At 46.4% G+C, this 221,185-nt stretch overlaps 6 protein-coding genes and 8 pseudogenes across 8 annotated transcripts; 4 read left to right on the top strand and 10 right to left on the bottom strand.

Moving 5' to 3' along the window:
• Positions 1-3,754: 3,754 nt before the first annotated feature.
• AIF1 (allograft inflammatory factor 1) lies at positions 3,755-18,038 on the bottom strand. 2 transcript variants are annotated; one of them, XM_066614588.1, is made up of 6 exons: positions 17,904-18,038; positions 14,562-14,623; positions 8,818-8,884; positions 8,221-8,262; positions 7,407-7,569; positions 3,755-7,310 (listed from the first exon to the last, which is right to left on the bottom strand). In XM_066614588.1, exons 1-6 carry the CDS (start codon positions 17,926-17,928, stop codon positions 7,223-7,225), a joined length of 447 nt encoding a protein of 148 aa, XP_066470685.1. In that variant the 5' UTR covers positions 17,929-18,038; the 3' UTR covers positions 3,755-7,222. The 2 variants fall into 2 exon arrangements, with proteins under 2 accessions (XP_066470685.1, XP_066470686.1); XM_066614589.1 differs by lacking the exon at positions 14,562-14,623.
• Positions 12,073-12,191, top strand: LOC136642815 (5S ribosomal RNA; annotated as a pseudogene).
• On the top strand, positions 14,685-14,808 carry LOC136642934 (5S ribosomal RNA; annotated as a pseudogene).
• A 10,907-nt stretch (positions 18,039-28,945) lies between the features above and the next one.
• On the bottom strand, positions 28,946-51,775 carry LOC136642057 (von Willebrand factor A domain-containing protein 7-like). The gene is made up of 17 exons (XM_066618257.1): positions 51,523-51,775; positions 49,512-49,634; positions 46,053-46,232; positions 45,078-45,153; positions 44,099-44,190; positions 43,280-43,444; positions 42,731-42,940; positions 41,290-41,428; positions 40,425-40,561; positions 38,091-38,378; positions 37,732-37,950; positions 37,035-37,207; positions 34,485-34,599; positions 33,491-33,695; positions 32,024-32,105; positions 30,337-30,557; positions 28,946-29,051 (listed from the first exon to the last, which is right to left on the bottom strand). Exons 1-17 carry the CDS (start codon positions 51,773-51,775, stop codon positions 28,946-28,948), a joined length of 2,784 nt encoding a protein of 927 aa, XP_066474354.1.
• Positions 51,776-60,280: 8,505 nt separating this feature from the next.
• LOC136639087 (von Willebrand factor A domain-containing protein 7-like) lies at positions 60,281-88,569 on the bottom strand. Its single transcript, XM_066613112.1, has 19 exons — positions 88,317-88,569; positions 86,560-86,682; positions 84,735-84,914; positions 83,458-83,533; positions 81,288-81,379; positions 80,490-80,654; positions 79,291-79,500; positions 77,275-77,413; positions 76,879-77,015; positions 76,007-76,011; positions 75,607-75,883; positions 75,251-75,469; positions 74,040-74,212; positions 72,880-72,994; positions 68,121-68,325; positions 65,694-65,775; positions 63,683-63,903; positions 61,489-61,593; positions 60,281-60,326 (listed from the first exon to the last, which is right to left on the bottom strand). Exons 1-19 carry the CDS (start codon positions 88,567-88,569, stop codon positions 60,281-60,283), a joined length of 2,823 nt encoding a protein of 940 aa, XP_066469209.1.
• Positions 88,570-104,212: 15,643 nt separating this feature from the next.
• LOC136642296 (5S ribosomal RNA) lies at positions 104,213-104,332 on the bottom strand (annotated as a pseudogene).
• Positions 104,333-125,502: 21,170 nt separating this feature from the next.
• Positions 125,503-139,884, top strand: NCR3 (natural cytotoxicity triggering receptor 3). The gene is made up of 4 exons (XM_066613111.1): positions 125,503-125,590; positions 134,850-135,197; positions 137,486-137,599; positions 139,195-139,884. Exons 1-4 carry the CDS (start codon positions 125,503-125,505, stop codon positions 139,263-139,265), a joined length of 621 nt encoding a protein of 206 aa, XP_066469208.1. The 3' UTR covers positions 139,266-139,884.
• Positions 128,199-128,321, bottom strand: LOC136642825 (5S ribosomal RNA; annotated as a pseudogene).
• Positions 139,885-145,177: 5,293 nt separating the features above from the next.
• On the bottom strand, positions 145,178-145,297 carry LOC136643302 (5S ribosomal RNA; annotated as a pseudogene).
• A 2,318-nt stretch (positions 145,298-147,615) lies between these two features.
• LST1 (leukocyte specific transcript 1) lies at positions 147,616-162,007 on the top strand. Its single transcript, XM_066617636.1, has 5 exons — positions 147,616-147,701; positions 151,853-151,907; positions 154,069-154,191; positions 159,935-159,957; positions 160,562-162,007. The coding sequence occupies exons 2-5, from the start codon at positions 151,880-151,882 to the stop codon at positions 160,799-160,801; spliced, it is 414 nt and encodes a 137-aa protein (XP_066473733.1). The 5' UTR covers positions 147,616-147,701; positions 151,853-151,879; the 3' UTR covers positions 160,802-162,007.
• Positions 158,283-158,402, bottom strand: LOC136643277 (5S ribosomal RNA; annotated as a pseudogene).
• A 12,858-nt stretch (positions 162,008-174,865) lies between the features above and the next one.
• On the bottom strand, positions 174,866-203,775 carry LOC136640847 (regulator of G-protein signaling 2-like). 2 transcript variants are annotated; one of them, XM_066616206.1, is made up of 7 exons: positions 203,695-203,775; positions 190,694-191,116; positions 187,541-187,623; positions 185,247-185,312; positions 177,313-177,374; positions 176,068-176,234; positions 174,866-175,286 (listed from the first exon to the last, which is right to left on the bottom strand). In XM_066616206.1, the coding sequence occupies exons 2-7, from the start codon at positions 191,114-191,116 to the stop codon at positions 175,095-175,097; spliced, it is 993 nt and encodes a 330-aa protein (XP_066472303.1). In that variant the 5' UTR covers positions 203,695-203,775; the 3' UTR covers positions 174,866-175,094. The 2 variants fall into 2 exon arrangements, with proteins under 2 accessions (XP_066472303.1, XP_066472304.1); XM_066616207.1 differs by having other exon boundaries at positions 185,247-185,309.
• On the bottom strand, positions 177,146-177,265 carry LOC136643519 (5S ribosomal RNA; annotated as a pseudogene).
• Positions 203,776-214,476: 10,701 nt separating the features above from the next.
• On the bottom strand, positions 214,477-214,597 carry LOC136642480 (5S ribosomal RNA; annotated as a pseudogene).
• Positions 214,598-221,185: the final 6,588 nt, after the last annotated feature.

The following is a 221,185-nucleotide window of genomic DNA, read 5'->3' as shown; positions in this document are numbered from 1 at the left end:
CCCATTATAGTCAGTGGGGCTTACTCCCAGGTAAGTGTGGTTAGAATTGCAGCCTTGGAGCCCCACCCTATGCATGCTATGCTTCTAGGTGTGTCTACTCAGAAGTAAGCCCCATTATAGTCAGTGGGGCTTACGGCATCACCTGGCAGGACAAAGTTCCAAACAACACAGTCCTGGAACATGCTGGAATCCCTAGCATGTACACACTGCTGAAACAGATGCCTGTGTCGGTCATGTTGTGAGAATGGATGATGGCCGGATCCCAAAGGAGAACTCGTGCAAGGAAAGTGCCCTACAGGTAGACCACAGCTTCGATACAAGGACATCTGCAAGAGGGATCTGAAGGCCTTAGGCGTGGACCTCAACAGGTGGGAAACCCTGGCCTCTGAGCAGCCTGCTTGGAGGCAGGCTGTGCAGCATGGCCTTTCCCAGTTTGAAGAGACACTTGGCCAACAGACTGAGGCAAAGAGGCAAAGAAGGAAGGCCCATAGCCAGGGAGACAGACCAGGGACAGACTGCACTTGCTCCTGGTGTGGAAGGGATTGTCACTCCCGAATTGGCCTTTTCAGCCACACTAGATGCTATTCCAGAACCACCTTTCAGAGCACGATACCATAGTCTTTCGAGACTGAAGGTTGCTAACAACAACCCTTAGGTAAGTGTGGGTAGAATTGCAGCCTTGGAGCCCCATCCTATGCATGCTATGCTTCTAGGTGTTTCTACTCAGAAGTAAGCCCCATTATAGTCAATGGGGCTTACCCCTAGGCAAGTGTGGATAGGTTTGCAGCCTTGGAGCCCCATCCTATGCATGCCTACTAAGAAGTAAGCCCCATTATAGTCAATGGGGCTTACTCCCAGGTAAGTATGGATAGCTTTGCAGCCTTGGAGCCCCATTCTGTGCATGCCTACTCAGAAGTAAGCCCCATTATAGTCAGTGGGGCTTACTCCCAGGAATGTGTGGACAGGATTGCAGCCTCAGAGCCCAAGCCTACACCTATCTACTAAGAAGTAAGCCTCATTATAGTCAGTGGGGCTTACTCCCAGGTCTGCATCCTATGCATGCTTACTCAGAAATGTAACTTTCTGAGATTTTTCCAAGTGCTCCAATGAAAATGGGGACCACTTTGGTTTTTTTTTTTCCATAGTTGTGTGATTTCAGTGGACAGGTTTTGGTATTGTGTCATTTTTTATATTTTTTTATCAATCCTGGGATCTTCAGGAATTGCAATATCAACTAGCCTGATGTTTTGATTTTCTATTACTGTTATGTCAGCTATATTATGTTCAAGGTGTTGGTCCATTTGAATTTTAAAGTCCCACAGGATCTTGACTTGTTCATTCTCGAACACCTTCTCAACCTGATGTTCCCAAACATTTTTCGATATTGGCAAACTATACTTTTTACGTACTGACTAATGGATTAATTTTGCAACTGTCATGTCTGGCTTTGTAATCCATCTGTGCGATCTTTCTTGCCTATCAGATGAGACATGGTCTCATCTTTTCCCTGGCAAAGTCTGCACTCAGGTTTTTCACCTACTTTCTGGATTTTAGGCTTACTAACGTTTGTTTGCAGTGCCTGTTCTCATGCGGCAAAAATCCAACCTTCAGTTTCTTTCTTGATGGTAACCAGTTTCAGTCATGCCCAAGTCAAGTTGTTGTCACTTTTTCCTTCAATATTTTTCAGGTGTTGTCCATGCAATGGTGTATTTGTCTAGCTACTCAATCTCTTTTCAAATTGCTGCCTTTTATATTCAGCCTTCGTTTCTGTAGTTTTTAAAATAGTCTCCATTTTTACAGCTTTCAATAGTTGTTCCATGCTTTTGTTTACATAATAACTGAGGGTCCAATCCTGCCCAACTTTCCAGCTCTGATTCAGGTACAATGCACCCCAGGAGGAGGCCTCTGTGATTGCATCCCCACCACTGGATGCAGTGTAAGCCTCATTGGCGCTGTGTCAAATCATTCGCTTTTGCATTCAGGATGTTATCTGGTTCTAAGATTCCTAAATACTTATATTTTTCATTATTTGATAATGTTTTCACAGTGCATCCATTTCCAAGTTCTGTTCCATCTAGGTTCTGTATTTTCCCATGTTGCATTGATAAAATTGCACATTTGTCCAGTCCAAATTTCATTTGAATTTTGCTGCTAAATATTTGCACTGTATTTATTATTATTATTGTTGTTATTATTATTATTAATGCTTCCCAGCATTATTCTGGGTTGGGACTTGGACATGGCTACTGGCCCCTAGCAATCAAGTGAGTCTAATAGAGCCCCCTTTCTCACATTCATCTGATTGGTGATGAACAAAAGGGAAACATAAATTATCAAAGGGGTTATTTTCTTCATTAACATATTGCTAGTGGTGTTTGAAAATTGTTAGTTATTTTACTCAAAAGTAGGCCCATTATGTTTAGTAGGGCTTAGGCCAGGGGTGTCCAAAGTTTTTGGCAGGAGGGCCACATCGTCTCTCTGACACTGTGTCGGGGGCCGGGGGGCGGCGGCGAAAGAATTAATTTACATTTCAAATTTGAATAAATTTACATAAGTTTACATAAATGAATATATTAAAGATGAACTTATATGAATGAATGAAGGTCTTGCAATAGCTCAAGGCCTATAAAAGGCCCTGTACAAAGCAAGGCTGGCCTTTCCTTTGCTGCTGCTACTGCATTACAGGTGTGAAACAACAAGCAGTGGAGGAAGCCCTCATCCCACAGCTCACATGAGATGTCAAACAGTCACCCTCACCCTGAGAGCAGTTGGGTCTGGCCAGTGTGGGCTCTAACAAATCTTCAGAGGGCTAGAAGCTCATTGGAGACTGGGGGCTCCCTGAGGGCCGCTTTGGGAGTCCTTGAGGGCCGCAAGTGGCCCCAGGGCCAGGGTTTGGGCACTCCTGGCTTAGGCTGTAATCCTATCATACTTACTGGAAACAAACACCTCTACATATTGCAGTGATCACCAAAAAGAGGGTATTCCATGTATGTGATCATATGTATTCATATGATTTTCATGATGGTGCTATGTAACGCATATTCAAAGGTGGCTCACATGATGGAAAGCGAAGCAGAGCAAAATAACAATTATCAGATGAAGGCTGTGTTTGGTTTTTTAACCAGAAGCTAGCAGGCAGTGACGGCACTAGCATGCTTCTAGCTCTATTAAAAAACAAACTGCAATGAAAAAATGGCAGTTAGATCAGTGTGACGTTAGGTCATTGCCTTATAGTTATTATAGTTACCTTAAAGCTTTCAACTTCTGCGTAATGCTTTTAAAATCCTGAGAATGGATGGCTCCTTTTGTCCAACTTCAAAAACACCTCCTTGTCGCAAACTTAGGGGGGTTTGGGGTGCTCAGAGTTCTTGGTTCTCAAACCCTAAAGCCCCCAAGTCCCCTCTGTCCAGTAGTACTGCCACCACCCTGTACGTGCCAGTGCCTCAGTCCAGGGACACTGAGACCCTCTAGGCTTAACTCTATCCCTTGCAGGCACTGAGCTCTTTCTCCTATTAAAGCTTCAGTCCTCAAGTTACTAGACCTCAGTGAGCACTTGGTAGCTTGCTGAATGGCTAGGCAGGATTCTGAACCTTTGTCCCCAACAAACAATGAAACAACTTAGTAAAAGAGATTTTAGTTTATTAAATACATAAGGTTACATAAGGCAGCAAATGCTAGAGGCATAAACATCTAGGAAACATATCAGCAATAAAATAATAAAGCTAGCAGGCTATCTCTGTTAATCCCTATCTCTCACCTGGGTCAGCTTCTCTTGTAAATCTTTGAGCTCCGGGCAACCTGTGAGGCTAGGTGCCCATGGTGGACAGTTGGAGCTCACAAGCGTGCAGGATGTCCAAAAACATTGTCCAAGAAGGACTGGACACACGCCTTGGGGCACTCATTATTATACTTCTTATGCTAATAGTACTGGGGTGACTTCATACTTATTAAGACCATCCAATCAGAAACTTTTGAGGACAGAACCTTCTCAGAGTGGGTCTGGTTGCTAGCCCTCCTAGTTCTTACCCCTCCCAACTGGAGGTCCATAGCTGCATTCCATTCCACTTGATCAGGTGCCCCTCAGTCTACTGAGGTGTTAAACATTCCAATGGGTTGTAATTCTTGTTGTCTGTCCTTTCAGGCCAGCAAAGGAGAGACAACAATCTTTTTGTTTGTTTACTCACATTCTTGGAGCTAAGAACTGCTAGCCACTTCTCCGTTACTGACTTAGTTTGGTTCAGGCTTCACCTGCTAACCTAGGCCTAAACTGAACATATTCATGACACTCCTCCACTGCTTCCCCTATTTGCCATACAAGATGGCTGTGCCCAGTTGTCCCCTGAAAGAAATGATCACATTATGCATGGATGCCATCGCATTTAATAGCTTTTAGCTTGAAGGAAAGGTTGCAAGGAAAGGTTTGAGCTTGAAGGAAAGGGGCATGCACTAGAAGCTCAAAAACGCGACCCTAGCATATTAGGAAATTAGCATGCATCTCTCCAGCACTACTGGTGCTGCTAGTTGAAAAACATACACAGCCATAATAATCTGGCCTCCCTGAAGTTAGCCAGTTTGCTAACTTCAGTGGGCCTGGATAGCTGAAGCTGGGTTTCCTTTGAAGACCAAAGCACTCAGGACTGTTCATATGGGAAAAGGCAAGTTGTTCTGAACAGCGGTGCCAAATTTTTTACGTGTGAACATTTTCAGTGCAAAAAAAGGAATTTTGGGGGACTCCCCCATGTCTGAAAGACCCTCACTTCAAACCTCACATTTTTCATCCCAGATTACACCTGTCTGTTGCCTGTCTTGGAGTTTAGCATTCTTCAATTTTTCTTTATTTAGAGAGCTCTTTCAGGTTATGTCAACCATGCAGTTGAGTAAACAAATGCTACCACTCTTTGCAAGAAGGAAAGGTCAACTTTAATGTTATCATTTTCATTTCCCATCATAGTAACAGACCAGACACAAAACAGCTGAGAAAAAAATAAACAGCACCAATTAAAACTTAATGATCAAATGAATTGAATTGAAGGTTGATTATTCTATCAGTTAAACAGATAAAAGTATGTGGCCAGGTTTGAACAGGACACAATCTTGCTTCCTCAGCTTGTGGGCCCACTTGGAAAGCAGGTTGTGAAGCTGCTCTCCATAACAGCCAAGCAAAATCTTTCTCCATCCTCATTTCCATACCAGGTGACCTGCAGTCCTACCTGTGCAGCCCATCATAGCCCAGCACTTTGCCATGGCAACAGCTCCTCCATATCGTGCATAGGGTCATTCAGCAGCCCCTTCCTCCTCGACCTATGAGCTTTCAGCAGGAGGTGGGTCACATGTGGAACCAAAGAGGAGTAGATGCTGGTGACCTTTTCCTCCCTCTCTCACAGCACAACAACCAGGGATCATTCCATGAAATTGATTGACAGGACATTCAGGACAGACAAAAGCAAGTCTTGGTTCAGTCAACACATAATGAATCTATACTATTTACTACCACAGGATGTTATGATGGCTATAAACTTAGATGGTGCTAAACAGGGATTAGACACACTTATAGATTATGTCATAAGTCTGTCAATGACTGTTAGCCATAGTGTTGCCAAATGTCCAGGATTGACCTGAATCCCCCAGGAGTTGCATAGATTTCCAAGTGACTACTGAAAACAGTCTTGGAGATTTTAACAGATTCACTTGGTTTAAAGTGGATCTGGCCTCACCAGAGCAGGTAAGGGAGTAGTGGGCATGGGTCATGAGCAGTTTGTGGGTGAGGGGTGGGTGGGTCTTGGTGCCAGTAGCAACACACTAGATCCTAGTCCCCTTTCCTGGCCCTGCCTGCAATTCTCCTTGGACTTATGCCAGCAGTAGAACTGGTGTGGGTCTGAGAAAACTGACTGACAACCAGACAGCCTATGGAGAGGTAAGTATAAAATATTTTCACTTACCTCTCCCAGGCTGTCTGGTCACCCCACCCATTGCAGCATGCAGTCTGTTGGGTGTCGGCAGTGCTGCATTCTATAGGCTGGTGGGAAATAGGATTGGGCTGTAAGGCATGTTGGCAGAAAAGAATCTTCAGGAATAGCCTCAGCTGAAGTTGACAACTCCAGTTAGCCATGACGGCCCACGCAGAGCTCAGCTTGGGGGGCTTCACCTGTGGCTCTGCCATTCCCTGTCCAGAGCATGGCAAATTGGGCAGGAAGATGAGCTCTATGCAGCCGCTTCCGGGAGCTAAGCAACTTAGGAGTTTGGTGATGACCTGCTGATGTCATCATCGAACACTCAGCCCCTTTGCCTGGAAAGATTTTTGACCCTGCTTTACATCCTATGAAGGGCCTCAGTTTCCATGATAGTGCCTGGCTGCAACAAAGCACACAGGCACAACTGAGGCAGTGGTAGTAGCCAAGGGGCGAGGAGGGCTTGGCTTGGCTTTGATGGGGGATTGCTGCACAACTTCTCTCTACAAGCCCACACATTAGTATAGCACAATTACACTCATACTTGTTAGTATTAGAATGCATTAAGAAGGATAAAATTACTTTGTGTTTTGGTATTCCTGGGATAATTTCACTTTTTTGGATTGTCCAGTTTTTCTTTATGGCATAGGGGGAGGGGCAGGATTGGAAGAACACATATTTTTGTCTGAACATTCCTAACATTATCCTCCAATCATTATTCCAAATTTTCCCTGATAGGTCTCCTCACTTCTGAAACTGCCATTTTGAAAAACAAAAATATTCAAGTTAGGTAGAAGCACCAGTGGTGTAGCTAGAGGGGGGGCAAAGCACTAAGTTTTGCAGGAATGCTCACTGTAGCGTGTAAGTGGCCCCTCTTCTGCTTTGCTCCCACCCCCCAGAATGGCTGTGAGGGGGAGGGGCTGCTTGCATGCTGTGGTAAGGCTCCCTACAAAACTTAGTGCTTTGCACCCCCCTCTAGCTACGCCACTGAAAAGCACAAGTGAGTGGGTTACCTTTTAGGGGAGTTACAGCCCAATCCTATGTGTCTACTCAGAAGTAAGTCCCATTATAGTCAATGTAACTTACTCCCAGGAAAGTGTGGATAGGATTGGGCTCTTATTCTCACTTTCAAATTAGGAGGGCACTGTTCTCTTCTGGGAGGACTTTAAGAATGTCATTACGAATTAACCCTTTCTCAGGACACTTTAAAAAAAAAGAGTATCTAGTAGCCACTTGGGAGAACAGTGTCAATTAATTGTATAAAGTGGAAGCCTTTAAGGAAGATCTGCAATTATTTTCTTTGGAGGGGGCCCTGCTGGTTTCTCATCCTTCTCTTTGGCTTTTTCTTCATACATCAGAATTCTGCAAGAGAAGAGGAAGGATGTATGAATTCACAAGAGCAGAATGAAAGGGTGGAAATTAAAATCAGGCGGGCAGTTGGGGGCACATGAAACGTACATTTTGAGGATGGCCGACCGCTTGCCCAACATCATGCAGACAAAGTCCTTATAGGAGATCGTTTCACTCATGCCCCCTGTGACCTCGGTGATCATCTTCTTCAGTTCTAAGTGGGTTTTGGCGGCACCCAGTTTTTCCAACATGCATTTCAAGGCCATGATATCTGTATGGGGGTGGGAGGGAAAGAAAGTGATGCAGAGTGTCTTTGTCTCTGCTGGTTAATCTAATAACATTTAAAAATGAAATGGCAAGTGTTCATGAGTTTGTCCTCAAGCTAGGAAAAGAAACACCAACAGCCTGTCCCAGGAAGGAAAAAAGAGCCAATTGCCCACCAAGTTTCTGATAAACAACTGTCATCGTTGTCATCCCCCCATTGCAAAGCATCCAATATGCTCTTGAACCACTTTCTCCCATGCAAGCTAAGGCTCAGGCAATGGGATTTTTCAAGCCTGGGATCAGCACATTGCACCCTTGGGCAACTGCCAGGGCCTAGAAAGTAGGGCTGCCATATTTTTATTGTATTATTCAGCTGCCAGCTTTATTTCTTACAATGTTTTGGAATTGTGCTTCATCAAAGACATTGTGCAAAAATCAAAGTGGGTGTAAACAATGGCATCAAATAAGACCTTTTGCCACTGCTCCACTAATTTTTTTTTTTTGGGGGGGGGCTGCCACTGTGCCAGGGTCCCTTTCAAACCTGAATGTGGTCCTGAGCTTTTCAGTTTCCTCTTCCCCACTGAACAGCAAGAGGCCTTGACAGAAGCCCTCTTCATGTTATGAGCACAAGCATGAACTCAACACAGACAAAACTCACCTATGTCACCTTGAGCATTAAGGTCAAAGTCCATGTATTTCTCTGCAAAAGACAGCAGGTGTAACATAAGAACAACATAACTAGATCAGACCCAACATTTACCCTGTCACCATTTTGTCTCAGCAATGGGCATCCTAAATGCTCCTGTGAAGATCACAAGCAGGTGTGAAGGAGGCACTGGTCTGCTGGAGTTTGTTCCCAGAAGTTGGTCCTTAAGAATACATTAAAATTAGTTGCTTGCTTTGCTCCAAGGGCCTCCAAGTAGCGCACAAGCTTATTTCCCCATTCAATTCCAACCTCAGAGTCATGCTATGTGGTTGTCAAGGTCACCCAGTGAGACCCATGGCTGAGAATCGGAATGGGGCTCTCCCTGCTCTTAGCTGGGTATTCAAATCACCACACCACCTTTCTATGCTGCACAGAGGTTCTACACAACTCTCGACCTCTCCAAAAACTGTTGATATATTATTGATGGATTAATTTTTTTTTTCTTTTTAAGTCATTTTAGTGGCCATTACGAGTTCTGATTCCTCTCACGGTGTTAACATTGCAAAACCATCTTCCACCAGCTCAATGCTTCCATCAAGCCTCACTCACTCTTAAATATTTCCAGTTTTTCAGCAAGGTCTTCATCTGTGCTGTACTTGGGGTCATCCAGAAATTCCTGTGGAGGGTAGGGAAAAATAAAACAGGTTAGAACCAAAGCAAAGAGAGGGCGGAAAGTTGGGAACTGCAGGCTACCAGTGTCGATGGTATCCTGTCCATGCTCGGTGATAACATAAAAGCATATACTTTATTTAGGGAATTTATATCCCACCTTCTTGTAAAGTACTAGGGAGGGTGGTGTCCACTTGTGGACAGTGTACTTGAAGAAAGATGTAGGTAAATTGGAATGGATTTGGAGGAAGAATATAAAGACTGGCCGGAGTTGAGAAAATAAGCCCTATGTTGAAAAGCTGGAGGAACTGGAGGCCCAATCCTATCCAACTTTCTAGCACTGATGCAGCCATACCAATGGGCATGCACTGCATCCTGCAGTAGGTAAGCAGTCACAGAGGCCTACTTAAGGTAAGGGAATGTTTGTTCCTTTACCTGGAGGCTGCATTGTGACTGCACCAGCACTGGAAAGTTGGATAGGATTTGGGCCTTAGCCTGGAAAAGAGGACAGGCATGGTGCATTTGCAAACACCTGAAGGTTTGTTTACAGACAAGAAGGCAAAGCCTTGTTCTCTGTTGTCCCAGAGAGCAAGACTAGATATACAGGTTGAGCCTCATTATTCACGTGGGTTCCTTTCCAAGCATTCATGTGGATGGAAAAAACCATCTATAGCACTATAGCAAATCAATTTGAAAAACAAAGTGTCTTTGCTCAGGTGATTTAAAAACAGCCTTGCTGACCTTTGTGATGTAAGATAGAGTACTTAAGAAGAAAATCCATCAATCAGTCCTCCTCCAAGAGCTTACAAAGAGCTGTGAGCTTACACTCAGCCCCAATGCAAAGTGATCACCTTTCTTTCATGTGCTCAGGGGGAAGGGTGGGGTTGCCTGGAGAGAGAAGGATTGATGAATTGTCAGCCAGCTGCCCCCCCCATCAAGGAGGCTATTGTTAAAGGACTATTCAGTTTTCTAAACTGATTTTAAAAGGGTGCATTTTTCCCCTTCTCCAGGGATCAGCACATTCCTTCTCACTTGCAGGGGACCATTCGTGTTGAGTCAAATCCATGTATAAAAAATCAGTGTATAAATAGGCTGGACCTGTAATGGGTTTTAAGCTACAAGAGGGTAGAAATTGGATGAATAATAGGAGAATGGTAACAAATTTTCAACACTGGGATCAGTTACAAGGAGGTGGATCAGTGGGTGCTGTATCTCCCTAGAGTTCTTCAAACAGATGCTTGACAGTCATCAGTTGGGAATGCTGTAGCTCCAGCTCTCCTACATTGAACTGTTCAACTGGATGACATACAAGCCCTCTCCAGTGCTTCGATTCTGTGATTCAGTGAATTGCCTCAAGGTGCCTGACAAGAGCAACAACAATAAAACATAAAGCACTGGTTCTCAAACTGCGTCTGGGTTTGGTTGTGGGTCATGACCCAATTTTTGGTGGGTAGCAAAACTGAGAAGGCAGATTAGGCTATGTGCATCAAAGGTTAAACAAGCTGCTAAACGGGGGGCGGGGAGCACTACTGCCCAATCACTATTCTAGCCACAGAGGCTTGCGTGGCTGGTAAAGTGAAACTTTTTCAAAGGTGGGTCCTGATGCTAAAATGTTTGGGAGTCACTGCCAGTATAGCATGTGATGGAGGTGCTGCTGGAAATGACGAGTGGTGCCAGCCACACAGCTGTGGCCACCCTGAAGCCCCTGGCGCCAGTAAGTCAGCAGTGGGGGCAGGCAGTGGTCAGGGAAGGGGAGGGAGTGGGAGGACTGAAAGGGTTTATTGGGAGGAAGGAGTGGATTCGATGGCAATGGCACACCCTGGATATTGCCCACTCCATTTAAAACCTCCCCACCCCTTTCCTCTCCTTGGACATACATCACCAAAATAGGTGGTGTATGTCAGAGAAGTCCTACTGGAGATCTGGCAGCCTACCAGGAGGTAAATACAAAAGAATTTTACTTACCTCCTGCAGGCTGTCTGATCAAACTCCCCCCCCCCCCCCACAACACAGTGCATGCCTTTTTGGAGTGGCTGCATCACTGTTGGTAGCAGACGATAGGATTGGGGCCTTAGTTTTTCATTTTTCTTTCCCAAAACTATTTTCTGCTTTGCAACAAACAGAAATGCCATACGTGAAAAAAGTCTGCACATCTTCTATAGGTGAACCCAGTCGTAATGATGAACATAGATTTTCCAAAATTTCTCCATGACTGCAATATCCCAATTTTGATTAGATGGTCCTTCACTTCTGGAAGAATCTGTTACTTCTGTAACTGGACAATATGTAGCCTTGCAGCCAGGGCCGGACCTTGTGGTCTTGTGCCAAATGCTGCCCCTACCTGGTGATGCACTGGCCTCATGCTTGCTGGAGCAAGCTCTGAAAAAGCATGCTCATGCTCTGAAAAAGCAAGAGTGGGGAGTGAAGTGGAAGAGGAGGTGTGGAGGAGAGGAGGGTGTCTTTGATGTTCTAGCCCGCCACTCTCCTCTCCTCCACACCTCCTCTTCTGCTCCTTGTTCATTTTCAATTCAAGGACTGGGAGGTCAGACAGAGGTGGGTGCCCTCTGCCACACTGCTGCCCGAGGCATTCACCTCAGTCAGCCTCATGGAAAGGCTGGCTTTGTGTGTCACTGTCAACACAATATGAAACAACTGCTACTTTGATAATGGAATCAACATATGAACTATTCCTAGCAATACAGCCTCCAGTGCATCACCTGGCAGGACAAAGTTCCAAAGAACACAGTCCTGGAACGTGCTGGAATCCCTAGCATGTATGCACTACTGAAACAGAGACGCCTGCGTTGGCTCGGTCATGTCGTGAGAATGGATGATGGCCGGATCCCAAAGGATCTCCTCTATGGAGAACTCGTGCAAGGAAAGCGCCCTACAGGTAGACCACAGCTGCGATACAAGGAGAGAAACCCTGGCCTCTGAGCGGCCCGCTTGGAGGCAGGCTGTGCAGCATGGCCTTTCCCAGTTTGAAGAGACACTTGGCCAACAGTCTGAGGCAAAGAGGCAAAGAAGGAAGGCCCATAGCCAGGGAGACAGACCAAGGACAGACTGCACTTGCTCCCGGTGTGGAAGGGATTGTCACTCCCAAATCGGCCTTTTCAGCCACACTAGATGCTGTTCCAGAACCACCATTCAGAGCGCGATACCATAGTCTTTCGAGACTGAAGGTTGCCAACATGAACCAATGATACTGTTACCCTGCACATGCCCAATCTTGTCTGATCTCAGAAGCTAAGCAGGGTCAGGCCTGGTTAGTACTTGGATGGGAGACCGCCTGGGAATACCTGGTGCTATAGGCTTATACGAGACTGAAGGTTGCCAACCATTATCTCCTTTCAACTGTTGATCCATTTTGGGCAGCCCTACCACATGTGCAAAGATGTGCACCTACTTTTTGACGTAGCCCCATACCTAAGCCTGTTGTCCCTTGGGCCTCCATGGAGTCGGATACCATCTGATACATACTTACAATATGCACCTTTCTGATGATTGCATTTCAAGGAATTTAGTCCATGCTGTCAAAAATAAAGCCAAGTTTGTTCTTCTATTGACACTCATTCATTCTCCCATTGCTCAACATCTTCAGTTCCCATGAAGATTTTTAGAGCAAAATCCAGTTTGGCCGGCAAGTCCCCTGCACTGGGGTACAAGTGTCGCAAATGTGCCAGAAAGCATGTTTGCGATGATTCACGAGCCGGCTAGGCTGATGCAAAGATGTGCGCCAGCCTCCTGGCACCAAATTCGGTTGCAGAGGGGATAAGTAAGCACTGGCTAAGGGAGGCTGGCGTGGGGGTAGGAAAGGGTGGAGGGAGGGCATTTTGGGGGTGTTTTTTGACCAGGGGAGATGGGCCAGTGGACAGAGTGAGCCTGGGAGGGGGTGGAACTGGCCTCAGCTCCTTAGGCAACATCCTGACCCATCTCCCATTCAGCCTGGTGTTATACCGGATCCGAATAGCCCCATAGGGGTAGCTGGTGCACGACAAGGGGTAAGGGGAAAAATATTTCCTTGCTCCGAGTTGCGCTCCAGCCATCCCTTATCTTGCACTGGATATGATGTAGGGTACTTGGCCTGTCTGTTCCAGTACAGGTTAGGATTGGGCTGTTAATGCCGTAGAAACATCCCCCATTTTTAGGTAGGCTGCCTACCATTAAATATAGATATTAACCCAGGGGTGTCCAAAGTTTTTGGCTGGAGGGCCACATCATCTTTCTGACACTGTGTTGGGGGCTGGAGGGGGGGGAGAATTAATTTACATTTAAAATTTGAATAAATTTGCATAAGTTTACATAAATGAATATATTAAAGATGAACTTATATGAATGAATGAAGGTCTTGCAATAGCTCAAGGCCTATCAAAGGCCTTGCACAAAGCAAGGTTGACCTTTCCTTTGCTGCCTCTGCTGCATCACAGACATGAAACAGCAAGCAGTGGAGGGAGACCTTATCCCACAGCTCATGTGAGAGGTCAAACTGTCGCCCTCATGCTGAGAGCAGTTGCGTCGGGCCAGTGCGGGCTCCAGCAGATCTCCGGAGGGCCAGAGGCTCATTGGAAACTGGGGGCTCCCTGAGGGCCGCATTGAGAAGCCTTGAGGGCCGCATGTGGCCCCAGGGCCGGGGTTTGGGCACCCCTGTATTAACCAAATAGACAATTAAAAATATATATGCACCAAATATATGTATAGTTTTATGTATGTACATGCAAATTTATCTGCTAACACAGACTTCCTTTAACTTATTGCATAAACAAGCAGAAACATTTCCTCTGCACTGGGGATTCTGTGAGCGTATGGCCTGATGATGCCTCAAGCAGTGGCCTAGAAGTGCTGGCTATAGCACTTCTTCAGCAAATTTGCAGAACCGTTTTTGTTAAAGAGCTCAGATCGGGCTTTTTTAATGTTCTTATAAAACTGAAGTGGACCTCAACAAGTGGAAAACCCTGGCCTCTGAGCGGCCCGCTTGGAGGCAGGCTGTGCAGCATGGCCTTTCCCAGTTTGAAGAGACACTTGGCCAACAGTCTGAGGCTAAGAGGCAAAGAAGGAAGGCCCATAGCCAGGGAGACAGGCCAGGGACAGACTGCACTTGCTCCCAGTGTGGAAGGGATTGTCACTCCCAAATCGGCCTTTTCAGCCACACTAGACGCTGTGCCAGAACCACCTTTCAGAGCGCGATAACATAGTCTTTCGAGACTGAAGGTTGCCAACTACTATAAAACTGAGTGTAGGGAGAGTCAGAACAGACAAAAAAAAATATTTCTTTACCCAGTGTGTAATTAGTCTGTGGAACTCATTGCTAGAGGATAAGATGATAGCATCTGGCCTGGGTATCTTTAAAAGGGGATTGGACAGATTTTTGGAGGAAAAGTCCATCAAAGGTTACAAGCCACACTGGGTATGTGCAACCTCCTGGTTTCAGAAGGAGGCTACCTCAGAATGCCGGGTGCAGGGGATGGCACCAGGATACAGGTTGTGTCTTGTCTTGTGTGCTCCCTGGGGCATCTGGTGGGCTACTGTGAGATACAAGAGGCTGGACAAGATGGGCCTTTGGCCTGATCCAGCAGGGCTTATGTTCTTATGGGGAGAAAAAAAGGATACCCTAGGACTGAATGGAGGGTGCTTCCAAGCTGGCACCAATGCTGTGCATTAAATCTAATGTTAAAGTTTCTTATTACCTTATTGAGGGAGTCCAGCAAGTCTTCCTGCTGGGCCTTCAGCTCCCCAAATGCTTTTCCTCCTAAGAGATGGAGCAAAGGTTAATGGCCATGTAGTGACACCCCTTCAACTTCTTCTGCCCTCCCCACACTCTTGCATTTCTCTGGAGGTTCCGCCTGATCTCATCTGATCTCGGAAGCTAAGCAGGGTCAGGCCTGGTTAGTACTTGGATGGGAGACCGCCTGGGAATACCGGGTGCTGTAGGCTTATACCATGGTCTTTCGAGACTGAAGGTTGCCAACCAACTAACCCAGTTCCTGCATTTCCTCTTTCACATGCACTTTCCAGATGGGGTAGGTGTTTGACAAACTCTAAAGCCAGTTTGACTTTTGGGTCACCCACCGTGTTGTTCGGTCAACTAAAGAGGAACTAAAGAGAATTTCCTGAGTGTACATTTCTGCGAACCTCCAACAGGAAAGAGGAAATGGGAGGGATAGGCAGCTACTGAAATGAGACTAGAGCCGGGATGGGAGAACAAAAGTGGCACCTGCAAAGATGGGGGTGGGAGAAGAGAGTTAGGGTGCACCAAGGAGCCATAACTATATAATAATCAGAGTTTAGAAAATGGGGATGGGGATTTAACAACTTAGAAAGAAAATACTTAACATTTGTGGATAAAAAGTCCAATTATTGAAGAATGTTTCAGATTGACCATCCACCCTCTCTGCCTCTAGAGCAGTGGTTCCCAAACTGTGGGTCAGGACTCACTGATGGGTGATGAGTGATTTTTGATGGGTCCCCAAAGGGTGATGGAAAGATCAGATAACTAAATGCCTCAAGCCTTGAGTCTGTTCAAAAATCAGATACTGTAGCTGCTAGCTACCATTTATCCTACAAAGAGCTCTGCTCCTACTTTGCAAGCATAGGGAGATAAATGTCTGAGGGTTTTTTCCTGGTTATTATTACTTATAAATAAATAAAATATTATTTCTTTCCAGATCTCCTTTTTAAAAGTCTGGTAAACTTAGGTGGGTCCTGATAGAGTGTCATTTAAAAATGTGGGTTCTGGGCTAAAAAGCTTGGGAACCACTGCTCTAGAGAGCTTACAAAGGGATCTCTTTGGAAAGGGATTATCTGTTCAGACTGGTTTATGAGATGCCATGCAATTCCTCATGCAGTGGGGGGAAGCAATTGCCCACCTAAACCTCTTCCTTAGGATATGCATGGCGGAATTCAGAACATATATTTATGTTGGGAGGAAGAGAGTGGAAACTTTTGAGGAGCAGGACTTTGGCTGCAATCTAATGCATACTTTCCTGGGAGTAAGTTCCAGTGAGCTCAATGGGGTATGCTTCTGAGTAGCTATACATAGACTTGCACTGTTTGTTACACTGTCATGCTCACAGATGTATGCCAGTTTATTTAAATGCATGCAAATTTCAGCTTCCTCCCTTGATTCATACTAAGGGAAAGAAAGAAAGAAAGAAAGAAAGAAAGAAAGAAAGAAAGAAAGAAAGAAAGAAAGAAAGAAAGAAAGTAAGTTTTGGTTTTTTTCATTGGACCTGAGTCCTTTTCTCATTCACTCTAACTTCCTAGTTGCTTAACATGACGTTAACGTGTTATTATTACCCTGTGCTTGTTCCCCTTGTTCCTAGGGGGAGGAGGAAGAGGGACATACAAATAAGCTAAGCAGTACCCAAAACTTCTTCAGCAAGTCCTCAAAGCCATTTCATTTTAAGTCATTTCGCTATTAAGTTGATGAAAAAAAGAAAATAGATTCCTGACCAGGGTCTGGGTGGAGTTTGCATGTTCTCCTGATGTCTGTGGGGTTTTCTCTGGTCTGGAAAGCTCTCACTTATTTCAATGTTAAATATTAGAAGTGTTTTGGGTTTTTATTTAGAAGTTTGGTGATGTTCATGTGACCAGAACATCCTGTAGGAACTTAACTCCTGTTGATGAATATACATTAGCCAACACTAACATTGGTTTTGTTGTAAGTCACACTGCTTAAAGTTGCAGTTTCCAAGAAGCTGTTGACAACTTTGAGAAAGGACTTGCTGTTTCTGTTTTCTGTTGAACAAGTCACCTTCTCTCTCATGTCACTGTCTCAGTTCCCTCTCTCAAGGTTGTTGGGTAAGGATACAGTAGTCTAACTCCCACATTTGCCCCCCTTCCATGAGTGCGGCACAGCTGTCTGAAACTAAGAACAGTGTTTCTCAAACTGTGGGTCGGGACTCACTAGGTGGGTTGCGAGCCAATTTCAGGTGGGTCCCCATTCAATATTTTATTTTTAATAGACTTGATGCTGCCCTGGTAAGTGACTGCATTTGGGGAGATGCCACAGATCTGTACGTTTAACAGGCTTCTTTGAAGATGCTTGGAACAATGATAGTCAATGGGACTTACTCCTGGGTAAGTGTGGGTAGGATTGCAGCCTAGGATTGTTAAAAATCTTCCTGCTTTATGATGTCACTTCCGGTCATGACATCACTTCCCGTGGGTCCTGACAGATTCTCATTCTAAAAAGTGGGCCCCGGTGCTAAAGGAGTGAGAATCACTGCCTTAAAAGAAAGCTGCTTGGAGGCAAGGAATGAAGCCCATTAGTGGGGAAAACCAGGACCTGTGCCAGGCTATTTTGTGCCCTACCCAAGGCTACCTACCTGCCCCCCCCCCCCAATTTTCATAAGACTATAATTAATTTTATTCCATATCACTGTTGTGGTATTTTTCTTAAAATAATAATAAAAAAAATCAGTTGCATTTTTTCATGGATTAAAAAAACAAACCTGAATAAAACGATGCCATTCAAAGGTCAGTACTGTGCCTCTCTCAGGTGTGCACCCTCGGCAGCTGCCTGGTTGGCCTGCCTAATAATAGTACCAACCCTGGGCTAGGCTGTAGTGCTGACAGATTTCAACTGGCCATTGTAGTTGTACCTTGATCAGCAGCTTTTAGCAAGTGACAAGGCTTACCTCTATGCCCTATGCTAGGGTTAGGAGCTGATTTCTAAACATCTAAACATCAGACTGCTGCTATTTGTCCAAGAGCAGGCCCAGCCATTTTGTCCTGGTCAGCTGGCAACAGGGCTAGGCTCAGATGGGTTACAGCTTCCTCCCTTTAGTCTCCACACCCCTTTCTGTCATGCTGTTTTTTAACCAAACCTTTTTTTGATCCACACCGACTTCTGCCTTTGTCAGTACGTAGCTCTCATCTACTTTATTGCTGCTCGGTAAACTTCTCAAGGACAACCTCACCCCACACCTGACTTCTCATTTGAATGTACTACAAGCCAGCCAGGCAAAACCAACTTCCCTTTCAGTGTCCTTTATGCCCCCTATGCTGTAGCTATGAGTGGCTGGTACCTTGTGGGTTCCGTTTGGAGCTCATCGGTTCTCTTCTGGTGGTTCCCTGGTCCTTCTGGTGGTCCCTCTGAGCTCTGGCTGGGCTCACTGACTGCTTCTTTCTCTCCTGAAGTGGGTTTCTGTCTCAAAATATGTCAGAGGTGGCCACTTCCTCCTTTCCTCCGAGAAACCACAGTTCATTGACAGTCACACAGAACACAAGCAGAACAAGACAAAAGTTCTGAGAGGCCTGGCGTTGCAGAGGCAGAGAACATGTGGGAGGAAGTAGCAGCCTTCTTCTGCAGGGAGCCAAGTGGCCTCTCTGAACTCATGCAGCAAGATGGGGCAAGAGCAGCTTCTTTGGCCTGGGTGTAGGGAGAAAGCTGTTTTCATTTCTCTTGATGCCTCTTCAGATATTAACTATCTGAAGATGCTGCTCTGCTTATAGATCTCATATCGGAGGGGCATAGCTTGGCAGTAGAGTACATGTTTTGCATGCAAGAGGCGTAATCCTTTGCATCTCAAAGTAGGTGAGGGCAGAGCCTAGGAGAGGGGGCTAAAGGGGGCAATTTGTACCAGGGCCCAGGGTCAGAAAGGGGGCCCAGGAGCCAAAGGAGGGGGCCCATAAAGTTCCTGGGACCTGGGACCTGACATTTTCCTATCTTACCTGAACTAACTGCCAGTGCACAATGCTGGGGCACAACCATGTGCATGCAGTGTTTGCTGCTGCTGCAAGCTATACACACCAGTCCCAGGAAAGCATCCATGACCCTCCTTAACACAGTGTCAAATCTGGGAGGAAACTGGCCTGCTACAATAGCTCTTTGGCTTGTGGATCCCATAACCATGGTGTACAGAAGCTCAGGGACCTAACTGTGGGGTTATAGCTGCCGCAGAAGTTCATTTTGATCCATTCTAGTGAGCTTAAATACAATAATACTAATACTCTGCATCGGTAAAGCAGCTACCGTTTTCCAGACTCACAAAGAGAGTGGTGCAACAAGAAGCTGACGGAACATACCAAGATCTAGGTCTACAGAGCTTGTGTCCTGAGTACACTTCTGTACTGCAGCGAGTCATGGACTTTTCGCTCACAACAGGAGAGGAAACTGAACGCTTTCCACATGCGCTGCCTCCGGCGCATCCTCGGCATCACCTGGCAGGACAAAGTTCCAAACAACACTGTCCTGGAACGAGCTGGAATCCCTAGCATGTATTCACTGCTGAATCAGAGACGCCTGCGTTGGCTCGGTCATGTCGTGAGAATGGGTGATGGCCGGATCCCAAAGGATCTCCTCTATGGAGAACTCGTGCAAGGAAAGCGCCCTACAGGTAGACCACAGCTGCGATACAAGGACATCTGCAAGAGGGATCTGAAAGCCTTAGGAGTGGACCTCAACAGGTGGCAAACCCTGGTCTCTGAGCGGCCCGCTTGGAGGCAGGCTGTGCAGCATGGCCTTTCCCAGTTTGAAGAGATTCTTGGCCAACAGACTGAGGCAAAGAGGCAAAGAAGGAAGGCCCATAGCCAGGGGGACAGACTGCACTTGCGCCCAGTATGGAAAGGATTGTCACTCCCAAATTGGCCTTTTCAGCCACACTAGACGCTGTTCCAGAACCACCATTCAGAGCGCGATACCATAGTCTTTTGAGACTGAAGGTTGCCAACACTAACACCTATATAATGCCTATCTAGTACCTATGCAACACCTATCTAACACACATATATAGCGCCTATCTAACACCTATATAATGTCTATAGCACCTATATAGCGCCTATTTAGCACCTAACACCTATATGCCTATCTAGCACTTATGTAGCACCTATCTAGCACCTATCTAGCGTCTATCTAGCACCTAACACCCTATAGAATGCATATCTAGCACCTATATAGCGCCTAACACTTATATAATGCCTATGCAACACCTATCTACCTATATAAAGCTTATCTAGCACCTACAACACCTATCTAGCACCTATCTAGCAACTACATAACATTTGTCAATTACACATTGCTGATGCATTGATACATATTAAAATAAAAAATTTATTTTCTTTACATAAAAGCAAGAGGAAAGATATGCTAGTCAAATACAGTAATGCCACTGGAACACTAGTTTTTTTTTTACTTTTTTTTAAAAAGCAAAAGTACAGAAGATTTGAACTTCCTGAAGCTCACTGGCTGAGCTGAATTCTCCCAGCTTTCTGAGAGTTGAATCTCCTTAGAACCAGGGGTGGATCCAGTGTCTGTATTTGGGAGGGGGCCATGAGCACTACCTTCAGAGCCCAGGTCAGCCAGGCAGGTAGCTAGTAACCAACCTGGGCTTATCGCTTCTGTCGACATTTGCTGGGCAGGCAGACCTCAGTCTGGGCTCCCACCTGGACTTGGAGCCAAGCAGCCTTGGAGCCTGCTTGGGTAGACCTGGGCTCCCGCTTGAGCTTATAGCCTCTGTGGCCATTTGCTGGGTGGGTAGACCTGGGCTCCCGCCTAGACTTGGAGCCCAGGTTTACCTGCTGTGTAGACCTGGGCTCCTGCTTGAGCTTTTCTCTTCTGTGGACATTTGCTGGGCAGGCAGACCTGGGTCTGGGCTCCCACCTGGACTTGGATGGACCTGGGATCCCAAACCTCCACTGCCTTGTGGCTACATCCAGTTGTGGAAAAGGCTTCAGGAGTCAACCTCGAGGCAAAATCAGGAGCTGGAGTCCCTGAGGCAGTTCGTGGCTGAACACAGTCATGTTCTGGCAACTCCTGCGAAGCCGCTGGAACCAACCATATTGGCTTCTGCCTTTCCATTGGACCACTTCAGCAACGTGGAGAGGGGGGATTTGCTGCATGGGTAACAGTCTATCCTCCATATCTACTTTACCCAGGCTTCGAGCACTGGAGAGGACACCCCCAGCAATACCATTATAGTAATTAGCATGTTCCACAGTGGAAGAAAAAACACCCTCACTTCCCCCAGCCAGTACAAGCAGAAATCTCTCCCAACCTTCTTGTAGCTGCTCTTGACCAGCCCCGCTCTCCATGTGCCCTGGATGGGGCCAGAGCTCATAACTTCCAAAGAGAACCCCCCCAGGACCCTGTTCTACTCACTCTACACACATGCACTCTCTCTCTCCTCCCCAATCCCAGAGCTGTCTTCCTTCCTATGCACAAAAAATGTTGCAAAAAGGGCTTCAAATCACCCCCAACTGACACCAGATTAGATAGAGGACAGGTTTGGAAAAAATGCTGGGGGGGCAAACTGCTGGCTCAGGGGGGGCAAAGCCCCCCCGGCCCTCCCTAGCTACGGCCCTGTCCGTAGCCACCTGCCATTCAGAGGGAAAGGGACCTCTCGGCTCTTGAAGGAACTCGTAGGTTCTGCTTCCTTGGGAAGCTGGGAACTGGGAGAGGCTAGTGCAGAAGCCGCTTAAGTGAAGGAGTGAGAGCAAAGTTCTGGGGGTGGGGGGTGGGGGGGAATGGATGGAGAATCAGACCTGGTGGGGGCTTCACCATCTTTCTTTGAAAGCCAGGAAGAAGAACAGGGGAAAAAACTTAACCCCTTTGTTGCCATGAGAAGGGAGGGGGTGTATCCCAAAGGGGGAGTCTTGGACTCTGGTCCGCTTGCATGTCCTGGAGTGGGTGCCTTCATCAAGCAGTGTGAAGGTGAACCTTGTCGCTCCAATAACAGTGGAACCCAAGTTGCCTCCAGGTTGCCCCATCAGCCCTGGAAAAACACCAGGAGTTTGGGGGGGGGGGGTGTTTAGGCCAGAATCTTTTCCATATTGGGAAGGTTTAGATTGCATTTTGTGATCCACCTGAAGCAAGGAGACTGGGGGGGTCTCCAAATGCAGCATGAAATTCTGGATATTCATACAGGCACATATTTGTGCTTTCAAAACTCTTGCTCACTTGGCAGCCCCTCTCTGAAAACATTATGGCAGAACTCGTGGTAAACTCCAGAGGGTGCTGTTGGTTAATCTAAAGATTGCTTCAAACTTGTTGCAGTTTTTTTTATACTTTACACCTAAAACATGCTTTCATAAATAGCATGCAATTAGTGCAGCTTGTAATGATCGCACACTTGTATTATGTTGCATGGACTCACAAATGAGAGCCCTGTCCAATAATGACTTCTGTTACAAGCTGTTCCGAGGGCTGGCAAATATTTGAAGCAGACAGGGAGGTGGTCAGGTTATAGCACAATCCTATACAAGTTTATTCCTAAGTACGTCTGAGGCACTTACTCTCAAGTAAGTGTGTCTAGGCTTCCAGCATTAGGGTGCAATCCTAACCAACTTTCCAGTAGTGAGGTAAGGACAATGCAGCTCGGAGGTAAGGTAACATTCCCTTACCTTGAGGAGGCCTCCGTGACTGCCCCCCAACTGCAGGATGCAACACATGCCCCACTGGCACAGCTATGTCAGAGCTGGAAAGTTGGTTAGGACTTGGGTCATATGCTGCAATCCTAACCTCACTTTCCTGGGAGTAAGTCCCATTGAACACAATAGGACTTACTTCTGAGTAGACCTGGTTAGGATTGTGCCCTTACAGCCCAATTTTGTTGGGAAATTACAGAAATTTCTGGGCCCCCTCCTTTGGCTCTTGGTTCCCCCTTTTGACCCTGGGCCCTGAGTACAAATTACCCCCTTTACCCTCCTCTCCTAGGCCCTGCCTCCATCCACCCACTTGCTTCCACCCCTTCTCTTGCTATTTGGTTTGGACTAGAGTAGGCTAGAGTCTAGCCCATCACTCCTCTGTATGTCTTCCTCTGGCCCTTTCCCTCTTCCTTTTCCATTTCAAAGGATGGACAGCAACATATTCTGACTAACAGGGATCAGGTGGAGGAAAGAGAATGAAAGACTCTCTAGCTCTGCTTGGCTGTGTCTGCTTGTCTCTACTCTGGAGTGTGCCCTTTACCCTGTGAGTGAAACTGCTGAGATGGCAGGGGGGCATTTGCCAACTATCAGTCAATTTCCTTCTATTTAATTGGGCAAAGGACCAAGCTCCAAAACCTCACTTTTGCTGGTAATCACTTCCCAGATGAAGGAGGGATGTATCGTAATCAGGGTTACCGTAAAGTTGGTACACTGTTTCTGGCAGGAGATCTAGCTGCATGATAGGCAGACGTGAGCGGCAGCCTTTTCCCATGCAGGGGGGAAAGCTGCCTCAGCTGAGTTTCTGACTGTTATGCAGCTGGGAGAGAGCCAGGGAAAAATAGCAGGCCTTCTGAAATACCCTTTTCACATGTGCCCAACTTCAGATTTATCTTTCGGTTGCTTTTTTAAAAATCCTGAAATTATTATCTAAACAAATGTTTCCCTGTCCCCAAAGGGAAATCTAAAACAAGATGCAGAAAAGACTCCTGCAACAGCCACTGGAAAAGATACCATACTGCAGTAAAAAGAGAATGTAATTTTGGATTTAGATTGTAAATTTAGATTGTATCCCCCTCCCACTACAAACAGAGACTAAGAACAGAAACACCTGTGCATTTTTGGCAGGGAAATAATGTTTTGTTTTAAAATTATCATTACATTTTTAACCTGCTCTTCCTCCAAGGAGTTAGAGTGGCTGCTTACATACATAGTGTGTGTCCCAGTTCCCCCCCCCCCCCAACAATCCTGTGAGGTGGGTTAGGCTAAGAGATGGTGACCTAGCAAAAGGCCATTTTGTGAACTTCATGGCTGAAGGATTTGATCCTCTTCTTGCTTCTCTCATAAGAAAATAAGAACATAAGAAGAGCCCTGCTGGATCAGGCCAAAGGCCCATCTAGTCCAGCTTCCTGTATCTCACAGTGGCCCACCAAATGCCCCAGGGAGCACACAAGACAACAAGCACAGCCTGCGTCCTGGTGCCCTCCCCTGCCTCTGGCAATCAGAGACAGTCTGCCTCTAAAACCAAGAGCTTGCACATACCTGCTATGACTTGTAACTCATAATGAACTTCTCCTCCGGAAATTTGTCCAATCCCCTCTTAAAGGCATCCAGGCAAGATGCTCTCCATATTTGTTCCTCTTAACCTCTTGTTCTATCCTGTCCTATCTGTGCAAGGCAGAGGTGCGGGTACTCAGGAGAGCTCCAAATGAGCAACTTGCTTTATCAAGGGACTCAGCAGGAATGAGTTCTTAAATATCCTCTGGCCCAACTACCCCTTCTATACTCTGCCTCTCTGCCTGAATTACAGAGAGATTTAAAAGGGCAGCCCTATAGCCTATTTGGGGTGTTGGTGGAGCTGGTGCCTCAAGGGGTCCCAAGCAACTCAGTGGTTGTTGACTCTGGGGGTGATCAGGTCTCTGACTCGGGGGTCTCTGGCTTTGAAGTTTCCTGGCTGGCAGGCTCCGGCATAGGATCCTGTGTCGTACTGAGGCCTGGGACTGGAATTGGGTATAATTTAGGTTCTTACCACCCAAATGCTGTCCCCTCCTTCTGGATCAGAGGCTCCTTTATGAGAACTATGGAAGTTCGTGTATTGAATATAGGGAATAATAATAGTATTTATATAATGTTTCTGTGTGCGCAAAATACTTCAGTCACTGGTATAATTTCATTAATCTCAGAGTGTCTAACATAATTTGCAAAAATGTAAATACGCAAGAGCTAAGCATGAGCTCTACTGCCCAATCCTATCCTCTCTTGCATTCCACCAGTGAAAGTGAGAGGATGCCAGCAGAAGTCATGTTCCGCTGGAGAGCACAATGAGGCCACCAATACAATGGCTCATGGCCACATGTGCTGGGTGGTCGAAAGGCCACCAACCATTCATTTTGTCAATGCAGTGTTGTCTTGGCTTTCTCCCACTTGGCACTGTGCTTCCTTGCGTTTGTTTTGCTCAGTACCATTCAGCATTTGACCCTCAGATTGTTTGAAACCATCACGATTCAAACACAACACACTCCCGTATCTAGTTCTGGAGAAAGCCTCCATGCCCCCAGCCTGACCTCGACATCAGGGCACCTGTGTGGACTTTGGAGTCTGTAGTGTTTGTGAAGTGTTCATTTCCCAGTTCTTGCACAGGGTGTGACTGGAAGGGGCAGCACATTCAGAGGAATTTCAGGCTTGACCAGAGTTCTTCAGGAATGTAGCCAGTTGTTCAGAAAGGCAGTGTCCATTCTTGTGTCCATATTGTGGGTATGAATACTGGGTGAAACAATTCACCATGCAATGTGGCATCCATATATGCTGGTACACAATAGGCGGTGCTCATGATGCCTGGGAGCAACATTATACTGGCATTCCAGTCATGACATCACTGATATCATAATATAAGGGCATGACACAGGTACCAATTAGACTGGGGCCACCATAACAGAAGGTCTCTTTTCCAGAGACAAGATGGCTACAAAAGGACAAGATGGCTGCCAATCTGCAGGGAAGGAAAGGTGGAGGCTTTTTTCTCCATAGTCTTTGACATGGAACGGGCTGGGAAAGAGGAAAATGTATGCTTTAGGGACCAAATCTGAATCTTCAGATTGTTGGGCTCTTTGTAGTATGGAAACATATATTGTTGTAAAGCAGTGTTTCTCAAACTGTGGGTCAGGACCCACTAAGTGGGTCACGAGCCAATTTCAAGTAGGTTTCCAATTTCAATATTTTATTTTTAATATATTAGACTTGATGCTACTCTGGTATGTGACTGCATTTGGGGAAATGTTACGGATCTGTACTTTTAACAGGCTACTATATATATGCTTTTATATATTTATATGCTTTTATATAATATATATGCTTTTATATATTTATATATTTATATATGCTTTTATACTATCATTGACAATGATAGTCAATGGGACTTACTCCTGGATTACTGTGAGTAGATTTGCAGCCTAGGATTGTTTTTCCCTGCTTGATGATATCATTTCTGGTCATGACATTACTTCTGGTGGGTTCGGACAGATTCTCATTCTAAAAAGTGGGTCCCAATGCTAAAAGTTTGAGAACCACTGTTGTAAGGGGTACTGTAAACAGACACAGTTGCTTTCTGAAATTTGTTTTATTTAGCTTTGTGCAAGTTCGGAGTAGCAGTCAAAGCCTGGTTAGCACTGGTCAGTCAAGGCTCTGGCTGGGATCTTTTTGCCAATATAAATGGCAGCATGAGACCAGAACTGAATTCTGCGGTAGCCTATTAGCTGTTAAGATACTCAGGTGATGCAGCTCAACTGGAGAGAGAGAGAGAGAGAGAGTTTACATGAAAAGTATAAGCCATTTGAGTCTGTGACTTTCCCTCCCTATAATCCACAAGACTGCCTCCTCACAAAGAATCCTGGAACCCTAACTCTAAAAGCACTTTCACTACACCTTTAGTAGTTGCATCTGTGGCACAAGTTCATCTGGTGGAGGTGAACTCTGGCAGAAAGAGGGAAAGCTGAACCCGTTGCATATCTGTCCATCGTGAAACTGTTAGATTCTCTTTCAGGAAAAAAACTAGCAGCTTTGCCTGGCTTCCAACCTCCCTCTTTTTCACTTGAGTGTTTCCCTTCCACAGACCCCTGGGCATTGGGTGTTGCACCCTTTTTCATTGCTGAGGCATTGCTGTTCTGAAAACAACTGGAAATAGAATTATATCCGAGGTTCCAAAGAGGACTTAATACGTGCATTCCTCATATCAATCCCTGAAAGACCATCCCCATGGGCAAGATCTTGCTGTTTATTTTTGTTTCTTCATTTTCATTTTTTATTCTGCTTTATCCACAGCCTGCAGCAAGAAACCAAGTCATATTTGTGCTCGGAAGTAACTCCTATTGAGCAAAGGCCCCGCTCTTCCCAGCAGCATCCCTTTAATTAGCTGTTTCCTCCTTTTCCCTTTGAAAGAAATGGGGGGGGGGAGGAATCATGTGCTTCTTGGCTACTGGCCCTTTAATTAGCTGCTTCCTTCAGTCTGGCTACCATAGCACTGAATTGGTCAATTTTTATTTCCTGCCTTTAATGACAATTTTTATTTCCTGCCTTTTCTCTTTGCAAAAAAAAAAGGACTCATTGATTTGGTAACAAAGAAGAAATAAGTAATTGAATGGCCTACTTACAGGGAAAAATTATATTGTTCAAATATCGAGTTCTTAAAGGACTTACTATGCACTGCTCTGGCCAGACCAAAGGAAGGAATTAATCAAAGAGCAAATATCTGAGAAGCAGTGCTACTTTAAAAGAATGGGCCAAGTAGGAAATGACTAATTAAAGGGTTAGTAGCTGGAAGAAGCTGATAGGACCTGCAATTGTGATATACACAGAGAACAGGTGTGGTTGCCCTGGGCCCCATGCTTTCATGATCAATATAATGGGGGACCTGAACTGGTTGAGTTGCCTTGTGCCCATACCCTGGTTGTACCCTTCTAGGGATGGCTGTGGTTGGAAGGGGGAAATATACTTCAAGTTGGTTAACTAGTCTCAAAAATGGAAGTCAATACAGAGAGCACTGGAATACAGTAAACTGGAAGTGATGTCATCTAGATTTTCCATAAAAATGGAACAAATGAATATCTATTTTGGATAGACAGGTAGCATAGAAGCAATCCTGGGTAACAATGTTCTCTTTACTATTACATTAGGCACAGCTCCTGTTCCTGAGTAGCTCCTACCTAATTCAGTACCTTAGCAGGGCATGTTTAACATGCAGAAAGACCCACACTCACTCCCCAGCATCTTCAGTGAAAGGATCACAGTTTGGAGGTCCTACTCAAGACCTTTTTACCAATGGCCTTAGAGCGGACCAGTTCATCATGTGGTCAACTGCAGTATTTGTCGGAGGTTGCTCACCTCCATCCACCCTCTTGCCTCCAGTACTCTTCCTCCTCCCACTCCCCGAGACTGAAAAAAGAAGGCAAGTGTGGAGAAGAGGAGAATGTAGATAGAGTGTTTCTGATCTCCCCATTTCCACCCTGCCTCTTGTGTTTTACCCCTGTTTTCTTTTTCCAGTGCAGAGAGGTTGAGAATCAGAGGCTGCTTGGGGGGGGGGGGATAGAACTGGCACATGGCTTTGGATGCTAGACCAGGGGTCTCCAAACTTTTTGACCAGAGGGCCGCATGAAATATCTGGCGCAGTGCTGAGGGCCAGAAAAAAATTTAAATATAAAATTTAAATAAATAAATTAGAGATGGACCTTAGATGAATGAATAAATGAATGAGTGGGCTCATTCACTCAGCTTCTCTGGCCCTCAGAACACCCTCCAGATGCAATCAGAGTACAGCTCTGGTCATGTACAGTCGAGTGGGCCAGGGGCCTTCAGGGGACAAGAGGCTGGCCACGGGCTGGGTAGAGGGTTGCTGCGGGCTGCATCTGGCCCCCGGGACGGGGTTTGGAGATCCCTGTGCTAGACAGTGGTATAGTGGTAAGTTTTGAAGTGGAAGAACTTGCCATGACACCCCTGAGAATCAAAATGCATTAAAACTATACAAAATACATTTGCAGTCCAATCCTATCCTCCCCTCCTCCTGGTGCAGCCATGCCAAAAAGTGTGCACTGTACCTAGGGAGTGATGGAGCAGGGGGCTTTGAAAGGGAAAGGGGATTTAAATCCGCTTATCCATCTGTAAGCCTCTCACTCTGCAAAGGGTCTCCTTGGAGCTGTGCCAGCATTTTCACTGGTGCAAGTCCAAGGAAACAAAGGGGGATAGGAAAAGGAGGATAGGATCTGGCATGCACCAACAAGTTGAGGCAGCGCAGAGCAACTATAGAATTGACTCTTAGGGCACAATCCTAACCAACTTTCCAGCAGTTGGGGGGCAGTCACGGAGGCCTCCTCAAGGTAAGGCAATGTTTGTTCCCTATCTCAGAATTGTATTGCCCTTACCTCGTTATTGGAAATTTGGTTAGGATTACACCCTTTGAGATTAACATTTGCCTCTTACTGAGCCTAATGCTTCTTTTATGGCCAAGGTTCTTTGAAAAAAGTTTCAAAGGCAGCACCCAAGTTCTCCTGCTGATGACATTACTGCTCGTGCTGTAGTCCCCAAGCTCTGCTCTCCCTCTGGTGTCAGGAGGTCTTGACCAGTCCAGTCCTATTTAGAGAGCCCCTAGTAGTCACAGTGATCATACTGCACTAGATAGAACAGTGCTCTGACACAGTATCTTCATATATGTTTTAACTCACTAGGCTGCAGTGGGACGAGGTTGTCTGTAGTCCACAGTGAGGGTGTCTGTGTTCCCATTTTCATCACTGATCAGGATCTCTACATAAGGAGAACAGCAGTTTGACCTATAAAGGGGGACAAAAAAAATATGAGACATAAGCTGGAGGGCTAAGTGAAGGGAAAGCTCTGACTGATATTTGCCTTTGGCAGAGGTGGGAAAACCTGAGACAGAAGCATTGAGGAAGCTGGAGTAGGAGAATTCTCAGTCCTGGGGTGCAGAATTAAAGGGTCTAATAAGGGGCCTGATGAGTTATATTTGGAAAGCCTACTTGTGACTTACATTTGTCATCCTAACTGACAAACGTATCTTTGCTGTTCATTTTTGCTTGAACCCGTGGGAAACTCAAGAGGGATGCTGTTGGTTAATGGTAGGATTGCTAATGAACCCATTGCAGTTTATTTACACACAATGCTTGCTTGTAAGAAAAACAGGCAACAGTATGTAGGCTGTCATGTGTGGCAATTGCCCACATGTTTGTAGCATGGGAATTTGTGACTATTAAATACTTTTGTCACATGTTGGTCTAACAGCTGGGAAGTAACTGAAGAAAACGGGTAAGTGCTAAGATGGTCTCACAGCTTCCATACCCAACAAGACGTTGCTGAGAGTGAAGGTGTACAGCAGATCTGAAAGGTTTATAGAACATAATGGCACGGGATGGTTTCTTGGAATCATCTGCTTCCCAGGATCAAGAGGATTCTGGGCTAAAGTGATGGTGTCTCAAATTCAGCTGCATGCATCCTCCTCCTGTCTTTAACCAGCAACCAGTAGTACAGGGGCCAGAAACTCCTAGATCAAGCTGCATGAAGTCATTGATAAGTTCCCAGGATGTGTACATACAGCAAAATAAAAAGCCATATGTGATTTCCTTATGGAATGTTCTACAGGTGGCTTTTCCTTTTTTCTCTATTTTTCTTTTTTTTATAAACATGGAAGGGTAGCTGCATAGAAAAGATAGTATATCTGGAACAGCTTTTGGAGATTGTATGGGACACCACATGGAACAGGTTTGCTTCTTATGCATGTTGGATAAGTATGTAAGGGCAGTATGACAAAGGTAGGGAAGGGGGGATGCCTGGGAGTTTTGCCTTGTTAAGAAATCCCATCCCATCTTTGATTCCTGAAAGCTTCTTTCAGAATCCCTTTAGTACTTGCATCTTTGACAGAAGCTGCTGCTGTAGAATGAATTTCTTTTTCAGTTCTCTAGAGGACTATTAGTGTTCTAGCAATTTGAAAAAAAGAAAGCTGAAATAATGACAAGTCTGGTGCTCCAGTTGCTGGATTCCATAGCAGTGTTTTTCTTCCTTCTTCATGTTCAGTGGTACTGATTTCTATATGGATGTACTTACTCATAGTGACAAATTACATCCTTCTCATCTGTTGTCCTTGGGTTACAGGACAGGCCAGAGGGATCTGTAGTGATCTGGACAGTGACAGCACTGTGAGCATCTTTAGCAGAAAACTTCATGCGCCAAATGTGCCGGGAGCAGTCAGGGATATTCTGGATATTGCCTATGCAAGGCATATAAAAGTGTAGCAGCCTGTGGACTGGTGGGGTCTCATCAGTTTCCTATAGGGTGGAGCGCATGTTGGTTAAAAATAGCAGAGAGTAATCATTAGTAAATATTGCCCTCAATATACATAGGTATAAAAGTCAAACCAAAAGGAACTTATATATGTATTTATGTAAAGATAAATAATGTATAACCTAATCCTAACCTGGGTTAAGACCCCATGGCATGTAGGGGTCTACTCAGTCCTGTGCTAGCTGGCACAGATCCATGTGGACCCAGGTCAGGGGATCAGGTCTGGGAAGGGGGTTTGGATTCGTCAGCTGCCACTGCTGTTGAACCTGCTCCATTCCCGGACCCTGCCTGTCCCCGTTGCAGTCCTCATTGTGCCACCCTCCCCCTGCCCTCCTCCTGTTCCATTCTGCCCCCACCTGCCCTGGCAGGTTCGTGAGGATCCTCTGGCATGCAGGCAAAGGCTCTGGTCTTCCCGCTAGTGCTCTGGCAGCATTCGACACTGAGCACTGCTGGAATGTGTTTCACTGCTGCTCTATGGCAGTTAAAGCTGGTGGAATGCATGGGCGGCATAACATGCAAAAGGACTGGGCTCAAACGGTTTGTGTTGATCCCGAGCATCTGGTGTGACATACCAACCCTATAAACTCTCATGAACTCTTATAAAGTTTTTGCTGACTAGCTAGTACAAAAACTTGTTGGCAACCTTCAGTCTCGAGAGACTATGGTGTACAAAAACACCTTTAAGTATATTGTGGTAAACTCTTATATCCTAGCTTTCCAGGGAGAGAAATACACACCGTTGATCAATATTTCTAACTGTAGATGCTGTTTTTTTTTCTGTTGTTGCCCCTTATGCCCAGAACACCCTCTTGGGTCATCTGTATGATGCTGCCTTCCAAGTCCCAGGCAAAAGCCACCTCTCCATATAATCTTTGGCATTACTCTCCAGTCCCTTTACCCTGCAGTAACTAAACCTATGTGGCTTAAACAGTAATATCACTTTCTTTCCCCTGCCAACACTCCCCTCCCCTCTCTGATGTCTTCATTGTGCCTGTTTCTAGATTCCGAGTCTCTCTGGGCAAAGATCTGTCTACTCAGCTGTTGTAAATTGCTGTGTGCTTGAATGACATATATATATAAACCATCACCATCATCAGTGTACTACACCACCAATCTTACTACCTCCATTAATTAGAAAGAGACAGTAGCTCATGCTACAGCATACAAAAATCCCAGGTTCAATTCCTGACATCTTTGCCTGAAACACTGAAGAGCTGCTACTAGTCAGTGTTGATAATTCAGAGCTAGTTGGACCCCCAAGGCAGCTTTCAGTGTTCATAATCAGTCCATCCCAAGTGTCCTTATGGGTTCAAAACAGGTATACAGTGACTCTACCCATAATACAAGTAAGTCAAGACTGAGCATGCTTGCCCTTTTTCTGTGTGTTTGTCTTTGCAGTAGGCCAGTATTGGCAACAATCAGGAAAACTCAATGTGGATTCCAGACTCACCAGTGCAGTTTCTGGGATCACAATGATGGGCAGTTTGAGGTAATTCTGGGCTGCAGAGCTTTTCGCAGTGAATGTTGCAATGCTGAAAGGACATTCTGTTAGTATACACTGAGTGTGTTTGGGGGTTGGTGGTGTTATGGGAGAAGGGACACCTGCTGAACAACTTAGCACATCTGCTCTACCTACCTCATCACTGCTTCACCATGTGTCCTACACAGTTATCTCACCAATGCTTTGTTCTAATAATCCACCAAATTCTAATCCCCTACTAGAGAATCCAGGAGTCATGGCAAAAGAACCTCCCTACCAGTATTTGCTCTCATCAGAGTAATTCCTTAGCAACTCTGCCCCCAAACAAATGTGGCCCATCTGGAGCCTGCTAAAGCTTCGCTTGTGGTGGACCAGAGTGATGGTCAAGTACCTGTCCACAAAATATGATTTGCAGAAAGCCTCTAAATGGAAACTTCCACCTCACACTTATGAGAAGAAAGCTACAAACCAACTTGAAAGAAAGACACAAACTGTTCTTCAATCTTGAAATTGGATGTCACCTTCAGTTTACTTTTCTGATTGGTCAGCTCCATCATAAGTCAGAGTCAGACATTTTAGTTGCTGTCTTGGGTACTTCTCTCTTGGGACTCTCCTTGGCTACTTGCTCTGTATACACTATCTTGCCTAATTCTATCTGAAGCAGAAGTGTCAAGCTGACTACCACTGATGCTGTAAGTTGTTGTCTGATGGAGGGTGCAATCCAAACCAACTTTCCAGCACTGACCTAGCCACAGTGCAGACTCAGGGTAAGGTAACAAATGTGTCCTTACCTTGAGGAGGCCTCCTTGTTTGTCCCCCCACTGCAGGATGCAGTGCATGCTACATTAGCACAGCTATGTCACTGCTGGAAAGTTGGTTAGGATTGCGTCCAGAATTAGTCACTTGGTAGCTATTGAGGATGGTTGAGCTGTGTCAAGAGAACCCATGCATACCTTACTCCCTTTTGGGGTAGAGGGTAGGAATGTCACCCCCAATTTATTTGCTCTTCCTGCTGCTATTTTGATTTGTGGAAGTGAGCGAGTGAATAGATGCTAGGGGAAGAGTATTTCTGTTCCTGGGGGAAAGGGGCAAAAGGCATAGAAAAACTTGGGATTCATACAATTCTGGGCTATGACCATATTTCAGACCATTCTGGATTATACCTGTTCCTATTCTTACTTGAACCTATTCTTATCCTGTAGTGGCTTGGATCTCTCAGCATGGAATGGGCTGGAATGGATCTCTCCCAATGTGTTCTAGATCCTGATCTTGGGGCATAATTATCCCTTGATGATCAAGCTCCTGAGAGTTCTGCTTCCTTCCTGCCCTATGAATCCCAAAATACGGGCATAACACCTATTTGCACTTCAAACTGTCACTCTTGCCCCATGTCACAGAGAGATCTTGACTTCTACCACTTTGGGAACATTGTCTCACCTGGAGGCAAAGCTGCTGTTGTCTACAGCTGCCACAAAGGTTGCAGTGAGGGTGACATTCCCTCCAGCATTCAGGTAACTTCCACTTGGTCTGAAGCCCCTCAAGAAACCCAGGTCATCCCAGACATTGAAAGAAAATGACGCAGCTGCTCCATCATTCACCACCAGGACAGAGATGTCCAGACTCCCACCAGGTGACATCGTGCCTGGGAAAGTAGATTAACAAAAAATAGTGTGAATAGCTGTGGTATATTGTTAGTGAGGAATCAATTGGTTAATTTCCTGCAGTTGAAGATGAATTTAGGATGTAGTGTAAGGAAGGCTCTGGCTCTTTCAGCAAAATCCTATGCACGTGTGATAAATCCCTGTTATTTTCCTATGATCCCTGTTCCTTTCTGTGTTTGGCCACAGGAAGGCCTGATTCTTTCTGTGTCCCAGCAGCTGGGTTGCAAATTACAGATAGCTCTGGGGGAAACTGTAGATTTGGAGAAGTGAGGCTGCTTAGCAAACTGGTTTATCGAATTCCAAGGGGGTGAGACAGAATGACCAAGTAGCTGGAACTTCTCTAATCAGAGAAACATGGTGAAAAAAACATCCCAGGTGGCAACTGATAAAGCTTCCCATATGGATCTCTCTCTCTTCGTCCAGCTATCCAGAGCTCTGTAGAAAGCTTCGCATTGGAGAACCCACCAGCTGCTCATGGGGGGAAATGCAAGAGGAAGGCTGGAGGCCTCTTGTTCAGGTTAAAACAGTCAGGATACTCTCTCTAGGAGTGGAATTTTGCCCAGGGAGCTCCTCTGGCTAGTCTCCTGGGCTGGTGGCAGTGGATTCATTCTACCAAGGTTTTTCCTCATTCAGCGACATGTCCAAATGGATGAGAGGGGAGAAGGAAGTGAGCATGCTAACCACGAAGTACTACTGCCCTGGATCAGGATGTAGTTGCCGACAGCTCCTCTCTTGACAGCCCAAATGGGATTGGGCTGTTAGGAACTCACCGTTCTGGCCTGATAAGGTCACAATCTGGACAGACTCTGTGCTGATGGAATCAGCGCTGATCCGTGAAAAGGGCAAATGCCCTGGGGAAAGGCCTTCCACTTGCAGCAGGGTAGTCTGGAATGTAAAGAAGAAAGGAGGACTACAGTTCTGTCCTTTACATTATTATTGTGGATTTTGATATGTGTATATGAGATTATCTGGAAAGAATCACAAAGCTCTAAAACGGAGAAATTAGCCATTCTTATTGGGTTGTCTAATGGGATAGAGCAGGGGTGCTCACACTTTTTTGGCTCAAGAGCTACTTTGAAACCCAGCAAGGCCCGAAGATCTACCAGGGGGGAAGGAAGCGTCTGACAGACACCCCCTTTGATGTATGGAGCCCCTGCTGGACCAGGTCAGAGGAGGCCCACCAAGTCCAGCTTCCTGTGCCCCACAGTGGCCCACCAGATGCTTCAGGAAGCACACGGGAGGCCTCTCCTCTCTCCCCACCCCACATACTGGGGGCAGCCACAGGTCCCCCCAAGAGGCACATGCCCAGCCTTGCTGCACTACGGGGGGAGGAGCTCCCCACTCCCCGCCCCCCAAACTCTTTGTGGCTGTGCCCTGAGACCAGCAGGGAGAGGGAGGCGTCGCAGGTCCTCCTCGGAAGGTGCGGGGGGCTTCCCCGTTTCCATGGAGAGGGGCTGCGCATGCAGGCGGCAGGGGGGTCGTCTCACCTGTCAGCCCCGACCGAGGGACTGGAAGGGAAGGGGAGGGTCACTCGGGGCCTCCCGCGGCTACCGCCATCAGAGCGACTCCATCTCGAACTCCCGCCCCCTGAAGAGCAGCTAAAGTGTCAGTTTCAGTGTCAGTTTAGTGTCAGCTAAATAGTCACTAGACGAAACTGACATATTAACAGTTTGGAGAGACAGGGCTCCGCGATCTACTCATTTTGCCTCGCGATCTACCTATTGAGCACCCCTGGGATAGAGCTCTTGGAAATAGAAAGCATTTGCATTTTGAAAGCTCCAGTCCTGAATCTGCCATCACCACTACTTTTAAATTATTAGTTTTTCATGGAAGAAGCATGTTTCATGCTAGAAAGAGAATTGATATAATGTATAGATTAGATTGTCCTTGGTGCTGTTCAGTTGAGTGTTTAAGGTTTCCATGCATGAACACTATTAGAGACCGACAATATGTTTATTGCATGACTGGTGCATGTGCGCTTGGCTTGTTTATGAAAACAGCACTTGAAAGGGCATTTGATTCAGATTATAAACTGCACTTCTTTGTATCCACTCTGATCCTGATTTGGACCAGGACACCCTACAATTCTGTGTACCTTTGAAGAAAACTTCTTCTTTTGTTCCACGTAGCCACTTTGGGAACAAGTAGCCACTTTGTGGGCAGACTGTCAGTGAGACAACCATGCAGCAGTGGCATACAAATGGAGGACTGGGGGGGCACAGGACCCAGGTGCTAAGCTGCAGGGGGGTGACAGAGGCCACTGCCCAATTTTTAAAATCTTGGTATTTTTTTGAATAATACCATCATGTTATATATTATTTGATGCATAATTTCATGCGGAATGCAATGAAACAAACTTCATTGCAATACCTCTATTCTATCAGATGTTATAGCCAAAAGCCAGAAAAGGAAAACACAACTGCTTCACGTAACAAAAAGTGGATTACACTGGGAAATCCTGTAACAAAAGGTGTACACTCAAACAAAATGTGGATTACACTGGGAGTAAATAGCTTCTTGCAAGCATTTTAGAAAACAAATGTAATCTTCATAAATGTACATATGTTTTGCCTTTCTTCTATATTACAACAAAACTGCTTTTGTATGTATGATAGACCACAAGCCCACTGCATCTTATCTTGATGGGCATTCCTTTCCTGTTTTGTTCTGAGTTATGATCTCTAATGTTCACTCCGTATGTGAAACCTACTATATCTAAGTTCAATAAAAGAAAATGTTCACTGGTTGTGCTTCTTTTCTGGCCATTATTATTATTCATATCATATCATGACTTTTACTGAAAATAATTTTGTCATGGGGAGGGTGCCAAAAATTTATGGGCACCGGGTGCCAAATGACCTTTGTACGCCAGTCCCACGCAGGGGAGATTGTTTTCTCTCTCTCCACTGTCAGGGTCCTAGTTGGATAAATCCACATCATTCTTTTTTTAATTTGAAAAGGGGCACTTTCAGTCCACTTCCTATGTTGTGAATTAATTCCAGGATTACTGCAACATGTAGTTTAACCCGAAGTGTTTTTTCAGATGGCATTCCCTTCTCTTCACTTTATCAGTGAATGCTCTCTATTTATTTATTCACTAAATTTCTATCTTCTTTATTTCCCTGAAGGGCATTCAAAGCAGCTAATTATATAAGGAACAATGATTTGGATCTCACAGAGACGTGACCCATTGTTACGTGGATACCTACTGATATTTGTTCCTGTGGAATAGCACAGAAATAAGAGATGGGATCATGACGCACCTTACACTATACTGCTCATCTCTTTAGCAAGTAACCATTATGAGAAAGGGTACATACCGCTGCATGAAAAGAAAAATGGGCGATGGCCAAGGGGTTTCCAAGGGCATCCGAGGTTTGATTCAAAGGAATGGAGTCTATTGGGGTCCCCAGGTCAGAAATAGCATTTAGTTGCTGAATCTGAGTACTTTTGGCATCCCCCATCAGTTTCATGGAGACAGTGTAGTTTGATCCTGGAAAAGATGGAACAGTCACCAGAGCAGTCCACTGCTACAGAATCCCGTGGCCTTCCTTCCCCCTCTACTGGTGCATCGGTTACTGATCCCCTTCCTGGGGCTTATGGCTCCATACTCAGCTTTCTTCAGTTTTGTTTTTCTTGGAGTCCTAAAGGAGACTATTTTTCTGGATAATGTGTAGCCATAGGGTATTTTATCTCCGTGGTGGTTTCCTTACCCTTTCAGTATAGGCTTGCCTGATCACCTATGGCCAGTAAGGATAGCATCAAGGTGACCAAGCAGGGCATATTTTGTAAACTGAAAGAGATGGGAAACTATATTATAACTGTTGTGGAATTATTTGCAAGACTACCATAGTGAGATCTGATTGGCAAATCTTTCTTTCCACTCTTTCTCTGCTAGAAATCACATCCTTCTAAAGTTACTTTTACTTAAGAAAAGCTGTGTCTGGGCTTTTCTTACTTTTACACAGGTAGCCTAATCCACCCCAGTGCAGCCGCTTCACATCTCAGAAAACTCACCTTTTACAGGTCGTCCCTGGACTGGAAGCACATACTCATTCTGCTTCTGCATAATCTGGTAGGAAAAATCCAGCAAGCTCTTGCCCCCAATTTCCACTTCATAAGGGCCGCTGGGAGACATAGTGACAGCCCATAAACCCATCTGGCTTATAGGAGACACCTTCACAACCTTGTGGTTGGCTGTATCGATCACTGTATGGGGGGATGCCAGGGAGGCACCTGCCATGGGATGACACAAAGACAGAATGAGTCACAGCAGCCATAGAGGACACAATGGCAAACCACACAATGTTCTCTCCCTGATTAGCCATTTGCAGTAAAGTTCCCCACTTTGTTCCCTGTATTAAAAGACCCCCTACCTGAAGGATCCAGCACAGTAATTCTAAATCCCGGGGAACCTAAGGCCTTCACTGACACGGTTATTTCTGTGAGAGTCTCATCCACAGGGAAAGAGAAACGAGTCCCATCCACACGTCTATGGGCCACTTTAACAGGAGCAGCATTCAGGGAGAGTTCCATGATGCCCAGGACCTGGGAGAGCTCGCCTTTGGTGGTCATCACATAATAGCCATTGGAGTAAGCAGTTAGTTCTTCATAAAGGTTAGTGTAACTTCTGACAGAAGTCTCAGGTCTCTCCTTGTCAGCACCTGTGGAGGTCAAGTATAGGTTTTTTCAGTAAATCTGTTTATCTCTCCTTCCTACATGCAAACAGTGCAATCCTATGCATGTCTACTCAGAGATAAGACTCATTGTAATCAATAAGTATATTGTATATTATTCTTATAATATGATACATATAGGTATATATTTTGGGCAACTAGATTGGTGTAAACTTATAACTGTTGTGGAATTATTTGCAAGAATCAGTATACAGGTTGAGCATGTATTCTGCATCTGCAGATCTGGCTCAATGCAAGTTCCTTGGCCCCATGCTGAGCCAGAATGGGCCCAACCTGAGCCCTCCAAAGGTGACCACAGTTCTGCTCTAGTTGCCTCCGGAGGGCTTTCAGAAGCCTGCAGAGGCCACACGTGTCCGCCTGCGGCCTCAAGAATGCTTCCTAGAGGCAAAAAATGCCACTTCAATTTTTTTGTCAAAACCAGTAGTGACGTTTTTATGACTTAAAAAGGCATTAGGAGGGCTGGGGAAGTCCCTGAGGGTCCGGAAGTGTCTTTTCTTTTTGCCTCTAGGAGGCGTTCTGGAGGCCGCAGAGGCTGTGGGTGGGAGCGCACAGCCTCTGCAGGTTTCAGAATGGCTCCAGACACAACCAGAGCAAGGCTCTGGTCATGTTAGGAGCTTAGGTGGGCTCCAAGAACCATGGATTCCGTTATCTTCAATTTTTGGTATCCTTGGGGGGGTCTGGGAATGGATCCCTTGTGGATATAAAGGTACTACCTGTATAAATATACTGTACTGAGTTTTGCTTCAGAAATTGTATAGGTGGGGCAAAGCCCCATCCCAGTGCACTTTGCCTCCTTTTTATGTTTTTTTTTCTGGTGCCATTACTGATTCATGTCTCATTCTCTGTTGCTGAGGCAGCATTGGTAGCTTGGTCACAGGTGTGCGCCACTTAATGATGGGGAGACATTCTCCGATGTGATTAGGTCGTTAAGGGCACAATCCTACCCTGCACTGGAACAGACAAATCAAGAGGCTTGCACTGTATTCAGTGCAGGATAGGGGCCAGAATTGGCTCAGATGCGAGGGGAAACTCTTCGTCTCACCCCGGGTAAGGCCCCAATGGGTCTCCTCAAACATGTGCCACCTCCTGAGTTTGCGCAAGTCCGAAGGGAGCGAAGTGGCTTCAAGCCACTCCGAACTCCCTGGGAATGAGGGTTGGGGTCTGGCATAATTGCTTGAACCCAGCCCCAACTCCCTGCCCACCCGCACCTGAGGCCACCCACCACCCACGCCCCCCCTGCCCAGGAACGCCGCTCTCCTGCCTCCTCCCCGCTCATCCCAGAGGCTTGTGTTAGCCTAGCTGGGCCAACATAAGCCTCGGCGAGGAAAGCGGCGCAGAGGCTTGTGTCAGCCTCCGCAGGCCGGCGCTCCTCTGAGCACCAGCTCAGCTTCCTCCAGAAGAGGCGCAAACATGCCTTATGGCACGTTTGCGACCTTCCTGGGCTGGTGCAAGGGACATTCAGTCCAATCTATTGACTTTGTTGTGTAAACAGACACTCCCTGCCAGGCACTAGCTGGCTGCAGAGGCTATTGGAGATAGATTGCCTCTTCTTTGCATTAAGAGCCTCTCTGTTGTGTAAACAGACACTCTGCTGCAGGCTATGGAAGATGTGATTGCCTCATTAAGAGGCATCTTTATTGTGCTTTGACCACCGTCCAATATGCAGTCTGTTGTTAACCGGACGGTTGTTAAGCGGTGCACGCCTGTACTCAAGTTACATATAACACTTGGCAATATATAGGGATCATGCTGTGTCCTCCAAACACATCCAATTGCTGATGGTTTCATGCACAGGAAGAATGTGTTCCACATGACCCAACATCAACTGAGATAATGTCCCTTGGTATCTCAGTTGATGTTGGGTCATGTGGAACACATTCTTCCTGTGCATGAAACCATCAGCAATTGGATGTGTTTGGAGGACACAGCATCACAAGAGGGCATGAAAATAGCTTGAGTAACATGAAAATTAGGCCTTGGTCCCCACAGTATTCCCAACCAAAGTTAACCTACTTCGTCGTTTCCGGGTGTCACAATAACCTGTGAGGGCACAGTTCACCGCAGACCCAGTACTGTCAAGCAGGACTTTGATTTCATCCAACAAGTGTTTATCTTTAGCTCCAGCATCAGTAAAGAGGAAGATCTTAGATCTAAAAGAGGTAGAAACAATTTAATGGCAGAGGATGCAATGCAGTGGTATGCTGTGGAGGGAGAAGTGCAACTGGGCTCCAGTTTAGTGGAGGTCAGGCTAATGGTGGGGTTGGGTGTAGAACAGTTGGGTAGAATTTACAGATGGGTGAGCTGCACAGCATCTTCCTTATATGCAGTTTGTTCAGCTTAAGGAATAAAGGGGGGGAGAGGTCCCTGTCACAAGGAATATTCCCTGTCACAAGGGAATATTGAGGTCCCTGTCACTCAATATATAGTGAGTCTGGCTTTTGGTATATCTAGCCCATTGCTGTCTGTCCTGCCAGCATCTCTGCAGGGTTTCAGATGGGGTCTTTTTCCAGCCCTACCTGGAGATGCCAGGAATTGGACTTGCAACCATCTGTGTGGAAAGTGTATCATCTACAGCTGAACTACAGGCTGTGACTGAGAACATAGAGGTGATCAAAATGGCAAGGGACGACTGCATAAATGAAGATACACATATCTGGGCACCGTTGTTGGGGATGAGGACTGGAGTTTAAGCAAGGTCTTCTTAGAGAAAGTGGGATTCAAGGAGAGATTTGAAGGAAGAGGGAGAGGTAGATATTGTAAACCTGCAGAGGTATTCTGGCATATTGGGCAGAAAGGGTAGCTGAAAGTAGAACGACTGGAGGACCAAAGCTAAGGGAAAAGATGTATTGGAAAGTGCATAAAACAGGGTGGGACCCACCTTGGCAAGCTCTCTTGCAGAGCTAACTTCAGGCCAGTTAAAGACAACTCTGGGCAGTCTCCACCACCATAAACTTTAAGTGCAGAGATATAGGCCTCAAACTCGTCCACATTATTGGTCTTAAAGATTGGTCCAACATCTGTAGTGATAGATATGGGGGGGGGGGGAGGAGGAGAGATGTGAAAATAGGAAGAGCTACAACTGAGGTATGCAAATATAGAAAAACCCTAAAGAAATATCTGAATCCTATTCAAAGTGCCATGCTGGTGGAATGTGTGTTTGATTGGTGGAGGGGACAGGATCCAGGTGGAGGGAGGAGGGGAAATAGGGAAGGTAGAGGGTGGAATCAGTACTAAGAGCATGCGGCTGGATCTTATCCCTCTTCCATTATGCTTACATGACAGTTCTGTGCCCCAAAATAGCTGGTGCAGAACAAGGAAACCCATAAGGGTAGCAGAGGCTTTCTGTAGGGAAGGGAACAAATGTTCCCTTACATTGAAGGCACCTCTGCTACTGCCCTCCCCACCACCCAGCACAGGATGCAGCAGATACCTCCTTGGTACGCATGCATCGGCAGGGGTGATTTAATTAGGATTGGGGCCTTTGTTCATCTTCTCTCCTGTCACTTTTCAAAAACGTGAAACACATAAAAAAGTTAAAGAATCATTAAAAAAAGATGAAATAATATCCCTAATCACTGAAGGGATGATGAGGTTGCTCAGTTTGTAGAAATCTGTATTTGCTGATTTCAGTAGACCTGTGCAAACAATGAAATCAGGCAGATGAAATCAACCAGAAATGCCCACCTCCCTGACTAGGAGCCTGCCTAGGGTGTATTTGGAAGTATGTCCCATTCAATATTGGTCCCTTGCAAGTCTCACTTTAATTAGAACCTTCCTCCTCATGGCTTATGGTTCTGTAATTGCTTCTTGTTCAGTGAGGACCTGGCATTACTGAACTGACCCTTACTTTGTCAGCTCCTGTTCCTTGTTGGGGAACCTGGACTTTCTGCAATGTAGTAATCATACAAAATTAAAAGTTTTTAAGAATAAGCAATAATTCTGGAAAGAGCAAAGAAGAAAGGTGCAGTATTTTAAAAGAAGTACTACCTGGAACAGGAAATGAATTGTTTAACACATAATTAAATGTGATGCATTTCAGTAATGCCACATTTCTACTGAACAGAAAGCAACTACCAAGGCAAAAGTGGCAAGGAAGAACCTTCAAATTAAAGATACATTTGCCCTGAAATATTCTAATAGATGTTTTTCAGTCCACCCTGGCCAGTCAACAAACAAACAAACAAGCAAGCAAGCAAGCAAGCAAGCAAGCAAACAAACAAACAAACAGTGATGCCCTTGGGATTCTTTACAGGAAATGAAGACTCTGGGTGAAACAGATGAGTGTGGAAGCAACTAAACTCTTCCCATTCCCTTCTCACCTGGGTCATTGAAAGGCACGAGAATGTAGTTGAAGGGTGCATCAGAGGAGCCATAATATTCTCGGAGAAGTTTGATGCAAGTGGTTTTCACCTGAGCAATATCACCAGCCATGCTGCCTGTTGTGTCTATGGCGAAGGTGAGGGAATAGCCTTCCAAGTTGAAAAACCTCTGGAAAGTGTTGTGGCCCACCTGGTCTAAAAGACCAAATCCTGAGGAAAGACAGAGTAAAATGGATCAGATTATGTCTACTCTGCAGCTTACCTTGTTGTGGACTGCTGTGGTGATACAGGAAGCTGGACTAGATGGGCCTATGGCCTGATCCAGTGGGGCTGTTCTTATGTTCTTATGTTCTTGGTGATGCTCATGTTGCTGTTGTAGACAAAAGAACAAAAGCTGTAGATGCTGTGAACAGTGTTTGCAGAACTGGTCTAGTCTTTCTGAGAGCTCTACCAGGGACAGCCTCCACAGAGCAATGCTAAGTGTTGTATTCTATAGCTGGTCATTGTTCCAACATCACAGATCTGCAAGGCACCAGGCTGTAGACTTACCAGCTCCTACAAAGAAGTTCCTGGTGGCTTGCACAGCAAGTTCAGCTGCTTGCTGATGCAAATGATGGTGTGGAGAAAGCAAGGTGTCAGAGGTCTCTTTGTTGATGCCTCCCGTGGGAGAGAAGTTTTGGGTCACATCATTTCTCCCACCATGCCCACATTTGCCTGCAGAAAGAATACATGGGTAAGGCAAAGGGGGAGTCATAAGAACTGCTGAGATGTATAGACCAGTGGCTCATCTAAGTCAGGAGACACAATGCAGAACGTCTGTGTGGGCCATTGATCACTTATTGGATGTGGGAGTGCATTTTCACATGGCTGAGGAGTTAGTGCCTTTTCTCGTGCTTCATCTCTCACAGCGAGAGAGAGAGAGAGAGAGAGAGAGAGAGAGAGAGCGCAATTCATTGCTTAGTCAACTTTAGTAGGAGCAGTGGCTTTCTCCTTTCTGAAGCACTGCAAAAGGGAAGGAGGACCAGGGAAATGAATCAAATTTCTTAAGCATGTATGGATGACTGGTGGAAGACTTCAGCTTTCCAGGCAGGCATTGCTGACTTCTCATGATGTCACTCATTAGGAATGTGAACCTGGCCTAGGGTAACATGTTGTCTTAGGCCAAGTTGACAAGCTGGCATCTTCACCTGAAGATGCTACTCCTCTTTGCTAATTGTGAACATCTATGTATCGGATGCAGAGCGTGTAGGAGTATGGAGGTTGCCTTCACTGCTATGTTTATCCTCCAAGTATTTCTTAAATCTCTTAAAAGGAAACAAAAATCATAATAACTTGCAAATAAATCCTAGCAATGAGAGCTGGTCTTACCTGGTAGTTTGGTCCTGCATGTTGTTGACAATTTGTACCCACTAGTCAGCAGGTCATTCACTACTATGTTGTCATCGCACAAGTACCTGCCACTAATAATAAACAGAGAAATAGGTAAGTGAAAACATTCAAGATGAATATTCCCTGGTGGTGAGGTTGCTCAGGACCCAGACCTGTAATTATAGTTGACATTCTGCCATTCCTTCAAGGAGTTTATGGTGGTGTACACAGTTATATCTATTGTGAGATGGGATAGGCTGAGAGAGAGAGAGCGAGACAGTGTGACTAGTCCAAAATTACACATATAAAGGAATATACTCAGTCCTAGTATTGCACACCAGGATTCAATCCTCTCAATGCCAGACTAGATTACTTCAGTCTTTTGTTTGCCATTGTTCCTGGTGTGCTTGCTTTTTCTTATGTAAACATAAAAGGGGGTGTGTGTCTTATCCTGATAGTGATAATGGTGATAGAAGGGTAGAGAGTGCTAAGCCTACCCCCTGCCATGTGTGCTCTTTGCTCTGGGAAAAAGAGTTCATTAGTTTTTAGTGTGCTATTGGTACAGGTAGAAGCTGTGTTAGCAGGTTGAAACAATACAAAGAAACTGGTAGTTTATGCTGAAATAAATGTGTTAGTCTTTAGGTGCTACAAGACAATGTGCAGTCTTTATACATCTTTAAAAGATGGTGAATTTTATCTCCTGGATGTCTCAGTCCTCTACCAGGAAAAACAAATTTTATACCTCTTAGAGCTGATGTACACATATAGATACATATAGATAAACCATACAGCTTTATTCTTCTAGTAACTGTGTGTACTACCTTATTTGTATGCATATGGAGATCAACTCTTTTCACTCTCATGCTATCTTTTTTGTGATAGCAACAGGATGTGTGATTAGTAACCTGCACCCACTCAGTTTTGCTATGGAGAAATGAAAGCTCTGTTTTTCTTCAAGTTAGCCCAACTATAGTCTTACCTTAAGTCTTTCCTGCAGTCCTTACATGTTGTCTTAGAAGCAGGGGCAGCAGGGAAAGCAGAACTGTTTGCATTTACTGTGGGACACAAAAAAGGAGAAAGATTCTGTTTTAGAGTCAACTGAATTCCGCAACATCCTGAAATGCAACAGGTTTGTAATGTCAGCTACTTTGAGATCAAAAGTAACATAGAGAATTCATTTTGAAAATAAATACTGTAATACTTATGTAAACTTCTGATTCCTTTAACTTGCCATATGAATCGGAAAATTCATTCCAATTATTTAGTTTAAGTCCTTCTGACTTGGGCACAAACTGGGCCAGTGTGTGTATGTGGTGATTTGGATCAAGATCATGGTGAGTGGAGGAGTTTTTAATACTTCCCCTCACTGTAGTTCCAGCAAACTTTGTCCTCCAAGCTGCTTATTGCTCCAAGATACATTCCAGTCAAAGCTCCTTCCTGGGGCAAATATTTGGGTTGGGGTATTTATATCAGAACTACAGTGTATTGGGGGGGTCGGTGGGCAGGATTGGAAAAAAGCTTCTCTTTTGTCCTGGGCCAAACAGCATGTATAATTCAGTGTGAAGATTGGCCCTTGGTATACCTTCTTCCACTTCAATATTGAAATATCGCTTTTGAACAAAAAGCTTACTAATAACCCGGCCCACTGATTGCATTGTAGATCTGGCCATCCCCAATATTTCACGGAAACAACAGTGACTCTGGCTGCAATCTTAGCCACACTAACCTGGGAGTAAGCCCCACTGACTCTAATGGGACTTACTTCTGAGTAGCATGCATAGGATCGGGCTCTCCACCTCTTAGAAGCAGTGTGAACATAGGAATGATAACATTTGTAAAGCTTTTTTTTTTTCTTCTCAAAATGGTAAACACTAATAATTTGCAAAGACATTATTCTGCTTAACAGGGAAAGCTGGGGAACTACCACCTGTTATCCATACTCATTTTTACTTACTTAGGTATTCATAGGGGTTGGTGCGTCCCAGTTCAACCCAGTTCGTGTTGCTGTAGAATTTCTGGAGCACATGGAGAGCTTTCCCAGCACTTAGGCGAGCTGATTCCAAAGCTGCTGATGTCACAGGGTCTTTCAGGCCAGAGAGCACAGAATCCCGGAGAGCTCGGAGGTTTGTAATACCTGAGAATTAATAGCATCAAGAACTGTTCAAATACCAATTCCTGTCTTCCCTGAATGTTTGATTTCTAAAATGAGAACTGAGAAATGCTTGGGCTCAGTGGCGTAGCTAAGGGGATGCAGGGGGTAGCAGATGCACCAGGCTACTGCTGCTGGAGGGGCAACATCAGGGCGGGGGGGGCAACAATTCCCATGCAGACTACAGCCAAGTATAAGTCATGCACATGGCAATGGACTACATTGGTGCCCCCCCCCAGCAGCCTCCAGCAGCTGGGAGGGAACAGGGAAGCCCCTCAGAGTGGGGTCGGGGAAGTCTCACCTGGGCTGCCCTCACTTGGATGGGAAAGCAAAGGGGGAGAGGTGCAGGCCACCCACCCACCCATCCACCCGTCCGTCCTTGGCAGAGCTGGGAAGGCGGTTGAGGTGGCGACTGCAGGCAGAAGCTGAGCGGGGAAAGAGAGAGCCAGCTCTGCTTCGCTCCAGACCTTGGTGGGGCTGGGAGAGATCTTCATGGGCTACCTCAGTGCTGGTGCTGCAGCCCCCCCACCCAAGAACCAATAGCCGCCCCACTGAGGGGTGCTGAGTCGAGGGAGCTTCCTCTGCTGGGCTGCAACCACCGCCACCTCGCTCCTGGAAGCAGTGGGAGGGAAGGAGGAGGTGGTGCATCACTGCTGCCCCAACCTCCTTCATGAACTCAAAGCCAATCCTAGGCACGTCTATGCAGAAGTAATTCCCCTTAGAGTCAGTGGGGCTTACTCCCACGGAAGTGCAGATAGAATTGGGGCCTCAGTAAGTTAGGCGCAGATTCCTCCCGCCTGCCTGCCCCGAGTCCTCTTCCCCCCCAGCCCTGCGAGCCAGCAAGCGGGTGGCAGCATCACCACAGCCTCCTCTTCTCCCCCCTAGGCAGCTGCGGGACTCAAGCTCTGCCCACCATACAAAACAGTCGCCTGTGCGGGGGGGGGATGCCCCGACCTCCCCCTCACACTCGCACCCCTCACACTGACAGTCTGAGAGCCCCATTCTAGGCTTGTCTACTCAGAAGTAAGTCCCATTAGAATCAATGGGGCTTACTTCCAGGTAAATGCAGATTGGGGCCTCCATCAATCAGGTGCAGCTGTGATTGTTGGAATTGTAGTATATATTTATGCTTGTATCTCAAAGGTGCATAAATTTCATTGTGCTGTAGCACAATGACAATAAAGTTACTACTACTACTTCCACCTGCCTGCCCCCAGTCCTCCTCCCCCCCAGCCTCTGTGAGCCAGTGAGCGGGCTGGTGGCTTCTCCGCAACCTCCTCTCCCTCGCCCCCCCCCGCAAGGCAGCTGCAGGACTCGAGCTCTGCCTGCCAAACAAAACATGGCACATTTTTCATTTCTTCCTTTTTGAAAAATGAGTATGAATTCAAAACCCGGAAGTGACGTCACTTCCGGGGCATCATTTTGTGCTCTGCACCAGGCAACCGGATCATTAGCTATGCCACTGCTTGGGCTGGCACAAGCATCAATGGAAATCATATCTTTCTTCCTGTAGTCTGAAGAGGAAGAACTTCCAGTGAAGAAGATGTAGGGTGTGGGGGCCGTCTACAGGATTGCCAACTCATTTTCAAACATTCTATCAGAGTAGAAGGAGTAGTCTAAGGAGTAGTCTAAGACAGTCAGTGCCTGGTAGAGGTAGAACTATCACCAAAAGTTCCCTGCTTGTTTCTGTGATTAGTCATTACAGAGCTTTGAACATTGTATTCTAGTGCCAGGTAAAGGAGCTGAGCAGAGAGGTGGGTGTTACAGCAAGCCAAGCTACTGCTGGTAAGATGCCCTCCTGCTCTGCCAGCGCCCTGCAGTCTGTGAGAGGAGGAGGCACATAGATGCACTTTGCATTATCTTGTGCTGCAACTTGTAGAATTGTGTACTGAGGCTGAGTACAGAAACCTGTGTGTGGATTCTGTGTACTCAGTGAAAACGATGGTGCATGCAGACTTTTGCTCCAGTAATTCTGAAAGCCACCCCAAAGTCTGACTTTTACATGACAAAAATTGACCAAGGGTCAAAAAACCGCCCTGGCCATTCCCCCCCCCCCTCGTTAGATGGCAACTGTAGCAGGCTCTGGTTACTCATTAGTGAAGGAAAGGCACTAAACGTGTACAATTAGGTGCTTTCCTTTATAGTTACATGACTTGTTCCATTTGAAAGGTTTAGTGGTCAAAAGGCTCTAAGGGAAGTAGCTATAGCACAGTAAGAAACACAGGCTTTGTCGTTTGTATGTTCAATCTCTGGCATTCCCCCCCCCCCCCAGTACCCCAGATAGTTGGGCAAAATGAGATGCTTGAGAGCCTGTCTGAGCACAGGGCCTGATAGGGCATTGGTTTGGCTCAGTGGGTAAAGCAGCAAAATGCAGCCCATATGGCTACGCCTAGGTCCTTCTTCCACCCTGAAAGCAGAGTTGCTCCATACACAGACCTTCCCATACAAAGCATACAAGGCAGCAAATTCCAAGAAAGAGTCAAACTTTTCTCCATCTCATTAGTGCTGTCAGCAATTCTCCAAGGTCTTAGGCAGAAGTCTTTTCCTTGTCATTGAACAGAGCAGGGATTTCTTATAAAAAACGACAGTTCAACTGGCGTTACAAGTGGGCAGAAAGAAAGAAAGGGGTAGTTATGGCAATACTATCTGACTGGCTGCCCTGTTATGAGTGTATTCATGCACACCCAGCATGCCATTTCATCCCACATAGTTATGGGGGGGGGGGGCAGAGTATCCAAATTGTTCCTAGCTGCTTGGTCAAAATGCCAGTGTAAAGAAGTATTTCAACCATTCAGTCCGTGTTCAAATATTCCCTCCCCCCATGTGATGGTAGAGGCAGTGTGCTAGGTGGCTGGGTGAGATGGGCATTCATTTACTTGGTGTCACACAGCGGGTAATGATGGACAATGTTTGTCTGAACCAGCCCAGACCAACAGAGAGAAATTCAGAGACTTTCATTAGATGTAACAATAAGGCAGCAGTTTTCAAACTCCCTTGGAGAGTTTGAGCCACTCTTGCGGGGGTGTGGGGAAGGCAGAGGCGTGATCTGCTGCCTCCTTCCTGCCTCCAGGCTGCCCTTGCCCCTTAAGGTGAAAGTGGCCAGGGCCCACAGGCTGGGGCATCGCAATGCCCAATCTGAAAAGCCCTGCAATAAGGGACCGATTTTTTTTAGAGATGTCCTGAAATCATCTCATCAACTCCCCCCCCCCAACCCCACCAGCACTTCATCACATTTGTTCCTCAAAGAGCCACAGTGCCCCTTACTTTTGGCAATCTCTTCACAGTGGAAGAAATAGCTACTGTCTTCCAAATGATGGATCTCCACTTGATTATTCCCAATGATAATCTCCTGCAGGGCCTTGACAAATCGAGAGGCAGACACGTCAGCTGTGCAAGGAAAAATAACAGTTTATTGGTACCATTAATTTTGTACATATGCGTTTGAGTAAAATAATGGTCCCCAAGGCCAGCTTTTAGGCAATTGGGGAGATTTTGCCCAGTTGGGCCCTGCGCATCTGCTGGGGGCCCCACATTGCCCTTCTGCCCGCTGCTGCTTCCACTTGGCCCAAAATTGGGTCACTTCAGAAGCAGCTCCCACTCACTGCGGCTTGCAGTTGGCCCAAAATTGGTGCCATGCAGGTGGCAGCATGTGCCCCCCCCCACTCTTTCCCTGCCCTCGCAGCTCCTGGCGTCATCCTGTCCCTGTCTTGCTCCGGAGCAGACTGCTGCAGATGGGGCAGTGACGGGCGAGAGACAGGGAGCACTGCGGGCTGGGCACGAGCTCCCTCCTCTTTCCAGCTGACCTCCCAGGTGCTTATTCTGCATAATCACTAAAGGTACAGGAGTCCTATCCACTTGCGCATAAGGAACAGCTGTTATTTCCTTGTTCTGGCTCCACTGAAGCTAAGAGTTAAAAAAAATCAGAAGAGGGGACCCCAAAAGTGTTTCCAACTGGGCCCCACACCTCCTAAGGCCAACCCTGATGGTTCCAGGCTTACACTCTTAAGGTTCATTCTGACAAGAAAGACTGGACGAAAATCAGGATAATGGAATGAAACCTAAGAACATAAGAACAGCCCCACAGGATCAGGCCATAGGCCCATCTAGTCCAGCTTCCTGTATCTCACAGTGGCCCACCAAATGCCCCAGGGAGCAAGAGACCTCATTCTGGTGCCCTCCCTTGCATCTGGCATTCTGACATAGCCCATTTCTAAAATCAGGAGGTTGCACATACACATCATGGCTTGTAACCTGTAATGGATTTTTCCTCCAAAAACTTGTCCAATCCCCTTTTAAAAGCATCCGGGCCTGAGTAAAGAAATATTTTCTTTTGTCTGTCCTAAGTCACCCAACACTCAATCTTACTGGATGTCCCCTGGTTCTGGTGTTATGCAAGAGTGTGAAGAGCACCTCTCTATCCTTCCTGTGCATAATTCCTATATGAATTATGAGTTATAATATAATATAATATAATGAGTTATAATAAGAATATAGGAAGAGCCCCACATCCTGTGCCGTCACCACATCTTGTGGCAAGGAGTTCCACAGACCAACCACACGCTGAGTAAAGAAATATTTTCTTTTGTTCGTTCTAACTCTCCCAACACTAAATTTTAGTGGATGTCCCCTGGTTCTGGTGTTATGTGAGAGTGTAAAGAGCTATCCACTCTGTCCATCCCCTGCATAATTGTGTATGTCTCAATCATATCCCCCCTCAGGCATCTCACTCACAACCTTATAGTAAGATGCTCAGGATAAAGGCATGGATATGCTGGAATGGGAGGGCTGACAACCAGGTTTTCTAAGAGGGTGATGAGTTTTATGGGAAAAGGCTCAGGCTGGGAGCCATGATACTCAAACCCTCCGGGATGGGAAGTGAGGTCAAATGTGTTAGAAGTCAGAAGAGCTTGCCAGGTCTCCCGGGTTCCACTGTGGAGTGGAAATGGGAGCAAAGGGTTTGAAGGTGAATCGAGTATTCTTTCCATCTGTAAGAAAGACATGGGACAGACTAATTTCAAGCAGATGGAGAAGCTGGGATATTATTAATAATAAGATATTGTAGTATTGAGCAATGCTGCAATTATGGAGGAAGACTTTAAGGAAATCCAGAAACCCCTCCCAACTTTAGCCCCAAAGTACCTTTTGTGGCTGTCTACAAAGAGTAGCTAAGGGATTGGATAGAAAAGGTCAGGGAGCCAACCCTCTCTGCTCCCAACCCTGTGGTCTTAATAATTTAAGCGCTGCAGCATTCACCTTCCTGCATTCTGTTTCTTACCTTGGAAATAAGCCTTGAACAACCCACTAGCAGTCAGTGGCTTCATATTTTCCAGCTGTCCAGGGGTCATGGGAGGCTTTCCAGGGAGGGGATTCCTCTCCATGAACCAGGCAACGGCCCGCAGCACCCCCATTTCTGTGATGTCAGCATCTGTGAAATCATTTCGGTTGATGCCCCCGGACTCAAGGTTGGGGCGGAATCCGCTTACGATTCCTATACAAAGAAGCAAAGAGAGGCCTCTGGGAAGCAGCATATTTTGTAACGGGGATCAGGTGGAGGGCAGAAGATGGAAGCCACCTCAACTCCGTCTTGCTGTGCCTACTTCACCTGTCTGTACTCTGGAGCATGTCCTATGCCCTGTCAATTAAATTGCTGAGACAGCATTAGGGAAATTCCCAGCCCATTTCCTTGTGTGTAAACTGCTCAAGGAACCCAGGATTATCAAGGGATTGCAGCAGTCAAACTCCATCACCTGACTACCCATGACAGAGGTGCAAGCCTGGCAGAATGAACTACATGAGTCAAAGATGCCCTCTGGACTGCAAGATCATTCTGAATGCAGCTGAGGCACCAATTGCACCATATATTATATTGCACCATATACACCATATAATATATTACAATATTCTTTGCTTTTATTACTATTTTAATTTTGCAATTGCATTTTTTAAAATGATGTTTTATTGTTGTACTTGCTCTTTGGTTGTAATCTTCCATAAGAAGTTTTCTTTTCTTTAAAGAAAGGGTGGCGTGAAACTTCATTAAATAAATGAGTGGGAAAGGCTGCAGCTTGGTAGGCTGCAGTGGTAGATCCCAGGCTCAATTTCCTGGCAAGGATAGTGTAGTGGTTCTGGAGTTGGACTTGGACCTGGAAGATCCAGGTTCAGGTCCCTCCTCAGCCATGAAGCTTCCTAGGTGACCCTGAACTAAGAACATAAGAACATAAGAACAGCCCCATTGGATCAGGCATAGGCCCATCTAGTCCAACTTCCTGTATCTCACAGCCACCCACCAAATGCCCCAGGGAGCACACCAGATAACAAGAGACCTCATCCTGGCGCCCTCCCTTGCATCTGGCATTCTGACATAGCCCATTTCTAAAATCAGGAGGTTGCACATACACATCAGGGCTTGTAACTCGTAATGGATTTTTCCTCCAGAAACTTGTCCAATCCCCTGTTAAAGGTGTCCAGGCCAGATGCCATCACCACATCCTGTGGCAAGGAGTTCCACAGACCAACCACACGCTGAGTAAAGAAATATTTTCTTTTGTCTGTTCTAACTCTCCCAACACTCAATTTTAGTGGATGTCCCCTGGTTCTGGTGTTATGTGAGAGTGTAAAGAGCATCTCTCTATCCGCTCTGTCCATCCCCTGCATAATTTTGTATGTCTCAATCATGTCCCCCCTCAGGCGTCTCTTTTCTAGGCTGAAGAGGCCCAAACGCCGTAGCCTTTCCTCATAAGGAAGGTGCCCCAGCCCCGTAATAATCTTAGTCGCTCTCTTTTGCACCTTTTCCATTTCCACTATGTCTTTTTTGAGATGTGGCGACCAGAACTGGACACAATACTCCAGGTGTGGCCTTGCCATCGATTTGTACAATGGCATAATAATAATAATAATAATAATAATAATAATAATAATAATAATAATAATAATTAATAATAATAACAATAATAATAATAATAATAATAACAACAATAAAACTTTATTTTTATCCCGCCCTTCTTCCTAACGGGACCCAGGGCGGCTAACAACATATTAAAAAACAGATTTTTAAAAACATTAATACAAGCAAATAAAAACATTTAAAAACACACACTACAGAGGCCATAAAAACAGTAGTCAGATTAAAAGAGTAAAAGAGCAGATCACCGAGGAATCAAGCCTGTAAAACTAAAAGATGTATAAAAAAGTTAAGAAAAGTTAAGAAGGCCAGAAATCAGAAGGCTTGTTTAAACAACAGTGTTTTCAGGCCTCGCCGAATACTAGCCGTTTTGTTCTCAATACCCTTCCTAATGATCCCAAGCATAGAATGGTGGGGAAAAGGATGTTGGAGGCAGGAGGAGTTGGCATCCAGTGCAGGCAACTTGCACCAGATGCTATCCCCTCCAGAAAGAGCCAACAGGTCCAGGGAGACCCACTGCTGGTTGAGGGGCTTACAGAGGAGTTTTGGAAAATATTTCCTCCAAGCCTCTCAATCAGTCCCCTGCCGCTGTAGCTCACAGCACTGCTTGTTTTGGTGTGGCAGCATGCTCTGGTGGGGAAAAGGATAGTATTGGGCTATAACTTTTGCTTTTCACACACTTTGGTCTAGGTCACCTACCTGGAAGGAGCACATGAAGCATTTGAAGGTGCCTTTTATTGAATCAGAGCACTGGCCCTTCTAGCTCAGGCAGAGTACTGTCTGCTCTGACTGAGGGCGGTTTGCTAAGACCCTGGAGAGGCTCCATCCCATCAACTGTGATTTGAGATCCTGGAAATGATGCCAGTATGTGAAGCTGGGACCTTCTTTGTGCAAGGCATGCATTCAGCCACTGAGCTATGATTCCTCCCAGGATGGATTGATGGGAGAGGGGCTGCATCTAATAGAAAAGTCCGAAGGAGCGGGCCACATGACTTTCTGCTCCCTGTCACCTCTAATATTTCTAGCAGCAGGCTGGACTAGCAAATGAAAAATGAATATGAGGGAAAATGCACATCAGAAAATATGTGTGGCTGCCCTTTTGGTACACTTTCTTGTTCCAAGCTTCTACAAGCATGTTGTCTTTGCATGCACTCTTCAGCCAAGCACCATCTGGGATTCTGCCCTTCAAACAATCAGTTTTCTTGCTGCAAGTGGTCAGGCATTCATTTTGACAGGTTTCTGCAGTACAGTAGATGGAAGAAGGAAGTCAGGTGGAGAATATCAGAGTAGAATTTGGAACGAACTTGGAGTTAATAAATTGCTTGAGACATGCAAAGGAAAGGACAAAAAAGGTTGCCAGTTGAAGCTGAGCCAGCATCCTGTTTCACACAACCGAGGTGCCTCGTAAATTGATCCACCATGTTTCAAAAAGCAAGCAAGTGGTGTGGTTTGGGGGAAAACAGTCTACAAGGAGACATGTGGCGTCTTGTCTTGTTGGGCATGCTTGGAGGCCTCATGTGTGACCATCAGAACAAAAGGCCTCTCGCTGTCCTGCCCAGGAACTACTACATAACTCTTGGTCATGGCTGATGTCTGGACTTGGAGGAAGCCAGGCCTGCACAAAAGCCACCTGAGAAATGCTTTTGTGGTCTGGACTCTGCCTCTGCATAGTTTGCCTTGATGTGACTTTGCAGACCCTGTTTTTAAAGTGCTGCTACTTGAGCACTCAGACAGATATGGTTTTCTGAGGATTGGTTTGTAGACTGAAAGGTACAGATGGTTTTAGAGAAGGATAGCTAGAAAGGGAATGACCAACAGGTGCTGTAGTTCACTTGTGAGGATGATCCAGCTGAATATTCCTCCCTGCACTTTTCTACCAGCTCAGCTCACTTCTGGTATTGGAGCTGAGTTGGATGAAAAGTGCTTGGTGTGATGGCTGGTGAGACCAAGGTTCACTGGTATGCTCCATTCATGTATACAGCGGTGATGGGAGTCTCCTTTTAACATTATAGGAGGCGCATGAATAGTTCAGCTGTTTTGTCCTCCATCTTACCTCCCTGCACTTCATCACTTCAGGCCCTTTTCTACCTGCCCAGCTCACTTCTGGTATTGGAGCTGAGTTGCGTGAAAGGTGCTTGGCGTGATGGCAGGTGAGGTCAAGGAAGGGGGAAGATTCAGTTCCACTTGCACTACCCCTCTTGATATAAAATCACACAAAAACACACATACACACACCTTGCTCGGCTCCTTGTTGGATACTTAAATGGCTGGTTTGGTGCACCATTTGCTGCAACCAGCAAATGGCTGGTTTGGTAGGATGAAGAGGTGAAGTGGGCTTGAGATGATCTGCAGGCCACCTTGTGAGGCGTAGGTGTGTGTATGCGTACAGGAGGAGGCAGGTGGATTGAGGAGACAGACTAGCAGATTCCCATCAAGGAAATGAAGACAACAATTGCACGTATGTAGCTCTTACAGCGTGTTGAAAGTGCTTCAGGTGTTTTACCTCAGGGATCCTTACTGAGATTGCAAGACCTGCAAGCAAAACTAGTGTTGTTTTTGCTCCACTTTTACCTCAGAGTTTGTGTCTAAATCCCCTGTTTAAGCCATTTCTGCCCAACGTTGCATATATGCAACAGGGACCAATGTATACACCTGTGGATTGGGGAAAAATGGGTTAACTTGCCCCACACGATTGTAGAAGTCCAGGGTAAAGAAATAGGTGGGAAAAACCATTGCTGATTTGATGTGTGGATTTCTCAGCCCTCAGCTGCAGACGCTTTCAGGAACCCTTGGGACACTCACATTGATTAATTAAGAACATAAGAACAGCCCCACTGGATCAGGCCATAGGCCCAACTAGTCCAGCTTCCTGTATCTCACAGCGGCCCACAAAATGCCCCAGGGAGCACACCAGATAACAAGAGACCTGCATTCTGTTGCCCTCCCTTGCATCTGGCATAGCCCATTTCTAAAATCAGGAGGTTGCACATACACATCATGGCTTGTAACCCATAATGGATTTTTCTTCCAGAAACTTGTCCAATCCCCTTTTAAAGGCATCTAGGCCAGATGCCGTCACCACGTGCTGCGGCAAGGAGTTCCACAGACCAACCAAACGCTGAATAAAGAAATAATTTCTTTTGTCTGTCCTAACCTTCCCAACACTCAGTTTTAGTGGATGTCCCCTGGTTCTGGTGTTATGTGAGAGTGTAAAGAGCATCTCCCTATCCACTCTGTCCATCCCCTGCATAATTGTGTATGTCTCAATCATGTCCCCCCTCAGGTGTCTCTTTTCTAGGCTGAAGAGGCCCAAACGCAGTAGCCTTTCCTCGTAAGGAAGGTGCCCCAGCCCCGTAATCATCTTAGTCGCTCTCTTTTGCACCTTTTCCATTTCTACTATATGCTTAAGTTTATTGATTCCTAGATGTCCATTCTGTAGGACTGTGAGGTGAAGGCAGAGGCCAAACTGAATTATGCAGAGCTCCCATTAAGAAGGGAAAAACATCCACACCACAAAGAACCCCCATCCTGGGACTGACACCCCCCTTCACTCTAACACAGTGATTTTCAACCTTTTTCATCTCATGGTTCATTGACAAGGCATTAAAATTGTTAAGACACACCATCAGATTTTTGACAATTGACAGCACACCATGCTGCCAGTGGGAGCTCACATCCACATTGGCCCTACTAATAAATGACCTTCCCTCAAGTTCCTGTGGCACACCTGTGAACCACTTGTGGCACACCAGTGTGCCAAGGCACAGTGGTAGAAAATGGCTGCTCTAACAGATCTATGTCAGCAAATGAGCTGGCATAGATTTGAATAGACCCATAGGGAACCAGGCAGTGGCCAGAGAGGTAGGTAAAATTGTTTCTTTATGCCAGTAAAGGTATTCTGAATGAATGAAGGTGAAATTGTTACTTGCCTCTCCTGGCCAGCCGGGTTCCTTGCTGGTATGCAGGATATAGCAGAGGCTGCACTGGTGCCCCTAAATCCTGGTTGTCACTGGGGCTATAAGAGCACAATCCTATGCTCTTAGGATCTACTCAGAAGCAAATTCCATTGTATTGAATGGGTCTTATCCCAGGAAAGAGTAAGATTGTAGCCTAGCCCCAATATTTAAGCCCCTGTATCTCTCTGGCCTCAAGATTGTGCCCTCTTAGAGCTTTCCCAGGGCGATAAGGCAATTCACACACAAAGGCAGAGATGTGTGGTGCGGGCGTACCCCACCTGCTTACTCCTGAGGAGGCTCTCCTTACACCTGCTTTCTTGGATTTAAGGAGAACTTCCTCAGGTGTAAGCAGATGGGGTGGCTACGGTACTTTTCCATAGACTATGATGGGATGGTTCTGCCACACCTGCCTCCCCTGCACCACACATCCCTGCACAAAGGAACACTACACGTGTGTAATGATACTTTAAAACAGGTCTTCTCCAAATTTTTATTGCAGGTACTGCGCTCCAGAAGGACTCCACACACAAACACCCAAGTACAAACTCCAATCAGCCACCCCAATGAGGGAGCAAGGACATTGCACCCCCTGCACCACAGGTGAGCAAATGAGGGGAGGGAATCCCCTGCTGCAATGTATTGATGCAGCATAATTGTCTCCAGTCTCCACCCCACCCCACCCCACCCCTGCCCAGTATTGCCAAATGGCTTTGTGCCATACCAAACCATCTCTTTTGCAGCAGCTTATAGCAATGAGTCTCTCTTGGTGAATGACTTGTGCTTTCAATTCCCAAACACTGTTGAAGAAGTTACTGGGAAGGCTTTGCCCTTGTGAAGTTTTTTTTGGACTCTTGTTTCCTCATCTTGCTTTGTAATGCCTTTCTATGTAGGCAACCTTCAGTCTCGAAAGACTATGGTATCACGCTCTGAATATTATGTGAAAAATACATCTCCTTTACATTTATGTTGGTACGGCTTCTGTGGCAACACAGGGATGTTTCTTTGACCATATAAATGCAGCAGTTTTTTTCCCTGCGAAATTCTAATAATGCTTGCATCACAATGAATGGTATACTGATAAACAAACATTGAATCTGAGGAAGGATATTCATTTTTGCCAATGCAGTGGTAGCCCTCTGCTTTCTCCCTCTTTCACAGTTGGCACTGTGCACACTTGTTGCTTGTTTTGCTCAGTATGATCCAAGCATTGACCCTCAGATTATTTACAACCATCACAGTTCAAACACAACATCCTCCCATATCTAGTTCTGGAGAAAGCCTCCATGCCCCCAGTCTGAACTTGAAACTAGGGCACCTGTGTGGACTTTGCAGCTGGTAGTTAGTGTTTGTGAAGAGTTCATTTCCCAATTCTAGCGTAGTGCAGCAGCCTCAGTCATAATAGGCATGGTTCTGCTAGGTTTTATGCAGGGATATCAAGAAAACTGTGGAAGAGAAAGAGACTGATATGATACAACACAACCAATATCTTACTTTCTGGCTGCCCCATTTCAGCTGACACTGCCATGTTTTACAGATTCTTTTCTGTTTTTGTTCCTCCTTGGGCTCCATTTTGGAAGTTTTCACTCACACATTTGTTTGGTTTGTCCTCCCTTTTTTGTGTTTTGTGATCATGATGATGCGTGAAGCAATGGACATATGGGAGGGAGGCTCTGTGTGTCAGTCCTGCATAGGCCTGACTCTTTGTGGAAAAGAAAGCATTGATGTGGGAACTATTAAAGTGCCATCATAATATTTGCCCCCCAGTTCTTGTGTGGCAGGACTTTTGTGCCTTTAATAGTTATTTGTCTTGAAGAAATTCAATAGGGACAATATTTCCCAGCATGAGATGCAGCTTATTAATCATTGCACCTGCTAAATTGGAAATGGCAACCTTAACCATTTGTTGCCATGTTGGAGGCTGGAATAGTGAACTGCAGACATTCCATTCTTTCTTCTGTCTGTGCATTCTCTTACATGCTATCATGTAACCCCTGTAAAGCCAATCTTCTCTCACCTCTCCCTTGTGGTAAAAATATAATACTGTACATTAAATAAGTGATAAGTTGGTGTCCTATAATACACTCAAAATCTACTGCTTAATATGGCTATTCCCTTGTATTATGTCATTGTATAATGACATCAAGTCAAGGGATGGACAGAGTGGATAGAGATGCTCTTTTCCCTCTCGCATAACACCAGAACTGGGGGACATCCATGAAAGCTGAGTGTTGGGAGAGTTAGGACAGAAGAAAATATTTCTTTACCCAGCCTGTAATTAGTTTGTGGAACTCTTTGCCACAAGAAGTAGTTATGGCATCTTGCCTGGATGCCTTTAAGAGGGGATTGGACAAATTTCTGGAGGAGAAGTTCAATACGGGCTACAAGTCATAGTAGGTATGTGTAAGCTCTTGGTTTTAGAGGCAAGCTGCCTCTGATTGCCAGATGCAGGGGAGGGCACCAGGACGCAGGCTGTGCCTGTTGTCTTGTGTGCTCCCTGGAGCATTTGGTGGGCCACTGTGAGATACAGGAAGCTGGACTAGATGGGCCTTTGGCCTGATCCAGCAGGGCTCTTCTTATATTCTTATTATAACAGGAAGCCACTGAGCTCAGTACCTTTTCCAGAGGCGTGATGGTTCCAAAAGGACATGCTGGTCTGTAGAGAATGGAAGGTAGAGGCTGTTTTCTCCCTGGTGCAACCTGGTGCCTTTGACATGAGATGGACTGTGTTCTCTGATTGTATTTTCACCCAGGTAAAAGGAATGCGTATACACTGGGGAATCTTCAGACTGATGGGCTCCTTGGAGACGTACATTGTTGTAAGAGGTACTGTAAACAGACACAGTTGCTTTCTAAGATATGTTTTATTTAACTTGTGTGTAGTGGGAGTAGCAGATGTGGCCTGGTTACCGCTGGTTAGTTGAGGCTCTAGATGGGATCTCTTTGCCAGTACAAATGGCACCATGAAACCAGAATTGAATTCTAAGGTAGCCTATTAGCTGTCAAGATACTCAGGTGATGCAGCTCAACTGGAGAGAGAGAGAGAGAGAGAGAGAGAGAGAGAGAGAGAGTGTCTACATGAAAGGTATAAGCTATTTGAGTCCATGACTTTCCCTTCCTAGGCTCCATCCTCCCAAAAAATCATGGGGCCCTGACTTTAAAAACACTTTCCTGCACCTTTAGTTGTTGTGTCTGAGGTACAAGTTCAGCAGGTGAAGATGAACTCTGGCAGAAAGAAACAAGAAGGAGGGGAAGCTGCACCTATTGCATTTCTGCCCATCATATACTTCTCAGATTCTCTTTCAGGAAAAAAATTAGCAACTTCACCTGGCTCCCTGTCCCCCTCTTTTTCACTTGCACAGATCCCTGGGGATTTGGTGTTCCACCCTTTTGCATTGCTGAGGCATTGAAGTTCTGGAAACTGCTGGGAATGAAATTATATCCGAGGTTCCAAAAATGACTTAATAAAGCACTCACATTCCTAAGGCCAATCCCTGAAACATCATCCCTGTGGGCAAAATCTTAATGTTTATTTTTATTTCTTCATTTTCATTTTTTATCTTACTTTATCCACAGCCTGCAGCAAGAAAACAACTCATATATTTGAACTCAGAAGTAACTTCTGTTGAGCAAAGGCCCGTGCAACCTCCTGATTTTAGAAATGGGCTACGTCAGAATGCCAGATGCAGGGGAGGGCACCAGGATGCAGGTCTCTTGTTGTCTTGTGTGCTCCCTGGGGCATTTGGTGGGCCACTGTGAGATACAGGAAGCTGGACTAGATGGGCCTTTGGCCTGATCCAGCAGGGCTCTTCTTATGTTCCTATGCGTGCCTTGTCAACTGTCAAAAAACTGATGGTGTGCCTTAACAACTGTGATGTGAGGCAGTCCTTGGGAAACATTGTGGCTATTAACATTACAAGATATTAACATATGCCTCCTTCTGAGCCTAAGGGCCTAATCCTAACCAACTTTTCAGTGCCAATGCAGCTGCAATGCATCCCCAAGGTAAGGGAACAAATATTCTCTTACCTTGAGGAAGCCTCTGTGACTGACCCCCCACTGCAGGATGCAGCATATACTCTGATGGCCCGGCAGCATCAGTGCTGGAAAGTTGGCTAGGATTGGATGTTACTTTTATGGCTAAGCTCTTTTGGAAAGCATTTCAAAGGCAGCACCTGAGTACTCCTGCTGTAGTACTTGTAGTGATGTAATACATCACCGCTTCTACTGTAGAGGTTCCTAAGCTCTGCTCCCGCTGCACTCCACTTCTGGGGTCAGGAGGTCTTGTCCAGTCCTACTTAGAGAGCCACTGGTAGTCAAACCAGATCATACTGCTCTACATAGACTTTTGGTCTGACACAGTAACTTCATATATGTTGTAACTCACTGTACTGCATTGGAACGGAGTTGTTTGAAGTCCACAGTGAGGGTGTCTGTGTTCCCATTTTCATCACTGATCAGGAACTCTACATAAGGAGAACAGCAGTTTGACCTACAAAGGGGGACAAAAAAATATGAGACAGATAAGCTGGAGGGCTGGGTGAAGGGAAAGCTTTGACTGATATTTGGCTTTGGCAGAGGTGGGAAACAGAAGTGAGAGAGAAGCATTGAGGAAACTGGAGCAGGAGAATTCTTAGTTCTGGGGTGCGGAATTTAGGGGCCTGATGAATTATATTTAGAGGGACCACTTGTGACTTACACTTGTCATCCAAACTGTCGAATGTATCTTTGCCATTCAATTTTGCCGAACCCATGGGAAACTCAAGAGTGTAATAGTTAATTGCAGGATTGCTAATGTATACATTGCAGTTTTTGTACACCCAATACTTGTAAGAAAAAAACCAGTCGACAGTGTATCATCTGTCATGTGTGGTGATTGCCCACATGTTTGTAGCATGGACATAGAATGGGGATTAATGACCAATAAATACTTTTGTCACATGACTAACATGTGGTCTAACACCTGACAAGTATCTGGAGAAAACAGGCAAGTGGTAAGATGGTCTCTTAGCTTCCGTGCTCAACAAGATGTTACTCAGAGCTAAGGTATACAGCAGATTTGGGAGGTTTATAGAACACAATGGCACAGGATAGGTTCTTGGAATCATCTGATTCCCAGGATCAAGAGGATTCTGGGGTAGAGCGATGGTGTCTCAAATTCAGCTGCATGTATCCTCCTCCTGGCTTTACTCAGCAGCCCTGGTAGTACAGGAGCCAGAGACTCCAAGTCCCACAAAGTCTGATAAGTTCTGATAAGATGTGTACATACAGCAAAATAAATAAATGATTCACATATTTATTTAAAGAATTTATACCCTGCCTTGCTCCCACACTTAGGGGCACTCAAGGCTGCTTATAAGATAAAAACACCAATACAGATAATAGGTTTAAAACAACACCAAAATTAACATTTTGAACATTTTGAACAATTAGAGCATTAAGGGCACAAGCCTAAGCAGGTCTACTCAGAAGTAAGTCCTATTGTGTTCAATGGGACTTACTCCCAGGAAAGTGAGGTTAGGATTGTAGCCTAAGAATGCAATCCAGAGTGCTTGATCAGCTGGCGCCAGTCCAGGAGTGTCGCAAATGTGCCAGAAAGCACATTTGCACCTCCTTGTGAGCCGGGGAGGCTGATGTGAGGATGCTCGTCAGCCTCCCTGTGCCGGATCCAGACTGTTGATAGATACGTTTGTGCCGGCAGAGGGTGGCCAGCGTTGGGGGGGGGGGGTTGGAGAAGGTGGCGGAAAGGTAGAAGGGAGGCATTTTTGGGCAGGGGAGGGTGGCCCATTGGGCGGACCAGGCCTGGGAGAGGGGTGGCACCAGCCTTGGCAACTTGGGTTGGATCCCAACCCCCCTCCCAGCCAGCCCAGCGCAGATATGAGTAGCCCCATAGTGGTCGGTGGCGCGCAACACAGGGTAAAGGGATAAACACCTGGTTACTCGGAGTAGCGCATCTGCCACCTCCTACCTTGCACTGGTTACAGCACAGACCAGTTGGCCTACTTGTTTCAGCGCAGGCCAGACCCCAATGGATCATGTAACAGTGTTAAAATTACATTTCATTAAAAGATTCAGCCCGTGATGTCAACATCAAACGTCTTCTTAAATAAAAAGGTCTTGAGGCCCCATTCATATGAATGTTCTACAGGTGGTTTTGTTTTCTTTTACATGGAAGGGATATCTGTATAGAAAAGATAATACATCTGGAATGGGTTTGGGAGATTGTGATGGGGGACCACATGGAAGGAGTGTGCTTCTTATGTATGTTGGATATGTATGTATGGGCAGTATGACAAAGGAAGGGGTGGGGGGATGCTTGGAAGTTTTGCTAAGTTAAAAAGTCCCATCCCATCCTTGGCTCCTGAAACATTTATTCAGAACCCCTTTAGTGCTTACACCTTTAGCAAGAACTGCCAATAATCAATTTTTTCAGCCCTTTGGAGGACTGGTATCTTTTCAGCTTTTTGAAAAAAGAAGGCTGAATTAATGAGATTTCTGCTCCACAAGTTACTGGATTCCATAGTAGTAGTTATTTTTGATGTTCAGTGGTACAGATTTTTAGAAAATAATAATATACATACTGATAATGACAAATGACATCCTTGTCATCTGTTGTCCTTGAGCTACAAGAGAGGCCAGAGGGATCTGTTTTGACCTGGACAGTGACAGCACTGTGAGCATCTTTAGCAGAAAACTTCATGCGCCAAAAGTGCTGGGAACAATCAGATTTATGCTGGATTTTGCTGACACAAGGCATATAGAAGTGTAGGAGCTTGTGAACCGGTGGGGTCTCATCAGTTTCCTATAAGGTGGAGCACATGTTGGTTAATAATACCAGTGAGTAATCATTGGTACATGTTGTGATCAATACACTTAGTATAAAAGTCAAAGCAAAAATAACTTATAGATGTATCTATATGTATCTATACAACTTATAGATGAATGAAAAAATATTTATTTTATTTATATATTGCCTTTCTCATCATTAGATTTTTACATAGTCAGACTGTCTTAGACCTGATAAAGGTCTTTACAATATTGTTCTCTGAACCCTTCAGTCTCCAGATGTTTTCCTTCCATGGTGTAGTCATCTCTCTTAGCTGCACAGCACATACCTCAGGCTTCTGTTGATAGGGCGCAATCCTAACCAACTTTCTAGCACTGACCTAGCCACAAAGTAGCCCAAAGGTAAGGTAACAACCCTGCCCTAACCTTGAGGAGGCCCCCTTCTGCCTCTCCACTGCAGGTTGCAGTGCACGCCACAATGGCACAGCTATGTCAGTGCTGGAGAGTTGGTTAGGATTGCGCCCTTATTTATATAAATTCAGCATTGTGCTGATCTTGTTAGTTATTGCTTCCTGATGCTACTGTTAGCTGCTAGAAACCTCATCCTACAACTGAATCAAGAGTATGAACAGCAATGAAGCTCCCATAGTATAATTCCCTATTCCAAATATGACTTAGGTTACTGGAGCTGGAGTAGGGCCTCTTATCTTGAGACAAACTCCCATGTCTAGTCTACTGACCTCAAAGGGTGTTGACTGTTAATAGGGATCCACTCACTTGAGGTGTTTGCATCAATCCCAAACCTCTGGCATGACATACCAACCCATAAACTCCTGTGAAGTTAACTAATAGGAAAACACCTTAAGCATATTGTGGTTTTTCCCCTTTCAAAGAAGAGATATACAAAATGTTATCTGTCTGTTGAAAGATGTTTCTAAGTGTGGATTCTTGCCTTTCTTCCTTGCTGTTCCTTATGCCTGGATCTGCCTCTCAGATCAGCTGCATGATACCGCCCTTCTCACTTCCTTCAAAGCCTTAGGGCCCAATCCTATCCAATTTTCCAGTGCTGGTGCAACTGTGCTAATGGGGCATGCACTGCATCTTATAGTGGGGTAGCAGTCACAGAGGCCTCCTTAAGGTATGGGAACATTTGTTCCCTCTTGGGAACCCTCAAACTCTTGGGAACCAGGGTAAGTGCATGTGGGGGAGGGGCAAAAGCAGCAACATGAATGCCACGATTGCACTACTGCCAGGGATAAAAGGGTTTTTTTTAATATTCACCATTAGCAGTGCTAGCCTTCATGGGGAGGTGCGGCAAGCCTATTGCGATCGTGAAGCTGGAAGTGGTTCATGATTGCCATTTTTTGTTGTTCTGAGGTGCAGGGAGTCCAGCAGTGGGGTCTGCAGACTCCCTGCACCCCCTGGAAGGCCGGCACTGCTAATGGTGAGTTTTTAAACAACACTTTATCCCCAGCAGTGGCGCAATCATGGTGATTGTGTCACTACCTTTGCATTCCCTTGGTCTTTAAGGGGGCAGAGACAGGGCTTCCCTGGCTGGGGCATCATGACACCCCAGTTTGGGAACCTTTGCCTAAGGTTCTGACAAACAAGGCAGCTTTCACTATTCATAATCAGTCCATTCCAAGAATAATTGCACATATGATTTCAAATCTGGTATACAGTGACACCACCCATAATAAGTCAAGACTGAGCACGCTCAGCCTTCTTCAGTGCATTTGTAACCTTCTTTGTAGTGGGCCAGTATTGGCAGCAATCAGGAGGACTCAGTGTGGATTCCACACTCACCAGTGCTGTTTCCGGGATCACAGAGATGGGCAATTTGAGGTAATTCTGGGCTGCAGAGCTCTTCACGGCAAATGTTGCAATGCTGAAAGGACATTCAGTTAGTATACACTGAGTGTGTAAAGGGGCTGGTGGTGTTATGAGAGAAGGGACAACTGCTGAAAAAATCAGCACATCCACTCTGCCCACCTCATCACTGCTTCCCACACAGCTATCTCACCGACACTTTGTTCTACCCATTAAATCCTAATTTTCTAGTAGAGAATCCAGGAGTCCTGGCCAAAAAAAAAAAAACAAACAAAAAACAACAAAAAAAACACACAACACTCTCTGCCTGGTATTTGCCCTCATCAGAATAATTCCTTGGCAACCCTGCCTCCCTCAAAGCAAATGCACCACTCCTGGAGCCTGATAATGTATGTCTTGTGCTGGACCTGGGGGGATGGTCAAGTTCCTGACTATGGAAGAAGGTTTGCGGAAAGCTCTAAACTGAAATTTCTACCTCATGAGCATCAGAAGAAAGCTACAAACTGACTTGTCAAGAAAGCCACTTGTCAAAGTACAGTCTGCAGAGCAATCTTGAAATTAGATATGCCCTTTACTTTAGTTTTCTGATTGGTCAGCTCCACCAGTCACAAAGTCCAATTCTATTCTCTCCCCCCCCCGCCCCCCACTGATGCTGGAACATCAAAATAGCTACCACTGCATTATGTGTGTGCGGGGTGGTGGTGGTCGCTGTTGAAGTGGTCTACTCTGGGTAAGGGAACATTCATTCCTTTGGGAGTAAGCCTGTACAGTGTGGAGTTGTCTATGTAGACCTGTAACTGTGAATTTGCTGGTGCAGGTCCATGTGCACCCTTACTATGGGATCAGTATGGAAAGGGGCTAGGATTTGGTGGCGACTGCTGCTGCTGAATACACCCTCTTCCTGGACCTAATCTGCCCTTCCCTCATCCCTGTTGCTGCCATGTTCCATCTTTCTCCACTGGGTCCCACCTCGCCCACATCCTATCTTCCTCTGCAGATGGCCGGCGGTCCTCTGACATGTGTGAGAAGCCTTCCCGCTGTTGCTCTTGCAGCGTGTGAGTTTGCATGCTGCTGGAGTGGCTTTTAAGACTGCCATAAGTTGCCACCAGGGGAACAGTATGTTCTGCTAGTGCTGGCCTTGATAAGATTAGGTCATAAATCAGTCATTTTAGTTGCAGTCTTGGTACCTCTCTCTTGGCACTCTCCTTACCTACTTCCTGTATGTACGCTATCTTGCCTAATTCTATCCAAAGCAGGAGTGTCAAGCTACATAGCACTGATGCTGTGAGCATTTCTCAAAGTATGCTCCTAGGATCCCTGGGGCTCCATGAGAACCCTTCCAGAGCTCCATGAGCATACCGTGTGGCTGCCATCTGACCCTGCCCTGTTTGCTGTTCCATCCCTCCCATCTCCCCTGTTCACAGCTCTCCTTCCTAATTCCCCTCCAGTTCCAGCTATTTGCCAGTATTCAGCTTTGGGCTTGGCACTGAGCCACTCTGCTCATGTACTGGCATTTTGAGGCACTATGAGTCTTTGTGCATGTGCCAGTAGGGCCTCCTCAGGTTCCTTTTAGGAGTGCAAAGAGCTTCAGGGAATAAAACATTTGAGAACCACTGCTTAAGAACATAAGAACTGCCCCGCTGGATCAGGCCATAGGCTCATCTAGTTCAGCTTCCTGTATCTCACAGTAGCCCACCAAATGCCTCAGGGAGCACACAAGACAACAAGAGACCTGCATCCTGGTGCCCTCCCTTGCATCTGGCATTCTGACATAGCCCATTTCTGTAGCCCATTTGCTGTAAGTTGTTGTCAGACAGAATTAGCCACATTTTAGCTATTCAGAGTGGTTGAACTGGGTAAGAGAACCAATGCATATCTTACTCTAATTTGGGGTAGAGTAAGAGGATATGAATGTCACCCCCAATTTATTTGCAATTTGTGCTGATATCTGAGTTGTGGAACGAGTAGGTAGATGCACTCTTGCTAGGGGAAGGGTTCATCTGTTCTTGGGGGAAGGGCCACTGCAGGCCCCTTGCCCAAAGGCATGCAAAAACTGAGATTCATACTATTCTGGACTATGAAGTATGCCCATATTTCAGACTATTCTGGACCATTTTGGATCATACCTGGTCCTATTCCCACTGGGATCTATTCCCATCCGGTACTGGCTTGGATCTCTCAGTATGGAAAGGGATGGAACCCATCCCAACCTCTCCCAATGTGTTCCAGATCCTGATCTTGGGGCATAATTATCCCTTGATGATCAAGCTCCTGAGAGTTCTGCTTCCCTCCTGCCACATGAAACCCAAATACTAGCACTACACCTATTCCCACTTCAAATTGTCACACAGCCCCATGCCACCGAGGAGTCTTGATTTCCAGCATTTTGGAATGTTGTCTTACCTGGAGGCAAAGCTGCTATTGTCTACAGCTGCCACAAAGGTTGCAGTGAGGGTGACATTTCCTCCAGCATTCAGGTAACTTCCACTTGGTCTGAAACCCCTCAAGAAACCCAGGTCATCCCAGACATTGAAAGAAAATGACGCAGCTGCTCCCGTGTTCACCACCAGGACAGAGATATCCAGACTCTCACCAGGTGATATCATGCCTAGGAATATAACATGGATAGCATCTTGACACATTGTTGCTGAGAAATCAACTGGTTAGTTTCCTACAGTGGAAGGTGATTGTGGGATGTAGGACAAGTAAGGCTCTGGCTCTTTATTTCCCTTGAATGATAAAATTAAGACGTTACTCTTCCTTTAAACCTTCCCACATTTTCTGAGAAGCACTTGGCCTAGTCCCTTTATACCTTACCTGAACTGAAACAAATCATCTTGAATATCTGCAATGATGGCCCCAATCCTATGAGTGTCTTGTGCTGCCTAAACTACTATTCTGGCAGAACAAGATCCCTGCAGTGTTTCTCAAACTGTGGGTCAGGACCCACTAGGTGGGTCGCAAACCAATTTCAGGTAGGTCCCCATTCATTTCAATATTTTATTTTTAATATAGATCTTGCCCTAATGAGGAGAATAAAAAAGAACATAAACTGTGGCAAAAGAACATAAGAACAGCCCCACTGGATCAGGCCATAGGCCCATCTAGTCCAGCTTCCTGTATCTCACAGTGGCCCACCAAATGCCCCAGGGAGCACACCAGATAACAAGAGACCTGCATCCTGGTGACCTCCCTTGCATTGGCATTCTGACATAGCCCATTTTTAAAATCAGGAGGTTGCACATACACAACATGGCTTGTAACCCATAATGGATTTTTCCTCCAGAAACTTGTCCAATCCCCTTTTAAAGGCATCCAGGCCAGATGCCATCACCACATCCTGCAGCAAGGAGTTCCACAGACCGACCACATGCTGAGTAAAGAAATACTTTCTTTTGTCTGTCCTAACCCTCCCAACACTCAATTTTAGTGGATGTCCCCTGGTTCTGGTGTTATGTGAGAGTGTAAAGAGCATCTCTCTACCCACTCTGTCCATCCCCTGCATAATTTTGTACGTCTCAATCATGTCCCCCCTCAGGCGCCTCTTTTCTAGGCTGAAGAGGCCCAAACGCCGTAGCCTTTCCTCAAAAGGAAGCTGCCCCAGCCCCGTAATCATCTTAGTCACACTCTTTTGCACCTTTTCCATTTCCACTATGTCTTTTTTGAGATGTGGCGACCAGAACTGGACACAATACTCCAGGTGTAGCCTTACCATTGATTTGTACAACGACATTATAATATTAGCCATTTTGTTCTCAATACCTTTTCTAATGAACCCAAGCATAGAATTGGCCTCTTTACTGCCGCGGCACATTGGGTCAACACTTTCGTCGACCTGTCCACCACCACCCCAAGATCTCTCTCCTGATCTGTCACAGACAGCTCAGAACCCATTAGCCTATATGTGAAGTTTTGATTTTTTGCCCCAATGTGCATGACTTTACACTTATTTACGTACTTTGAAATGCATCTGTCATTTTGCTGCGCATTTTGCCAATTTGGAGAGATCCTTCTGGAGCTCTTCGCAATTACTTCTGGTCTTCACCACTCGGAAAAGTTTGGTGTCGTCTGCAAACTTTGCCACCTCACTGTTCACCCCTGTCTCCAGGTCATTTATGAAGAGGTTGAAGAGCACCGGTCCTAGGACAGATCCTTGGGGCACACCACTTTTCACCTCTCTCCATTGTGAAAATTGCCCATTGACACCCATTCTCTGTTTCCTGGTCTTCAACCAGTTCTCAATCCATGAGAGGACCTGCCCTCTAATTCCCTGACTGTGGAGTTTTTCAGTAGTCTTTGGTGAGGGACTGTGTTGAACACCTTCTGAAAGTTCAGATATATAATGTCCATGGGTTTTCCCGCATCCCCATGCCTGTTGAACTTTTCAAAGAATTCTAAAAGGTTTGTGAGGCAAGACTTACCCTTACAGAAGCCATGCTGATTCTCCCTCAGCAAGGCCTGTTCATCTATGTGTTTTGAGATTCTATCTTTGATGAGGCATTCTACCATCTTACCTGATATAGATGTTAGGCTGACCGGCCTATAGTTTTCTGGGTCCCCCCTCTTTCCCTTTTTAAAGATTGGTATGACATTTGCTATCCTCCAGTCCTCTGGCACCGTGGCCGTTTTGAGGCAAGACTTACCCTTACAGAAGCCATGCTGATTCTCCCTCAGCAAGCCCTGTTCGTCTGTGTGTAAGAAGGTGATACAGTAGGCCAAGAGAGACTATAAGGAACACATGGCCAGCAACATTCAGGGGAATAATAAAATCCTCTTCAAATATGTTAGAAGCAGGAAAGCCGCCAGAGAAGCGGTTGGCCCTCTGGATGGTGAGGGAGGGAAAGGGGAGATAAAAGGAGACTTAGAGATGATAGAGAAATTAAATGAGTTATTTGCATCTGTCTTCACGGCAGAAGACCTCAGGCAGATACCACTGCCCGAACAGCCCCTCCTGACCGAGGAATTAAGTCAGATAGAGGTTAAAAGAGAAGATGTTTCAGACCTAATTGATAAATTAAAGATCAGTAAGTCACCGGGCCCTGATAGCATCCACCCAAGAGTTATTAAGGAATTGAAGAATGAAGTTGCTGATCTCTTGACTAAAATATGCAACTTGTCCCTCAAAACGGCCACGGTCCATCAAAATTATGCACGGGAAGGATAAAGTGGATAGAGAGATGCTCTTTACACTCTCACATAACACCAGAACCAGGGGAGATCCACTAAAATTGAGTGTTGGGAGGGTCAGGACAGACAACAGAAAATATTTCTTTACTCAGCTTGTGGTTGGTCTGTGGAACTCCTTGCCACAGGATGTGGTGATGGTATCTGGCCTGGATGACTTTAAAAGGGGATTGGACAAGTTTCTGGAGGAAAAATCCATTATGGGTTACAAGCCATAATGTGTATGTGCAACCTCCTGTTTTTAGAAATGGGCTATGTCAGATGCAAGAGGGCACCAGGATGCAGGTCTCTTGTTATCTGGTGTGCTCCCTGGGGCATTTGGTGGGCTGCTGTGAGATACAGGAAGCTGGACTAGATGGGGCTATGGCCTGATCCAGTGGGGCTGTTCTTATGTTCTTATGTTCTTAGATAGACAGATAATAGATTTGGTGCTACCATAGTATGTTGACCATATTTGGGGAAATGTTACAGACATGTACTTTTAACAACCCACTATGCATATTCCTTTAACAATACTAGTAAATGGGACTTACTTCTGGGTAAGTGTGGGTAGGATTGCAGCCTAGGATTGCTAAAAATGTTTCTGCTTGATGATGTTACTTCCAGTCATGACATCACTTCTGGTGGATCCCGAGATTCTCATTCTAAAAAGTGGGTCCCAGTGCTAAATGTGAGGACCACTGCTATATGGTTTTCCCAAAATGTAACACACCAGCCACTGGGCAGCCACTGCAGCCATTTGGGCAGCCACTGCAAGCACAAGTGGTCATGGTAGTGAACCAGCAGGCCATCCACAACCTCTGGCACCATTAAGTCAGCGCAGGGAGTGGGACAGAAGTGGGGGATGGTGGTCAGAATGAGTCAAGGAGGACAGGGTGGAGATCGGGGTAGGGAGGAGGGCAGACTGAGGCCAGGAAGTGGGTGGTATAGGTGGCGGCTCCGCTGCTGATATGCTAACCCCCTTCCTGACCTTGATCCGCCTTCCTGGATCCACTTGGACTTGAGCCAGCAAAATCACTGGTGGAGGTCCAAGTAGACTGAGTGGGGCAGTGAGGCCCTAACCTCAGGCAATGGAACAAGTGTTTCATTACAAGAGGAGACCTCCAGGACACCCCCCCCCCACACACACACACACCTTGCAAGCAGGATACAGTGTACATTCTGATGGCACAGCTGCATTGGTAGGGTGGGATTTATTTGAAAAAAAATATATCCTGCCCTTCCCATGCTGATGCAAATGCCCAAGGCGATTTACAAAGCTCCATAATAAAATGAACAATGTAGCACAATCATAAATAAAAACATCAAAACCAAACTAATTTTTTTAAAAAAACCCAAAACACACAACTTCGAGCCGGGGGGGGAGGGGTGGTGGTTAACAAATTGGTCCAGAGGGAAGCAGTCAAGCCACAGCACTATTTCTGAGGCACAGAGGACAAATATCCACCCATCAACCAAATGTCAGACGAAACAGGTATGTTTTGCACCCTTGCTGAAAAGTCATGGATCAGCACCTCTACTGACCCAGAGAATTTTTGTCAGCATCGGTTGTTTGCCTATATCCAGCAAATCAGAGTGTGAGGTGAGTGAATGGAAGGAAAGCTATGTTTCTGAATACTGACATATTTCCAGGCCTGGCCAATCCATGAGTCAATCTGTGGCAGTTGACCTACGCAGCAATTTTGATGGGGGCAGGCACCTCTATCCACCCACTTGCCTTCACTGCTCCTCCCACACCCACTCCCTGGAAAAAGAAGTGGGGATTTGGACTCTCTAGCCCACCACTCTCCTCTTCTTCACATGTCCTTTTCTGCTCCATTCCTGTCTCCTTTCCCACTCAAAGGAGCAGGAGGTGCAGAAACTATAACAGCACCAGATTGGGGGAGAGGCAGCAAAATTTGGCATGCCACCCCATGTACATCTAGCCAGGAGTTCTTGGGCCACAGTATTCGGTATTTCACCTCATTCAGGGACTCACCATTTTGGCCTGACAAGGGCACAATCTGGACAGACTCTGTGCTGATGAGATCAGTGTTGATTCGCGAAAAGGGCATATGCCCTGGAGAAAGACCTTCCACTTTCAGCAGGGTAGCCTGGAATGTAAAAAAAGAAAGAAGGTCTACACTTTTGTCCTTTACACTGTAGCTGTGGATCCTGATGTGTGTATTTGAGATGTCTGGAAAGAATCACAAAGTTCTAAAATGGGGAAACTAACCATTCTTATTAGGTTGTCTAATGGGATGGGGTTGTTTGAACTGGAAGCACTTGCATTTTGAATGCTCCGCTCTCAAATGTGCTACTGTCACTAATTTGAAGTTATTAGTTTTTCCCAGGAGAAACACTTTTCATGCAGGAAAGAACACTGAAATAAAGTAGATTGTCCTGGATGATGATGAGACAATGCATTATTGCATGATCGGTGCCTGTAAGTTTGACGAAAAAGCACATGCAAGTGAACTTGCTCTAGATTGGAGCTGCATTGGGGGGGGGGGGTCTTTAAGCCATTTCTACTCAACGTTGCAGATATGCAACAGGGACCAAATGTGTACACCTGTGGGCAGGGCAAAAATGGCTTCCACTCTTATTCTGTCTGATTAGACAACCTAATAAGAATCTGTGCCAGGGTACCCCACAATTCAATGTGCTGTGAGAGAAAACCTCCCCTATTGGTATACATAGCTACTTTGTGAACAAATAGTCACCTTGGGGGCAGGTTGCTGGTGGACAGCAATGCATGGGGAAATTGTTTATTAATTCTCTCCCAACATAATACAGTCCTAATTGGATCAGTCCCCCTCACAGTTTTTTAAGTGAAAGGGATACTTCTGGTCCACTTCCTGTGTTAAGCTTGTGAATTAATTCCAGGCTTAATGCATCATATAATTTGACTCTGATTGTTTTTTCAGATGGCATTCCCTTCTCCTTAACAGATAAGTGAATGCCATCTGTTCAATTGTTTTAAGGAACAGTGACATGAATCCCACAGAGATGTGTACCATCTTTCCTCTGCTGATATTTGTTTCTGTGGAAAAGCACAAATACCCACCGAAATAAGGGAAAGGTCCACACAACTATTGCTGGTAAGCTGTGACTGACACACCTCTTTAGCAACCAATCTTGATGAGAAAAGTTACGTACCCCTGCATGAGGAGAAAAAGGGGCAATGGCCAAGGGATTTCCAAGGGCATCCGAGGTTTGATTCAAAGGGATGTAGTCTATAGGGTTCCCCATTTCGCTAACAGGAACTAGGTGCTGAATCTGAGCACTTTCGGCATCCCCCATCAGCTTCATGGAGACAGTGTAGTTCGATCCTGGGGAAGATGAAACTGTCAGCAGAGTAGTTCACAGCCCCAGAATCCTTTGACCTTCCTTCCACCTTTACTGGTGCATGGACTACTGATCCCCTTCCTGGGGCTTATGGCTTCATATTGAGGTTTGAGTTTCAGCTCAATCCCATTGAGGGCCAGCAGCAATGAAGCATGTGTTCCACTGGCTCAGACTGCTGCAAAAGCACCATAAACACTTTGCGGCAGCACAAAAGTGTGTCAGGTGCACTGAGAGGACAAGAGCTTTCCTACTGGCGCTAACAGAGCAAAAGAGGCCCACTTGAGCAGGTATGGCCTGTGCAAGGATGTGGTGGGTTTAGCCTGTGGCGGTGCTGCTGCATCACCGGATAGGGATTTACGTTGGGTTCGGCTGTTTTTTTGGAGTCTCGAAAGGAGAATATTTTTGAGGAGATAATATGTAGTTGCTGGGTACTTTATCTCTGTTCCGGTTTCTTTTCCCTTAAATATAGGCTTGCCTGATCACTTCTGACCAGTAGGGATAACCATCCAGGTGACCAATTAGGGAATATTTTGTAAGTTGAGAGAGCTAGGAAGGTTCATATGTCTGTGCAGAACATGCTCATTAGTTATAGAAGGTCCCAAATTCAATTCTCAGCCCCCTTCCACTGAAAGGATCCCAGGTAGCAAGACTGGGAAGGACCCTGCATGAGTACTTGGAATGCTGCTGTCAGTCAGAGCCTAAAAAACACTACTAGGCTAGTTGGGCCAATGTTCTAATTCAGTAGAGATAGCATTAGGTGTTTCCTGTTTTTCCCCGTTCCTGATAGTGTGTACTTTGGCAAACAGATTAGTGTAACTTCTAAATTATTTGGGAAATGGACATAATTTAGATCTGATAGTGGGTCTGGCATACCATCTTTCTCTCTGCTGTTTCTCTGCTTGAAATCACTTCCTTCTGAAGTTACTTTTTCTTAAGAAAAGCTGTCTCTGGGCTTTCCTTACTTTTATATGCAGGTAACCTAATCCAACCCAGCGCAGCTGCTTCACATCACAAAAGCTTACCTTTTATAGGTCGTCCCTGAACTGGAAGCACATACTCGTTCTGCTTCTGCATAATCTGGTATGAGAAATCCAGCAAGCTCTTGCCCCCAATTTCCACTTCATAAGGGCCGCTGGGAGACATAGTGACAGCCCATAAACCCCACTGGCTTACAGGAGACACCTTCAGGACCTTGTGAGTGGGTGTATCGATCACCGTATGGGGGGATGCCAGGGAGGCACCTGCCATGGCAAGACACAAAAGAATGAGTCACAGCAGCCATAGAGGACACAATAGCAAATCACACAATGTTCTCTCCCTGATCAGCCATTTGCAGTAAAGTTCCCCACTTTGTTCCCTGTATTAAAAGACCCCCTACCTGAAGGATCCAGCACAGTAATTCTAAATCCGGGGGAACCTAAGCTCTTCACTGACACGGTTATTTCTGTGAGAGTCTCATCCACAGGGAAGGAGAAACGAGTCCCATCCACACGTCTGTGGGCCACTTTAACAGGAGCAGCATTCAGGGAGAGTTCCATGATGCCCAGGACCTGGGAGAGCTCGCCTTTGGTGGTCATCACATAATAGCCACCGGAGTAAGCAGCTAGTTCTTCGTAGAGGTTAGCGTAACTTCTAACAGAAGTCTCAGGTTCCTTCTTGAGAGCACCTCTGGAAATCTCATCTATGGGGGTCTTCATATGAGAGCCACTGGAATGAGCACCTAATTCATCATAGATGTTAGTATCACTTCTAGTGGAAGCCTCAGGTCCTTCCTTGACAACACCTGTGGAGGTCTCATCTGTGGGGTTCTTCATATGAGAGCCTCTGGCAAAAGCTTCTAGTTCATCAAAAATATTAACATCAGCACCTGTGGAGATAAAGTGTAGATTTTGCCTGTAAATCTGTTTCTCTCCCCTTTGTACAAGCAAAGTTAAACATTAGTCATTTCAGTCTGACTTATTCAGAAGCCATTGTTCTCTCACACAGTTCACAATCATGATCTTAGGATTTCACTCTCTACTTATTATACTGCTGTAAGTTGGATCAAGAAGATTACTGAAGTCCTGTGCAACAGCCAAGAAAGTAAGGAACTCACATCCCAGTCTTAACCACCTTTCCAGCACTGGTGCAGCCACAATGCAGCCCTGAGGTGAGGGACCAAACATTTCCTTATGTTGAAGAGGCTTCCATTACTATCCCCCTCCATCACAGTATGCAGAGTATTCCCTGTTGGCACGGCTGCATTGGTGCCGGGAAGCTGGTTATGTGTCATTTCCCCATAATTTTTTGGAAGCCTCCTCCATTAATGTTTCTGCTTCAGAAATCAAACATTTAGGGTCAAGCCTGACCCCAGTGTACTTTGCCTTCCCGTATGTTTTTTCTGGGGCCACTACTGGTTCCGAGTTATTGAGGCAGCCTTTTGCCTTGGAAGCCTCCTGATCCACCCCCCCCCCCCCATACAGCACACCTATTTTTGGCACCAGTGGGGGCGGGAATATAGGGGGCTGGAGCTATAGTAGTAGTATAGCTCCAAGGGACCTTATTACAAGAGAGTGGTTTTTCAACAGTTGCTATTTGCCTTGAGAAACATGAAAATCAGACTTTGGTCCAACTAATTTCCCCACAGTATTCCCAGCCAAGGTTAACCTACTTCTGCGTTTCCGGCTATCACAGCGCCCTGTGAGAGCAAAGTTTAGCACAGACCCAGTACTGCGAACCAGGACTTTGATTTCATCCAGCAAGAATTTATCATTGGCTCCAGCATCAGTATAGAGGAAGATCTTGGAACTAGAAAAGGTGGAAACAATTTAATAACAGAGGATGCCATGCAGTGGTATGCTGTGGAAGGGGAGGGCAACTGGGCTCCAGCTCAGTAGGGGTCAAGCTGGAGGTGACATGGGATTGGGTGTAAAATGGTTGGGTAGAATTTACTTTGAGCTGTACAGCACCTTCCTTATATGAGGCTTGTACAGCTTAAGGAAAAAGCAAAAGTCATGGAAGAGTTGTATCGGGAAGTAAATGAATAAGGATAAGGTAGGACCCTTACCTTGGCGAGCTCTCTTGCAGAGCTAACTTCAGACCAGTTAAAGACTTCTCTGGGCAGTCTCCACCACCATCAACTTTAAGTGCTGAGATGTAGGACTCAAACTCATCCACATTATTGGTCTTACGGACTGGGCCAACCTCTGTAGTGATAGATACGGAGTGGGGGGGAAGGGTAAGAGACGTGAAAACATGAAGAGCTGTGACTGAGTTGTGCAAATACAGAAGCACCCTAAAGAAATATTTTATTTAGTTAGTTCATTTTCTCTCTATCACTTCTCAAAAACCTGGAAGTTAAATAACAAAACATAGGTTTTAAAAAATGAAATATCCTTACCCATCAAAGGGATGATGAAGTTGCCCTGTTTTCATAAACGTGCTTATGGTAGTTCAGATAGACTTGTGCAAAGGAAAGCACATGGACTCATCCAGGAATGCCCACTCCCCTGACCAAGATCCCGCCTTAGCGTATACTTGGAAGTCTATCCCATTCAGCCTTGGTCCCTTGCAAGGCTCACTTTAATTAGAACGTTCCTCCTTGTGGCTTATGCTTCTGTAATTGCTTCTTGTTCAGTGGGGACCTGGCATTACTGAACTGACACTTAAAGTGCAATACTACGATTGTGCTGGATGGGCACAAGTCCCTTGCAACAGTCCAGTTCTGTCGCAAACATGCCGTAAGTCTCCGACTTGTGAGTCAGCTGGGGGCCCATGGAGGCCACATTCTACCTTAGCACTGACATGGAGAAGTAAGTTTGCACTAGCCTCCCTTTGTCGGTGTAGAAGTTTGGGGAGGGCGGATCTGGGGCATTCTGGGATGGGTGGAGGTCTGGCAGTGGGTGGGCTCATGGGTAGGCTGGGCCTGGGCGGGGTGGTGCCAGAATCTGGCACTTAGGCCAGCTCCAAACTCCCTCCTGGGTGGCCTGGTCTACCACTGGGCTGTTCAGATCTGTGCCACCTCTTTTAGGTGAGTAGCCCCATTAGGCTGCTGTCGCGCAACACGAGGTAAGGAGAATGATTCCCCTTGTCCCGGGTTGTGCAGCAGCCAGTCCCAACCCTGTGCGGTCTACAGTGCAGGCCAGGAAGCCTGCCTGTTCCAGCACAGGTTAATTAATTAGCTCCTGTTCCTTGTGGGGGATCTTGGACTTTCCAGGATAGTTTCAATATTGAAATACAGTAATCATACAAAATTCAATGTTATGAAACATTAATGAGCAGATCTGACTGCAAGGAAACCAGTAGTACTTTAAAGCTCCCGCCCTACCAGGAACAGGAACGGAATAATTTAACGTATAATTAAGGGGCATTTCAATAGTGCCACATTGTCACTGAACAGAAACAGAACATAAGAACATAAGAACAGCCCCACTGGATCAGGCCATAGGCCCATCTAGTCCAGCTTCCTGTATCTCACAGCAGCCCACCAAATGCCCCAGGGAGCACACCAGATAACAAGAGACCTCATCCTGGTGCCCTGCCTTGCATCTGGCATTCTGACATAACCCATTTCTAAAATCAGGAGGTTGTGCATACACATCATGGCTTGTACCCCATAATGGATTTTTCCTCCAGAAACTTGTCCAATCCCCTTTTAAAGGCGTCTAGGCTAGACGCCAGCACCACATCCTGCGGCAAGGAGTTCCACAGACCGACCACACGCTGAGTAAAGAAATATTTTCTTTTGTCAGAAAGAAGGCAACTGGAAAGAACTGCTGGAAAGAAGGCAACTACCAGGGCAGAAGTGGAGTAGAAGAACCTTCAAATTAAAGATTTGTCCTGAAATATCCCAACAGATATTTCTCTGTCCACACTGATTAGATTGAAACTGATTAGATTGGTGGGCTGCTGTGAGATACAGGAAGCTATGGCCTGATCCAGTGGGGCTGTTCTTATGTTCTTATGACTGCAATTTTTAAAAAAAACAACTGTGTTGCCTTTTGCACTTCACAGAGAAAAAAGAGTGATTCAAGATTCCAGGTGAAACAGGTCAGCAACTAAACTCTTTCCATTCCCTTCTCACCTGGGTCATTGAAAGGCACAAGAATGTAGTTGAAGGGTGCATCAGAGGAGCCATGATATTCTCGGAGAAGTTTGATGCAAGTGGTTTTCACATGAGCAATATCATCAGACATGCTGCCTGTTGTGTCTATTACGAAGGTGAGGGAATAGCCTTCCAAGCTGAAAAACTTCTGGAAAGTATCTGGGCCCACCTGGTCTAAAAGGCCAAATCCTAAGGAAAAACAGAGTAAAATCAATCAGGTTAGGTCTACTCTTCAGCTTACCTTGTTGTGGACTGCTGTGGTGATGCTCATGTTGCTGTTGTAGACAAAAGAACAAAAGCTGTAGATGCTATGAACAGTTTTTGCAAAACTGGTCTAGTCTTTCTGAGAGCTCTACCAGGGACAGCCTCCACAGAGCAATGCTTAGTTTTGTCCTCTATAGCTGGTCACTGCTCCAACATCACAGGTCCGGAAGACACCAGCAGGGCCTCTGAGAGAAATTTTATGAGAGGGTTCAAAGTTTCTTTTGGGCACCTTCCCAAAGGGGAGAGGATGAAACAGGACAAGGGAGGGTAGTGACAAGGGTGGGCAGTACAGAGGTGGGGAGGGGGCAAAACAGTGCAGGGGGAGGGTGGTGACAGCTGGGTAGTCTTTGTGGCCCAAGTCTAATGGACTTCCCAATGCAGAGCCCAAGTCTACCTTCCCTTGCAGCGTTCGCAGTTAGATACAGTAAAACAGAAAACGAAATGCACTCCTAAGTCTGAAGAAAATCATTCAAGAAAATTAGCATTGAAGAAAATCATTCAAGAAAATTGAAGAAAATCATTCAAGAAAATTAGCATTGTGGAACTTAGGCTGAAACTAGAATGGAAAGTGTCCTATTTTCATCAAGACATACTTCTGAAGCAGCTGCAGCACTGCAACTGTGTCCCTGCGCTCCTATACACTCTTTCATGGCAAGCGGATCTACACCCCAAAAAGCTACTGTAGCAGGTCACTTTCCTCCCAGATTGGACACTGTGTGTCAATGTATGCATTCCTTCAACCCAGCATCTCAAACAGGCAGCTAGTCCAGGTGAGATAGGAAAATATTAGATCCCAGAAAATTTCTGGGCCCCCCTTTTTTTTGGTTCCTGGACCTTTCTGACCCTGGGCCCAGGTACAAATTATCTCCTTTACCCCCCTCTCATGGGCCCCGGGCACCAGGCGGTAGACTTACCAGCTCCTACAAAGAAGTCCCTGGTGGCTTGGACAGCAAGTTCAGCTGCTTGCTTATGTAAATGATAATGAGGCGAGAGCAAAGGGTCAGAGGTCTCTTTGTTGATGCCTCCCGTAGGAGAGAAATTTTGTTTATCATCATTTCTCCCACCATGCCCACATTTGCCTGCAGAAAAAACACATGAGTAAGTCATGGGGTTGTCGTAAGAACTGCTGGAGTGTATACATCAGTAGCTCATCTAAGTCGGGGACTGAATGCAGAATGTCTGTCTGAAAAATTGATCACTGTCACTTATTGGATGTGGACTGCGTTTTCACATGACTGAGGAGTTTGTGCCTCATCTTTTCTCATGCTTCATCAGAGAGAGAGAGAGAGAGAGAGCGAGAGAGAGCAAGAGCACAGCCCATTGCTTGTTTATCTTTATACTTTTTAAGCACTGCAAAAGGAAAGGAGGACCAGGGAAGTGAGTCAAATGACTCACGCGTGTAAGGATGGTTGGTTGGAGCCTTCAGCTTTCCACAGGCATTGCTGACTTCCCATGATGCCACTCACTAGGAATGTGAGCCTGGCCTAGGGTAACATGTTGACTTAGGCCAGATTGATACCCTGGGGAGGTTCACCTGAAGGTGATGCTCATCCCTAGCTAATCATCAGCATTTAAAAGTCAGATACAGACCTTGTAGGATTATAGAGGTTGCCTGTCACATCTAGTCTCTACCACTCTGTTTATTTGCCATGTACATATTTATTAAATTATTTAACTTGCAAATAAATCCTAGCAATAAAAGCTCATCTTACCTCGTGGTTTGGTCCTGCATGTTCGAGACACTTTGTACCCACTGGTGAGTAAGTTATTCACTAGTATGTTGTCATTGCACTCGTAGCCGCCACTATTAATAAACAGAGAAATGGTAAAATTGGCAGATTCAAAATGAATATGTCCCGGGGATTGGATTGCTCAGGATCAGGACCTGTTTTTATTATTGATATTCCGCCCTTCCTCTAAGAGATTAGGACAGTGCACAGAATTCTTCTTCTTTTCACTGTGAGGTGGGATAGGATGAGAGAGTATGCGATTAATCCAAGGTTAGCCATATAAAGATATGGAATATAATCTAGGCAGTCAAGATGTGTATGTACAATCTCTTGATTTTAGAAATGGGCTACATCAGAATGCTAGATGCAAGGGAGGGCACCAGGATGCAGGTCTCATGTTGTGTACTCTTTGGGGCAGACGGTGAGCCATTGTGAGATACAGGAAGCTGGACTAGATGTGCCTATGGCCTGATCCAGCAGGGCTGTTCTTATATTCAGTCCTTTATGTTCAGTCATATGTGCTTATGTTCAATCCTAATCATGCTAGCAAAGGCAGAACAAGTGTTGCAAGTGATGCAAATGTGCCATAAAGGACATTCTGACAGAGATGTTTGTGGTATCAGCGGGAAGGCCTGTGCCAGTCTGCCAGCACTAGCGGGAGACCAGCACATGCTGGTGGGGGAGGGGGAGAGGGAGGGGGAGGGTGGCAAGGGGGTAAGGCCCAGGAGGGCTCCCACCATATCATATCCCCCTTCCTGGGCATGATTTCCCAATACGAGCCTGCTTGGATTTGTACCAGTGATTTTGCTGGTGTGAGTAGCCCCATTGTGGCTGCTGGGGCTTACCTTGGGGGAAGGAGACAAATGTCTCCTTACCTCAGGGAGACCTCCAGCAGCCTCTTCTCTTGCAGGGAATTGAACAGATGTGTTGCAGCACAGGAAGTTAATTAGGATTGGTCTGTTAGTACTGCACGCCATGATTCCCTGCTCACAGAGCACCAAGGGCTGCAATTCTATACACCAGTGATTTTCAACTTTTTTCATCTCGCGACACACTGGCAAGGCACTAAAAAGGTCAAGGCAGACCATCAGCTTTTTGACAATTGACAAGGCACACTGTACTGTCAAAGGGGGCTCACATCCCCCAATGGTCCTATTGATAAATGACCCTCTTCCAAATTCCCATGGCACACCTGGGGGCCATTCACGGCACACCAGTGTGCCATGGCACAGTGGTTGAAAATGGCTGCTATACACACTTATCTGGGAGGAATCTCCATTGGATACGGTGGGGCTTACTTTTGAGTGGTCATACCTAAGTTTGTGCTGCGGATGACTTTAATATGTTGTTGTCCCTGGTTTGCTTGCTTTTTCTAGTGTAAATAGAAATGGAGGGCAGCAGGAGGTACCTGATCATGATTGAGATCATGGTGGCAAGAAGCTAGTAGGGCTAGTAGTACTCCCTGCCATGATCTTAGACCGCTTTTGGCCTCCCACATGTGCTCTTTGTCTTGAGAAAAAAATTAGTTTTTATTGTACTATTAGATAGGTAGTAGGTATGAAAGTGCATTGTGGCAAATAGTCTGGTAGTTTATGTTGAAATAAACATGTTAGCCTTTAAAGTGCTACAGGAATCTTTGCGGTCTTTATACATCTTTAAAAGATGGTGATTTTAATCTGGAAGTTTCAGTCCTCTGCCAGGGCAAACAAATCTCATAATATCTCTTAGAGCTGATCTACAGGTTTAAATAAATCATATCCAATGCTGAACTATTTCAGAAGGCAGAGGAGGAATTGGACCTTTGAATGTTCCCCATGCTGAAAAAAAACCTTGACTGTAGAAAATGATCATCTTAGGGAGGAAGGTAAGTGGGAATCTTCTTCCCGGTGCATTCATTTTCCATGGACAAAGAGATTGATGGGAGAGCACATTTAAACATGCAGTGCGCATCTAGCAATCTGAATGAATATTCTCCTAGGAACTGTGTGTACTACCTGATTTATCCACATGTATAGATCAGCTCTTTTCCTTTTCATGCTGTCTTTTTTGGGGTGGTATCAGGGTATGTGATCAGCAACCTATACTCTTTCAGTTTTGCCATGGATAAAGGAAGGGTCTGTTTTCCTTCAAACTAGTACCAGTATAATCTTACCTTGGTACTTTATTGCAGTCCTTACAGGTTTTCTTAGTATGACGGGCAACAGGGAACGCAGAACTGGTTACCTTTACTGTGGGGCACAGAGAGGAGAAAGATGACATTTTAGAGTGAATGCCATATTATCCTTGAATACAGTAGGTTCAGCAGGGGTGAACGCAAGGGCAGCGGCGCCTGGGGCTGTGACATCACGGCATCACATGACACCGCGCAGCGCTTGGAGGTCTCTCATGGCTGAATTGTGTCACCCTTGGTGTAGTGCCTTGGGCAAGTGGCCCTCAGGTTCTGCCCTTGCTACGCCCTGAGGTTTGGCAGACTTGTGATGAATCTAAGCTACCTCAGAACTAAAACTGGAGTAAAGGGTTCCTTTTGAAAATAAATACTACTTCTGTAAAATATAGGAAATGCTTCCGTAACTTATAGAACTGCTTCTGCTTCACTACTTCTGTAAACTTTGGATCCATTTAACCAGCTATGCAAACTTGAAATCCTATTCCAATTATTTAGTTTAAGTCTTTCTGACTTGGGCCCAAATGAGGTCAGTGTGTGTGTGTGTGTGATTGTTTGAATTCAGTCAGGTCATGGTGAGAGGGGAGAGTTTTTAAGTCCCTTACTGTAGTTCCAGCAAAATTTTCTCTCCAAGTTGCTTATTGCTTCATGATACGCGCCAGTCACAGCTCCCTCCTGGTACAAATATTAGCTTTGGGTTGGGATGATTTTCATCAGAATGGCAGTGTGTTGGGATGGGGGAAGGACTGGAAAAAGCCTTCTCTCTTGTCCTGGGCCAAACAGCGTGCATTCAATATGCAGTTTGGCCCTTGGTGTACAGTACTGTACCTCTTTCCTCTTGAATATGAATGTATTGCTTTTTAACTAAAGTTCACAAAAATGTATATATTTAGTTTATAGATTTACAGTGATTTCCTTTTGAAATCAATATATTTAAGCATGCTTAAGGCGGTATTGGATTGTTCCAATCATTCTGAGTTTGGCCAATATAACTCTGAAAATGCAATTTTCAAAACTAAATAGTCAACCATAAGCCATATTAGAAACAGATGATTGCAGTGTAGATCTGGCAGTCCCCTGCTTCAGTATCCCAGGGAAACAATACTCACCCTGCCTCATAGAGGTAGTGTGAATATAAGAAAGATAACATTTTAAAGACATTTTAGTTTAAAATGGTAAACACTTTTAATTTTCAAGGCCATCATTCCGTTTGACAAGGAAACTTGGGAGACTACCACCTGTTTTCCATACTCATATTGACTTACTCATGTGTTCATAGGGGTTGGTGCGGCCCAGTTCAACCCAGTTGGTGTTGCTGTAGAATTTCTGGAGTACATGGAGAGCTTTCCCAGCATTTAGGCGAGCAGATTCCAAAGCTGCTTGTGTCACAGGACTTTTCAAACTAGAGAGCATAGAATTCCGGAGAGCTCGGAGCTTTGTAATACCTGGGAATCAATAGCATCAAGAATTTTTAAAATACTAATTCCTGTCTTCCTTGAATACTTGATTTTTAAAATGAGAAATGCCTTGGTTGGCTCAAGTATGACTGGAAATTTCCTTCCTCTAGTCTTAAGGGGAAGAATTTCCAGGGAAAAAGATATAGGATTTGGAGTTGAATACAGTAGTGTAGCTACGGGGAACAAGGGGGGGTACATTGCCCTGGATACCATGCCTTCAAGGGGTGCCAATCCACACTCCTTTTTGCGGACCAAGGCCAAAAAAGTAGTCTAAGGGTTCCAGACCCCCTCACGAATACAACTGGAGGAATTATATTTGATTTTGTTCAAATTGGGAGGGGTCTTAAAAACTTTTGTGCCTGTGGGTGCCAGATGTCGGGCACCTGAATCCTATCCCCAGCAGCTCCACTGGGTGCAGTGGTGCCAAAATGGCCTTTGGGGCTGCCGGAGGATGCAGGGGTTGCAATCAGTCCCCTCTATTCTGTGCAGGCTATTTTGCCAGTGTAGACTGGAAGAGTTCCATGTTGGGCTTTTCAGCCCAACACGGAGGATAGGATATGGAAGAGCAGAGCTCCAGCAGACCCACCCTGCCCCAGTTCCTCCCCCTGCCCCACACTCCCCCCACCCTGGAACACCTGCCCCCCACCCCCAAGGCTCTCATAGCCACCTGGAGCTCCTACCATGTTCCAGGTGGTGTCCGTCTGGTGCTGAGCTCAGCGCCAACTGGGCTGGCACTGACTCCTCATAGGGTGTCATGGATATGCCTTACGACATGTTTGTGACACAGAGTGTTGGCGCTGGAGCTCAGCACCAGCACTGAGGTTAAAGAGGATTGGGCCTTTAGCTATGCCACTGGCTGGCTGTAGAACTGCCAACTCTTTCATTTGCAAACATTCTACAAGATGGAGCAAGAGGGAGTAAGTCAATCAATGCCTGGTGGAGGCAGAGCTAACACTAGAAGTGTATTGCTTGTTTCTGTGGTTAGCACTGGGCATTACAGAGTTTGAACATGTGCATTGTGTTCTGGTACCAGGCAAAGGAGCTATGCAGAGTAGTGGGTATGAGAGCCAGCCAGTCGGAGGCCCCACTGCACAGACACTATCCAGCAGTCTATGAGTGGCACATGTGGAGGAAACACACAGATCCACTTTGCATTTTCTCATGCAGTAACTTGTGAAATGGTGCAGTGAGGCTGAACCTGGTTGCTTAATATCAGTGTGTGTGTGTACTCTGGGTACTTCTGACAACCACCCAAGAATCTGCGTTTACATGTACAAACATTGACTAAGGGCCAAATCACTGTTCCCACCATTTTTTTCCTCATTAAATGGCAACTTTAGCAGGCTCTGGTTACTCATTAGAGAGGGAAAGACACTAAACATACACCGTTAGAGGGGGTAGATTATCCAAACTGTTCCAAACTGCTTAGTTATGGGCACTAAGAAACACTGGGTAGTGATGGACAGTGTTTGGCTGAAGCAGCTCAGACTGACAGATTCAAAGAATTTCATTAGAGATTTGATATAACAATAAGGGAGTATTTTTTTAGAGGAGATTCGTTATCCACTTTCATTCATAACTGAGATCATCCCATCCCTCCCCATCATTTCATCACCTCCACAGTGATCCTTACTTTTGACAATCTCTTCACACTGGAAGAAATAGCTACTGTCTTCCAAATGATGGATCTCCACTTGATTATTCCCAGCAACAATTTCCTGAAGGGCCTTGACAAATCGAGAGGCAGACACGTCAGCTGTGCAAGGAAAAAAAGCAATCAGATTATTAGTACCATTAATTCTGTACCTGCAGATATATAAGTAATCCAACAGTCCTGGGCTTATGAAGCTTACATGCTAAAGTCTGATTTTGACAAGAAGGACTGGATGAAAAGGCAAGATAACTGGGAATGAAGAATGCGCACCCACAACCAAGGATGTGCTGGAGTCACTGAGCCCGTTTTGCGAGCTGAGTCGCAAGTCGCCAACCCCCGAGTTGCGAATCATAACAGGCAGCTGTCATGACTCATCCTGAGCTGTTTGTATGGTCATTGTGACTTGAGTTAGTCATTGCAAGAAATGAGTCACAGTGCAAGTCAGGTGTGGCCAAAAAAAATAAGCAAGCACACACACATACACATGAAACAGAGTCACAAGTGCACACAAAAGTGAGTTGGACCTCAAGTCTATTCATCACTCTTTTTTGAATCATTGGCCCCAAGTCACAAATTGGGTCCAAGTCAGTGATATCTGTGACTCAAGTCAACATGAGTCGCGAAAAATCAGCATTTTTGCAACTTGAGTCAAGTCATCAGGACTCGAGTTCCCATCCCTGGCCACAACCTTCTAGTGCAGGAGTCTCCAAACCCTGGCCCGGGGGTCAGATGCAGCCCACGGCAAGCCTCTATCTGGCCCGTGGCCAGCCTCTGTTCCCCTGAGCGCCTCTGGCCCAGTTGACAACACAACCAGAGGGAATGGGCGTCCATTTAAGTGTGTGCTTGATTTCTTGGGCTGTGTTCATGTTTGTAGAAGTCCTGGACATTTGAACCCATTCATTTATTCATTCATCTAAGTTCCATCGCTAATGTATTAATTTAAATTTTATATTTAATTTTTTTTCCGGCCCTTGACACTGTGCCAGATATTTGATGTGGTCCTTTGGCTGAAAAGTTTAGAGACCCCTGTTCTAGTGGATTAAAGGATAAGCAAGATGCCCAAGATAAAGATGCATGAATAGGCTGGAGTGGGAGGGCTGACAACCAGGATTCCTAAGAGCAAAGCTGAGTTTTATGGGAAAGGTTCAGGCTAGGACCCACGGTACCACACAGGGACCCAAAGTGACTGAAAGGAAGTTAGAAGACCTTGTCAGAATTCCTGGTTTCTGCTGTGGAGTGGGGATGAGAGCAATGAGTGTGAAGGTGAATCAAGCATTCTTTCCATCTGTAGGAAGGGCATGGGACAGACAAGATTTCCAGCTGAAAGAAAAGCTGAGCGAGCAATAAGGTATTGTAGTACAGGCATGCCCCCCATATCTGATGGGGTTCTGGTTCTGGAATCTCCTGCAGTTAAGTGAAACCGTGAATACAGGCAAATGCTTCCTTCACCCTTAAGAGCCGACAGAGCTCTGCTCCCTGCACCTCCAGAGGGTCCTCTGAGCCCAGAAGAGGCCATGGACATCTGTTCGCAGCCCTGCCAGGCTCAGACTGAGACCTAGAGCTAAAAAAAGTTATTTTGGGTTTTTCTGTGAAACCAGAAGTGACGTTTTAATGTCTTCTAAGGAATTGGGAGGCCTGGGGAAGGCACCTGGGGCCAACCCTCCCTTTGTTGGGCCTACTCTTGCCCTTATATCTCAAGAATGGCAGCATTCACCTTTCTGCCTTCTGTTTCTTACCTTCGAAATAGGCCTTGAACAACCCGCTAGCAGTCAACGGCTTCATATTTTCCAGCTCCCCGGGGTCCATGGGAGATGAATCAGGGAGGGGATTTCTCTCCCAGAACCAGGCAACGGCCCGCAACGCCCCCATTTCCGTGATGTCAGCATCTGTGAAATCGCTTTTGCTAATACCCCCCGACTCACGGTTGGGGCGGAATCCGCTTACAATTCCTACGCAGATGAGTAAAGGGAGGCCCCTATGGAGCAACATATTTTGTAACAGGGATCAGGTGGAGGGCAGAAGATGGAAGCCACCTCAGCTCTGTCTGGCTGTGGTACCTCACCCGTCTCCCCTCTGGAACATGCTCTGTGCCTCGTCCATTAAATAGCTGACACAGTCCTAAAAAAATTCCCACCCAGTTTCTTCATATGTAAATAGACGAGGAACCCGGGAGTGCCCAGGGACTTTAGCAGCAAAGTTTTGTCACTAGTGTACCTCTGCCAGCAGAACTGTTTTCTCTACAAGCCTGGCAGCATGAGCTATGTGAATCAAAGATACCCTCTGGACTGCAAGATTACTCTGAACTAAGTCAGCTGAGTGAGGCACTGGTGTCTCTGCACCATGTATCTAGCTTATGATACTCTGTGCTTCTCTTGGTGTTTTAATTTTGTATTTGCATTTTTTTTTACAATGGCTTGTTTTACATGCTCTTCGATTGTAAGCTGCCCTAAGAAGCTTTTTTCCCCTTTTACTAAAGTGTGGATGTTCCTCAATGGAAAAATAGTCTGACTCAGCATAAAATAGCTTCCTTTTATTATTACATTTTTCCTAAATAATAATCAAGGCTATGTGTCATTTGTATTTCTGGTTCTCTCCCCCCCCCCCCTTAAAAATGCTGCATGGCAATACAAATATTGAGCTGTGTCATCACAGCTAAGCACTATTGCACACCCCTATTCCCATTTACATCTGAAGCTCTGAGATCTGATCATATCATCCGAGAACTTTTGCTAAGTGAGGCCTTAAGCTACAATCCTAACCACGCTTTCCTGGAAGTAAGCCCCACTGACTCAAATGGGACTTACTTGTGCATAGGATTGGGCTCTTAGTCTGAGCCCATAAAATTCCCAGTTCAAGTTGTGAAGTTCCTGAAAGCTGTGATGCTGTGGTGGCAAAACGTGCAGTTTTGGGCAGTCTTGCATTTTGTCATTCTGACCTTTGCTCAGCACACACTGTGGTCTAATTCTATCCCAGCCTAATCCTGTCATTGGGCTGTGCTGCTGGAACTTGCAGCCTGACTTACAGCATTGCAAAACTTGATGCTCTTTAATGACCTCGTGGGCTGCTGCCAGAAATGGTGAGTGGTGCTGGCTGTGTACCCATCCAGTCCAGCTTCCTGTATCTCACAGGCCCACCAAATGCCCCAGGGAGCACACCAGATAACAAGAGACCTGCAAGGCTTTCTGGGAATTGTAGTTAAGAACATAAGAACAGCCCCACTGGATCAGGCCATAGGCCCATCTAGTCCAGCTTCCTGTATCTCACAGCGGCCCACCAAATGCCCCGGGGAGCACACCAGATAACAAGAGACCTAATTCTGGTGCCCTCCCTTGCATCAGGCATTCTGACATAACCCATTTCTAAAATCAGGAGGTTTGCGCATGCACATCATGGCTTGTACCCCGTAATGGATTTTTCCTCCAGTTTCCTCCAGAAACTTATCCAATCCCCTTTGGCGTCAGTGTCCCCTGGGAGCTGGTCCCTAGCATCGGTGTCCCCTGGGAGGAACTATGGGGCAGGGAATGGTGGATCCGGTGGGCAATAGCGTATGTCAGATCTTATTCCCTCTTTTTAAAACCACCTTGCACCCTTTCCCTCTTGGAACTTATGCCACCAAAATAGGTGATGTATAGTTCCACCCTCCTCTCCCCATATGATGCCGCTCACACCGTTTTGACATGGCTGCATTGGTGCTGGTGGAGGGGGACAGGATTAGTGCCTAGGTTGCCTAGCTGAAAGGAGGTGAAGCATTTGAAGGTGTCTTTTATTGAATCAGAGCACTGGCCCTTCTAGCCCAGGCAGTGTTGTCTGCTCTGACTAAGAGTGGTTCTCCAGGGTCTTTACAGAGGCTCATTCCCATCAATGGCTATTTGAGATCCTGGAAATGATGTCAGTGCGTGAAGCTGGGACCTTCTTCATGCACTGAACTATGGCCCCTCCCAAGATGGATTGATGGGAGAGGGTCTGTACCTGATAGAAAGGTGCAAAGGGGCTGGTCACATGACTCTCTGCTCCCTGTCAGCTCTAATGGTTCTAGAGACAGACTGGGCTAGCAAATGAAAAATGGGTATGAGGGCAACTTAGAAAAAGCGTGTGGCTGCCTTTTTGGTAGGCTTTCTTGTTTCAGGCTTCTACAAGCATGTTGTCTTCACATGTACTCTTCAGCCGAGCACCTTCTGGGATGCTGCTCTTCAAACAATCAGCTTCCTTGTTGCAAGTAGTCAGGCATTCATGGTGACAGGTTTCTACAGTACGGTATATGGAAGAAGGAAGTCAGGTGGAGAATGTCAGAGTGGGATGTTGACATTTTGGGAGTTGATAAATTGCTTGAGACATACAAAGGACAAAAGAGGTGGCTGGCTAGAACTGAGCATCCCATTTCACACAACTGAGGTGCCTTATGAATCGATGAATCGAAGCTGGACTAGATGGGCCCTTGGCCTGATCCACCGGGGCTCTTCTTATGTTCTTATGACCTGCCACGTTTCAAAAAGCAAGCAAGTGTTGTGGTCTGAGAGGGAACAGTCTGTGAGGAGACATGTGATGTCTCATGTTGTTATGGCTGTGCTTGGAGGCCTCGAGTGTGGCCATCAGTGCAAAAGGCCTCTCGCCTCCCACCCCAGCCACTACCACAGCACTCCTAGTCATGGCTGATGTCTGGACTGGGAGGAAGCCAGACCTGCGCAAAAGCCAACTGAGAAATGCTTCTGTGGTCTGGACTCTGCCTCCTTGTGGTTTGCTTTGATGTGACTTTTGCAGACCCTGCTTTTAATGTGCTGCTCCTTGAGCACTCAGACAGATATTATTTTCTGAGGATGGCATTGCAGACTGAAAAATACTGGCAGATTCAAATGGGGATAGCTAGAAAAGGAATGGGCAATGGGAGCTGTGGCTCATTTGTGAAGAAGAAAACATAATCAGGACTGAGAGACCTCCAAGCAGAGGCCCATTGGGTCAAGCATTCTGTTTTCAAGTGAAGCCAGCCGGATGACTCTGGAAACTTCCAAATGGGGCAACTGGTTGTCTAAATAGGATAGAGAGATGTCCTATTCTACTAATTTTTTTCTCAGCTGCAGTACCATAATGGACAATTTTAAGTATGCATCCATTTCAATTAAGCAGCATATGCAGTCAAGCTTCAGTTAATCAAAGGCAGGTGCCAGAGCTTGAACCCTCCTTGGTCACATTCCTCAGAAGCCTTGCCCCCTCATCTCAGGTGAGTGATGGGCACTCAGCATACGATTGCCCTCTTTATTATTCATTTGCAAGTTCTAGAACTGAGTTCTTTGGGGCTGACCCTCCAACTGAATTTAAGTCCTACAGACAAGCAGCTAACAAATCTGACCTGAGATTGGGATAGCATACGGAATACCCAGTTTACGGAAACTCCTGCCCAGTAGCTTAATTGGGGCTATGCCCCTGCAGATTTATCTGAACACATTCATTCTTGTTTTAGTGTGCCTTTTATTTTATTACATGGTGGATTTTCGATGGTTGTAAGCCGCTTTGTACGATGGAATATGGGGTATCAATAAATATTTTAGACTGAGTCATACCACTGATACAGAAAGTTAGTGTTGTCTACTCTGACTGGCAATGGCTCCCCAAGATCTTGGGCAGAGGATCTTCCAAGATTTACTCTTGAGACCTGTTAGCTCAGGGACGGTGTTGAAGTGGTCGGCCAAAGGCTGAGGGTTTTGGGCTGAGGGCTTGCACCCATCAGAGGGTCTTCTGGAGCAGGCCAGTTCCTGAACCCTCAATACCAGTGGCTGTGATAAGACACTAATGCTCCATCAGGGACCACATGAGGGTGCTATGGGAATTATCCAAAGTCCCCAGTAACCACTTTGTTTAACTGGATTTTGTGTGGGACTGAAATTGGGACACCACGAATGCAGAATGTGAATCTACAGTTGAGCTGTGGCTGTGAGCTAATGAAAGCACTGGAAGCTTTGAGAAATGGTGTAGGTGACCAGATAAGATAATTGGAACCCAATGGAGAGAGTTTTCAATTGGTGGAATTGAGCTGAAAATTCAAGCAGTGGAAAATATGAGCATGGACTACAACTTCATGCCGCCTCTTCCTTCTGGGCAATAGCTCACATTTTCCATTGCCTCATGTCCAACGGAAGCCGCATAAGGAGACACATGTTCTGTGCAGGTAACCCTAAGCCAGTGTTTGTTGTATTTTGGATCCACTCACTGTACATATTCAAAAGATGATTCTGGAACGACTGTGTGTCTGTCTCACTATCTGGGCAAGTAAGTAAAGGTTCTCTCATCGGGATGTTTTTTTTTCTCAATGTCTGGAAAATTGGAACCATTTCTGATATTTCCTGATACCCCAGAACTGTTCCAAGACTCTTCTAGAGTCAAAGAATGTTCCTTTTCCCTTTTGATCCTCAGATTTGAGCTATCGGAATCGCTAGTGCAGGTCCAAGGAGATGCATTGTGTAGTGGGAGGCTTATAGAGGTATAAGGAGATTTAATTTTAATATTTTTTTAATACAGGTATTTCTATACCACCTTTCTTTGTCCTCAGATTTCTCCTTAGACTTTATTCAAGGCGGTTTACATAGGCAGGCTAATTTAAATCCCCGCAGGGATTTTTACAATTTTGAAAGAAGGTTTCTATCTTTCAAGAAACCGCAACATTCAGATGTTTCTTTCTTGGTCTGGTCGCACATTCTGGCCTCCATCATCCCACGCTCAGAGCAGATGGAATAGCTCGGCTCTGCGTGTCAGCTGCTTCAAGGTCGCACGGTGCTGGTGCCCTCGAACTGGCGAACTTCGGATGTTATTTCCACTTCGGGATTTCCTCTTTCACCTAGGAATCTTCCCAATCCCTCCCCCCGTTGGATAAAGCACATCCGTTTTTGATGTGGCTGTACCAATGGAGGGGGGGAGGGCGGGACAGGATAGTTCTGTTAGTCTAAACATTTCATAGAGATTTTGACATGTTGGGATGTGCACTCTCTCTCTCTCTCTCTCTCTCTCTCTCTCTCTGTGCATGTATGTATGCACACATGCTTGGTCCACATAGGCTTTTGTTCTCTTCTATTTTTAATCTGCAGTTTTGAGTTCATTTTTACACTTCATTTATTCTTTCACCTAGCAGTTCCCAAGGTACAAGAAAATGTTACACAGTCCATCCTGTTTCAGGCAGGGCTGAGTTCTGCCCTGGGGGCTTCTGTAGCTGCTTTCCTGTTATGCCTCTACTGTACAAGGAAACGAGGTTTGAAATTGCTGGTGGGTTACTTGCTTTATTCTAAACCAGTGGTGGCCGCCTAGTGGCTTGTGCTTGAAATTGTGCTCCCAATCACAAGCAATTGCATCCGGGGGTCCTAATGTACTTATTTTAATCAAGTTGCCTAAAGGTTGTTTTTTTTTTTCACATGCTAAAGAAGAAAATGTGCTTTTAAGTTATAAGAGAGATGTGGTCTATGCTTCAAGCTTGTGTTCCCCTTTCCGATTTTGTATACTGTGGCAGAATACTTGTGCTTCACCCCAAAGAACAACTTTGAGTGCTCCTTGAGATTCTGTAAGATCTAGTGTGGTGTAATGGTTACGGTGGTGTATTTCATCTGGGTGGCCATGGGTTCAGATCCCTGCATGGAGGGTTTGCAATAGCGGAACAGTGTTCTGCTGTTGTCAAATGGCTATTGATGGTGCTCTCAGTGCATCACCACTAGCCATTTTGTGAGAACTGCTGCAAGAAGATCCTGTTTCTTGGTGGTAGAGAGGCAGTTTTCTTTCCACCCCACTGGTACTCCCTAGACCTGAATGGGAGCCCTTAGGAATCAAACCCACTTCTAGATGCATAATTCCACCCCCACCCCACCCACCATTGTCACCTACATGGCCTGGCACTGGGTAGTCTCATTTCCTGCTCAACAAGGAATCAGCATTTTAAAATGATGAATCATATTTAATGACAAATGCATTTACATGATATTCTACTGATTGATTTAATCCACAGATCACCGAGTGAAAGTCTCCAGGACTGAATGTCCGAGTGAGGTAAGTCCTGAGCTTAAGCCAGAGTTAGGCTTGAAAGTGCTTAGCTCACACAGCCAAAATAGATAAGAAGAGCCCTGCAGGATCACACCAGCTTCCTAGTCCAGCTTCCTGTTTCTCCCAGTGGCCCACCAAATACCTCAGGGACCACTGAAGACAAGATGATACCTATATCTTGTGGTCACTCTCTTGCATCTGGCATTCAGAGACAGGTTACCTCTGAAGCCTGGAGGTTGCATATATTCATTGTGACCTATAACCTGTGATGGACTTTCCCTCCATAAATCTGTGCAATTCCCTTTTAAAAGCATCTAGGCCAACTGCCATCAGCACTTCCTGTGGCAAGGAATTCCACAGATTAACTACACACTAGGTAAAGAAAGATTTCCTTTTATCTGTTTGAGCCCTTTTCTCAGACAACTTTAGTGCATGCCCCCTAAAATTGATGTCTCCTGTTTAGTGGATGTTCCTTAATAAATACAAGTGGACAGTCATATTTGTTGTTTAATGGTGTGCTCCATTCTTGTATATAGTGGGAATGGAAGTCTCTTTTTTAACATTAGAGTAGGTGTATGGATGGTGGATGATTCAGATGAATTGTTTTCCATCTTAGTTCCCTGCACTTCATCACTTCAGGTCATTTTCTACCAGCCCAGCTCACTTCTGGTATCACAGATGAGTTGGAAGAAAGGTGCTTGGAGTGAAGGCAGGTAAGGCCAAGGAAGGGGGAAGATTCAGTTTCACTTGCACACCTCTCTTGATATAAAATCACACACACACACACTTTGTCCAGCCTCTTCTTGATGATTGGCAACTTTCAGTCTCAAAAGACTATGGTATAAGCCTACAGCACCAGGTATTCCCAGGCAGTCTCCCATCCAAGTACTAAGCAGGCCTGACCCTGCTTAGCTTCCAAGATGCAGGGTAACAGTTCTTGGATATTTAAATAGGACAGATCTGTGAATAACAAAGCTAGTTGTTTGGTGCTGTTTGGAGGGAAATTAAGGAAATTAAGACAACAATCACATGTGTATATATACACATGTATATATCTCTTTTTTAGTGTTGAAAGTGCTTCATGTTTTTGTTTTTTTAACCCCAGGAACCCTTACTGCGATTGTAAGACCTGTAAGTAAGACCAGTGTTAGAAATACCATGTTGCAGATGGGATGAGGGTTGGTCTATGGGAGAGAACAGACACTTTCCTGAAGTCACTTCATGAATTTATAACTGTGTTAGGATGGATTTGTTCTGGGAATTTCTCTGGTGCAGAAGCTCTCAGGGAACCCTTGGGAAGCTCAAATCCTCAAGATTTATTGATTCCCGGATGTCTTTTCTGTAGGACGGTGAGGTGAAGGCAGACTCAACGGCAGTGGCCAAACTGAACTACGCAGAGCTCAGCATTAAGAAGGGAAAAATGCCTGTGCCTCAAAAAGAAATGGTCACTTATGCTTCTGTTGACAGGCAGATTGAATACCTGGAGTAGGTTTGGACAGCCTGTAACCTAGCTCTCAGTCCGATACATCTGAAGGTATGGTGGCTTGGGGGCAAGGAGAAGAAAGAAGTGTGGGAAAAGAGCAGTTTCTCTGACTGAAGGCTTTAAAAAGGAATAGGAAAAGGTAGACGTTTTGGAAATATTTGAAAGTTTCTCTTAAAATGAATGATTCAAGTACGTAAAGTTAAAATGCTGTTTTTCCAGGTGACCATTGCTTTCATTGCTTTAAAATGTGGATTAAGAGTAATTCAGTATGCTTTAAACAACAGTATTAGTAAAAACAAATTTTACTATATGAGCACAGATATAAAGCAATGTACCTAACTGGAGGCCCAATCCTATCCAACTTTCTAGCGCTAATAGTTGGCAACCTTCAGTCTCGAAAGACTATGGTATCGCGCTCTGAAAGGTGGTTCTGGAACAGCGTCTAGTGTGGCTGAAAAGGCCGATTCGGGAGTGACAATCCCTTCCACACCGGGAGCAAGTGCAGTCTGTCCCTGGTCTGTCTCCCTGGCTATGGGCCTTCCTTCTTTGCCTCTTAGCCTCAGACTGTTGGCCAAGTTTCTCTTCAAACTGGGAAAGGCCATGCTGCACAGCCTGCCTCCAAGCGGGCCGCTCAGAGGCCAGGGTTTCCCACTTGTTGAGGTCCACTCCTAAGGCCTTCAGGTCCCTCTTGCAAATGTCCTTGTATCGCAGCTGTGGTCTACCTGTAGGGCGCTTTCCTTGCATGAGTTCTCCATAGAGGAGATCCTTTGGGATCTGGCCATCATCCATTCTCACGACATGACCAAGCCAACGCAGGCGTCTCTGTTTCAGTAGTGAATACATGCTAGGGATTCCAGCACGTTCCAGGACTGTGTTGTTTGGAACTTTGTCCTGCCAGGTGATGCCGAGAATGCGTCGGAGGCAGCGCATGTGGAAAGCGTTCAGTTTCCTTTCCTGTTGTGAGTGAAGAGTCCATGACTCGCTGCAGTACAGAAGTGTACTCAGGACGCAAGCTCTGTAGACCTGGATCTTGGTATGTTCCGTCAGCTTCTTGTTGGACCAGACTCTCTTTGTGAGTCTGGAAAACGTGGTAGCTGCTTTACCAATGCGTTTGTTTAGTTTGGTATCGAGAGAAAGAGTGTCGGAGATCGTTGAGCCAAGGTACACAAAGTCATGGACAACCTCCAGTTCATGTGCAGAGATTGTAATGCAGGGAGGTGAGTCCTTCTAGCGCTGATCAGGCATAATGCAGCCCTGAGATAAGGGAGCAAATATTCCCTTACCTTCAGGAGGCCTCCATGACTGGCTCCCAAGACAGGATATAGTGCATGCCCCATTGGCATGGCTGCACCTGCATTGGAAAGTTGGATAGGATTTGGCCCTGGGATATTTTGAAACCTGGATTTGATAACACAAAGGGTTCTGTTCCCTTGACTGCAATGTTAGAGAAGCTTTTTTCTTTCTATGTATACGTGTGTGTTTGTGTGGTTGGTTGGCAACCTTCAGTCTCGAAAGACTATGGTATAAGCCTACAGCACCTGGTATTCCCAGGCGGTCTCCCATCCAAGTACTAACCAGGCCTGACCCTGCTTAGCTTTGTGTGTGTACTTATTAAAGACGTTGCTATTACAGTTGTTCCTTCATATTGTTGAGGTCTCCTAACTATTCTTTGTTGTATTTTATTGCAGAACTATGTGTATTTTTCAATTTTTCTATTTCAGTTGTATATCTGAGGCCATAGATGCCAGAAGTGCGGGTGAGGGGTAGTTGTTTCTCCTCACTCACAATCCCTCCTGTGGACCACACAAAAGCCTGACCTATTGCTCTGCAACAGAAATGTTCTGTCCCCTTCTGTTGTTACAGTGAGCAGCACTCCCTCAATAACCATTTTCCCCCTCTACATCCCTCTTCCCCAACTGCAGGGGCTGTTGAAGTGACAGTGTCAACCATCCCCTGACACCAGGGTCTTTCTTGCAGGAATTTTGAGCTAATCTTTGGAAGGATATGATCAGAAAAAGGATCAAGCCCTCCACAACTATATGTTGAGTTGCTAACTTTTCAATTTAAAATTGTATCATCTTTGGCCAAGTGCTTTGGAGCATGTGCAGAGTGCCTTTTGCCAGAGGAGAAGCAATGTTTTAAAAAAAATGAAACCAAGAAAACAACGCCTCTGAGGATCTGTAGAGCATCCAGATGTGTATAAAGTTAGAACCTTTCATCATGTGTGGATTGCCTGAACATTTTGAGAAAGCCATATGGACATAAGAAGAGTTCTGCTGGATCAGGCCAAAGGACCATCTACTCCAGCTATCTGACACTAGTGAAATAATAATAACATCAAATAGTTTTGGGTGGCATATATGCACTGCTGAAACAGAGACGCCTGCATTGGCTCAGTCATGTCGTGGGAATGGATGATGGCCTGATCCCAAAGGATCTCCTCTATGGAGAACTCGTGCAAGGAAAGTGCCCTACAGGTAGACCGCAGCTGGGATACAAGGACATCTGCAAGAGGGATCTGAAGGCCTTAGGAGTGGACCTCAACAAGTGGGAAACCCTGGCCTCTGAGCAGCTTGCTTGGAGGCAGGCTGTGCAGCATGGCCTTTCCCAGTTTGAAGAGACACTTTGCCAACAGTCTGAGGCTAAGAGGCAAAGACGGAAGGCCCATAGCCAGGGAGACAGACCAGGGACAGACTGCACCTGCTCCCAGCGTGGAAGGGATTGTTACTCCCGAATTGGCCTTTTGAGCCACACTAGACGCTGTTCCAGAACCACCTTTCAGAGCGCGATACCATAGTCTTTCGAGACTGAAGGTTGCCAACAACAACAACAAGTTGCCCACCTGTTCTTGCATCTCTAAGAGAATGGTCCTGACTGGGCCAATCAATTTATGACTGCTGAGTGACCCTAGTATAAGAACAGCCCCGCTGGATCAGGCCACAGACCCATCTAATCCAGCTTCCTGTATTCCACAGTGGCCCACCAGTATCTTGCTAGTGGAGCAATTTCCAGCAGTTCCTAAGTGTTGTGTGCATGCGTCTTAGGAGAACCCGAGTTTTATCTCTGTAAAGATGAAATCAACCAGCGCTGTACAATGAACAGGGATGGAAAGTCTTCCTTCAGAGCCACTAGAGAGGGCTGCTTCACTGCGGAGCTATTCTATTTTGTTCAAGGATGGCACCAGAATTGCTGCAATTCAAACATTTTGTCATCAGGGGGCAACCTTGCCTTGCTAACACAAAGCTGCAGTGTGGCTGAGCAGAAAATTAGACCATAAAAGGAATGGAGTGGAGAAAGGCGTTTCAGAGTGTTGTAGAAGGTCATAAATGGAGGGATATTTGTCCATTGCAGGCAATTCTGTCTCTGTTGCTTTGGTTGTACTCGTTGTAGTTTGGTAGTACTCTGTTGTTTTGGTAGTACTTCAAAAGAATGCCATACCTGTTTGACTCAGGATCACAGGGCTGACATGAGACCTCCCAGTGCCTCCTGGCATGACATGCGAGGTGTTCTTCTGCTTGTAGTGGTGGCTGGTGAAGTTTGAAGGGGCCTGTTTTCCAGTTCTGTGCTTCTTTTCCACTTGTAATGATTCATGTGTACAATACACATGTACAGTTTTCTTATGTGTATGTACATTTTTGGATAACTCCTATATGCCTAACAAAAGCCCTTCGCTGACATTTCCCCCTCTAATGTATTTCTCAGAAGCATTAATCTGCTGCTCTAGTAAATGACAACTGACAGTCACTTCTTGCATTTTCACATTAGATCTGATACTTAAGTCTTTCTTTCTTTTTTTTTTTTGTATTTTAAGTTAGGCAACCTGAGTTAATGAAAATCATATCCGTAAGTGAATAACTTTGAGCACACAGAAACATTATATAAATACTATTATTGTTCTCTATACTCAGTTCTCTATACTCCCCTGGGGGCTGGGGATAAGAATAGGCCCTCAGTTTGGCTGTACTTGTTGTAAGAGGTGACTAACAGCCACCGGGTAGATGGGACTCGTCAGCCTGGGAAGGCAGCTCATCTGAGAGAAGGAAAACTCTGATCCCAAACCTCCACTGCCTTGTGGCTACATCCAGTTAAGGAAAAGGCTTCAGGAGTCAACCTCGAGGCAAAATCCAGAGCCGGAGTCGCTGAGGCAGTTCATGGCTGAACACAGTCACGTTCTGGCAACTCCTGCGACGCCACTGGAACCAACCGTATTGGCCTCTGCCTTTCCATTGGACCATTTCAGCGACGTGGAGAGGGGGGATTTGCTGCATGGGTAACAGCCTATCCTCCATACCTACTTTACCCAGGCTTCACGCACTGGAGAGGACACTCTGTTCCAGAACCACCATTCAGAGCGTGACCATAGTCTTCCGAGACTGAAGGATGCCAACACTCAGTACCAATTTTCATAGTTTTCATAGATGATCTTTCCAACAAAATAAATATAAGTTCATACAGATATATAAAATAATATATGCAGCAGACTCAGATTGGTTTAACTGTCATTCCTTCTTCCCAGGGAACCTCATCTATGACATTGGCTAGGCATTTCTTAACACAGAATTCTCAACACCCTCTCTCTAAACACCCTCATTGTACATTGTACCCTCATTTTTAGCAGGGGGAGAGTAACTGGCCCACCTCACCCCAGCACTGTCTGTTCTAGTGGCTGTCTGCTGGTATTCCTTTGCATATTTTTAGATTGTGAGCCCTTTTGGGACAGGGAGCCATTTGGTAATTTGATTTTTCTTTGTAAACCGCTTTGTGAACTTTTAGTAGAAAAGCGGTATATAAATACTGTTAATAATAATAATAATAATAATACAGTTCTCAGAATTCCCTTCTGCAGAGGGCAGTATGCCAATTAAAGCATCATTATAAATGTAATTTGTGTTGATAGGCCACCCCGTCTCCAAGAGATGTGTTCTGGTTAACTCTTCTTGTCTTTTTCAGTTGCCCCTGATGACCAGACTGAAATTGCTTTGGGGAAAAAAAAATGGGTTGAATATAACTCTGTTTTGTTCTTTTTGAGTCACATGCATGAGTCAACATGTTCAAATCCACTTAAAAAGTCAACTGAGGTTTCCAGCTACAAATGTAAATTTGCCAGGTCTCTTGAGAGAACATGAGAGAAGACAGAGCTTGGGAACTAGGTGGTGGAGGATGGGTTAATGTTTGATAGGGACAGAAAGTTTTACCTGGAAGATTGGGGCGCACAGTCTAATTGTGACTGGTGATTTGAGGTGGAGTAGGATAGGCACGGGATGGAAGTAATAGCACAGGTTCTGAGGCCACAAACCAGGCAGAAACTAGCTCCCACTTGGTTCTGACTCCCTCCGCCCCACACCCTTGACATTTTACTACTTCCCTGAAGACCCTGGAAAGGTGGCAAAGGCCCCAGTCTTATCTAATTTTCCAGTGTTGATGCAGCTGCAATGTAGCCCCGAGGAAAGGGAACAAATATACACTTACCTGAAGGAGGCCTCCATGACTGCTCTCTGCCAACCACAGGATGCAGCACATGCCCTATTGACATGGTTGCATCAGCCCTGGAAAGTTGGATAGGATTGGGCTCTCGACCTCTGAAATGACATGTCAGCCCTGAGAACTGGCAACCCTATTTCCCACCTTTAAAAATAGTGACCTGGAACAGGTTCTACAGGTAGTTTGATACAATTCTTTTTGCCTTTTTCAGGCACAGGGAATCCATCGAAAATATTGCTAGGTTAAGAACATAAGAACATAAGAACAGCCCCACTGGATCAGGCCATAGGCCCATCTAGTCCAGTTTCCTGTATCTCATAGCGGCCCACCAAAAGGTTCTGGCGAGTCCCAAGCATCTTTCCCCAACTAGCTCAATAGTGGTAAGCAAATTCCATTTTTGCAATACTGAAACTGAAGTTTATGATTGCTTCGAATCTGTGATTCCCCTTGCAGCTCCCACTCTCTTGCGTCACAATTACTTCAGACACTTGAGCGTGATAGCGCCTTGTGTGGGAAATAGACTTATCTCCATCTCTAATGTTCTCAAACCTCTGGGTCTAGATGGCCCCTCTTAGGCTGCAATTCTATAAACAATTACCTAGGAGTAACTCAATGGGACTTACTTCTTAGTTGATATGCCTAGATCCAGTGGCTCAGACCATCATAACTGTCCAAATTTCATATCCCTCAGAATGCCTTTTTTCCTGGCTCTGCAGATTTGCACTTTAAACTTGTTGTTCACCTGGCTAAACTCTTCCTTCTTTTGGATTCCATAAGCATGCGTGGGTAGTGCCAATTTTGACACACTAGATGATCCCAGGACAGCCCTAAGTTGAAAGACGTCCAGACACTTCATGCCAGAATCCTGAGCTCAAAGAAACCATTCTGCTAGAAATTCTGTGGCCCTGGAGGACTCAGCTAATCTGCTGTTTCCCTGGAATAGAAAAAAAAAAGGGAAGAAGGAAGTTTATAAATTGGCAAGAGGCCAATTTGACAAAGACATCAGTGAAGACTATTTTTCTGTTTCATTTCCTTGTAGCTGTTCTGACCCTAGAACCTTTTGGTCCTGTGCATTTATTTTCAGCTCTTCCCTCTTTTTGTAAACAGAATCTCCCCGGAAGATACTTTTTTTTCTTTGAAAATGCTTAAGAATATCCTGCTTGAGACACTTGAGAAAGATGCAGAGCCTTCTGGTGAACCGAGGAGATGATATTTTTTCCACCTTCAGGAAGCTAAATAAAGAGATGTGGTTCTGTGAATTTGACGTCTTAAACTTACTGGGGTCCCAGACTGTAGTTGTGGCTACTACTGTTGTGACTATAGGTTGTCTTCATGAATAGCTCACCCTGACTATAGCAGATGGCATAGAAAACCAGGAATAACTCACTAACGTGCTTTTCAGTGCTAACAAGATGTATACCACATCTGAGGCCTCACTGCAGGTCTAGCTCTTGCAGAAAGTAAGGCAGGCTTTTTGCCTTCTATGATTGTCATCCCTTCAGCCATATTTCTTTATTCCTTTATTACAGTATTTAAATACAGGTTGAGACAAATTATTCGCGTGGGTTCCATTCCAAGCACTCATGTGGATTAAAAAAAATGCACTATAGCAAATCAATTTAAAAAACAAAGTTTCTTTGCTCCAGTGATTAAAAAACAGCCTTGGTGACCTTTTGACTCTAGTAGTAGGCAACCTTCAGTCTCAAAAGACTATGGTATCACGCTCTGAATGGTGGTTCTGGAACAGCGTCTAGTGTGGCTGAAAAGGCCGATTCGGGAGTGACAATGCCTTCCACACCGGGAGCAAGTGCAGTCTTTCCCTGGTCTGTCTCCCTGGCTATGGGCCTTCGTTCTTTGCCTCTTAGCCTCAGACTGCTGGCCAAGTGTCTCTTCAAACTGGAAGAGGCCATGCTGCACAGCCTGCCTCCAAGCAGGCCGCTCAGAGGCCAGGGTTTCCCACTTGTTGAGGTCCACTCCTAAGGCCTTCAGATCCCTCTTGCAGATGTCCTTGTATCTCAGCTGTGGTCTACCATAAGAGTCATTAAGAAGACAATCCATCAGCACTTCACTCAGCCCCTCCTTTCACCAATGCAAAATGATCCCTTTCTTTCACGTGCTCAGGGGGAAGGGAGGGGTCCGAAGGAGAGAGAAAGATTGATGGATTGTTAACCTGCTGCCCCCCCCCTCTCTCATTAAGGAGGCTGTTGTTAAAGGACTGTTCAGTTTTTTTAAAACTGATTTTAAAGGGATGCATTTTCCCCCTTCTCCAGGGATCAGCACATTCCTTCTCATTGGCAGGCGCCATTCAAATTGAGTCAAATCCGTGTATTAAAAATCCATGTATAAATAGGCTGGACCTGTACCACCTTTCTCACAAAGTGGTTTACAAGTATTATTCTATGAGAAAATCTCATCGAAACCCTCCATTTCTCCAGACGTTTCCCTTCATATTGCCGTCATCATCCTGGCTGCTGACTCTTGTGCCCTCTAAGCTCTCGCAGCAAACCAGGCTTCAAGCAGTCTCAAGCAGTTGCCACAGGCAGCAGGTTACCAGGGGGAGTCCACCTCTGTCTGCCCACTTGCTGCTCCTTCTCCTCCTGGTTTAGAAAGGAAAGAGTTGGTTGGCAACCTTCAGTCTTGAAAGACCATGGTATAAGCCTACAGCACCCGGTATTCCCAGGCGGTCTCCCATCCAAGTACTAACCAGGCCTGACCCTGCTTAGCTTCTGAGATCAGATGAGATCAGGCATGTGCAGGGTAACAGTTGCTGCAGAAAGGAAAGAAGGGAATGGGGAAGAGGAAGTCCTGTTGAAAAAGCAGCATAAGAAGAACAGTACATGGCTGTCTTTTTTTTTTTTATTGCGCAGAGGCGGCAGACCCAAGATAGGATCTGGTGTCATTCCAAGTCATGCTGCCACTGCATTCAGGGGTTCTTTTCTAAACTTTAAATGAATGAATAAAGTGGAGCCATTGTGGCTTGCTTCATCTTGCTCCGGAATTCCATGCATTCATAAAATGTGTGAAAAGGAGTCGTGTATCACAATGTGAGGATCAGAGTCTGGACTAAGCTCCAGAGGAACTCTTGGTCTTATCCAGCATGGAAGTTCCTACGCTCTTAATTGCAATGTGTTTTTCAGTGCACATCATGAATGAAAACCTCATGTTAGTTTTCTCATGAAGGAAAGATGAAAAGCATGGCATTTTCTTTTTTCATGATGTTAGCCATTTCCTCTGGGTGAGGGGAGGGTCCGGACATTGCATGGCTCGTTTTCTGTCAGTCTTTTATACGGAGGCTTGATATTCGCTCGGCTTGTGCCGTGTGGTCTGAGGTGCTGTTTTGTGGCATTGACAACAGCAGAACTGTTAAAGATAAGGCATGAGATAACTATGCACTGTTTCTGTGAAAAGCGATGGGCTGGTTGTTTGTTTGTCATGACTGTGGCTATAGTCAGGGCCACTGTGAGGAATTTGATCAGGGGGTATGAAGTTTCTTTTGGGCCCCTTTGCCCAAGGGGTGAAACAGAGCTGGGGAGGGTGGTAGGTGAGCAGAATGGGGGCAGAGAGGGGTGAAATAGGGTGGGGGGGAGTGTGGAGACAGCTGGAAAAGTCTTTGGAACCCAGGTCTACCCACTCAGGTGGTTTCGGTAGCTAGATACAGTAATATGGAACACCAAACACACTCCTCTCTAAAATCTTTTAAACATTGAAAATCATGCAGAAAAGTAGCATCGTATTTGGGCTCACACTAGAATGGAAAGTGTCCTGTTCTTACCAAAACATGCTTCTGCAGCAGCTGTGACCCTGAGCTCCTACACATTCATTCATGGTAAGCAGATCCACAAGCCAAAGAGCTTCTGTAGCAGGCCAGGTTCCTTGTAGATTTGTCGCTGTGTTGAGGAGTGTCTTGTATGCATTCTTAAGCCCAGGGCCTAGGAGAGGGGGGTAAAGGGGGTAATTTGTACCTGGGCCCAGGGTCAAAAAGGGTGCCATGAGCCAAAAGAGGGGACCCAGAAATTTCCTGGGATCTTACATTTTGCTATCTACTCAGACTTGTTCCCTGCACGGGATGCTGGGGACACTACCACGAATGTGTGGCTGCAGCTACTGGCAAGTTATATATGCAGGGCCGCGGAATGCATACATGACAGTCCTTAACACAATCTGGGAGGAAACTGGCCCCATTCCGCTCACCCGTCACCATCCTCCCCCATTCTGCAAAGGGGCCCAAAAGAAACTTAGTACCCCCTAATAAAATTTCTCTTAGAAGACCTGCTTCAGCCTCTTTACCCCTCTCTCCTAGTCCCTGGCTATAGCATCCCCTAGAAGCAGGAGGTAAGGCTTAGTGGGAACTAAAATTGGCAAAGTGACTAATGGAAGTAATAAACAAATGTCTCCCTTTACATGGGGGAGGGGAGCAGTTATCAAAATACAAATGGCTGCTAGAACTTGGGTTCTAGAACTTGATAGCATCACCCCTGGGGGATTGGATACGGGCTCCTAGTTTAGGCCTGAGGGCCAACCTACACATTACATTGTGCTAGGAGGTCCAGAAGGAAAGAGGTGTCCCTAGAGAGCCACCCTCCCAGGTTTGCAGAGACCCTCCCCCCGAAATCCAGGGGGGTTCCCATAGAAAGCAAGCAGTAGATTACTTAAGTGATATGACAACCTCCATCTCCTCTGAATCTGGACCGGATTAGCAGCCCAATCCTAACCAACTTTCCAGCGCTGATGCATCCACAATGCAGCCCCAAGATAATGGAGCAAACATTCCCTTTCCTTGAGGAGGCCTTCATGACTGCCCCTCCATCTCAGGATGCGGCATGTACCCCATTGGCATGGCTGAGTCAGTGCTGGAAAGTTGGTTAGATTTGGGCTGCCAGTTCATGAATCAGGATAAATCCAAGAAAAAATATAAGGGGTTATTCAAGGGCAGATGGGACAGAACAGGAAGGTGATGAATGCAAAATAAAAAACAAGGCATGCAAGAATGTATATTCAAAAGGAGGAGGTGGTTGACAAATGGTTGGCAAAGACATTAAAGCAGCAGCTGTTCTCCAGCAATGGACTGGGAGACCCACCCGAGCATCCTCATGTGTGACTTTCAAGAGCCCAGGGTTGATGATGTCATTCATGGGTCTACTCAATTGGAAGGTTTCCTACCACCTGGGCATCTCTATCTGCTCCTTGACTTAGTCAGGTGGGCTTGGATGCCCATTCTGCCATTGCAGGCCAATCCCAGAAGGAGGGATGGCCAGAGTCTGTTTCTGAACTGAACCCAGACAAGACAAGCACCATGACCTGCCAGATGTACCAAGTGAACTTTCTGAAATGGTGGTGAACTCAAGGAGTCTCAAGGAATCAACCCAAGACAAGGGCTACCACAGCAGGATGTTTCAGTAACTTTTCAAGAGGCTGAGGCGCCACAGAAGGCCCTGGAGGGTTAGAAGGGCCCAAACTAGGCTGAAGAACAGGGGAAAAATAGGAGGAAATGACAGATTCTCATCACAAGAAGGGATGGAAAATTTCTCCAAGCCCTTTGAGCTCAGAAGAATTCTCAGAGCTCAGGAATTTGTCCCCTCCTTTGAATTCTTCTCTGAACTGAGTTTGGAAAACTTTAACCCAGGGCTCCCAGCAACCTGAAGCTAGAATGGCAACCTTTTGCAGACATCTGAGGGTTTGACAAGCTGTGCACTGGGTCTGCAATGGCACACTGGGCCCCCAAGGCTACCAGGGTAGGATGATGGGTGATGGCATTGCATGTTGCCCTCCCTCTTTGGCCAATGTGAGCATCCCCTTGAGGTTTCATGATGATGCATTTGTAGAAGGAGATGCAGGACATAGTGATGGCACAAGCAAATTTGCACCACCACTACTACCCTTATTGGAGTGGGTTCAGGGCCAGCTTAACTGGGAAGGGAGTACAAAGCAGTGGATGAAATGAGGAGGCTCTGCTGCTCCAGTCCGCCACTTTCTTTCACACTTCCTCTCTCCCCGTTTTCCTTTTTCAGTGTAGGGACTGAGAAGAATAAAGGCTGGCACATCACTAGGCAGGGTGGGAGGGCCCTGGACTGAAATCTGACTCAGCTGTGAAACTCAAGGCTAACTTATCTGCACCATGTATGTTCTTCAGATGTCCTGGTTCCTTGCCTTGCGAGCAGTACTCATTTTGTCTCCCCCAACCACAGGAACCAAAGTGTCCTGACTTCTCCCACCCATTTCACAAACAGGAAGACTAATGTTTCAACAGGGGTGTGTTGGCTAGAGTACCTACTAGACCTTACAACACACACACACACACACACACACACACACACACACACACACACACACACACACACACACACACTTTCCAGAATATCTTCACCATCACTACCACCTTCCTCCTCTCCCAGGATATTTTTTTTTCTCTATGTTGCTGTCACTGAACTGTCAAAGAGGAATCATGGAAAGGAAAGCTCTGCAGCTTGATCTTTGCTCTGATCACAGGTAAATAAAATGGTGATAATTTGTAGTGGTGGGGAGGGGCAGAGGGGTGGGCCCTTCCCCTTCCCCCTTCTTCCCCTTCCCCCTTCCCACCCTTTCCTCTGCCCATCTCTCCTGTGGCATTTGCACACATGCGCGCGCACAGAAATACCAAGAATTGTAACACGATGAGTTGGTGGAGGGGACAGGGTAAGGCAATAGAAACTCTTCTTCCCTTTTTGCTCTCCCTCCACCTATCTGCTCACCCACCCACCCACTTGTTCTTTCTTAAGCATAGATGTATCACAAATGCATCACAGACTTATTTGGAATGCTAGAGAGAATGTCAACCCAGATGCTTAGGGTTGCCAGAGTTTTTAGGCACTGCTTCTGCTCCTTGAAAAGCAAACTGACCCAAAGAGATGCAGTAGCCTAAGCTTTACCAGATATGGCAATAATACCTGATCTGAAAACCCTCACTTCATTTCATTTCTGCATATCAGGCTGCTATTAATGGCGTAGCTGCTGGATCGGTAGAGCTGGCAACCAGTGCAGAGCAGTGGAGTGTACCCTTGCGGATAGCTTTGGGCCCAGTCCTATCCAATTTTCCAGTGCCGGTGCAGCGGTGCCAATGGGGCATGCACTGCATCTCGTGGTGGGGCAGCAGTCACAGAAGCCTCCTTAAAGTATGGGAACATTTGCTCCTTTACCTTGGGGCTGCATTGCGACTGCATCGGTGATGGAAAATTGGATAGGTTTGGGCCCTTTGATGGCAAGTCCATTTTGCTGAGGCTAAGAGCCACTGAGAGACCTAATTTCTGTGAAAGACAGTACAATCCTATGCATGCTTATCGAGAAGTAAGTTCTAATGGGGTAAATTCCCAGGTAAATGTACAAGATTGTAGTCTTGAGCAATGACTTGTTCTGCAGGCCTTAGGAGGTGATAAAACATATTTATGCTGTTAAAAGCGTCATCTGCTGACTTCTCAGTCACATGCTGTTTGAGGCACAGGAGCAAGTCAGTTCCCTTTTTTTCTGGTGAGTTGGCAATACTGATGAATGTCAGGCGCAAGAGCCAATATGTGCTCACGACATCCACATAAAGCACATGTGCAATAGCATGCTCTCTGAGGGACATATCCCCAAGTACAATATCTGTGTGATGTCACATATCCCCAAGTACAATATCTTGCACATTCAGTGCACAGACTATGCAGTATCCCTCTAGCAGAAGCACAGCCATGATGGAAGATGTGTAAACAATGTGCAACGAATGAGTTGCACATGTGCATTTTTTGCACAAAAGCTGATTGCCACAGATCTTTTCTCATGCCTCTTCCAACACTTTTCTTATAGTTGTTTATGCTCACAACCTTGTAGTCTAGCTTGGCTCCGTTCAAAGCACTGAAGGTGGTTCTGTCACTTTGCACCAATCCTACATCGTCTCAGAGGTGAGGATTGACAGCTATTGTGGATGAAGGATCAAGGCCATCCAAGAATTCAAGGGGAGAATTAATCACCTCTCAGAGTGGGGCTTCTTGGCGAGAAGAGCGGATACAGAGACTCAGGATCTGAGACATTCTGACTCGGGGATCAACAGTGCTCAACTACTGGCCACCTATCCCATGAACACCTACAAAATCCTGTGATAACACAGAATTTAGCATATCCTGATATACCAGGAAGTGCACAACTAAAAAAGTGGAGTATGTCCAGGGAAAAGGTAGCTGTCTTTGCCTTTGGGGAACTGCTCACTGAAAAAGGCCAATTTGTCAACCTCAAATAGAACTAAAGAACAGATTCTTCAGCTCCTACTCCCTCAATATAGGATATAACAAAGATGAGACATATTTGTGATCAAGAACATGAAATAGAAATGGTGGTAATATCTATCTTTTTGTTGATATTTTATCTCATATCTCTTCCATTATTATTCTCACTGTGTATTGAAAGGATGAGTAAATATGGACTTATTGTATTAAGCCAATGGTAAATGGTAGCTCCCTTGACCTACTGGACCATTGGCCATGGTTCCTTATTAGGGCTGCAATCCTATGCATTGGATAGGGCAGCAGGTTTTTTATGAGGATTCTGTTGTCCCCCTGGTTGGTTTCTGCAGCTCTCTGGGGAGCCATGGTTCACAGTTTGGGAGCCACTGTATCAAGCTGATTGTGCAAGCATTCTGTTAGTCTAATTTCATGCCCCTTCCATTGCCAGTTTTGCAGTGGAACAAGCTCAGGACCTCATGGTCTTCCAACCCAGTTTTGCTCAAGGCTCTGAAGGTGGCTCTGTCACCTTGAAGTGTTCCTACATCTCTAACTCAGACCCCAAGTTTTGGCAGCTACTACTGCCTGAAGGATCCAAACCTGGAGGTCAAAAACAGCACCCAGGAATTCCTGGGGAGAGTGACTGTCACCTTGGACAAAGGCTGCCTCTCGGAGAGAAGCGCAGGTATAGTTATACAGGATCTGAGATGCAATGACTCAGGGATATATCAATGTGTTGTGGACATTTCTGGACTGCCAGAGACATCAGGGAACGGCACTGAGCTTCAGGTGTTGAAAAAGGGTAAGTGGATATTGGAGTTTAGCTGGAAGGAATTATTTTGTCATGGTGGAAGAGTGGGCTGAGACTAAAGACTTGAATTCATTGGAAGAGGAATGGAATATAACAGGTCCCATGAGTCAGAACATTTGAGTTTTTTATGTGGATAGTAAATTGGATGATGGGGAATTTTGAGTATGGGAAGGCCCTTCATTTTTTGCTGGAGCAGAAGGGCTAGAAATAGATCTAACAATAAGTAAGCTATGAATTTCTTCCTAGCCATTGGCTGAACTTGGTGACAGCTGTGAAGAAGACCAATTCCATGCTTAGGATAATTTTAAAAGGGATGAACAATGCAATCCTATCCCTCCCCCCCACAGCCCTACCAAAAGGCCGCATACCAAAAAGGTGTATGCTGGATCCAGCAGGAGGGGCAAATTGGGAGTCTTTGGAGAGGAAAAGGGATTTAAATCCCCTTACCCCTCCATAAGGCTCCTGCTTTGCAGTGGGTCTCCTTGAACCAGCAAGGCTCTTATTTTCTTAACTGCCATGATGTCATAGACTGGTCTTGAGTATTCTAACAGCTAATAAGGATGGACTGGTAGCAAAATTTTGATGGTCAGCGCTACTGCTTTGTGAGAAATGGAAGGCTAGTACAACTGAAGGGAAACCCACATGGAATATGGCAACTGGAAGGGTTTTTCAGGCAAGAGGTGGGGATCTGCATCCTGGGGAGCCCAGAAATAGGAATAAAGAAGACCAGAAAATAACATATTCAATTTGATTCAAAATATTCCATCACATCTTGGGACTGCAAGTCTCTCTAGTATCACTTTGGTTAGACTTCTTTTGTTTTCTTTTTGTGTGCCGTCTTGGTTTTGATGAAGAAAGATACTAACAGAAGATAAAGCTTTCAGGAAGCGATTAGTTTATGTGTGTGTGTGTGGGAATGTTACATGTGCTGATGTAAGTTTTTTTTGTCGAACCACACACATAAACTCATAAATTCAAATGAATATTCTGTTTTAGCAACTTCAGATCCTAAGTCACTTGAAAATGGAACTGGCTCTCATCTCACACTGCCGGCACCACTTGCAGTCAGCCTGGTCTTTGCTTGGATGGCTTTGCTGAAATTTCTCTAGGAAGAAGAGACAAGGTGAGAGTGGAGACTGAAGCCCTGATGGTTACATTATTGTAGTTGGCAACCTTTAGTCTCGAAAGACTATGGTATCGCACTCTGAAAGGTGGTTCTGGAACAGCGTCTAGTGTGGCTGAAAAGGCTGATTCGGGAGTGACAATCCCTTCCACACCGGGAGCAAGTGCAGTCTGTCCCTGGTCTGTCTCCCTGGCTATGGGCCTTCCTTCTTTGCCTCTAGTCAAGGCATATTAATAGAGCTGAGAAACTCTAATCAATCAGCTCTTAGCCAAAGATAAACAGGAAAGGGAAGACTCTGTGAACTTCAGATATGGCTAAGGACCAAACTTCATTTGATATTTGCCGTGTGCTTGTTTTTTTCTTGTACAAATGATATCTGGGGCTGTTTGCAATATGGATTGGGATTAGGGGTAGGGGGTTTCAACACCCAGCTGTACTCGTGATCTCAATTGCCCCATTCATGTTGTTTACAGAAGAAAGCTTCCATTGGTTTCCAATAAAAATATTTTCTTTAATGTAAATAGCACATTGCCGGGAGGGTGCTGATTGGGATCACTCACTAAAACTGACTTTGGAGGCATTGGAGAAGAGTCACATGCAGTCAAATAAATAAATGTGGGAGTGTGTTTGATGGGATGTGTGGTCACAAAGATAGTAGTAGTTGGCAGCCTTCAGTCTCGAAAGATTATTATTATTATTATTATTATTATTATTATTATTATTATTATTATTATTATTATTATTATTATTATTAACAGTATTTATATACCGCTTTTCAACTAAAAGTTCACAAAGCGGTTTACAGAGAAAAATCAAATAAGTAAATGGCTCCCTGTCCCAAAAGGGCTCACAATCTAAAAAGATGCAAATGAATACCAGCTGATAGCCACTAGAACAGACAGTGCTGGGATTCTGGAACAGCGTCTAGTGTGGCTGAAAAGGCCGATTCGGGAGTGACAATCCCTTCCACACTGGGAGCAAGTGCAGTCTGTCCCTGGTCTGTCTCCCTGGCTATGGGCCTTCCTTCTTTGCCTCTTAGCCTCAGACTGTTGGCAAAGTGTCTCTTCAAACTGGGAAAGGCCATGCTGCACAGCCTGCCTCCAAGCGGGCCGCTCAGAGGCCAGGGTTTCCCACTTGTTGAGGTCCACTCCTAAAGCCTTCAGATCCCTCTTGCAGATGTCCTTGTATCGCAGCTGTGCTATGTAAAATTCATTTCACATAAGTTCTCTAATGTAGTCATTTATGCAAATGTATGTAAATTTATTCAAATTTGAATGTAAATTCATTCTTTTTTTCCTGGCCCCTGACACAGTGTCAGAGAGATGATGTGTCCCTCCTGCCAAAATGTTTGTTAAATGTTAAACCCCTGATCTATGACAAACCAATTACTTGAGAAAATTGGAAAACTGACATTTTAATCTGGGGGTAGGAAGATTACCTAATACCAGCTATTTTCTTCCGCAAACCAGGTAAGGGTGCTTGCATGGTTCTTTTTTTTTATGTCAGAATGCCAGATGCAAGGGAGGGCACCAGAATGCAGGTCTCTTGTTGTCTTGTGTGCTCCCTGGGGCATTTGGTGGGCCGCTGTGAGATACAGGAAGCTGGACTAGATGGGTCTATGGCCTGATCCAGTGGGGCTGTTCTTATGTTCCTATGTTTAATGTTTCAAAACTTTTTGTGACCCACCCAAAATGGGCTTGTGGCCTACAGTTTGGAAACACTGAGTTAGAATGTTGTCTGAAGGAGTCCAATGAATGATGAACTTCACAGTGAATTTTTGTGTGAAGAAAATCTTTAAAATAGTAGTTTGGGGCAGTGGGGCCTGCTATAAGTTGACAATCCTTCTTATACAGCGTAACTCCACAGGATTCCCACCCTGTGATAGCTGCAGTCGGTGGGGAAAACTTCCTTGTCACCTGAACGCAGAGCAAGGCTGGGGGGAAGTGGCTGCTTGTAGCAGTAGCAAATTGCAGCCTCTCATTCTTTGTAAAGTACTATGTACATGGGTGGTGTATGGAGAAGATAAATCTGTATATGCTATGACTGATGTGAGCTAGTAGTTGATTTCCATGCATGAAAGGAAGACCTGTGGAAGCTTCCCCCTCCCCCAGGATCTGATGACCACTGTGTCTTTTCCATAGGGCCAAGAGGCAGAGGTAGTTTTGAATTGTACCAAGTTCACTGTGAAGAAGGGGAAAATTCTCAAGTTGCAGCATGAAACAATCACACGTGTTGCCCTGTGTCAAAACATACACAGACTGAAATATGGATATGCCTGAACTGCAGAGCCATCGTTCCAGCTAGCAAGAACTTGGGGAATGTTGACTTAGGTGCAGGGGGGCAGGGGGAATGGAAAAATCAAATAAAAATAAATTTTGTGTGTGTGTGTGTGTGTGTGTGTGTGTGTGTGTGTGAGAGAGAGAGAGAGAGAGAGAGAGAGAGAGGGGGGTTGAAAAATGTAAGCACCCACAGTTCATTTCAGAACAAATGGTGGAAAAACGTTTTAAACCTTTGTGTGACTTAAACAACATAAAATAAATAAAATACCTATATATCCATAGGTGTGTCTACCTCTGCTGGAACTATTCTGAGTCTAGACTGAACATTACAAAGGGTACTGCTCCCTTGGCTTAGTGCAGTGTAGCGAGTAGAAAACCTTCTGCTGAAAGCACAGGAACCATCACCAGAAAAGCCCTCTCATGTGTCACAAGTAATTGAAGGTAATAGAAGGCATAGGAACAGCCAGACATCTCTGTTTTAGCTGGGTGCCACATTTTACCTTCCCCTGGGCGCTGGGGGTAAGAATAGGTCCTCGGTTTGGCTGTACTTGTTGTAAGAGGCGACTAAACAGCCACCGGGTAGATGGGACTCATCAGCCTGGGAAGGCAGCTCATCTGAGAGAAGGAAAACTCTGATCCCAAATCTCCACTGCCTTGTGGCTACATCCAGTTATGGAAAAGGCTTCAGGAGTCAACCTCCAGGCAAAGTCCGGAGTCCCTGAGGCAGTTCATGGCTGAACACAGTCATGTTCTGGCAACTCCTGCGACGCCGCTGGAACCAACCGTACTGGCTTCTGCCTTTCCATTGGAGCATTTCAGCGACGTGGAGAGGGGGGATTTGCTGCATGGGAAACAGTCTATCCTCCATATCTACCTTACCCAGGCTTCGCGCACTGGAGAGGACACTGTTCTGGAACCACTATTCAGAGTTCGATACCATAGTTTTCCGAGACTGAAGGATGCCAACTGACTGACATTTTACCATGACTGCTATTGTGGCTACAAGGGTCTTTGCAAATGCCAGCTCATCACCCCTGCTGCTGCAGAGGGAGCAGAGAACCTGGAACAAGCTCATGACACTTGCCTCAGTAGAAGTAAAATTTATACTTGCCTGGGGAATATTTGAGACAATTCATTGCAGATGCAACACTCACAGACAGCACCTTGGTTGTCCTTCCTCAAAACAATGTAAGGGTGAAGATAAATGGAACGTGTGCTGAGCACTCTCACCATGATAAGCACAAACACATCTTTTCTTTGCAGTTTTGGGCTTAGGATAAAAAAAAGATTCTGAAAGTTTGCAGCGGAAGTTGGCTTTGGACAGTACAACCTAGTATTAGAATGGTTGCTAAATTGTCACTGTGTCCCCAGTCCCCAAAGCTATTGTGCAACTGAAACAGAATTTCATTTTTAACAAGGCCCTGGGGCAAAAAGGCACCCCAATGTCTTGCCCGTTTTTCTTTGGAAAAGACATGCATGGGCTCAGAAGCATCATCGGAATTTGCATTAACTGGTTCAAGAGCTCATTGTTTCACCCCATGCTAGACCTCTTCCCACACTAGACCATATAGATCAAATTACAATATCATATGCACAGCCTACATGCAGTGGCATCACTAGGGTTGGTGTTACCTCCATTCACTTTAATTAATTAATTGATTGATTGATTGATTGATTGATTAAACAAACAAACAAACAAACAAACAAACAAACAAACAACCATACAGGCTGCCCAACAAATCAGAGACCAACAAAAAACCAGTGGCCAACTTGAAGACACTCACGCAAACTCATGCTATTAGATCTGATACATGGACTCGTACTAACACCTTATTGTAACAAAAAGTGGATTTTCTTAACTCAAAACTGACCAATGAAACTGATTGTTCCAAGAACCAGTGAGGTGTTACAGTGAGGTGTTCTCAGAACAATCAGTTTCATTGGTCAGTTCTGAGTTATGAAAATCCACTTTTTGTTACATAAGGTAGTTGTGTTTTCTTTTTCTACTTATTTGGCCATACTTTTTGCTAGGGTACAGATAATTCAACGCAGTTTGCTTCACTACATTTTGCATGAAATTACCTTTCCGAAGACATATGACATGTTGGCACTATTCATAAATACAAATTTTCCAGAAAGGTGTCCAAAATTTTGGTGTCTAGTGGTGTCACCCACCCCAGGAAGTCACCCAGTGCAGTCTGCATCCCCTCTCCTCCAGTGACAGTACTGCATGGGCCAGCTACACTTTACAGTGTTCACAAACTGGACAGGAGGTTTGTGCAAGTCCTCCTTCATGCTGCCTCCCAAAGCTCTTGTGGTGGCAGACTGTGTGGTGGCCTTTTGCCAGTCATCTGCCTGGCTCCCAGTTAACTTTCTTGCTGGGTATCATCAAGCAGTGGACAAGTAATAGCTCACTTCCCCTGCTGTAGTTACAGGTAGCATTCTTATGTCTTGACACTGATGTGATGTTCAGCGCATATCACGTTAGAAATGAGTACCTGCCACTTATTTTTTTGTCACCAAAACGCAAACACCCAGTGACGTTTCCTTCCCTCATTCTGTCAGCCATTTGCACATGGGAGTACGATTTGTCTGATCTCCCACCCGCATGACCTTTCAGAGCCATCGGGCCCACCCAGAGACTATGCTTGTGGTATTGTGTATTACGGAATAATTGAAGCTCAGAGATTAGACTGAGATAAACTGCTTCTGTCAAGAATGGTGTGGTGGTTAGGTTTCCTTTTCTTTTTTTTTAATTAAAGAAAACGATTTCTGCATCACACAGAAGAATGAGGTCAGACTGGCTGCTTTGGTGGGGTCTGAGGTGGACAAAGCAGCTGAGAAGCACTGAAATGAAGAAGTCTAGCCTACCTTTGATGAAGGAATAAGCGGGGGGGGGGGACGGGACGGGACGATGACGACGACAAAGCAGGCATTGTGCCTAGTAACTAGTGACAGTCTTTCTCCCTTGCTCTCTCCTCTGTGTTCCCACTGGTCAAATTGGGAGTTTCTTGGAAAAATGAGCTCTAAATTAATCCTGATTACACCCAAGCTTTCTTCAGTTTGACAGTCTAAGATAAGGGGTGTGTGTGAGTGTTTCTTTTAGATCTTGTTGTACAATTAGGAGCTGGAAACTCTTGCCAATCTACTGTGAATGACGCAGAGATCTACCGATGGATCTACCTACTGATCACAGCTGCCTTAAATCGCCAGTACTCTCTCACCCAGATGATACCAAACTCTGGGGTGATGCTCTTAGAACATCTCATTGCTCTAGGAAGTGTGGAATGCATGCACATTTCTGCATGCAAGTTCAAGTTAGGAATATTTGCTTAACAGCCTGATCCTAACTAACCCCCCTTGCTGATTCAGCCTTGTCAGTGGATAGCGGGGGGGGGGGGGGAGCCCTAGAGGCTCCTATTTTGGTGGCATATGTCCAAAGAGAGAAAAGGGGAAGGGAGGTTTTAAACAGTGGTGATAACGTCCGGTGTGTGCCATTACCACCAGATCCACCACCTCCTGCCTCCTCTCTGCCTCAGTTCCTCCCCTCCTTATCCAGAAATGCCCCCAGTCATCCCACTCCTTGCTCCCCCTTGCCCCTGGCCTGTCCCTGCTGTTGCCTTACTGGCATTGGAGGCTCCAGGGAGGCCACTTTTGCCTCCCTTACTATTTGCTGCAGTGACTTGGCTGCCCAGAATGGTGGGCTGTGTTTTGTGACTGTCATAAAGCACCGTGCGCGGCCAAAACACACCTTCTACCAATGCAATGCCTCAATAGGATTGGGCCCCTAGAAAGATCTTTGCCTGCACCACAGAGGCGACAGAATTGGTGCCAGCTAAGTGTCCCTGGGGAGAGCATTCCACAACTGGGGGCACCACTGCGGAAAAGATTTTCAACCCAATCCTAACTAGCAGTGATGGCATTGGATCAGAGTTGCTGCTGTCATAAATGGCCATTTTGGAACTGCTGCTGCACACAGGACTGGTGTCAGCAGCGCATTACTGCAGCTGGCTACCTGCAAGAGCACAGGTAAGTCGGCACTGGAGAAAGGAGGAATGGAGGCCCGCCTGGCAGGGAGGGCGGTGAGTGGGAGATAGAACAGGGGAGGGAGGGGTGGGCCAGGATCCTATCCCCTTTCTGTCTCCTCTTCCCTCTCCCTTACTCTCCTCAGTCCCACCAGCAAAATGGCTGGTGCAGATCCAAGGAAACCCATGCAGGCATGCGAGGGTTGCACCAGGGTAAGGGAATGAAAGTTCCCTTACCATGAGGAGACTTCCACAACTGCCCCCCTCCCATAGGATGCAGCACACATTCCTTTGGCGTGACTGCATCACCATGGAGGTTTTAGGGCCCAATCGGATCCTATCCAATTTTCCAGTGCTGCTGCAGTTGTGCCAGTGGGGTATGCACTGCATCCTGTGGTGGGGGGCAGTCACTGGGGCCTTCTCAAGGTATGGGAACATGTGTTCCCTCACCATGGGCCTGCACTGTGGCTACACTGGAGCTGGAAAATTGAATAGGATTGGGTCCTTAGTTAGGATTGGGCTACTTGTCTCCTTTTGCCCCCATCTTGCTCTGCTCGTGGTAGCACCTGGATCTTATTGAGGGTGTGTATGTGTATCATTAGAAGAGTAGATTCAAAAAGCCACCCTTCAGTCACCTCAATTGGGCGTAACGTAGAATGGGTGCATAATGTTGAAGGGTAGCTAAACTCTGCCAGCAATTTCTGTCTGCTGACTCCACCAGACCCCCATCCCCCTACCTTTAGCTAAGAGCCCTGCCTCTTCCCCACCCTCAAACAGGAAGTCTTACTTTCAACAGGGACTGGTCGACAGGCAGACGTCATTCAGAGAACAGACACAGGCTACACTTCCCCTAACCAGTAATTTGCTTTCCAAAAATGTATTTCGTTTGTGTCCGCCACCACCGTCCCCCTGCCTGTGGTCAAATAGGAATCATGGATATGAAAACCCTTCTTTTGATGTTTGCTCTGATTGCAGGTAAATAGGGGAGAGGCAGTCACTGCTCTGCAGTGGGTTGGGAAGGGCTGTAGGTCATTGCTAGAGCAAATACTTGCATGTAGAAAGTCCTAGTAGCAGCCCCAGGGAGGGCTGGGAGAGCCCCCGGCTAAAAACCTGGAAAGTTTCTGCCAGTGGCAATAAGTAATTGTTTATTGAGCCAGATGGATCAACGGTCTGATCCAGCTTCCCATGTTCCCCTCCCAAGAAAGATTTTAAGGGGTGATGGCAAGATGGGTCACCATCTCGTTGGTAGATCACTACTCCAGATTTCTAGTGTTTCCACCAACCTTTCTCCTGAGCCTTGAACAGCAGCCCCCCCCCCCCAACAGAAATTAGGTCACTGAAAATGGATTTTACCTTTATGCCTGATATGGAGATCAAATGTTGGTGGAAACTTCAAACTGCTTACCTCCTGAATGTCCAGCACGGCATTTGGGCACAAGAACTGTCAGGAAAAAAGTTGGCAAATGTAGTGGTCCCGGAATGTTGAATAGACTCTGCGGGTGGATTTTGCTTGTGCTCAGGTTTTGACTGATCTGCTTGTTTGGAGGCAGGGAATTTATCCTGGGGACAAACCAGCTGGTAATTCTGCAGCTCAGTTTCTTAAACCCTTTGCTTCTCTGACACCATTCAGTGGGCCATCTGCAGTGTGATGTGTAATGGTCTGCAGGAGTCAGTTTTGTGGAGTGGGGTTGGGTGGGTTGCAGGGTAGGGGTTGGACTAGATAGGTTGTGGAATCTTTTGCTTGTTAGTGGAGAGGCTGCTTATACAGGGAGACTAGACGCATGGGTAGGGCCTCTGAGAGCAGGTTTGGGCCTCAGTGAAAAATCCCCCCCCCCCAGGAAGGACAGACCAGCTAAAAATCTTTAAACAAGACAAAAATATGCAATGTATTTGAGCTCTGAGATCCCTTGTGGACTGCTGGGTCCTGGTAATTTGTGTTGGCTCCCCCCTCCTCTAGTCATCTAACCCTGGGTAGATGCAAGATAAGCAGCTGGAGGCCCTTGAACAAAATCTGGCCTTTGGAGGAGTATTTGTTGTTGTTGCCTCCCCCCCCCCCCACACTTTAGTGGTCAGCTCACAAACAGGAGGGATGCATGGAGAAAATAATAGATGTGGCAACAGGATAAGCTAGTCACATGGCCTCTCGTGGGGGTGATTTGCAGGGGCTGTGACCCACCACACTCTGTCCTGTTTTCAAAGTGGCCATCCCTTAAATCAGGGGTCTCCAAACGTTTTGGCCAGAGGGCCGCATCAGATATCTGGCATGGTGCTGAGGGCCGGAAAAGAAATTTAAATATAAAATTTAAATAAATAAATTAGAGATGCAACTTAGATGAGTGAATAAATGAATGAATGGGCTCATTCATTCAACCTCTTTGGCCCTCAGAACACCCTCCAGCCACAACCAGAGAACAGCTCTGGTCGTGTTCAGTTGAGTGGGCCAGAGGCTTTCAGGAGACAAGAGCATGGCTGCAGGCTGGATAGAGGCTTGCTGTGGGCCGCTTCTGGCCCCCGAGCCGGGGTTTGGAGACCCCTGCCTTAAAACACTGTTGACCCACGACTCAAGAGTGAAAAGAACCCAGAAGAATAAGAAGAAATAACACAATAATTTTAAGAAATGTGTCTAGATTTGAGAATCATCTTTTTATCAGTCTGAGGATAAATCAGGTGGCAGTCATTAAGACCCTTGTAGCTATTGGGCACAAGATTTCTGGCTTCAATGTATCATAACGAGGGCTACTTAGCTGCTGATTTAGCAGCTGAAGAATTATGGAATGTTAATGAACATTCCAGCTATTCAGAAGTAAAAGAACAACAAAACTGTGGGGAAACTGGGCTGAGCGATCTGATGAGGCTGTTGTGAAGGGGCACTAGGCAGCACTATAATAATCTCAAGTTTTGCAATGTGTGTGCAAGAAAGCGGTTCAGCAATGCGGTGACTGTGGGAAAGGGGATCTATATGTAAGATGGGAATTGTATATGGGAAAGCAAATGGAAAATAGATACATTCCTTTTTTTTTAAGGATCTGAAGTTTTTTGTGGACCTCTGAATTTTTTTAAAGTGTTGCTTCCCAGAAAAAAATATATAGTAAAAGAGGATTGTGTTCCTGTGCTGCAGAACATTTTGCCCTTTACATTTATTTGTGTGTGTGTGTTTAAAAGCCTTGTCAATTTCACTTCTCTACATAGTGTCAGTGAAACTGACAAAACTCTCATGGGGGCAGGGGAGAACCATGCAAGAGCACAGCTATTCCTGTCTTCCTGCTCCCCTGCCCCAGCAAGCACACCTATATTCCATCTTGCAAAGACTGGCCGTAGAACGATGATGAATTTGTGAGAGAATAAGAGAAAAAAAAAATGTGGGTGAAGCATCTTTTGCAGACTGGAGTGGATGAGCTTTTGTAGTATGCCAATACGATGCCTGTTTTTAAAAAAACAGGTTATTAGAGGAACTAGCTTTTGAAAGTCACACCACTGTGAAGGGAAAGCACATGCTTGTTTTCTTATTTAGCCAGAATTTATTACAAACATAATTAATCATACAATATAAAGCCAAAGGGAAATGATGGTTTTGATTGTTTTTGTAGGCAAGCCAAGAGATAACTGTGTAAACTAGCGAGATACATAAGGGCCAGAGAACAGCCAAGAACATCCATAGATTATTTTGTGCATATAAACAGTGCTTAAATAGGAAAAGAAAATGGAATTTCAGAAATGGATGTAGAATGATTTAGAATTGGTCGACTCAGATATTCATTTATTTGTGTATTTGTGTACATACACACACACTCTTTTCTCCCATGGAATGGAATCCAAGTTAGTTAACAAAGGCATGCCAATAAAACACCATAAAAGCAGTCATTAAAAATTAAAGTCATTAACGAATCTAGCCATCCATCCATCCTGCATTTCTCCCCCAGAGGAGTCTACAAATGCTCATTAAACAAATAATTATCATTATACAACTAACAAGACTATAAGCAAAAGGCCCCCCAAGGCAGCAGTTAAAAATAATGTTAAAAGCAAAAAAATATACAAGAAGAAAAGTAGGACAATCCCCTCAACTGATACATTAAGTCAGGGCTTTTCAAACTGGGGCGTCGTGACGCCCCAGCCTGCGGGCCCTGGCCCCTGCCCCCTTAAGGGGCGGGGCAGCCTGGAGGCAGGGAGGAGGCAGCAGCGCGATCCCTAGGATCTCTCCCAGAGAGTTTGAGAACCACTGCATTACGTTATGGCCCAATCTTAACTAAGTCCTCGAGAAGCAGTGGTGGCAGCATGGCATCCGCTGCATCCCATGAGGGAGTTTTGGTTGCTGGAGTATACTTGGGGTACTGTCCCCTGCTTTGGGCTAAGCCCTAGCAGCAGCTATGGGTCAACTTGCCATGGATCAGTGAAATGTGTATCAATGATATGGGTTTGATTTCATGCATGTGAACAGGATCAATTAAATAGACTGGTACATGACACTGCTGACTAGCCCAGTATTGTCTTCTTTGACCGGCAGCAGCTTTCCATGGTATCTCTTAGGCAGAATTTGTTCCCCTCACCAGCTATCTGAGATCCTTTCAGCTGCAGATGCCAGGAATGGATTCTGGGACTTTCTGCATGGTATACAGATGCTTTGCCACTCAGCTCTGGGCCTTCTCCATAACAGATTTAAGAAGTTTCAGCAAGAAAGAAAAAAGGAGGTGTTTGACAAAGGTCTTCTTTATTTTACACAGAATTAAGCCAAATGTGTTTCTGAAGACTGAGGGCCCAATCCTATCCAACTTTCCAGCACTGGTGCTGCTGCAATGCAGCCCCAAGGTAAGGGAACAAATGTTCCCATAGGTTGAGCAGGCCTCTTTGACTGCCTCCCCACCACAGGATGCAGTGCACACCCCATTGGCACAGCTGCATCAGCACTGGAAAATTGGTTAGGATTGGGCCCTTAGGCTAAAATTCTATCTTACCAGAAAGGACTCTTCTACAATAGTGTTGTTCCAAAAGGCAAGCTGTAGTGTTTGGCAGAATGTCATGGTTAAAATACCCCCAATATTTACAAGGAAAATCACCCCATAATATTTATATGGAGCTGAGATCTTGGGGACAGGCAGACTTTAGTTCTCTTGAAATCTCTCAAAATCGCTTCTTAAGTTCACCCAGTGCTACACTCTCCCTTGCTTCACACTCCCAGATCACACTCCACAGATCCCACCTGTGGCAAACTTTTGTAAATAGAAATGGACCACTTCCAGTCCACCATCTGGTTAAGCTTCTCTACCAGCGACAGGTTTAACATGTTGTTTGGCCCTTGCTTGACACCAGAAGTAAGCTCAGGATCCATTTTAGCAGGGCTGGCCAAACTTGCTTAATGCAAGAGCCACTTATCATAAGTGGCTCTTGCATTAAGCAAGTCTGGCCACTTGCCATAATATTAAGAAGCAGTTAAATTCTTAAATCTATTGGCTCACCATGAACATTACACGTACGTTTTAATTCAGTGGACTCTCAGTTTATACCAGGAAAATAATTATAAAGCTGGAAATTTTTGAAATTTACCTTTTATATTAATTGTGATGCAAACAAGAGCTCAGCCAACATATTTCCACAAGCTGCACAGCTGCATGTTACTCACAAGTCACACTTTGGTCACCCCTGTGTTATAGCTTGTGCTGCTGCAGGCTGACATATGGAGGCTTGACTCTAGAGCAGGAGTGGGCAAACATTTTGGCAGGAGGAACACGTTATCTCTCTGATGCTGGTTGGGGTCTGGGGGGAAAAAAGAATTAATTTACATTTCAAATTTGAATAAATTTACATAAATGAATACATTAGAGACAGAATTTATATGAATGAATGAATTTTACAGAACTTTTTTATAATACACTACACATAAGAATTATAATACAGGCATGTAGAACCACATGAGAACTATGAACTGTTTTCCACACACCTCTCGCACAGTGAAAACATACAGACCAAGCCAGAAACGCATGGAGGCATAAATTGTTCAGAGGCAATGGCAGGGGGTTAAAATAATGCCCAGGGAAAACACATGGAGACTATAAAAGCCCTTTCTCTAACTTGGCCCACAGTTCTTGTCTGGCAGTTGCAGGCCAGCACGGGCCAGAGGCTCATGGGAGACTGGGGGCTCCCTGAGAGCTGGTTTGGGGGTCCCTGAAGCGTTTGCCCACCCCTGCTCTACAGGAGCAACCAAAAGTACAGTCTCAAGGCACCTTAACATTAAGCAGGATGACTGTGTGGCATTTCTTGATGGGGTGGGCTTTAGTTCATGAAAGGAATAGGCAATCTGGTAAGTCTTTAAGGTGCCACAAGACACTTGGCTGGTCATGGGGTCTTTTAGGACTCCCTAAAGGATGTTTACGAGCCCCGGAAAGTCTCAGGATGAACTGGCCGCAACAACATGTAACCATCTGTGGGCAATTGACTGTGTTTTACTAACCTTTGGAAAAAAGGGAGGTAGGACCTGCCGGTCAAAAATAAAACTACGTATCAAACTGTTCAGCAAGATATGGGATATATTCAAAAGGCTTTTTTCCTCCTCACTGTCTAAGTGTAAACAATTGTGTTATGAAAGTTGACTGCCATGATTTAACACAGCCCTCTTTACGTAACATTCTTATAGCGCTGTTTGTTTTTTTTTAAATGCCATCTGCGCACTCCAAGTGACCAGTTAATCAACGCTGTGTATATGCAAAGCTCAGGAAAGAGGGGCTATTTATCATTACATTCAGTGATGTTCTGTTTATATGCTCCTTAAACGACATGACTTCCCCGTTTATGGATTTTATTGCTCTTTGGAAGGTTGGGGGGGGGGGGAATTGCTATTTATTCAAAACCAAAATCAGCATGTCTATTAGGAGCAGTGGCATAGCTAAGGGGGGTGCAAACCACTAAGTCTTGCAGAAAGCCCCACCCCAGTGTGCAAGGGGCCCCTTTCTCTCCCCTTTGGAGCCATTCCAGGTGGGGGGAGCAAAATGGAGGTGCACACCTCCATTTTGCTCCCCTCGCCTGGAATGGCTCCCAAGGGGAGGAGGAAGGGCTCCCTTGCTGCCTGCAAGACTTGGTGCTTTGCACCCCCTCTAGCTACATCACTGCTTTCAGAGATGTTCTTTGAGCAGCATCAGTGCAGAAGAAAGGACTTAGATTAACACTATGAACAATACTGGTGACTCGTGTTCCTAACTCGATCCTTCGGTTTATGCAAGTTTATTTCAGTCGTTAATAGTTTGCAGAATTGTATTTCTATTGATCTCTGGCTAAACTCACAGGCAACTTTGTACTTGCTATTAAAGACACCAGAGAAAGTTTTAGGGCCACCACTACTGTCAGGCAGAGTGAGGCAGCTGCCTAAGGGACAAGCTAGAAACATGCCTGATGAAAAGATGACACCCGCACGTTTATGGCCCAAGTCTGTTGAAGGCCTACAGCAGCAGATTTCACGATCTGCAGCCATAGCTCCCATTGCCGCGTACTATGGTGCTATTGCGCTTGACAAAGCCGCAGGTAGAAATGGCCAGCAGTGCTATATGTGTATACCAGACTCACGTGAACACTGGCCCAGGTAAGGTGGTGAACCATGGGTGGGCTGTGGGTGGTTTGGGGCAGAGATGGAGGAGGGCAGGGGGCAAGGAGCAGACTGGAGGGGGAGGATCTCAGTGGCAAAAGCTCATGCCAGATCCTATCCCTCATTTTCCACCCCACCCCACCCCACCCCCTTTTTCTTTCTGGACTCCTTGTGGGTTTGGGGAGACCTATAGATGGTCAGAAGCCCTACCAAGGGATAAGTAAAAGAATTTTTAAATTTACCCCTCATTGGCCTTTCGGTTGCCTCCCCATCTTAGCATGCAGTGCGCACTCTGTTGGCCCAGCTGCATGCTCGAGTGTGGCAGGGGATAGGACTGGGCTGCTAGTTCCCTCTCTGGCCATAAGAGCATAAGAACAGCCCCACTGGATCAGGCCATAGGCTCATCTAGTCCAGCTTCCTGCATCTCACAGCGGCCCACCAAATGCCCCAGGGAGCACACCAGATAACAAGAGACCTGCAAGGCCTCCTGGGAATTGTAGTTTAAGAACATAAGAACAGCCCCACTGGATCAGGCCATAGGCCCATCGAGTCCAGCTTCCTGCATCTCACAGCGGCCCACCAAATGCCCCGGGGAGCACACCAGATAACAAGAGACCTGCAAGGCCTCCTGGGAATTGTAGTTTAAGAACATAAGAACAGCCCCACTGGATCAGGCCATAGGCCCATCTAGTTCAGCTTCCTGCATCTCACAGCGGCCCACCAAATGCCCCAGGGAGGACACCAGATAACAAGAGACCTCATCCTGGTGCCCTCGAGATCTGACATTATCTCAGATCTGACATTATCATGTCCTACAGTTTTTGTTTGGCCGAGCAGCAGCCAGTCTGCTTTGAAGATTAGGCAAACAGTGCTTGTGGAGAGGGGGTTTGTTTTTTTAAGTTACATTACAATCCCATCCTGCCTCCAAGGAGTTCAGGGCAGTGTACAAGGATTCCCCTCCCCATTGCGCCCTGGGAATAATTATGTGATGTTCAGCTGGGAGACAGTAGCTGGTTTGAGGCCACCCAGGGAGCTCCATAGCTGATTGGGGATTCATGAGTTTCTAACCTCTGAACCATGCTGGATCTCACCCTTTTGTCTTTTGCCTGTTCTTATGTCTTTTGCCCACCCCACCCCAAAGCTGTTAAAAAAGATAGACACAACATCAATACCTGCCTTTCCCCCCTGAATTAAATAACAGCAGAGTGTGAGGTTAGATCATGGAAAGGCCACAGGAAAAGGTTAAGCATTCTCTTCTAGAGCATTACTGATCTTCAAAGCGGCCACAGGGAGGTGCTGTTTAGTCAAGACAAAACCACAGGCGATTCTCAGAGCAAATCTCCAAAATCATGCCTGGTTTGATCTCCTCCACTACACTGAGAGAAAGGGGTGGGAGGAATGAGTAGCTGCCCTGTTCTGTAGCAGCACCTGTTTGTGGCCAGTTCTACTTTGGCCCTTAGGTAGCAAATGTGGGGTGCTATGAAAGGGTGGGAAATGGTCAGTTCTTATATTTATTAGTATGATATCTTTTCAGCTTTGATAGAGGAGCATTTTGTTTTTCCACCTTAAATGTGAAAAGATCTTGGACTGCCCTCCCAAGAACAAAGCCATTCATTCAATATACCCACAAAAATAGTAACTTTTTTTGTTTGTTTGAGGGGGGCAATCACTGCACTGGCCCTCATCTGATTGCACTGCTCCTTCTGTGACATGCTAGCCTCAAAAATATGGATCACCTCTTCATAAGGAATAACTGTTCCTCCTCTCCCCACCCACCTCCTGGCTGCTTTTGCTTCTGGGTGAACCTCAGCAGTTTCCTACACTACAGTGATCAAGGAGATTCCCCTGGGAAGCTGTCTGCAGTCTTGTGTCTGTTACCGCACTTTGCCTCCATTTTGTCCCCCGCAGACCTCATCTGTATGTTCCTCCCCTTTTCTGTCTTCAGTCTCTCGCTTTGTTTCCAAATCTCCCCCCCCATCTCTATTCCTCTTTGCTGAATTTGGCAGCAAGAGCACACCAGGCCTTTGTTCTCCCAGCAGTTCATCCAGGTGGGGCCAAAGTACTTATGATATGGGAGCTCTGTGTTTGAAGCTCCAGCATCTTTTTCTTTTCCGAACAAGAGTTGTGATGTCCTACAATTGGAATTGGGACTATGGCACAACAGAGGGTGGGGGTTAATCTTTTTCCCTCCCACTGTTTTCATCCTGAAAATTTCTTCTCAACAATTGCACCAACGGGGGGGGGGCGACAACTTGGGGGGTGCACAGTTTTCAGTGGGGAAATGGTATGAGGAGAAAGAAAGGAGAGAGGGAAAAGGAAAAGGTGGAAGAGGAGAAAAAGTGGAAGAGGCGACCCGTTAGCTCAGTGGTCCCCAAATGTTTTCAACTGGAGGGTCCCTAGACCTACTTGGCCATTGGCTGCAGTTCCCCATGAGGGCTATAATCCTAGACAATGAATAGGGTGGAGGGTTTTTCGCTAGGATTCCATGCCTCCCCAGCTGATTTCTGCGTCTCCCCAGGGAGCCATGGCTCACAGATTGTGAACCACTGCTCTGGTTGGCAACCTTGATGGTTGGCAACCTTCAGTCTCGAAAGACTGTGGTATAAGCCTACAGCACCCGGTATTCCCAGGCGGTCTCCCATCCAAGTACTAACCAGGCCTGACCCTGCTTAGCTTCCAAGATCAGACAAGATCGGGCATGTGCAGGGTAACAGTCACTGCTCTAATCCATCACTTTCCTCTCTTCCACATATCCCCTTCTGCTTCATTCCCCTCTTTTTGAATATGGGAAGGAGGAGGTGCAGTGGACACAGCCTACCTTGCCCCCCACACCTTTCTGCCACTTGAGGTGATCCCCTGAGTAGGCTTCATGGATGTTCTGGTCCTGAACCTTAGGCACAACATGGGGGGGGGGGCATGTCAAGCCAGACCTGCTAGGAATTTCACAGCATTTTAGGACTAGGGATGGAGAGGTAATGGAGCAAGCCAGAATTATGCATCTTCAGCAAGCTCACCATAAACTAAACCTCCAAGTCAGCTGAGAGACATTAGTGCTAGACATTTGAGTCAGTTCAAACCTCAAAAAACTGGAACCCCCCCCCCCACACACACACACAAATACACACACACAAAACCATCTGGGCTCAGCAATTTCAAAAAAAAAACAACACTGGGGAGGGGGGTGAATGGGAATGTAATGTTTGGAGAGAAATGTCACCTAGATTCTTGGGTATATATAAATGAGAGAATGGTAGCAATATTGGGGAAAGGGAGAAAATACCCTGTGTGACTTCCAGTTCCTCATATTTATCTTTGGTCGAGTCTGTCAAGGGAACTTCCTCACTGCATGAAATAGAGAACTCTGACAAAACACTCTCATGTATGGGCAAGGTTGTGACACTGGTAGGTGGGGACAAATTTGGAATGAAAGAGAAGTCAGGTTGAAATCATGCCTTGGTCTTCTCAGGTAGCTTTTAAAATCTCTGAGGAGATGAGATGGGTGATGAAGATGAAAGCAGCTGTGAAACTTTAGCCATAAAAGAAAATCTTCAGTTAGTATGGAGATGGTACAGAGGTAGTTGTTAGCACAGAGATGGTTTTTCCTCCCATCAGCCCAGCTAGAAGAATTTCAATTTATTGGAACCAGCAGCTGATGAAAACCCCTACCGCCTTCCCTAAGCCTCAAATAAAGCATAAGTTCGTTTTGAATTCCTTAACTTTTTAAAAGGCTTCTCCCCATTTTTTTTGTAGGGGAATGATGAGAGCATCAAATGCAAAGGATGAGATGTGCCTGTCTATTCAGTGGGTGGTGGTGTCAAGATAGATGCTTAGACAGCATGGTGTTGGGGGGGGGCCCAAAAGGTAAGTATTGCAGGTGCCGCAATGCACCACATAAGTAGCCCCTCCCACTTGCCATTGGAGCAATTCCGGACAGCAGTGGCCACATTCAGGAGATGCTGTTTGGTTCAGCGAGCGCTACCTGGAATGGCAAGTGGAAGGGGCAGCTTACATGGCTCATTGTGGCATCTTCAGTACTTATTATTATTATTATTATTATTATTATTATTATTATTATTATTATTATTATTGTTAACTTACCATTCTCCTCCCCAGCTACACTAGTGGTGTGGCATCAAGAGTCAGTTGAGAGAATACAAATTCTTACCCCATTATAACATTGTCAGGAGCCTGTTCCTCATAATCACATAAAGCATGTTCTAACCACGTTACCCTTGTGCAATACAGCCGCAAGCTCTCGTCTAGCAACAGTACTATGGAATCCCATCTGGATGTAACAGGTGGGGTGTATGTGCGTGGGTGTGTTTTCCCAACAATACAGTCTGGACGCATGATCCAGCACAGAGATCCAGTACAGGCCTCCGGAGAATTCAACTGAAATTCTTAAAGGTGTCACATGTTCATAGTTTATTTATTTATATTCCTGTCTCATCAAACAAAATCCACAAGGCGGCTCAGAACATGATTTTAAAACCAGGTCACATCAATTGAGTAGTCCACAATAAAATAGAAAAGATTAGTATCCCTTCTAACTGGCTAAAAAAAAACAAAACACTTTTTCAAGGGGTATTCTTATATATTTAGCAAATTGGCTATTTGCTGGTGCTCCTGCATTGTTTAGCTTGTAAGCCCTTTTGGGACAGGGAGCCATTTATTTGTTTTCTCTATGCACTGTGGATTTTCTTGAAAAGCGGCACACAACAATAATAATTATTAATAAGAATATTTATATAGCACTTGTCAGCAGGAGTCATTCACAAAGAGGTTCACAAAGTGGCCTAGTGGTTACAGCAGCAGACCCAGACTGAGGAGACCCCATTCAGCCATGAAGCTCACTGAGTGACCCTGGGTCAACTGCCATCTCTTAGCCTAACCACATCACAGGATTTTTGTGGGAGTTTTATTTTCTGTATTTAAAAAGCAACCACCACCACAGTAAATAGGGGTCAAATAGGAGTTCCACAATGAAGGCCCTATATGTGCTGGTCACCCACTTCGCTCCTGAAAATGGAGGCACTTGGAGCTCAATGAGTATAATTCCTATGGAAGCAAGATTTATTTATATCTCAATACATCTTGCAAAAGCCTTGCAAGATCAGCTAGTGTGTTATTACCTCCAAATTGCAAATGGGAATGTGGAAGGTTGAGGCTGAAAAACTTTTGTCTCAAACTTGTTACGTTCAGCAATGCAGTGACCATAGGCAAAGGACCAGCCTTGTATCAAACTGGGCCCCAGGTGATCTTCAGCATCCCCTCTCTTTATTCAGCATCTGAAAATCTTATTTTTATTGCACTTGTAACCCCGTCGATGCACAAGCTTCAACTATGGTTTATTCCTGCCATACAAGGCAATACACTTCATGTATTGGAAGTCTTGCCCTAATGAGGAGAATAAAAAGGAACATAAACTGTGGCAAAAGAAATGTAAGAAGGTGATACTGGAGGCCAAGCGAGACTATGAGGAACGCATGGCCAGCAACATTAAGGGGAATAATAAAAGCTTCTTCAAATATGTTAGAAGCAGGAAACCTGCCAGAGAAGCAGTTGGCCCTCTGGATGGTGAGGGAGGGAAAGGGGAGATAAAAGGAGACTTAGAGATGGCAGAGAAATTAAATGAGTTCTTTGCATCTGTCTTCACGGCAGAAGACCTCGGGCAGATACCGCTGCCCGAACGGCCCCTCCTGACCGAGGAGTTAAGTCAGATAGAGGTTAAAAGAGAAGATGTTTCAGACCTCATTGATAACTTAAAGATCAATAAGTCACTGGGCCCTGATGGCATCCACCCAAGAGTTATTAAGGAATTGAAGAATGAAGTTGCAGACCTCTTGACTAAGATATGCAACTTGTCCCTCAAAACGGCCATGGTGCCAGAAGATTGGAGGATAGCGAATATCACGCCTATTTTTAAAAAGGGAAAGAGGGGGGACCCGGGAAACTATAGGCCGGTCAGCCTAACATCCATACTAGGTAAGATGGTGGAATGCCTCATCAAAGATAGGATCTCAAAACACATAGACGAACAGGCCTTGCTGAGGGAGAGTCAGCATGGCTTCTGTAAGGGTAAGTCTTGCCTCACTAACCTTATAGAATTCTTTGAAAAGGTCAACAGGCATGTGGATGCGGGAGAACCCGTGGACATTATATATCTGGACTTTCAGCAGGCGTTTGACACGGTCCCTCACCAAAGGTTACTGAAAAAACTCCATAGTCAGGGAATTAGAGGACAGGTCCTCTCGTGGATTGAGAACTGGTTGGAGGCCAGGAAGCAGAGAGTGGGTGTCAATGGGCAATTTTCAGAATGGAGAGAGGTGAAAAGCGGTGTGCCTCAAGGATCTGTCCTGGGACCGGTGCTTTTCAACCTCTTCATAAATGACCTGGAGACAGGGTTGAGCAGTGAAGTGGCTAAGTTTGCAGATGACACCAAACTTTTCCGAGTGGTGAAGACCAGAAGTGATTGTGAGGAGCTCCAGAAGGATCTCTCCAGACTGGCAGAATGGGCAGCAAAATGGCAGATGCGCTTCAGTGTCAGTAAGTGTAAAGTCATGCATATTGGGGCAAAAAATCAAAACTTTAGATATAGGCTGATGGGTTCTGAGCTGTCTGTGACAGATCAGGAGAGAGATCTTGGGGTGGTGGTGGACAGGTCGATGAAAATGTCGACCCAATGTGCGGCGGCAGTGAAGAAGGCCAATTCTATGCTTGGGATCATTAGGAAGGGTATTGAGAACAAAATGGCTAGTATTATAATGCCGTTGTACAAATCTATGGTAAGGCCACACCTGGAGTATTGTGTCCAGTTCTGGTCGCCGCATCTCAAAAAAGACATAGTGGAAATGGAAAAGGTGCAAAAGAGAGCGACTAAGTTGATTACGGGGCTGGGGCACCTTCCTTATGAGGAAAGGCTACGGCGTTTGGGCCTCTTCAGCCTAGAAAAGAGACGCCTGAGGGGGGACATGATTGAGACATACAAAATTATGCAGGGGATGGACAGAGTGGATAGGGAGATGCTCTTTACACTCTCACATAATACCAGAACCAGGGGACATCCACTAAAATTGAGTGTTGGGCGGGTTAGGACAGACAAAAGAAAATACTCAGCATGTGGTCGGTCTGTGGAACTCCTTGCTGCAGGATGTGGTGATGGCGTCTAGCCTAGACGTCTTTAAAAGGGGATTGGACAAGTTTCTGGAGGAAAAATCCATTATGGGGTACAAGCCATGATGTGTATGCGCAACCTCCTGATTTTAGAAATGGGTTATGTCAGAATGCCAGATGCAAGGGAGGGCACCAGGATGAGGTTTCTTGTTATCTGGTGTGCTCCCTGGGACATTTGGTGGGCCGCTGTGAGATACAGGAAGCTGGACTAGATGGGCCTATGGCCTGATCCAGTGGGGCTGTTCTTATGTTCTTATGTATTAATATGCTTGGATCTGTAATCCTTTACAGTAGTGTAGCTAGAGGGGGTGCAAAGCACTAAGTTTTGCAGGCATTTCACCATGCTGTGCAAGCAACCCCTCCCCCCCTTTGGAGCCAATCTGGGCCGCTAGAACAAAATGGAGGCATTCCCTCTACCTATGCTACTGATCTTGTAGTTGCTCATGTCATAGATAAGCCAATAAAAAGAAGTTTGTTTCCTCTCATCTTTTAAACTTTTAAAAATGTTAAGAATAACTGAAATTGAAATAGAATAACTGAAATTGTTAAGAATAACTGAAATAACAAAAATACCAGTGACTACTCCCCCCCCCCCCAAGCCCATATCACCTGCCCCCAAATCTGGTTCTGGACAAAGTGACATTTGGGGCTTCCCAGATCACATTTTGAGCTCTTGCATTAAAACAGCTCTCCAAATTAAAATAATCTTAAATAGAAAAAGAAATGCAGAAAAGGAGAAGTTTGCACAAACTAAGGGCTAGAGTATTCTGTGGATCTTTTTTTTTTTTTTTTTAAATGATTTCTAGGTAAACACTCATGTGCTGGGTTGCAGAAAGCAAGCTGGATGCCACATTGCTACAAGTGGATTGAAACTAAATGATCAAGCCAAAGTAAAACTTTATAAAGAAGATGGACAATATGATGCTCGTATAGCGTGTATTGTGTGGAGAGCTGGGTTTCTCATCATTTACATCAATTGGAGTAGCCCACTGATACTCCAACGGTGTGCCCCAGCACATTGGTGTGCCACAAAAGGTCAGCAGGTGTTTTGCTGGAGTTTGAAGCACAGGGTTCCAAGTTCCTTTGCCAATGGAGGAAGAGGGACAGACAATTCGTTACTACAGATAGTCGCACTGAAATAGAGTTGGAGAGCCCAAAAGAGTCCCCCAGAACTGGAAGTGACATCACAAAAGGCAAAGACCATACAGAAGACCGTAGACGTCAATGCAAAAGTGTAACGAATGGTCCCGGGCCATGGGTCAGTGACATCACAATGTCACGTGCACGATGATGTCACTTCTGGGTTCTCCCCAGAGGAGAAAGTGATCACCACAATGGCTTTGTGGCCCCGTTCCTTCTTCTGTAGAGGCACTGGGACCCAAAGTCAGCATCTCCTTCTCCAGGGAGAACCTGGAAGTGACTCCCTTGTGCCACTTGCTGTGCAAAGCAGTCACTTCCAGGTTCTCCCTGGAAGAGGGGTGCTTGCTGCAGTGGCTTCATACCCCCCTATCCTTCTCCTCTGGGAGACACCCCAGAGCTTCCACAGGAGAAAGAACAGAGGCTGTGAAGCCTCCAGCACCTCCTCTGTAACTAGGGTGGAGCCTGAGAGGCTCCACAGTTATGTGCCCCCTTGGCTTAGTGTCCAGGGCAGTGCCCTCAGGCTCTGCTCTAGTTAGGGGTCAGTCTGCTGTGAAAACATTGAACATTGCAGGAATAGGGAATCTCTGCCCATGAGACCGCCCATGAGGCTTGTGTAATTGGATTCATGAATGCGGTTGGCAACCTTCAGTCTTGAAAGACTATGGTACAGCACCCGGTATTCCCAGGCAGTCTCCCATCCAAGTACTAACCAGGCCTGACCCTGCTTAGCTTCCAAGATCAGACGAGATCAGGCATGTGCAGGGTAACAGAAAGCATAGCATTTTCCTAGATACGAAATACAACCTTTTGGGTGACTGGAAAAGTGATATACTCAGAAGGGCCATTAAGGACCATGTGTGAAATAATAACAATGATGGTCAAACATGTGTTCATTGCTCTCAGCTGATTTTGCAGAAAGTCTAAGCTCAGGCCTTTTCCGTAGTTTCACAGGGTCAGGGCCTCGTGGTCTCCCAGCCGAGCTTTGCCAAAGGCATCGAAGGCAGCTCCATCACTATGCACTGCTCCTATAACATCACCAGGGAGCCCAAGGTCGGCAGCTACCGGTGGATGAAAGATTCAGTCACGGAGGTCAAGAATTACACCCGGGAATTCCTGGGGAGAGTGACTATCACCTCACACGAGGACTTCATCTTGAGGAGAAGAGCGGACATAAAGATACAGGATCTGAGACATTATGACTCAGGGACGTATCAATGTATAGTGGAGATTCCTGGCCTGCCAGAGACAACAGGGAATGGGACTGAACTTCTAGTGATAAAACCAGGAGCAGGTAAGTGGATGGGGAATTATTCTTGAGTCCTTTGGAATAGAAACAGGGCTAATTAAAAGGAAGATTCAAGCCAAAATTCTGACATTATTACAACGTCAAACAACCTATTTGCGATTAGGAAGTTCATGTTTCCCCTCAGTCTTAGGTGAGGGCGCAGGGATGCATGAATAGCTCCTGAAGGCCAAAGATAACCACAAACTCGGCAACATAAGCGGTGGGAGTAGCGTTGCCAACTTTTTACTGGCTGCCGTGCCCAATGCCTTTCAGGGTAACTTGATATGCCAACAGAGGAGTAACACTCATTGGTGCCTGGGGCAGTGATATCATGACGTCACGTGATATTGTGATGTCACTTCCAGGTTCTTCCTGAAGGAGGGAGCCCACACTGCATTGGCTTTAAGGGGAGCCTCTACAGGAGAAGGAATAGAGTGGGGGCAAAGTTGCCAGTGCCTCTTCCTGCGAGGAGAACCCGGAAGTGGTGCAAGCAGAACAAAGCAGTCAATTTTTGGTTCTCCTTGGAGGAGGAGGTGCTGTTGGCTTTGCACCCCTTCCCATTCCTTCTCCTGTGGAGGTTCCCCTTTGAAGAAGAAGGAACTAGAGTGGGGCACAAAGCCGCCGGCACCTTTTCCATAAGTAGGGCAGAGCCAGAGTTGCAGTCATGCAACCTCCTTGGCATAGTGCCCAGGGTATGTGCCCCTTAGACTCTACATAAGAACGGCCCCACTGGATCAGGCCATAGGCCCATCTAGTCCAGCTTCCTGTATCTCACAGCGGCCCACCAAATGCCCACCAGATAACAAGAGACCTCATCCTGGTGCCCTCCCTTGCATCTGGCATTCTGACATGGCCCATTTCCAAAATCAGGAGGTTGTGCATACACAGCATGTCTTGTAACTACGCATCTGTTTTCTCTCTGCACAATGCTGAGAGAGTAGCCATCCATCTCTCTTTTATGGAAAGCATCACCTGCTTTTTCCCCTCCCCTTCTCCAATCATCAAGCTACTATTAACAACAGCACACCAGACTTATTTATAAGTTTTCTAAAATACTCTCATTTTAAAAAATAAAAGTTGTTGGCTACAATCCTAATTCTGAGTAGACGTGCATAGGATTGGGTTGTTTGTCATGTCAGGGCCCGATCCTATCCAATTTTCCAGTGCCGGTGCAGCTGTGTCAATGGGGAGTGCACTGCATCCCATGGTGGGGAGAGAATCACAGAAACCTCCTCAAGGTAGGGGAACATTTGTCCCCTTACCTCAAGGCTGCATTGTGGCTGCACCGGCACTGGAAAATTGGATAGGACTGGGCCCTCAGTTGGCAGCCCTAGGCGGTATGATACAGTTCATTCATCTATGATGGGTCACTTAGGGTCCTATCCAACTTTTCATCGCTGATGCAGCCACGCCAAAGGGGCATGCATTGAATCCTGTGGTGTGGGAGGCAGTCACGGAGCCCCCCTCAAGGTAAGGGAATGTTTGTTCCCTTATCTCAGGGCTGTGCGGAGGCTGCATAAGTGGTGGAAAGTTGGACAGGAATGGGACCTTAGAAATGTAATTCACAGTTACAGCACCCAAAAAGCCTTAGATGGCACAAACAAAAATGCCTCACACTGTGAAAGGGCCTCAGCCCCCATAAGGAAAGAATCCACCGTTTTCTAATCTCCTTACCAAAGGTAATTATCCCAATTTTGGATGGTCTGCCACAAGACATTAGCCTAGGTGGGTTGAACTCTGCAAACACCTCCGTTTTGCTTCCCCTACCCAGAATGGCTCCGAAGTGGAGGGGCCACTAGCATGCTGCAGTGAGGCTCCCTGCAAAACTTAGTGCTTTGCACTCCCTCTAGCTATGCTGTGCCGCTTCGGCACTTCCGGTAGCCTGTTTTTTTTTTCTTTAAGGACCACATTCACACAAGCATTCAATCATCCACTTATCATCAAAAGAAAACACAAAACATATCAGCAAATCTGAAGAACTCTTCCAAGAATAGAAGATGAAGCTAGGTTCAGTGCAGCAAGGGTGCTGGCCAATCAATACTGTGCTCAGCTGGCATCTGCCTCAAATATGCAGAGTTGTGGTCCTCCCCCCGCCCCCCTCCAGGTCAACCCTGGAAAGGGGACTTGTGGCTGGATGGAATAAATGAGGTTCAGATAAGCTGCACTGCTTTAATAATGCAACATCTGTCCTCGTTCTTAGAAGTCTCCAGAGATGTTCTTGGTCTGGGCCAGCAGATCTTGTGTTCTCCTTACTAATTCATTCTTCTGTGTTTGGAATTGCTCGGCACCCAAAGCTTCACACCAAGAAGACTACATGATCCTCGTATGGCTCCTCCTGCGTGCCATTTGTTGTGCCTTTGGGATTACCACAGTTGCTCTGGTGACCCGTCTGTATTATGAGAAGACAAGTGAGTGTCCTTCAGACTCCCTTTAGCTCCCTGGAGGCTGGAGAAGCCAGCATTTTCCAACCTATATACAGATGGCAGTGGTTCTCAAACTCTCTGGGAGAGTTTGAGAGCCACTAAGTTCTTGTGTGGGTGGGAGGGGGGAGGCAGCAGGGGCGGGGGAAGGCAGCGGCGCGATCCTCATGATTGCGCTGTTCAGGAGGCTGCAAGGGCTTGGGTACACAAAGGCATGGTGTAGGCTTCCTCATGAAGAAGCTGCTTGAACCATTCACTAAAGAGGCTATGCCGTGTCTCCAAAACTAGATATGATAGGGCAAAACGGATGCCATTTTTGGAATCGGCACCCCAAACATACCCAGGAATTGATGTAATGTTTAAGGAAGCAAAATGTGTGTTGGCCTGTGTAATCTTTTCACTACTTGCCAGCGAGAACACAAAGTGACTGAACCCAGATCAGGCCAAAGAGGCAGTCCAAAGTCAAGTTTTTTTGGTTTGAAAGCAATGCAATAGCCCAGAAGTTCGGGGGACAACGACATGATTGCGTCATTACGTCGCCCCCGAATGTCTGGAATGCTGAGCTTCTGCAGGTAAGTGCCGCACCAGGTGACACCTTCTCAGGGACAACTCTGGGTAGAGAGGCTGAGAGAATACCAGCTTGCCTATTGAGTGAATTCATCAGAGAGAAAAGAAGTGAACCAGTGATATCATGATTCACAGCTCAGTCTGATCTAACTGGTGGTGCTGGGTCTACACTACAAACTGAAAATCAATTTTAACAATTGTGACTGCCTTCGAAAGGGCTCTGAAAATTCTAGCCCTGAGAGGAAAAAGGCAGTGGTGCTTAGGAATTTCCAGAGCAAAATTTTTCTTTGCATTTTCACAACTTTATAGCTTACAAGGTTTAATTCCCCGAATGCTAAAAAAAGTTTAACAACAGTTTCAGCTTGTAGTGTCATGCATAAGTAGGAACCGCTGAGATGAAAGCAGAGCTGCCAAATTCTGGCACCACAAGCAAGAGGTACCTCCGAGCATGTATGAAATGCTTCGATTTGTGAAGGAAAACCAGCTCCTTTTAAAAAAAATGGGTGTAAGAGCACAGTGCAGCTCAGGAATCTCAGAAAATGCACATGTGTTTCAAGGGGAGGAGCTGGAGATCAGTGGCAGAACACAGGCTTTGTCTGCATCTCTAGGGAGGGCTGGGAAACACCCTGTCTGCCATGCTGGGGAACCGCTGTCAGCCAGTGCAACAGTCTGACTCAATATAAGGCAGCTTCATATGCAATGTATGTAGCCAGTGGGTCACACTAAAACTGTAACAGCCACATCAGCTAGTACATTACTGCAGGTGTGTGCCCTATCACAGTGCACTGATTCATGCCAACAGCAAAAATGCTGAACCTAAGCATTCCTCTCCCCCCCCCCCCCCCCACATTTTAATGTTCTGGAGATGGGGTTCGTAAAATCCTGTGCTCTTGTTGACTATGTTGCTGAAAGGCTCACATTGCAAAAGTGGTCTTCTGGTCAACCAGACCGGCTCATGCTGCATTTTAGCTGGCTACTCCAAGAAGAATGACCAGATCTTGCCTTTGTCTCTCTAGTTCCAGAGATGGACCAGAGCGGGCCAAGAAACCATGGAAAGAACAAAAGTAAAACAGCAAGGACAAAGTGATCTCAGCAGTCCCCATTCCAGCAACTGCACCAGGAACTCCAAAAATCGACTCTCCCTTGTCCCCTGTTGAATCCAGTTGGCCTCAGTCTCCCCTCACAGACCTGAGGAGTCCTGTCTCATCCCAGGGAAGGACAACAAATCTAAACTGATTAGGGGCCGCCTTTCAGCTTCCCAGCCTGACCTATCACATTTGCAATCCTTATGGTATGCAAGGAAGCAGAAATGGATTTTCCTCTGCATTTCTTTCTCTCATCAGAGAAGGACCCCTGCTGCCTGTGGCCTTTGCGCCTCCAATTCTGCCACCCTCGCGTGTCCCAAAGCCTCTTGCTCACTTAAATGTCTCAACCCTTTCTGTTCTTACAGTTGAAACTTCTTCTCAGAACAACTACATACAGCCCACGGTCAGGGATGTGCCATGACGTCTCGTGCTAGTGAGTCACGTGATGTCATGGTCCCCTGTGGCCCGGAAGTGATGTCACTGCCAGGACACCTCTGGATGCGACACCTCTGGTCATATCTGGAGGTGTTCTGGGAGCCAAAGAGGCCATGCACAGCCTCTCTGGCTCTTGGAAAGTCTTCTGAGGCTCTTGGAAAGTCTTCTGAGGTCTCCAGAAGACCTTAAAATGGTACTTGTTGAAAAAGCAGTAGTACCTTTCTAAGATCTTCTGGAGGCATTCAAAGGCCTTCTAAGGACCAGAGAGGCCATGTGCAGCCTGGCCTCTCTGGCCTGCAGAACATGGCGGTGCTGGAGTGTTTATGGTCAGGGTCACCAATGACTGCACAGCCCTACTACTATACCTGCCAATATTTTACTGTGACAAATGGCAAGATACTCATAATGTATCCACTCCCTGCTCAGATATTTTGTTTCTTGAGATCTGGGTGTTGATTGGATTGGGGCAGGTGGCGCTGGGGGCTGGAGGTGGAATCCAAACCTAAAATCATGGTAACTCTGTCTATTCAACTAGCAAAAGTTAGAAACCATTACGGAAGGGCTGTACTCGCTCAAAGAAAGAGTACACACTTTGCATGCAGAAAGTCCCAGTTTCTGATACAGTTGCAGCATTACCCCAAATTTTAAAATATTTTAGAATCCACAGTTTCCACCTGTAACATGCAGTCGATGCATTATTGATAGTACAGTATTAACTGAAACAATTAAAAACCAAAACATTTAAGAAGTTGTGTAATGATTTCTTAGTTTATCGGATGACAGCCATACTTGTCAGAGGTCAAAATGTCTTGAATTGTCTTATATAACTGATTAATGCTGCAATCCTGTCCAGATGTTCCTGGAATTCAGTGCCATTGAACTCAGTGGGACTGTCTTCTGAGTAAGCATATGTAGGATTACTCGGTAGTTGACTAGACGTTGCATCTGTACAGCTTTCTTTTCATGAAGTTCAAAATTGATTATGGTGTCAACCTAGGCACATTTCCCTGGGAGTAAGTCCCCTACCCCGGGGGTTGGGGGATAAGAATAGGCCCTCAGTTTGGCTGTACTTGTCGTAAGAGGCGACTCAACAGCCACCGGGTAGATGGGACTCGTCAGCCTGGGAAGGCAGCTCATCTGAGAGAAGGAAAACTCTGATCCCAAACCCCCACTGCCTTGTGGCTACATCCAGTTATGGAAAAGGCTTCAGGAGTCAACCTCAAGGCAAAATCCAGAGCCGGAGTCCCTGAGGCAGTTCGTGGCTGTACACAGTCTTGCTCTGGCAACTCCTGTGACGCCGCTGGAACCAACCGTATTGACTTCTGCCTTTCCATTGGACCATTTCAGCAACGTGGAGAGGGGAGATTTGCTGCATGGGTAACAGTCTATCCTCCATATCTACTTTACCCAGGCTTTGCGCACTGGAGAGGCCACTCTGTTCCAGAACCACTACTCAGAGCGCGATACCATAGTCTTCTGAGACTGAAGGATGCCAACAACAAGCCCCCACTGAAGGCATTGAGGCCCACTTCTATCATGCATGGGACTGGGCTTCAAGGTGACTGGCTTCAGAGGAGGACACATCTCCCAGGCCTTCGATAGCTGTAGATTTCCTCAGATGCAGCTTTTCTCACTCCTGCATTAACTCAAGTTCCTAATCTCCACCAGTACGAAAGGCAGAAATGGTCTGCTCTGCTGTGTGTCCCCAGTCATGCAAAGGCTGCAATCCTGTGCAGACTGACTGGGGAGGAAGTCCCCTTGGGCTCTGTGGGACCTGCTGCCATGTAGACATGAACGGAGATCCAGTGGCACGATTGCTAGCAAAGTTCTCTGCACAGTGTCTCTTGGGTGGTGTCATACGCAAGCACACATAGCTTCTCGAATGCGGATTGCAAAACCTTTTCGCTTCTGCTTTTTCTAAAAAGAGGGAGCAGTGGCGGTGATGACCCTTTTGTCAGAAGCTTCCTTCTGACTAAGAGAGTGAAGAAAAACCCAAACTCCTAGCAAACATTACAATCACCAAAACAAATCCTCCTCCTAAAGAACACAGGAACATTGCAAAGGATGTATGTACTAAGGGTCAAAAGACATGTTCTGCAAAACTGCGTAACATGGCCTGGGGAGGGTTTAAAAAATGTTTTTATCATGCTCTAAGGCAGTGGTGTCATTGGGGCTTGCGTGACCCAGTGTGGGAGGGCCATGATGGAACTCCTTCCTTGCAGTGGGCAGGGCAATGCCCTGGGCAGTAGTCATGGTGATGCACCATCGCCCTACCCCCACTGGTTTTTTTGCTATAACATTTGATAGAATAGAGATATTTGAACATGGTTTTTTTTCCCATTGCATTCTGCATGACATTATGCATTGAATGATAAATAACTTGGATGGTATTATTCAAAAACACCAAGATTTGAAACATTTTGGCTAGTAGTGGTGTCACCCCCCTCCCTATGCATGTCACCTGGTGCAGTCCACACCCCCTGCTCCCCTTAACGATGCCACTGCTCTAAGACCAAAACGGCAACAGGGATATGGGGCTTTAGCACAGTACTAATTCTGGTAGCAGGACACTCACCCACAGGCTATGTTAGGGTTTTGTAAAGCTCCCATTGAAAGCCAGTGGGAACTTTTTTCTGTTTAAAATAGTGCATGGGGGAGGCACAATCTGTATTGGAACTGTCGTGGGGCAAAGTGCTAATATCCCACTAGTGCCCCCCCCAATGGTGGTTTTCTCCTGATTCACTGACCTCCTATTTAAAGAAAAACACCACTCCAGGCCATGCTATGCAGTTAGTGTAACATCTAGTTTGGGTGTAGGACACTGGGTGTTAGTCATCAGTTTTGTTTTGTTTTGTGTGATTCAGAAGAGTTTGAACTGCAAGATTTTGAGTTGAAAGGAGGACATGATGGATAACAGGTCTATAAGATCCTATAGGAATTAACATGAAGGTCACTGCAGACCCTAGATGCCAGCTCTATTGAACAGAGGTACAACTAAACAACCAATGCAATTTCATATTTTTACATTCATTTGGAATCACTCTCAAATGTACCTTATTGGTGTTGTTTTCTTTTTTAAATTAAAGCTGCAACTTAGGGCCAAACCAGCCTTGCCATTTTCCCCTCCTGTAAATAGTGTGCAAGGGGTATTTGGTGGGCCGCTGTGAGATACAGGAAGCTGGGCCTATGGCCTGATCCAGTGGGGCTGTTATTATGTTCTTAAGGATAGGGGTGGGGCAGCCCAGATGAGAACTCTGGTTGCTGCTGGCTCCAAGTCAAGCTTTCCTCCCTACTCTAACTGGGGCTAGTGTTCAAGCTGCTTGCCCCCTTCCTTGGTTCCGATCTATTGCCTCCCCATGCATGCAGTGATAAGGAAAAATACAGGCAAACAGGATCCTCGAGGTGATCTGAGTCATGTCTAGTTTGGCCCTTTGTTGGAATCTCTCTAAGACATTTGCACTGCAAAATACGGATACCTGAGTGGGGCCAGGAGGCAGACCCCAAGGAGGGCCTGTGAGTGTAGTCCAGTCATGTGGTGTGGAAGCAGGGCTGAGTGATTTGAACCTAATTAAGTATTGGGGTGAGCCAGAGCGTAAAGCTGGGGTGAGAGGAAGGCCCAGGGATGACTTTTTTCGGGTGAGTTGACAATCTCTATTCCATTCAATACCAAGATCAGTAAAGTGCTTTTCACTGCCATCAGAGGGTTAAAAATAGATCTACAGACAGAATGTCTCCCCCCCTTTTTTTTTACAGATCACATCTTATAGACAAGAGGAAACTATCAAAATAATTTTTCTCTTTATATACTTTTCTCTATATATACATCAGTGGTTCCCAAACTTTTTAGCACCAGGATCCACTTTTTAAAATGACCCCAAATCAGGACCCACCTAGGTTTACTAGACTTTTAAAGAAATGATATCTGGAAAGTTATATACATTCATAAGTAATAATAACAAAAAAGAGAGACCCACAAACATTCGTCTCCCTATATTGACACCTGCTTGCAAACTGCAGGAGCTCAGCCCCTTGCAGAACAGTTAGCAGCTACAGTATCTGATTTTTTAATTGCTTCAGGGCTTGAGGCAATTAGTTATCTGATCTTTCCATCACCTGTGGTGACCCACCAAAAATCACATCCTGTCCCACAGTTCGGGAACCTCTGCTTTACATCCTTGTTCTGAACAGTAACCAGGAAGAGGACGTTCCTCCTGGGCCCCAAAATTCCACAGTCTTCTCTTCAGCTTCTGAACAGGGATCTCTGGCTTTTGTCTATCTGAGGTATTCCCAGGGGAGCAGCCATTTTGACCCACCCCTCCTGCTTGGAGAGATGCTCTGTTGCTTGGGGAAATGTGACTCTCCTGCCCAGTGAAGCACAACATTCAGCCTGCCAGGTGTGAACCCACATACTCTCGTCTTGGGGCACCACCCTCCTTGGTTTCCGTTCTGCAGAATCTCAGCAGAAGTGCTAGAAGGATTCACGAATCCTTCCTGTCCTCCCAGCCCACCTCCTGCCATACTTGACTGCACAGCACTCAGAAAGGGTTGCAGAGCCTCACCTCTCCCGTGTGCGTCACGTGTCTTCTGGGAGGCTGCCATGTCATAGGAGCATTGTCCTAATGCAAGGGTGTGTAAAGCAATGTCTTGCCACAATGCTTAACAAACCTTCCTTGCTTAGACTCTGCTTCTAAACTCACTCTTCTTGGGGGATTCTCCCATCCAGTACAGTCTGCTGTTGGAACAAAGGATGAGATTTAGGGGCAAGCAACTGATACAACTGCCTCAGGTGCCTGGCTTGGTGGGCTTTAGGCATTTCAATGATCCTTAAAACAAAAACAGTTCTGGAAACCAATTTGTTTCCATGTGGCAATTTGCTTGCATGTGGCATTTAGAAATACAGAGTTACAGAGTCAGGTGCGCAACTTTATCACCTTCGATAATACAGATGCATCGCTCATGCAGATCACACATCAAAATTGTGGGAGGGGCTACAAAATGCCATGAATAATAAAAATTTCCCTAACTGAACAAGTGGATGGGGGACGGAACGGGCATGAAGCCATTCCTCTCCTTGGCCTAGGTTTGGCCCTGATTGGGAGTGAGGAACTGTGGTCTGGGGTATAAGTCCTACTATGGGCAGAGGAATAGAACAGGGGCTTCTCTTACCCCCTTCCTACTTGTAAACGTCTGTGGACTAATTTCCAGTGAATCATCATTGCCTGATGTTTTTCATATCAAGTGAAACATCAGTAGGGCAAGGACAGCCCAAGACCTCCTGGTACCTGTGCCAAATGCTACTAAGCTCCTGGGGATGCACCAGCCACTGCTCCTCTTGCTCGCTGAATTGGGAAAGGATGGTTGACAACTTTCAGTCTTGAAAGACTCTGGTATAAGCCTACAGCACCCGGTATTCCCAAGCGGTCTCCCATCCAAGTACTAACCAGGCCTGACCCTGCTTAGCTTTCGAGATCATGGTATAAGTCTACAGCACCCGGTATTCCCAGACGGTCTCCCATCCAAGTACTAACCAGGCCTGACCCTGCTTAGCTTCTGAGATCAGATGAGGTCAGGCATGTGCAGGGTAACAGTTGCTGCTAAGGGGAGCAGATCGGAAGTGTGGAGTAGGGGAAAGTAGTGTACCAGAGTGCCAGAGACACTCTACTCCCCTCCACGCTACCTCTTCCTCTGTCCCCCTCTTCCTTTTCCAATCCAGGAAGTGGAAGGAGAAGGAGCAGTGCACTTAATCGGGTGGGTGGAGGTAGGTGGCTTTTGTCAATCTGCAACCTGAGGTGAGCATTGCAGTTGGCCTCCTGGGTAGGCTCGCCCTGTATGATAAGCTTACAGTGCTGCTAGATTCAGTTTGTAACTAGGAATGTGCCAGAAACTAAACTAAACTTTGCCTGGAAAGCAAAGGTTCTGCCACTGAGCTTTAACCTCTGCCCTGTCCTAGAGCAGCGGTCAGTGTCAAGCTCATTTCATCTAGCAGGCCTAATAGCATTTGTGGCACTTGCTGAGGGTTGGAAATGAGGTCGTTAAGCAGAAAGTGAGGTCATTAAGCAGATGATGGACAGAAATAAGCTCTTATGCTCACATAGAAACTCAGCAGCTACGAATGACAGAAGAGAAAATGCACAAATCTGCATAATATTTGATATGAGATATGAGATAACAAGATATGAGAGAGCCCGATGTCCAGTGTTGGACTCACCTTCCTATGGGGCAGCTGGCCCCAGCCCAGCAGGTCCTGGCAGGCCCCCCTACTGGGTCGAAGAGCAGCAGGAACGCTGCCCATTGATGAACAGCATGGGCAACCTGGACCCAGGACTCCCCGTCCAGGGAGGCAGCACCCAAGGTGAGTACCAGGAGAAAGGCATTCCTACCCCAGAGCAAGCAAGAGAAGCTAAGCAACACCCCTGCCCAAGAGCCTCTACAGGTCAAGCATAGCAGAACCTTGGTCACAGCCAGTTCCTGCAATGCACATTGCTTTTCAACAGCACCCATCATACATTCAGCTGGAAGCTCTCGCCCTCTTGTCCATGACATTTGGGGTTTGACACCGAAAAATGTAAGTGTGAATGCAACCAAGTGTGAATACACGCCTTTTAGTAGGAACTAGAAACTCATTGCTAAGTCCTGGAGGAAAGCAGACCTGGCACACAAGAGATCGATCATCATCACCACCATCCTCATTTATTTAGAAAAATCAGACATATCACAGCAATGAGAAATTAGCTTCAGTTCTGAGGAGGTGAAAGGATGATAGCAATGCTATGCTCCTATTTAAGGCAATGGTACAAGTTTGTGGCTTTTTGGACCACTAACTATTCTACGATTGGATATTCTGTCAGCATATATTATCACTATATATTATCACATAGCATGGGAAACCCTGGCCTCTGAGCAGCCCGCTTGGAGGCAGGCTGTGCAGCATGGCCTTTCCCAGTTTGAAGAGACACTTTGCCAACAGTCTGAGGCTAAGAGGCAAAGAAGGAAGGCCCACAGCCAGGGAGACAGACCAGGGACAGACTGCACTTGCTCCCAGTGTGGAAGGGATTGTCACTCCCGAATCGGCCTTTTCAGCCACACTAGACGCTGTGCCAGAACCACCTTTCAGAGTGCGATACCATAGTCTTTCGAGACTTAAGGCTGCCAACATGATTATCATTTCAGCACCTGTTATCTTCCCAGAGCCTTTTGAAGACCTGTTTTTTAAAGAGAACTTTGGGAGAAGGTGAACCAATAACCTGTCAATTGCTGATTCTATTAAAATATCTTATTATCTTGCTTGCCAGTGTTTGTATCTCTAAGCTGTCCACCTTTCTTAATTTCCTAGTCCTAGCAGAAGAAAAGAAGAATAGAAATTTGACAAAGAGATGACTCTCAAGGCAATCCTATGCATGACTACTTAGAAGTAAGTGCCATTGCGCTCAGTGGGGCATACTGCCAGGAAAGTGTCTGCAGCCGAAGCAGTGTGTCATTCAAGGTTGTGTGTTATGTGTGAATTGATTCTGTGTCTTCCTATGCATGTGGAATGTACATTTGAATACATGTCCATTAATTTAAATTTAAAAAGCGTTTTTTTGCAGGGAGGGTGGAGGCTTTCTTTCAAACTAAATGGAACTTTTTAATAATCCACTTTCTGCACTACCTTGGCTACTTTGTCACTCCAGAACATAACTTGCATCTAGCGCTGAGACAGCATTCTTTTGTGTCTCTTGTGAATGAATCCCCCCCCACAGCCTCTCCCCTCCAATCACTTTCTTAGTCCTAGTTCTTCTGACTCTGTGGTTGAATGGAAACATCTGCTGTTTCATTTCTGGTTTGTGTCATGGGCCTGGATTTCCTGGTGGAAGCAGAAGTTGCCTCAGCAAGCTGTTTTCTGACGTCGGTATGAAGCAGAAGGTTTCAGATCAAAAGGGACGACTGACAAATTCGGATGCTCCGGCACCTGGGATGGTGACAACTACTCTTTGAGGTCCTCACAATTGGATAAGTGGGAAAAGGTGAGAACTCGCCATGGACTGCATTGATCTGATAAGCTGCCTGGGATTTGGATGTGAGAACTGAGTGTGGTAGAAAGGTCAAGAGAAGTCCAGAGAGCACTGGAAGGTGAACAGAGATTGGTGGACGAACAGAGACACCAATGGTTTGTTGAGATCTTGGTGGTTCTTTCTATGATACTTCTGAGACTTCAGAGCAGTAATTCTACATAGCTACATAGCTGTGCACCTATTGATTCAAATAAGTTGTGATTGTCTTAGATAGGCTGTTCTCTTTCAGACCAGATGATACGGTAGGTGTGAAGCTATCACCAAAAAAAGTAGACCGTTTCTCTCTGGTTCTCCCTCTCTCCCCAGAAATATGTAGTGATAGAAAATGGGGCAGCAGGGAGATAAAACTGTGATGTGGCCACATTTGAAATATTGTGTACAGTATATAGTAGAGCTCGAAAGGGCATTAAGGAGCATAACCAAAACATTCAGAGGCCTCAAATACCTTCCTTTAGAGGAAAGGCTGTGGCGTTTGGGACTCTTTTTGACTTGGAAAAGAAAGAGGAGTCAGGGGAATGTGATGTGTGACTTCTAAAATGATGCCCAATGTGTGTGGGGGGGGAGTGAATAGAGAGCATTGTATCTCCCTCTCTCACAACACTGGAACTCAACTCCAGTTGAACTGATGGGCAGGAGATTTTGGATGGGTGAAAAGAACAGGAGGCACATCTTCCCACAGTTCATAATCAGAGGTGTTTGTTTCTGGTGAGTAAAATAGGATTTTTTTATAGTTTAAGGACCCGATCCTATCCAATTTTCCAGTGCCGGTGCAGCTGTACCAATGGGGCGGGCGCTGCATCCTGCGGTGGGGGGGGGGCAGTCACAGAGGCCTCCTTAAGTATGGGAACATTTATTCCCTTACTTTGAGGCTGCATTGTGGCTGCACTGGTGCTGGAACGTTCGATAGGCTTGGGCCCTAAACCGTACTGAACACAACGGGCTTACTTCTGAGCAAGGCAAACAACACCATTTTCAAACACCTCTACACATAATTAGTTTGTAGGATGCTTTGTGGAACGTGATGGCTGTGTGCAATCTCCTGTTTTAGCAGCAGCCTGCCTTCAAATACCACTTGCAAGAGAGAATGGCAGGAGAAAAGTGTGCCTCTCTCTCTCCTGCTTATGGGCTCCCCAGAGGCAGCTGGTATGCCACTGTGGGATTCAGGATGCTGGGCCTTTGCCTGATCCAGGGGGTCTTTCCAGGTACCACCCAGGTACCACCCAGGTACCACCCAGCCCCTTTTGGCTTTTGCTGTAATTAAGGTGTCTACCCTTCTCAAAATGTGCGGTGCATCTTGTTTTTTGTTCATCAGTGGAACTCAGGGCAACATACCTGTTCCCCGGCTGGTCCTCAATAGGCACTGACCAGATCCAGGCCTGCCGCTTTGGCAAGATGACCGCACCAATGCATGCAAGCCAATATGGGGGCACCGCGAGTTTGCAACATGATTTCATGCACTGTGTGTCGCTAGATGGTGTATGGGTGAGAGGACGAGGAGACATGGAATTTCACTAACAGGCATCATCTGCTGTATTATGTATTTCTTGGCTATCAAGAGTTCAGTCCACGTTATGGAAACAATCATGGTGATGACGCTCTTTTTGAACACTTGAAATTATGATTTCTTATCTCCACCGCTATTTAGATATCTTTTCCCCTCTGACAGCCCAATCCTATGCATGTCTACTCAGAAGGAAGTCCCATTAGAGTCAATGGGGCTTACTCCCAGGAAAGGTATTGGCAACCTTCAGTCTCGAAAGTCTCTGAAAGGTGGTTCTGGCACAGCGTCTAGTGTGGCTGAAAAGGCCAATCCGGGAGTGACAATCCCTTCCACACCGGGAGCAAGTGCAGTCTGTCCCTGGCCTGTCTCCCTGGCTATGGGCCTTCCTTCTTTGCCTCTTAGCCTCAGACTGTTGGCCAAGTGTCTCTTCAAACTGGGAAAGGCCATGCTGCACAACCTGCCTCCAAGCGGGCCGCTCAGAGGCCAGGGTTTCCCACTTGTTGAGATCCACTCCTAAGGCCTTCAGATCCCTCTTGCAGATGTCCTTGTATCGCAGCTGTGGTCTACCTGTAGGGCGCTTTCCTTGCACGAGTTCTCCATAGAGGAGATCCTTTGGGATCAGGCCATCATCCATTCTCACGACATGACCGAGCCAACGCAGGCGTCTCTGTTTCAGCAGTGCATACATGCTAGGGATTCCAGCACGTTCCAGGACTGTGTTGTTAGGAACTTTGTCCTGCCAGGTGATGCCCAGAATGCGTCCCAGGAAAGTGTGGATAGGATTGGGCTGTGAGTTGTCAATGACTGGTCACTGCTAGAGAAAGCTTCACTGGGTCAGGTGGAGGAAGATTTCACATCCAGCGCCCCTTGTTGCTTCTGAATTTTCATTTGGTGACGTATCAATTATCATAACAGGAACTGCCTGGAATGTTTATCGCTGGCTATAAAGCAGGGCTGGGGAGGAAGGCCGCACTGAACGCAAGTCCTCCTTGTGAGGGAGAAGAGAGACATGTATTTCTGCATCTAAAGAGTGTGTTAATAGTGAAATTCCCCCCCCCCCAGAATAAAACAGTATGTAGAAAGTGGTGGGAGGGATGTATATGGATGGCTAAGATAGAAGTAATGTCAAGGCATGTGCAAGTTGTTGGGACATCATCGCAAAGTTGAGATATTAGCAGTGCAATCCTAGGCATGCCTACTCAGAAGGAAGTCCTATTATATTCAGTAGGGCTTAGTCTCAGGAAAGTATGTACAGTATTGCCGCTTAAAGAAGATAAACTGGTTTAATTATAGAACTGGTGCAATGTAGTGGTTACTCATTTGAGATAAGAATCTCTTGGGTTCCTCAACCACAAGCTTGCTACTTTGCCTGAGACAAGTCACTGTTCTCTCAGTTTCAGAAATCCCCCTCCCCTGCCTCAGTAATCTGGCACTAATGGTGTTGGGGCCTACCTTACAATGCTGTTGTAGGGATTTGCTGAGATAATGAATGTGAAGCACTGAAGCCATTTAATAAGCTACATCTCTTGTTTAGCAAACTGGGGGATTCTGGGATTTCTCACTGAGATAGTCAGTAATGCTAATCAAAATTCCCACAAAGACAGCTTGCCCAACACCATACCTGATCTTCCCTTTCAAAGTACACCTCCCGTGGAATATTAGTTTGTTTTAGGATGTATGCGCCATTTGCTTGAGGCCCCTAATATCAGTGACCAGCATGCTCTCTGTGCTCATTCCACAACACCCACAGAATCCTCTGGAATGCATTACAACAGGGTCGGTGTTATGTAGTGGTCCATGCGAATAAAGGAAGGCATAGAGATAACAGCTCAATACGTTTATTCCATCTTCAGAACAGAACCTGGCAATGAATCACAAGGCAAACATCCCTGGCTTTTATACCCTTTAGCTCCACCCAGACTCCCCATAATTCGTGCAGTTGAAACATTAACTAGAGGGCCGGTCGAACAGTAGGATTTCGATCCATCACTCGATTGGCCAGCCATAATCCTGGGCCAATCAGTTATGCAAGATTTCCATCCTGCATAACTTACATACATAACAGTCAGCATCCTTTTTGGGCAAAGGATGCCATCACATCATTGCTGAACTTCTGGGTTGCCAAGCTCCTGCAAGCAGCTGCTCAGAGCTTGGCTGGGGGGTGGGGGGCAAAGCCTCCTGCCTAATTGGCCATGTACCAAACAGGTGCTGCTTGGTACAGGAACTCCACATGCCTGGGCAGGCGACTCTGGGCAGACACTTCAGCCATGCCCTGTCTAGCATGCGGCAAATTAGGTGGGAGGCTTTGCCTTCCAAGCCGAGCTCTGTGTGGGCCAAATGATGTTGGGCGTTGGGTTGGATTTGGCCCATGGGCCCTAGGTTGCCAACCCCTGCATTTCAGGATCCATAGCAGCCATTCAAGAGACCCTTCCTGAAGGAGGCAAATTCCCTGATCAAGATTTCCCAAAGGAAGCAAATGTGCATAATGGAAAATGTGCATAATGTGCATAAAGGAAAAACAGCATAATGTTCAGCGTTATTATTGAAGAGGCAGAATTAAAGAGGTTGATTAAAGAAGTTTTCCTTGTTTTTTTTCTGCCAGAACAGTTCTTCATAATTCATTTTGGCAATGGTTCTAGAACAATGTAACGATGCAGGTAAGTGCATTTCAGCCCTTTCTGTTAAATGCTCTTATCAGCAGTTGCAGTGGGTAGTGCGGTTTGGGGTCTTTCCAGACACCTCTTTGGACATTAAAGAGTAAAGATAGTAAACAAGGGCAGTTGTGATTCAAGCCCATTATCTGGGGTGGCCCATCTGGTCATCCACTTCCGCTCCTCCTGCCCCCTGGACCAGGAAAGGAAGAGGAGGATAGAGTAGAACAGAGCAGTGTTTCTCAAATTGTGGGTCGGGACCTACTAGGTGGGTTGCAAGCCAATTTCAGGTGGGTCCCCATTTATTTCAATCTGAATTTTATTTTTAATGTATTAGGCTTGATGCTACCATAGTATGTGACTGTGTTTGGGGAAATGTGACAGATCTGTACTTTTAACAGGCTACTATGTATATGTTTTTAATGATAGTCAATGGAATGTTCCCCCAGGAAAGTGTGGATAGGACGGCAGCCTTTGGGATGTTAGAGAATTTTTTTAAAAAACAGATCAGTAACTGCTTGGGAGGGTTAGGATGGTCAGGAGGTTAGAAGAATAAAGTTCGTATTTTAAATAGATTTTTAAACTTATCCTTATAGTAAACTTTAAATTTACTTAATTGATTTGATTTTGTCATATGGGAGGTGTTAAAAATTCTCCTGCTTGATGATGTCATTTCCGTCCACAACATCACTTTCAGGTTAATGATATCACTTCTGGTGGGTCCTGCCAGATGGTCATTCTAAAAAGTGGGTCCTGGTGCTGAAACGTTTGAGAATCACTGAGCTAGAGCATTGGAGATGCTTTAGGGCCAAATCTTATCCCACTTTCCAGCCTTGGTGTAGCCATGCCAATGGGGTGTGCGCTTCATCCTGTGGTGGGAGGGTCATTGTGGAGGTCTCCACAAGGTAAGGAAACATTTGTTCCTTCACCTAGGGGCTGCATTGCAGCTGTGCCGGTGCTGGAAAGTTGGATAGGACTGGACCCTTAGGCCCAAATCCTAATCCACTTTCCAGCACTGGCATAGCTGTGCCAATGGGCCATGTGCTGCATCCTGCAGTTGGGGGGCACTCATGGAGGCCTCCTCAAAGTAAGGGAATATTTGTTCCCTTCCCTCAGAGCTGCATTGCCCTTATGTTGGTGCTGGAAAGTGGGTTAGGATTGCACCCTGAGTCCATCACCCTCCTCCACACTTCTTTTGTTCTGTCTTCCTCCTCTTCTGCCAATCAGGGAGTGAAAAAGCAATGGAAAGTTGGTGCCCTCCACCAACCTGCTGCCTGAGACGACTATAGGCCTCATGGTTGAACCCTGCCAATCATTCGCAAGCTTTTATTTCATCTTTTGGTAAAGCAAAGGCAGATTTCCTTTTCTTTTGCAGCACAAACAGGAAGTAAAGTTCAGACAACACATGTGAAATTCTCCCCCCCCTCTCATTTATCAGGATTCATGGCCCCTGTGTCCTCTTCATTGTTTGTGAACAATATACCTACTAACTTTTACCTAAAATATCATTGCTAACATTTAATATTTGTGTTCAAAAAATTCTGGTACCTGGCTGGTACCCTGTGTGCAGCATGCTGCCCTGGGGCACTCAGGCCATCCTGCCACCCCTCCACCCCCACCCCATCTGAACTACACGTGATGACATGTGTTGTCCCCCTCCCAGTTGCACATGCCTGATCTTGTCTGATCTCGGAAGCTAAGCAGGGTCAGGCCTGGTTAGTACTTGGATGGGAGACCGCCTGGGAATACCGGGTGCTGTAGGCTTATACCATAGTCTTTCGAGACTGAAGGTTGCCAACCATTTTGATGACATAAATTACTTCCAAAATGCTCAGAGCCAGGCTGACCGCATCTTCCGAAGTGTCCGGCCTGGCTCAAGGGACCACATCGAAAATGACTGCGGAGGCAGCGGATGTGGAAGGAGCATCTGGTACCTGGCTCCGAGTGACTGTTCCAAGAATGACTTTGGGGTTGGGCAAGAGAACGTGGATACACCAGGGATTGAACCTGGGACCTTCTGCAGCATGTCCTTCCATCATTGAGCTATGGACCTTCTGGGCAACATGAACCAGAGTTAGCTGTGGCTTCGGACTGAGGGTGTCTGTGATGAGGAAATGATGAATTGGACTGGGTTGCCACTTACTGATGCTGCTATATCTCCTTGCAGGATTCAAGATACAAGGCTTCTGCATCCCGCGCTGGCTATTTTGGACTGTACCAAGCATTGGCTTCGTAATGCTGGTGACGATTCTTATCCTCTCCATCTGCCTCTGCCGAGCTCGCAAAGGAAGTGAGTAGCACCTCAAGACATATCTAGAGACTGTCTGGGTGGGGTAGGGGAGGTGACTAAAGCGAGTGAAAGAATTTGACGTCTGCTAAACAAGAGGGCAGAACTTCTGCACATGAGAGACCTCCAACTTTCTGTTTAAACATACTAAGAAGCTGTGTTTAATTGAGGATCCCAGTGAGAAATGCGGATGCTCACTGAAAAATCCAAACTCCAAGCTATCAGTTTCCCAGTCCAATTCCAGTTCATCCAGTTCTTAAGAGTGATTCAGAAAGCAAAGGAGAAGGGCATCATCACTAACTGCTAGGCATGACATCCTTTCCCCCTCTGGCTTCCTTTATAGAGAAAAGGGATTGGGATGGGGAACAGATACATTTCAGCAAATCTCTGAATTCAGGACTTTTTGCGATGCCACAGTACCAGTAAGCCCCATAAAATAGTGCCTGCATACTGGAATGTATGTAAACAGTACTAATGCAGAATTAGGAGCCTTTGCAAATGAACCTTGCTAACCATATTGTTTGTGCCCATCTACTCCGCCATGTGCTTGAGCACCAGAGTACATAAGTATATGGTAAGAAATTTGGATGTGGGAGGTCAGTTCACGACTGCCGAATAACTGAAAAAGTCACAAAATAATGTATCTGTTTTGATAAACCAATGGAATGTGATTGAGGAAGAGAAAGAATTACCTCACTCTCTTTTAGAGAATCCTATTGGGCTGCCCTGCTAGTGGGGGAGGAACCAGAGATGGTTTAAGGAGGGAGGGGATTGCATCCCAGTAGCGGCAGTGTGCACCGAATCCTATCACTATTTTCTGGCCTAGAGTGCCTTCTTCCTCTCCTTGGACTTATGCCAGCAAAACAACTGGTGCGAGTCCAAGGAGACCCATAGGTGACCTACTGCTTACTACTTGCAACCTTCAGTCTCGAGAGACTATGGTATCGCGCTCTGAAAGGTGATTCTGGCACAGATTCTAGTGTGGCTGAAAAGGCCGATTCGGGAGTGACAATCCCTTCCACACTGGGAGCAAGTGTAGTCTGTCCCTGGTCTGTCTCCCTGGCTATGGGCCTTCCTTCTTTGCCTCTTTGCTTCAGTCTGTTGGCCAAGTGTCTCTTCAAACTGGGAAAGGCCATGCTGCACAGCCTGCCTCCAAGCGGGCCGCTCAGAGGCCAGGGTTTCCCACTTGGTGACCTACTGACAAGTAAATAAAAAAGTTTTTTTACTTACCTGTTGCTGGCCATTGGTCACCCCCACCCCACTACCACAGCATGTAGAGCACGGTGTTAGTGCATCTGTATGCTGGGGGCTGATAGGATTAACCCCTGGAGGCTGGGGGATAAGAATAGGCCCTCAGTTTGGCTGTACTTGCCTTAAGAGGTGACTAAACAGCCATCGGGTAGATGGGACTCATCAGCCTGGGAAGGCAGCTCATCTGAGAGAAGGAAAACTCTGATCCCAAACCTCCACTGCCTTGTGGCTACATCCAGTTACGGAAGAGGCTTCAGGAGTCAACCTCGAGGCAAAATCTGGAGCCGGGTTCCTAAGGCAGTTCATGGCAGAACAGTCACGTTCTGGCAACTCCTGCGATGCCGCTGGAACCAACCTTATTGCCTTTCCATTGTAGCATTTCAGCGACGTGGAGAGGGGGGATTCGCTGCATGGGTAACAGTCTATCCTCCATATCTGCTCTACCCAGGCTTCGCACACTGGAGAGGACACTCTGTTCCAGAACCACCATTAAGAGCGCAATACCATAGTCTTCCGAGACTGAAGGATGCCAACGGTAGGATTGGGCTGAAGGTGTGTTTGAAGCAGTGCGCTAACACTTAAGGCATCCCAAATTCTGGGCATAGCAGAGGCCTGCACACATGCCTTCACCAGCTTCTGTACCTGCCAGCTGATGGAGGAGAAGCTAGCCACTGAAGGCCAAGAATATGGAGCCCAGTCACTCACTGAGACAGGAGACAAGGTCAGCACAAGAGACTGAAGCTGCAGGCTGGTGAATACTGAGTGAAGCAGGAAGCTGACCCAGAGAGCAGAGATGGAGGGCAAGGACAAGTAATGAGAAGACAGCACAGATGGAGTTCTCTTATGTAGTCAGCATAATTAGTGAGGCTGGACAAGAAAGTGTGGAACCAGTGCTGTGGAGAGCAACTGCTGAGCTCTTCCATCAGTAAGAGCCAAGGTGAGACTATAGGTGAGACCAAGGTGAGCCAAATGAAGAGACTATAAAACAGGAAGCCCTACACCTTCCTGGTTGCAGTTGAGCTCTGATCTTCCAGAATCTGAAGCTACTACCCCCTCTTCCTGTGGAGACCTATAACAGAGAACCTCAGACAGCCAGGCAAACTCTTCTCCACTGCTCATGAACCTGGGCAATGATCTGGTGCTGCTGTTGTTCCTGAAAGCAATAGATGGGTCTAGATGGGTTGGCATTGGATTCCCTAAGGAGCCTGGGGTCTTGAGAGCTACCACTGTGGAGGGACCATGCTCTAGCTGGTTCTCAAGGGGGATGATGTCTGCTTAGTGTGCTGTTCCATGCCGGTTCACGCCTGAGTCATCTGCTGGGAGCTCCTCTCCATAGGAAGCATCTGTGTCCTAATCTGACTGAGCCTTGACATCAGTGGTGCAGTGGTAAATTTTGAGGTTCAAGACCTCCTCATAATACCCCATAGTCATGCCCCATGAACACAATACCAGACACCAAAAAAAAAAATCATCAGTAAAATGTATTACCTTACACAAGGTTGGAATGTGTCCTAGATAAAGTTTCAGCTTCACTGTTCTTGGGTTTGGTAGGTTTATTCTTGGGCTGTTTGTTTATTATGCTTGCACAGAGCTTTCTTCCTTCGGCATTTTGGAACCACAATCCAAAAATAATCCCAGAAGCGCTTGGGCTGTCTTATTCAGTGGGGAAAGAAAATACACTGGCCACAGAAATCTGAGAGGCAGCCTCATTGAAAAAGTGGCAAAGGGGCTGTTATGGCACAGAAGAATAGAATTAGAGCATAAATCCTATCACAGGACCCAATCCTATCCAAATTTCCAGTGCCAGTACAACCATGCCATTGGGACATGCACTGTATCCTGTGGTGGTGGGGGGCAGTCACAGAGGCCTCCTCAAGGTAAGGGAATGTTTGTTCCCTTATGTTGGGGCTCCATTGTGGCTCCACTGGGGCTGGAAAAATGAAAAGAACTGGAGCTTTAAAGATCTACTAAAACCAAAAGGACTGGCTTCTGAGTTACAGGTAGATCCTATGCATTGCAAGAGAATGAGTAACAGAACATTAAGAGGAGGGGAAGGGAAAATGGGTGTGAAATCAGTGGGAAAGATTAAAATAAGTGGAGATGGATGGATTAAGAAAAACAGCACAGAGGAAGGGAAACAGAAAGTTGAAGCCATTCTCCTCTGCAATGTATAGACATCTTGCGCTTTCATCTGGTTTGGGACCAGAGCACGGATGAAATTAAAAAATGAATGAATGTCAAAGCGGAGCCTTATTTAGCATGCAAATTTATTTTGGCCAGCAAAAAACATAAATAACTAACAATGGGCGCAATCCAGAGCACCCCTTCAGCTGGCGCAAGTCCCTTGCACCGGCCGAAGAGTGTTGTAAAAGTGCTGTAAAGCACATTTGTGTGACAGCCTCCGCAGGCCAACTGGGCCCTGGGGCCCAGTAAGTTCACACTGGCCGAGCTCAATCAGCACAGGGGTCTGGGGGAGGCATGGGAGGGCAGGAAGGAGGCGTTTTGGGGTGAGCGGAGGGCAGGCGATGGGGCCAGGATCCGGCAATTATGCTCCAGGCTGCTTGAATTTGTGCCACCAATTTAGGTGGCACAGATCCAAGTAGCCCCATTGGGGCTGCTGCGGCTCTCCCCAGGGTAAGGGGAAAGTTTGCCCTTGCCTTGGGCATGAGACTCAGACGGCCCCAAACTTGTGGTGGACACAACTCAGGCCTGTTCCAGTGCAAGTTAGGATTGTGCTGTATGTAACACATACAAATAAAAGAAAAAAATAAGCATAAGAAAGCTAATGAATGTTGTGGAAGCTTGAATGTTGGCAACCTTCAGTCTTGAAAGACTATGGTACAACCCTACAGCACCTGGTATTCCCAGGCAGTCTCCCATCCAAGTACTAACCAGGCCTGACCCTGCTTAGCTTCCAAGATCAGATGAGATCTGGCATGTGCAGGGTAACAGTTGCTGCTGGAAGCTTGAATGAAATCTTCTCTTCTGGAGCATAGGGAAAGCATAGGTGAAGCATAGAAGTTGAAATGTGGTGAAAACTGAAAACTGCTGAAAGAGCAAAGTCAAGTGGATGACAATCAAGGAACTGCTGCATTTTGGCGTAAATGCCACTGAACCGTGGAATTTCCCTTCCAAGCGAATATGAAGCTGCATGTGGATAGGAAAGGGAGGAACCAGGCAAGGAGGAAGTGGAAGAAAAGGGGGTGGGGAAAGAGATGCAACCATCCTCAGAGCATGTTTTGCTCCTTTGGGGCAGGGAGCCAGGTTATTATGGTGGGCTACTTCCAGCAGGCAAGAGGAAGAACAGAACAGATCTGGTCGCTCCTTCCCTCTTGCTCATACACGTTTCTCCCAGTCCTACTCTGTAATTTTTCACACACACCTCTCCCCAGCCCCCTTTACCGGTGGCGTAGCTGGAAGGGGGGCAGAGCACCCAGTCTGGTGGGGAACCTCAGCGTGGTGGGCAAGTGGCTCCTCCCTTCGGAGCCATTCCTGGCGGCGGTGGGGGGAATGGAGCTGTACGGCTATGCCACCGCCCCTTACACACACAAACGCTTTACTTTGTGGGTCCAGAAGAGGAAAACAGCCTTTTAGGCACCAGACCAGGACTTGTAACTGAATTTCATGCTACAGCACAAGGCAGCCTCTCCAGGCCTCCTTGCAGGCACAGGAAGCTCAATCTGATACTAGAGTGACATCCCCTCCCCCTGCTCTGGGATGATACAGCACTGCCCAACACCCAGTGGGTTTGAATCTCAGCATGAGTGGCAGGTGCCAAGCCGCCAGGGGTCCGTCATGGTAATAGCCCACTTCCTATCTAGGAGATTCATCCCTTGTAACCAGAAATAGCTATTATTATTAGCTTTTTTTCTGATAGCGTAGTGGTTCCCAAACTTTTTAGCACTGGGACCCACTATTTTTAATGACTCTCTATCGGGACCCACCTAAATTTACCAGACTTTAAAAAAAGGAAATCTAGAAAGAAATAATTTTTTACTTATGTATTTATAAGTTATGCTAACCAGAAAAAGACCCTCAAACATTTATCTCCCTATACTTACACATGCTTGCAAACTGCAGGAGCTGAGCTCTTTGCAGGGTAATTAGCAACTGCAGCATCTTCTTTTTGAATAGCCCCAGGGCTTGAGGCAATTAGTTATCTCATCTTTCCATCACCTTTTGGTGACCCACCAAAAATCAGGTCATGGCCCACCAGTGGGTCCTGACCTACAGTTTGTTATGCAATATTTCTGAGTCTAAACCTACCTAAAGCTGCAATCCTAACCACACTTCCCTGAGAGTAAGCCCCACTGCACAAAATAGGACTTACTTCTGAGTAGACCTGGTTAGGATTGTGCCCTAAGTGACATAGGCGAAGACTGTATGCTACAACCAGCAAGCAGTCCTTGCAGGAAGGCCCCTGGGTTCTAAACCGCATAACACATTTTCTCTTGCTGTTGTTCCTGTGTCACAACTGCATTTGTTTCCCTTGCAGCAAAGAAGCGAATGTCAGCAGAGGTGAGTGAAATGTGACTCAGAGGCACAATCAAACTGGTGGGTGGTGGGTGCCCCTACAGAACTGCAGTTTATTCTGGCTACACCAAGTCATACCCAAGTCTTAGTGCACTGTATGGTGCCTTCGCATTCAGGTACACATACGTCTACATAACATGTATACATGTATCTACCTTCCAATCAGCAATGTAAGTTCTAGAGGAGGGATGTCATACTCATTTCATACAAAGGCCCGAATTTAGCATTCACGGGGCCTGCTGAAGTCCAGAAGTGACATCATTAAGCATGAAGTGACATCATCAAGCAGCTGATGGCCAGAAATCAGCACTTTGTTCTCACATTAGCTGCACATGATAGATGAGAAAATGTTAAAACCTTGTTCATGTTTTCAGGATATGAACAGAGCCCAATTACCAAGCTAGGAGAGACCAATTACAGTGGGGGGGGGGGGGGGCGGGCAGAAAAATGGCTTCCATGTTCCTTATGTTTGACATCTCTGTTCTTGAAGAAGGAAATTGAACTCTCAAGAACAATCACTCACATTCACACTTTAACAAGGTATCGTACTAAGAGGTGTAACTTTTTGCTCAATTTTTTCCACCCACAGGATGACAACCCGGAGGAAGCCAATCTACACTACGCTGAATTGAAGAACCTCCCAGGCGCCAGCAGGGATCAGTGTGATGGGGGGTCCTGCCAAACACCTCCTGCGGTTCAGAATAGTGACTACGCTACAGTGGCAGAGTTACAAGGAACTGTGGGTGCAGGATGTGGTAGCCCCGAGCAAACAGAGGATGAGGGGGTGGGCGATGAGGTCGAGAATCAGCCATGTGTGGAGGTGGAGTGAACTTCTCTGTTGCATTGGAGCAGGGCAGGCATCTGATGCAGGCTCTATATCTGTTGTGCTAAAATGCTGTACTATGGAGATCAACATGTCAGTTTTCATATATTTGCATATAGCTCTATTTTTTGCATAATTTATTCTGCTTCCATAATTTACAGTTCCAAACAGTTTGGCTATTTTACTTGTTTGCTTGTCAGGGAGTAAGGAGATGAAGGAAAGGCAAGAGGAGAGAGACATTTCCCAGTTCATCTCCACAGCCATTGCTGTGCAGTGATGACCTTGGAAACCAGAGTTCAAATCCCGGTGGAGCTTACCTGGGTGGCCTTGGACAAACTTCGAGTCTCAGCTCACCTACCTCACAGGGTTGTTGTGAGGATCAAAGGACTCAGGACCCTCCCACGTATGGTACCCAGAATTCTGTTGCGGAAGGATGGAATGAAAATGCATGTGAATCATGAGGACTCTTCTAAAGAAATAAAATGTGTCAGAATGGAGACTCAGCCCTTACGCTCTGAGAACTCTCCTCATCTTCCAACATGGCTGAGATGAAAACAGGGTCTTGTGTGTTTGTAATAACCTATTCTTATACTGCTTGATCCTCCTTCCCTTGCTGAAGTCTCTTCTTTCCTTGCTTATTGAATTAGCATTGTTATTAAGAATATTTGTGTGCCCCTTTCCAACCAAAAATGTCAGAAAGTGATTACAGATCCAGTTAAACATATATCATTTGTTGCATCCACAAATAGCCTATCCTGCCCTGGCTTCTGAAGCAAGGTGTATAAACTGACTGGCATGGTTTCTTTATCTTTGATCTCACCCTGGATCTGGGTGCACTTATTGTAGGAGCAGCTTTAACCCACACTGGTTCAGCAAGATTTGTTTTATTTATTTATTTTTTAAAAAATATGTACTTTGCCTTTCTTCAAATGGACTCAAGCTTGAGCTACTACCAGGATAAAAATACTGAGGGGAGAGATAGAAGGGAACAGTGGGTCCAAGTTCTGGCATAGAGGACTGGCTCAGCGATGGGGTGGCCAGTCAAGGCTTTCCCAGTTCAAACCTCACCTTGACTATGAGGTCACAAGAGGCAAGCCACGCCCTCTTGATCTGGGCTCCCTATTTGCAGTAGTGGGATAATGCCTACCTTACAGGGTTGTTGTAAGGACAACATGATGCTAATAAATGTGAATTATTTTGTACACTCAGAAAGTGCTATGCTAATCTCAGGTTTATTATTCAAGTGCATACATTTCCATGCTCTCTAGGACATGTGTGTACACTAAAATAACAGTAAAAAAGCATTCCTAAAATCCTCCAAGGAAGTAGAATCAAGGATGAACAAGGATTTACCAGTAAATGGAGCAGTCTGTATGAGTGGCAGCAGCTGTGATTTCAGCAGAAATTCGATAAGAATTGGTCTTTAAGCTTTCCAATCTGTCCCCTAGCCTAGTGCTTCCAAATATTTTTAGTGCCGCAGCCAACCGGCTAATTCCCCAGAAAGGCTTGCGGCTTTTGGGTAGCGCCCCAGAATGCCTTGGGGCACCACAGCCAGTGTTAGCCCATGACCCACCAAAAATCAGGTTGCGACCCATGGTTTGGGAACCGCTGCTCTGGCCCACAGGGTTGCCAATTCTACAGCATTGAAGCGGAGTCTCCAGGAATCTGTGTTGATCCCCAGGTGACTCCTAAAAGCAATTCTGGAGATTTTGACAGGGTCTCCAGAAATTCCTAATGTGACATCGCATTAGGAAAACAAAAACAAAAACGGACGGCAACAGCTTGGCCAAGATGGTATCTGGATTCTCAAAAACAAATAAATGAGCACAGGTGAAAAAGGTGAGAGTGAAGCCAAGGCTGACCCATCCTTCAGACTAACTGAGGTGGGCGCCTCAGGCAGCAGATTGGTGTTGGAGCACCCACTCCATCTCCCACTCTCCTGCACTGCTGCTGCTGCTGCTCTCATTCCCTGGACTGGTAAAGGAAGTGCGGGTAGAGCAGAAGAGGAGGTGCAGCAGACAGGAAAGTAGTGGGGTTGAGATTCTTGGTAGAACTCTAGCCCTCCTCCTCCACTCTTCCTCACTTGCCTCACCAGTTAAGGGAGAGACAGCCTTCGGTTCACCAACTCAGGCCCCAGGAAATCTTGGGTCAACTCTGGTTGAGGGTCCCAAAGTAACGTGTCAGCAAAAACACACTTCCTTGTGAATATTATTCTCACGTTCTTCCCCACACAAAGAATTTTTTTTTCCTCAAAAGGATGCTTTTGCACTTCCTCTCTCCCTCAGAACAAGCAACATTTTTTTTAAAAAAGAGATCTTCCTCCTCTTGTCTCTTCCTCCTCTTGTCGCTCACTCAGCAGAGGATATACCAGAAAGAATCAATGAATCAATGGCGATGCCATCCGTTGCGGTGGATACTCAATCGTGATACTATGAATGCCAAGGGCCTTTTCACAGCACAAACAGGAACAGCCCTATTCACTACCCTTTATTTACATCTTACATGCAAATCTGCTTGAGGGTAGTATCCTAAGGCAGGATACACTAACTACTAAGGTCGTACATAAGCTGTTGTAAGGTGGTACAAGCTGCAACTTCACTTCCTGGCAAAGAAGCACAGCTGAGAAGCAGTTGCTGCATTCTGTTCTGTGACCACTCCGAGGTTTGTCAAGTCTATATAGCCTGATCCCACAAGCACTTGCAAGAACAGGGTGCAACCACTGCTTCTTGAGCATTGCTAACCCAGAGGTGATGTCACAGCCCCAGGTATTTTAGGTTTGGTGATACTTTAATTATCAGGAGAAACAGATTGAAAAACACTGTCCCATGGTCTTCTTTCATTTGAGGAAGAAGCTCCAGTTATGCAAGGGTGGGGAAGAGAGATTTTCATGCATTTTCCTCTTCCCTCAGCCCCTTCTTGAGGGTCCGAGAACCCTCAGGAATGAATTTGGCGTGGTGGTACAGGGGGCCTACACAGAGAAAGAGGGATTGGAGAAGATCGCCCCTCTCCCCTTTGTACAAACATTTAGATTATGCATCCATGGAGACTAAATTCCCATCCCATCAAACGCAAGTTGGGCTACGGCCTTTTTGGTGGTGGGACGCCATTATGGAAGACTTTCCTCAGGGAGCTCCACTTGGTGTCTTTAGGGCACCAGTGGAAGATGTTATTTGCGCCAGCCTGATCTTCTGAGTAGATGGTTTTATTTTTGCAGTGCATAGAGACTATGGTGAAACAGATGGTTAAACTCAGGTTGACCAGATGTCATAACTGTAAAAGAGGACAAAGCACCCCAAAATGTAGGCCATCCTAGAAAAATGTAGGACATGAGAAAATAAAAGCTCATAACACTCGTATATTGATTTCATGTGGTTAGTTTAAACACTATATTACCAATATGCCAATAAAGGTTTATCGAAGTAAGTAGTATTCAGTTTAAAACTATATTACATTTAATTTACTGATGACAAGAAGGCTATGTGCTGCTTGCAAGGGCCCATGCACAGCGAAAAGGAGGACACTAAAGTTCTTTTTCAGGATACGAGGCTAAAAAAGAGGACATGTCCTGGAAAAGGGGGACATCTGGTCACCCTGGTTACACTTTTTGTGTTTGTATCGTTAATGGTAGTGCTGTTGTTTTAATCTCTTTGTCACTCTAAGGCTGCAATCTCATACACACTCACCTGGGGAATAAGTCCTGTTAAACTAGAGGGAGCTTCCTTCTGAGAAGACGTGAATGGAATTGCACCATGAATGCCATTTTGATTGAAAAGCAGGATAGTGTGTTCATGTAATAATATGAGTGGTCTACAGGTCCTCTCCTCAACTCATCTTCACATGACAACCCTGCAAGTTTTGTTAAGCTGAAAGATGGCAGCCGCTGAAGCTTGCTGAAGACACTACGGCCAAACAGAGGTGTGCTGACCCCACCTCTTGTCGGGTTCTTTGAGTTTTCCTTGAATGTTTTCTTAGTTGTTACACTCCAGGTTTCCCTATTCCAGATTGTATGCTTTGTTGTTCTTCACATTACCAGGGAGAGAGGATGAGGAGGTGCAGGGCTGATGTTTTGTGCGCTCCCTGAAGCATTTGGTGGACCACTGTGAGATACAGGAAGCTGGGCTAGACGGGCCTTTGGGTTGATCCAGCAGGGCTCTTCTGATGCTCTTATGTCTTCTGTGACAACAGCTCATTGCCATCTCGTCTGTTCCCAGTCTTGGGAAACAAATCCAAATTCATTTTGAAAGGCTGAGTCATGCATTTCAGGGGCGTGGCTCACCTTCCCTTTTTGGGGCACCCTAATATGCGATGAAATTCTGGGCAGCCAGTCAAGCTGCCACATTGACACAAAATCTGCAATTACTGCAGCATGGCAGTACACTTGCTGGTCTCCGTGGAGGGAGGGAGGTGAGTTCTCTCCAATGGTACCCCAGCCCTGGCATGGGACTTGGCTAACCTCCTTTCAGCTTTCTAGATCTGTTAAGCTGACCACAGCGCAGGATGTAGGTGCTCTGAAGACTTGGGCAAGTGCTTTAAAACTATTTCTAGTGCCAGTGCAGTATTTTTGCAACAGGGGATTTTTTCAGGGGTGTGAGAACCTCTGAGCACTGAAATAGGAATCATACATGTGTGTTCAACCTCTAATGAGACTTAGAAGGCGCACCTGGCACTCTGGCCTTCCCAAGACTGAATGTATAGTAGTTAATTCCAGAGCCAGAGTTGGCCCAAGGCCTCCTGGTTTCTGAGGTGATGTGTCAAATGCTGCCATTCCTCAGTAGCATAGCTAAGGGGGGTGCAAAGCAATAAGTTTTGCAGGGAACCTCACTGTGTCATGCAAGCAGCCCCTTCCCACTCTTTCAAACAGTTCTCTGCTTACTTGGGAGTCAGGCCCACTAAAATTAGTGACACCTACACTGCATGAACAAATATGTATGAGATACACCTGCTCCTTACCCTGAGCAGGGTCCCTGAGAGGGCTGAGGAATGCATTCATGACCCTCCTCAAATCTGTGTTTTGACCCTCAATTCTGGGAGGAAACTGGTCTGCTACAGGAGCTCTTTGGCTTGCGGATCTGCTTGCCATGAGGGAGGGTATAGGAGGTCAGAGACACAGCTGCGGGGCTACAGCTGCTGCAGAAGGAAGTTTTGGTGCACACAGGACACTTTCCATTCTAGTGTGAGCCTAAATACAACAAAGCTCATTTTCTGCAATGATTTTCTATAACTAAAAGATTTTAGAGAGACTTGGGAGTGTGTTTGGTTTTCCGTATTACTGTACCTAGCTGCCTGTACACACTGTACCTAGCTGCCTGTACACACTGTACAGGGTGTGTGTGTGTGTGTGTGTGTTAGACCCTGGCTCTGCATTGGGAATCCCGATAGACCTGGGCTCCAAAGACTTTTCCAGCTGTCTTTTCCCTGCTCTATTCCACTCTTTGGGAAGGGACCCAAAAGAAACTCTGTACCCCCTAATAAAATTCCTTTTGGTGACTCTGACAAAGGGGCACCTTTTAAAGTAGGGGGAGAGCAACTGTCCCTCTTCACCACAGTCATGGCCTTTTTTTCGAGTGGCTGTTCTGTTGTGTTTTTGTTGTTGTTAGAATGTGAGCCCTTTGGGGACAGAGAACCATTTAGCAATTTATCCCAATGTAAACTGCTTTGTGAACTAGTTTTCGAAAAGAAGGATATATCAAGATGCTTAATAATTAATATTTGCGTTGTCATTTTTTTAATTTAACAAAGGTAGTATTTGTTAAAGGTCATAACAGAGGTTTTATTTATGCAAGGGTGGTTCACAATTTTTTAAACAAGAGAACCTGATAAATACATAAGAAAAGCAAACACTAACATGATATAATCAAGGAAAAAAAGAACAATGGCATGTAAATACCAAGTCTCTTTTCCTCCAAATCCTGACCATGGTTTTTGCTTGATTTTTTTGTTTTTAAATATGCCTAGCTATAAAGGTTTCAGTCCTGCATCCCCAGATATGCTGAGAGGGTTTCCCAGGAATTTTGGTCCATCACAATGAAAGTGAGCAGCCCTCCTCCTCATCTTGCCAACTTCACAATGATGCAAGCCCCCCCCCCCCCCGGGTCATAATACCAGCTCTTATAAAAAAGCTCCCCCTGCCTGAGCTTAGCTCAGTTGCCTCACAGGTAAGACTGGCTGCAGTCAGGTAAGTATGGGTGGGACCCTGGGCCCTGGACCCCGTCCGATCCCCCTGCGGGATGAAGATGCACGGAAGAAGGCGCAGATACAGAGCCACACAGACAGGACAAGAAGCCAGCTGGTGAGCCACCCACCCCTCCCCTGCCAGCCCAAGATCCCAAAGACCCACAGTCCCCACTTGCCCCAAGCTTACGCGCCCGGGGTGGTATGACCTGGAGCACAGTCTGATGCCACTGCCCACGCCATGGTGTTAGGCCTGAGCGCCACAACAACGCAAGGGGGGCATTGCCCTTGGGCTGCCATCCAAACCACACATGGGATGGCTGTAGCTCCACACTGCCTCAAGGAGCAGAAATGGCTATGCAAGACAAGAAGCTACCCGATGAGAAGGTGGAGCACATGGAGGGCTTCAGTTGCCCCCTCAGAGGCCACCCAGTCATGTCTGGGAGCCCCCCCCCCAAGTCCACAGACAAGGAAGGCCCACTGCACATGAGATGGGGACCACCAGTCTCTCCCCCACTGTGCTCAGGTTTTCCTTGACTCATTTTTTAAAACCATATATGGCCACAAAAAGGATTCAGTCCCGCATCCCTAGGTGTGCTCAGAGGGTTGCCAAGCAACTAAGCCACTTTGTTTTGTCATGCTGAAAGTGAGCAACTCCCCCACCTTCACCTGCAACCCTCCCAATGTGACCTTTCCCTCCCGGGTCATAATGCCCCCTCTTGGGTCAAAAGCTCACCCTGCCTAAGCTTAGCTCAGTCACCTCTGGGCAGTCAGAGAGCACATCCCAGGTGAGGATGGCTGTGCTCGGGTAAAGGTGGGTGGGGTTGGAGTCTGCAGTGTTGATCAAAATATATGGGGCAGGATGCAGAACCACTTCCACCCACAAGACCAGAAGCCAGCTGCTGATTCCCTATTCCCCCCCCCCACCTTTTTAAGACCTCATAAACCCACAGACCCCTTGCCCCTCATTTGACATGGAAGGGGGATCTCTGTTCTTTTCAGGTCCATGTTCCATTGAGAGGTCAGCGATGCACTGGAGACAGTCCTGGTCTTGGGCTGTCATTCGGCACCTCATCCCACCCTGGAGGGTGAGTGGCTCTCAAGAGCTCCCTCTCCCCCTTGTGAGAGTGCCCTGACAAAGGCATTGTCAATTGGTGATGTCACACACCCCTCTGTCCTTGTCAGCCCATTCAACATGGGGGATGTTTGAACTTTTCAGGACCCACGCAGCCAAGTGTGAGATGGGAAGCTGCACTGGTGAGCTCCTTCCTCTTGCATCCCCCCCGTCAGTGCCTCGATGTAGGCACTGTTGATGTCACACACCAATACTTCCTCTTGCCCACCCATGTGACAACAAGGGGGTTGCCTCCTCTGAGCTCCACAACAACGCAAAGGTCCTGGGGTGGAAGAGCCTGGATATCACCAGAGGTGGAGGGGCCATGGCTCTTGGGCTGCCATTTGGATTACATGGGGTTTGAGGCATGCAGTTCCCACAGCTGGTGACGTGCTGATCTCGCTCATCCATTTCACAAGGGGAGGTGCTCTTCTTTCCAGGTCCATTCTCCCATTGAAAGGCCAGGGATGTGTCTTCTCTTTACTTCCACAGACATTCCTGGAAGATGGTGTTGGGACATTCTCATCATTGTCATGGCGGCCACTGTTGCCATGGGCAGCAGTGCCCCTCACTGCTCTGGCATGTTTCCATGGTGACCCAGGCCTGACTTGAGTCTCTCTCTTTTCCCTGCAGGTTCAGCCTCAAAGTCTGAGAAGAGGACAACAGCCTGACTCAACCATCCTGACCATTGTTTTAAGGGCCCCATCAAAGCCCGGCCATTACCGGCGGATGGGGCCTCGAGGGTAGCCGCTAACGTGAGTAAGGATGCAATCCTAACTGACTTTCCAGCATGAAATAGCTGTACCAGTGCAGCTAAGTCAGCGCTGGAAAGTTGGTTAGGACTGCGCCCTGAAAGCACGTTCCAGCCACGCGGATGCCCAGCTGCGGAGAGATGGTCCAGGGGTGGCTGGTCAGGTCTCCCTGAAGGTTTAGCCTCGAAGCCTGAGAAGAGGACAACGGCTGTGACGACCATCCTGACTCAACAAGGGGCCCATCGTTTTAGGAGCCCCATCCTATGCCCGGCCATTACCAGCGGACGGGGGCTCAAGGGCAGCCGCTAACGTGACTAAGGACACAATCCTAACCGATTTTCCAGCACTGACATAGCTATACCAGTGTGGTGTGCACTGCATCCTGCAGTGGGGAGGCAGTCAAGGGGGCCTCCTCAAGGTAAGGGCATGTTAGTTACCTCACCTTGAGGGTTTCATTGCAGCTCAGTCAGTGCTGGAAAGTTGGTTAGGATTGCGGCCTCAAATCACGTTCCAGCCACGCGGATGCCAGGCTGTGGAGAGGTGGCCCAGGGGTGGCTGAGCCTTAGTCAAGTCTAGCTGAAGGAGTGCCCAACCTCCCTTTAACTAGGCAATGCATTCTTCAGGTAGTGTCAGACAGGTGAGCTTTCTATTGGACCTTGGGCAAGTCTAGTTGAGAGAGTGCCCACCCACCATTTAACCTGACAGTGCAGTCCTCAGGTAAGGCTAAACAGGTGAGCTTTCTATTAGGCCTTGGTGAAGTCTCGATGAGAATGTGCCTCACCCACCATTTAACCCGGCAGTGCAGGTGTAGCCGGTTGCCCAAGTTGGAGCCGAGAAGGAATTTTTCCCGGCTGAACCCACATTGGCCCCCGGGGAACGCAGGTTTTTTGCCTTCTCTGCACTGCCTTCCTCTTGGGCTCCTGCCCCTTGGCATGGCGCTCAAAAGGAGTTAATGAGTGGGGGTTTTCGGGGCCACCCCTTGGAAGGTCCCGTTAAAAGTACAAGACTGAATGCATAGTAGTTAACCCAGAGCCAGAGCTGGCCCAAGGCTTCCTGGTTTTTGAGGTGGTTGTCAAATGCTGCTGTTCCCCACTAGTGTAGCTAGAGCAGGGCGACCAGATGTCCTAACCACAAAAGAGGCCAAGCACCCAAAATGTAGGACATCCAAGAAAAATGTGGTATATGATAAAATAAAAGCTAAAAGCACTCTTATATTGATTTCATGTGGTTAATTTAAACACTACATTCTTGTTAAATTTAAACACTACATTACATGTAGTTAATTTATTGCATATATATTGCATATAATTTATTAAATATAAGAAGGCTATGCACTGTCTGTCTACAGGGGGCCACTCGTAGGGAAAAGGAGGACATTTAAGTTTTTTCTCAGGACATGAGGCTAAAAAAGATGACATGTCCTGGACAAAGAGGGCTCCTAGTCACCCTGAGCTATTGGGGGCGCAAAGTACTAAGTTTTGCAGGGAGCCTCACTGTGCCCTGCAAGCGGCCCCTCCCCCTCCCCTTCGGAGCCATTCCAAGTGGGGAGAGAAAAATGGAGGCGTTCACCTCCATTTTGCTCCCCCCCAACGAGAATGGAGGGGGAAGAATTGGGGGGGGTCAGAGAAGAAGAGGAAGTGTGGAGGAAAGTCAGAGATGCTCTAGCCCACCACTCTCCTCCCCTCCACATGTACTCCCCCTCCTCCTTTTGCAATCCAGGGAGTCAAAGAAGAAAGGAGTGGGTGGATGGAGGTGGGTGGTCTGATCAATCTGCTGCCCGCCCAGCCTAGATCTGGCAAAACAATACCCAGAGCAAGTTGAGAAGTTCACCACCCTATCGGGTCAGACTGATTTCCCCCACTCACTCTCTCTCTCTCTCTCTCTCTCTCTCTCTCTCTCTCTCTCTCTCTCTCTCTCTCTGTGTGTGTGTGTTTTAAACCAAGCTTGTTGTGACACTTCTATTTAAAGGATTAGATTTATTTTTTAGCACTGGAAATTTTCCGGTCAAAAATGACAATAGCAGCCAGACCCAACTGCACCCAGTTCTGCTCACTCCAAATTCCCCTTGGTGGATTTTTCAAGATAATTTTCACTTTTTCCTGCTGAAGTGATCTAGACAAAATAAAAAATAGAAAAATAAAAAACACCCATTCAGTTAGTTTGGTTGTGAGCAGGGCAGGGTGTTTTAAAGGGGTGTGGTGAGGCAGCAATTTAAGGAAGTTGTTAGTTATTTAGGGAAGGTGTTACTTTTAAGAGAGCACAAGTTTCTGCAATTAAAAATAACTGTTCTTAAGAATGTAAGTTTTTGACATGAAGAGCTCAAAGGCGCTTGGGTCTGTCAAGTGGATGCTAAACAGTTCTGTGGGTCATGAAATCCCTGGTTTTCCATTCATACATCTGAAGTTGTACCTGGTTGTGAAGACAACTGGCTAAGGTGCTGGGGCCTGGGTTTTTTCCCCCCAAGCTCCCTTTTTTCTGTTTCTGTCTTTCTTAGATCTATGCAGTCCTGCAGAGCATACAAGGGAAGCCCCCTCACTTAACCCATTTAAGAGGGTTAAGGCTACTAAAAAACTCCATAGTCAGGAAATTAGAGGGCAGGTCCTCTCCTGGACTGAGACCTGGTTGAAGACCAGGAAAGAGAGAGTGGGTGTCAATGGACAATTTTCACAATGGAGAGAGGTGAAAAGCGGTGTGCCCCAAGGATCTGTCCTGGGACAGGTGCTTTTCAACCTCTTCATAAATGACCTGGAGACAGGGGTGAGCAGTGAGGTGGCAAAGTTTGCAGACGACACCAAACTTTTCTGAGTGGTGAAGACTAGAAGTGATTGTGAGGAACTCCAGAAGGATCTCTCCAGATTGGCAGAATGGGCAGCAAAATGGCAGATGTGTCTCAATGTCAGTAAATGTAAAGTCATGCACATTGGGGCAAAAAATCAAAACTTCACATATAGGCTGATGGGTTCTGAGCTGTCTGTGACAGATCAGGAGAGAGATTTTGGGGTGGTGGTGGACAGCTCGATGAAAGTGTCGACCCAATGTGCGGTGGCAGTGAAGAAGGCCAATTCTATGCTTGGGATCATTAGAAAAGGTATTGAGAACAAAACAGCTAATATTATAATACCATTGTACAAATCGATGGTAAGGCCACTCCTGGAGTATTGTGTCCAGTTCTGGTCGCCACATCTCAAAAAGGACATAGTGGAAATAGAAAGGGTGCAAAAGAGAGCGACTAAGATGATTAATGGGCTGGGGCACCTTCCTTATGAGGAAAGGCTACGGCGTTTGGGCCTCTTCAGTCTAGAAAAGAGGCGCCTGAGGGGGACATGATTGAGACATACACAATTATGCACGGGAAGGATAAAGTGGATAGAGATGCTCTTTACAATCTCATATAACACCAGAACCAGGGGACATCCACTAAAATTGAGTGTTGGGAGAGTTAGGACAGACAAAAGAAAATATTTCTTTACTCAGCATGTGGTTGGTCTGTGGAACTCCTTGCCGCAGGATGTGGTGATGGAGATTGGACAAGTTTCTGGAGGAAAAATCCATTATGGTTTACAAGCCATGATGTGCATGTGCAACCTCCTGATTTTAGAAATGGGCTATGTCAGAATGCCAGATGCAAGGGAGGGCACCAGAATGAGATCTCTTGTTATCTGGTGTGCTCCCTGGGGCATTTGGCGGGCTGCTATGATTTTCAGGAAGCTGGACTAGATGGGCCTATGGCCTGATCCAGTGGGGCTGTTCTTAGGTTCTAACCCAGTGTGTAGACCAGTGTTTCTCAAAGTGTGTTCCTAGAAGATCTGTGGGTCTTTGAGACTCCTTAAGGAGCTCTATGAGCACAACATAAGTGGCCACACTTCTGCCCCCTGCCTGGTTTGCTTATCCATATCTTTTGCATGTGCCTCTCCTTTCTGAGTTTCTCCTTCCTCATTCTTTTCCTGTTGCAGCTCAATCCTGTGCCCTGTTGTGCATGCATACTTCTCTGGGGCTCCCTGAGACTCTGCACATGCACCAGCAGTGCTCCCCAAGACTCCTTTTAGGAACATAAAGGGCTACGGGGACTGAAATGTTTGAGAACTACTGGTGTAGACTGATGGACTCAGACCAGAGAGATGTCGGTTCAAGCTCATCTAATGATTAAAACAATTCAAAGGCCTAAGTACAGAAAGTACAGCATTCTTGATCCCTGTGAAAGAGATCTTGGTGTGGCAGTGGATCACAAGCTGAACAGGAGTCAGACTTGTGATGTAACTGCAAAGAAGGCCAATGTGATTTTAGGCTGCACTAGTAGAACTATAACTGTTTTAAGTCACAAAAAGTAGTGGTTCCTTTTTACTCTATGCTGGTTGGACTCGTCTGGAGTACTGTGTTCAATTCTGGATGCCACACTTTATGAAGAACACTTTGTGTTCTCTGCTGCCCCAGAGAGTAGAACCAGACTTAATGGGCTTAAGCTGCAAGAAAGGAGATTCCAGTCGGATCTCAGGAAGAAATTCTTAATAGTAAGAGAAGTTTGGAAGTGGAACCAAACTCCAAGGGAAGTGGTGGGTTCTCCCTCACTTGAACTCTAGGCTTGACAGGCGTCTTTTGGAAATGCTCCAGAGAAGGCTTTCCTGCTTCAAGCAGGGGATTGGACTAGATGGCCTTGAAAATCCCTTCCAGCTCGGTGATTCTATAATTCTGTGAACCAGTTTGTTCAAATCTGGACTGAACCTGAGTAGACATACAACTCCCTCTGGTGGTGAACTTTTGCAAAAAGAAAGCATTCCTTGAAAAGTACATATTTTGAGGAAGAGAATTACAAGTGAAATTGCCACAGTTGCAAAAACAAACCCTAACAGAGGATACTGAATTTCTTTTGGGAATGGCTGGAACTGTGGGTGCCTCTACCCAAACCCGGACTTGGTGTGCATGTTCTCCAGACCAGTTGGAGAACTAGTCTCTTAATGCCAGTTGTAGAACTGGGGCCTTGGACTTGAAGCCAGAAATGCAATAGACAGACAGGAGATGCTGCTCTTTTGACCAGGCAAATGCAGAAGGTCAGGCCTAGACAATCTTCACTGAGTGCCAATTTTAGAGGTGAATATTGTCTAATCCTGGGGCTCAAGAGCCTGGAATCATGGTGGCCAATGCTGGTGCCAGGTTACTGAGGATCCTGCAGCAAAGCCCTGTTCCATGGCAAACCCCCCCCCCCCCACACACACACATTATGTCATACCAGGTCCTATCACAGCCACCAGCACTGAGGGTTGGCCTGATCAGGTAGGCCATGTGATGGATGTGGCCTTGGCCAGTGCCCAACCTGGCTGAACTCTAATTCCAATCCTGCTGAGAATCCTAAGAGCTTGGTTTACCCAGCCTCAGGCCATCAGTTCATGGTTGACCACCAAAGTCTCTGACACCATCCTTGCATGGGCTGAACGGAAAGGGCTGAACCATCCTTGCATGGGCTGAGCTCCCTCACCTTGTTCCAATCTGTGCCACAGGATGTAGTGATGGCACCTGGCCTAGATGCCTTTTAAAGGGGATTGGACAGATTTATGGAGGAAAAGTCCATCATAGGTTACAAGCCGTGATGTGTTTGTGCACCTCCTGGTTTTAGAAGTAGGCTACCTCAGAATGCCAGGTGCAAGGGAGTGCAACCAGGAGGCACCTATGGCCTGATCATCCAGGCCTCTTCTTGTGTTTTTATGTACTTAAGCAGGAGAGAGTCTCAGGATGTTGATGTGTGCACATAAACTCAAACTCCATGTTTATGCAGGCTGATCATGGAAGCACTGACATTCCTGGAGCAGAGGCAAAACTCTAGGTTTCTTCAGGCGCCTGGCCGGAGGTGTAAAGCGGCTTCTCCGTGGAGACGGGGGGGGGGTGCTTTACACCAGGGACCTGAAGAAACTTAGTGTTTTAATCCCCCCTCCAGGAACACCAGCACATGGAAGCACACGACACACAAGGCTTTCTCGGTCATTCTAATTTTTTTACATCAGTGAACAAAAACTGTTCCAAGACACATGGGCAGAGCTCCAACTTTCCATGAACTATTTTCTCCTCCAAAGCATTTGTGTATGTGACAAGTCCACCATCTCTCTTGGCTTTGGTCACTGCCCTCTGAGAATCAGTCTCTCTCTCACTCCCCCTTTTTGGCTGTGCGCAGTACAAAACAAACAAAACTCCAGGGTATTGATGGGACTTATCTGTGGTTTCTCCTCTCCTAGAACGGTCCCAGAAGAGAAGAACGGGCAATAACAAGGCAGGTTTACACAGGCCCATTGGGCTGCTGTCCGTGAGGCTGAACCAATGCTTGGTAAGTGAAGGAACGGAGGAATCTGGGGTACGAGTCTTTCTCCATCAGACCAAAGATTCGTCTTTGGGCCTGTTCGAAGCAAGAGCGGGTGGGGAGCAAAATGTTCCGGTTGGTGATGTCTCTGGTCTGGGAATCCAAGTTCACCTGCAAGATGACATGAGGGTGAATTGTGTGCATTTGGGGGAAGTAAATAATGGCAGTGATGTATCCTGCAACTAGTACAGTGTGATAAATGTTAGTAGTTGTTGCATCAGCATCAGCAAAGAACCAAAGCTCTGAAAGCATTCCCATGGGTCAGAACTGGGTGGCACGGCCAAACTGTCAAAGCCTTTGGGACAAGGTCAGTAACCAAGAAGGAAGTCAGTAAACCAACAGGAGGGCCGGACTAACCCATAGGCTAAACACAGCTGTAATCAGCTCTTGGCCAGCTGTAGCCCAGATACTGCTGGATGACTTCTGGTTAGTCCATTCCTCCTAGTGGCCTCTTACCATATGATAGATTTTCAGAGATCTGAAAGTGGTACAAAACAGGCATAACTACATATGGTGCAACAGGTTTGGTAGGATTCTGCATTGTTTTAAAAACCTATAAACCTGTTTGATCACAGGCAAGAGTGGGACCAAAAAAAAAAAGACTGCATACATACAGCATGGAAAACAATCTTTCTTGTTGCATCACCTTCTGCCTTCTAAAAAGTATTATCTCGCTGCAGCCATAGCTTCAAGCAGGAAATGGAAATGACACAAACTCAGCTACACACTTCCTGCAATCTCCATCCCCCCAAAAGCAGCAAGAAGCTTTTGATATGATGCCTGATGACTAAGAGGAGGGCAGGAGGGATGATGTGGCCCTTCACCCTGACATCCATAATTCCAGTAGGGAGTGAGGATCAAGGGTTTGGGAGCCTGGATGGTGATATACTACCTCTTTGGGAGCCTGGATGGTGATATACTGGTCATAGATTTTTCGGGCATTGTCCTGTAGCTTGTCACAGCCCCGAAGTTTCCGGTATTCTTCACAGGCCATCCAAAAGTCCAGATTCTCTTCACTAAACTCTGACTCCAAAAAAGAGCGGAAAGCAGCTTGACCACCTGAGATGAGATGAGCAGGCAAAAATAAATGAATAAGCAAATTGATCAGATCAAAGGCAAACACTTATGGGGAAGTTCTCTCCTTTTACAACAGTTTTATGAGTGTCAAACTCTCTGAAATAATCCAAATTAAATTTTTGGAATAAATTAGGCAAATTCCAATGTGAAATGTTTTGGCAGAGGAGATGGTGATGGAGGAAGGGGAATGCTTCCTCCCTGCTAAGTGGGCAAGGAGGCACCTTTTAAAATAACATCATTGAGCATGAAGAGACCAACTGTCCCATTCATTCCAGCAGAGAGCCCCTGCCGGTCTTTTTCTTGTATTTCCTTTTAGACCAGGACAGGGATAGGGAAGCATCATCTCAATCGTTTTACTACCTAAACCACTTGGATAATTTTTTTTGTCTGCAAACTGCTATATAAACATGATGACTTTTCTAAGCTTTTCTGCACAGTCATGAGGTCTAGAAGCTTGAAAGAGAAAAGAAGCAAATTAAAGATAGGTCCAGCTGGAACCCTCCCCTGACAGCTGTTTTTTGTCTCAAATTTATTATGGGAGATAAATGCCTGACTCACTTTAGATGGCTGATGAAAATTTTAAGGACACCTGTCTATTTTGCAGTACATGATAAACATCATCACTGGAAATCTTATAGATGAATTATAGATGAATTCACTTAACATGAATCAGATGTTACACTTTATTAAATCCAGATGGGACAGAGGTACTGTTAGTAAGCAGACTGACAACCTGGGATTTCAATTGTCATCTCATGTCTGGTGGAGCAGCACTCCTCTGGAAGCGGTTTTAAAAGGAGAGTCCAGAGACTGAACTTCAGGCCTTTGGTGTGGTCTACCACAGAGTTACAGCCTCTGGTTGGCAACCTTCATTCTCGAAAGACTATGGTATAAGCCTACAGCACCTGGTATTCCCAGGTGGTCTCCCATCCAAGTACTAACCAGGCCTGACCCTGCTTAGCTTCCAACATCAGATGAGATCGGGTATGTGCAGGGTAACAGTTGCTCTAACTCATCAGAAGAGTCTCTTGTATTGACCAGTGAACCACACTCCACTTACATGGATGAAGCAGTAATTTTTCCAGAGATTCTGCCCACTCTTGGGCCTCATCAGGAGTTGGCCTGAAAGAGAGAAAGCAGAGCAAGGTGAATGAATTGCAGATTGGGAGGCCCACAAAGTTATCCCAGACCTTCTGAAAAGGCAGTGGCTTTACTAAGGTTTGTGTCACACAGTGAGGGAGGACAGCACATCACCCCTCTGACCTCCTCCCATGCAGTAGGTGGGGCAATGCCGCAAGCCACGGGCGTGGTAATGCACCATTGCCCCACCCCACTAGTTTTTTGGCTATAACCTTTGGTAGAATAGAGATATTTAAATGCTGTTTATTTCATTGCATTCTGCATGAAATTTCTCATTCATTGATATATAACATGATGGTGTTATTCATGATGTTATTCATGTCATGATGCACGAGCGCTTGAGGAATCTCTTCCAGGCCTGGTCGATGCAAACGCATCCAACAGATGGGAACATTTCAAGAATGCCGTTTACAACACAGCCTTGTCTGAATTTGGCAAGAAGACCAACAAGACGGCAGACTGGTTTGAAGCCCACTCTGAGGAGTTGACACCAGTCATTGAGGAAAAGAGGAGAGCTCAAGCAGCATACAAGGCCTGTCCCAGTGAGCGCAACCTGCAGGTCCTCCAAGGTGCTCGCAGCAAAGTCCAGCAGACTGCCAGGAGATGTGCTAATGACTACTGGCTCCAGCTCTGTTCCGAGATACAGATAGCAGCTGACACGGGCAACATCAAGGGGATGTATGATGGTATCAAGCAGGCCCTAGGTCCAACACAGAAGAAAATTGCCCCTCTGAAGTCTGCAACAGGCGAGGTCATCCAGGATCGGGCGCAGCAGATGGAACGCTGGGTGCAGCACTACTCTGAGCTATATTCCAGAGAAAATGTAGTCACCGAAGAAGCGCTGAACAACATTGAGTGCCTGCCTGTGCTGGAGGAGCCTGACAGTGAACCAACCCTAGAAGAACTTCACGTGCCCCTGGACTCCCTTGCCTTTGGCAAGGCACCTGGAAAAGACAGCATCCCTGCTGAAGTCCTAAAGTGCTGCAAAGAGATCATCATCACTGAGCTGCATGAAATCCTCTCTCTGCTGGAGAGAAGGTGGAGTACCTCAAGACATGAGGGATGCAAACATCATCACGCTGTACAAGAACAAAGGCGACAGGGGTGACTGCAACAACTACCGTGGCATCTCTCTCCTTAGCGTTGTAGGAAAGTTGTTTGCCCGAGTTGCACTAAAGAGGCTCCAGGTACTTGCAGAGAGCGTTTATTCAGAATCACAGTGTGGATTCTGAGCCAACAGGTCCACCACTGATATGGTATTCTCCCTTAGACAACTGCAGGAGAAATGCAGGGAACAATGACAGCCACTCTTTATAGCCTTCATAGATCTCACGAAGGCTTTCGACCTGGTCAGCAGGGATGGCCTCTTCAAGATTCCCCCCAAGATTGGATGTCCACCCAGGCTCCTCAGCATCATCAGATCCTTCCACAAGGACATGAAGGGCACTGTTGTCTTTGATGGCTCCACATCAGACCCCTTTGACATCCGAAGCGGCGTGAAGCAGGGCTGTGTTCTTGCACCAACCTTGTTTGGGATCTTCTTCACTGTCCAGCTGAAGCAGGCCTTTGGAACTACAACAGAAGGCATCTATCTCCGGACCAGATCAGATGGAAAGCTCTTCAACCTCTCCAGACTGAGAGCAAAGTCCAAAGTCCAGCTGAAATGTCTGTGTGACTTCCTCTTTGCCGACGATGCAGCTATCACTACCCACTCTGCCAAAGATCTCCAGCAGCTCATGGATCGTTTTAGCAAGGCCTGCCAAGATTTTGGACTGACAATCAGCCTGAAGAAAACACAGGTCATGGTTCAGGATGTGGACTCACCTTCCTGCATTACAATCTCTGTGCATGAACTGGAGGTTGTCCATGACTTTGTGTACCTTGGCTCAACGATCTCCGACACTCTTTCTCTCGATACCGAGCTAAACAAACGCATTGGTAAAGCAGCTACCACGTTTTCCAGACTCACAAAGAGAGTCTGGTCCAACAAGAAGCTGACGGAACATACCAAGATCCAGGTCTACAGAGCTTGCATCCTGAGTACACTTCTGTACTGCAGCGAGTCATGGACTCTTCACTCACAACAGGAGAGGAAACTGAATGCTTTCCACATGCACTGCCTCCGACGTATTCTTGGCATCACCTGGCAGGACAAAGTTCCAAACAACACAGTCCTGGAACGTGCTGGAATCCCTAGCATGTATGCACTACTGAAACAGAGACGCCTGCGTTGGCTCGGTCATGTCGTGAGAATGGATGATGGGCGGATCCCAAAGGATCTCCTCTATGGAGAACTCGTGCAAGGAAAGCGCCCTACAGGTAGACCACAGCTGCGATACAAGGACATCTGCAAGAGGGATCTGAAGGCCTTAGGAGTGGACCTCAACAAGTGGGAAACCCTGGCCTCTGAGCGGCCTGCTTGGAGGCAGGCTGTGCAACATGGCCTTTCCCAGTTTGAAGAGACACTTGGCCAACAGTCTGAGGCTAAGAGGCAAAGAAGGAAGGCCCATAGCCAGGGAGACAGGCCAGGGACAGACTGCACTTGCTCCCAGTGTGGAAGGGATTGTCACTCCCGAATCGGCCTTTTCAGCCACACTAGACGCTGTTCCAGAACGACCTTTCAGAGCGCGATACCACAATCTTTCGAGACTGAAGGTTGCCAACTAGGTGTTATTCAAAATACCAAGATTTTAAAAATTTTGGCAAGCGGTGATGTCATCCCGCACCTCTCTAGTGACGACACTGTGAAAAGGGCTCTCTATATGTAATGGCATATCTGGGGATTGGAAGGGTTAGTTTCCAGTTGTTTGTTTTTTCCTTAAGGGGTTAGGAAGCCATTTTCATTTGCTACACGAGTAGTAAGGCAAATCTCTTTTCCAAAGTCATAGCAACAATGCACATTGCAGACTGGTCTGTGCTTCCACAGAGCATTGTTATGTATTGCCCACTTCCCTCAGCAGCAGTGGCATAGTAGCTAAGGGGGTGCAGGGGGTAGCAGTTGCACTGGGCATCAAGCTTTAGGGGGCAACAAGCTGAGCTTGACACTAGTGACCAAAATTGTGAAAATCTTGGTATTATGAATAATACCATCATGTTATATATCATTGGAAAGGTACTTTAATGCAGAATGCATTGAAATAAACTGCATTGGAATATCTGTATTCTATCAAAAGTTATGGCCAATTTAGCAGAAAATGAAAACACATTTGCCTTATGGAACAAAAAGTGAATTTCTTTAACTCAAAACCGAACTATGAGACTAATTGTTCTGAGAGCCAATGACATATTATCATGTCATTGACATGTTGCAATGACACGTTATCATGATACAGCATGAAACCAATAAGGTGTTAATAAGAGTCAGCTCTCATTTCCATGTATCATAATAGTTACCACTGCTAACTGGGTAAAAGGCACTTTTTCAAGTGGGGCGCCTCTTATATTTAGCAAGGGGAGAATAACCATCACCCCAGCATAGTGTCTTGAATCTATCAAGGGCACACTTTTTATTTATTTACTTAATTAATTTGATTTTGTCTGGGGAGGCTACAAATCTTCTTTGACCCCAGATAGCAGATAGATGCCTTAGCTATGTCACTGACTGGGGGGGAGGCAGCAGAGCAATTAGGTGGCAAGCTGCAAGTGGGTTTCTCCCAACTTTCCCTTTTAAAAAAACCTGGGTGTGACATCACTTCCGGTTGTGACATCACTTCCGAGGCAACATTCTGAGCTTGGCACTGGGCTACATGATCATTAGCTACACCACTGCTCAGCAGCGAGAAAGTCCGGGGGCAGTATTGCTGGGTTTGGTTTTCTTTGGTGGGGAGAGCACTGGGGTCTAAAGGCATGTCATATTTGCCTCATTTATAAAAGTAGAAGTGAAGAACAGGCACTCCTTCAAAGCAGCAGATCTGCCGCCCGCATCACTCATGCCCCACATCACTCATGCCTGCACCCTGAGGACTAACTGCCCAACCAGGGCCAGCCTAAGGAACTGCGGGGCCCAATTGGAAACACTTTTGTGGGGGGGGGGCCCTCTAATTCTGTGGGTCCCCCTCTACTAATATTTTTTTTTAGCTTTCAGCTGGACCAAGAAAAAAGCATCTGTTATTATTATTATTTATTATTTTATTAATTTATAACCCACCTTTTTGCCCAACGGGCACACAAGGCGGCTTACAATACTTTAAAAATACAACATTAAAAACAATTTACAGTAATTAAAAAAATCTAAAAACAAACAAACCCCATGGATTTTCATATAAAAAAGCAAGAACGCCAGCCAACCTGTCAACAATTAAAAGCTTTTTGAAATAAAAAGGTCTTCAGTCCACGCCGAAACGTTAGCAACGAGGGAGCAGTTCTCAGTTCTAAGGGGAGGGTATTCCACAGTTCGGGGGCCACCACCGAGAAGGCCCTCTTCTTGGCTGCCGCCCCTCTCACATCTCTTAGTGACGGCACAGTCAAAAGGGCCCCCCCAGATGATCTAAGAGCACGGGTAGGATTGTAGGGAAAGAGGCGGTCCCTCAAATACCCCGGACCCGAGCTGTAAAGGGCTTCTGTGCAAGTTACTTCTGTGCAAGTGGATAGAGCTCCTGTACCTTTAGTGGTTGTGCAGAATAGGCGCCTGGGAGGTCAGCCAGAGGGAGCATGCATCCAGCCCACAGCACTCTCCAGTTGGAAGCAGCAATGGGTGGGGGTTGCTACCAAAGCAACCCAATTTCAGGCCAATCAGAAGCAGCAGTGGGTGGGAGCAGCTTCTGAAGTGACCCAATTTCGGGCCAAGTGGAAGAAGTGGTGGGCAGTGCAGTGCTCCCAACATGCGCAGGGACCAACTGGGTGAATTCTCTCTAATTGCCTAAAAGCTGGCCCTGGGCCCAACCCTATTTGGAGAATTACAACGGTGGAATATGCTGTTGTTCCACCATTGTAACCTGCTTTACAGTCATAGCAAATGCCCCATCCCAGGAATGAGGCCTTCATGGAGCAACGTGGACTTGAGCCAGCAACTGTGATTTGATTGACCAATGTCCCCTTGTCCCAATGAGACTTCCAGCAGCCAAAAATCTCCAGGGGATGCAGCGGAAGCCACACCAGCACCGCTGCATTGCCCCACAGGAATTTAGACAGGGTTGGACTGTAAGACACATACAGCACAATCCTATGCATGCTTACTCAGAAGTAAGCCCCACTGAGCCCAGTGGGACTTACTCCCTTGTAAGTGTGTTTAGGATTGCAGTCATATTCTCAGAAGGAAAGTTTAGGTTCAATGGGGGGGATGCAAAAATGGATCACCTTTTTCACCGACTTCCTCCTTTCCACCACCACCAGTGCCCGTTTAAAATGGTGAAGGTCCTGTTTTTCCTCAGAATGCTCCTTTGAAACAATGCTAAGCTATGATGTGCTGGGGGCTATTCTGCTCAGCCAGCTGCTTCTCCTGTCTCTTCCCTTTGCTCTCTACCCAAACAGCTCTCTCACAGAAACAATCTGCCTGTCAAGAGCTCTTCTCGGGCCTCCTTCCCTGCCCACTGGGCCATCCACAACCATTAAAGGAGCATTAGTGCTCTTGGTCAAAAATCTCAGCTTCTAATCAGGCACTGCTTGTAGGCAAACCAACACTCCCCTCAAAGAAAGCCTGGCCCCAGATCAGATCTTAATGGTCTTCCCGGAAAAGGGGATAAATGGACAGGTTAGCAAGTAGGATTAAAAATTTAAAGCATCCCATGTGATACTCTGTTAGCTGTTCACAAATTACAGATCTATTTCCCTATCGCCGTTGCGTGTTTTTCCCCCTTTAAAGTAAAAAACTATCCCCTTTTGTGACTTTCATTCAAATCATTGCCATCAGCAATGACAGAGACATCGCTTTTACCTCTCTCCCCGAAGTCATAGTCCCACTCCTGGGCACACACTCCCTGTACATTTAGATCACAAACTCCTGCAGGCTTCCAGCTCCTTCGGACCAAACCGCACTGAGCATTTAATGCACCATTAGCCTTGTGGAGTTCCAAGTTTCCTTCATCCATCTTTCGTTCCCATCAGGACTGGAACCGCAGCATGGAGGAGCTTTAATTCTTTGACACCCCCCCATCCCAATATAGATCTAGCTTCTGCCACAGCTGTTATTGACTAAAGAAAAACAAAGTTTGTTTGGGCTAATAGCACACTAAACATCATGCGCGGTTTGGCCCTTACAAATTCAACTTTCCATTAACAGGCAGCCCAAACCAACGTAACTTCCCCAGTGCCAATGCAGCCATGTCAATACGGTGCACGCTGCAGCTTGTGGAGGAGCTGAAAATCCTGGAGGCCTCCTTAAGCGAAGGGAATATTTGTTCCCTTACCCCTGGGTAAGCCTCCACTACGCTGTTGGATTTACTCAGACCTGTGGCAGCGGTTTTGCTGGTGCAAGTCCTAGTGGACCTAGGTAGGTGGATCAAAGCTAGGAAGGGGGATAGGATATCAGCAGAGCTACTGCTGCCAATAACTGCTCCTTTCCTGCCCTTGGCACACCCTCATGCCCGCCCTAGTCCCTGCCCCGTTCTTCCTCCTCCGCACCCTGTTAAGCACATCACCTGCCCCTGTCCACCCTCTGCACCAACTTACTGGCAGGTGGCTACTGTTGCTCGGCCACTGCCATTCACCGTTTACAGTGGCGGCCAGGGTTCGGGTTATGGCTCTAGGGCACATTGTGTTATAAAGTCACAATCATAAAGTATGCTGCATTGCCAGAATGCACATTCTGGTGATGCAGTGGCAGTATAGCATTGGCCCTTAGATTGGTGTGTCCTTTTTTTCTGCTGTTGTTTCTGAATACATCAAATTACAACCCTTCATTCATTCATTCATCAACCCTTTGTGAAGTCCCGTCTTTCTAGGTCTTCAAGCAGAGGCTGGGTAGCTCTTTATTGGGAATGCTGTAGCCGTGGGCAGATTGCATTAGCAGGCGGTTGATGACATTGAAGGTCCCTTCCAACTCTGTGACTCTTTGATTCAAGGAATCCCACACATTCTTAACCTTTTACTGGAAAGAAGTTATCAAAGCATTTTATATCCAGAACATCCCCACACACACCCCGCCCCCTCAAAACACATATTTTCCTGTATGAGCTATACTCCTGGGGCTGAGCCGTCTGCCCCGAATAGCAGTTGCAGAAGGATAATGGCATAGCAGGGCTATTAGGCTCATCTAACTGCATGTGGGGGTGGGTGGGACAAAAGCTGGTACGGCCCATTGAAGCCTCACTCTGGTGATAACCAGGGGACTTTCCATAAAAGAAATCCTGTGTTATTCTTATTCAAATAAATATAGCAGTTATATATATATATATATATATATATAATATATATATATATATATATATATATATATATGCAATTATTAAGGTCCAAAAAATGTGACCCAAAACACCCTTGACTCACAGACAAGAACCACAGGTGTGTGTGTGGGGGGCTCGCATGTTAATAGCATAATGTGACTGCTTGCATTCGTAGTGACCAAATGTCCAAATGCAGACTTTCTGTTGTGACAGAGTTTATAATTTAGAGACATTTCCTTATATGGGACATGAGTTAACAAAATGTCATTTATGGACATGCTCTCAGATCATCAGGGGCAGGCAGTGAGAGCTAAGTAAGGCTTGAAATTGCTGAATGAACTGCAGTTTAAAGGTATATCTTTCCTTGTACATTGTTTGTAATGGACCCAGAAACAGTCTCCATGCCCTGGGGTATTCATTACTACAGAATATTATACACACACTGCCGCTTCTACAGAGACATTGCATTGACCTTCCCAAAAGACTTGAAGATAATTTCATCATGACCATTACAGAAAGGATTATATTCTTATACCTGACTGATTGGATGTCCTGATTCCCAGAGCTCCATAACTTTAGGAAGTTTCTTTTATTTTTTCTGCTTAAAAAAAAAAGAAAATACAAGGAGGTTATTGAGATCTAATTGCATTCACACAGCTACTAAAGAAGAACTCTGAAAGAGAAACTGCTTGGGAGCAGTGGTGTAGCTGGAGGGGGTGCAAAGCACCAAGTTTTGCAGGGAGCCTCACCGCGGCATGCAAGCGGCCCCTCACCCTCCCCTTTGGAGCCATTTCAGGCGGTGGGCGCAAAAGGAGGTGTACACCTCCGTTTTGCACCCACCATCCAGAATGGCTCCAAAGGAGGGGCTGCTTGCATGCCTTGGTGAAGCTTCCTACAAAACTTGGTGCTTTGCACCCCCTCTAGCTACACCACTGCTCAGAAGGGTAAATTTGGAGTGGGAAACTGGTGGGCAGGCAGGGAAAGACATGTACCCTTCCAGTCCCACTTATTTGCTCTCAGCCACCTTGGTTGTGTATTACATCTTTAAGAGGCAAGCCCAGAAGGTTCTGGGGGGGGGGGGGGAGAGACCATGTGAGAGAACTGGAGAATATAATGTCAATTTTTCCACTGAAGCCTGTGTTGGGCATGTAAAGTCTGGGCATGTAAAGTCTCCTCGAGGGTCTGAGCAGTCCTTGGCCCAGATGGACTAGAAACAATGGGTGTTTCTTCCCATCATTGGTGAAAATACTCAGCATTTACACACAGTGTTTGAATATTCAGAACAACTGTTACCCTGCACATGCCCAATCTTGTCTGATCTTGGAAGCTAAGCAGGGTCAGGCCTGGTTAGTACTTGGATGGGAGACCGGCTGGGAATACTGGGTGCTGTAGGCTTATACCATAGTCTTTCGAGACTGAAGGTTGCCAACCATTTCTATTGCCAGTGAACTCCTGCTTGTGCTCTTTTTCATGAGTTCAATGCAGGTTTGTGGGAGAGAGCATCCACTCGCTTAACCTCAACCTCTCTGCAAAAGGGTGGAATGCAAGGCAGGGATGGATATGCTTATGGCTCTTCCTGACACTCGGTGCAGTGTGTGGCAGTTGAGGCAGGATCCGTAGACACACAGAGCAGCCATTTTCAACCACCGCGCCATGGCACATTGGTGTGCCGTGAATGATCCACAGGTGTGCCACAGGAATTTGGGGGAAGGTCATTTATTAGTAGGGCCAATGGGGGATGTGAACGCCCACTGGCAGCATGGTGTGCCTTGTCAATTGTCAAAAACCTGATGGTGTGCCTTGACAATTTTAATGCCTTGTCAGTGTGCCGCGAGATGAAAAAGGTTGAAAATCACTGAGTTAGAGGGTGGGGCCAGCAGCTGTCATCCCATTTCCCTCCACATGCTGAGCAGGGCTTCATATCAAGACAGATTCATATTAATTATTTCTATATTTTAGATCAGCGTTTGTTAAAGTGCAGCCCATGGGCCAGATCCAGTGCAACACAACAGCTCTCCCCATCTTGAGCAGCGCTTATTGTTCTTCCATGCTGCTGCTAATCTACCCACCCAATCTGTACAGAGTGATGCTCTGGGCAGTTGCATCTGCCTGCAAATCCGGGTGCAAAGCCTGCTGGGTCAATGGGTGACAGACACGACTGCCCAGAGCTTCACTCTTTACAGATCGGGTGGGCAGATTAGCAGCAGCACAGCAGAACGGTAAGCACCACTCAGAACGTGGGCAGTTTTATCATTTGCGAGTTTGGCAACCACTGTTTTAGATGAAGTAACTGATGCTGAGAGTGGCTTGCCTTAGGCCAGGAATGGCACCAGAGGTCAACCAGCTTGGGCACTAGTTGAGGATCCATCAGTGGCCACCTGCGGAATTCTTAGTATTGACAGGAGTGGTAGCATCCCATGTACACCAGGGGGCAAGTAGGGAGTACCAGAGAATCCCTGCTCTCTCTATATTTATAATTTATATAATATTTATAATTAAGCTTATAATATGGATCTACTATGAGTTTAATTTCCGCTCATAATATAGATACGAATTCACTTACGAATGCGTTATCTTTTATAACCTTTAGGATTTATATAGTACATTTTGCCTGCTTTATATACTCAAAAAGCAGCAGAGCATCTTAGCTCCATCATCTTATAAGAACATCTCCATCTTCACTCCATTGTCTTATATCAACCCTCAAAGCTAGGCTGACACTATTATTTCCACATTTCATGTTGAAGGGCTGATAGCTACTAAAACCAACTAGTGTACACAGGACTGAGCTGAGAACTGAATAAGAGAGAAATTGAGCTGGTTACTCACCGGTGCTGTTTGTGCCTCTGTCGGGTCTGTTGGCTGCTCTCGCATTCAGATCCCAAGTCTGAGTCCACACTTGATGCCAGAGACTGAAACAGAGAAATAATAGTCCAAATTTTTGGACACCCCTTTTGGGTTGCCTCCAAAGCGTCCGGGGCAGAAGCCCAAGTACCCAGAATGACTGCTCTCAGAGGTCTGGGGTATCCTGGCAGCCGCTACATCCCAACATGTTCAGATTTATCAGTAAGCTATTTAATCCCATGCTTCTGACGTCAAATGTTTATGTTCATCTCTTTGAAGGGAACGAACAGGCAGAAACTCCCCCAAGGCCAGACCCCTTAAGAAATTAATAGATATTGTTTCTGCTGTTAATAATAAAAATAATAATGATCACAATACTGTAGGACAGTCCCTTGCTAGTGAAAGGGTCTTCCATTGTTTTTTAGTAAAGACCCCTTTTAGCTGCTTCCCCAAGCGGCCATAGATTGTGGGGTCATCTACTTCCATATTGTCGACAAACGCTGTACTCAGAGCGGGATTCTTCCCATGGCAGAGAACACCAATGATCTCTTCCCAGGCATAGCATTCACCATGGCAGACAAGTGTAGTGTTTGTGATTGGCAAACGGGAGGGGTGAGGCTTTGGAGCATATTGGCACAGGGTTGGGGCTTGTCATGCTCTCCTGCTTCTCCCTGATCATGGGTTCTATATTCTGCCTGAACAGGGCTCTAGAAATGCCAAGGATTCAATGAGCCTTTCTAAATATAAAGCAGGTGCTCTATCACTGAGAAATGCCCCCCCCCCCGACACTAGTCACGGCACTAGTCAGCATGTAGTCAGGGCACAGATATTCAGGGCTTTGCTTTATACAACTGGGACCTCTGCTAACTGAAATATGACTGTAGGTGTTTCAAAATTCATGCTCCTGACCTATGTGGAACTTCTGGAGGGGCCTGGGTATACCGGGTGGGGGGGTCCTCTACAGAACACAGGAGCAATCTGTGTCCCCTCCTATGCTTGCCTGAAAAGTACTTGTGTTTCCAGAGATCTGGGGTCTTAATCATTCAATATCCAGATCTGCAGTACACACACCACCCTTGTCACCAGAGAACTCAAGAGTTCAAATTCTGAACACAGCCAACACCTCAAGGAAGCTAAGCTGACAAGAGACAACATCACACTATTCCCAGAGTTCCACAAAGATCTGGGTGTCTGAGACACCAGCAGAGTTCCACAACGGCATTAGACTTTTTTTTTCCACTTAAAAAACTCAAAGTCAAAATGACACCTCTTCACACATACTTTTGGACCGCAGCTTGTTTTGTTCTTTTTTTAAAAAAAAAACACACTCGAGTGACTGCTTCACAAGTTATCAGTAGTAGAGCCAATTACAAAGAGGGACAAATGGGTCAGTCATGCCCCCTTACAGCCAAGGCCACATGCCCTAGATGTCCCCATGTTCAGGGCTTGTCTGCAGAGGAAAGCACTGAGTGCGGGAAAAGTGTCTTCCTGTGATTTACAACCAAGAACAGGGAGGTATCAAGGGATGGCCAGGTTGGGCACATATCCATCAGAGGCACCACCTCTGTTCTGGTGGCAGTGGCAGCACCCAGTGCACCAGCAGAGGCCAGGTGGGGACATGGTGAGATGCCCAGTGCAGGGTGTTGCCACTGGGTCTCCAGTAAACTGGTGCCAGCACTCACCAAGGACTTCCAGAGGGCATGGCCAAGGAGTGTAGGGGCAACATGGTTAGCTGTAGTGTCCTCATTTCCTGCCTCTTGGACTGGCTCTTCTCCTGATAATAATGTCTGAAGAGGACTATTGTGAAAGAAAACTTGTGCCCCTCTAGTGCCTGCTGTTTGAAGGAGGGCAGGCCCTACCATTCAGCAAGCAACGAGGCCCTCCTCAAGGAGCAAATGTTGAAGCTCCATTACAGGGCAGCCATGAACATTTAGATTTTTTTTACAGCTATAGAAAGTAACACAGTTTGGACTTTTTCCAATGCCTTGAATCACCTACAGTCCCAAGCAAACACTCCATATTGCTGGAGTATAATTGCTGTATACGGGTCACACACTGAATGAGGTATACCATGTATGAGGTTACGAGTCCTGAGAACACAAGGCAGAGCCCCACAGAATTGCAGGGGGAGAGTGGCTGCCACAAGTCATAAGAATAAAAGAACATAAGAAGAGCACTGCTGGATCAGGCCAAAGGCCCATCTAGTCCAGCTTCCTTTATCTCACACTGTGTTCTGGTTCCACAAATAGTGGACTTGGGAACCACAAGTTCGGGGCTATGTGTCCCTCTAGTTCAGTGGTTCCTAAACTTGGCATAGCCATGGCATCCTTTGCACTCACAAGGGTGCCGCACAGCGCCACGTGACTTCTTCCTGGCTCTGTGGACCAACATCATGCAAAATCTCGTGAGAGTGAGCAAGAATAGTGTGATATCTCGTGATAATAGCATGAAATATTCTCATAAGATCATGCGCTATTCTTGTGAGATTTCACGCAATGTTGGCCCGGCAAGCTGGGAAGAAGAGGTCACGTGGAGCCACATGGCACCCCTGCGAGTGCACCCTGGCTCACTTTGGGGACCTCTGCTCTAGTCCTTTGTTTGCTGTGTGACTGGACCAGACAGACCACATCCCACCCATATCTAGGAATCCTCTAACAAACAGGAAGGTCTTTTATAAACAGGAGAACCCATCCCCTCCCTGAGGGTCCTGTCCACTCTCCGTCGGTCTGAGATAGGAAAGTAAATAAGCTAGAAGAACAATTGAGTTAGACAGTCACAAACCAACTAACCCCCCCCCCCCCATTCCCAGATGACTTTGCCTCCTAGGCTGCACTCCTGCTGTGGAGAACCCCGGAGTCCTAGCTCCCAGGCCCTCTGCCATAACCCTTCCTTGATAATTAATTATCAGCTTTCCAGTTCGCTTTGGAATACATTTTTCGCAGCAGGAAATTCCAGAGATTAAAACCATCGGGAACAAAGACACTAAAATATTTACACAAGAAAGTTAAAAAAAAAAATTCTGGGCTTGTGTTTCTCATGGAAGGAGGAATATGGAAGAAAGGGGGGAAAAGGAAACAGTTCGTGTGCAAGGACCATAAATATGGCACTAGGCGAAGAGAAGATGATCTGTTCACTGACTTTATTTGATCCTCCAAAGAGATTTTTCAAGTGCTGCTTTGCCGCTGCAACTCTCCCCCTCAGGCGTCGTTCCTTCCGCAAAGACTTGGGGGACGGCAAGCTCCACCCACTTCCCGTTTTGTCCCGTGCCTCAGTTTCCCCTCGGCATGGCTCCCCCTTCTGGTCCAAACGCCCCTCGCTGCGGGATCGCCACACTCCTCCTGGGTCCTGTAACGAGGGCTGGAGGCAATCAGATGCTTCTGGGACCTCCAAGTAGATGCTTGGAGGCCTGGGTTTCTCCTGGCTGTGTTCCTCATGGTCGTTCCCTGGTTCTGCTTTCTCATAGCTCCGTTGTCGCCTGCAGAGGTTACTCTGGTGCCAGGGCAGGAAATCACAGTCTGTGAGGCAGCCTTCGGAGCCACATTTCTGTAAGGGGTTCAGCATCTGTGTGAGAAGAAGAAGAGGGTCAATGGCTGAAATCCACTGATCTGTGCTTAATGTGGGGTAGGCAGCAACTGACTAGCTAACAGAACAGCAATGGGAGAGAAATAGGACCCAGGGGAGCCAGAGCAAGGGCCTGAAGGGAGATCTATGCCAGTCATATTGTTAAGGCAATAAGGGACTTTGTGGTGGTCAAGACTCTGATCCACTGAATGACTGAAAAGATACCCTGCAACATCACCGAAAGCTTCCTGCCTCTTTTGAGTGTGCAACAGCAGCACTGATGAATAGCTTGTTAATTGTCCCTTCAATATCTTCTCTGATTCAGTCCATAAACTCACTTCCTGTTCCTGCAACAGTGGAAAAGTTTAATTACCGCTTCCTTGCCTCATCATTTTCATTTTCTTTCTGCTATAGCAAAATATCACTATTTAACCATTTTAAAAATGAGGAGGGGGAGAACATAAGAACAGCCCCACTGGATCAGGCTATAGGCCCATCTAGTCCAGCTTCTCACGCTGTATCTCACGGCGGCCCACCAAATGCCCCAGGGAGCACACCAGATAACCTGCATCCTGGCGTCCTCCCTGGCATTGGCATTCTGACATAGCCCATTTCTAAAATCAGGAGGTTGCACATACACATCATGGCTTGTAACCTGTAGTGGATTTTTCCTCCAGAAACTTGTCCAATCCCTTTTTAAAGTCATCCAGGCCAGATGCCATCACCACATCCTGCGGCAAGGAGTTCCACAGAGTGACCACATGCTGAGTAAAGAAATATTTTCTTTTGTCTGTCCTAACCTTCCCAACACTCAATTTTAGTGGATGTCCCCCTGGTTCTGGTGTTATGTCAGATTGTAAAGAGCATCTCTCTGTCCACTCTGTCCATCTCCCGCCTAATTTTGTATGTCTCAATCATGTCCCCCCTCAGGCGCCTCTTTTCTAGACTGAAGAGGCCCAAACGCCGTAGCCTTTCCTCATAAGGAAGGTGCCCCAGCCCAGTAATCATCTTAGTCGCTCTCTTTTGCACCTTTTCCATTTTCACTAAGTCCTTTTTGAGATGTGGTGACCAGAACTGGACACAATACTCCAGGTGTGGCCTTACCATAGGTTTGTACAACGGCATTATAATATTAGCCATTTTGTTCTCAATAACTTTTCCAATGATCCCAAGCATAGAATTGGCCTTCTTCACTGCCGCCGCACATTGGGTCGACACTTTCATCGACCTATCCACCACCACCCCAAGATCTCTCTCCTGATCTGTCACAGACAGCTCAGAACCCATCAGCCTATATGTGAAGTTTTGATTTTTTGCCCCAATGTGCATGACCTTACACTTACTGACATTGAAGCACATTTGCCATTTTCCTGCCCATTCTGCCAGTCTAGAGAGATCCTTCTGGAGCTCTTCACAATCTCTTGCAAGGGGAGAGCTTGCAATTACAGTCCTCCCTCCTTACCCACGGATTTGGGAGCCACAGATTTCCAGTGTGGATCAAATCCGCAGGTCCTGACCCATGTCAGGAGGGTTGACCTCAGTGGTGGGATTCAGCAGGTTCTCACCTATTCTATAGAACCCCTACCTAATCCAGCTGTTGGTTCTAAGAACCGTTTGCTGGCCAGGGAGCTTACTTCCCACAAGCACAGGACTGCACCATGGGGTTGGTTTTCATCCTTGGGGTTTGGGAATGCAGTTTTGTGCCTGGGATCTTTTCATTGTATAATACACTATCAGAACATAGAGGCGATGCTCCCACAGCTGAAATTCCTCAGGTTAAAAAAAGGCAGGAATGTGGCACAAAACATTACTTCATTAAGGGTACAATCCTATGCAGATCTTCTCAGAAGTAAGTCCTATTGTGTTCAATGGGTCTTACTCCCAGGAAAGTGTGGATAGGATTGCAGCCTTTGAGCAGAATCCTATGCATATCTACTCAGAAGTAAATCTCATTGCAGCCAATGGGGCTTATTCCCAGGAAAGTGGAAGTAGGATTGCAGCCTTAGGGCACAATCCTATGCATGTCTACTCAGAAGTAAGTCCTATTGTGCTCAGTGAGGCTTTCTTCTAGCACCTGTGCAGTCACAATGCAGCCCTGAGGTAAGGGAACAAATGTTTCCTGCCCCCCACCACAGGATGCAGTGCATGCCCTATTGGTACAGCTGCACTGCCACTGGAAAATTGGATAGGATTGGGACCTAAGTCCTCTTAACTGTAACTTTCCAGCACCAAGTCCTGGAGGTCTCCTTGTGACAAGGGAATGTTTGTTCCCTTACCTCGGGACTGCAATGTGGCTGCATTGGCTCTGGGAAGTTGGATAGCCCTTAGGCTACAATCCTACTCACACCTGGGAAGCAAGCCCAATTGACTATATAATGTGATTTACTCCTGTGTAGGCTTGCATAGGATTGGGCTGCTATTCCCAGGTAAGTGTGCTGAGGATGGTACAGTTAGCATTGCTGCTTCTCTAGCAGAAAAGTTCCTTTAGGTTATCCCCCCCCCCCCCCAATGGCAGGCTGACTAGAAATTGAAGATTTTTTGAACAAGTTTGCAAATTGGGTTTAGGTCTTATCACCTAATGAAGAAGAACTGGAGAAGCACTGGGAAGAACTTGTGATCAAGGTGAACCTCAAAACCTGCAAGGCTTGTTACATGTGCTGTTAATTTTCATTTTTAGGCTGGGTTGTGGGTGCTTGGGCACCTACACAGCTGCAACACTGCCAAAGGACTGTGGTGGGGAGGTTCTGCCTCACCTCCCACTGCAGGCCCCTGCTTTGCACTCCCTGGTCAGTAGCAGCCCTCAAACTTGTGGGAGACTTGCCACTAGAGGAGACCAAAGTGATGGGTATCTGCTGTTGCCTGTTGGAAAGCAACCTAGAAGAACAGTTCCCTCGTAGTACTTTTTTGCTCATTTGTGAAACTGTCCTTCAAGGCTGCCATTCTCTCTCAAACCCTGGAAGTCAACAACTCTCCTTGAACTTGTTGGGCTTCTGAGTAGACGTGCATTGGATTGCAGAGTTGGAAGTTGGAGGAGGAAGCTTTAGAGTTCACTGGAATTCTTTTTGGGGCTGGGTGGTAAAAGCAATAGAGCAGCATTTCTCAACCAGTAGTACTCATACCACCAGTGGTACTTGAGGTGGTGCCCAGTGGCACTCATGGCAGGACCCCCCCACCTGCACTGCCTGGCAGTGAGACCAGCAATATGATGCAACAAACAGTGGTAGGAGGCTCAGTTCTGCTTTTCTTGCACTCAAAAAAGCCCTCCCATCTACCTTGGGAGCCCAATCCTATGCATGCCTACTCAGAAGTAAGTTCCATTATAGTCAATGGGACTTACTACCAGGAAAAAGTGGATAGGATTGTAGCCTGAGCCTTTTACAGTGGTTTGTTGCATCATGTCTGGCCTCTTAGTATGGAAATAACTGGTGATAACGTCATTCCAGTTACTTCCAGTTGTACTTCCCAGAGGTGGGCCATGAAAAATGGCGAGAGGCAGATGCTGAGGAATGCTGTAATAGAACAAAAAAGAAGGGGAGATGTAAAGATGTTACTATGCTGTTGTTGCTTCTGGTTGATGATGAGGTGTCAGACTATGTGCTCAGTGCACTTTTGCTGACCAGATGTTCACCACTAAAAGTGAACCAGATCCTTGAGAGGATTGACTGCTCTAGTAAAAATCACCAAGTTCCCACTGAGAAGGAAGGTGGCCCAGCTCAAAGCCCAGTGCAGCAAGTTGGTTTGTGCAGATGTGAAAGTGCTATGCTGCTGTGGTGTCTCCAGAGGTTGGTAACCTGGAGCCCTGGCAGTTCCCACCTCCTCTTCTTGGTGCCTTCCTGATCTCATTATACAACTGCCTTGAGAATTCAAGAAAAAATGTCCATTTGAAGTGTGCATTTCAGCCGCATGTTTATCCTCCTTGGAAACTAGTGGCCAGAGGCCTGTAAGTATGACAATTGCAGCCTTGCAATTTGGATTTAGACATTGGGTTAAAGTTACAGTAATTTGGTTAAAGTTACAGTGCAATCCTATGACTGTCTACTCAGATGTAAATCCCATTATGTTCAATGGGACTTACTCCCAGGAAAGTGTGTACTGTACAGTATAGGAGTACTTCCTTTGCGGCAGACAATTGAAGCTGAGTTGCTCATTGCTCCTCAGGACATAGAACCTGTTGTTAATTTATTTGAATCCCACCACTGGTTGACCTGTAGGTGGTCTAAGACCTGGCCTCTCCAAGTTCAGAAGGCCTCAGAAGCCAGCTAGATGACCTTAAAAGTGAACTTCTGGTTTTTGTGGGACTCAGACCACTGCCTCAACACAGGTGATGGCCCCAAACTGTGGATTCAATTATGTGCAGTTGTCAGTATCCGTGGGGGTTTCTTTGAACAGAACTCCAAGGATGAACTTGGAGGGTATTGTAAGGGTAGCCCTGCTTTGCCAGTTACACTGGACAGATTGGCATTGCAATACTGAATTTTAAACACACACACACACACACACACACACACACACACGCACACACACACGAAACACTGATCGAGTCTGAAAAATGACAACAGGACAGCAACACAGACAACCCCAAAAATGCAATGGACTGGCAACAATATCATCTGGATGAGAGAGAGAGAGAGAGAGAAATTCCAGACTAAACAGTGTAGAAGCCATCTTAGGGCACAATCCTAACCAGGTCTACTCAGAAGTAAATCCTATTTTGTTCAATGGGGCTTACTCTCAGGAAAGTGTGATTAGGATTGCAGCCTTAGATATTCTTGCAGTTGGGAATGCAGCCTGGGGATGGGTTGGGGGAAAGGGGAGGACAGAGAAAACCCCCAAATAGTGATTCATTTCTAAAATGGAAAGTGCTGCTGCCCCGAAACCAAAACAAACAGGGAAGAAAGGGAGAAATTAAATGCACTCTGCACATGCTGAGAGACACTCTCACCTTCATGTGCCAGTCTTGGATTCCAGGGCTGCAGCTCGGATCAATCAGCGGGAACAACCTGAACTACTCGAGCTATCCTCACACACACAACTAACTCATACAATGGCCCTGGCCTGCAAACTCTCATGCTCTCCAACCAGGCGTCCGTCCAAGACAGAAAATATTTGAGAGAAACTCATTAAAAAATTATTTGGCCGAGGCTTGGCATCCAAGATGGAAAGGCATGTTGAGAGGAATTGTATTTGTCTGTCCATTCATCCATCTAGCCATTATTACCATTATCAGCCTGGCCTCCAGTGCTCTGCAGAGTACTCAGTACTTTTTCTTACTTCATAGTCTGTGGCAACTCTTCCCAAACTTACTGGGATGGTAACTGGAACACCCTGCTCCTGCAGCTGCTGGTCATCTGTCTTGAATATGTACAGTTTTGACCTAGTAACATGTAAAGCCTGAACCAAGCTAAAACAGTAACACAGAAGTGGCTTGCAGTTCCTAGCTGCTAGGAATTTACAACTCAATGGAAGATGATAATGTAGCACCTAGGCAGCCAGAAAGATGCCCATCAAGGATGGAATGCAGCTGCAGATCTCCAGGGGGGAGGGAAGAGCTGAGAGGGCTAGCATCCAGCCCCACTTTCTCAGGACAGGGTCTTTTGGTCTTTGTCACTGGGTGAGATAGGTGGTGAGTGCACATCCTGCCCTGCCAGGACAATGTGGTCTCTTAGGTAACTGACCTGAGGATCTACAAAAGAAGCTGACCCAGGTGAGAGTTAGAGAATAATAGAGTTAGCCAGTTAGCTTTGTTGTTTTATGCTGATATGTTTCCTAGAAGTTTTTATGCCTCTAGCATTTGCTGCCTTTGTAACTTTTTGTAACCCTATGTACTTAATAAAGTAAAAATCTTTTTACCATGTTGGTTCATTGTCTGTTGGGGACAAAGGTTCAGAATCCTGCCTAGCCGTTCAGCAAGCTACCAAATTCTCATTGTGGACTAGTAACTTGAGGACTGAGACTTTAAGTAAAGAAAGTGCTCAGTGCCTACAAGGGATATAGTTAAGCCTAGAGGGTCTCAGTGTCCCTGGACTGAGGCACTGGCACATACAGGGTGGTGGCAGTTCTACCGAACAGGGGTTCTTGAGGCTCTAGGAATCAAGAACTCTGTGCACCCAAAACCCTGGGAGTGTAAGACAAGTATACAACATCATCGAACCCAGAAGTGTGCTGATGATGAAGCGACACAACATGCTGACATCATCAGCACTTACTTTCAGGTTCATGCCTGGAAAAAAAGCCTAAAAATTGCTGTAAAACTTGCCCAGAGAGAGCGGGTGGGGGTGGTGAGCCCAAATAGAGCGCGCATGGCCCTCTGCTCTGTCACCTGCTGTGCTCATGCTCCCAAGCAGCACAGCCGGCCCATGGCTTGTGATGCCATGGGAGACTCATCGTGATGCCCAGTTTAGGAACCTATAGTCCAGAGGGGTCAAACATAAGGCCTGGGGACCGGATGCGGCCCGTGGAAGCTTTTGATCCGGCCCTCAGGCTCTCAGCTGCTGAGCCATGCTTAGGTGTTACTGCTGAAAGGGCAGCCCACTTGAAAATTGAGCTCTCCCATGTCTTGAATATGATCAAGATATGCATATTTTCTCTTCTGTCATTTGTAGCTAATGAGTTCCCAAGTGAGAAAGAGTGCTTATTTTTGGTCACGAACTGTTTAATGACATCACTTCCTGCCTAATGACATCACTTTCGGCCCTCAGCAGGCATCATGAATGCTCTTCGTTCCTCTGTATGAAATGAGTTTGACATCCCTGCTCTAGTCTATGGGGTAGGCTAGGCTGAGGAAGAGGGATGGGACCAAGGCTGTCTAGAGAGGACGTGTCATGGCCAAGCAACCATTTGAACTGGGATCCTTCCCAATCCAAATCCTGTTGCTGCACCCCAACACCCCCCAGCACTCTAAGTGGCATGCCAGATGCTTCCCCCTCCTTAATGGTTGATGCACTAGCATCTGCTGCTCCTGCTCCTTGGATGGGAAAAGAAAGAGGGGGACAGAACAGAGCATCTTCCTCTTTCTTTTCCAGTCCAGGGAGTGGGAGGAGGGGCAACAGTGGTGGCATGTGGGTAAACAGAGGTGGGTGCCTCCATCAATCTGCTACCTGAGACGACTGCCTCAGTTGGTCTCATGAATGGGCCAGTCCTGGCAGGTTCCATCCCTAATTTCCTGGTCATAAGGCAGCCATTCATCTACCTACATGCATTTCAACCCCAAACACCTCTCTCTCTCTCTCTCTCTCTCTCTCTCTCTCTCTCTCTCTGTGAGCTGGCAGAAAATAGTGAGCAAACCTCCTCTTTTTCTTTTTCAGGAGAAGAAACCCCAGTTCAAATATTTCCAAACATGAAAAAAAACAAAACTAAAGAACTTGCAATGCAGTTTTAATAGACCACTATTTTTTAACCTCAGTCCCACTACTCTGTTATATGGGTACAATATAGAACGACAGAATAATAATAGACCTCCTTTACAGATAGTTGCTTTAAGGGTTATGAAGAGCAGAATTAAATATTATGAAGGCAATGAACTGCTGCCAAATTAGCAGCCTCATATTGCTGCCCCCATCTCTCCCATAATGCCTAGTGACATCATTGTGCACAAAGATTTTCCAGCCAGTCATTGGCCGATGCTTGCAGGAAAGCCTGATGATGTCATATGTTGCATATCCTTAGACAGTGGAGGAAGAGGGGGAGGGCAAAAGAGTCCCTGTGCCACTGCCCCTGGCATCTCTCATTAATGAATGAAGTAGAGATTTGAAAGGTGCAGAACAGAGTATAGTTGGGAGACATCACTTTTGAAAGTTCCCCTGCATTAAAAACAACCACCCTGCAAAGAGAAAGCTAGTACCTCGGGGAGAAAGGTTAAAGACAGGCCCTAATATACTGGTTACTTGCAGGGACTTTTTTTTAACGTAGGTAAACAATCAAAAGTGGCATCCTTCCGGCAGATGGAGCAGAAAATATTGGGCAAGATGATCTGACTCAGTACTAGCCAGCTGCATATATTCTGGAAACACAGGAAGTTGCTATACGTCACCCTTTCTCTGAAGCAAGAGTGACCTACGTGGGTTTTCCTCCTCGTTCTATACTCAGAACAACCCTGTGAGGTAGGAAAGGCTGAAAGATTGTGACTGGCCCAAGGTTACTCAGTGAACTGCATGGTTGACTAGGATTTGAACCCAGGTCTTCCTTGTCCAATAACAATGCCATAAGGACTCTTTCAAAACACAATCCTATGTGTGTCTGTTCAGAAGTGAGTTCCATTGTATTCAGTGGGGATTACTCCCAGGATGGTGGGTATAAGATTACAGTCTACTGCAAATACTTGATCCACCAGTTTAGTATTGTCAACAATGACTAGCTCTCCAGGCTTTGGACAGGGATTTTTCTCTGCCCTACCTGAAATATCAGGGATTGGACCCAAGACCCCAAGCATGCAAAGCAGTTGTTCTGTCACTCAGCTATGGCCCCCTTCCCTATGTTCTACTACCACCGCTGCAGCCTGCTAGGCTTCGGAATGCCCCCCCCCCATATAATCTTGTTAAAGGCATTGGGAACTACTGTTAACTAGGGAGAGACTGAATGTCATGGAGCTGCCTTCCTGCCACATAACCACCCATTCTTTCTGGAAGGTTTATTGGGTGAGAACTTTGCTGATGTGGGGGGCAAGGGAGGAGAGTTACTATTGGCTGGATTAGGAGGCAGGGCCAGCCCTAGACCACCTGGCATCTAAGCCACGTGCCAAATGCTGCCCCACTTAAATGGAAATTTGCCAGTCTCTGTTCTTTCTACTCCCTGGATTTGAAAAGGAAGAGAGGGATGGAACATAAGAGGAATTGTGGAGAAGGAGAAGAGTCATGGGCTAGACTAGAGCTTTGTGCTCTAGTCAACCACTTTCCTCTCCTCCGCAATTTCTCTTCTTCTCCGACCTCTTTTTCTTGTCCCAACCCAGAGAGTGGGAGGAGGAGCAGTGGAGATGAATGGGTGGGTGGATGTCCAAGACACTACCTGTGGCAACCACCTCAGTTGGCTTCATGAATGGGCCAGCCTTTTAGGGCCAGCCCAGATCAAATTGGCTGGAGACTGCCCTAGGCAGACCAGTGCTGAGTATGTATGTGTGTCAGTGGCGTTGCTAGGGTTTGCATCACCCGGTGCAGAAGGCCAGTGGGACACCCCCCATGATGGACCTCCTCCCATGCAGTGGGTGGGGCAACTTCTCAGGCAGTGGCCGTGGTGATGCACCATTGCCCCGCTGGCTTTTTGGCTATAACTTTTGATAGAATTGAGGTATTTCAATGCTGTTTGTTTCACTGCATTCCGCATGAAATTATGCATCAAATGATATATAACAAAATGGTTATGGTTGGCAACCTTCAGTCTCGAAAGACTATGATATAAGCCTACAGCACCCGGTATTCCCAGGCAGTCTCCCATCCAACTACTAACCAGGCCTGACCCTGCTTAGCTTCTGAAATCAGGCATGTGCAAGGTAATGATTCAAAAATACCAAGATTTTAAAAATGTTGGCTAGTAGTGGTGTTACGCCCCCCCCCTACACGTCACCCGGTGTGGTCCACAACCTCCTAGTGACAATACTGATGCATATGTTGATGTATATATATATGTATAAGACTGACAACAGCAAGTCATACCAACTTCCTCCTAGAATCCTTTCTTTTATGGATAAAGGCCAGAGTTCAGTGACAGATGACATTTTATGAATTACAATTTCGTTCCTCCTTTGATGCAGAGAGTTCACACCCTTTGGGGCAGCTGAGGCTGCGAGAGTGAGTGACTGATCTAAGGTCACCTCGTGAGCACCGTGAAATGCCAGCCTCCCTGAGCCAAGCCTAACCTTCAGTCTCCCACAACACATTAGCTCTCACTTGGTTTACATGCAGAAGGCCAGATGTTCAAGTCATCTGAGAATCTCAGTGAGACCCCTGGGAATAAAAAGAGGGGAGACGCCAAAGAAAAAACCATGGGGGAGAGAAGGCCTAAGGGGCACTAGAAATGTGTCATTTAAAATGTTTTTCTAGTGCACCTTGGCTTATAATTTCCAGAAAGGATGAACATATGAAGGTGCATTATCATCTACCTGGATAGTGTACCTGGTTCAGTCTTGGCTATGCTGAATAGCAGCTGTTTCAGGCCATGGTTGTCCCCTTGCCCAGAGACATAAGGGAGTAAAAAGAGAATCTTCTGCATGCAAAGAAGGTGGCCTACCACAGATGTACAGCACTTGCCCCAGGAGCCCTGCTTGAGAACATGGAGCTCTGCTTCCAGAAAGCTGGTCCCTGGCTCTGTTGCACATCCTCAGGTGGGAAGGGGAGGACAGGGGGGTTGGAAATGGTGTGGCTGGGTGTGAAGGTGCAAGCAGGGCAGCAACAGGGAGGACTGGAGAAGATAAAATACACACAAATACCAGGAAAGGTTGCTCTTCCTTGTAGTACTAGGCTTAGCTCAACTACGGGTGTGAGCCGATTAACAACTCTCTGCTTAATGATGGACCACTTATAAGACAGTGGTCAAAGCACAACAAAGAGGCTCTTAATGAAGCAGACAGGTCTCCCATAGCCTGCAGCAGAGTGTGTTTACACAACAAAGAGGCTCTCAATGTATAGAAGAAGAAATCGGTCTCCTGTAGCCTGTGTACCAGTTAGTGCCTGGCAGGGAGTATCTACACAACAAAGGCACTAGATTGGGCTGAATGTTCACTTAATGACCTAACTGCATAATAACAAGCATTGGAGAACATATCCCTGTAGTTAAGTGGTGCACAGCTGTACTCGAGTCCCCGCAGAGATCTGTTCTGTAGCCCCTCTTCATCATGCACCTGTTTCCTTTCAGTGGCACCCTTCGGCTTGCCACGCACAGCACATTTGGAAGGCAAAGGGTCCTGAGTATACCCGAATTTCACCTTGGGGTGCGTGTGCAAAATAGCAGGCCTTTCAGGGCATTCCACATTATTAGCTCCAGTGATCTATGATAATGGTTAGATGCATTGCTGTCCCATTTTGTAGGTCCCCAGCTTTTGCCTCTTGCGACACCAGCTGGTGCCTTTCTGGGACTCGTTTTCCTTACCAACCGGTTGGCTGCCTGTGAAGCTGTGACTACGGGGTGGGGAAAGCAGAGTTAATTCCTCTCCAAATAGTGTTTGCACCCCAAGGGAGAGCAAAAGGTCAGAAATGGAGTTTCTGGCTTATGTCTCTGTGGAGATGTAAATTATGTGCGGAGAAAAGGGAGGGGCTGGGTTGTTGCCCCACAAGCCTCTGTGTGTGTGTGTGTGTGTGTGTGTGTGTGTGTGTGTGTCCTCTCTGTCTTTTTCCTGCATCCACACTGGAAGCCATCCTGCCACTGCCAAACTCCCCCTACCCTCTCTTACCACCCAGGGATGGGCGCCAGAGCCAGGGGCCAGCTTTCTGAAGCCACCCGTGAGTCCATCTGAAGAACGTCCAGAGAATAAACACAACCAGCAAAGAGGCCTTTTGGAGGGACTGGCAACTGCTGAGTCGAAACTGGCTGGGACAGGGGCAGATCTACAGCTGAGGAGGACAGGGCTTGGGCTGGCGGGAGGGAAGGCTGTCAGTGGTTTGGGGCTGAGAAATCTGAGCAGAGCTGCCAGGAGACCCTAGTTGGTGGTGTAGGGGAGGGGAAAGGAGGCTAGTGGCAGGGGGTGCTGGAAGCTATCCTTGTGGGGCCAGAGTCCAAGCTAGACAGGCAGGCAAGCACTTTGTCTGGAAGGAAATAGCCTCCTGAGTGAAATGGTCAGTAGGTAAAATGGTCAGCTGTTAATGCAGGAAGATATGAGGTAGGTCAGACAAATGGGGAGGGGTCAATGGAGAAGGAGGGAGGGAGGAAGCCACTACCAGGGACCCACAGAACCATTCATGGGGGGGGGGTTAACTATGCTCGCCTGCTGCAGAAACATCTGGTGGCACCTGAAAAGATGGACAGTTTCGTCGTCACCATAAGTCTGTCGGTCTTTAGAGTAGCGATTTTCAACCTTCGACATCTCATGGCACACTGACCAGGTGCTAAAATTGTCAAGGTACACACACTATCACTGCAAGTGGGGAGTTCCCATCACCCCCAAACTATCATTTTTTGACAAGGCATACTGCCTGTGTGTGTGTGTGGGGGGGGGGGGGCTCACATTAACCCTCCCAAGCCACACCTGTGGACTACTCATGACACACCCATGTGCTGTGGCACACTGGTTGAAAATCACTGTTTTAGAGTATCACAGGACTTTCAGAGCCCAAGTCTATCCATGTCTACTCAGAAGTATGTCCTATTATAGTCAATGGGCTTACACCCAGGTAAGTGTGGATGGGACTGCAGCCTGAGAGCCCCATCCTACGCATGTCTACTCAGGAGTAAGTTCCATGATCGTCAAAGGGGCTTACTCCCAGGTAAGTGTGGATAGGATTGCAGCCTCAGTTGCCTGGATGAGGGAGAGCAAGTGGAAGAAAGCAGGGGGGAGAGAAAGAGAGTCCGTCAGGCAGAGGGAGAGGGGAAGAGCTCCCCAGGCAAGGACAAGGAGATCGAGGTGGAGGGTTGGCATGGAGGTGCCTGCCGCTCACCTTCCCTGGCGCGGGGGCCGCTGCTGCCGCCGCCTCCCGGGGTGTCCTTCCTCCGATCGCCCTGCAGGAGTTGGCCCGGGAGAGAAGTGGGTCGCCCTCCTCGCTCTGCAGAGAGCCGAGCCCGAGCGCCGCCCTCCCTCCTCGCAGGGAGTGGCGGAGAGAGTGGCCCGAGCCAGGAGCGCCTGTCCCTCGGCCGTGGGGCGTGCACTAGTGCAAGGGACGAGGGCTGGCTCACGAGCCGCGCACCAGAGCCTGGTGGTGCAGCCGCAGTGGGTGTCACGCTCCGCCAGGGTTGCATCCACGCCACCTGGGGCTGGGGCTGGGGCTGGGGCTGGAGGGCTACTTTCTCCCTCTGCCTGCAGCTGGCCCAGGCGTGGCAGTCAGCATCTGGACCGGTTGGATGCCTGCCTCCCATTAGTGGCGCAGCTAGAGGGCTGCAAAGCACTCAGTTGTGCAGGGAGCCTAGCTTAGTGCTTTCCCCCCCTCTGGCTACGCCACTGCCTCCCCTGCAGCTGTTGCAAGCAGAGCGTTTGTAGCTGTGGGGAGAGGTGGCAACTCGTAGCCACAAGTCTGTGCCTGCTTGTGGCGGTCAGAGGCGAGCCAGGGCAAGGACAGGGTTGTGTGAGAGAGGAAAGAGAACATCCCTCTAGAGCGGTGTTTCTCAAACTGGGTCGGGACCCACTAGGTGGGTTGCGAGCTGATATCAGGTGGGTCTCCACTCATTTCAATATTTTATTTTTCGTATATTAGAATTGATGCTACCATGGTATGTGACTGCATCTGGAGAAATGCTACAGCTCTGGGCTCTTCACCGGCTACTATGTATATTCTCTTCATAGTGATAGTAAATGGGACTTACTCCTGGCCCTGGGTAAGTGTGGGTAGGATTGTAGCCTTAAATTGTGAAAAATTTTCCTGCTCATGATGTCACTTCTGGTGGGTCCTGACAGATTCTCATTCTAAAAAGTGGGTCCCGGTGCTTAATGTGTGAGAACCACTGCTCTACAGGAAAGAGAGCATCCCTCTATCCATCCCTGGTGTCATTTTGCATGATTGAGGCACCGGGATGCCGGTCTCTTGTTGTTTGGTGTGCTCCCTGGGGCATTTGGTGGGCCGCTGTGAGATCCAGGAAGCTGAGCTAGATGGCCCTTTGGCCTGATTCAATGGGGTTTGGTGAGAGCAAGTATGCTGCCTTGTTACTTTGAAAGAGACTGTCAGCAAGTAACTCCTCCTAACCGAGGAGTAAAGTCAGATAGAGGTTAAAAGAGAAGATGTTTCAGACCTCATTGATAAATTAAAGATCAATAAGTCACCGGGCCCTGATGGCATCCACCCAAGGGTTATTAAGGAATTGAAGAATGAAGTTGCAGATCTCTTGACTAAGGTATGCAACTTGTCCCTCCAAACTGCCACGGTGCCAGAAGATTGGAGGATAGCAAATGTCACGCCTATTTTTAAAAAGGGAAAGAGGGGGGACCCGGGAAACTATAGGCCGGTCAGCCTAACATCCATACCGGGTAAGATGGTGGAATGCCTCATCAAAGATAGGATCTCAAAACACATAGACGAACAGGCCTTGCTGAGGGAGAGTCAGCATGGCTTCTGTAAGGGTAAGTCTTGCCTCACGAACCTTATAGAATTCTTTGAAAAGGTCAACAGGCATGTGGATGCGGGAGAACCCGTGGACATTATATATCTGGACTTTCAGAAGGCGTTTGACACGGTCCCTCACCAAAGGCTACTGAAAAAACTCCACAGTCAGGGAATTAGAGGACAGGTCCTCTCGTGGATTGAGAACTGGTTGGAGGCCAGGAGGCAGAGAGTGGGTGTCAATGGGCAATTTTCACAATGGAGAGAGGTGAAAAGCGGTGTGCCCCAAGGATCTGTCCTGGGACCGGTGCTTTTCAACCTCTTCATAAATGACCTGGAGACAGGGGTGAGCAGTGAGGTGGCAAAGTTTGCAGACGACACCAAACTTTTCCGAGTGGTAAAGACCAGAAGTGATTGTGAGGAGCTCCAGAAGGATCTCTCCAGACTGGCAGAATGGGCAGCAAAATGGCAGATGCGCTTCAATGTCAGTAAGTGTAAAGTCATGCACATTGGGGCAAAAAATCAAAACTTTAGATATAGGCTGATGGGTTCTGAGCTGTCTGTGACAGATCAGGAGAGAGATCTTGGGGTGGTGGTGGACAGGTTGATGAAAGCGTCGACCCAATGTGCGGCTGCAGTGAAGAAGGCCAATTCTATGCTTGGGATCATTAGGAAGGGTATTGAGAACAAAACGGCTAGTATTATAATGCCGTTGTACAAATCTATGGTAAGGCCACACCTGGAGTATTGTGTCCAGTTCTGGTCGCCGCATCTCAAAAAAGACATAGTGGAAATGGAAAAGGTGCAAAAGAGAGCGACTAAGATGATTACTGGGCTGGGGCACCTTCCTTATGAGGAAAAGCTACGGCGTTTGGGCCTCTTCAGCCTAGAAAAGAGACGCCTGAGGGGGGACATGATTGAGACATACAAAATTATGCAGGGGATGGACAGAGTGGATAGGGAGATGCTCTTTACACTCTCACATAATACCAGAACCAGGGGACATCCACTAAAATTGAGTGTTGGGAGAGTTAGGACAGACAAAAGAAAATATTTCTTTACTCAGCGCGTGGTCGGTCTGTGGAACTCCTTGCCACAGGATGTGGTGCTGGCGTCTAGCCTAGACGCCTTTAAAAGGGGATTGGACGAGTTTCTGGAGGAAAAATCCATTACGGGGTACAAGCCATGATGTGTATGCGCAACCTCCTGATTTTAGAAATGGGTTAAGTCAGAATGCCAGATGTAGGGGAGGGCACCAGAATGAGGTCTCTTGTTATCTGGTGTGCTCCCTGGGGCATTTGGTGGGCCGCTGTGAGATACAGGAAGCTGGACTAGATGGGCCTATGGCCTGATCCAGTGGGGCTGTTCTTATGTTCTTATGTTCTTAAGTATCCCTTCTCATAGGTACAGTGATTTGGAGTAGAGAAAAAAAGAATTCCCCAAGATTCCCTCTTCTGCAGCCCTGCGGAAGTGACAGCAGGCCTGTGTTAAGACTCCCCCCCCCCAGTTGAATCTGATGTATTGGCAACCTTCAGTCTCGAAAGACTATGGTATCGCGCTCTGAAAGGTGGTTCTGGCACAGCGTCTAGTGTGGCTGAAAAGGCCAATCCGGGAGTGACAATCCCTTCCACACCGGGAGCAAGTGCAGTCTGTCCCTGGTCTGTCTCCCTGGCTATGGGCCTTCCTTCTTTGCCTCTTAGCCTCAGACTGTTGGCAAAGTGTCTCTTCAAACTGGGAAAGGCCATGCTGCACAGCCTGCCTCCTAGCGGGCCGCTCAGAGGCCAGGGTTTCCCACTTGTTGAGGTCCATCCCTAAGGCCTTCAGATCCCTCTTGCAGATGTCCTTGTATCGCAGCTGTGGTCTACCTGTAGGGCGCTTTCCTTGCACGAGTTCTCCATAGAGGAGATCCTTTGGGATCCGGCCATCATCCATTCTCACGACATGACCAAGCCAACGCAGGCGTCTCTGTTTCAGCAGTGAATACATGCTAGGGATTCCAGCACGTTCCAGGACTGTGTTGTTTGGAACTTTGTCCTGCCAGGTGATGCCGAGGATGCGTCGGAGGCAGCGCATGTGGAAAGCGCTCAGTTTCCTCTCCTGTTGTGAGCGAAGAGTCCATGACTCGCTGCAGTACAGAAGTGTACTCAGGACGCAAGCTCTGTAGACCTGGATCTTGGTATGTTCCGTCAGCTTCTTGTTGGACCAGACTCTCTTTGTGAGTCTGGAAAACGTGGTAGCTGCTTTACCGATGTGCTTGTTTAGCTCGGTATCGAGAGAATGAGTGTCGGAGATCGTTGAGCCAAGGTACACAAAGTCATGGACAACCTCCAGTTCATGCTCAGAGATTGTAATGCAGGGAGGTGAGTCCACATCCTGAACCATGACCTGAATCTGATAATCACCTCCCTAATGCTGGACTGCAGGTTGGGGTGTCTCAGGAAGCTAGCTGGATTAGGCTACTGGCCAGGAGCCCACACCCATCAGACGGCCAGTGTAGTCCCTAAAGCCCAAGTACCCCTGACAGCAGTAGCATCCAATGTACCATTCGGGATTTGGTAAGGGTGTGTGCTATGGGTGTCTGAAATCTGGTGCTCATCCTAGGTGCAAGCATCCCTGAAAGTAATCCGCTTTTGCCTGGAACTCCTGCCACTTAATCCCAGATTTTGGGGGGGGGGGGTTTCCTGGCAGGCTGCCTGATTCCATCTGCCCAGCAGCTAAGATTTTTATAGACCCTTTTCTTAGCTGGAGATGAGTGATGTGGTGAGCCAAGAAACAGCCTTTTCAGTGGTGGCCCCTAACTTTAGTCCCCCAGAACTTTAGAACAATACACCTCTGATTAGAAATATTGCCTATCACTACCTTGCAGATGCCTGATCTTGGAAGCTAAGCAGGGTCAGGCCTGGTTAGTACTTGGATGGGAGACCACCTGGGAATACCAGGGGCTGTAGGCTTATACCATAGTCTTTCGAGACTGAAGGTTGCCAACCATATCATTGCTATCCTTTTCGCGTCAGGCAAAGTCCGTCCTGCTCTGGTTATCTGGTGTGCTCCCTGGGGCATTTGGTAGGCCGCTGTGAGATACAGGAAGCTGGACTAGATGGGCCTATGGCCTGATCCAGTGGGGCTGTTCTTATGTTCTTATGTTCTTATGTTCTCTATCAGGCATTTTTTAAAATATTAAGTAGCTTCTGGTTTCTGCTCCTTTTTGCAATTTTTAAAAAAATCAGTTGAGGTTTTAATTATATTTTCACCATCTTATGTGATTGCTCTGTGTTTGGGATTTTTAATCATGGCAATATTTTTAGATTGTATGCCATAATGAGATGTATTTGGTAAAGTGGATTTTAACTCCCTAAAACAGTGGTTCTCACACATTTAGCACTGGGATCCACTTTTTAGAATGAGAATCTGTCAGGACCCACCGGAAGTAATGTGATAACTGGATGTGACATCATCAAACAGCAACATTTTTAACAATCCGAGACTACAATCCTACCCACACTTACCCAGGAGTGTCCCATTTATTGTCATTGTTAAAAGCATATACATAATAGCTGTTAAAAGTGTAGTTCTGTTACATTTTCCCAAATGCAGTCACATACCATGGTAGCATCAAGTCTACTATATTAAAAACAAAATATTAAAATGAATGGGAACCCACCTGAAATTGGCTTGGGACCCATTAGTGGGTCCTGACCCATAGTTTGAGAAACAGTTTCCTAAAACATTTAAATAAATATGGGTGAGGGAGAGGCACTCTTCGGCGCTCTCATTCTGCTTTACTTCTCCAGAGTTCTGGCACTGCAAACAGTTTCTGGGGCCCAGCCACTGACTCAAAGGAAGCCCTGTCAACACTGCAGTTTGGACACATAAATTGATGCCCAGTTAAGAGTGGCTTTGCCAGATAAGCATCTGATACTCAGAAGTGCAATGCTACTGTATATGGGGGTTTCATTCTTAGCTATCCTGCTTAATAGCTGTTGGGGAGGGGGAACTATCCTCCCTTATTTTCTAATCCTACATAGGAACAAGAGAATTGCACTGATGGATCAGACCAATAATTCAGGATCTTTTTCCTAACTGTGGCCATCTAGATGCCTCTGAGAGTTCACAGGCAGGGCATGAAGGAGAGCTTCCCCTGACAGTTTGTCCTAGTATTCAGAGGCACACTCCCTTTGTGTAAGGAGGTGCCATAAAACTGACACAGCTAATCACTGCTCAAGACTTATTTGCCACTTGAAGGAGACTTGCCAAGTCCTGTGGGAGTGAACTGTCGTAGCTTGTCAGCAAAGCAGGTTGTATGAGTCACTGGAAGCAAGAATCATGTTACTGGCATAAGAACATAAGAAGAGCCCTGCTGGATCAGGCCAAACGCCCATCTAGTCCAGCTTCCTGTATCTCACAGTGGCCCACCAAATGCCCAGGGAGCACACAAGACAACAGACACAGAAGTTCAACAGGTTCAAGCCTTCTCCATCACTGTGGCAGAAAGAGATCCCCATGATCACTTTCTGCCTGAATGTCTGGACAGAAGCAGCTTGATACCTGTTCCCAGTGGCATAGCTAAAGGGGTGCAGGGGTAGCAGTTGCACCAGGCAACGGGGGGGGGGAACAAAATGAGTGTGACACTAGTGGCCAAAGTTGTGAAAACTTTGGTATGTATGAATAATACCATCATGTTATATATCATTGGGAAGGTAATTTAATGCAGAATGCAATGAAACAAACTGCACTGGAATATCTGTATTCTATCAAAAGTTAACCAGACAACAAATACACAACTGCCTTATGGAACAGAGTGAATTTCCTTAACTCAGAACTGACCTATGAGACTGATTGTTCTGAGAGCTAATGAGATGTTATTATGATACAGCACTGTAGCAGAAAGAGGGAAGCCCCCCCAGTTCTGAGCCTACATTCACAAGTGATGTGCGGAAATAAAGAAAGTTGAGTTGAAAGGTGGATTTGGCAAGGAAAGCTGTATTATTTGATCAAAGGTAGTTCCCCCTCCCTGCAGGGTGAGGAACTCATAAGAAAGCATAAGCAGCTCCATTATTGTTGGCAACCTTCAGTCTCGAAAAACTATGGAAATGCGCTCTGAATGGTGGTTCTGGAACAGCGTCTAGTGTGGCTGAAAAGGCCGATTCGGGAATGACAGTCCCTTCCACACTGGGAGCAAGTGTAGTCTGTCCCTGCTCTGTCTCCCTGGCTATGGCTATAGGCCTTCCTTCTTTGCCTCTTCGCCTTGGTCTGTTGGCCAAGTGTCTCTTCAAACTGAGAGAGGCCATGCTGCACAACCTGCCTCCAAGCAGGACGCTCAGAAGCCAAGGTTTCCCATCTGTTGACGTCCAAATCCTAAGGCCTTCAGATCCCTCTTGCAGATGTCCTTGTATCGCAGCTGTGGTCTACCTGTAGGGCGCTTTCCCTGCACGAGTTCTCCATAGAGGAGATCCTTTGGGATCCAGCCATCATCCATTCTCACAACATGACCAAGCAATGCAGGTGTCTCTGTTTCAGCAGTGTATACAGCTCCATTATATAGCTCAGATAGCTTTGCAGCCCATTTGCTACATAATTTCAGCGAGTACCCTCTAACTGGCACTGGTCCCAGCTTAGCCAGTTCTGACTGCTTTCTGTAGTCCTTGATTCCAGCTAGCTTGCATATTTCACACACAGAGCTTGTTCCTGGGCAGACTTGAGAATGTTGCCATACGGAGTTTATCTAGAGGTCAAGATGGCGTCTGTCCCGTCAACATTATTCCCCCCTCTGACAACATTCTCAATCTTTCCCCTTTCCTAGCCTTCAATATTAAAGTCTCATGTTCTGGCTTGTTTCTAGCATGCAGCATCAAATAATGACTAACCTGTACTTGATTGCAGATTTGTGCGGGGCTGGGAGAACAAGGCTTATGACAACAAAGACTAGTAGCAAAAAGCACAAATCAACAGTCCAATTATTACCAATCCCATTATTAACCCAAGCATATATCTAAGGCAGGACATTTCAGGCAGCCAGCTAACCAATCAATCCCAAATCCTAATGACTTAGCTTCACCTACAGCATGGAATACTTGAACTTTGATTCTTTGCACATTTTGCTCTATTTTTGTGGACTGATTGATCTAGAAGCAACATCGTTTGTTTATAATCACACAAATTATTATTATTATTATTATTATTATTATTATTATTATTATTATTATTATTATTATTATTATTATTATTATTATTATTATAACAACAACAACAACAACAACAACAGTATTTATATACCGCTTTTCAACAAAAGTTCACAAAGCAGTTTACAGAGAAAAATCAAATAACTAATGGCTCCCTGTCCCAAAAGGGCTCACAATCTAAAAAGATGCAAAAGAATACCAGCAGACAGCCACTAGAACAGACACTGCTGGGGTGAGGAGGGCCAGTTACTCTCCCCCTGCTAAATAAAGGAGGAGCACCCACTTGAAAAGTGCCTCTTACCCAATTAGCAAGGTAACAAACCTTTCCCTGTTTGGCTAGTAAAATGTCCATCGCACGGTCAACAGTATGGAACCAATAAGGTGTTGAAATAAATCAGCTCTCATGAGTCAGGAGGCGGGTTTAGCCCCGATTCTCACTTTTAAAAAGCCTGGGCAGGACATCACTTCCGGCTGCGAAATCACCTCTGGGGCATCATTTTGAGCTTGTCACCGATCATTAGTTATGCCACTGCTTGTTCCTATTGTGGGCTTATCAGGCTTTAAAAGTCACCCCAGCGATGCTGTAGGGAAAAAGGTGAGCTATTAGCTCAGTGGCAGAGTTCACGCTTTGCATGTACACAGCTTCAATTCCTGGTGCCTTCAGCTAGGAGGATCTTGGGTAGAAGGACTGGAGACAGGGCTGGCCCAAGATCTCCTGAAGCCATGTGCCGAATGCTGCCCTCTTAACCTGGTGATGCATCAGCCTCTGCCCCCCCCCCACTTCCTGGGTTGAAAAAGGAAGAGGTGGATGGAGGAGGAGAGTGGTAGGCTAGGCTAATCCGCCATTCTCCTCCACACTTCCTCTTCCACTTCAGAGAATGGGAGAAGGAAGAGGAACAGTGGAGATGAGTGGGTGGAGGTGGGTATTTCCTGCCAAACCCTTGCCTAAGGCGACTGTCTCAATCAGCCTAATGGATGAGCTGGCCCTGATTGGGAAGATCCTTGTCTGAGGGGAGAGCTGCTGACAGTCAAGATGCACAAGCGGCACTGGGCTAAGTTAACCAATGCTCCAGCTCCACTGAAACTGAGTCAAGCCATTAGTTTACCACTGAGGTCAATATCAATATCATTTCATCTACTCAGTAACTAGGAGTAGATCAGCAGGGTCTGAACCAGCTGGGACTGCAAGATACTAAGCCTGGGACTTCCTGTATCCCCAGCATGTGTTTTGCCACTGAGATGCAGCCCATCCCTCCCCCAATACGTAAATCACAGATTTTAGGATTGGCTGTGCTTGGCATGAAGAATATCCCAAGTTCAAACTCTGCAATGCAAATCTACCGCAAGATCGCGGTTCGTGGTGCCCTTTGTCCAGGGAGGAGGAGATCAGTATCAATAAAGAATGCAATATTTTTGAGATCTAAAGCTGTGTAGACAGGATTGCTTTTCAGGACCTGGAGTCAGTGCAACAGATGTATCGTTGTGCAAGAAGCACTTGTTCCCTATTTTTTTATTTATTTAAATAACAAGGGTTTCTCTAGTTTGGTAGGTTTTTGTAATCTGGGAAACCCCGAACTGGCCCCTGAGTTACTGCAGAATCAAAACGCTGGACTAGCAAGGTTGTCAACTAAGCAGAAAAAACCCACTTCCTGACCTCCTCTTGTGCTTTTAAGAGCAGCATGACTTGCAGATATCAACAGGTGATATTTTCATGGTATAGAGATAAATATTATTACCTGCTAAAATCCACGGATCAGATCGCTGCCAAAAAAAAGCACAGGAGCCCAGGCCAGTAAAAAGTTGGCAACTATATGAGACAAATCAACCCTTCACCTGATCCAGCAAGGCAGTTCTTATGTAGCCCTTTCAAATATGTTTCTGAAACCCGCTTATGCTGAATTCCGTAACTTATCTAGTCCTGACAGCATCTCTCAAAGGTCTCAGGCAAGGAACTGTGTGAGACTCAGCAGCTGATGATGCCAAAGACCAAACCTGGAGTATTCTGTATACAAAGCATGAGATCTGCCACGGAGCCAGGCCGCCCTCTCAGCAATAATGGCCTTACGTTCAAAACATTTAATGTAATGTATTTTACTTTGCTTGCATTTATTTCTTCTATTCATATATTTTATCATGGTTTGAGCCAGTAATATTCTGGCTGGGTGGCAACCCTAGAGGCACACAAGCAGCTCCAGTTTAAAAAGGCAGGAACCACAGTTGGACATTTTCTCTCTCCAGATAGCCATCTCTGTTATATCTTCTACATAAGTATCATCCTCTTGGACCAAACCAAGGGTTCATCTAGTCCAGTGTCTTGATTTTCACAGAGATGTCTTTGGGAAGCTCACAAAAGGACATTAAGGGCACAATCCTAACAAACTTTTCAGCACTGAGGCAAGCGCAATGAGGCTTCAAGGTAAGGGAACAAACATTCCCTTACCTTGAGGAGGCCTCCATGACTGCTCCCCAACTGCAGCATGCAGCACGTGCCCCGTTGGCACAGCTGTGTCAGAGCTGGAAAGTTGTTAGGATTGGGCTTAAATGAACTGCCCTCTCCCACCGTTGTTCCCCAGTGTATTCACAGGTACTCCACTGGCGTAGCTGGGGGGATTGGGCGGGCAAACGCCCTGGGTGGCACCCCACAGGAGGGCAGGAGGGCAGCGCCACAACTCTTTCCTCTGCTACCCTTTCCTCTCCACTTTTTCTTCTTATTTTTCTTCTTTTTCCCATTTTTGGGCCCGTTTTCGTGGCCAAAGGACTTTTAAGGGCTGGGAAGGCTGCCCATAGTCTCCCTGGCACCCAGAAGACCTTCTGAGGCCTTCAAAATGCTGAAAACAACACTTCCGGTTTTCCACAAGGACCAGAAGTGACTTTTTCAGCCAGGCAGCATTTTGCAGTCCTGTGCCCCCAAGGTGGCACTGGGGCCAGGTCCACAATTGAGGTATACTTTTCCTGATTCTGGAGGCTTCACATAAATGGTTGGCAACCTTCAGTCTCGAAAGACTATGGTATAAGCCTACAGCACCCAGTATTCCCAGGCGGTCTCCCATCCAAGTACTAACCAGGCCTGACCCTGCTTAGCTTCCGAGATCAGACGAGATCAGGCATGTGCAGGGTAACAGTGTGAGTTAGGCTTCACGTAAGCTTTATGACAAAGAACCCATCCTCCCTGGATACAATCCCTTTTTGTAATTCCCTTTAAATGTGATCAAAGTTAGTGACCATCACCACATTTTGTGCCAGTGAATTTCTCATACAGTGAAGAAATATTTTCATACCACTAAAAGCCACCCTGAAGCTTTTCTGGTGTTGTATTTGTTTCCCAAGGATTACATTTAGAGTCTCTTTTCCCTTCTCTCCCCGGTGCTCCCCTTCAAAAATGGCTTTAATGTTCCTTTTTCATGCGGGTTTATTACGTGACACTCTACATCAGGGGTCTCCAAACCCCTGCCTGGGGGCCAGATGCGGCCCGCGGTGAGCCTCTATCTGGCCCGCAGCCAGCCTCTTGTCCCCTGAAAGCCCCTGGCCCACTTTGCCAAACATGATTGGAACTATGCTCTGGTTGCATCTGGAGGGTGTTCTAAGGGCCACAGAGGTTGAATGATTGAGCCCATTCATTCATTTATTCACACATCTAAGTTCCATCTCTAATTTATTTATATAAATTTTATATTTAAATATTTTTTCGGCCCTCAAAACCATGCCAGACATTTGATACGGCCCTCTGGTAAAAAGTTTAGAGACCCCTGCTCTACATAATGAGTCCCAAGCCCCAGATATCAGAACAACCCCATATAAATACAATTATTGCTTTTAAAAAATAACAATAAAATAATGATTCTGTCAATGATTATTTATTTTCCCAGACGACACTGCTATGTTACCAGAAGCCTTTAGGGGGAATTGTCATACTGGGTGGGGTGTGGTGGTGTGGGGAGAGAGAGACTTAATGGGTTGTTTGAATTGTGTTGTTCATGCAGAACACAGATCAGCTGTTGAATTCCAGTCAGGCAGCCATTGTGGTGGGTTGCAGCAAGACGCAGCAAGCCTGTGTTGTTTTCAAGAGACCTGGTCGATTCTTGAGTAGTGCTAACCTCTCATCCCGCAATCCGGTCTGGGCTTCAGTTGGGGAATGAGGAAGTCAGAAGTTGTGTAACAGGACAAGTTAGGGCTCGCTGCGTAAATACCAACATCTTTCTCCACAAAGAGAGATAATGGCACTGTATCTGCCAGCAGAAACAGATAACAGTGCCATGCCTCCATCCTGGGATTGCGGCAGGCTGTGCAGCATGGCCTTTCCCAGTTTGAAGAGACACTTGGCCAACAGTCTGAGGCAAAGAGGCAAAGAAGGAAGGCCCATAGCCAGGGAGACAGAGCAGGGACAGACTGCACTTGCTCCCGGTGTGGAAGGGATTGTCACTCCCGAATTGGCCTTTTCAGCCACACTAGACGCTGTTCCAGAACCACCATTCAGAGCGTGATACCAGAGTCTTTTGAGACTGAAGGTTGCCAACAACTGGCAGGGAGACGGTGCCTTTAGCAGCTGCACGACAGGCAGAAATTCAGCAGGTGAAACTTCAGAATTCCTCTGCGGTCATCAGAGGGGACCCTTTTAACCCATTTCTGCCCGGCCCACAGGTGTACACATTTGATACCTGTTGCATATATGCAACGTTGGGCAGAAATGGCTTAACTGGAGGCAAGGAATAGGGCCTTCTTGGTGGTGGCCCCAACTGTGGAATTCCCTCCCCTTGGAATTAACTGTGGAATTCCCTCCCCTTGGAATTAAGTGCTGCTCCCTCTTTGGAGATCTTTCGACAGGACCTTAAGAACTTTGTGTTCAGGCTGGCCTTTGATGGACTGGCATTTTAATTGAGTGTAATTTTTTTTATTGTTCTGCTATCTACTGAGTGCTTCTGTTTTATTTTTAATATTTTGTTGTTTTATTATTATCATATGTTATTCTTGTAAGCCACTTTGAGTGCCCTTGCTGAGAGAAAGGCAGGGTAGAAATTCATTAAGCAAACAAACAGCCTCTCTGTGCCAGGGAAATGCTGAGTTTTCTGCCTGTCCTTAAGCGCTTAAAGAGGCCCAGGAGTCCTGCCAACCAATCACTGTAAGTTGGTTCTCAATGGAATGTCTGTTATCATTCAGGTGAGGGGGCTGTGGCGGCTCAGTGGGACAACGCAGTCCCAATGCAATGCTTCAAATCCTGGCATCTCCAGGCCGTGCTCAGAAAGACAGGGTGGCAGTTTTCACAGATGACACTGAACCGGATGGGACCAATGGTTTGACAGTGCAAGGCAGCTTTGCATTTGTGAGCTGCGGGGAGGGTTCAGCAGATAAGAACAGGTTTGATTCTCAGTGGATGGAGTCAGCAAGAACAGGGCACAGCCCCCGGCCCTGCAGCATGTCCCAGTGACGCCCTTATTTCCTCCCTCATATGTGAACAGTTCCCATTTGCTTCAAAGGGAAGAATGTACATAAGAAGAGCCTGGCTGGATCAGGCCAAAGGCCCATCTAGTCCAGCTTCCTGTATCTCACAATGGCCCTGCACTTGAGAATGCTCCCATGCTCCAACCCTGAACATAGGAAGCTGCCTCATTCTCCAGGACCTAAGCCTTTCCCAGGCTGACAACTCAAGTCTCTTTGATGGGACTGAACATGGAGCCACACAAAGCGTGTGTTCTGAAACTGATTTATGGCTCAGCAACAGAGATCCCACTGGGAGACGAACCCAATCCCGTTGCCCGGCCTTTCAGAGTCATCTGATGTACCGTGGAGATCTTCAATGTTTTTGTCTTCTCATGGTGCACTGAACTCTATGGGCTTCTCTATGGTATTCGTCTCTTGTCATCATCATCATCATCATCATCATCATCATCATCATCATCAACTTTATTTCTATCCCGCCCTTCTCCCCAAAGGGACCCAAGGCGGCTTACAGATTAAAAACATAATTAAAAACAGATTAAAACATAATTTAACAAACAGATAAAAACATATTAAAAAACACATTAACAGAAACCATAAAAACAGTAGTCAGATAAAAGTCAGAATAAAAAAGAGCATAAAACAGCAGTTCACAGAGGAATCAGACCTGTAAAAAAACAACTAAAAGATGTATAAAAGATGTTTAAAAGGCCATGGAGTCAGAAGGCTTGTTTAAACAGCAGGGTCTTCAGGCCTCGCCGAAAAGAGGGAGCCATTCTCAAGTCAAGGGGAAGGGGTTCCATAACGTTGGTGCCACTACTGAGAAGGCCCTGTTTCTTGCTGCCGCCCCATGTACCTTCTTAGGCGGCGGCACTTGTAAAAAGCCCTTCTCTGATTACCTGAGAGGGCGAGCCGGATTGTATGGGAGTAGGGTCATGTCACTTCCGGCTTCTGGGAGACTCTTTCGGGCTCTGTAGCTCTGTTTCTGTAATGCCAGAGCTGGTGGAGGACGAGGCACAATTTGTTGTTACAGACAGTTGCCCTAGAAACAGAGCTGCAGAACCCAGAAGAGCTTTTCAGTGCTCCATACTCCCACGGCACACCTGACGACCTTTTCATGGCACACCAATGTGCCACAACCTACCGGCTGAACATCGCTGATCTACAGCAACCTGTAAGCACTAGTACTGATTGGTTTCCCCTGAACAGCTGCACCTGTGCATTCTTGATGACGAGGCCAAGAGTGAAAGGCATTGTTGTGGGGCAGCCCTAAGAGAATGGGCCAAGCCAGTTTGATCTGGCCAAACCCACATACAGGGTGCTCTGACATAAGGATAGGCATTTTGCCAATAAAAAACAACTCTCCCCAAGTAACAAAATGCTGAGGTGCACAAGAGTTAAATAACGGGGTGGGGACTGTGGAAAAGGCTTGAAAGGTGTCTATCCACATATACACATTGTTCTGTTTATCATTGGTAAGGCATCTTTTGGGTGGGCGTGATGGGTACGGAGTGTGGCAACTGATGTCACTTGGTTTTCCGGAGCGCACTACATTGTCTCCCTTCCATCTGCAGTGGCTGCCTATTGTCTCCGGGCTCACATCCATTCAAGGGGATTGGACAAGTTTCTGGAGGAAAAATCCATTACGGGTTACAAGCCATGATGTGTATATGCAACCTCCTGATTTTAGAAATGGGCTGTGTCAGATGCAGGGGAGGGCACCAGGATGCAGGTCTCTTGTTATCAGGTGTGCTCCCTGGGGCATTTGGAGGGCTACTGTGGGATACAGGAAGCTGAACTAGATGGGCCTGTGGCCTGATCCAGTGGGGCTGTTCTAATGTTCTTAAGGGGACAGTAGCTGCTTTGGTTTTGATCTAGGCTCCTAAGAGACAGCTGCCTCCTCCCCCATGTCTGTTACAAATCTCTCAAGATGTTGCGCACTCCCCACTTCCTTGAAGTGTTCCTGCCCCAGGTGTTCCTGGGGCAGGGCTACCAAGTTTCCTTTGAATGAAAGAGAATCAAAACAATATGGTATTTCTGAGAGAGCTGTTGAAAAAAATGTACAAGTGAAGCATAAATATACATTTAAAAATACATACATTTAAAATATATAAATTTTTTAAATGAACAAACAGAGCATAAATGAATCTAAAGAGATCACAGATGCGGCCCAGCGCAACAGTTTAGTTCAGGGGTGTCGAACATAAGACCCGGAGTCCGGATGCAGCCCTTGGAAGGTCTTTATGTGGCCCAGGGGATAATTGGGCTCTCCCAGTGCTGCTCTTTCAGCAGCACTACTTCTGTCAAGGTGCTAGGAGGGAGAGGCCTCAGCAGACAAGGAATACTACAGGGGGAAGGGCAGACCAAGAGAGGTGAGAGAGGGAGACGCTGCTGAGGTGCTAAGGGAGCCCACTTATCATGTGGGCTGCCCTTCCAGCAGTGCCACCTCTCAGCTGCTGAGCTGCACTCTTTGGCAGAAGCAGCGCAGTTGAAAGGATGGCTCACGTGAGAATTGGGCTTTCCCAGTGAGATAATTGGGAAACCCAATTTCTGGAAAAAAAAAATGATCAAGATTTGTGCATTTTCTCTTCTGCCATTTGTTGCGCATGAGTTTCTATGTGAGAACAAAGGGCTCATTTCTGGCCATCATCTGCCTGATGTCACTTCCTGCTTAATGATGTCACTTCCGGCCCTCGGCAGGCACCACGAAAGTGATTTGGCCTGCTATATGTAACGAGTTTGAACACTGCTGGTTCAGTTTTAATTTATACCTCACCTTCCTGCACCAAAGGGCACTCACAGTGACTTGCATTCAAAATAAAATGATTTATGTAACTGATGTTATGTACATACCCACTTCCTGAAGCTGTGAGAAGTTCCAGGGGTTAGCACTGATTGGATTCCAGTTTCTTTTAGAGAAGAGATCACTGGAGGTTTGCTGTAATAAGAACATAAGATCCCCACTGGATCAGGTCAAAGGCCAATCTAGCTCAGTTTCCTGGATCTCACAGTGGCTCACCAAGTGTTGTGCCTTTGTTGTATTTGCTTTATTGACAAATATGCATGTCAAGCAAATGAAGAAGGCAAATAAGATGCACTTACAAGCAACTGCAGTTACATCAGCTTCCCAACCCTGAACTTCCACTTGATGTGGTTTCTCCCATCACTGCAGTAACAGGATAGGGAAAAGCTGCCCTAGCTGAAATTTGCTTATTTAATTATATTTACATCTGTCGTCCAGAAATCTCAGGGAGGCACCACATGCTTCTTTCCACCTCTATTTAATCCTTACAGCAACCCTGTGAGGTAGGTGAGACTGAGAGTCAGTGACAGGTTTAAGGCACCAGGGAGCTTATGGCAGGGTGGGGACTTGAACCTGGAACTCACCAGTCCTCGTTCAACACCCCAACTGTGGCAGCAACCTGATGCTGTGTGGCATATTCTGCCTTCTGTGCAACTTTTAAAGTCACAGGAGCCCTTTCACTACCTGGACCAATCAGGGGCAGATCTACCTGCCGGGTAGACCTGGGCTAAATGGCTGCGGTTAGCTAGGCAGGTAGACCTGTGCTCCCACCTGGACTTGAAGCCCAGATCTACCTGTTGGGTAAACCTGGGCTCCCAGTTGAACTTCTGGGCTCCATGGCTAAGGTGTGCTGGACAGGTAGAGACATATCCAGCAAACCTTGGGGGGGGGCATGTATACATGGCCTCTCCTTGGATCTGCCCCTGAGATCAGTCAACCTCAACAGACATATAGAGTGGTTGTAAGATGCCCACTACAGAGAACAAACATTGCTTGTGGGGGGCACAGGAACGGGTACCTGTGCCCCCCCCCAATTTTGTGTGTTTGTTTGGGAGGAGGAATGGGCTGATGTTCTGCTCTGCAGTGCACAAAACGTAATGACAAGTCGGGCAGTGCATTTGTTCTCAGTCCATTCATTTTGAGGGCCCAGCTGCTTTGCCCTCTTGTAATCCAGGCGCTGAGCACCTTGTCCCACAGTTCAGTGTCTCTTCCAACGCTGGCCAACATCCTCCCTGGCCCCACTTCCACACTGTGGGCTGCTTCTAGGTGCTTTTCCATTTGGATCAATCTCATTATCTGATTTCCTGAGAGGCTGAGCAACCTTTTGAATGGGTAGTGAGACATAGCCCTGTCTGTAGCTGTCTGGGTGGAAAAATTAATGAGGGAGACAGGCACTTATCTCCTCTCCACAAGCCAGAGAAAGACAAACAGCAGCCTTTGCATCAGATGGGCTTGTGGGCTGGGGAGGGTTGAAGGATGCTGGCAG

The sequence above is a fragment of the Tiliqua scincoides genome, chromosome 2 (assembly GCF_035046505.1).
Source record: "Tiliqua scincoides isolate rTilSci1 chromosome 2, rTilSci1.hap2, whole genome shotgun sequence".
Classification (NCBI taxonomy): Eukaryota; Metazoa; Chordata; class Lepidosauria; order Squamata; family Scincidae; genus Tiliqua; species Tiliqua scincoides.
Note: the sequence above shows the minus strand (reverse complement) of the source record. Positions and strands in the feature narration are given on the sequence as shown.

Excerpts from the sequence above, each read along its gene's own strand:
- LST1 (XM_066617636.1), top strand. The coding sequence starts at position 151,880 with ATGGTTCTAGAACAATGTAACGATGCAG. Across the intron at positions 151,908-154,068 it reads AGAACAATGTAACGATGCAG|GATTCAAGATACAAGGCTTC; the intron begins GTAAGTGCATTT and ends ATCTCCTTGCAG. Across the intron at positions 159,958-160,561 it reads AGAAGCGAATGTCAGCAGAG|GATGACAACCCGGAGGAAGC; the intron begins GTGAGTGAAATG and ends TTCCACCCACAG.
- LOC136642057 (XM_066618257.1), bottom strand. The coding sequence starts at position 51,775 with ATGCTGCTTCCCAGAGGCCTCTCTTTGCTTCTTTGTATAGGAATCGTA. Across the intron at positions 46,233-49,511 it reads CTGTGAAGAGATTGCCAAAA|GTATTACAAACCTCCGAGCT; the intron begins GTAAGGGGCACT and ends ATTAATTCTCAG. Across the intron at positions 38,379-40,424 it reads TGACACCCGGAAACGACGAA|GTGCTGACAAGGAGAGACCT; the intron begins GTAGGTTAACTT and ends TGACCTCCACAG.
- LOC136639087 (XM_066613112.1), bottom strand. The coding sequence starts at position 88,569 with ATGTTGCTCCATAGGGGCCTCCCTTTACTCATCTGCGTAGGAATTGTA. Across the intron at positions 83,534-84,734 it reads CAACCCCTATGAACACATGA|TAAAGGTAACCAGTTCTGCG; the intron begins GTAAGTCAATAT and ends TGTGCCCCACAG. Across the intron at positions 60,327-61,488 it reads CTCCGTTCCAATGCAGTACA|AGTTCATCTTCACCTGCTGA; the intron begins GTGAGTTACAAC and ends TCTTTCTGCCAG.
- LOC136640847 (XM_066616206.1), bottom strand. The coding sequence starts at position 191,116 with ATGCTGAACCCCTTACAGAAATGTGGCTCCGAAGGCTGCCTCACAGAC. Across the intron at positions 187,624-190,693 it reads TCTTTGGAGGATCAAATAAA|TCTCTGGCATCAAGTGTGGA; the intron begins GTCAGTGAACAG and ends TCTCTGTTTCAG. Across the intron at positions 176,235-177,312 it reads AAAATTACTGCTTCATCCAT|GTGGTCAAGCTGCTTTCCGC; the intron begins GTAAGTGGAGTG and ends ATCTCATCTCAG.
- AIF1 (XM_066614588.1), bottom strand. The coding sequence starts at position 17,928 with ATGAGCTCCAAACGGAACCCACAAG. Across the intron at positions 8,263-8,817 it reads AAAACTGGAAATATTTAAGA|AGAAATACATGGACTTTGAC; the intron begins GTGAGTGAGGCT and ends TGTCTTTTGCAG. Across the intron at positions 7,311-7,406 it reads CGGTCGGCCATCCTCAAAAT|AATTCTGATGTATGAAGAAA; the intron begins GTACGTTTCATG and ends CTTCTCTTGCAG.
- NCR3 (XM_066613111.1), top strand. The coding sequence starts at position 125,503 with ATGGTGCTATTGCGCTTGACAAAGCCGCAGGTAGAAATGGCCAGCAGT. Across the intron at positions 125,591-134,849 it reads TCACGTGAACACTGGCCCAG|TTTCACAGGGTCAGGGCCTC; the intron begins GTAAGGTGGTGA and ends CCTTTTCCGTAG. Across the intron at positions 137,600-139,194 it reads TCTGTATTATGAGAAGACAA|TTCCAGAGATGGACCAGAGC; the intron begins GTGAGTGTCCTT and ends TTGTCTCTCTAG.